The sequence below is a fragment of the Ruditapes philippinarum genome, unplaced genomic scaffold (assembly GCF_026571515.1).
Source record: "Ruditapes philippinarum isolate M1 unplaced genomic scaffold, ASM2657151v2 ctg773_1_1_1_1, whole genome shotgun sequence".
In the NCBI taxonomy this organism is placed as follows: Eukaryota; Metazoa; Mollusca; class Bivalvia; order Venerida; family Veneridae; genus Ruditapes; species Ruditapes philippinarum.
This window is the reverse complement of record NW_026859995.1, coordinates 148887-406292: the sequence shown is the minus strand read 5'-3', so window position 1 is coordinate 406292 and position 257406 is coordinate 148887. Positions and strand designations below refer to the sequence as shown.

The 257406-nt window shown below is 31.9% G+C and overlaps 5 protein-coding genes across 6 annotated transcripts; 2 read left to right on the top strand and 3 right to left on the bottom strand.

The window, feature by feature from the left end:
- Positions 1-7612: 7612 nt before the first annotated feature.
- Positions 7613-14748, top strand: LOC132758564 (uncharacterized). The gene is made up of 10 exons (XM_060750240.1): positions 7613-8063; positions 8913-9001; positions 9267-9358; positions 9580-9681; positions 9983-10084; positions 10694-10845; positions 11064-11881; positions 12550-12742; positions 12947-13072; positions 13330-14748. The coding sequence occupies exons 1-10, from the start codon at positions 7613-7615 to the stop codon at positions 14154-14156; spliced, it is 2952 nt and encodes a 983-aa protein (XP_060606223.1). The 3' UTR covers positions 14157-14748.
- Positions 14749-29852: 15104 nt separating this feature from the next.
- On the bottom strand, positions 29853-253258 carry LOC132758562 (uncharacterized). Its single transcript, XM_060750239.1, has 12 exons — positions 252851-253258; positions 250540-250594; positions 249663-249770; positions 248442-248551; positions 246914-247031; positions 246243-246421; positions 245271-245330; positions 244347-244413; positions 243801-243926; positions 243487-243549; positions 31802-31858; positions 29853-30959 (listed from the first exon to the last, which is right to left on the bottom strand). Exons 1-12 carry the CDS (start codon positions 252965-252967, stop codon positions 30217-30219), a joined length of 1803 nt encoding a protein of 600 aa, XP_060606222.1. The 5' UTR covers positions 252968-253258; the 3' UTR covers positions 29853-30216.
- On the bottom strand, positions 70032-104799 carry LOC132758566 (fibropellin-1-like). The gene is made up of 10 exons (XM_060750242.1): positions 104773-104799; positions 104370-104499; positions 95599-95712; positions 94936-95049; positions 93931-94041; positions 90239-90352; positions 87879-87992; positions 73019-73147; positions 71071-71184; positions 70032-70402 (listed from the first exon to the last, which is right to left on the bottom strand). The coding sequence occupies exons 1-10, from the start codon at positions 104797-104799 to the stop codon at positions 70239-70241; spliced, it is 1131 nt and encodes a 376-aa protein (XP_060606225.1). The 3' UTR covers positions 70032-70238.
- On the top strand, positions 152029-172935 carry LOC132758561 (fibropellin-3-like). The gene is made up of 11 exons (XM_060750238.1): positions 152029-152189; positions 152425-152554; positions 155931-156044; positions 157675-157788; positions 158438-158548; positions 158752-158865; positions 159012-159122; positions 159301-159411; positions 167095-167153; positions 168406-168481; positions 172868-172935. The coding sequence occupies exons 1-7, from the start codon at positions 152163-152165 to the stop codon at positions 159047-159049; spliced, it is 648 nt and encodes a 215-aa protein (XP_060606221.1). The 5' UTR covers positions 152029-152162; the 3' UTR covers positions 159050-159122; positions 159301-159411; positions 167095-167153; positions 168406-168481; positions 172868-172935.
- Positions 199273-233423, bottom strand: LOC132758560 (uncharacterized). Of its 2 annotated transcripts, none has more exons than XM_060750237.1 (16): positions 233376-233423; positions 223088-223119; positions 222603-222653; positions 217745-217803; positions 215624-215660; positions 215268-215348; positions 214153-214224; positions 213549-213602; positions 211986-212044; positions 211334-211364; positions 211085-211147; positions 208050-208112; positions 205702-205920; positions 204705-204944; positions 204087-204164; positions 199273-202472 (listed from the first exon to the last, which is right to left on the bottom strand). In XM_060750237.1, exons 2-16 carry the CDS (start codon positions 223110-223112, stop codon positions 202162-202164), a joined length of 1443 nt encoding a protein of 480 aa, XP_060606220.1. In that variant the 5' UTR covers positions 223113-223119; positions 233376-233423; the 3' UTR covers positions 199273-202161. The 2 variants fall into 2 exon arrangements, with proteins under 2 accessions (XP_060606220.1, XP_060606219.1); XM_060750236.1 differs by having other exon boundaries at positions 205702-205935; positions 233376-233420.
- Positions 253259-257406: the final 4148 nt, after the last annotated feature.

Genomic DNA, 257406 nt, shown 5'->3' with positions numbered 1-257406 from the left:
TTTTGCCACAAACCACTTATACAAAATATCTTTTTACGTATACGTCTTTTATTCTAGACAACTGGCGAGTCAAAGCTCTAAACAACTGATGATGGAACAAAACAATAATATAAGCACAAAATGAATATTTCTGCAACGCTAAGATACAGTATAAACCACAAACATTCAACCAACAATATCAACTTAACAAACTCCGATCAACAGCAGAAAACAACTTAAACTAAAACGCCAAATATTTACAAATATTTTCGTAAACAAAGCATCAACTATGATAATCTTGACAAGACAAAATTACTCCATACAACTCAACCAATATCAACCAAACATATCATATATAACTCAACAACCAATTATAATACAACAACTAAAACAATTTTTTACAGTTAATGAACACTGATCAATTAAGATCACCAAATTCAAATTTATCCAACTTCAACAAATGAACAAAACACCCTTCAAAACAACATGATTCTCTTCTTAAAAAAAAAGATTATTAACGCTACTAAACGCTACATACTACCAGTGTGTCTTTCCTTTTCTCCCAAAACAAACTGGCATATCTATTTTTTGTTGCATAAACGCATAGTAACAGATTTAAAAATAACTTTCATTGAAACATGATATTTACACTTCACTTCAGTGTATCGCTGTAAGAAAACATTAATTCGTTTAAAAACAAATAACATCTACTGTATCAGATAAACTATTTGATTATTCTGACAATCATTATTTTTATCAACAGTACGTCATCAAAATCATTAGAACAATGTATTAACCACAACAATATAATATTACAACCATCATCGTCATAATTAACATTAGAACATCATCACTGTCATCATCACCATAAATAACAATAAAATTATCATTATAAACATAATCAGTTTCTCACTGTCATCATCAGTACACTATCAATATAATCATTATCTACGGTGCGTCATCACTATCATCGATTTCAAATATTAATGCATTTTTTATTCTTATAAGAAAGGCCAAAAAAAAAAAACAACAAATATTTATTATAGTTATGTTTTAAGTGATTTGAACGTATCAAATTAAGATTACTTTTAACTGATGTTGTTCGGTGTGGTTCTAAGAAATAAATTATATATCAAACACAAAATCCTCCCAATTGTCCTTTTAATGAAAACATACAGTAAAACGTACAACATACTTTTAAATTAAGTCGTGACAATGATGATTGTGTTGATAATTATGATAGTGATGTGTAGCTTCAGGTAAAAGGCAAATGAGTAACATTTTGGAAAACACACAAGACAACAACAAGGAAAACAATACATTTGAATTTTATATTAGCGCGTTGAATTGATTTTTGATCGTCGTCATATGCTACATTTATTCATCTTTGCAACTGTTCATACGAATTTAGAATATTTCAACAATTTGATATGATATGACATTAACTAACTCTACTTTAAGTTGGCGTCACTGACTATCTTCTTGTCAATTTATTAAAGGGTAACATAAATCGTAACTATGATGGGGGTCAAGAGCTGAAATAATTTCCGGTTGCTTGTTGTGTTGCGCAATAGGATCAAATATGAGCTAGTTTGAATGTAGAAATTAAAGATATGTAAGGATATTAATCTGATAATGAACTAGCATTATATTCAGAGAATGATTTTGACCAAAATTTAAAAAAACCATCTTAAATACGTCAAAATGCAATAAATAAGAATGTGCATGCAAAGTTTTCTCTAAATTTATTATGGTTTAAGAAACTGTAAGTACATACCCAGCCAGCATGACCATATCGGGCCGATATAGGATTAATGTCAGCATGTCGGCAAAATATGCCGACTATTGGCCGACGTCGGGCCGCTGCAGTGCCGACATATTGAGTATTTTGAAAAATTCCAATTGCAATGGCAATGTTTACTAAATAATGTGAATAAATTGTCCTGTGTATGATTTCAATTACTAGAACCACATTTTATTTTTTAACCACATTTCGTGTTATATCAAAAAAGATACATCGGGTCTGCGTCGGGCCTACATGACCTATCAATTCAACTATTTTGTATATCGGATTGACATCGGTACGATATTGCGTTTTCTGTTGAATTGAAAATCATGCAGCAAATAATTGTACATTTTGATATGAATTTCTAAAATAATCATAGTTTAGTTTGGAAATGATATGTGGTTTGTTATTAAATTCAATACTTATGTTTTGACTGCATAAAAAACACTCTTTTATTATATTTTAAATGAAAAGCTTGAAAATATTCACTGCAGTCCTACAATTAACAGATTAGGCGCCAAAAAGAAAAGCTAACAAAGGAAGGTGATGAAAAGCATGTTTTGTATAAATGTAATGATGATTTAATAAGTCTGTAAACGCTGTTAATAATTAGATTTTTACACTTCAAATTTTTTGAAAAACACAATTTATCTGTTTGTTCTTTTTTTAGATGTAAAATTATGTTTGAAAATATTTGTCACATGATTTCGCGACATGCATGTCATTTTCACATGTAAGTTAAAATATATATATATATATCTTTATTATCTTATTTTGTAAAATAATTATCTTTTATTTTGTGTTTTTGCAGGTTATGCCAAATGAGTGCTGCTAGATGTCATCAACATGCTAGCATAAGGATGATACCTGGTCGATATAGAACCGATATCTTTCTACTGTTGGCCGACATCGCACCGCTATTGTTTTGATGTAGGCCCGATGTCGGCTAGAAATATCGGGCCTATATCGTTAAGATGTCGGCCCGATATTGTGCTGCCGATGTCGGGCCAACATCATTCCTATTTGCAGCCGATGTTTAAGCCGACATCGGGCCGTCATAGAAAACCATATCGGTTTGATGTCGGGCCGATATAGAATGTTGGCTGGGATAATGTCTCCCAATACAATTACACATCAGTGGCATTATTTACTTGATTATGATTCAGTAATACTTTTTACTGAGACATACTTTATTTTCCTTTGCTTGTCAAATATATACATTCGTTATACATTATTAAAGATTACACACTCTGTTTCTATTTACATTTAAACCATATTATTTATAAAACTACTCTCAATCCATATTTAGTTCAAGGTTATTATGATAAATTGCCGACCCGGGTTTCCAACTGTGGTTTCCCAGTGTACTACAAATTGTCCTGTATTGAATTTGTTTATTGCAGATCGACTCACTGTTATATTGTCAAGTATAATCAGTCCGCTTAACCTTCCACAATATAATTATAGTATTTGTGATGTTTTTCTGTCTTAATCTTTTCCGAAATACTTTAATTTCAGTAAAATAAATTTTGGTTAAACTTTTGTTCTATCAGAAAAAATATCCTAAAATCAATCACTCAATCTATAAATCTAAATCAATCATCAACTTAGTTATGATATATTTCAATGGCTAAAAATTACGCAACCCTTTTTATTTCTGTTGATTTTTTTTATACCTTTGTATCATATTGAAGACAGTCAAGTTTATATAAACACATCAGAAAAAGATGATATAGAATAAAATCTTACCTGATAGTTTATGTCGAAGTTATATGACGCATAATGGTATAAAAAAACTTGGAAAGTCGCCAAGACTGGTTTTCCAAATATGTTTTGTCAAAACATGTACAAATATGTTTTGCTTGGATGTATCTATAGGTACAATATTGATTATCATAAACTTGCTAAAGTCCAAATATGGAGTAACCAAGCTTTAAATCTTGGCTAAACCATTCATGTGTTAAGGGATTTCAGTATCAAACTTAATACAAATAGCTATGAAAGTATATAACCTTGCCAGTCTGCAAGGACGTGTAAGTGGCATAGGTATATACTTACTTGCCTAATACGTTTCCAAAAGTCATTTAAATATGATCATTTCAAACATTTAACATTAATAAACAAGTAAAACAGCTGGATATTGTAGAAATTTATATGACTGGTATGTCCGCACATATATCATGTGTTGAATGTGGTCCTTCCGCCAAAATCCATATTTAAGGTTGTTAGATTGTTATCAATCTTTCATTATAAACTTTTCGGGTATTTTGAAATTAAAAAAAAAATACATACAAAATTCTCCTTTTGTAAACCAAAACTAAAAATAGAATATCATTACTTTTTTTTCTTTCAAGACCGTAACACTTTATTGCTACTATTGTAAAACATTGTTAGGGGAGACTATTGCGGTTACAGTACGAACAAACAGGACAGAACATACATATTTTATAGTGCAACAGAATGGTATAAAATGCCAATAATAACCTTTTTCGTTCAGTCTTCCGGTATTCTTTAAAAACGCGCAATAAATGAATTTGTTTTATCACAACATGCACTAACAAGACGGCAGTTATTACACATGTTGGTTAAAATATCGACAATAGATGGAAAACTAGTTGTTGTACGTGCCTGTTTCTAATGACAATTGAAAAAGTGATAATAATAACTCCCTCGTCTTGAGGTCTGAAGACCTTCAATGATATTATCTATTTTTGATTGGTGTTTATATGAATTTGTTATAATTTTCAAGCATATTACAGTAATAATTTTACCAATTCTTTTTTCCCTTTGCATGTCAAATATACATTCGTTATTATACATTATCACATATTGCACCCTCTGTTTATATTTACATCTAGAACTACATTAAATATTGTTATAGAACTACTTTTTATCCGAAATTAGTTGAGGTTATTATCATGATTGATAGCCGGGTGTTCCGATTGGCCCTTTACACTACATAACAAGGAGTTTCCAAATGTTATTTTCCAATGTACTACATGTACGAAATGGTCCTGTTTTGAATTTGTTTATTACGGATCTACTTAATGTTATATTGTCAAATGTAAATTAATAAGTCCGCTTTACCTTGCACAACATATAACATTTTTTTTTTTTTTTTTTTTTTTTTTAAAAGAAAAACCAACATCTATTTGTTAACGTATTGTTCCAACAGACTTATTATCGTAAAATCAATCTATCAATCTATTGACCAATTATCAACTTAGTTACAATGGCTTAAATTTACCTAACCCTTTTCATTTCTGTTGACATTTTTTACCTTTGAATTATAATGAAGACATTCATGTTTATAAAAACTAACCAGAAAAAGATAATATAGAAGAAAATCTTACCTGATACTTTATGTCAAAGCTTCTTGTAAAATTCTACAATCAATGACGCATAATGGTATCAAAACTTGGACAATATCGCCAAAACTGGGTTTCCAAATATGTTTTGCATGGATCTATTTATAGGAACAGTATTGATTATCCTCAACCAAGCCTTGAAATAGCTATAACAGTATATAAACTTGCCAGTATGTAAGGACGTGCAAATGGCCTAGATATATACTGGGTTTAACAGGTAATTGGCCTAATAAATTTTGAAGAAAAAAAATGTGATAAACAAGATAAACAAGGAAAGGCGGAGTTAATCTAAATATGATCATTTCAAACATTTTACATTAATAAACAATTAAAACAACATTCCTGTGGCTGGTATGTCCGCCCATGTTTCATGTGTTGTATGTGGTCCTGCCGTCAATATCAATATTTAAGGTTGTTAGATTGTTATCAATCCTTCTTTACAAACTTTTTGTGTGTATATTTAAATTAAAAAAATACATACAAAATTCCCCTGTTGTAAACCAAAACTAAAAATAGAAATATCGTAACTACCTCACCATTTTATAGATCAATGGTAAAGCAGAAGATTGCGAACAGAACAGACACATTTTAAAGTGCAACAGAATGGTATTAAATTCTAATAGTAACCTTATCTTTTCAGTCAATCTGTGTTCTTAACAACCGCGCAGTGAATTATTTTGTTTGTATATTCTCTTATATAATTCTTATTAAACCACAACATGTACTATAAAGACGAAAGTTATTACAAACTTTGGTTAAAATATCGACAATAAATGGAAAACGAGTTTTTGTGTCAACCTGTTCCTAATGATATTTGTTATTGTGAAAATACTAATCCCCCGTCTGGAGGTCTGCAGACCTTCAATGATATATTCTATCTTTTTTATTGTGATTTATATTCTATCATCTTCCAAGGCAGCTTTCACAAAAGAATTTTTCAAAGCAAATCATTTGATATAATTTTTCTTCCGTTCGTTTCATGTTATATATATATATATATAATATAAATAATGGAACCAAATTAAAAAATCAAGAATGACCGTAAAATTTGTCAGATAATTACCAAACATGAAATGTGTATCAATATTAAAAATCAAACATCAGATAAGTGTTTAAATTTTATTTAGGTTTACACATTTTTGTAATCTTTTTTTCAACTGAAGACATTTTTTCTACGTTTGAATTAACCCTATGGCAGAGTAAAAGAAGTGATTCAAAGAGTTAAAAAAAAACAACTTGGAGTATTTGTACCAATATCCGCGATGCAGACACGTAATAATCTTTTGTTATATATCCGCACATTCAGGGCTCAGCGACTTTATGGCTTCATCATGCTAGTACGTAATGAAAAGGCTTCGTTTCCGACAAAGAAATAAAGTATGTCTTCATTTTCAACAGGCAGTGCATGGTTCCAGTTGACAAAAAAAACTTTGGTACCACAAGTTAAGCACTTCTTAAGCTTGCTGTTATTTTCCACTAACTTCTGCCAAAAGTCATCAACAACTAGAGCTAGCAAAACCATAAAGTGGACAACGGCAGGCTACATATAGCCATCAAGCGATCAATTTATTGTTAAATCGATTTGCTTCTTCAACCCAACTATCAGATCTTATTAGACAGAATTGGACACACTGATGCCGACGATATCTGTAGAACGTGTGCTATTTGGTAATTCTTACCCGATCCTTTGCAAAAATCATCATTCAACAGTTTTGTTGGCATTCCATGAAGTTTTATAATGCTGCATTCAAATTTGTCTTTCTTTGTTCTAGCTAACGGAACGTCGGTGGTTCTACTCAGGTACCCGTTCGTGCCTGAAATAATGCACGGAAGGGCACTTGATGTCTTCCTCCTCCAGTAACGCTGAAACGTCGCCATAAGACATATACCGTGTCGGTGTGACGTAAGACCAAATAAAAGCAAACAAACTTTCTTTGTTTGGCAGCTCAGCTTCCGTTTATTCTTTACCTGGATTCTTCTCTCTATTAAAAGGCAGATCCAGTTTTGTCGCATTATATCATATCACAGATAGTTGTCGATGTGTAAGCGGAGGATAAAGCTATCACAACAGTTCAGATTTGTTGGCGGTTCGTTAACCTGTTCAGCCGGAACGGTGTTTTTGAGAACTTTCATCAGAATTGCAATGGAACCGTAATATTTCGAAACGGATACGACGAGTTATCTAAACAAAGACTCGTTGCGAGTTATATATGTTACCTATAGCTTTATGAACTTTTACCGAACATATATATATCACTGACTTTATCCAAATCCTTTTTTATATTAAATATAGACCATTAACCGGCTTAAGGCTTTCCGACTCTAATAATCTTCGTCTTATTACGCCTTATTTCGTACATTGTCGGGATTCCGCGCTTTGCCGAGTACCGGCGTAAACTAGATATAACCGGTCCCGGCTCCGCTGTATGAAAGACGTAAATATCGGGAACCAGGCGGTAGCCTCGTTTTCAAAAGGAGAATGGCTGCGCCCGTGAGAGATAAGTACGGACGATTTTTTAAGTTAAAACGGGGTGTTTGTGAAAAATTACGGACTAATAGAAATATTATAGAAGACCACAACTACGTCGTGGGTAATCCGAACACTTCGGGTGACATTAATATTCCAGGAATACCGGAACAAAGGAAAACAAACAAATTTTTCAACAACAAGTGGAGGGAAGGTAGACGTGTGGTTGAATTTGGTGTTTTATTGGATAATCTAAAAGTCTGTAAAGAATGTGGGTTAGGGCCTGTGCCTCTTACTGCATATAATGTTATCGGTGAGCAGAAGAAAGGACTGTCAGGGTTTTTGTACGTGATATGTCAAAATGTGGACTGTGCAGCTGTGAACCGTGTGACATACGGGAAAACACACCGAAACAAACAAAAAGGCATGCCATGTTTTGCTGCAAATACTAAACTTGGGACAGGTATGCTTATTTTTATGATACATGCATCATTTTATTGAAATGAATATGGAATGAAATTTATTATGAAAAATTAGAGAGATTGACTATGCCTATTAAACTTAAAGATTGACTATGCATTGAAATAATATTGGATTGTTATAATTTGAGTTAAATTAATAAGTGCAGAAGATGTGATTTACTTATTCATTATCCCGCATGTACATACTCAATCAAACAGAGTCTGCAATTCTTTTGTTATTTTGTTGTGATTAATGCTTCCGAGGGATCACTTTGTTTCCAGAGTTTTGTACTTCACAACTGCCGTGTGGCAGCCGTAAAAAGTTGCCATGTACTTCACTTCAGTGTTGCTATATTTTCCTGTCCTTCGGGATCATTGATGCCAACACTGTAATGTGTTGCTCAAGCCGGTGCTAGGGGTCGTGAGGGATGTTGCACTTATTCAGTACCCCTCATGTTCAGACTCAATCAAACCGAGTCTGCAATTCTTATGTTATTTTGTTGTGATTAATGCTTCCGGGGGATCACTTTGTTTCCAGAGTTTTGTACATGTTTATTACTTTTTTTTACATGTCTTTATCATTTTATGTCATGTGAATAAGAGTTAGTCATGTTCACAATTAATTATGACGCGTCACCACAGCATAAAGTAGCTACATTTGTATTTGTTATGTGTGCATATTATTGCTGTTGCATGAGCATAATTATGCATATATTAATCATCACACATCTTAGGTGCACATTGGTATAATAATGTAACCAGTCTTGAAATACAAATATTTAATTGCACAAATTTTATTAAGAAGACTTGATACAAATCCATGTATAATAAAAATTGTTCTTTATTTACAGCAATGATAGATAGTATTGGGGGCCCAGATCGTGTTAACAACATTTTCGCCACAATAAACATCCCAACTATTAGTCACTCCAACTTAAAGGTATGAACTCATATTATTTTTGTAAATTAGTCATAAATCATAATCATTTATTGAAATGTACAAACTGTATTTTGAAGCATTACACAAAACATTTTTTTTATACATGTTGTACTCAAAACAAAACTTTCCCTGATGCATTTTGTAACTAAGTGAAGTCTAGTTTTGCACCTAATAGGTGCTCCAGTGATCACTCTTATTCACATTTTTTAACTAAGCGGTGAAAAATCCAGTGACCACTCATTCCAAATTATTTATTACTTTACAGAAGATGGAAACTCGGGCTGGAGAAACAGTACAGAAGATTTCTGTTAAGTCATCAGCGGCAGCTGCCAAAATGGCCTTCAAGCAGGAAATGGAGTAAGTTTTATTCTGATAAAAAGTAATTTAAATAATTTTAATAATATAATTTTGTTTTTTATTAAACTAATATTAATTACTATTATAGCTGTCTAACGGTCAATAAAAAAATTCACATGTCAATTAAATACCGTCAGTAGTTTGTTAATGTCTGTCAGTCATTGTTCATGACTAATCATAAAAATTCCATTTCATTAACTATCATGTATTTGTATGTTTAGTGAGATTTCACAAAAAGAGACTGATGAGGCAAAGCAGTCTATAGACAGTCTAATTGAAGACCTTGGAATTGGAGCAATGCCAGATGCATCCCCTCATACAAAGTAAAGAAACATATTTATACCATACTTTTTAATCATGTTAGGTTTCTTTTTATATATAAAGTCCCAGTCTGTATAATTTTAGCAAGCATAAAGAATTGACATACCTGCAGTGCATTTTCTTTTATGCATGTCCTGTTACAATGCAGTCAACATAATTTGTGGTAGTGGTATAACAACTTAAGTGATTACTGTAGAAGCAGAGAGTTCGGGTGACAGGGTGCAACTTAACGAATTTCTTAGTTCACTGTTTTATAGACTTTATTTTCCAACATTGGTAAATTCAGTATCGCATTATTTCCAGGGAGGTGCTGCGACAGTCCTGTGCCAGTGCCGAGGCTGACAAAGGTGATGGTAATTGGAGTGATTTAGGCGACACACCCATCAATCAGGAACGAGTTACCAGGTATTTTTTAGATTACTGAAGCATTGGTTTACTAAGAAGTTTTGTAAAGTATGGTATCTCTTACATGTATAATAAACTGCAAATGGCATTACATTTAACTTTTATAGCACTTTACAACTTTATATAAATTTCAGCTTCACACACAATTTAAAATTAGATTGAATGGTTCCCATTTTAACAAAAGTTGCACACAGTTTTAATGCTGCATTATATTTAACCTGACTTCAGAAATGGAGAAATTTTTATACATTTATTAAAGGGACTTCACTTAGGTTTAAAAGCCTAAAAACATTACAGTTGAATTTCTTACATAGATGAGCTGGGGCACTTTAAACAGAAATATATGCAAAGATAGTTAAGAAATATACTATGAAATAAATTGAAAATCGTATTTTAATGATTTTCTCAGCCCGATTGAGTGAAAAGCGTTTTACCGCTTTTCATTTTGGGTAATTTTTTTCAATCTGAAATTTTGCACAAAAATTAGTGGTCTAAACCTACATCAAATCGTAGATTTATCTGGAAAAAATATTTTCAGTCCCATCATGTCAAAATACCTCAGTGGAGTCCCTTTAATTTGTGAATAATTATATTGATTTTTATTTCCAGAAGACAAAATTCCCAACCTGACGGCTGTAGAAAGATCTCTTGTGAAAGAGCCAAAATTCGCCTTCAAGACAAATTTCAGTGTAGGACCAGACTTGGAATGTCCTGTTCAGTTGACACCGCCTGGCAAAAACGTGGATTTGATAGTTTAACCTGTAAGCTTTGTAATGAAATTTCTGCCTTTTTTGTTTAGCCCATAGATAGGAAATATTGAGTTTGTTTGGGTCAAAACGTTGTTATTGGTTGACTGATTTCACTTTTAATTTATATTGTTAAAAAGAAATTTATCTTATTGTACAAAACTTTAGAACTCTGCATGAAATGGTGGCAGCTAGTATTAATAAATATAAATAAAGTTTTCATTTTCTTTCAGCACACACATTCTTCATGTCAAAGTCAAAGTATGGGAAGAAGGTTCTTAAGTCAATTGTATCACACAGGGTTTGTGGAACGTGTAACTGGTGGGCACGCAACCGTAAGGGTCAAGCAGTCAGACCTCACCTGTGTGTTAGAAACCATCGTGGGAGTGCCAAACTGATGGAAAGTGTCAGTGGGGAGAAAGGAGTGCAGGAACTGAAGGATGAAGGAACTCCGATAGAATATGTTGAAGGAGATGGTGACAATACACTCATAGCTAGAGTGAAAAACAATCTAAATATACATCTAAAAAAGAGATTTGACAAAAATCATGTCGTTAAAAATGTTGGAAAACATCTCTTCAGTCTTCATCACTCTAAAAATGTGAAAATCAGTAAAATTACTATCCTCCATCTTCAAAAGTGTTTAAAATATGCTTTTGCAAAAAATGCTGGTGATAAGGATGCTCTGAGAGAAAACTTGAATGCTTTAGTTCCGCATCAATTTGGTGATCACAGTATGTGCCATCCTAGATTCTGTGGGTATAAGCGTTCACCAGAAGACAGGAAGAGTTATGTCCACAGAAGTCTGCCTTACAAGGCTCCATTGAAGGACGAACAACTTCGGGCAGCCTTGGAGGGGATTTTTAAACCTCTTGCCGATAATGCAGAGCAATATGCGGATCTTGGCTCATCACAAGCTTGTGAACATGCCAACAGGGAAGTTTCAATAAGAGCGCCTAAGAGCTTCCATTATGGAAACACTAAGTCTCTTGACTATAGGGTCCACGCTACAGCAGCTTGCATCAATGAAGGAAGACATTACATCGCAGAGGTAATTCAAATAAATGTGTTCTGGTTATTGTGCGTAAATGCACATTTATGAAAAAGTATTTCAAGTTTGCATGTTTATTATTTTTCTTGTTTGCTGATGTAGTGCACCTGAGTTTTTAATCACATACAATATACAAAGCTACACAAAGAATGACCATTGGGCCGAAAATGCAAATACAAATGCTTGCCTATCTGCTATTTTTTATCTGTTTTGGCTGAATTAAATTCTTTGAACACTCATATAGATCTGTCCTGAACTTTTCAGTATTCTAAGTAATCAAAACAATATATCTCAGGTGTGCAAAATGTTGTTTGTTTTTTTTGTTACTGGTGTTTGAGTTTTATGTTCTGTTCTTTTTTACAGTTGTCTCAATTTACAGTTACACGTTCCAGATCTACATGCATTCTGGTCTCAATTTGGACAAAGGATAAGAAAGGTACAACTGATTAAAATTAAAAATTATTTATTTAATACTTTGACAAAGATAAGAAATTTTTGGCTGCTATAACACTCATTTATGGGGTATTTTAAGAGAAAAGTACATTATTTATAAAAAGAAAAATTAAAAAAAATATTGTTCTGTTGTTATATAACTCTTATTATTTCATACTTATTAGACAATAGAGCAAGATAAGGTAATCTGTACTATGTTTTTTCCATAATTGCAGGCAAATGTAGATGCTGGCTTGTCCCCTGGGGTCCACACACTCAAGCATGCTGAGAAGTGCCAGAAAAATCGTGAGCGTGTCCAGGCCAAAATGGAACTTCCCTCAACGAAAAGACGCCGTTTGGAGTTGAAGAAAGAGCGGGCGGTGAACCAGGGTGCCCAGGAGGTGTTGGAAGGAGTCTCTTATCAGTCTGGTTAGTAAAATTTGTGTTCTGGCAGCTGTATCTATATAATATTTTACTAATATAGTATAATAATATATACCATATAGATTTGATCAAGGATGAAAAATAATGTTTATGTTTGCAAGTTTCATTAATTTAAAACTTGATACATTATGACAAATTGTCCGGTAAGACCAGACAAAAATGTTTATCATTTGTGTGATTGATTTTTAGGAATTGGCCATGAGACCAATGCAGATATAGAGGCTATTCCAGCCCCAATACCCAAAGGAGACTTCAAACCTATTCAGCTCACAAACCCGACATTGGTGACGTTTGATCTGGAGACGACAGACCTTAGTAAGAAATAGTTTATGATAATGCAAATGTAAAAGTTTACTACTCTAAAGTGTAAATGAAATAGTTTACTACTCTAGCTTTTATTGGCGGCAACTTAGATGCAGAGTTTTGTTATGTATTTAGTGCTAAGGTGCACAGTTTTGTTATGTATTTATTGCTAACTAGTACTAGCAACTCTTCTAAAACACACATATTGCAATATATTTATTGTCAGTAAATGATATTCACCGAAATGAAACCAAATGATTTTTTTACAGTTCGTGGACATTGCCTGCCACAGATAACGCAGATAGCAGCGTCAGATTTGGCTGGAACCCGTACATTTTCTCAGTATGTTCTACCGACAGAACCCATATCTGCTGGGGCTAGGCAAGTCACTGGCCTCTCAGTTGATGGCGACCGTCTATTACATCTTGGACAACCGGTAGAAGCAACAGATATAAAGTCGGCCCTACAACTATTTACTGCCTGGGTGAAGAAAATTCCAAACTGTGTTCTAGTTGCACACAATGGTAAAAAATTCGATTTTCCGGTAATTGTAAATGCATTGAACTGTGCAGGTGTATATGATATGTTTGTTGACGGAACAAAAGCACTGGTTGATTCTCTTTCACTTTTCCGGAAGGTGATTCCAGGAAGGAAGTCATACAAGCAGGAAGACCTGGTACATGACATTTTGAACACCTCATATGGGGCACATGATGCTGCAGAAGACGTGCACGCTTTGGGCAGTCTTATTTCCCATTTGGACGTTGACAACAAGACAGTATTGACTCAAAGTTTTAGTGTAAGTGCAGTTTGTAAGAACATGTTGTTCAACAAGGAGAAAGCCAAAAATCTTCCATCGTTGTCAGTGCTTCTATACAAATCCATATGCAAAGCACCTACGGCTGAAAATATAGCAGGGTCTGGTTTGAACTTGCAACACCTTGAAGCTATATACAAGCGTGATGGAGAGGATGGCCTTACAAATACTTTCATAATGAAAAACAGTGAGGGCCAACCGCGTGTTACGGCAGCGAAACGGATTTTAGATTCTGTGATCCCTAAACTAGTAGAGTTTTTCAAAGAAAAGAAACTTTAATTTTGGTGTATGTGAAAATAGTTTAACAACATTGTTCAGTTTTGTTATAAATTGAATGTAACTGTTTAGGTTTTTTTAATTGATTGTAACACAATAACTTTCCATTTTTCTTGTAAGAAATAACATGTACACTTGCATCCTGTATATGTAGTCTTGTAAAAAAACAATTTCAATTTAAGAATTATGTTCAAACATTTATCATATGTAATGATAAAACACTTATAAGTGTTATGGAACTGAGAAAAGTACCTTGTATTTGCAAAAGCATTCACAAATTATTAGTGTTTGATAATATTATAAAATATCTATTGATTGGATAATTATAAGTGATCGGGCATTGGTCTAAATCTGAAATAGTCTAAGTCAAAAACACAGATAATCTGTGTTTATTGGACTTTTTGCTCATGTAAATTATAAATTTTGTCATAAAGTTTATAAGAAAGAGTTATTGGATTGATTAAGACAATTAACTGAAACTTCTTGTGACATAAAAATTTGAAGTTTTTTAGCCTTGGCCAGTAGAATGTAGTTGATATCGAAATCATAAAAAGGCACATTTTCTTCAAATTTCATATTTTTTTGTTTTTAATTTACTTCTAATATAATTCAATTACGCTTAATCTTGTCTGGCAAGTATGCGTATCTTCAATATTTAAGCGGTTAACTTTGCCTACAATTAATAAGTATTGAGAAATTACCAAATATATTTAGCTATTGACTACTGTCCTTAATGCAATGTGAACTTTTTAGCTTATCATAATTGTCAATGATAGAATGAAACGTATGAGCAAACTCAATAAAACTGAACCAGACACGCATAAAATTTACATATTAATTTAGTATTCTCAGATAATTAATGAACAGTTGCAGTCTGTGACAAGAAATTATTGGGAAAAAGCAGAAAACCGGAGAATGATGAGCAATACTTCATATATTGTTATATTAAGTACCCCGTTATTTAATGCAATTACCAAGATAACCGTGTCTTCTTGTTAGGATGTCGAACAGTTGTCTCGGATACAGTAGTACTACTAGCAGTATTGTCACTACTCTCCTGCGCATCGGTCCTGGTAAAATTGTAGGTTCAGACCGATATTTCTAATTTTAGACAGGAAAATCCGTGTCTACACTTCAGCCAATCAGTGACTAGCTTACTTGTAACGAATTGTCACATACCTGAATTTGACGCACCGTAATGTAAACAATGCGTGTTCATTTGTACTTTACTTAAAATTGTTTGTTTTAAACGTTTCTATTAAATGACCAAAATGGTAAATTCGCGATGATATATTGTTTACGGATAGTCAATTGTAATGGAGTCTACGTAAACGGTAGCTCAATACGAATAATGGTCCGCATATTCTGGCTGCAAGAAAGTCCACGTTAGGCCGTTAAAATTATTTTTCTTATATTTTCTCAGATGACCAGTAGCATTTCGACAATAACTCAACCCATCCCCATTCTTATATACATTGCTATATACATGTATGAATAAAGTGGAAGAAGATTTTTCAAGTTTTTACTATATACAAATAAGGAAAATCAATGTCCCAACCCCGGGCGGGGCCAATTTTGACCCCAGGGCTTTTATTTGTACAAACTTGGTAGACACTGACTAGAAGATGTTTCATGCCAAATATTTAAGCTCGAGCTCTTTCGTTTTTTAAGAAGATTTTTTAAGTTTTTTCTTTCAGTTGCCATGACAACCAGAGTTTTGCATGTAATTAAATTCTTTGAACAATTACAATTTTTGAAGTTGACCACCAAATGAACATTCCTGTGAAGTTTGGATGAAATTGGCTAAGAAGTTTATGAGAAGATGTCGTTTAAAGTAAAAGATTACGGACAACAGACGGATGTAAAGCGACCAAAAAAGCTCATCATGTCACTTTGTGACAGGTGAGCTTATTATGTATATGCCGTAATTGGACTGGCATATCGATGTGGTGGTATGTGTGTATATATTCTCTCATTTCTGTAACAACTTATCTGCACACTTGTATCTTAAGTGATCCCACGCAGGGGAAAGTATGACTGTATTGAATTTAATCATCTCCCTTTATATATACTTTATCTATCTAAATTCATTGTATCCTACGGATCTACTTGATCTTACGGGATCCAGTTGACTTTCGGAAATCGATATATAGTTCCCTGGTCCCAATCAGTGAAGAGGACAATAAAAATGTCATCGTTGATTTGTGAGACATGATAACAGAGAACAAACTCTATATATGCGAATGTTGAGCCTGTTTCAATGTGTAGTGCAGTTTGTGACTGTATATAAAGCTGTTCTGAAACCATCATTTATGTGATGGTGGATGAGCAGTGGCTATGCTTTCATGACTGTTTTGCTAGGCGCTGTGTCGTAATAGGACTGGCATATTGATGTGGTGGTATGTGTGTATATATTCTCTCATTTATATATATATATATATATATATATATATATATATATATATATATATTGACCAAATTGCCAAAAGAAGGCGAAACAGTATCTAGGTTTATATGAAGGCTAAATCCTACAAAACAGAATCCATATTATATTGGTCGTAATTATTTAAAGCATTAATCACTTAAGGACAGTAATGTAATTGGGCCTTATTTCTCATGCTTGATTGTAACAATTAAGCTTTACACAGGCTGTTCAATTAAAAGTTTAAAACTTAATGCTAATGCAGATGAATCAAACATTATTAATTTTAAATAAAAATAAACTGGTATTAGAAATTTTTTAGAAAAGTAAAAAAGATACTTTTTATTTCCCATGCATTAATCACCATCATTATCCCTCCGCGTGACTATATAAGGACTGTTTTTGATATTTTACGTTGTTTTTGGTTATTTACGCTGGACATGTACAGTTGCCATTTGCAATGTGTAAAATCTACGTTTTATTTGTTTCACTTAACAATAGTTTAATATTTTTAAACACATTTTGAAAATCTTAATGAAAATTAGCATGAACCTGCAGGCATGCTGCTTTTAGTCTTAGAACACAACATTTAAGAATGACTTTAAATTGTCAGAGCCCTTGAACTTTTCCGACGTAGTGCCTACTACAATTTTGATACCAGGCCATTATCTAACGCTTACACTGCTGAAACCGAGTGATTAGTCTTTGCCAGCAGTATACAGCCAGGCTATTGAGACTGAACAGGCTACACACTGTTGTCTCACTTATTGTTTGATTTTATTAACCTGTCAATTCCATACTAATTACACGGTCAATGCACACAATATATTAATATTCGGAAGATTTTCGATAATTTCCGTGAGATGTACGCAGTGAGATTTGATTTAATAATATAATTTGCAGAACTATGATTGCTTGTTATGTTGTTCGTTTTGATTTAATATGTTTGGTAAAGTATAAACTCTTTTTAACTAACATGCTTTCAGAATTGATATTGATAATTAATTCGGATTAAAATTAGAAAATGTCATTGCAATGGCGTTAAAAACAAAACAAATCGAGACAATATTTTTTAGTTGATTCATATATATTCACATATTCAATATTGGAAGCACTCGGCCATTTCCATGAAAATATACTGCAAAAATAAAGAAAAAGAGTTGGCCTTAAAAAACAATTGCAAAAGTAGAAATCGAACTTCAGACCCCTAATGTATTAGACAATCACTCTACCGTCTGTGCTATCGCGTATTTGACACGGCCTATGCATTAAACTGGTCTGACTTTTCAAAACAGTAGTTATTTACTCCATATTAATTCTCGTAAACTACACGGGCAGAACCGAAGTGAAATCGAATATTTAAATGATGCTATAAGGTCAATAAAATCAGGCTATACTTTAACTTTTCATCCTGATGTATAATGTACCCAAAATGATAATAAACACTTTAAAATATGAAAGCCAGACATGTCCATTAAGAAACTCTACAGGCTAAGGGTTGATATAATTTTGCATCAATGCTTTCATTTTGCCAAACACAAAATCAAATAGGTAAGATCTAAAAGCATTTAAAGAAAGGCTGCAAGTCTTATTATGTTGTCATGAATGACAAATGTCCCATGAATAATTTCATGTTAAAGCAAACCTGTTAGTTCAACCATTACAAGCTGAATTAAAAAATCTAACTTAGGAACAGGAACCATATGCCTGAACAAAAATAATCATGCAGGATTTATGCAGCTTGTTCTATATGATATGGTGCTAATGTGAAACAAATGTCACCAGTTCAAATGCAATAATTTACAATGTAATTATAACATTTCCTGCAGATCAACATTTATTTAAGACTGTGAAAAAATTAGACATAACTCATTGTTAATTAATTAAAGGTGCTATCTCATTTAGGGTAAGCAACAGTAATAACATAGATACTGTAAATACCCTAAATATTCAAATTTATAAAGGGGATAGCATTCACAAAATACTGGTGCCTGGTGTGGGCAGAAAATGAGGTCAACAAAATTCAACATGTTACATCCTTAATGCATTACACAATATCTCAAACAGAAAATTACAAAGTTTCAGAAACAGCTAATTTTAAAATTTATCAAAAATTACAAAATTGTATAAGAAAAGATTTAAATTTCATGGAAAATGATGCCAGAGTTTTAAACCTATGTTTATGTTATAACTTAAAAGATTCTGATTATATAACTGTTTAAAAATTTAAATTGCACATGCACATGTATTTCATATTACCAGTAAAAATAAATTCTACAATTTCCATCATTACATCTTTTTGACAAAGGTCACAACTTGCAGCACCAATACATGTGTAGTTTTCATGAATTTGTCAAAGGATTATGTGTGACAGTGTTGCTTTTTACAAAAATTATCATTTCGGGCAAAACCTAGGCAAAACCTTGACCTGAAATTACACATTATACTATAATTCCATGAGAAAGTGTTTCATCACAACTTAAACTTAATCAATATGTTGAATGCAGGTATCCGATCATATACTGACGGTCCATACTGTACAAGTATTGAGGTCTAACCATATTTCAACATTTTTAAAGGGTGGTGAAGACTTTAAGACTGCTATTTGGCTCTGATTGATGACTTGATTTGATCTTTGCAGTAGTAATATGTCACATAATTCTTCATCCCCAATTTTATTTTTAAAATATATAAAAAAGGTTAAAAAATCCTTATTTTATCTTTTGTAAATGCATGTAAATCACATAAGTCTTTTATTCGTAACATTTACTTCCTACTTTCATATCTACAGATACTTTGATCACTGATTTCTTCTATGTTTTCTGCCTTCAAGTTCAACTGTACTATTTCTAATGGTTATTTTATATATGTACCTAGTACACAATGTTTATTTGGCACAATCTGTTGGACTAACTGTAGCTGTTAGTGCTAGCAAAGCTCTTCAACCCCTGTGAACGCTGGATGAAACACATCTTTCTGGCTTTTTTTGTCATATACCCTAAAAAACAGAAGTTACATTTATTCAATTATATACATGTACATGGTACTGTATATAAGAATTGTACAGTATGAAAACATCATTAATACAGTAACAGTCCTGTTGTTTAAAGAAAATAACCAACTTTATGTTAATAAATGTCAAAATATAGTCCATCGTAATTTCAGAAGAGGATAACAAGTAAATGGTGTTGATCCATTTAAACATCTACAGAAATCTGTCAAAATGCAGAAACTTAAAATTTCAAATTAAACCATCTCCTAAAATATCTCCTTTTGAGCTACTGTTAAATTTATACTTTCAATACCCCATAAGCATCTTACATTGGGGAATAGTAAATTCCCTCCAGCTATCATGGCAAAACTTTAATAGTAACTTTGTTTTTGAGGCAGCCTGTAATTATGTGACCTTAAACACTCAATAAGACAGATATTTGTGCAATCTATCAAAATGCCTAATTTCTTCCAAGAGAAATATAACTATAACAAATTCTTTACATTTCAAATGACCTATGGATTTTGGAAGATATAATTATATGTAATATATACATTTCTTGTCAAGAACTTTGACTGTCCATGAATCAATGTTTTGTTCTAGTATTTAGACAAATGAATATTAAACTTTAAGCCATTCAGCTATAAAGGTCAAATAAATATACACATATGCCAAACGCTCCTGAAGTCTTTGCCTAAGAAAGGTTTGTGTTTTCAACTTTCAAGTAAAGAACAAATCCACTGGGCCCTCATTATAAGTTGTTTTTAAATACATGAAAAGCACTTATCTCCTGCATAACCCTGACATGTATATTAATAAATCAATTTTGATAACTGTAATGGTCCTTTTATATTAATAAATTTATAAATTATGATAACTGTTACAATATTTTTTTATTTAAAAGCCACATAAACTACTCTATTGTGTTCAATCTGGAAGATATCTTGTAAATGTTTAAATTATGTAACAATTTCAAAACATATCATCTACAGCTTCACATATTCTTGTTAACAAAAATGAAATGAATATCAAAATAGTGAATATTTTAGAATTTCTAAATATAATTACATTAATTTTTGTATTTTTGTAAATAAAAAGAAACAAAACAAAACAAGAAACAACAACAATTGTAAAAGAGTTTAAGAGAAATCAAACACTGTATGAAATGATTGCTACTTAATTTTCTATAGACCCTTTCATTTAAGACCGTATTCAAGTTGTCGCCCTTGGATGACGTCATTGGGGGATACGGTGGACAATGCCGATACGATTAAGTACATAAATAGAGGGATATAAAGATCTTAATCCTTTCTCTTTTAAGATTGGCAGACTGAAATTGGCAAAATTTTGTGTAATTTGATAAGATAAATAAAAGGATGGTGAAATGAATTAATATGTTTACTATATAATATGGTTAACGATTTGTTTTAATAGTAGACCATATTCCTGGGTAACTAATCATGATTATCATTTTCGTTAGATTCTTAAAAATGAAAATTTTACCAGGCAGTTAAATCGTACTAACTTGCTAATACCAGAGATATAGATAATGTATCGATCTATGTCTCTGCTAATATACAATACCCAAAAGATATTTTGAGTTTCAAAATGTAAGGATTCTGTAGTTTCGAAAAACGGCTGCGTAATAATCAATACAAAAGATACTGGTTTATTAAAAATCATTTTGATTTAAGCATTACTAAGACAAAGAAAAGAAAACAATATAAATCTATGTAATTTCAAAAAAAAAATGTAAAGGCATAAAAAGTAAAAATTGTTTTGAATGTACATGACTGTATACTATTTGTGTCGGCAAAAAATGCACTCTCAAAAAAATCGTACATCACACCAATATATTTCAGCTGGTAAAGCACAGATATATAAACATATATTTAACTCCATTGGTAAAGTAATATTTTCAACTTGATACTTTTTAATTCATACTTTCACACGTTCACAGAAATTCGTTGTTAGCTGAATTATAATTTTACGTATTTTTGACTGTGCCAGTTGGAAGGACTCTGGATCGAGTATCAAATCAGTAAGGCATGACCAATAAAGGCCCTATGATGATCCATAACAAAATTCGGACCATAAATATTTTGACAACTAACAAAAGTGACGTAATCTGATGTAATGTTATAACTCTAAAAATGCACCCTGGTGATTTATGATATCACAGCCAAGTGCCGCTTGTATATATACTGTTAATTAATATGTTACGGCCCAGTGGCGCTTATATAAACACATCTATTTATCTATGAAATCATTCTTCTCACTTCCCCTCGGAGCGTGCACGTCGCTGAGAAGGCACAGGGCATCGGCAGAAGATTTACAACTTGGCTGGTAGTCAACTTAAATTTTTCCTTAGGGAACTCCTACTTCGTCACTTCTGCGGACCAGCTGCCGATTTGTCCTGACTAATGCCGAGGGGAGTGGCCCTACAAAGTAGGCTGAGACGACGAGGATTGGTGTACTAGGGTGCGCGAGCCCCTAGTACAGATAGACGGCTTGTAAGGGGGCAGGGGGGGGGGGCCCTATAGCTGGCACCAACAGCCCTTTTCAGGGCTAGACACCTACCTTTCCTATTGTCACAGGTTACTGTACATTTAGGTTCTCATTGACCGCCATACAGTGACCTACTTTTGGCTCAAAATTCATATCTTTGGCTAATACTCCGTGGAAATTGCATGGAGGTAAATTATCACCATTTTGTGCTTCAAAATTAACTCTTTAAGGACATGACTGGTGACATGTCCGTGTCCGTACTCGACAGCGCAAGCTGCATTTTGTGCCCGAAAGGGCGAATGGACCCTCATTAAGCTTTAACTTACATACATACATACATATGAAATCATTAAGTTACTGGGAAAAGGTCTTTAAAGTATAGATTTTTAATATCAAAATTATCTTATCGTCCTTTGCAAATCGAAAATTATAAAGTCAATGCCATTTGGTTTTCGTTCTTTCCGGAGTATTTATATAATTATATCCTTCATTGGTTTTTTGAAATATTTTTTTATTCGGCATAATGAAAAGAATCAGTAAGTATTGACATAATGCATTCTGTTATTGTTCTATTAAAGCTTGAAAAACAATCATTAAAAGACAATTGGCAATATTATATCAGGTTTGTCACAAATACGCCGGAATTTTATTAATGACAGAAAGTAACACAGAAAACTAGAAAATAACCATTTAAATTTATAATAGGCAATTTCAGTGTGTATGGGTGTTTATTAAATATTAAAATTTGATTCAGTTACATCCTACAATTGAGAAAATCTAGATCTTATATGAAATTTTGCTGTTTCACTCCGTAGCGACACGGATTTATAAATCCGTGGTAGCGAGAATTAATCTCAATCTTTGCTTTTGTATTTTTTTCTATTGTCTTGATATTGAATTTATGTATGCATGCGTAAATTTTTAAATGTTATAATCATAATTGACCAATCAGTAATTACGCATTTAACTTTTCAATAAGCTAACTTTCTATGCGACATGCATAGTTTTATCCCCCATTTACGTCACATCCGGTAAGGGAAGTAACTCTTCACTGACATGGTTACATATTTTATACAATTTTAACACTTAACAATATAGAATTATAGAAACTATTGCGGAGGCACATCTGTGTTGTAAGATCTGATCATGGTCTGCACTATTCACTTTTCAGTCACTACAAATTGTGAAGTTTCTTTCAAATTGATAATCAAATTGACTAAGCTTTAGTCCATATTGAAAAATTATCTGGCCAATTTGAGAAATTTCACATGTAGTAATGCTAAGGGTGCTGAATCATGTTTTCCTGGGTAGGTATGCATTTGTCATGATTTTCATTGATAATTTAAGTTAAAATAAATGTTAACTGAGTAATGTATAAATCCCATTAACCACAAACATGTTTGTAAATATCCTTCTTAAAGTGTCATTTTATTAAAGGAGTGTGGCTGTCATTTTATTAAAGGAGTGTGGCTGTGATTTTATTAAAGGAGTGTGGCTGTCATTTTATTAAAGGAGTGTGGCAGTCTTTTTATATTTAGGATTAACTGATCAACAATCATTGTTCAATCACAATTCAAATAGTCTGTCTATTGAAATATATAACTTTCCTCAATCTGGACAGTGAAAAATATGTCACATTACTAACACATTATCACAAACTCAAATGTTTTAACATAAATCAAAATTTATACCGTATTGACACCTGAACGTCTTGACACTTGCAGATCAGACTGGTTTGTTAGCTACTTTATCAAATACAGTACAATCTCAATTCTCTTCAACACATGATCTAGAGTTGTCTGAATCAGAGTACAGTAGACATAAAATATTTGTCCTGTCAATGTTTTTTATTTTTACGATGTAGATCTAGATCGCGGAAATTGGTTTCTCTCGCAAATTATGTCGATGAAGGTGAGCTTTTCCTTGAAAAACACAGTTACTTAAATGTCCATGTTTAGAACAATCAAATGTATTCTAATTGTGTTCAATGTTTGAACGAAAAACAAACTTCTGTAGTGATGTCTGGCGCCGGTTACGCTATTTCTTGTATTTTGTTTTACGAAATACCCGTCTATTTATAATTTTGTACACACGTCATCTGTTTTAACAAATGAAAATGCGTATAAATATTTTAGGTTGATTTGGAATTTGGAAAACTTTCATTGGTCGTTTAAAGTTCACTGTAAAGGTCAATATCATGAATCGACGCGTATTAAAGCAGCGGTCTGAAGTAACTTGAGTGTATTCAGTGAGCTGCGAAGGGAGCGTATATTGTCATCTGTGGGATCAACTATAATACAATTTTAATGATTTTGCTTGTAAAGAGAACAGTATACATAATCTACTTTTTAACTTGCTCTCTTTTTAACAGAGGAAACGTTTAAGTAATAGGCCCAAGGAAGGGATTTGGTGATTTATCAGTCATGTCCTTGTTGATACATTGAACTGGAGAAAGTCAGCTTATCGAAAACACTTAAGCGGCTATAGTTGAAAGGGTGGTCACGGAAAAAGCCGATATATTCTGAAGCACGAAACTATTATTATGAATACGGTTGCCAATTCTTGTTATCCGAATTAGATCAGAAAAACATCATATACTCGTATATATTACATTTATTGCCATTTTGTATGTATTGTATTTTGTCAAAATTATGGCTCAATTGAGATTTTATCATTCTTGTGCGAATCATATGTTATAATGTTATAGCTTTTGGACAAAGTAAGTACTTGCAATATCGAAATATGGTCAAATAAGCCGTGTAAGGATCACTGATCAGAGTTATCAATGTCAAGTGTCACAAATATTACAAATCAATCATGCCATGACATATTTTGATTCAACTTTGTTTTGTTTGTCTTTGATTTCCAATGCAATCGTGCCCAGGTATAGATGGTATTGGATCGGTTCATGAACATGATCTTCACATAATTCGTCCTCCATATGTTACATGACACACAGAATAGTTGTCCCCGCTTGTCAGATCATAATCTGACTCTGTGTTTGAGAAAATCATAGACAGTAATTAAACTTACAATACTCACCAATCCAAATAGTTCATAAACAATCGTAGACGTTATATTCAATGCCACAAGTTAACCAATGGTGTTTACTAAAGACAATTAAGGTCAAAAGAGTCATCTCATAAACAGGGAAACCTTAAATTTGTCCTCACCAACAAAGTAATTATTATTATAATGAAAGAATTTACTAACATTGTCATGAGTAAAAATGTCATATACAAATAGTTAGTTAAGTTTATGCAATTTAAATGTATTATTGATGTATTATTTTATCATTATATATTTATAATTATTTTAGCCTTACGCATTTTAATCTATGTTATTTTAAATTACATTATGAACGAAGGTTATCGGGAATATTTTTATTCATTATTGTAATTGCTGCAAATATGGAATAATGGAATAAGTATATTCAACGATAATGGTCATATCACACTGTGACGTTTCATTTATCGAGTTACATTGATATGGTTTTTAATGACAACACAATAAATTCAATTCAATATTTTGACAAAGTTAGATATATTAAATTATGAATATACTTTTTCAATTTGGAAATTTCTTTAAAGTGTAATGCTCTGCATATTATGATGATCATTTTTTTATTTCCAGTTTAAAACAAATATTTAACGAAGGGAGGTCAATCTGTAGTAGATATTATACGTATTAATCTGATGTAATATTTGCTGCGGAGTTGTTCATCTTTTTACGGTTTCTCTGAAGATAAAATCTTGTAATTCTGTAAACTGGTTGTTAATGATTGTTACTTTGTGTAACAATAGACGTACCCGAGCATCACTTGTAAAGAAGGGCACAACATTTGCTCCTAAACACTTGATATTGCACCAGGTTGTAGTCTTAGCGGTGCTTAATCAACCATTATTCACGTGTGTGTGATACGGCTACTGTTAAGTGTTCGGTTTGAGTCCCGAAGGGAGTAAATTATTTACTAGAAATAACAGTTAACAAGTGACCTCATTTGGAAAAATATATTGTAGTTATAAAATTTGATCCTTTGGAATTTCACACCTAAATGGATTTGTGGCGTCTAAACACATTGATATGCTTCTCTTTCATTGTGTCATTGTTTTCGAATTACATAAAACATTACCACAGCAGCTGATAAACATTTATTGAATATAAGAATATTAACTATGGCTAATATTGCTGTAATATTATTCAATTTCTTTATTAATAATATCCGCCCGCAATTTTTGTCTCATTCTAAACTAATCTCAAGAAATTGGATCTCAATCGGACACAACTCCAACATTACTCGTAATATAGTGTAAAATGTTGCAATTAGCTCTATCACGTGCGACACGATCGCGTATGTTCGTAATTGTCAGTAACGTTCTCCTTATTAAAACGGTATATCGAATGAACCTTACAGTGCAAACGTTTGAAGATGGAGGACAGAATAATAGTAATTGCGATTCTTTTTAAGAATTTGCGGACAAGGACTTCGCATTTGAAATCAATGTTTATTTTGACAAACTTCAAAATCTCGATGTATATAGTCAGACAGACTTGACCACACGTGATATAGAAACTACAGATCTATGAATATTGCTTTTAATCACCTCAAATGTTTTACTTAAGATCACAGTATTGTACTACAGTCTAGCACTTAACATCTGTAGTTATTTCTTCTGCAGAGCAACATTAATTCTTAAACGTTTATTTCTAAGGTTGTTGCTCTGAAAAAAAACTTGTAAAAGTGAAGTTTGTCTTTTGGAAAGATACAACTTGTTTTAAATAGGTTGTTGCTTTAGATCTAACACTGTAAACACCACATTATTGTAACAAAATTTTAACTTTCCTACAAGTGACTGCCATTATTTTAAGTGGTTCAAAGATGAAGGTTCATTAACTTCCATTGGAATCATTACCTATCCAGGAACGCAAAGCTTATCAATTGCATATTTCTGTATGCACTACAGAAACGAACCAAGACAGATGAATTTCTTCAGCTAGGCTTCTCAAATCTATAAGATAGTGACATACTCCTATGATATCACCATAATTATCTGCGACAAGGGGCAGATGTAATTAATTTGTTACTTAATTAATTAGTTACTTATCCACGACAGCCTGTTAGGTGTTACAGCAAACATACGATAAAAAATGACCAAAGACAACTTAATAAAGTCTTAATTGTTAACAATGTTATTTTGTAGGGCTAGACACCAGTGATGCTCAAGCTTGGCTCAAGCAAGATGTGTGATATCTGGGCTAAGCAGAGCGAATATTTTCTTCTGGATCGTTAGGTGTCAGACTCTACTTACAGGTCGTTACTGTGAATAAAGGAGGTATAGAGCTGCCTGTGTACATATATGCAAGAGGATTTTTCCCTTTTAAAAAATTTCCAATTGTATGTGGTCAAAGCAAACACACCAATTGCTGATGGTTGTAATAAACGAAAATTATCTTAACTTTCTGCATCCGAGGATTTCAACTATTTAATGAAATATAACCGATTAGATTATTTATCAAATGACAACTCTATATTTCATACTATTGATAATATGGATGTTCCAAATTGAAACGATTTTAAATAAAAAGTAGCCGCAGTTGATATTGAAACCAATTCTGCTCGAATATTCTTTTTCACTTTTTTTGTCTGTTGGTGTATTTGTACCACTTTCTGTTTTGTCTATAGATTTGCTCCTGTTTGTTACTTTCTTTCTGCTGAACAAGCAGATTTATCTTAATATGCTTCCTTGTTTAAAATCTTTACCTGTCTGGCGTTTTTTATCAATGAATACAGATGTTTTAAATAAATAACAAAAGTTATGTATAGTATGTAGAAATTTAAAAAAATGGTACAACTTTATCCATTATAAAGGTGCCTTTTGAAACAGCCCTCGTTATCAAATAAGTATATATTTATAACAAGAGCCACCGCCGGGCGGGGGCAACGCTCGACTTTTTACTTTTTCTAAACGCAAACATAGAAAGATTTAAACATATCTTAACGTTTCCTTTTTATAAATTTAGTTGGTCTGTCTTGTCAAATTAGTTTTGTTTATATATTTTGTATATATTTATATGAATAGAAACATTACGCAATTTCTAAAAAATAGCAACATTACGCAATTTCTAAAAATAGCAACATGACGCAATTTCTAAAAATAGAAACAATGACGCAATTTTTAAAAATAGAAACAATGACGCAATTTCTAAAAATAGCAACAATGACGCAATTTCTAAAAATAGCAACAATGACGCAATTTCTAAAAATAGAAACTATGACGCAATTTCTAAAAATAGAAACTATGACGCAATTTCTAAAAATAGAAACAATGACGCAATTTCTAAAAATAGAAACTATGACGCAATTTCTAAAAGTAGCAACAATGACGCAATTTCTAAAAATAGCCACAATGACGCAATTTCTAAAAATAGAAAATATGACGCAATTTCTAAAAATAGAATCAATGACGTAATTTCTAAAAATAGAAACAATGACGCAATTTCTAAAAATAGAAACAATGACGCAATTTCTAAAAATAGAAACAATGAAGCAATTTCTAAAAATAGAAACTATGACGCAATTTCTAAAAATAGAAACAATGACGCAATTTCTAAAAATAGAACCAATGAAGCAATTTCTAAAAATAGAAACTATGACGCAATTTCTAAAAATAGAAACTATGACGCAATTTCTAAAAATAGCAACAATGACGCAATTTCTAAAAATAGAAACAATGACGCAATTCTATAAATAGAAACAATGACGCAATTATTGTTGTTGTTGTAATTATACACATGTATATATATACACACACACACACACACCAATAAATATATAATTATGGTTATTTAATGCACAAATCTGAGAAAATTCAGTAATTTAACCCTCAAGGTCAAGGTCATTAAAGAGCCCAAGCAAATTTGGGTTTGATAAACAACGAGGTCTGGTCCTTAAGAATGTTCTGTTATAATATGAAGTTGATCCCTTCAATAATAGCAAAGTTACAGTCAGTTACCGCCAAAACAATGAAAATTTCAATAATTTGACCTTCAAAGACAATGTCATTAATAAGTGAAGGTCAAGGTCTTTCGGTATATTTTTTAACAATTATCTTTGAAGATTATTATGTTCAAGTTTCAAGACAATCCATTCAAAAATAACAAAGTTACAGCCAATAATAGCCAAAAAAAATGAAAATTTCAATAATTTGACCTTCAAAGTCAAGGTCATTTATGAGTGAAGGTCAAGGTCTGTCTAGTTATTTTTAAGGGATATCCCTGAAGATAATTATGTTCAAGTTTGAAGACAATCCATTCAAAAATAACAAAGTTACAGCCAATAATAGCCAAAAAAATGAAAATTTCAATAATTTGACCTTCAAAGTCAAGGTCATTTATGAGTGAAGGTCAAGGTCTGGCGGGTTATTTTTAAGGGATATCCTTGAAGATTATTATGTTCAAGTTTGAAGACAATCCATTCAAAAAAACAAAGTTACAGCCAATAACAGCATGAACAAGCAAAACTTGGACTTTTAACCTTGAAGGTCAAGGTCATTTATGGTTGAAGGTCAAGGTTAGTGTGGTCTACTGAAAGGTCTTGTCCCAAGGGTTGTTGTGGCCAAGTATGAAGACAATACACCAAGAAATAAAAAAGTTATGATCCAGGTACAAGTTTTCGGACGGGAACGGCAACGGCAACGCCGACCTGACTATAACAATACCTCTACTTTTTTTTCAAAAAAAAAAGACGAGCTAAAAACGATACAGATATCAAAGGGTAAAATATCACAACCAATGATTTATCAACGGAAATATTGATTGGATTCACACAAACAATCATGATATGTATACAACTGTGACGAAACTGCAGATGTTGATATTTGTCACTTTAGTTACGGTCGCATGGTTTAACTACCTTCTCAGATCGAATTCCCATATTCTTCGTCAAGATTTACATATTTTACAGACAGATCGTCCATACATTCAAGTGACGACTTGCTCGGAAACTGCTTGTGAACGGGAATGTTCTAGTGTTTTTAAACCATTTTAACGCATTCACATGCATGCGCATTTAAAGCTGCAAGAAAATGAAAACAGTTGAATACAATTTTGATTTAATCTTATGTTTGTGATTATGTATTTCATTATTTTGAACGAGGACTACCCGTCAATCCAATATATTTAAGAAAGTGACCAGAAGCCTGGCAGTTCAATATTCTATATATCATATCTGAATATTGATCTTGACTTCTCCCGCAAAAGTTCAGCACATCACACACAAAGTTCTGAAATGAGCTTGTATCGTGAATGTGGAAATTGTCTCCATGGTGTTTCTTCTGTATATTTTTGGAACTTTCAGTAAAATATAAGAAAACAATCTTGCATAGTCTAGTAGAGGCTACTTTTGATAATAATAGATTGTCAAGTATTTCGCCCACCATTGGCTCATATTTTTCCTCATTTGGTGGGGCACTAAGTGATTTAAAACATAAAAATATCAATATCCTATCATGGTCCCCTAACACATTATTAATCCATCTATCACGGTTACTTGTCATGTAGTGTTTATGAATACTCCGATCGTAACAACACTGACTTGTTATCCCAGCCTCTTTATCAAAGATAAATTTCAGTATTTTAGTGGCCTCATGAGTAAAGTGATCGTATGGTTTGGGAAGAAATAATATTTTCTTTTTATAAAATGGGTTCGTATCTTCCAGAAGCGCCATTGTTACACTTTTTCTGATACACCTAACAACTGGCTTTTGTTCCCGTTTGTCCTTTTCCGGTATATTTGAAAACGATGTTGAACACAATCCTCGGTTTGAAAGTTTTCTAGGCAAATATGATTCCTTTTGTTTGCTCCTTTCATCCTTTTGTGTATTTTCTGAAACGGAACGGATGAAATATGTTTCAAGTGACATATTAAAATTGAATTGAATTATATAAACTAGGCATAAAAACTTGAAAGAGATTTGTTAATACTTGGCAATCTATGAAATAAAAGCAAATCGTCACAGCAATTTAAAGTCATTACATAAGAAATATTTTATAAAATGTTTTTTTATTTTGTTTGTAAAATTTGGTGAAATATAAGAAGACCTGCGAGGTTTCGTTATATTCCGTTTTGATTTCAAATATCGTTATCTGTGTCTACGTATTCTGTGCCAGTAAGTTGCCAGTAAGTAAACACATTTAAAATGAATTACATCATAACCACCCGTCAAAGATTTGATGGAAGACTCTTAGCTTATAGTTTTCTAAACCGTACTTTGAAACGAAAATCATAACTTTGTCGTGCGTCAGTTGGCGACATTTCGATGTTTTAAATAGTTATTAAATGAAAGCATGTAATGTTATATTTGCCCTAGTGGTAGAAGAATACAAACATTTTGTACAAACTGCAATTAATGCTTAAATCAATTTTTATAATGAACTCATTTGAACAATACTCGTACATTGTACATTTCCTTCATGTTCACAATACACTGAGTACAAAATTACTTTCGGATTTGCTAAGATATAATTTCAAGAACATAACCATATGTTAATTTACAATATCAGTGCGATCAAACATATACATGTGGTGTAACCATATTTAAATGTTCAAGATATCTTACTGACTTAACTGAAAACAACAGGATCCATTTTAAAAAACGTTTGTTTCTGTATTTATGAGAACATTCAGAGCAATGTACTGTCAGTAACGAAATTATCAATACAACAAACCTTCACACGTCCTTGTCTTTAGTGGGATTTTGTCTTCCATACTTGCATTCCGAGACTCTGAAATATCGTAATAAACATTAACGTGAAATGACCACCCAAGTGTTTATTGTCAGTGAACAGGTAAAAAAAATGACTTGACATTTTGTTATAATAGTGTTCATTTTTATGTGACAAAATAATCAATAAACCACGTGACTAATGAAAATTTCAAAAATTATCATTTATAATGTATCGGTAATGCTTATTTCTTTAAAAGAATGGGCCAGTCTTTTTCATACTTTAGGTACTTTCTATATTGTATTATACACATTCTTCATTTTTAAGGCGGCTCCTTAATCATCTCTCAAGCAAAGGCATCATAACTTAAGTAACGCCTGAATAATACCATAAAATATGATAAAAAATTTGTGTTGTCTGAATCCTGAATTTTGTTAGAAGAAACATCCTACAGATTCGGTAGTTAAATTTGAAATGTAATTCGTACACTGACAAAAACATTTCATTCAGAGTTGATAATCTTTTCAAACAGCAATCCATTGTTTCGTGTAAGATGTAAGATCAATATGACGGCAGTATAAGTATCCACTATTAGAAAGAAAAAACATGTTTATCAAATTGACAGCTTCTTGAACGTATGCAGATTAAAGTAGCAAAATGAAAGCAAACAAAAAAGGTCCCCTATAACAAATGTTTAAAACTTATCGCACAAATAAGCACATCCGAAAAAAGCCCCCAATCCCCTCCCTCTTTCTGGATCCGAACATAAGCTGTAGTTGTTTCATCAGCAAACAGTTCATGTAACTCTATATATATACCATATTTATAAGGCAAGGTTACCCCTGTTTATATAGTTTAATGCAAAATTCAAAATCATTCAAACAGTTTACCTTCTTTGCTACCACGTTGAGATCGGCCATATTTGATTCGTAAGTACATTTATCAATGTACAACTAGTTAAAAGAAAACAGGTACAAATCATTTCACACAGTAAAATCTACATATTTTATAAACAATTACCTAAGCATTTTCACCAGGACAGCGGATTTGTAAGGACAAAGAAGTAAAGATTGTATAATGACAAAGACAAAGTGTCATGTCTAAGAGCAATCAAGCAATAATAACAACATAACAACAAATTTAAGATCTAGGTAGGTGTTGATTTTAATATCAGTGGTCTCAATAGCGAGGTCAAATAAAGAACAAAATAACGAATTCGGACTGAATTTGGTGGTCTTAAAAGTGGATAAGTGAGGTGGTCTTAATTTTGGGTCATGTAACTATTGACATAAAGAACAGAAAATTCCGTTCTTTTAAATTAAAAACTGGTCTCAAACGTGGGGTGGTCCTAATCCGAGGTGGTCTTTAGTAGGGATTCTACTGTAACGAAATATCATATTTCATTTATATGTTTCTTCTTCTATTAATCTATGTATTTGTGATACATCGTGTGTATATCTGTTTATGGTTTACTTGCATCTCTCGGTTTATGATAAAATATTAATTTTTCTGTTTATGATACAACATTTGTATGTCTGTAGATAATAGCATATCCACCTGTCTGTATCTGATAAAACAATCATATGTTTATGATAAAATATCCGTTCTTCTGCTGATGATAAAACATGCATAATATATCTATTTTTGATAAAACACTCATCCGCCTGTTTTTTTTTTATAAAACATATGTCTGTTACCGATAAATTTTGTGTGTCTGTTTAAAATAAAATATTAACATGCCTTCTTTTGGTTATTTTCATCGTTCTGCTGATGAAACAATGGCGATAAAGACAAACCAATATCACATGATAAGTACATTCGTAAACGCTTTCTGTTACTCTTTTTAATTATTATTTCCTTGCGAGGAAACACTCAATTAACAGTTCATGCGTTGATATATATTCAAGAAACTAAAATGAACCACAGGTATAAATGTCCATACTAAAATATTAAACATAATATTTATTTGATAGAGATTTCATTTTATGGGAAGCTTTGGTTTGTTTGTCTTCATTTGTGATAAAAAAGTATAACAACTTACATTATATACAATGTAATGAACTTTGATGTGCAATGTTGGAGTAAACATTCTACAATATGAATGTTTCTTTGCCAAGTGCTTTACAATCGAATATCAAAACACTACCTCAAGATACATGTATGAAGGTGGAGCAGCACGAATGCACTAAGACACAATTTAATTTCATGGAAAGAAAATGAGAAGGATATGTGATAAAAATAAGAAATACAGTTCGTGTCATTATACCATGACATTATATCAATGTAGTAATCAGACATAAGCTTTTTATTATTACATGCGAATGTCACACTCAAAATAAAAAATAAAAAAATCAACACGATGGATTTTGTTATAATTTTTTAGCATGTAGTGAAGTAAAATATTGATGAAATAAATATATAGGGTCAACACATAAGATAAAAGTATATAATAACTAGTTTCAGAGTAAAATTATAATAATAATAATGAAACAAATCGCACATTGCTGTATGACAGAAGTAAGAACATTTATTCGCTTAGCTGATTTCCTTTAAAACGTATATATTACGTTACATTATGATTTAAAATAATTTCATAAAAAAAAAAAAACACACACACACTGACAGACAGTCGTCTGTGTCTAAATACACAGTAAAGAATACAATAAAAATATATACGTACAGATGTGCCGAAATAATTGATAAATGCAATTCAGAAATAATATTCAAATATGTTTTGAATATTTAAATAGTCATGTCAAGTCAAGTCAAGTCAAGTGAAGTCAAGTAAAACAACAACATCTATTTCTCTTATTCCATGTACAAACAGGACACAATGAGGTGAGAAACATGAATAAAAGTATAAATGACGCTCAAACAGCAATTATTTAACATACGATAAGGTTATAACGAAAAACTATAATGGTAAATAATTTGATATTAAATGTGAGATTTGTATACTTTCAAGTATCAAGTAAGTTGAGAGCCAAAACTGTTCTATATATTGCTAAAAGACAAGAACTAAAAGAGAATGCCCACGTTACATTCAAAACTAGTGTTCCATTTTTTGTTCTATGTATTTTACCAATGTGATTCGATTGTAATAACAGTTGTCACTGGGTGGACATATAGTCAAATTATAATTGAAATTGGTAGGTTTGGTGTTTAAGAGAGGAAAATAAAATAAAATAGAAGTAAAAGTGGGAATGGAAAAGAAAATACATGCGTAGTATTAAATTGACGAATTTTGCTCAATAGTCATATTAACATTTCGTCATCTTAGTGCAATAACGTAATAAGTGCTTCAGTCTATATTTAATAGCAGTTATTGAGTTTTTGCACTAAGGTGACGATTTGTAAACATATTATTAACACAATATCATGGTGTGCGAGAAAAAGTATTGAACATAATGAATATACTATTTCAGTAAACGTGCGAAACTTTTCAAGGTATAAATGGAGAAGTCTAATGTTTATTAATAACACAAAAACATCGGGTATAGGATTACCCAAATACTCTCACTGTTATGAAGTGCGAATAGTAGATAAAGGGAGATAACAAAATCAGCTTTACATGGCAGATGGTGTTGTATTTACTTCCCTTTATTTAAGGTTAGGTAATAAGACAGTGTTTCTATAATAAGCAAGTGTTTCTATTAATATAATTTATAATGTATTTTATAGAAAAGTTTTCAGACCGGAGGAAACTGGTGGTATCCGCCTTTCTATCGTGGACCTGAACTCATCCAGACTACAACTTTGGGTAAGGAAGCTCCAGTAAGGTCTTCCTGCGATGACACGCGCCCAAGGCCGTGTCAGGTGTATTACCGACCCTTGACTTCTCAGTGGCGGTGGGGAGTCAAGAGTGCCCCAGACTTAACTTAACGATGAGCTCAATGAAAAGGTGGCGGAAGTCACAGTTCCCTCGATCTTATGTGATTTAATAAATGAATGTCGTTATCTACAATTAGCATTTAAATATCGGTAGGTTCGGTATAAATTGTTACACAAAAAAAACTTAATTCTCCATATATTCAGGAAGCATTTATACCAAAGTGTTTCACATACAGTATGTTAAATTACTATTTAGAAATTGCCAATACATGACAGAAATAAACAGAACATGAAACAATATTTTAACTTAGACAAAAAGAAGAAAACATATTTCTTTTGTATACTGTGGATAGAAATGCAAACTGTTCACAATAAAAAAAATATTAAATTTGTGCAATACAATAATTATATTATTATAATCTAATTAAAATGTCATGGTAATATGTTTATAAATAAGAAAATTAACACATATGTGACAAAGTTTAAAACTATTTCAGTAACAAAAATCATAGCCAATTTTTTCCGCATGTTAGCAACTGCTGACTTGAACTCGGAACACTTTATATAACCATTACTCAACTCTGATTTACGTATATTCACCCCGTATATCTTCTACTGAGCAACCCTCAAAAGTTATATCTCCCTAAACATTTCAACTACATTTTACTTTTAAGCATCAACCAAAATATGTTCATCCGGGCAGAGGATATACTGTATATTGCAATAAAGTACAAAATATAATTATCAATTAACGTGCACGACCTATTGTGACTCTGAATACGAATAATAAATACTGGAGAAAAAATAAGAACAACAATAACAACAAAGAAAAAGACGAAAAACAAAAGAAAAGAAAAATGAAAAATAATAAAAAACATGTTGATGTAAAAAGTGGACTTCCAAGTATAAATTGAGATCAAAGTGTAATCTGAACAGTGATTCTACGCTGAATACGCAAGACACAGGTTCGAGAAATTCGAGATGTTTAATATTGCTATGTTGTAATTTAAAACAGTAGCAACGTTTTATTTTTTTATAAATATTGACATAAATTTAACATACATCCGTTAATTGATTGCAAGTTGGTTGTGGGTAGAACACTGTGAATTTAATCTTCTTTTTTATCTTGCAATCGATTTCTGCAAAATTTATTATAGAAAATTATTTCTATAACAAGAAAGAAAAGAAAAACATATATCAGTAATCCGGTTTAAAAGTAGCATTTATATAGTAAGTTCTACCTGCATCAAGCTGTCCTACTCGCAAGATGTTCACGGATGTGATTAAAGGCTTGTTTACATCTGTGACACAGTCTCGTGAAAAGTGCAAATCTTACTTCTATGCTTATTTCGTAACTGTCAATCAATTTGTTAATGTTATAGACCCGTTGAAAGCGGTATTAAACCAAATATTGAGAAACATAAGATATAACATAAAATGCATATTTCTTTACTTTCATTCGCTGTATAGCACTGTATTTATGTATTTTAGACTACAAGCGAATCATAACTTATGTACAAACCATTGTTACTTCTTGTTGACCATATATTTTTCAAACGCAAATTTTGACTATGTATTTTGTATCATAAAGATACAAATCATATTCATTTAAAAATTGACGGTCGCAAAATATATCCTACTAATTGGTCTATACTATTCAAAATTGAAATACATGATAACATGGAAGTTTATGTTGTATCGTATGCGTATGGAAGGCGTTCGTTGCCAACATTCAAGACATGTTAACAATTTTACAAAAAAAGAAAGAAAAAAATACATGACAGTATCTTGAATATAATGCATAAACAGGTTTGCACACTTAAAAGCTTGTAGATATGTTTCTGTACCTGAGACAAGACAGATGTATATAGAACTAAAATGTAAAACTCGAATATAGAAAATAGTGCAAAAAACGCGTAACCAGTTATAGAACAACACGAATACGTTTACAAAGTAACACGTTTAATAAGCAAAAGTAGATTCACAAAGTAAAACAATTTTAAGTCATGCATGACACCCCGCCTCTTTATAACGGCGAATTTACGAACTTCTGTGGCGGATTCTTTTTGAGAGAGAGTTTATTTTATTCATTCCATAAGGTTATTCGCCAATGATGGCACTACAAGCATTCTTACAGTGTATATGCATGTACAGTACAAAGTGAGCACGATGTCAGTGCGTAATACAGCGAACAAAAATATTATTACATATTTTTTTTCCATATAATTATCCTTTTTGTCGAGAAGGTTAGGCTTAACGTATATGCAAGCTTAATATTCTTAATAATTGTATTTCATATCATTTATATTAAGAACATTTTATTACTTGAATATAAATATGTTAAGACTAGTACCATGAAAAACAACACATACACGTAGTATTATATTGCTATCTTTGTCGTAAACAGAAATGTAACTATTGCAGGAATTTAGTTCAATAATAACAATATTTATATACAGTATAACAAGAACAAATCACATTCATTGTAACTACCAGCCTTACCGAAACGAAATGCAAGACGCGTATCATGGATGATTTTGAGCATGACACATGACATTGCATAAAGTATACATTTTCCTCATGTATTTTTTCATTTAATTAACATTTTTAAGACTTAGCACATAAGTAGGTTTACAAGCAAAATAAATCTCTATTTAAAAGATTTACACACAAACGTTCGTAGTTTCTTTCTATTTGTACCATTTTCATTGGTTAATTAAATTTACCATAATCACTATAAAAATGGTAAGAAAAAGACAGCGTTCCTTTTAGATACTTTATCAATAACTCAATTCAAAATATGGTGCTATAAAATGAAAATGAAGGATTTAACCTTCAAGTAATTATTTATTTATATTGGACATAATACCTATGTGTTAATGAGTGTTATAAGTATGCCAATATTTTCTTCAATGATTCAATCCAAAATCAGATATTGGTTCAAATTTAGAATGAAATAACCCACTTAAAAATGACCATTTTTCCTCCTAAAATTTCCAAATCGCCGATATTACTTAAGAAAACACGAGGTTAAGTATTAAGTTATTGTGTAAGTTACCTTAATAATTTTAATCATTCTGTATTAAATTAATGGTAAATCAGTAATTTTCAAGTGATTTATGTACTGATAAAATTGTTAGAACAAATGCACCAAGGAAAATTTAAGAAATAATGCGGCGGGTTTTCCAAAACAGTGTTTAGGTTTAATACATGTCCATACATTTCAATAACATAAGTTCGTAGCTACTCCGTCACAGAGGGGCGGTGTGATGCATCATTTATGTCTTATTAAACATGTTAATGTGTAAACATACTCTTGTAGTTCTGCAACTTGAAACACGTTTTCTTCAACTCTATTTTCTGTATTCGAGTTTTACATTTTAGTTGTTTATACATTTATGTTTGAATATATATATATATCTAAAAGTATGCAAACTTGCATATGTATCATATGCAATGGAAGAACGAACTTGTAAATTTGTTAAATTATCCTGTTATTTCAGCTGTTAAGATATATATGTAAACATTTCTTTTTAAAGCCGGAACTATGGAACGCCGTGACTGTCTTATATTATCAATGTTTTTGCTATCTTGTGAAACGATGATATTATTTTGTCATTTAAGCATATTATCATGTGCAATTTACATCATATCTTGTCTAAAGACAATGCTGACTTGTTCAAACAGCATTTTAACTTGTCAAATAATCATTATGACATGTGCAGACAACATGTTAACTTGTCAAAGTATCATGATGATTTGTGCAACGACATGTTAACTTGTCAAAATATCATGATGACTTGTGCAAACGTCATGTTAACTTGTCAAGATTTCATGATGACATGTGCAAACAGCATGTTAACTTGTCGAAATATCGTGATGACATGCTCATAATACCTTAACAAGTTAACATGTGTTTTGCACAAGTCATCACGATTCTTTGACAAATTAACATGTTGTCTGCACAAGTCATCATGATACATTGACAAGTAAACATGGCATTTGCACAAGTCATCATGACACATTGACAAGTTAACATGCTATTCGCACATGTCATCATGAAATGTTGACAAGTTAACATGTCGCTTTCACAAGTCACCATGATACTTGGACAAGTTAGCATGTTGTTTGCACATGTTATCACGATGATCTGACAAGTTAACATACTGTTTGCACATGTCATCATGAAATTTTGACAAGTTAGCATAGCATTTGCACAAGTCATCATTATACTTGGACAAGTTAACATGTCGTTTGCACAATATATCATGATACTTGGACAAGTTAACATGCTGTATGCACATGTCATAACGATAATTCGACAAGTTAACATGCTGTTTACACATGTCATTACGGAATTTTTACATGTTAGCATGGTATTTGCACAAGTCATGATGATACTTTGACAAGTTAACAGTACGTTTCGACATGTCAGTATGATACAAGATAACATGTCATTTGCACAAGTCATCACGATTCTTTGACAAGTTCACATGTTGTCTTTACAAGTCAACATGGTTATTTAACATGTTAACATGCTGTTTGCACAAGTCATAGTGATATTTTGACAAGTTAACATGCTGTTTGCACATGTCATCACGATAATTCGACAAGTTAACATGTCGTTTTCACAAGTCATCATTAAACTTTGACAAGTAAACATGGCGTTTGCACATGTCATCATGACAGTTAACATGTTGTTTGCACAAGTCATCACGATACTTTGACAAGTAAGCATGTTGTCTGCACATGTCATCATAATAATTTGACAAGTTAACATGCTGTTTGTACAAGTAAGCATGTTCCTTTGACAAGACATGATGTAAATTGCACATGTAAACATGCTCAAACGACAAAATAATATAATCATTTCACAAGATAGCAAAAACATTAATAACATAAGACAGTCACGGCGTTCCATACGGAACCTTCAAATAAATGATTCGATAAAGAGGCATATTATTTCTTTGCATGTCACATCACTAGGCATACACATTCCATTCCCAACAGTAGCTTTTAAATAGAACAGATTACGTGTCTGGAATTTTGGCAACGAACCGAGATACACAAAACATGTTGACATTTAAATTGGCCTAGCTCTCTTTTTTCCGACATATTGTTTGTATTTGCAATTTAATCTATTGTATTTTAGTAGTTCTTCGCGGTATGTATAACCATTGGTTGCAGTGTTTCATATATTGATATTGAGTGTCAAACCCTGGCCTGCAGCTGACAGCATTTTCGTGATTAATAGAAATTTTTTACGGAAACTATCTGAAAGCAGTATGCCGCCAGATGAACCAAAGTATGTCAATAAAATCAAACTTGAGAAAAATGTAAAAATATTTTAGAAGAAGTAAAAAAGTTTCAAGAAAAAATTACAATCATGTTTTGTGCGATAAATTACAAATTTTCCAGTTTTTATAGCAATATTTCTACTGCGTTACTAACGCATTAAGAATATGTTTTGCATATTGTAACCTCTTTTCGGTAATTAACGTGGGCTGTAAGTGCCATTGATAAAGTGTTGATTGCTTCCTTTTGGTTACTTGACAATATTATGCCTAAAATACATTTTCAAAAATTTCCAGAAAAAAATCATGAATCTGGAGGCAGGCTGCTATAATACTATTATTGCCGTTGATATTCTTTACAGAATTTTGCATTGCGCATTATATGATGTGTTGTCTTGTGGCATTCGTCTCTTTAAAAAGTTGAGATAATCGAAATAAACTTATTTTAAGGTTTATCTATACTTATTTCGTACTTGATGATTAATATTTTCCGACAATAAATTCACTCTATTCATAATAACTTCTCTGTCGCTTTTGAATATATGTTTGCCAAATGTTTGAGAAAAATTACCAGGCTCCCAACGAGTTTACAGAGTTTAAAGATGAAAAAACACTTACGTTCTATAGATGACTCGTAGAAAACACACTTCATTAAAAGAAAAAGGATGATGCCAAATGCCGCAGCCAGTACCTTTAATATTGTAAAAAAAAACAGCAGATAAAACAGATACACGTACAGCACGGATTTCTGCTCTGATTGGACGTTAAATGAATGAATCCTTTATAGGTTATCCAAATAATCAGAAGGAAAATTCAAAAGACTTATCGTAAGTTCGTAACATGTTTAGGAATGTTTTTATGTTTTCATCAAGAAAGCGTATCGAACACAAAACAGTTAAATGAACATGGCCAAGAAAAACTCACAAAGACGAACACGGGATTTGTGTTTCATAAAATTGAATTATCATTACATTGTTATTGAGTAAAAGAAAAAACTATAAAGAAGGAAACAATGGCTTTTTTCTCAAGCAAATCATAGGAATGTAATTCATAACTCAAATTGAGCATCTGTAAAAAGCATAAATGTATTGACTTTCCATTGATTTATGTGTGCACAAAAACTCCACGTGTAAAAAGGAAAAGAAGTCATTTAAAGTGTAGACTTTCAACTTCTTTATCATCACATTTTTTAATCAAAATGCAATTCAACTCTTATCGAGCTACAATTGGATATTTGACCGGTGATTCATTTGTTTGAGGTATATTCTCAAGAATTGTCTCGATAAAGATTTGTTTGAATGTTGAGCTTCGTTTTGCGACAAATTTTCGAATACAATACTTTTCGTTTAAAGTCAGTTTTATGACATTTACACCGTATGCAATGCCTATGTTGAGAACATCTCCACGAAGACGAATCTGTTTTAATCAGCTCCCAATTAACGCTACGCATTAGGATCTGACGGCAGGAAGCCATCTTCAATTAACCTTTTGAAAAGCCAATCATCACCGAGCTATAACAATTTTAACATCTGGAATACAATACTTGACAATTTTGTTAACATACATGGCGTTGTCCACATAGTCGAAAGGTAAGCTGGCAAAGGAATCTAGCCCATTAAAAATTAGTAAATATATGATTTCGTATTTATTTTTCTAAACTATTTTAACATATTTCAACAATTTGTTTTACTTCCAAGGACAACGATATTTTGATACTTTGTCTTATGCCTATCTGTTAAGAACGGTTTGATTGCATGGCTAAAAAAGCTTTCTCTGTGAACGATTTATTTTTGCTACCAGGAATGAGTTTGAGTGCACGCATAGATAAACATAAAATCACGTATTTGTTATTTCCTAAACTGCTCAATGTTGAGGTCGATATGTAACTTAGTCAAAACACAACCCACCATGTGCCATTTGTGAAAATAAACTTGGCTTTTAGGTTTCGGCAACTCTTAAAAATAAAAAACAACAAAAACAAATAATTTACATGCAATTATAGCTAAAACTTCGTTTAAATTGGATAAAATAAGTAATAGAAAGAGCATTAGATTGGCGAGTGTTTTTCCCTTTTGTGGCATAGGCAAAAATAAAACCCGTTCCCTGTCGTCACAATATTAAACCCCATAAAAATTAACCAATATGGGAGCATCTGAAGATGACTTTTCTATTGTTATCTCTTTCCCCGTCTTCGCAGTAAGAGGACATTGGAAAAAATGAGCCAATGATCGAGTTAACGCACTGTGCATGTATTTGTATATTAAGCTTTAATTCTGACACGTTTCTAATAGTAAAGACTCAGAACTACGCTACATAGTATCATACAGTAGATGTAAATGATTCGATAAAAAACATTTTGACCTGCTCAGAACACAATTGAATTCACATAGATAAGAGATTGAAGTTACGTATATGTTAGTGTTCATCCGTGTTGTTCTTCGTAACAGGAGCGATAGCGTCCGCAGAAAGTTTCTTATTTCTGTAGAACAGCTACGGATGAATATTAACTTTTTTTTGCCTCATTAATATTCACTTGTTTTACGTCAACAATTACCTGAATGGTGGGTTGAAATTTGACCTTATAAATTTGCATAGTTTACGTTACTGCGCGCGAAGACGCATGCACCCTTGTGTTTCAGTAAAAATGTAGGACGTAAAGATGGAGAGCGGCAATGCGAGTTATTGAGAATATATTTTCGGACAGCATCTTTGACGATCATTGTGTATTGGAAAAACGGATGAGACACCCTCAATGACACAGCTTTTGAAAATAAATACGCAGGAGCTAATAACTGGTATGATTTATATACACTTAGTCTAATGTCACGTGATGTATTTTCCAAAAAAACAAAACATAACGTCTATTTTCACTTTCTGTGTACTGGAAAATAATAATCATAGTTACAAATTCTACTTTGTCTGCAAGTGTTGCATGTGAGCTCAAAAATGATACACTTTACGCTGATAAAGCACCAGTTTCTGCTACAATTGACAAAAATACTGAATACAGATACGTCCCAATGGCATGAGTGCAGGGCACAATAACATTGACCGACTTCGTAAGGTGAATTTCAAAACAGTAACAACTCGTTAACTCGAAGTCAATTGAACCAGTCTTAACAATTTAATTAAGATCTTGCTGAAGTATTTCGATTTTCAGTCATAATAAATCAATTTGGATTTTATTCTGAAAATATGTTCGACTTAAGCGGACATTCAACTTAAAAGAGTTCGACTTCGAGTTTTAACAGAATTCAGTATTCATTGTATATTTTATGAAATATATTTGTTCTGTAGTAAGTGGCATCTTATTTAGGAAAACAAATGCATTACCGGTTTAACGAATGTATGATAAAATTGAAACTTTCTTTCTTTAAAATTTTAAAACAACTGCCTAAAATAAAAAAATAACAATCTGACAACAGACGATGAGGCGGCTCTGGTAATAAATGTGCCCGTTTAGTGAAACAAAAGTCATTGTGAAAAGAGAAGGGAAGAAAATGATTATTGAGGTGTAAATTTAATAAATTCTACAAAAAGATCATTGTAGTAAATGTCAGTTTTTGTTAATGTAACTTAAGGATTTATAGTGTAATACTGTTAACTTTTCATTTATTTTCTAAAAGTCAGTGTTAAAAAGTAAATCTGTTATTTAAAGAATTGTTGTCATAGATGATTTTATCAATACGGGATTAATAAGGGTTTTCGTTTAAAGGTAAGGCCTTTATATGTTTATTGACATTTTGTGTTGGTTTTTACATGTGCATTATCTTTTTTCGTGAATTCTGAACTGCATGTATATCCTCTATCCATAAATACAAATTTAATGCAGGTTGACCTTTTGACGTCATTTCAACTTAATTGATATTGGAAAATGCTCCACGAAAGTGCATGCGCAAATTTATGCAACTGACTATTTTTAAGAACGCATTACTATGAAGCACTATGAAAAATAGAAGACTATGAACAAAATAAATTTCATATAAAATCGACTTTTGTTCTTCTTTGAAAATTAACACAAATTATTTTTACGAAATACGGCGTTTTCATTGAATGACAAATAAAGTTTGACACTAAAAAAGTACAATCATATTTCCAATCCAATTAAATAACTATGATCAGTATGTGCATTATAAAATGTTCTAATAATTTTCTGTTTTCAAATAGGAAATAGTCAGTATTAGCTTTGGCTAGAAATATAATTCTACCACGTCATTTGCTATTGACATGTTTTTGGTTATCAATCTCATTGAAAATACAGGTGCAATGTGGAAATATATTTTCTTTAACATAAAATATAATGTCAGAGCCAGATTCAGGTCCCCAGGTACAATTTCTGAATACGAGCTGGCAATTGGCCTAAATCTTGACTTACACAATACAATATACGCAATATATGACGGCCCTTTCAGTCAGACTTCGGAAACAAACAGTTATGTGAGGTTAGGCAATTTTAAATTACATAAGCTTATTATTTGATGATAAAATTATAAAGCTACTGATGCATTACTAGCACCATGGATAATTACCTTATTTATTGTTCAATTACCACATAAATTAATTGAGGTCAATATCACATGTGCACATGCATAATTTTGGAAATCATAGATGGATGATATTTAAACAAACACTGATTGTCATGCCCCAATACTTAAGAAACTGTTTACAAATAACATTGTTAAGCTAAGCACACATATAAATTGTATTCATCCTCACTTCTTCTTTATACAATCGTCATGTAAAATACATTTTTATGTTGAAAATGTTCTAACTTTTCTTACACATGGCGGTTATTTTATCATACTTCCTGTCTAGTTCTATTTATAATCTCAACTCGAGTTCAGATTGATATAGCTGTTTTCTGATGCAAAGTTGATGAACATATTTTTTTTACATTTTTTACTTATTTGAATTGAATAATTGTTCGAATAATGAAATATTATGACATACTCATTTCATAATTTATACCACCTCGAACCACCTAATTTGCATACCAAAATAGTCTGGTACTAATTTGCATACGAAAAGTTTATACCGGCGTTCGTATTCCATAATGCCTCTGTCCATATTGTAGTAAAGACGTAGAATTCCGGTCTCTTAAAATCGTTGTAAGATTTTAATTAAAGATAAATTTTGATAAATTCTTTACTGAAAAAGGTTTCTTGAAATTTATAATTTTAAACTTATTACCGGAAGTGCAGTATTGATAACGATTTTGTTTAGAAACTCTCAAATATCTGACTTTTTTGGGCATATTACATCAGCATTGTGGATTTTCGACGGTACTTTTAGTACTAGAATATTGTATCTGATCTCGATTTAGTATAGATATTTTACATTGATACTATTTATTTATTCTGAAATCATTACATTCAATTAATATTTATTTATACATTTGTTCTGAATCCGACCCAGATTTATTACATTACAGCAGTAAATCATAACTTAAACCGAAAGGAATGACTTTGTCCTTAATTTAAGTTAGTTTGCATGTGTAATAATTAAATTGGCCGCTTCCAGGCTTGTTGTTTACATTACTTATGCTCTTATTCATATTTTTTTCAACCGAGTATAAATCATTTACTAGCTAAGTCTTTCATCTTACTTATACTACACTATAGCAAAACAAATAAACAATTTATATGCAAGGCTAAGAGCGATTGTTCCAGCGTCGAATTTTAAAGTACGGGGCAACTGACGCTATTAACTAAAACGGAACTGAATTACAATCCTAGATTTTTAGAAACACTGAGAATCGAAAAATTCTCTTTTATGACATAACTGTCCTTCGCATGCTCACTTTTCCATCTCCCGTGCTTTTTAAAAAGCCTATTAAATACATTGTTAACAGCGTTGGCGGTAGCGCCACCGCGTCTTAAACTGTGATTCCCATATGCATTAGGGTTTAAGCCTACTTCGACAAGTATCTCGCGATACAGTTCCCTAACTCGAGTATAACACGAGCAGCCTCCTGTCTTTAATCTAAAAGAGTAAGTTTTCTTACATGATGATAAAGACCGAAAAACATGCTCTTCACTATCGTTTGGTAAATCAGCCTTTGAAAAAGTTGGAATGCCGTATATGGACTTGTAACGCCAGTTGAATATGAAAGAACAACTGAGAACCACGACTTAACTGATCAGTTTTACTAGATCGTATGTACAACTTATTATGGAATGTAACATTTGTTCATCTTAAAGTTAACAGTTCTCCAATCTTCAAAAATCCTAAAAACTCTTTGTTTTTTAAATGATATAAAGACCAATTATATTTGTCATGTAATAAAAAAAATATTTCCGATAATTTCTGCAGAAATAGGTTTTTTTATTTTAAATTGGAGCGCTTCAAAGTTTCTTGGCGGCATTAAAGATAAAACGGACAGTTTTTGAATCAGATACCATTTATAACTGTAAAACACAGCCTCTTTAACAGATGCCGAAGTACCGTTTTGTATGAGATTTGTCAGGGCTAAAGCTACATGAAAATAATTTAATTGAAAAATAGAACTATTATCATTATCTTTGCACCATTTTATTCACTTTTTAAACTGTACGTCACATGATTTCCATCTATTTAAAGATCTACTTTGCAAAATAATGTTTGGCATTTTTCTTGCTAAATGACAAAGTACATCGTTGTTAGCAATAATTCTTTCCATACGTTTCCAAACACACAAACTGAAAACAGCTGTAACGGAGGAAAATACCAGAAACTACCACTTTAGGCTTAAACGAACAGACCAAACGCTGTTCACAAAATCGAAAAATAGATACACGTGAAATTACGTACATCAAAAATAAAAAAATAATAATAACACAATAACATAAATACAATGATAGCAAAATATAAAAACAAAATTACTGAAACAATAAAGCTATTGCTTTTCAAGCCTTTTTTATTTTGCTGCACAAAAGCATATGTCCTGACCCTTCCGGGTATACTTGGGCCCTTCCGGCCAGACTTAGGCCCTTCCGGCCAGACTTGGGTCTTTCCGACCGTTTTTTTTTTCATGAAACTATATAGTTCTACCGGTAATACTTAACTATAAATTAACGTGGCAATTATTGTTATGATTTTGCATCAAGTTTAACTGCAAAAACAGATCCCTTAAACTTCCTAGAACCAACAGAGATCTTTGGTTTTTACCATGAACATAAATATTTCTGTCACAAAATTTTAAGACATCCTTAAGATAGTTTTTTCATGTCAAACTGTTATCTTCAAATAATAAAGGCCAGTAAGACTGTCACCTTGGTACAATCAGGACACCCATAGTTTTTCACTTTGTTAAGTGTTTAACTGTTTTGCATAGTAAACTGATGGGCGGCACTAACCAATAATTTTCCCCTGACAGTTCTGAGTGAAATCGTCGGTCGCTTCACACTCGGGGTTCAAAATTTAGAATAAAATCTTATTGTCTTTCTGTTCTCACGATTAGCAAGTCTGTATATTATAAAGGGACCCTACAAACCACTGAAAAAGCCGAAAAAGTCAAACGAAACACCCCAGTCATCTGCATAAATTAATCTGAATAACTGAATAATCAGCATTTACATTTTGGTCGCATTGTATCCATACTATAGATAAACGTATAGAACTCTCTCTGCTTAAATTGAATATGGATAGAGCAAGGGAATGTACCTGCAAGTTCCCGCTACCTGCGCGAATGATTGATTTGAACTTTTTACAGTCTGTGAACCACTGTACAGTTTTGTTACGTAAGAATTTGGAAAGAGATTTTAAGCCCAATTCTATACAATTTAGCTCCCGCCATGAAGAACTCTGTAAAGATTCTATGTTAGTCCAAGCCCTATAAAAATAGACTGATCAAAGTTCGGGGTATAAGCTAAAAATGCAACGGCACTTGTGTCAGAGTACACGTGAACCGGATAAGACTAACCTGATTGCACTGAAACATATTACGCTTATTCAAAACGGCTATGTTCCGTAACAAAAAATTAAGTTCTCTAAATACGGCACTGTCAAAAGACATTTTGAAAACTGAGTCTCATTTAATACATCTATTTATCTGTGCGTGAAGCGTCCTTGTCATTAAGCGTTCTAATTCACCAAGAACGTAGTGCATTGATGCAATTATACATGTGACCTTATCAATTTTACGGGCTGTAACTTTTGCTTGTTTGTTTGTGCGATCGGTTATTTCCCCTTTTAATACATTAACTTGACTTTCTGTTACAAACAGAAGGCCAGACCTGAGGTTAAAAATGTGACCAAGCCAAGATATTTGGTGAACTGGAATTCATATACTTTTTTTCAGAATTGTCTAGAAATCTCGACTTTCTTAATGTTAACCTTACAAAATCTGATTTTTCCATAGCTTTGTTATAACAGTCCGCTACATACCAACCATCATCTAAATGTACTATGATTTGAATTTTGCTCGTACGCCAGTATTTAATCAACTCTCTTAGAACCTTTGTAGAAATAAAACCAGCAGTCGATAAACCAAAAGGTGAAACAAAGAAGACAAAGTATCTAAGCTTTCCGTTACTAGGCACGGAAAAACACAAACATGACTGACATTTGGAAGTTGGTGGTTACCAGAAGTAAAGTCAAATTTAAACATAAATCCGTTTTCGACATACTAGTCTACGCCCAGTTTAATATCATCAAATCGCATCTTTCCATATAACCTTACGTGTCTTAGATCAAGAATTAATATTTTCTTCCCTGACATATTGATTACCACAGTAGAATAGTTAATTACTAACGGTTTAAAGAACACCTCTATAACCCGACCAGACATGACAAGCGCTGTAACAGCCGCAAAATCGAAAGTCATGTTAACTCAAGCGGACTCATTGTTTTTTAGAGGCACAGACCCAGGAGTTTGTCTGGAAGAAATATCATATCCGTTGAAAATAACATCTTTGGTTGTTTTGTTACAACCTGTATCATTCGAAAACGAGGCATGTGATTTTAAACGACCTTTTATGAAATATTTGGCATGAAAGTTGACTCAGTATAATCAAAGAAAGTTATTGTGCGCATAGTACGTACTGATAAATAAATAATATGAAAAGACACACTTAATTTGTAAACACGTGATATCGACACGCTCCTGTTCATTGCTTCTTGGCGTTGATTGTATCTGACACGGCTCTTGTGACTTCATCGTGGCGACAGTTGGCTCTGAAGGGCTTGAATTTCCCGCAGGCAAAACATCGATCTGTTAGTCGAGCTACGGAGACGCCCTGTTGTCTGGAATAGAGGCCATGGAATGGTGTTGAGGGACGAAAATTGATGCTTGGAGGAAATGCTGTGTACGGAACAAACCAGTTACCATTTATGAACTTTCTGTTCGATTTTTTGTGCTTCATTGCGCTGTTTGATAATGGACGTAGCTGCCTTCTCAGCTTTTTGAATTCTCTTTGAATCCTCATCATCACTGGCTTAATCGTCTTGATCATATTCGTGGATTGTCAACCAACCACCTAGCGACTTGTCTGCTTGTTTTATCAGTTTATCGGGCGTTCAATACTTTTCTAAGCAGTCTCACACAACTTGAGCGCCTCACTGTGTTCAATCAGTCCGCTTTTATGAACAATGCAATCCAACAGCTCACAGTTATGATCCAACTGAATCTGATTCCCTTTCTTTTCCAAAACAGTGGATTTGTGAGTTTTAGCAACGCTTTCTTTGCATATCTCTGTCTAAAAATCTGCAAAAATACGATTTTATTTCATCTAAACTATCTGTGTTCATTCTGGAATTCAAGTGAAAATTTAAGATAAAACTCGTCTGAACAGCCGAAAACAAATCCTCGAATGAGTATGTACACACCTATAGTACATGTATATTTATCATACTTTTTACGTGCATATCCCCGCCAAAATCAAACAGGCGACATTCATATACAAGTTCAACCATGTAAATGGTAAGTTGCCAGGCAACGTGTGTAAATACATCAATAAACTGTTTATTCCTTAGTTGTATCCTTTGTGTTTAATATACTGATTAACTTTATTTGAATTGCTGATGTAGTACCTCAGCAGCCTAAAAATATCCACTAAAACAACCTGTCAATTTAATCTGAATATGAATAAACCCGGGTTGAGAGATTAAAACATGTGAAAAATCCAGAGAGAGTACAAACACACATACAAACAACATAACAAGACAGTGGGGGGTACAGAAAATGGTGGCAGCGGTGCTTGAACCAAGTACCTCCGAAAACTTGTGACTATAACATGGTACTCCTTCAAGAGATAGACTGTTACATTTGATATGTTAACGTAACGTATATTTATACAGTATTGTAGAATTTTCAGTTCATTTTGGCATGTATAAACAAGTAGAAGTGATATCTTTTAGTTTGTTGTTCAATAGTACAAAGCAAATACCACCAGTGTGATAAGCCGTTCCAGGTTGTATTAATTTAAAGCCAATTCCAGGCTTTGGTAATTTTGTGTTTAAATTTACCATTCATTATTACCACAATTATGTGTATGTGTCAATTGCCAATTACAGAATATATTGTTTAAATGTATTAAGTAATAATATCACTTTAACGAAGCCTTAGTTTAAAGTATGGAATTTTCACTCGACCAAGCTGACAATTCAAATACATATACTGACCAGTCTACCAGTGACCACCCAATGATAACTTTTACCATTTACCAATTTACATGTCCAGTAGAACAACCTCGATAACAACAACAACACATACCATCGGTACTACTATACCTGCTGTGGGAACAGAGGCATCATGAAACACATGGTCTGCAGGTTCTGGTGATTTGGCTGGAGTCGCCAGAGTGGGAACTGGGAGAAATGACCAGTTGGTACTCGGAACACTTTCCGGGGATGTGACCTGGCTCAGGCGTTTATGGGCAAATAAATGAGTTTCAGATAAACAGGCAATAATAAAGCCTGGCAGGTATTACACCGGGCTCAGTGGAGAAGCGAGGACTTCAAGGGACTTCAATGGTCAGGGATAAAGCCTGGCAATGTGGAACTGATTGGGTGGGAGTACACAGATATATTTCTGAAAATAGATATGATGTATACAGAATTGTTCCAATAATAAGGACCTTGATCGGTGATATAATAGACCAGTGTCGGGTACCTAGGGATTTAACCGACAGGGAAAGGAAGCCGAAAAGTGGGAATAATTGCTCTGATTATACAGATCTGGCCCATTGGGTGACTCTTGATATTCGAGTATGGAACCGTGGGCTTTAGGGACAAGCAGATACTGGTATATTGGGCCCTCCATGCCCGATGAGTGGTTTAGACCTGAAAGATCTGGTAAGATTTATGGGGTTATGGAGATGTTTGAAGACAATTGACTGCAGACAGACATACCATGTATACCAGTTCCACTATCAAGACCAGTACCAGCATCATCAGACATTCTAAGCTTAAAACTGTTGACATATGATGGCACAACAAAACTAACAAACTAACTAACAATTTATGTTGCGAAGTTAAGATCCACAATCCGTAGACGTAACGAATCACTTGATGACCTAACCAATATTATACTGTTATATAATATCAAAAAGATGGCTCGATTAGCTTACCCAGATTAATGTATGAAATGTAGAGAGGAGATGACATTATAATGCTTTGCTGAAGCCATAAATGATGACCAGTTACCAAGAGATTTAATTGTAGGTGGTGCGAAAACAATATCAGAAGCACATATGTTAGCCACTGAAGCAGATCTGAGTTATTCTAGGAAACTCCATTCTTATTCTAGAATGATTCAAAACAAATCAAATAATGTCATTTTAAGAAGCATATAGGAATAAAAGAAGGTACTGAAAACCAAGCTTTACACAGAAATGACATAAATAAAGATATTGCTGAAGAGAAAACTTCTTTTCAGGACATTCAGCTAGAAACATCCTGAAAAAAAAGAAATGAAGATTAGCAGATGTTTGTTGTTATTGTAATGAACCAAACCATATCAAAATTGATTGCCCTTTATTTATAGAGTTTGAAAATCTACCAAATAAGAAGAAGCACAAAACACAATACAACAGTACAAAGTAATTAATTAGACAAAATAACCACCAAGGAAATATATAGACTTATGACTTACAAATTGATATAAATAGGTTCAAATTTGATCATGACATTTTATTATAGCAGACATTGTTGTTTCATACAAATGAGTTTGGGTTTATATACATTTACACAATTTGACCTTGTCAATGGCAACAGATGAATATCAATATTAGGAACAGATACTTAAATAAATAACCTATACTTCATAAAATCCAAGAAAAAGAAACAAATTGCCTTCTACTAATGAAACAATTATAATGGGAACTTTTGGCATAGCAACTCTTTAACCCAAATTTATGAAGAAAGATTGTTTTATGGGGGTGTTATTGTGGAAACGGTTTTGATAAATTTTAAAGCAGACTTTAATGAAATACCTATTAGACTTAGAAATCTGAATAAAAAACCTTAAACCATTTATGTACACATGATTATAGCTACATATACTTTAGTAACCCCAGTTGAATAGACCAAGATAGAAAATCACGTAACCTTAGAATGAACCTTTCCTTCCAGACCATTTGAAGCCAGTTATGGATAAATGTAGAAGTAACCTTAGCCTAGAAGAACAGAACCGAGCAGACAATTATAATACCAGTATCAACATATCTTTAAGCAAATGTAAATGCGAATTACAAACCTTATAAAACATAAAAAAATTAACATTGGGCTGGCACCACCTATTAAACAACAACTCAGCAGACTTTTTCAAAAGAATAATATTAACAAAGAGGTTGCCATGATGTATGATGCCGAGCTTATTGAACAAAGTAATGGACCGTGGAAAGCAACTTCTGTACCAGTACGCAAGCCCGATAACTCCACAGGCCATATATTCTCGCAAATTAAACGCAGTTACACTAAAAGACGGTTTTCCATTACCTTATATTCAAAATTCTCTAGACTGCCTTACCAAGCAAAATTTTACTGTTCTTTAGATTGTTCTCCAGGTTTTCACCAAGTTCAAATGGACCCTTATGACATGGATAAACAGTTTTGTATGCCATACAATGATATTATCACTTCAAAGGTCTCCGTTTTGGACTTACCAATAATTTAGCTGCTTTCCAGAGACTTATGAAATATATTGTGTCTGGTCTTCAATATAAAAGTTTACTTATTTATTTTGATGACACATTCAAATTTCCCGAAGTTAATCAGAAGACTAGAAAAAGGCAAATCTCAAATGGATGCCGAAAAAATCCCATTAGAATTTCTAGGGCACATTGTTAGCAAAATGGTATATTTTAGAAAATGCCATGACCTGGCACGAAAACAAATGTTAACTGTAGCAAAATAACAAAAACATGACATTGATCCCGTTTAAATTTAAATTCTTATCAAAAAAATTACTTCGTTGGTGCTAAAGTCTTTGCTGGGAATAAAGAAATCAGTCCAATACTTTGTTTAAGATAGGTAAGACCCTACAGAGTAGATAAAATCATCTTTTCTATTATTGACAATGAAGAATGTTCAGACTGGTCAAGAAATAAACGTTTATCATTATTGATTATAGATTATGTTGATGTATATAGTTAATGTTAGTTATGACATTATAAAAACAAGAGCCCGATTTGAACCGGGTGATGCTCACCGAATAGGTTTTGGACATAAAAAAAAAAACAAAAAAAAAACAAAAACAACATTTCTTGTAGTTTCAGAGTATGTCCATGGACAAAGTTCATATGCAATTATTAAAAAATTAGGCAATTAAAGGTAACTGTTCTTTGCAGTGGACTTTTTTCATCAACGAGATCTATCTACCGACTTAGTTTCTTGTTTAAACCTCACAAAATTCACAGTAATGCCCGGACAAAGTTCACATTGAAAAATTTGAAACAAAAGGCAATAACCTCAAAAATAGGCACGGCAGAGTTACGGTTTTTTGAACTGCACTTCTATTTATTGAGATCTATCTACCAACAAAATGTTATGTTCATATCTCTTATAGTTTCTGAGTTATGTCCCAGACAATGTTCAAATGAAAAAGGAACAAAGGGCAATAACTCCAGAAAAGGCAAGGCAGGGTAATGTTTCTTCTGCACTGCTCATCTACTCAATAAGATCTATCTACCTACAACGTGTCTTGTTCATATCTCTCATACTTTCAGAACTTTTTCCTGGACAATGGTCAAAGTTTAAAAATGAACAAAGGGCAATAATCAAAAATAGGCAATGTAGAGTAACGGTTCTTCCGTATTGCACTTCTATTAAGTGAGATCTAACCACTTTCAAAGTTCCTTGTTGATACCTAGCATTGTTTCCGTGTTATGTCCCGGACAAAGTGTGAAAATGAACAAAGGGTAATAACTCCAAAATTAGGCAAGGCAAAGTTACAGTTATTGTGGATTGCTTATCTTCTCAATTTGAGCTACCTACTAACAAAGCTACATGTTAATATTTCTTACAGTTTTAGAGTTATGTCCCGGATTAGGTTGTTTTCTTAAAGGGTGAATAATTCAAAAACGGGACACGACAGAGTTATTCCTGTTTTGCACTGCCCTTTTACCTAATAAGATATATCTATCCACATAATTTCATGTAGATATTTCGTAGAATTTTAGAGTTACGTCCCGGACAAAGTTCAAAGTGTAAAAATAAACAAAGAGAAATTACTCCAAAAATAACCAACTTGAAGGCAGATTTACGGTTATTGTGCATTGCTTATTCATGTTGATATCCTTTACAGTTTTAGAGTTATGTCCCGAATAAGAGTATTCTAAAAGGGATGATGATTCAAAAACAGTGCAAAGAAAATAAATGGTTGACACTGCACTCCGCCACAATGCCCTCTACTGTGTGAAATTCCAACAAATTACTTTAAGGTTTTTCAAGTTACTGTATTCCTAGAAAAGATTTTGCGCATTTTAAGTTAGCGCTTTTCGCGGTAGGCATGATTACGCGAATATTTATAGCCGCGAATGTGTCACTTATAACAAATCCGCGAACATTTCTAGTTTCAACCAAATAAAAACATAAACGTTCCGAATATTTATTATAATCGACTTACGCAATAACATATAAACACAGGTGCTATAGAAATGTGTAAAGAATTATGTAAAGTCCATCTCCTTACTAAACCACCACATATCCATATTTACATTTCAATATACCTATAATGCACATAACAAAACAAACAAAAAACATGAAAAATTATTAGTAGTTATCATGCTTATTCACACGTTATTTTCTAGTCACAGTGTATACAAAGCATTTACAGTTTGCGTATATAAAATGACTTGGATTTTATTTGCCTGGAGTAGGTGTAATCCTTTGTTTAAAGTACAATATCTTCATTGATAAACAGCTGTTATGATGTTATAATGAAAACGATGTACAGTCCAATACTTTTAAAGTAGCAAAACATAACCGTTATATAAATCCAGACGTCTGAACCGGAAAAAAAAACAAAAAACAAAACCGGGAAATTTCCTGCTACCTTTGAGTAATACACTTGTTCTAGTTTATAGATTTTAAGGTCAATCATGAATTGCATGAATTGCTGAATTATTTATGTGACATTCATAAATGGAAAATCAAATACATGTAGGTTTATACCGTAGTTTAAAAAGCTGTAATTTAGGCCGTAGCGACTTAATATTCGCGGAATTCGCGGTTACTACAAATCCGCGAAAGTTTGTCTCCGCGAAAATGCCGACGTTGTGAAAAACGCGAAATATTGTATCCGCGAACATTTCTAGGAATACAGTATGCTCTGGGCAAGCACAACGGACGGACGGACGGACGTTCTTACCAGAGCTACATTATGGGTTTTTTTTTTGTTATTTCTTTTGTTCTTTTTAACCCCACAATGCAGAAAATAACCCCACAAGAGAAACGGAATGAATGACATCAAAGACATCTATTGTTATGAGAACAATAGAACAAACCCCATAATGTAGCTCTGGTTTGTACGGATATACGGACGAACAAATGGACTGACGGACATGACGGCGACTTTATGCTTTCCCTTTTTATTATGATTTGTGCAATATTATGACGATATTATCGCCCCATTAAAGCAAACAGGTATCAAGCGACATTTTGGCCAAAAATGACTTTTTAACATTTTTCATTATGTTTTAATGTTATCTTTAATCTGTAGAAATATCTCAGTAGTATCATGTTTATTCACAGACAGATAAGGTTATGTAAAAAATTACAATGTAAATATTTTCCCATTTAGTAATGCAAAAATGTACCATATGTATACCAGTTTAAGCAAAAAGGTACCAAGTGTCGCATAGTACCTTTTTGCATTTAATGACTATATAGGTTTTGAGCACTTATTTTAATGCAAAAAGGAACCATGTGTCACATAGTCCCTTTCTGCACACAAAGAATCTACGACCCTTACGATTATTTTATAAATATAATTGTTTGCTTGGTACCTTTTAGCTTTTTAATGAATACACAATCTAGATGTTGATAAGGACATCAAATATAACAATATAGCCCACAGTATTGATTCTGTTTTGAATTGAGGAATAATAACAGTGTGAAGATGATGATAGTGTAGAAATGACTTCTTCGCAAAAAAGTTGACGAAAAAAGAAAAGTAATTGACTATACTCTTGCCAACAAGAAACATGGGGTATATGGAAGGAGAAACATGACAGGGAAGCGTACATCTGCAAATAAACTAGATTATGATACAGTTATATTGGTGAAACAGCATAAAGAGTAATTTCCTAAAATGGAATCTCATTATACAAGAAAAAAAACTGAAAGAAACAATCCCTAATTCATGACTATGACTTAAACATTAAAAAGATGTTGATTCTGTAAATTATTGAATGTGAAAAGAAGGAAATAAAACCTGTATCTTTTGTGAAAATTACAACCAATCATTTTCCAAACCAAAAAAAAACCAATGTTCATTATGTACACTGTACAATAGAAGAAGGCAGAAGGCACACTAGATGGCACGATCAAGGAAAAATATATTGAACATCAAAAACAGAAGGAAAATTCACAAGAAGAAAAATATAAAGATGGAGCAAAAGGTGACACATGCGTTTATGTTGCATGTTTTGATCTCAAGGCCGTTGTAACAACCCCTTGCTCATTAGTGAGTGAGCTTTACTATTCAAAAAACCTGGTTGCTACACAACTCGACAGTATATTCCTTATGAGACAAAAATGTTGTATGTCATGTATAAGATAAAACCAACTGCAAATAGAGGCATGTGAAAAAGCTGTGAAATAGCTTCCTTCTTATCGAAAAACCTTTTTCTACTTGCCAGAGTGGTAATGTCAAAATCAATATAATAAGTCATATATTTTTTAGATTTATACTGGAGACAAAACAGAAATTGATTCGTAGCTGCGTCTCTTCTTTTATATTATCACAAGTTCCAAGTTTAACATTGATCATCACAAATTTCTTGTATCGGGTCACTCACAGATGGAGTGAAAGCTTGACTCTTGAAGGGGCAAAGAATATAATTCCTGTATAATTATGTATCATTCAGTTGTGTTCTCTTATATCACTGGCCAGAAAATCACAGCCATACATTTATATGCCAATGAAATATAACCATGTTTTTGATTTCAAATACTTCATTAAAAACAGTGTCCAAGACTCAAAACATCCATTGAAGGACAAAGAGTAAACTGTCTACAGGTGAAATGGATACAGGTACTAAAGGAAAACCCAAAGTCAGTATTTGTAAATTGCAGCTTCAATGCTGAAGATTTAATGGAAATAGAAGTTCAGAATACAGAATCTAGACAGAAAGAAAGTATCAGTGGACAAATGGTGAACAAGATATGAAGTTAATATGATACCAAACCTCCAGTTTCAATTCAAAAGAAAAAAGAAAAATGACTTGGTTACTTTGTGTGCAAAAGAAATTATCCCAAAAGAGTTCCATAATTATAATGCCACTTAGCCAACATACAGAAAAGAAAAGGGTTATGTCACAATAGAATCAGATGAGATTGATTCTGATTTTGACTAACAATGTAAGAGATTTTGACATAGGCATTGAGATTGATCACTGAGGAAGACTTTCAAACCATGAAGTGTGATAGTTGTATCAGACATTTACTGAAAACACAAGAATTTCATATTATTATTTGCATCATGGTAAAAAAACTGTAACAAAATGATGCTTTTTGTTAATATTGTTGGGACATAAAGGTGCCAACTGCCATATGGTACCTTTTTTGATATATTCGACAGCAAATGTTAAAAAAGGAACCATTTCCTTTAATTGATTAATTATCACTAATTAGTAATATATAAGCTTTTCAACTTTTTGAGCATGTACATTTCAATATTATCTATATATATGTGAAGTTTCTTTGCTTGTTGTGAAAACCTCAATTGATATAGAACTTCAAATCTTTAAACGCGATTTGCTCGAAACCATGAAAATGTCGCTTGGTACCTTTTTACTTTAATGGGACGTTATGTAATTTATTGTTTATTTCACTTTGTACCTTTAATGAACCTTTTCTCGCTACCAGAAACATTACCATTTTAAGTTCCATGTGACGCCAGAATCGACAATAATATTATATGTCAAGCAAAAAAGGCAGTATCACTTTTGCCAATTGCGCGACCATATTAATATAAAGGCGACACCTTGTAAAAAAATTAACCAGAATATCTAGAATTGTCCAAAGTAAAACAATTATTCATAGTGTACTTTGAAGAGTGTGACAACCTTGCTGTTGATGTACCTTTGCATTCCGTTGTAGTTATTTCTTAATCTACATCCACTTCATCTTCTTTGCCAGCAGATCCAGTATCAAATCAGTTTCATCAACTCCAAGAATCATACCGAATATGTCTATATCTTTTGACACAATGATTGATGACAATACTGATACACTTGAAGTTTTCCTTAATGATAATACAGTGACTTAGCCAGCATCTTTGCAACCCCTTAGTGCAGATTGGACTTTTCCAAATGCCATTTTAGCAGAACCTATACGATATAAGACCCCAGAGAAGACACCAAATGTTATAGAAATATATTACAACAACAACAGCTCGAACTGGAAAACACCTAACATTCCATTAAATTCCACACATTAAGAAAATTTTACTTTCAGCACATTTCCCTCTCCAAGGCACAATGAAGGTGTGTCTGTTAATGGCCTTCACTGCTCACATCCACCGTAATTTCCACCAAGAAGACTAAAGGTGCCAGTCAGAAAACCCCTAAATTTTAGATGATCGTCAGGGATCCACCTTCTGGATTCTTGCCAGGATCCATGGCCAACATCGCTGCATTTCAGTGCTAAAAAAGTATCAAACAAGCCGCGGATGATAACACAATATTTTTTAAGAAAAACTCAACTCATAGATGGAAAAACCCTGCACCCTACATGACAGTTTCAATATTTGAAGAGGAACACAGTCGGGATAAATTTGCTTGTTTTTTTTTTGTAAACAACATGAACTCAATGAACTATTGTTAAGGATTTTAGTATTCACTATATTGTTATTTTTTACATATTTATAAAGTAACATCATTAAGTCATCGTGGTTTTGTCCTTCCATTTCATCTGCATTGTCATGTTTTTAATTTTTGTCTATGTATCATTTCACGTCATAGGTATACATCAAATTTTATTTCCAGTCAATACTAAAATATGTAATTCAACGCAATTTAATTCCGTCTAATAGATTCATAAAATAAATATCAATACTTTAATTTAATATAAACAATGAATTGTAATTTAATTGTTTACAATTATAAACAGTTTTATGTTATTAATAATTCATAAGTCAAATATAGTCGCCATAATATTTGTCTTGAAAAAAACCTAGCATGTTGTTTTTCCTCAAGTTGTTGTAATCTTGTTGTTCCATATTCTTATTGTCATTAAAGTTGTTGTGTAAGTTATTCGATTGTATAAGTAATGCATTACTAGTTAAAGAAGTCACATATTAAATTTTAAGCTTTCATTATCTATTTTTATATGAACATGTAATATTCAAAAGTGTTTTGTTTAATGATATTATGAAATCCATTATAATAGAAGTATTATAAACAAACAATTTAATTAAACATGGACCTTTATAGATATTAAATAGTTGTTGCATAAATGCTAGTTATTTTAGTTTGCCTTTAACTTAATATGTTTAAATTTATTTACAACTATGACTCTGATATGTGATAGTACATAACTGATGTATCGCTTAAAATTGTTTAAACAAAAGTGATGAAATGTTTAAATTGCATAATAGTGTAATTTATAAACTTTTTCCAGCCTACATGAAATTGTTTGTAACTTGACCTGATTTAAAAATCATGAAGTTGATGAGTAGAATATAAATGATTTAACTTTTGCACGGAATAGGAGACTTCTTTTATGATTATATTGGATTCCTGTTGTTATTGTTAGGTATGTTGTTAGTAAAACATTTTAAGGACATATTCTTGTATTGTTCTTTAACTTTAATCAGCTTGATGCCTTCAATTTCATGGACGAAATTTGTTATGGAGAGAGGATAATGTGACGTACGGTTATTTTTAAATTACATAAGCTTCTTTCTTTGTTAATAAAATTATAAAGGTATTAACGTATTACCATGGATAATTAGCATACTTATTTTAATATTTTCATTTATATTCAAAAGAGATCAATATCACATGTGTACATGTGTATTTTAAAATCATAACATGAAATAAATACTGAATGTCATGCCTTAATACTTGACAAGCTGTTAACAAAATAACCTGTTTTTGCTAAGCACTACGATTAGTTTGTTAATCTTCACTTCTTTATTATAAAATACGAGTTAGGTATCACATTTCTTAATTTTTCTGTACAGGAAGGCCATTTTGTCATATTGCCGGTTTAGTTATATTTATAAACTCAACTCGAGTTCAGATTGATAGTGATTTTTCCGAGGCTAGGTTGATGAAAAGCTTATTTGTTATGTATTATTTATTGATTTGAATTGTATGTTTGTTCTATAATGAAACATTATGACATATTTATTTTATATTGTAACCTCGAACCACCTTATTTGCACACCAAAATATCTGGTACTCATTTGCTTAGTAATACGTAAAGTTGATACCAGCGTTCGTATCCAAAAAAGACTTTGCCTCTATTCTAACTGTAGTAAAGACGAGGAATTTTGGTCGATCTCTCAAAATAACCTTTCATATTGTAAATTTTAATGAAGTTTTTCTTTTTCATTGATAAATTCTTGACTTAAAAATTATCTTGAAAAATATTTTTTACCTACTTTCCGGAAGTTCAGTATTGGTAAAGATTTTGTTTACGAACTTCTGACTTAACAGTTTTGGGCATATCATATCGGTTATGCGGATTATTTTTGACGATACTGTTAGTACTAGAATATTCGAAATGACCTTGACCTAGTAAAGATTTTAACACCGATGCCATTTATTCATGCTGACTTTATTACAGTATTTATTAATTCATTCATTTGCTCTGAATCCCAGTCAGAGTTATTGTTAAGGCCCATTACAAAAATAAATCATAATTTAAACAAAATGGAATGTCATTGTCCTGAAATCTAGTTAATTTTCACGTGTATTTATTTAATTGGCTACTACCGGGCTTTTTGTATACGCTAAAAATACATTGTTTATTCTTTAGTTTGATCTTTTGTGTTAATACTGATTTCATTGAGAGAGAGAGAGAGAGAGAGAGAGAGAGAGAGAGAGAGAGAGAGAGAGAGAGAGAGAGAGAGAGTGTGTGTTTAAATGCTGGGATGTTACCTCAATTTACATCATTCTATTGTCTCTTATTGTCGGCCATATTTTTCATTCATAATTTTATGAAACTTTACATAATTTTCAGTTGGATGTCAATAAATTCATTTGAAACACAGATTATAACCTCTGTTTGTTAAAACATTATGTTAAAATTTAGATAACTAATACTTCTCATTCTCCGTTCCCATTTGTTACAATATAAAATACATGTTGTATTGAATTCAGTACTTGAAATGAACAATATGATCTCCTTTTTGTTTATTTAGCTAGTCATAATTGTATTTTTATATTGTGATATTAGTGATTTTTAACTGTTATTTTTCTGTTTGTTTGTTGTTATAACCAGTTGTATATTATATGCCTTGGTTTAATAAAAACTGAAACTGAAACTGTTTTTAGTTTACATCTAAAGTCACGTGGTAGATCTACAGTCAACCGTTATTAACTCAGATATTACTATGATAATTAGTCCATGAGTTTCGGTTGTAAAGAGATAAAAAGAAGGTTTGGTTTTAATACTATTTACCAATTTGGCACCTTTTCCCGCCGTAACCATTTTCACATTTACACCAGTATTTACCTACATCTTCATAGCATGATCCTTCATTTTGACAAGGGTTTGATGCGCATTCATCTTTGTCTACAATAGATAGATAACTTAATAAAAGACAGCATACATGGAATGTTTTAAAGTATACATGTAAATAGTTCATAAAATATTGAAAACTGAGAATTTTAGATGTGTGAAGAATAGGACGCAGAATACATTAAGCACGAGGACCAATATGGATAAGCATGGTCCATGCAAGTTTTTTTTTTCTCAAATGCAAATATTTCTAGTCTTATTTTATTAAATCTGCTCCAAAGCTTTTGAAAATGAAAACTTACTTGAACAATTCTATCAAAGGTCCGTCTTTTTGAAATATGTTATATTATATATTATAGCGACGAAACTGTTTTGTGGAAATATCATGGCCTGGAGTGTTCATTGCAGAAAATGATCGAGGCCTTAAAGTTGATAACATTTCGTGTAGGGAAAACCCGAGATGAGTCCAGGCCATGACATTTTTACATAACAGCCGAGTTAGACATACTAACACCGTTTGATAAAAATACATAATAATTCTGATTGGTTCGATGACCAAAGACGCATACAATCATTTCTGTAAGTAATTGTGACACGATAGTATTACGCTATCCGTCGTTGATCAGCATTTTTAATATAGGAACTCGGAAACAGGACAGCATGTTGTGGCAAATTAATCCGAATGGTACCGACTTTACATATTGTTTGTCCGACCTTTGAATATAGTTTAATATTATCCGAGTGGGTGGTCTTTAATAAAAATAATTTCAATTTGATATAATCTGCTAGTTTAAAAAATCGGTCAAATTTACGGTATATTGAAAAAAGAAAAGGAGTGATATTCACCATTTGCGCATCCTTCAGTGTTAGTTACTCCCCTTCATATGCTTGATTTAGTTTTAATTTTTCTGGTACTCACAAAATTTATGGTTGACTTTTGTGTATATTTGTTCAAATAGACTTGCATTATAATAAATGACTTAAAATCCAGTATTTGAGAATGAGAAGACTGGCACATTAAAATGATCTTCTTATAGGGTTGACACAGTCACGTTTTCCTTACACTGTACCAATATGATTGCCCCCACCCCTTTCTTTACTGAACTTTATTTCTTATCACAGAAGTGACATTTACTTTTTAAAACACAAAGAACCTAATGACAAAATATTCAAGAGACTTATGAAACAGTTCGTATTCTTTAGATGACAATGTTGTTTAAGTTTCTTATATTATTTTGATTCTTGTAAACATCACATTTCCATCCAATGAACGGATGTCCCATTGAATCTTACAGTTTATCTGAACTTTTTGCAGCCAACCCTCTATAGAATAGAATATAGTAATCTGACCTAAAACGTGATTTTCCCATTTCATTTCATGAAGTAAACTTTTCAATGAAATATTGCATTATTATTTAAGCGTTTCTTGTTAGGTGAATTTCAGATAAAAAATGTTAAATGTCATAATTTCTTGCCATTACATTGATTTTAGACCAGGCCTGAAAATGTAAAATCCCTTACCATTATGAAAAGTGAATTATCTTAGAATTAGAGGGAATCTATGTGAGTGTTCTTACACAAATAATGCATGTTTGCAATTTACCCAATACTCTGCATTTCTTTGCCGGGTAAGAGAAGTGTAATGGAAGTTTTGCAATGAAAAACGAGCGAAATTTCTTAGTACTGAGACCCGAGGTAAAATTTGTTACAAAGTCATTCACCAGTTTTGAAAGTTACGAGGGCTGTTCGAAAATATTTGCTTATTGTCCTCTTTCTCGTGATCCACGTGGGACAAAAACCAATACATACCTGTATAGGGTAATTCAATACCTACACAGCGGTGTATAAATGTACATGTTACACTAATGGTAAGACATACAATTTGCCATTTAAATACACGCAGTCAATGACCACTGTAATAAAAATGGTTGGTAGAAGCGTAGACAAAAAAGATGAAATACGGGCTTACATCATGTACATCAAAGCTCGCTCAAAACTTTGTTGCTCTTTGAAGAAGTTGATGTCTGAACTCTCTACTGCTTATGGGCCTTCTTTTGTTTAATTATTGTTCATTTAAAATTTAAAAGAGAAAAACCAAGACAGAAATATCAATAATAATATTTAATTAGGTTAATAAATGATCACGAATTATCACTAGATAACTGCAAAATTGGTCAACACTAATAAACTATAGAATGATATATTAATCAATCCACAAAGAATTACTAATCATTATAAATATTTACCAAAACGCAGTACTAAAATAACTAAATGCAATAAAAACTTATTGCTAAACCAAATGGGCTAGGGTGGGTGGGCAAAAAAGACTAGAACGTGATCTCGACTACAAAATAAGTAACAGAATGGCGAGCAAAAGCAAAATAACCTATATATAGGTAATTAAACAACCTATCAAATTCAATAACAGAAATTTGAAATAATCCAATCAGCAATCTGAAAAATAAACCGTTTTTATTTGCTTATTGTCCTCTTTCTCGTGATCCACGTGGGACAAAAACCAATACATACCTGTATAGGGTAATTCAATACCTACACAGCGGTGTATAAATGTACATGTTACACTAATGGTAAGACACACAATTTGCCATTTAAATACACGCAGTCAATGACCACTGTAGTAAAAATGGTTGGTAGAAGCGTAGACAAAAAAGATGAAATACGGGCTTACATCATGTACATCAAAGCTCGCTCAAAACTTTGTTGCTCTTTGAAGAAGTTGATGTCTGAACTCTCTACTGCTTATGGGCCTTCTTTTGTTTTATGACACAGTAAGGCGATGGAAAAAGAAATATGAGCCTGGTGTAGAGTGCATCAAAAGTGCACCAAAATCAGGTATTTGCATCTCGTAGCGAAATCGTTACCAAAATAATTGATATCATTGAAGGAGATGCCATATTTATAGTTCGTGATTTTGCACGAAAGATAGGTATATCAATATCAACGTTTCACTTTATTTTGAAGAAGCATTTGAAAGTCAGAATGATTTCTGGTAGATGGGTGCCACATCTGTTGACCGATGAGCAAAAGAGGCAACGGGTTAAGGTGGCAAAAAAGCTGCTTCAAATGTTTCCAAAATATGACAAAAAAAAAACTGTTTGCCAATGTCGTCACAGGTGATGAAACTTAAGTCCATTATTTTGAGCCCGTCAACAAAACCTGGGACACTAAACACAACAAACGCCCAATAATTGCCAAGAAAGTGCAAAGAAGGTGTTTTATGTTATTTTCCTCTCTGGTGAAGGAGTCCGCAATAAAAGTGCCTTTGAACAAGGGCAAAAGTATCACTGGGAAGTACTACAAAGACGTAGTACTTAAGAAACTAAAAAAGTATTATAAGAAACGACGCCCTGTCAGTGGTTTTAAGCATATCCGTCTTCTACATGACAATGCCCCCGCTCATACCTCCGCAATAGTTTCGGCGTTTTGAAAAAAAAAAGAAATTGTTTTGCCTCAGCCCCCCCCCCCCGTATTTCCCCGTATTCTGCCATTCATCAGTACCTTAATACTGTGCCTTAATCAGCGTACCGTGACGCCTTCAAGAAGTGGATACATCAGCTGAAACTTTGCATTTCTAGCCACAGGAGGTACTTCGAGGGCATGGGATAAAAACTTTTGAGCTAACTTGAAATTTGAAGTCTCCAGATAGAAATAACCAATACATTTCGAACATCCCTCGTACACTGAAATTCATAAATAATTTTTATTTACAGTGTTACTTCCGAATTCCGGAATTTCTGAAATCCGGAAACTTCTGTAATATGAGCCTTTGTCCGGGTCCCGAATGATTTCCTTCTGTTTTCTTAGTAACTGTAATTAATACTTCCGCATTACGGAACTTTTCATTTCAGATTTCCGAACGATTTTCTGGTAAAATTTGGGTAATATCAATTTAGATTTAATTCCAAAATCCAGAAAGAGGTTTAAAAGGAATATGATACTTTTGATTAAAATACCTTTAAAATGCCATAATCTTCAAGTTAGCAGTAACTTTTTATCTTGACACGCATTAGAATGACAAAACCTATCGACCATGTCAAACACTTGAAATTAAGACACTGAGAAGTATAATGTGATAAAAAAAAACAAGAAGTATCTTTTAAAGATTCTCGGACTTAACTTGCATGATGTCTTTCAGTATGCATATTTTTTTTTCTCCCGGGAACGTGGACGTAATCGGAAGTCTCGCCATTTTAGAATGTCATTATAACTCGGTAAAATGCTATGCTGAAAATGATATCCGCGAAATAATTAATGAAAAAAATCATAAATCTGGAATCTGGAATCAAAGTGATCCCTCGGAAGCATTAATCACAACAAAATTACATAATAATTGCAGACTCGATTTGATTGAGTCTGTACATGAGGGATAATGAATAAGTGCAACACCCCTAACACCCCCTAGCACCGGCTTGAGCGGTACTCAATTCTCATCACTTAATAGTGCTGGCATCAATGATCCCGAAGGACCAGAAAAATATATCAACACTGAAGTGAAGTACGGGGCAACTTTTTACAGCTGCCACACGGCACTTGACACCTGCTGTTGTGAAGTATAAAGCCGTTTAAACTTTTTATTGGGAGGGAATTCACAAATTTCAAATATCAGATGAATTTAATCGGAAAGTTTGTTTCCAATACCCCTTTAGATTATTTTATAATTTGGATGTGTAAACGATTCCGACAGACGATTATTATACTATTTTTTAATGGCCAATGAGATACCAGGATATTAGTTTGAAATCTTAAAATGACCAATGAAAATCCTTCATATATTCAGTTTTCCCTCTAAATTTTACGGGAATGCAAACGGATCTCAGACAGACCTCGTCCAAAGATAATTAAGGTAGTAAATGAAATATAATTAAAGATAAATTGTTATAATTTACATTAATTAAGCTATTGCATAACAAATTCAGTCATGGGTAATAAGGAATTTTCAAACATTTATTAACTTTTTAAAAGTCCAAAAAATTGTGCCATTTTAAGAATTTAATCAGCTTCAGTTCATCATGTCTTACTAAAACAATTGATGTTTCTATTTGTTTAGATAATTCCGAACTTCTGAATTCCGGACACCTCCAAATTCCGAACTTTTTGGTTAGTCCCTCAGGTGTTCGGTTTTCAAAAGTTACACTGTACATAAATATATTTTATAGGAAAAGTAAAGGGTAAGGGGTATTTATACTAGTTTCTTTTAGTGTGAAACTCCATGGAAAATAGCTCAGAAAGTGGCCAATAAGTATTGCCTTATAGGCATTTACACAGTTAGAAAGGATATGTGAAAGTGGTCGTTTTGTTACATTAAATTATATAGGAAACTATGTTTGAAAGTTTGTTCAGCAGCTACAGAAACTATTTAGCATCAAGTAGTGCCTGTGGAAGGAAATATAAATCAAGGTCATATATCAAAAATTTCTTTGGCATTTTCTAGCAACGAATATCAAGTGAGTAGCCCTCGTGCCATCTTTATTATCTGTATGGGAATGAGCTAGACGAGAGCGCAGACATTTTAAAAACCTGTTACATGATCGAAAATATGTGCCGCAATCTCATGAATCTGCGGTCCCGTTCACGATTTCCTATGATTTTAATGACATGCCAAAATATGTTGTTTTTTTTCGAATTTGTTTCTAAAGAAAAGATAATTGTTATTTTCCCGGAGACTTTAAATGTAATTTGGTGTTAGGAGGCACTGTCTCTGACTAGGCAAGTATTGCAACTCATGAAAAAGATTTACAGAGGAAATGCTTCCCTACACCAAATGACATTCAGGGAAAAGTCAAAAAAGGTTTTTCAATAGGTAGTTCATGCACCAGACGGAACATTTTTACACAGAACACAATATCACAAGTTCCTATCCCCAATCTAAATGGATTCGGATTTTCTTTAAGTCTGAATATTGGTACAGTCCAGTGACCCTTGTTTTTTTCTACTTTCACAACTGTTCTTTATTTGGAAAAACACACACTTTTTCTACAAAAGTGTGCATTATCTGAGATATCAAACTGTGCATTATTGACAGTTAGACATGCTACGAGCGTATAACTGTTTAGGATCATCAACGAAAAAACGCCACACCATGCAATAATAGATATATAAAGTGTGAAAATGGTCAAATGATAATTGAACAAACATGAGGGAGTTAATCTAAAAGTCTGTTCTAGTTTTAGCTATGGCAGGTCCCACTTAAAAAAACTAAATTACATACATATAATAAAATGATAGGATAATGTTCTGAATTGTCAACACCGCAATTGTCAATTTTCCAACCAGTCCATACAAATTTATGGCGAACAAACCTGTTTCACAATGTTTTCCAGTAAAACCTTTTGGACAAACACATGTAAACCTGTTTTTATCATCTTTACATGTGCCGCCGTTTTCACATGGATCGGATGCGCATTCATCGATTTCTTAAAAAAGACAAAAATATAACAAACACTGTTTAACAAGTATTATAATGCTATTTTCGCGACATTTCGTGCAAAAATGAAATTATATACATTTCGCTGAGGTCACAAAAATGTGAACGTCACAAGTCAAAAATCGGTAAAGCCCAACATGATTCTACGCAGAGTAGCTTTAGAAGTAAAGAAAAAATATAAGATGGAAAAGCAAACGTAAGATTCATTTGTTATATTCCTTAAGTTAAAAGCATATACAGCGGCTTACGTTTATATTTATAAACGAAATCGCCTACAAAGAGAACAGTTCTGTAACGGCTTGTATACATTTAAATAAAGACACTACCTGATACATATTGTGGTAAAATGTCTCAATTATGCACAATAATTATGTTTACATTTTTTGTTGTAATATTTGTGAAGTATTTACTTTAACTTGAGTGGTAAATTCATATGCGTCAAAGCATTTTATGTCCGCCTCCTTCAGCTTGTAAGCATATAACATAATATTCATCGTTATCAGCCGTGTTTACCGTTGTAAAGAAAAAATACAAACATTTATTCATTCCTGATGCAAGATGTTCCTTTTATGTCAAATACATTACACAAACCTTCGCATCTCTGACCTGTATAACCTTCTTTGCATGTGCACCAATACGTATTGATGCCGTCTACGCATTTTCCCTTATTCTCACAAGGGTTCGAGACACATTCGTTGGTTTCTGGAAAATTACCAAGCATAATAAGCTTATAAATACTTCTAGACAGATTGCATGAAATGGCAATTAATTGGTAACAGGAAGACACTACTTAACCATAAATTAACAGAAAGTGATAAGCTTTTGTCACCAGCCTGCTTCCGAGTAGTCTAGATCTGCATCTAGATAGTTTTTTTTATTATTTTTACAATCTTTGTATCTCCCTTGTCCAAGTGACATCCATGTTGTATTATGGTTGTTTATTTATTTTTTTATTATTTATTTATTTTTAATTTATTTTATTTTTTTTTTTTGGGGGGGGATTTGTAACGTAATAAAAAACAAAATATGTAAAAGAATGATAAAATGATTATTGTATTCATACTAGGCCTAATACATGTATTACCAATAAGTAAAAGATTTTTGTATTTGTTGATAACTTTTTGTATATTGATATTGTAATAAATTCTTTAAATGGAGTGATCCAAAGAATATAGATCAAGCTTATATACATGTAATGTCGGATTTGAATACTCAAAAAAGTATTTTGAGTGAGACAATATCGATAGATAAAAAAGTGTATTGCTTATATCTTTCGCAAACACCCTGTTTTTAATTTTCTCTGAATAAAAAAGAAAAAAAAAACAACATGAACTAGAAGATACATAAATATCGCTACGTGTTTTATTTACCATTCTCGCAATTGTCACCGTAGTATCCTCGTTTACAGACGCACGAATATTCATTACTTCCATCATTACACCATGCGCTTTTAGGACACGGGTTAGATTCACATTCGTCAATATCTAATAAGAGATAACAAGCAAAGTATTAAATATTTACTAAATGGTCACGATCTGGGCACGTGGCATTCTTGACTTCGCTGAATATATACTGGATTATAACACTTAATAAAATATCTGTCGCAATCTCGACATGTGGCGTAGTTGCTTCGCTGAACATAATATCTACAGTTAAACATTACAAATTTCTAACGAATTTGATAAATTCCAAATGTTCTGTACAAATTGTTACTGTAAACCCACAGGTCACACAAGAAATGTTATGTTTGTATTCAATATCACCAATTGCTACTATCAACTAGTTGCTTTGCATGAAAAATATTGCTTATATCTTTTGTTAACAATTCTTAAAATGTTGCCTTAAACCTTAAATAAGTAGCTTAATTAATGCACAATGGTTTCCTTAGTGTTAACTTTCTAACTTTAATTACGGCGTAAACGGTTTTCCATCCTTTAAAATACGCGCGAGAACAAAATGGCACCCAGTGATCGTGTCAAAAATAGCTGAAATTAATCACTTTAGCTAACATTACATTTTCTGATCTATGACTTCCAGAAAAAAACAAAGTTTAAGCCTATTTATACGAAATCTGCAACCGCAACCCAAAACAGCGTAAAAGATGGCTGGTCAACCCAGAAAATGGCTGCCCAAAATTGTCTGCCAGCAACCAAAGTTCATCCAAGGAAATGATTAATCACCCGTACAATTGGATGCAGTCTAAAAGGGTACAGAGACTGATTTATAACAAATTATGATTATCTCTGCAAAGTTTATACTACTGGTTTAACGTAGAAATTATACAACAGTGTCACGTACCTATAATGATTATCTCTGATACATAGTCAAACTTTCAATACAACAATACATTGCGTACAACATGGCGCCTATGTAAAACGACTGACATGTACAGAAAGTTTAAATATTTTGCGTTAAATACATGCATTTAAATCAAGTAACTCAGTTCAAAGGAAGCATAACGTGTTTGTGTCATTAGGGAAATTTTGCTTCGTCACATTGTTTAATGAATTATGCAAGGAAATAAACAAACAGATGAAAATATAAATGTCCAAACTAATCGGATACCTATTTAAACTGAAATAAAAGATTAACAGGGATCTCTACAAACATGTATAGGCAAAACTAGTATACGAGTATAAGCTGCTTGCATGAGTGTATGTATTTTCATTCTATAGCGAAATATGGCTCATCTTGTGTTTTATAGCTGGTTACATTACCAAACATGTGTTTCAAGAATCAATGAAATGTTTCTATAAGCTTACGTGTCAGACTAAAGGTGAATACGTATACATGACATTAACTTGAAGGCTCTACAATATTATCTCTTAACCCAAATATCAAAAGTGAGATAATTTACAAAAATGTGCCAATCAATCTTTTTCAATATGAAGATAATTACCAACAATCATCGACATAATTATTACGAGAGACAATTACGAAAAAAGTAGATCCAATACCTTTATTATCTAAATGGATATAATCGCTAGAATAGTCAAATAATATAAGTAAGTAAATAAGTAAAATGTTTTTTTAATGGTGAATACATGTATGTTGTTGTTTTTCTATATGTGTCTGATATAAAAGGTTAACCTTTATACGTCAATAATTTTCAAACAAGATGGTAAACTCAAAAGAGTATTTCAATAGACTAAGCTATATCAGTACGCGTATAGTAAAGAGGGAAATACTAACACTCCGAAAAAGATTTATATTTTGTGGGTTTTTATGCGTTTCTATACACATTATGCGAAAGGGGAAAAAATAAGAAATATAACCATTTAATCATTTAATTTATATTTAAGAGCAAGTTTGATTTACCTGTCTCACATAGATCCCCTGTGAAGCCATCTTCACAGTTACACATGAACTTATTTTTACCTTGAACACACGACCCTCCGTTTTTGCATGGATGTGAAGAGCATTCACCACTATTTTTGACAAGAAGTCCTGAAAAAAGCAACACAGACAAAAAACAAGTGATTTGATTTAGCTGAAAAAAAAAACCTTGAAGGCGACAAAGTCATGCCATATGCGGCTCTCGATCAAACATAAAAATAATATACATGTGTATTTTAAAGAGAAAACCATGTTTATGCATCTAAGACAGTTGTCAAAATGAACTTAAAGGATATACCAGCAACATGTCCTTAAAATTAAACAAATTGTTGAAAACACTAATATTGTATATGTAAAATTGAACGAAACAACACAACTGTCGCAAAAATGAGCAATCTTGAACAATCGAAACATAAAATGTTATTCAGAATAAGAAATATAGAGGTAGATAATAACAGCGACTTGTCTTGTATATACTTGTTTTCATTTTGGCATAAATCACCAGTGAACCTTTCCGTGCATTTGCATGTAAAACCGTTGATACCATCAAAACATCTTCTGCCATTTTTACAGGGGTTCGATAAACGTTTGTTTTACATCTAGATAAAAAATTCGAATCGCTTTAAATGATAAGTCACAAATATATCAAAGAGCCACAAGCAGATAAATTTCCTTGATCCTTCGTGAATTGGAAGTTACTGCCTAAACCTCAGGAATTCGGCGTGTGTCAAAATTTATAATGATCACCACTCCCCTCTCCCACCATCCCATACGCTACAACCCTCTTATGACAAAAATATAAAAAATATTATTTCTTGAATTTACAGAATGAAAAAATAGGACTATATACACTGACAAGGTATGTTACTCCATATGTTCATGCCTTGATTTAAAAGTCACCGTGTTCTTGAATATGGACAATATTCAAAATTCAAGGTCCAAATGATGATTATATTATTTCTATATTCATCCCCACCCTCTTTTTCATCGACATTTGAAACAAAGTCTAGCACTGAATTATTAAAAAACTCAAAACCTTTTAAAGGACAAACTATTGCCTCGATGTTTAAATTGTGGTGATTATTGCCCTAACAAAAACATAATGGTGTTTGACCTGGTGAGATGGGACGTTCCAGCCTTCAATGTCATTTAACATCTTGGTTTCCAGTTGAGTGGGCTCAGATTAATCTATCTAATTGCATTAAAATACCCAAAACCTTTTAAAGGACAAACTATTGCCTCGATATTTAAATTGTGGTGGTTATTGCCCTAAGAAAAACATAATGGTGTTTGACCTGGTGAGATGGGACGTTCCAGCATTCAATGTTATTTAACATCTTGGTTTCCAGTTGAGTGGGCTCAGATTAATCTATCTGATTGCATTTGTGTGTCAAAGTATCCAAAGAACTTGAAGAGATATGTAAGTTTTTTATACCATAGTAGATTAACTATGACATTTAATTTTTTCTATTGAAAACGCAAATAAAATAAAATCTTTGCAATCTGACGTACATCCGCAAGTATGCCAAAAAAAAAGAACTGTGTCGTTTTTCTACTTTCTCACTAATTTTATTTCGATGTCGACCATTTTTGATGACGATTTTTAAAAATTCTGTACGATTTCGCGGTCCGTTTCGAAATAGGATTGGCTGCGATTTGTTAATTGGGGAGGTGTGTCGATCGTTTCTAGTATGCAGTTAGGCAGTTGTTTGTAAATAAGAACAAGTTATCTTTACGTTCTATAGCAGAGGTTATTTAAAGGTGTCTTCAGAAAAAGTTTTTGCAGACAGATAATTCTAGGAATTTTCATATATATTCACACACAAAATTACAGGAGTTTTGTGGCGTAAATACATGTCCTTGCAAATTAGTAAAATTACATTTCCATGCCAAATAAATTTGTCTTTCTTGTAGAACCATCCATAGTTTCTACATGCATACAGTAGGGTGAACGTTTCGGTTGTCAAAAATAGCGATTTTCGTGCGTCCGTTTTTCTTGCAACGTGCGTGCGTATATTGTGCAACGTGCGTTTGATGAAGGGCTTTCTCAAGCGTTCATCGTTTACAAGCGTTTTACGTAAACTTTATCGTTTTCCGTGTATTGTTTGTCGTTTATCGTGCGTTTGAGAGCGTGCGTTTGCTATCGTTTAGCGTGCGTGTGCGTCCGTTTATCGTTTGGTCCAGAACGGTCTGCTTCTCTCATTAGTTTAGAACATATAGTCTTAGTGAAATGATGGTAAACTTAAAGTGATATTATATGTCAGGAAATCTTTTCTATAAATCACATAAATTTAGTGTTGTTATTTCTAACATTCGATCTAGTTTTTGACCCTATGATGAAGTTTCATGAACACCGTACATCGACGCGCGTTACTCACACATAGATTTAGCCCTTGTCTTGAAAATATGTTTTTTTTGGGCTGCCGGTTTGCAATGTATGTTTTCTTTTTATTTAAAAATGTCATATTAATTCCGTTCGCTTATGTGTATTTGACTTAATGATTTAATCGTTGATTTACTTAAGTTTCTACCATTCCTTTATTTTTATTTACGCCGGAAGCAGTGTCGACATTATAAACGTCTATCGGCTAAAGAAAAATATTTTTCAGAAATACGCATAAAGATTTTTATATTAGCGCATGATAGCTTATAATTTTAAAAATCATTTGTTAAGGCTGCACGACAAAAATAATTGTGTGCCAGGTTGAGTGCATAACAACTGTAACATAAACATAAACCCGTTTAAAATACATGTCTAGCTATCAATTAAAACAAATCGCTAAACGATCTAGCTAATTAAGTTGTTAAAATCTTAGATGATAAGGATATTTTATTAAAAATTTAGAAATGTTTTTATTTTGCGTGCGTTTTTGCGTGCGTATATCGTTTAGCGTAAATCGTTTTGAGTGCGTCTGCGTATTTCGTTTGGTAAAACGTGTGTGTAATTCATTCGCGTAGCGTGTAACGTGCGTGCATTTTTGGCATTCATGAAACATTTTCTCTCCCATATCAATTAAATTCTGAGCCGTTGTCATATCCAAACACATTACTGTTAATTTGATAAAAAAAAGAAAACAATGTCTGGTACATTTGTAAGTCCCTTGAAGATGGTAAATAACCTTTGATATTGAAAAATGGGGAAAAATGTATTGTTCTACTGAAAGCTTCTAACAATCAATCAAAACAATTTACAAATCATGTCATTGCTAATCAAATGTTATTCGTATGTACCTTATTTTGTTGACACTGAAAGAAATTTACTGAATTCATCTTTAATCTTCTTTAGCCTTTTCGGACCGCCAACGGCCATGTCTCTTAAATAAACGACCGAAATAAGTCGCAGCTGTAGCAACGCCTGATCGAATGCAATAAATGCCAAAGTTTTTCTTGTCTTGACCAATTGCAGAAAACATGTTAATAAGTATAATTTCGCTTACCCTTGTATAAGACAATTTCTTTTAATTTATAAGAATTTGCGGGTTTACAATAAGACACTGAACGGAAAAATATCGTTCGAACCATCTGTTATTTTATTCATTTCTATATATCTCTGTAACAAAATCGCCGGACATGTCTTTTTTCCAGTCCTAGCAATAATACAGTTTTTACCTTCATAATTTATGTCCGTTTTGCTTGACCATAAATAAATAGAAACATAATCCGGAAAACAACTGAAAATCTGATCGTCTTTGGTCACTTAACGCAGAAAATTGTAAAAACCCTGCATAAGCTACAAAACACATATTACATAAATTACTAAAATACATTAAATTTGAATCTTCACTTCCAAACTTGTCCATAAGTTTATTTAACATGTAAGGAGTCAAAGATTTTTTTTACTACACAGAATGTCTCAAAATCCAGTGTGCGGCTTCTCTGACTGATTGAACCCAAGTTATATCACAAGGATTAGAACAAACACCGGACCCATTTTACTAAAATAATATTCTTCATCAACAGAAACTGGATAATTTGATCTTTGAATAACTCATATGAGTTATTAAGCTAAATTCAAATCGCTAGCTGGTATAGATTCGACACCGTCTTTTCTTGCACAAAAACAAAACTTTCCAAGAACTCTTTGTACGTTTCCACAATGTCAGAAGCCTTAGATTTCAATATCAAATTTGGTAATTCAGCAGCCAAGGAAGACAACTCCGGATCTTGAAAATCATTTGTATTGATTTTCAAGCGATCAGGTCTATAAATGTTTAACACGAACAATAAAGTGCGTGCTTATAAACACTATGTTAACACAATTTGTAATTCAAAGTACACTGTTTAATAAACAAATTTTAAGCAACGATATTAGCTATGCAAAAATGTTCAGTCTACCTGTCTATGACTTTTCCTCTTTCAACCATAAACAAATAAAACAGTAAACAACATATTTCAACTACCAACCTGTCCAACGAAGAATAACATAAACCTCTGATTATTCATTCATGCATCGATCAACCGATATAAACACTCACGAAACATCACTGCAGTTGAAGAAAACATTTAACCGTTATAAATACAATACGTTATAAAGTTAAATTTATTTATCATTGGTCTTTAATATAATATGACTTTTCGGTCACTGTGGACAGCGCAGCTGTATTTTAGCTGTCCACCAAGCGTATCGATGCGTAAGACTGGTCAATATATAAGGTGTATGCACACGGGTATTTGACCATTCGAGGTGCCATAGGTTCACTACACACAGACGTAATTTCACGATAGTAATGGAAGATAATGAGCAACGTGGCAATGAACACGTTGAATTTAGATCCAGAGAAAGTTTAACTCGTGACAGAGAACAATATTCGCCTTCGAGAACTTCAAGAAGCAGACGAAGTATTTCACCAGAAGTTAGAAGGAACCCGCCAATAGGCAAAGTGAGTTTCAATCGGGAGATAGTCGAGAAGGACAGGAGCGTTCCAGAGATAGACGAGGTAAGTCCCCGGGGGAAGGGAACGAAGTTTTTCAAGCCTTTCATTTATTTAGAAGTTATTTTGATTCTCGTTTGTCTGACTTGAAGAGTGATATAACTTCTCAAAGTTTGAAGTCTAAAGTTAAAAAAGTAACTTTGAATAAAGAGTCGCATAGAATTCAACACTATTTTAACCTTGAAATTCTTGACGGTTTGGAGTCGATTTTGAAGGAGTTGTCTAAATCAGATTTGAAGGCTGATGTTAAAGGTTTGATAAGTAAGATTAAACACAGGAATACATTGATACAAATAGCAGATAGTTCCCCCGGGGGCTGGTCTACAGTCCGAGAATATGAGAAGCCTTCTTTCACTAGCGATAGCGATGATGAACGGAAACTCAAGCAGGCCGAATCTAGAGCCATTAAAAAGGTTAAGACAACTTCTTCAAAACAAGCTCGTTTTTATCCTTATAAGAGTGATTCTCTTTCTTCCATGGGTTACAAATCAACCACACCAAGGGCAGATGATTCAAGATATTGGTTACCACCACGTCCCAACTTCAATCAGCTTTTTCGTGGCCAAAGACGAGCAACACCAAATGACGTCTGATACGCATGTGGGTACTGAGGGCACTTCCGGCGTCAATGCAACCGTTTCTTGTCTGGAAAACAGGGTACCGACGGAATCGACATACGTAAGACAACCGGAACCAGTACAAGTACAGCCACCAGTTAATGATAAGTATTTAGATATGTATCTATGTTCAAAAGAATTTTTTGAGATGCAGGAATTAGATTTTGAAAAAAGCAAGGTTTTAAATGGAAATGTAAAGGGTTGTCTCAAGAAAAATGTATCATTTTGGGAAAAAATTGGAGCTAATGAATATATTTTAGATACATTCAGAAATAGATACAAATTACCTTTATTTTCTGTACCTCAAAGGTCAATTTCTAAAAATAACAAGTCTGCATTAGATAATATGGATTTCGTAGAAAAAGCTGTTTCAGAACTTTTAAAGAATCATTGTGTTGTTGAGGTTCCATTTACACCACAAATTATAAATTCATTGACTGTTTCCATCAACAATTTAGGAAAAAAGAGATTGATTTTAGATTTGAGAAAAGTTAATGAACATATTTGGAAAGAAAAAATATCTTTTGAGGACTGGAAAGTTGGACTTGAGTATTTTAAACATGATGGGTATATGTTTAAGTTCGATTTAAGTAAGGGCTACCATCATTTAGATATTTTTCCAAGCCATCAAACGTTTTTTAGGTTTTTCAGTAAAGGGGAAAAACTACTGTTTTACTGTTTTACCTTTTGGCATCAGTAGCGCCCCTTACATTTTTACAAAAGTGTTGAGGGAAATAGTTAAATACTGGAGATTGAACGGAATAAAAATTGTAATGTTTTTAGATGATGGTTGGGGTAGCAACAAAACTTTTGAACAGACTGAAGCCGATTCTTATTTTGTAAAGAACAGTCTTGAGATGGCAGGTTTTCTAATTAATAAAGAACTAGAAATGTGTCCATAGGACACGGGTGCCCCCACCGCGCCACTGTTCTGTCAATCTTTTCACTAAGTCAAGGGAAATAACTCTACAAATACTGGATAAATCCACAAGCGGAACCCCAGGTGAAAATCTAAATATAATGAGCAACCTGCCCATAAGGTTTAATGACTATGTCAAATCCTTTTTGAGGAACTTGCGACACAAGTTGAAAATTGCAAAAAAATTCTAAGTGAAGGGCAATAACTCTAAAAATACTAAATAAATCCAGACAAAAATACCTGGTGCACAACTGCACATACTGATCAATATTCCTGTAAAGTAACATGACTCTAGGTCAAATACTTTTTTAGTTACGTGTGACACAAGTTGAAAATTGCAAAATTTTACTAAGTCAAGGGCAATAACTCTGAAAATACTAAAAATATTCACACGAAAATACCCAGGTGCACAACTACACATGCTGATTAACATTCCTGTAAAGTTTCATGACTTTAGGTCAAATACTTTTGAGTAACATGCGACACAAGTTGAAAATTGCAAAATTTTACTAAGTCAAGGGCAATAACTCTGAAAATACTAAAAATATCCAGACGAAAATACCAGGTGCAGAACTACACATGCTGATCAAGATTCCTGTAAGTTTCATGACTCTAGGTCAAATACTTTTTGAGTAACATGCGACACAAGTTGAAAATTGCAAAATTTTACTAAGTCAAGGGCAATAACTCTGAAAATACTAAAAATATACAGACGAAAATATCCAGGTGCACAACTACACATGCTGATCAACATTCCTGTAAAGTTTCATGAATCTAGGTCAAATACTTTTTGAGTTACGTGCGACACAAGTTGAAAATTGCAAAATTTAACTAAGTCAAGGGCAATAACTCTTAAAATACTAAAAATATTCACACGAAAATACCCAGGTGCACAACTACACATGCTGATCAACATTCCTGTAAAGTTTCATGAATCTAGGTCAAATACTTTTTGAGTTACATGCGACACAAGTTGAAAATTGCAAAATATTACTAAGTCAAGGGCAATAACTCTTAAAATACTAAAAATATCCAGACGAAAATACCCAGGTGCACAACTACACATGCTGATCAACATTCCTGTAAAGTTTCATGACTCTCGGTCAAATACTTTTTGAGTTACGTGCGACACAAAAGTGAACGGACGGACGGACGGAAGGACGGACGGAAGGACGGACGGACAGACGGACGGACGGACAAGGGTAAATCTAAATGCCCGCCACTAATGTGGGGGCACAAAAATCAATATGGTTCCCAGTTCAAGAATTGGAGTGGATTGGTACTTTCTGGAACAGTGAAAAATCTTGTATATCCATTCCTCAAAGAAGAATTAATGATTTTAACATAACTCTCAAGTTATTGTTGGGTTCTCTCCCTTATGTCCCTGCTAGACATTTAGCGAAATTTACAGGAAAAGTCATTTCTATGATGCCTGTTATTGGGAATATAGAAAGACTAGGTATTTGTATAAAGAGATAGAGACTAGTAAGTCGTGGGATTTTTGTTATAAATTGACATTAAATCATCCTTGCCTTACTGAAGTAAATTTTTGGGTTTAAAATTTAGAGAAGTTAAATGTCAGAAAATTGTCGGCTTACAATCAAGTACAGACTTTGATATATTCTGATGCAAGTCATCTGTCATGCGGTTCTTATATCGTTGACTGCAAAAACAGTGTGTTCCATAGCGTTTGGAATAATGAAGAACAGGCTAAGAGTTCAACTTTTAGAGAATTAAGAGTAGTTTATCTTGCTTTACGAGCTTATGGAAGTTTGTTAGAAAATTCTAAAGTAAAGTGGTTTTCTGATTCTCAGTCATGTGTGAAAATTGTTCAGTTGGGTAGCACAAAATTAGATTTGCAACTTGAGTCGCTTTATATCTTTAAATTATGTTTAAAATGGAACATAGATTCAAGCATTCAGTGGGTACCACGTGAGCATAATCAGATAGCAGACGACATAAGTAAAATATATAGTTCAGATGAGTGGGAGGTTACTACCGAATTTTTCAATTTTATTGATCAAATGTGTGGTCCTCATGAAGTAGATAGGTTTGCCAGCTTCAAAAATCGCAAATTAAATCGTTTTAACTCTTTGGTTTATGAATATAAGTCTGAGGCAATCGATGCTTTTACACAGTCTTGGTCAGACTGCAATAATTGGCTTGTGCCACCTATATATCTTGTTTCTAGAACTATATTTCACCTTTTAGCATTGTAAAGGGAAAGGCACTCTGATAGTTCCTAAATGGCCCAGTTCGTCATTTTTGGCCAATTTTGTTTAAAAACAATGGCGTCAAGCAAGATTTTATCAAAGATATTCTAGAGTTTAAAGCAGGTCAAAATATTTTCATGAACAAAAATGCATTAACTGTATTTTTGATTCCAGAAGATTTAATAGTAAAGTTTTAGCTATTCGCTTAGAATAAGAAAACACGAACTTTTGTTAGTTGTTATCTATTTGTAAGTTAAACTGAATAAATCTATTTTGAACGAAGTTTTATTTTTGTAATAAGTATTTCAGATTAACAGCATTACATTTTTTTCTCGTTTACTTATCACCATGTCCCCATCCTTTTAATACATGCATATTATTGGTGTACATCGGTGTACATAAATTCTGTAAATCACTGTCTTGCGTCGTAGACATACTACATCGTACTTGAATGATAACAGCGGGGTTTTTTATTCTTCTTGCCACGACTGTTTTTGTTTTAATTAATAGGTAGACGAAATTGTATTGTGTAAGTTGTTTAATATGAATTGATGTACACTATTCTGTAAATATTTGTCTGGCATCCTATGTAGACGAAGTATCGATCCGACCGATAAGAGTGATCTTTATGTAGATAACTTCTGTACATGTTCGTCTAGCATCCTATGCAGACGAAGTATCGATCCGATCGATAAGAGTGATGTTGATGTACACAAATTCTGTACATGTCCGTCTGGCATCCTATGCAGACGAAGTATCGATCCGATCGATAAGAATGAGGTTTATGTACACAAATTCTGTACATGTCCGTCTAGCATCATATGCAGATGAAGTATCGATCCGATCGATAAGAATGATGTTGATGTACACACATTCTGTACATGTCTGTATTTATATCTATTCATGTAGCAGAAGTCTCGGTCTGAATGATTTGCTGTTTGAGATTGCCGTAAAGTGGGCTGGGTTGTTATTATTGATATGTTGCTTTAAATAGAAGTTTATTTTATACATTTCACAGACGTGTTAAAAGTTGGAGTATGGCGAAAGCTGGACCAGTTAAGATTACCACAACAATTACATGAAGAATATGTAAAGCTTAAAAAGTTCACATTAAAATCTAAAGCGGAAAATACGTTAAAGAAATATAAATGCTATTTTAAGTTGTTTTGTACATGGTGTAAGAAATACAATTTCAGCTCTTTACCTGCGCTTGATGTACATGTAGCTTTATATTTGTCATCAGTTTTCACCTATGGTTCGTCAGAGTCAAAAATAAACAGTATTTTGTATTCAATCTCTTGTGCTCATAAAATGGCCGGGTTAGAAGATCCGTGTTCTTCTGAATTTGTGAAAAATAATAAATGTGGCATTTTAAGGGAGTGTGGTAAGCCGTCTAAGCCTAAAGAGCCTCTTTTGGCCGAAGATTTAGCTAAATTAGTTTTACATTTTAATTCAAATGTAAACTTTATAGATATGAGATTTATTACAATGTCTCTTCTTAGTTTTTCTGGATTCTTACGGTTTGCGGAAGTAATACAATTAAAACGATCTGATTTAGAAATTGATGATAGTCAGGTCAAAATAATGTTAGGATCTTCTAAAACAGATCAATTAAGGAAGGGAGCTACAGTAGTTATAGCAAGAACTAATAAGCTTACCTGTCCTGTTACTGCCTTGGAAAAGTATTTAAAAATGGGGAAAATTAATATAGATTCGGAGGAATACTTATTTAGGAAAGTCAGTTTTTGCAAGAAAAGAGGTGAATATGTTTTGAGAGGGGGTTCTCCTATTTCTTATACGCGTGCTAGAGTAATTCTCATAAAGAATTTAGCATCTATCGGTTTAAATACTAGAAATTTTGGTTTGCATTCATTTAGATCAGGAGGTGCTACTTCGGCTAGTAATCAAGGAGTTTGTGAAAGATTGTTGCAAAAACATGGTAGATGGCAGTCTGAGACATCTAAAAATTTATACATTAGAGAAAGTGACGAAATTAAACGAAGCGTGTCTTTAAATTTGGGCATTTAGATCAATTACTCATCGACTTATGAAACGTATCCCGCTCTTTTTCTGTCGATAAAATTAAAGTGAACCTGTAGTAGCCACTCCTACATTGTCTTTCTTATTTATATTTTATCCTTGTAGGATATTAATTATGGAGTTAAATGATAAATTATTTATGTTTGGTTGAATGAAATGAAAGAAAACATAAAACTCAAACCTGTGAGCTAGAACCTTCCTGTTAAATTTGTCTGAAACGAAAATGATATTCTAATCATCACGCCAGTGAGCGGCGTCGTCTCTTATGGAATGCTTTTTATTTTGGCCTAATGTCATGTTGTGTTAATTTGTTTTATTTTGATTCGTACAAATCAAGTAAACAAATATGTTGTTATATTTGTATTTAATAACTTTATGTAAAAAGTATGTGCCTTGTGATATTATTTTCACGAAATTGCAGGCTCAGTTTAACAGCTTGTTTAGATATTGTATAAATATGTTCTGATCTTTTGAAAAAGGAGCATGTCCTCGACATACGTTTTTTTACTGTAATCTCCCGTTAACATAGGCCAAAAGGTACTGAATGCCAAGTAGGTGCTATCAATGCCCCAGAGGCTTAACAAGCCAACAGAAAATTACTAAAGCCACATGATGTACTAACCAGTTACTTTCATTAGCCGAAACTGCAGGAAAAGTGTCAACTTTCTCAGTTCCAGGAACCCAAACTAAACTGTTAAAACAAACAATTTTTCGATTGTAATGGTTCACAAACCGATCTGTTGTATGAGGTCCCAATATGAGATATAATAATAAAAAAACTCCCATTAAACACCCCCGTCATCAACATCACATAATTTGCTTTAAAGGGATACTCAGGCAAATTATTGACAAAATTATCAAAATGATTTTATGTACTCAAATCACGCTAAAATGACATTCATATAAAGTCCCGGCTTGAATTTCTGTATAAATTGTATATATTTTTGGTTTGAAGCGTAAATATATCTATATATGTTGAACGAAATTGTATACGCCGACATAATCACGAGTAGATTTAAAACAAGTCATGTGACTTGAACAATCCCTGGAAGTTACAATAACAGATATTTTGGATATTGTATGATTGAAACAAGTCTAAGTCCTTCATTTGACATGTTCTTTAACGTTTCCAGAGTTCAATCTGTAAACTGTTATGAAATCTTAACGCTCTAACCTGACCAACGTGGGTCAAGTTAGAAAACCACCAAGGAGAAAAGGTTTGTTCTGTGACTGCCTTGTGTATTTGTTTTGAGGACATTTACAGAATAATGAATGTAAAATACAAAAACGAAGAAATGAAAATTTCGAGACTTATTCCTATTACAAATTTGATCCCTCGTATAACTTTCAACATAAGCAGTGTATGCTATTTGGCTAGCGTCATAATAGACATCAATACCGGTACTGATTGGTTTACTAATTATTTTCTTTCTCCATAACAATTACTGTATTTCACAAATAGCTCTCTCAGATCGGCTAATATCTAAAACAGAGTCACAACTTTTATTTCTAGATTCGGTGACATGGTGTTAATGTTTTTTTTATTAATTTACAAATATTTACTATAACAGGCATTAATAAAAATTTCCCTATGAACTTTGCCATTTCTCTTGCACTTAAAAAAGGAGTTTTTGCACAATATGCTTGAATATAATTTGACAAATTACTTTTTCGCCTTTCCTGGAATTTCAATAAATTCCATAATTACCCAGTAATTCGAGAATTTGTACTGATTCTAAAACACATTTATTCAAATTAATAAAAAATTGACCTAATCAAAACTGATTTTACAAACATGACGTCATTCTTAAACAACCTAAGTGTTTAATTTTCCCCCTCAGCTGTCATCTAAAATAGTACAAAAAATGTAACATTTTCCCTAATATGTTTTACAGTTGGCCGTACTCACTTTGTCCAAATAAATTGAACCGATGTCAAGCCAACAGGTTAAACAGTGAAAACACAATATTTTGTTAAAATGTTTCCAATACACGAAAACCCTAAAAATGATTGCTGAGATGGAACTATATCACTCTACATGGTGATATGCTGAGGTTACATCCAATTTGTACATGAAGCCATCCGGATACACATATTCAAAAACAACTGACCATTCTTCGAACTTAAAATGTTCTTTCCAAATATATCTATTCATAACGCTTAAGACATGGATAAGACGTATTTTGCCAGAACTATTGACAGACACTAAAAACGTAATTATAACTAAATAAGGAATTTAAGGAAATTCTAAAACTCAACCAGAATGAACTCAGTGACAGTACCCGATACAAAATCACAATGTTCAAAAGCAGGAGATTCATAAAATGGAATAATAGAGTCATTTTGAACAACATCAATTATATAGACAGAAGGGTTTCTTCCAAATTCAACACAAGATTAAAATTAAAAATTATTAAAGGGCCATAAAAAAGCTGACAATATGCATAACTAGACTTGGTACTGATCATTCCTGTAAAGTTTGGATGAAATTGCACCAGTAGTTTATGAGGAGTAGTCCAGACAAGTTTTGTGACGTACAGACGGACAGACAGACAGACGGACGGACAGACGGACAGACAGACGACGGAGAAGTGATCCCTATATGTCGCCACTACTTCGTAGAGGCGACACAAAAATCATCAATATAAATATGCTATAATTTGATTTCAATGCATATGAACTGGGCATTTTCTTAGCTACACGAAACAATTATTATATCATTATTATTCAAGCTGTGCTTACATTTCGTTTTGTATTGAAGACTTTTAAATAACATAACTCTGCATGCTAACCAATTTTACTTCGGCCGAGTATCTTTTAAGTATCTATTTTTGCATACATACGGGTGTAGGCCAGATTGCAAAGAGATTTGTTTTGTCTTCATTGAGAAATGAGAATGTTAACATCGATGTATAGTGTGTCCTTGACACATTATTTGGCATTTTGATAATTCGGTACTAGACTTTGGTTCAAATGCTAGTGTTAAAGAGGTAAGCGAATTGTATAGAGAAAGTATGTTCGTCATTTGAAACCGAAATTTGAAAATGTGTCCATATTTAAAAACACGGTGACTTGTTTTGAGCATATGGAGTTACATACCTTGCCAATTAATATAAAAAATAATGCTTTGTGTATTAATTAGGTAGTCATTCTGTACTTTTTACAAATAATATTATTTAATTGTAATAACATTGTTGTAGCATGTGGGAAGGTGGGAGAACGGAGGGCTGGACATTTGACCTAAGCAACAAGTAGTCATATAAATGAACATGCTATTCATATAGAACATACCACTTATTTGTTCTAGGATTCAGAATTATTCATCTCCAAAAGCCTACTTTCTGTTTCCTGTTACAGGCTATTGTAATGTGGCATTCATGCCGAAATTTAAGATTTCCGGCAAAACATAGCGCTTAAACAGTCTGACCTTGAAAAATAAAAGGTTATACTTCTAACAATAGTAATGATAAATTACAGGGTTTAATTCCAAAACCTCGACTTATTCATACATCCGACCAGGTGTGAATCTCAACACGACGTAAATGTATGTTTATGAATCAATCACACATTTAGTTATTATAATAATTGTTTGGCAATGTTGACCTGAGACTAAATAATTTTCCTTCTAGCGAATCTGCTTGATTTCTGCTCAGTTTTGGGACAGTAAACTGTTATGTTGCCTAAGAACTCTTCCATATTAAAATCATCAGGATAATCAGTTTTTGTATACAGTGTTTCATAAAATATTTCACTTTCTTTTAAGATTTCTGACTGCTACAGTTCTATCATTTGTTAAAATCCGTTTGGTTTACTTCGGAATCGGATAATTACCGACACAATTTTCAATATAAAGGTACATGTATAACATAAATCAAGCGTGTAAAAGAACAAGACAGATCATGACCTCGTTTGGCTCAGTGTATTGTTTACGGAGTTGTCATTATGTTTGTAATAGGGGTTAATGCTTTGATTTAAAAAATGCCACTTATCTGACGTTGTCAGTAGGTGGTATTTACTTCAGTTGGAAACCTTAAACTTGACAATGGACGGTACTTTTAATAAAAAATTTAGCAAGACGGAAACTTCAAAGTTGACCGTCCATTAATTTTTTTAAATTTTTACCTCTGTGACATTTACTTCCTCTGGAACCATCTTTACACTCGCACCAGTATTTACCAATATCTTGATGACATGTCCCTGCATTCTGACAGGGGTTTGAAGCACATTCATCTATATCTACAATACACAGATTACTATAATATTTAAATGAAATATAAGATATAGGTCAGTAAGCAGACAATGTAAATTAACTCTATTTTCTAAAAAAAAGAATACTGGTTGATATCCAACTACAAAATAACAATTGTCAGATATTTTTTGAACACGAAACGCATAAAGACATTTGGTACCACTTTGATACACAGACCATTGCCATCAAAAAGTACATTCGGTCCTGTGCGTAACAAGCTGTTACTTGCAATGAAGTGGAAGTGAAGTGATTCGTTCTTAGAATGAACTCCAAACCTTTTTGACTGATATTTTATTAAGTTTATGAATAAGTTTTATTAATTGTAACATGAAGCTTGACATAAAAATAATAAAATAACTGACCATTTTATGCCATTTACAAGTACAAAGTTAAGCTTTACAGGCAGCAGATTCAAGGTACTACAAAGCTCGTTAAAGGAAGGACCACCCTAACGGGCCCTACAAACAAACTGAAAAAATTATGACATAGATCAAATGTATTCCTTAGAGGCCATCTGTATACAAATTGTTAACATACTTTACCGTACTGAAATCGAGTGATGGCCACTTTTCTTAACTTAAGCTAGGATGTTAGGCAAGGCTCTTTTTTTTCAGAAATAAGGAACCTTTAAAAATCTTTTGAAAAATGTTTTCCCATTAATTTTTGTTAAGAAACAAATAGTAATATTCAGATATCATTCCACATAAGAAAAATGATTGTTTCTTCTCAAAATTTATGACATATTTATAAAATTCTTCTCCTACCCTGCTTTTTATCAGTTTTTGACCATTTTCTTATTAAAAAATCACTTAATTTTATCAAAATTAATGCATGTTTTCAAAGTTTACCTATATTATCACAAAAGTATATGGAATGAGTTTGTGAAATATAACATACTTTTGCCTTGAAGTTTTCCTATTATTACACTTTGAAAAAAATCAGGTACCATATTTGATATTAGATTAAGCATTATTCAGCCAATAAATATCTATATTAATTAAACAAGGGAGCTCGAACAGCAGGCCTGAAGGGTGTTCCGGAACGCGAGTAGCTCCAAGTGAGGTTTTGAAAACTTTCGCCGGTAGTACACTTATAATGGATAATAACTTTGCCGGAGGCTATTTTGGTTCCAAGTAATATTATATTTGGAGCACGCCAAGAATCATTACCAGCAGGTAACCTGCACTATCGTTAACCAAAACACGCCGGAAAACCGTTTTTCCAAGTATCCTGTCTCAAAATGGTCCGTATTTAAATTTACATTCGGATCCTCTTGCCAATTATCATTCATACAAATGCGAGGTTTCGCGAACTTACTTTTCCAGAAATGCGACTCTTAGCGCGTTCACGATCGTTTGATGAATTCACCATATGCAAGTATAAAGTGCATTTTAAAATAAATTACAGTCAAAATAATTAAGTTTATAGCTATCTTATCAGTAAAAAGGCAAAATCGAGGCCGAATCAATATCAACATTTAGTAGGTTCCCCTTTCACGATATCCTCTTGCCGAAGTGGAATTATTAATCCCGAAATTGGATGTTTAGGGAATAATGTTTTCTGACAGATATATTCAATTTAGATATCATATAAAACATGAAATGGCCGTATTACTGACCTATGTGAAACCACTCTAAGCATGATGGCGAAGGCACTACGTTTAAAACACGGCGGCTTTAACATGGAAAAGATTTAACAATACAATTGTAAAGCGAAAGACAATTTAATTTAAACGCCGTTTGTAGGATCTACTACAGATAATTGATGATTTAATTTTTTTAACTGTTCGTTTATTTTATTTTGTTGAAAAAGATGTAATATTTTCATATATCATTGATTTCGTCCATTGTTAGTTTAAAACCGAAAGTGAAAGGCCGTAGTTTAAAAAAAAAGATTAGATAGTAACACGGTCGAAACTTTCAATTTTATTTTCAGTTTTACGACCACTGCATAATAAGTAAACAACGTTTAATCACTTACAAATATGTCATGTGTGTTATAAAACGTCGCCTTCCCCACGCGGAATACTATGTCGGAGTCATATCTTTTTTGAAAACGTGATTAGTGGAAACAAACAGTTATCCTTGTGCGATATTTAACTTTGATATTACACGACGTTTTAAAAAGAAAATGAAACGAAACTTATTATTTTCCCTGTATTTTCACTTTTTAAAACGACTTATAAATTATTCAACATTTCATATTGTCAGATAAATGAAATATATAAACAAACCTTTTTCACATTGCTTTCCAGTAAAACCTTTTGGACACTCACATCTATACGTATTTTTACCATCAAAACAAATGCCGCCATTTTTACATGGTTCAGATGCACACTCGTCTATTTCTTTAAAAGAAAAAAGACAGTTTAATGATGTAATATCGTAATTTATATCAAAACTTGTCCATACAAACTGAAAATAAAATTTCGCCACTGTAACAAGCAGAGAAATATTAAACCAGTTTACTACAAGTTAAATATTTATACGCCTGCAGTATAATTTTTGTTAAGGTCAGTAATTGAAGTTACACAACTTGTGAAATATGTATACAGTATAAAAAGTAAGGAAGGGCCATATCTAATGCAAGAAAAAAGAAATTCTAACTTCCTTTGATATTGCATAGTTACGTGTTGTTGCGATCATACATGAACATTTTATGTACACGAGGTCACTAAAATTTATCTGTGCGAATCTGACCCCGATGTTTTTTTGCCTTGCATAAATAAAGAACAAAACTGAGGGTTATACTGGTTCTTCGATTTAATACTAGTATGTAGTGGACACTATATATAACAGGATACACAGTTCATCTCCACATCAAACATCATATGTCATACATATATCATACAACATACACATCATATCACATCACATCACATTTACATCACAGTTACATCACATCTACATCACAGTTACATCACATCTACATCACAGTTACATCACATCTACATCACAGTTACATCACTGTTATCAAGTCCTGAAAGTATAAATACCAAACATCCCATACTATCATGAAATATACAGTTTTATACATTTGTATACACTACAGTACCTTATATATACTTAATCTAATATTCTATAAACAGATCAGTCTATATGAATAGTCCATTCATTGTATCTCATCTAAATATATCATGTACACATAAAATACATCTTTAAATGTATTACATCATATTGTACCTGCATTTAGTGACCACTTCATCATTTACTTATAAAACAATATACATTATGCTTAACTTAAAAATATACATGTAGGTCCAAAAATATAAACACTGACATATAAATATAATATAACATACCAATGGTGGATCAGACTCTGTAACTTTACCTCTGTCACTCACACTGTGATATTATCTCTGTACTGCAATTACTGTAAATTGCAAACATCAGTGCATAACAAATAGAAACAGTGATTTCTAGGAATACCTAACTATATAAGATAAGAACATATGCTGCCATCTTGAATTCTAACACTCAATACAAATTTATCAAAATAACTTTTATCAAATCCACAACTGTATTTAATTACTATAAGTCTTCATTTAGTTGACATTAGAACTTTTAAGAACAAATGAATAAAACATGCAAATCCTAATTCCTCAATCCAAATCCTTATTAATAATATAATTATTTTATAATAAGTAAAACCAACACATCTACATGTCACAATGACCAACAACTTCTATAACACAGAGAATGACCTCAAGTGACCCTAACGTTATGGTTGAGCAAATAGCAAATGTGGTCAAGGGGACATAATCACACAAAGTTAAGATTAAAATCAAACAAGGCCGACAGAGTTACCATTCTTGAAAAATAGCAAAAACCTTGATAATAGCACTTGGTTACATGTATATTTTGAACAAAAGTCCATTTGAACTTTGATGATCCTAGGCCAAAGCATACTCAAGTTATTGTCTGGAAACGGCCAAAGCATACTCATGTTATTGTCCTGAAACTGTTAAAGCATTTTGGGTTCCTGTGACCTTGATCTTTGAACTATTAACCCCAAAATCAATAAAGATCATCTACCAATGATGAGCAACCACCGTATCAACGTTCATGATTTTTGACCAGTCTTCTCAGCTGACCATCAGAAAAAGGTTTTACCATTTCGGCTCATTGAGAGCATATATAACAGTCATTTGTCAGTGATTACCAACCTCCCTATTAACTTTCATGACCCTACGACGAAGCGTTCACAAGTTAGCATCTGGAAACGAACAGGTAATAGACCGAGCGACCGACATCTCTCCTTCTTCGAAGTGCAAAAGATAAATACTGACAATATAATTTTACGGAAAAATATGAATTAAGTTTATCTGACGTTTATAAAGGTAGGAATCACAAAAAAAAAACAAATAAGTACAAACAAAGAAAAGAAATGTATTATGCAAAATCAATTTTGATTTGAGTTTTATGATTTTTGTTCATGTTATAAAATTATATAGATGTAGAAAGAAAGTTGGATTTTTTAAATTTAATATACTGTACACTGACTTTGAAGTTTTCTTTCATCGCCATTAAACATCATACACGTGGGATGAACGCGTGATTATTGTCAATTGAAGTGGGTGCGAAACTGTTATAACAACACCAGTTTGCACGTAATCAATCAAGCAAGATAATCTCCATGCCTAAACAATGTCAATGTTGTTGAAATTTGATAATATATTTTGAAATACTAGTACGTATATGTTTTCTCTGAAAATCGGGACATAATGATCGTTGTGATACTTATACAAACTATATTAATGTAACGTATTTATACTGTTCTTTCTTCAAACTGCAATATTGATATTAAAGTCTATTTAAACGCTATATTTGATATTCAATAAGTTTCTTTCGTCAGGTTCACAATGAGCGAAAGGAAGATAGATGTCTCAGCTAATGTATTAACATTATGCAAATAAATGAGGATTAAATCATCTAAATGATTTTAAAAAAATCAACGATTATTTTTGACAATAAATATTATCAATTTCTGATAATATACGTCTACAAACTGCAATATTAGCATAAATTCCAATTTAAAAGCTTTTTGATATCTTATAAGTCACTTTTGTATTTTTCAATGCGAGCGAAAGGACGATCTCAGAACTTGTGTATAGAATTTATGCAAATAAATTGAGATTAAATCAATATTATGATTATTTTGGATAATGAATATAATAAGTTTTTAATATTATTCGTCTGCAAACTGCAACTTTATTGTAAAATTCTATTTAAACGCTATAATTCATATTTTTAAAGTCACTTACGCTCACTTTCGTCAAAATAGTCACTATCGTATTTTAGGCAAACCCCGATGCAACTGTAAACCACGTGGTGAAAATAACGCATTTTCATTGGATGTTGTTTTTCTTAAGCGAGCACTTTAGTCACGTGTCTAAATAAAAGCATTTCTTTTTTTTAATTTAAATTGTTTTATCACGTTTTTTTTTTGTTGTTGTTTTTTTTTTCAAATAATTATTATAAATTAATACTAAACTATTCGTTCATTTAAAAAAACGACAATTCTCGCGAGACTCATTCACGCGAGATAAGGCCAAAACAAAATGATCTTGTGGTTCCAGTTACCTGACCGACCCTGCATTTCCGCACCTAACCTAGAACATGTTATTGCAAAAATGGAGTATCCTGTAGTGTATATATCTGACAAACAGTTACATTTTAGTAAAATACTAATTAAAAATAAAAATAAAAAGTTTTTCCGACCTACCTATCCTATTATTTTTCAGCATGTTACCAGAACCTCAAGATCATTTTGTTTTGGCCTTATGACGTTTAACACACAGGCAATTTTTTCCTCATTGAATTTTTATCTTATGTATACCATATCACACGCCGGCCTCGGGCCTATAATTCACATCCATAAGTGTTTATATTAAACAGATATAAAGATATATTACACAACACGAACCTTCACATCTCTCTCCAATAAACCCTTCTTTACATGTACACCAGTACGTATTGATACCGTCCACACATTTCCCCTGATTCTCACACGGGTTTGAGGCACATTCGTCAATTTCTGAAAGAAATTAATGCTTGAATCAAGACAAGATCTCGGGAGATGCCGAACAATGTTTAGGTTTTAGGTCAGTGTCAATATGGCAAAAAAAATTTATAGTTCTATTTTTTGAAAACTGTTAATGTTTTATGGTGACTTTTTAACGATACATATTGAGGAAACTCTCATATTTATCATTACAGGCACGAAATGGCACCCGTGTAGAACAACTAATCTTTTAATATTTAAAAAGAAAGAAGGAAAAAAAATCGCAGTCAGGATTTGAACCCACAACAGTTTGATATATAAGTATTTCTTAGTCAGCCACTGGGTAGAGGTACATACAATATGTTTAATTTTATCTTTAATGTTTCTTAAAACTTTATCCCTTATCATTTTTCATGAGATATGTTTAGAGAAACTTGATTTATTTCGCAAAAACCGAGTAAAGTATAGGTAAATTGTTTTGGAAACTGTCCAGCGGTACAATACAGAAAGTGTTGTAAATTGCCAAAAAGTACACGATAGAGACGAAAATAGTTAACACCTTTTATGCTTTATAGATTAAATAGAATAGTTAATATCCCAATCTTAACAAAATCATTCAACATGTTTAACCCATTACATTTTTTACATTATATTTTTATATTTTTATAGCAATTTGAACTTGTAACGGGAGACTTTTCAATGAAAACAGCCATTTTTCACGAATTGCTCATAAAGTAATGGGTTAAAGGAAATGTAAAACAAGCACTGATTGAACAAACAGAGCACACCCTGATCAGAAGGCATGGACGAGAAGGCTTATCTACGCTTGACAGAATATGCGGCCGTCACCATGCTAAAAGTTTGATAAAAGAATAACATAATTCGGATATATCTATATAATATCGGCCATAAGTAATTCTTAGATACCGTTTTCACAATTTTCACCATTGTATCCCTTTTTACAGACGCACGCGTAATAGTTGCTTCCGTCCACACATCTTGCTTTCTTAGGACATTGGTTCGACTTGCACTCGTCAATATCTGAAAGGGGATACCCGGGAATAGCATTCGATGTAGATTCGTCGATAAAGAAACGGAAATAATACCGAAAGATTTAGACACATGTATTATATCAATATCCTTCAATTATAAAAAGGAGATCAAAAATCAAAGGGAGATAACTATTTCACATTCTTCCTTATCAAAAGATACTTTATTTGCAGAAATAAGCATTCAAATTAATCAATAACTAAAGAGAGATACTGAAGCACATTTTAACTAATCAACTGTAAAACGGACTTGATGAACACACATATTCATTAAAGGTTACCCTGTACAGTATCTATATCAAACAATAAATGAATCTAATCACATTTCAACAATATTTACAACAAGTAAATATTCTGAAACATTATATTTTCTTTTGATTATTTATAAAGGGAGATAATCATATGATTAAATAGATATACACATTACACGTACACGTCAATATGTAAAAGGGAATAGCTTACAAAATGCTTCAAAACTTATATAAGTATTGCAATATGATCAATGTTGTAATTAAAACAAAATAGAATCATAAGCTTATACCTATTTCACACAAATACCCGGTAAAACCCTCTCCGCAGTTACACATGACCTTATTGACGTCTTGAACACACGAACCCCCGTTTTCGCAAGGGTTTGGCGAGCAACTTACCACATCTAAATGATAAAAAATCAATAGTAAGTATACAATACAATATACAATAATAGTTTATTCAACATTAAACATTTTACAATGTTTTTAGCATACAGAGTATAATTATATACAAAGAGAACATGGTTTACAGAAGTACATGATATTCAATTATGATTAATACTTAATTGATAATATTTTACTTTTGATACAAGAAGAAAGACTGATCATTTAAATATAAACTACAAGAAAAAAAGACTGGTCATTTAAATATAAATTGAATCAGCTACACAAGGTTTCTGTTTATACCTCCCGCGCGTTAAAATGAGATTCTCGTGCGCGTGTAAATACTTAAAATACTTCTATCTAGTAGTAAACCAACTAAATACGGGAAAAAATCGTGAGTTAAACTAATTATAGATTGAACATGCTGTATGAACTTTATTTACGCGTCGCGACTTTGATTCGCATAGTATATAAAATTTAGTTACATTATAAATAGTTTTATTCGAACGTGATGATAATAGTAACTCAAGTTTCTTGATATTTGGCCAGTGACAGAAGTAAGGCTGAAAATATTTTTTTCTTAAATCACGATAAAAAGGCAAACTAGAAGAAAATGGTATTCCGATTCGATTTGATTCATATTACATAACCTACATAATTTATCTTCTCTTTGGATGTTATTATATCTTCCGGTTTCAATATTTAAGCTATGTGACGAAGTTCTAAATCTAGTTAATGCTATTCGGGTATTTATTTTCGTAATGATGTATTAAGGTATTTCTCAAGCTCGAATTCATGTTTATATATCGCGTATGAATTAAGTCGATTTGAATTATTAATTTCCCCATACTATGTTTGCATGTACGAATCATAAATTCTTTTCTTAATTTCATCGAAAGGAATGTCGATTTTTAAATTGGTGATCCAAATATAACTAAAACCATGGCTATCTAGTATAGTCTTGATTTGTACGCCCAGTTTGTTCGTGCGTAATGTCTATTAAAATCAGTGTTTCATTTTTTTAGCATTAGAAATGTCTGTAAAATCAGTGAATTTGAGTTTTTGCGATAATATTTTCATCCAGTATTTTAACATAGTAAATCTTTCGCATAATTTCAAGGGAAAAAACGCCCAGTTTCACCATATAGTGCCGATAGGTTGGTTGATCGGTTTATCGCAAAGTATTCGTCGTAAAAATTTCGTGTGTAGAACTTCTATCTCCCTGGCCTTATGGTGCCCCCAAATCTCAGATCCAAAGTTAAGAACTGAACCAACCAACGTGTCAAATAAGTAAAATTTCTTTGAAAAAGTAAATTCTGCGTTGTTAAACAAACGAAACAAATTAAATAATGCAAACGATGCGTGCTGAGCAATACATTTTTGTGTCCTCGACCAATTGCCCATTTTTTAAAAAGAGTAATTCCTAAGTACTTAAAAGAGTCTACTATTTCAAGTTGTGTGTCATTAATATAAAAAGAAAAATTGTGGTTCTTCCCTTTTCAAAGATCATGACCCTGGTTTTTGACGTATTTATCTTCAAACCCCAAGTATTACAATAAACAACGACGTCATTTAACATTGACTGTAAAACTTTTCAGGGGACATTGCAAACAGCACTTGATCATCTGCATATAGAATGAGAAATAATTTTTGTTCATTTAGACTAAATATATCATCTATGTCAGTGTTTATGTTTTGTATTATATCACTAACGAAGAGCATGAAACAGCAGAGGCGAGCTCGGGTCTCCCTGCTTGAGACCGATATCACAATTGAAGAAATCGGAATATGTATTTTTAAACTTTACACAAGATTTTACTACAGTATACATCGATTTTGATAGCTCGAAACAAATTTGGAACTGAGATTTGCAGCAGCAAGTTTTTCATATAAAAAATATCTATCAATTTTATCAAAGCATTGTTGGTAATCTATAAAGGCGCAATATAGCTTTTTCCTAGAATTAAGTACCTTAAGAATAATAGAATGGAGAATAAATATACAATCAGTTATCGATCTACCCTTTTGAAAGCCAAATTGGTTTTTGGAAATTTTCTCATATTTGTTTGACCAGAAGTTAACCTATTCAAAAGTAATTGTGAATAGGTTTTTTTGCTAATGTATTAATAAGAGTAATGCCACGATAATTCTCAGCCTTATTTACATCTCCTTTTATCAAATATGGGGGCGATTATTCCTTCACCCCAACTTACTGGATATTCCCCTGTATTAAATAATTTGTTATACAGGTTTAATAAAAAAGGGGGAAATAATATCTTATGAGGTTTTTAGCATTTCGCTAGTAATCTGATCACTGCCTGGCGATTTTTATTTTTCTGCGAAAAAAATTGGCAGTTCGTAACTCTGTTTCTGTAAAATTTATATCAATTTCCGGAATTTCGGAACCGACGAAGACATTACCACTCATATCGTTTGAGCTGGTTTCCCCAAAAAGTGTTTTAAAATGATCACGTAGGTCATTAATATTAAGAGATTCTGGGTTGTCTATGACATTCTTATTTATTTTTTTCAGGGTTATCCAGAAATTTCTAGGATTTTTCTTTGCTAGATCTTTTAGTCTTTTGCCCTCGTTAATTTTGAATTTCCGTTTCGCGATTTTTTTAACTTTATTATATTTTGTTCGCGCGTGCACAAAGTTCCGTCTGATATCATCATTATCTCTGTTACGCAAGAAATTAGTTCGGACGCTATTGAACTGCTTTTTTTTTCGCGTAAACAAGCATAGTCAAACCATTTATTTTTGTTTTGGCGAGTATTAATTTTTTCTACGATTGTTTGTTGTCTGAATACATCAGAAGCAGATTTTAAAAGTTCCGATGAAAAGTTTTCAACAACAACATCTATTGGTTCCATATTTAAAGCGTTTGATAATTGCAAAAACGTATTTCTTTTATTATTTATATTTTCTGTAAAAAGACTGACTTTATTTTGATCCCATACAATTCTTTGTATAGATGTATTATTAACGGAAGGTACTGACTGATAGTTTTTGTTTAAATTCTTTCTAGGCAAACTAAACGTTAAAGGCGCGTGGTCCGAAAATGAGTTGAAATCGAGAATTTCGAAACTCAATAATGAGTCGAAATCATGCCGGTTTAATAGTAAGTAGTCTACAGTACTTTGCCCTTGATGTGAACAGTAAGTGTAATCGCCCGTATCGCGGTCATGTGACACCCTACCGTTTGCTATCGACAAACCGGTTGATATACACAAATCCAGCAGACGACGCCCGTGCGTATCAATCACGTGGTCTCTGTTAACTCGTTCGGGTATGTTTATTCGGTTAACAAAAGGGTAGTTTTCGTCTAAGTATTTATCAAATAAAAAATAGTCAGGCAAATCGGCGGTACGACTATTAAAATCGCCAGTTACGTATATTTTGCCTAATTCGTTATATTTCAAAATATCATTTTCTAAATTTTCAAAAAAATCAAATTCCTCCAGTTTAATTACCTTAGAATTTACGGGAGGTATATACAAGTGACATATAAATACATCTTCATTAAATGAAAATAGTTCTTGACTTAATTTAATCCACATATATCCATATTGGTTCATTTCTGCTACAGTTATATATATCTTTTAATATCATTATTAAAGTATAAAGAAATACCGCCACTGTATCTACCTCTACTACTGTTCTTTACCTTATTTCCACTAAGTTGAATGCAAGTAAATCCAGAAATATCATATCTATATAAGTCAGTTTTCGAAATCCAAGTCTAATTTAGAAACACTAAATCATAACTAGATATAAACGAAATAAAATCATTATCAGTAATATGTCTTATTAGTCCGTTGACATTCCAACACAGTACATTTAAGGATAACTCTTCATGACATCTCTAGTAATCACTACTCGGTTTGTATTCTACACTATTAATGAATAATTTTGTTCCGATGAATTTTACAAATTTTACCGGCCTTTTTCGCCTCTTCCATTTTTCGGATACAGCGGTCTTCTAGCATCACGCACTGCCCCTAGGTAGTTGAATCCCGATCCCACGTGCTACATCCCTCAAGTCGTCTGCTTGATCGAAAGACGCGGACCTTACACGTTCTCGCTGATGATTTTGTATAAAACGTGCTAAAATTGGACGTGTTTTTCCAGGCGAACGTTTTCCAAGACGATAGGGGGGTTTCTCAAACCCAAATGTTTCAGCGTCAGACAATTTCAACGTATCTCTACATAGCTCTTTTATTAGGTTTCCGCAGTTCTCGTCTAGTTCCTCGGGAAATCCATAAAATAAAAGGTTATTCTGCAGTGACTGCATTTCTAGATTTATAACCTGTTGTTCAAGTTTCTCTTGCACCCCGCATATCTGAGTGGATAGTGATTATACAAAGTTAAAATCCTTTTTTATATTTTTCAGGTCACTTCGTGTGTATCGAATCATTGTCCTTAGACAAGTATTCACAGCATTTTTCAGTGTCAGTGATCCTAGTACCGAATGATTTCATTTTTGATTCTATGTCTGTCATTTTTATATTAATGGATGAAATTGACTTCTCAATTTTATCGATAGAATGAAGTTTTTCCTTTATCATTTTTACGTCATTTATGAGTTCAGTCGCCCATTGTGGTGGATTTGAAGGGAATCCAGCGCCTGGCGTTGGGAACCCGAACCCCATAGCTGGCGGCGGGCTCGTAGCATATGACGGCTGAATCATTCCGAATGCAGCGCCGGAAAAAGCCATAGGCCAATCTATAAAGTGACTACTTACAGTTTGTGTATTATCACTAGTGTGTTTGCTTTTTTTATTCCTATATTTATTTGTCCGTTGCGTTTTGTTATCACTACACTTCTCACTACACTTGTGTAAATCACCATACGAGTAGTCCGTGCAATCCGGGTCATTGGCCTCTAACAAAGGTGACGTGGCTTCACGTTTATTTTTTGAATTTTCAGACAAAAGTTCACTTTTTTCACTTTTTTTCTTATCGGACATTAGAACACATATACTGAAATTACTTTATATCCACATATTGTTAACTAAATCCTTTAGAAATGTTGTAAAAATTGACATTTTATCGGACCGTTCTAAACCACGTTCTCCGTGTACAATATCACGTGAGCAATAACAGTAAGTGTAAACTAGTTTTCAAATCATTACACGTTTGTGTCTGCTTTCGCACCTCATTATTTAAACACAACCAAAACATTTTATGGCAATCACATATCCTTGTTGTTTTTGTGATTCTTCGCGATATTACACGGCCGTGCATATTTTTGACGTCATTTGGGTTATATGTTTGCGTTACACTATACACGAGTCAATAAAAATGCGATTCTTTTTACCTTATACAGTTCCTATTGTTAGTATGTGATGAAAAGTCTAAGAATATTGTATTTGTTTCACTTCATTGCTAAATTTATTGAACTCGTTTAATAAAATAATATTTTTTTATAATATAATTTTATTCAACTTAATTAATTAATTAATTAATTAATAAATAAATTAATATCAATAATAATAATTAATTAATTAAGATCAATTAATCCAGCATTGACTTTACACTCATATGATATCCTCTTTATATCTTAAAGGTTATTTGCCTTCTTTGAATAAAGAGGGTATGACCTGCAATGATGTAGAAATAGATTGGTAGCCCTTTTGTTTACTTACACATGCATATTAAGTATGTTAATATACATGTATTTAAATATTATGTAACTACACGTTAATGTCATAATGTTTACAGTAGGGTGAAAGTTTTAGTTAACACACGCAAAACGAACGCTCGGGAAAAACGCACGCAATTTGCACGCTAAACGAACGCACGTTGAACGCACGCTATACCAAACGAAATACGCAAACGCGCGCGAAACGATAAACGATATACGCTAAACTATTTACGCTTTCTCGAAACGCTTTGAAACGCACGCAAAATTATAAAACGTTTCGTCCAGACGTTTCAATACGTTCAACAGCAATATTTTGCCTATTATATTCATATATAATAACAATAAAGTTAGTAAATTAAAATAGGCTTGATTGTAAGACAGCAAACATTTATATTTTTTCTATTATTTTTATTGATATAACAATTGATCTTTATGTAAAAGATTTGATTGGTCCTTTGCATTCCACGCATTTACAATAACAATAAAACCGGCCGTTATTTACCCTTCACAAATAAGAAAGGTGTCTCTGAAAACAATGTCGGTGGGATATTATGGAGTCTTTATCTGTGTATAATGCGCTAATTGACATAATCTTTTGTAATGTTCTCAAGCTAAATTAACTAAAAAAAGAAAAAAAAACAAGTGTAGTAGACTGTACTTTACTTTACAATCATATGAAGTTGCCTATAACTTTTTAAAACAAACGAAATCTTTTGTAATGATTTTAAGCTAAATTTACTAAACAACAAGTACAGTAGATTGTACTGTACTGTACAGTCATATGAAGTTGCCTATAACTTTTCAAAACAAAAGAAAACAATCATACCGTACCTTTTAAGTACATTTATGTTCCCCGTTTGTTGATAGTTCTGCAAAAAATTTCTTACACCCTGTCTGCTTTCTTTACACAGAATGTTTAAGTAACAGCAACTTTGCAATGGAAGAGTAATTAAATCCTTGGCGTCTGTAAAATATAATTAAATTCCTAATCTCCGATGTGAATAACGCGTGTCGATGTCCGGTGTTCATGATACTTCATCATAGGGTCACAAACTAAATGGAATGTTAGAGTTAACAACACTAAATTTTTGTTATTTATAGAAAAGAGTTTACTTAAAAAATAAAGGAACTGTAAAATAATATCATATAAAGTTTACCATCATTTCGCTTAGACTATATGTTTTAAACTAATAACAGACGCAGACGCACGTTATTAAAACGTTCTGGACCAAACGATAAACGGGCGCATACGCACGCTAAACGATAGCAAACGCACGCTCTCAAACGCACGATAAACGTAAAACGATACACGGAAAACGATAAACGTTAAAAGCTAATAAACTAGTTCATCAAACGCACGTTGCACGATATACGCAGGCACGTTACACGAAAAACGGACGCACGAAAAACACTATTTTTGACAACCGAAACGTTCACCCTACTGTATATGTCACGTGTTTGATATACTTAGAGTGACTTACAAATTAAGTTTATCAGGAGGTTTATCGACATGATAAAATTCGATATAGTGTCTGACATGATAAACTTCGATTCAGTTTGCCCTTACCAAAACATTGTATAGTCATGATTAAAAATAGCACGGCTATTCAATGATTATGAAATTGAGTAAATAATAAATACCTGTTGTACCCAGTGACATTATATTATTTTAAGTATGCTTATGTTATCAGAATATATAATTATATATTAAAGAAGGCCGCAAGGCCGAAAGCTACGGCAAATTTAAATTAGCATTTTTGATTATATACGACAAGTTAGAGATTTTATATATCGATTACACGTATTCTCTGTGTATTTGTTTGACAAATATGGTTATATAAACGTATAATGAGCTTTTCAGGTTCATATCGATTGTACTAGAAGGATTGGAATCAATTATGTGTGTCGTGTGTGTCTGGATATGCGTGCGCATTGGAGTGAGAGAAAAAGAAAACAGCAGCAAATAAATTAATATTGTGTTAATTAATTTGTTTTATTTTTATCTGTTTCTTTTTCTTTTGTCGACTTATCACATTTTCATAATATGTCAACCGACAGTTGACTCACTTAACCGGCCTTTCTGGATAACTAACCACTAATTATCAATTACTCTACAAGACACTGACCTTAACCCCACATTATTTCTAAATCAGTCGTGAGAGACAAAATTTACCATTAGACCCAATGTTCGTGATTAAGTGTAACGGAGAAATTTCGCAGGAGATCGAACAAGCGAATATAACACTGTAATGTCAATAGCAATGCCACTATAACACTGTTTTATCAATAACATGAAAATATAGCACTGTAATACCAATGACAATGTGAATATAACATTGTAATATCAATGACAATGTAAATATAACACTGTAATTCCAAGGACAAAATAATACAGGGCCATATATAATGATAATATCAAACAGTGTCATAGATGATGATTATAGTATAATGCAGTGTCATAAATTGTTATAAATGATGATTATTGCACAATACAGTGTCATAAATGATGTTATTAAAACACAGTGCCATATATAATGTACGGGCTATGTTATCCTAAGTCCTATAAATTATGATTGCAATATAATACAGTGTCATAAATCATTATGTAAATTTTATACAATGCCATAAATGATGACTACGATATTATGATACAGTGTCATTGATATTCATGTCTGTTTATGTATGTTTTTAATTCAGTCTCATTTATAATGCTCTAATTTAAATACAGTGTTGTAAATATTAATCATTGATATAGATTGTAATGTTTAAATGTTTAACCAAATAAATTTCTATGAATTATACATGTACTGTGAAAAGTATATAAATAACACATAGGTTTGTTACAATGAAAGTATCATTGCAAGAAAAATACTGTCAGCCATTACACTTTCAAACAAAAACAGTTTTCTATCCATTCTATTTTGTATTTTAAAAGAAGAAGAAAAACAACAATAAAGAACAACAATATCAACAACAACAACAAAATTAAGAAAGGAAAAACAACAAAAAACGACCAAACTTCATCTTACCGTTTTTGTTGGTTTGTTTAGAAATAGATGTCACTTCAGAACAACTAACGTTACGCAAAACAGCTGACATTAAGAAATAAACCGAGACTAAATTCATAGACAAACAATAATGTTGACATCGAGCTCGATCCTAAAACAAAAACAAAACCTGAATTAAGGAACGGAAACAGTACAATATCAAATAGAATACAGAGTATTCGATTTACATTCAAGTTTGGTGTTTAACATTTGTACATTAAAAAAAGTTATAATAACAATTCAATATTTACCTTTCATACTATTGAATATGCACACTCTACTACCTTATTTATAAGCTATTTTCGATAAAGTGAAATCGAAAATAACGCGCAATATCTTCATTTGTCTATAGTTATGAATAAACAATAAGCATGTTTATCGTTACCTTTCGTTTACTTTCTGTAAATTCCATCTTTTACTGAATTTGAAACTGAATGCCCCCTTTCAGAGATTTATAACATTTTTCACTTTCATAACATGCCAATGCATGTAAAAATTATTATTGCATATTAAAACATTTTGTAACACGCGAGGGAAAGTCAAAAAGTTATAAAACGCTAGCTTTTTTACGTTGCATACAAGTATATATTTAGAAAGCGGTTACTAGCATTGGAATGTTTTTCACAGAATTGTCTGGAAATATAGATAAGATGACTTTAAATAATCAGGCATGAATTCTTTAAAAATATAATTGAATTTATTTATTTCATTTCCAATAGGCTAATAAGCCCAATAGGACAACATATTACAAACATACTATATATGACATGTCAGAGTAATGCATGATAATGATAATAATACATCTCTTTTTCAAATTTTTGAAATATACGAGAAGGTTGAAACTCAACCTTAAAAAACTTCTCCAATAGAGGAGAAACAATTATTCAATACAATACATTATAATATATAAGCAATCATGGGAATAGTACTCCAATTTTTAGTCAACCTTTATCGAAATCGAAAACAAAAGAGAAAAAGGTCAACTCATTGGCTATTCGTGAAACATCATCATCAAAATAATTGTAGATTGATTCAGATATCATTAATTTTATTCTTTTCTCTTTGAAACTTTTAGTATTGAATTTTATATCTTGAAAGGAGTAATATTTCCACTGTGCTGTAGCAACCAAAAGAAGAGAAGAAGAAAAATGCTGAGATATATACATTATTTTACTTGTATCATTGCCCGTACATAACGTTATTTCTAATAGCAAAAGCGTTGTATACATATATTCCCAAATTTCTAATTACAGTTTTGTTATCAGATTTAATTAATTCTAAAAACTTAAACATAATTCGGTCTATTCCAATAGTATCTTGGTATATACTTTTTCCTGAAATCATTGTAAAGATAGCATTCAATTACAAAATGAAATTCATCCTCCAATAAACCACATAAGTTACATTTCCTTTCATTTATTTCAATTCTTACTGGACGTGCCCATCTACCTGACTCAATTTGTAACCTGTGTGATGAAACACGCAATCTAGATAATGCTTGGCAAAATTTATTAATTGAAAAACATTCGAAGATATGGCTGAATTTGGAAAGATGCTATGTTTCTGTAAAATAATGCTCTGCTTGAATCATTTAGTCTACTATGCCAGTTTTGAATAAATTGATCTGTTAATCTTTGTTTAAAGTGACATTATGCTCATTTAAGGGTATACACTGAGTGAACAGGTGGAAGTAAAAATAAGTTTTTATAAAGCCATAAATTATTTTAATTTAATAATTAACTTCATAAAAACAATAAATAACCCCCGGATCGAAACGGAATTTATGTAAATATCAATTAGAACTTACCTGAAACGTTTCGTTTATAAAAAGAGTGGTGCAGTCCTTTTATATTTTAGGCAGATTTCAAATTTTATCTAGAACATTTTTCAAAATAAACTGTTGGTCAACACCATTTAAACAGTCAATCGTTTGAAATGAAAAGGCAATTCAGCTCAATTTGACTATGAAAATATGAGCATAATGTCACTTTAACTGAAGATAAAAATAATTCAACATCACCAACATTTTGCTCTAACCAAGCATCATAAAAACCAAGAGAACATAATAAATTTTTAACCATTGAACACCAGTTTACCTTACGCTCATCTCGTTCAAAATCTTATTTTAACATGTTATAGATCAAATAAATATACTTATTTTCGCGTGTTCTTAATATCTTTACCCAGTATTTAACAATGTTCATATGATGAATAACTTGTAAAGAGGTTCTACCCAGTTCTCCATAAACGAAATCATTTTGGGCTGTTTTTTTTTCACACCAAGAATACTTTTACAGAATTGCAAATTAACTCTTTCTATTGATATATCATTAGTTAAACCTAATATTTCACTACTATAATTTAAAATATTAAATATATCTTTTGTTCTTAAATTAAAAATGTCAGGCCTGACTGTTCCATTACATGACACCCAATAACAATACAAAGAGTTATTACTTAACACCGTTTTAGCGATACAAGAACACAATAAAAATATACATCCTGATATGTTGCTTGTGAATATATATTGCTGTTCAAAGTGGAAAGTCTGTAATACAATGTACTATTATTGCCTGATTTATCTGATATTTTTATTGTGTTCTTCAATATTTGAAATACTAATGGAACATTAGAGATAATTTCTCTATTAACTTATTTAACTACCCTCGATATTAAATTTATTAGTAACTCTTAAAGCAACTCTAAAAATAAATCAACGGGATTCCAGTTTCATGTTTGTTATTAAAATAAATCGGGATCAATGGAGCGTTTCATTTAATACCATTCAACGGTTTAAATCTTAATCTCATAATCTCAACGATAAAAGATATCAGTACTAAACATAAAATGCATAAATTTCCTTCAGAAAAAATCAAAAAGCATGTAGACAAAAGAAAAGCTATTCATGATTTGTACCCAAAATTAGTTGTAAGAAAATGGAGTATTTATTTTGTTATATAAATAGATACATTGTTTATTATAGTAACATGAATTACAACATACTCGTACAATATGAACATATTTTTAAAAGATACAATAAGGCATGAGCTTCTAAGTAATTATAGGTGCTCAGCATATTTCTGAAAGCAAACAGCGCAAAAAAACTGTTTAAAAACGGATATCCTACGGAAGTTTCTGTTTTATTTCTGATGTATTACAAGGGATGTGTTATGCGGGTCGAAAGTGTGAACGTGTTTAGACCGTGCGAAAACTGTACATACAAAATTGTCTAGTATCAAAGCAGGATTTTCAGACATTAAAAAATTCGAGAAGACGTGAAAAGGTGCAATGACAGTCCTGTTCATTTAAAAATAAAAGTACTATTTTCACTCAGTTAATCGGTTATATAACTTAAAGGTTAACTATTTTCATGGATACGCACACGTTTTGCCTGTTTGCAAAAACTATTTCCGTTACGCCCGTAGTGCGAAATATCTCCCTTGCGTATTTTAGTCATACCACTTGTTCCCTGTCCGAATTTTGTTCCCGTCGTCGTTAGAATATAGACTGACTCATAGACACTTTATTTATTAGGTAAATAAAATTATATATTGATAAAAAGAATATGATATTCAAACATGGCAATGTCACTTCAGTTAAACATTTATTTAAATTCCTTAAAGCTCGGTGACATATTATACATCAGAAAAGCTATTTTTATTAGAAAACAGTGTGATTTTGTTACACAAAAATACACAAAGGCAAGACTAAAATTTTCCAATTTGCTGAATAGACGAATGCATATCTAATATACGCCGCGTGCATTTAATGACTCCTAGATAATTATATTCATTCACCATTTCTAACATATTAATGCCAATTTAATTGAGTATACTGTAGTATAAACCTATTTTATTCAGGAAACTTAATCAAATAAACAACGTTCTGTACGAATTATTTTTATTCAATGAAGATAGATTCACCATTTGCCTGCTTGAATTGTAAATAAGAAGGCTTTATTACCAGTATAAATCCGAGCTAGCCTCCGATATCGTGCATTCTGACCAGCCGGCTGTTTTTTGATAAAAGAATCCCGTAAGTGTTAAATAGATGCGTTCAAATTCATACCAGGGCAGATTCAATACGCACATTTAGCAGGTTAAGGATGTTGGATCAAGTGATTTCTTTTATAAGCCTTTAGATTGTTTGACATTTTTTGTTATTCTATTTATACGACTATACTCCAAGTAGAGCTATTCAAACTGTCTTCCTACGTTCGTTAGAAGACACTTTGAAATAGCTGTTTATAATATACGATGTCGTCTTCTGACCACTTAAAGATCACCTACTGACACGCAATACCTTATCCGCCCTCCTGTACTTTTATAGATAAAAAGCAAGATTTCATATTCCCGTAAGAAACGTTTGGCGCCATTCAATGTTGAATTTGTCGCATGCTTAAACATGTAACATGTAATCCTCGTAAAATTCAAAATGTGAACTTTATCGCGATGATTAACTTTAATTCTCTCATATTTCTTTCGAAAACTGCAGTTTATTTATATGATTTTTGAGCCAGTGCGCTAGACTATTCTCAGTGCTGGATAGTAAAACAAGAACCTGAATAATGTAAACCTTTTTAAGGTCAAAAAGGGCTATAGTTCGGTCAACACCTACATTAGAGTAACGGGCTTTTGATAGTGACCACCTATTATGATCTCAAATAAGCGCGTGATTGCTGTCAGTAGTCCTGGAGACACCAACATAAACCAAAGTGTGAAGCCCACACCGACGCCTGGTGATAAGAATAGCTCTCCACGATCAGATTACAATCAGCTTCGTATTAACGCCCCGCCAAACCGGTAACGCAAGAATGTGCAAATAACATAAAAGTAGCGCCGAATCTGTGTGACGCTATTGTCAAAACGAATAGCACAGTAAGTAAACGAACCAAAACAGTTTTTTTCTAAATTAAATTAAAAGAAATTAATTTGCGCATACGGCTGCTACGATATTATACTTTAACAAGCATAACAATTTTTGTTTCAGGAATATGTTTAACTTTTTTTATAGGGATGGCAAGGAATACCAAATTCAATACTCGATTACTCGATCATTTTTCCGATCGAGTACTCGGTTACTCAGATGATACACAATATCAACACCGTCGATATACTACTTGCTTTTTCTATCTAAATTCATAGACTTCCTAACTATACATAGGACTGCAAGAGAGGTAACTGAGATCAACTTAATTAAAATTAAATCAACAAATTTATATTTTACAACGTTTTGATTAAAGCAATATCAAGTGTAAAACATGTTTACCAGTTCATATATCTTTTTTCTGTTTGAAATAAAATAGACTGATTGTCCGCAATGGATGTAGCTAGCAAATACATAACACACACAATATTTTACTAAAGCATGAGCATACTTAGTATCTTAAATAGTCGGCCACCTACAGATATATCCTTTTAAATATCCTTTTATAAACTCTATACGAGGGATGTCCGGAAAGTTCATATACTTCTTCATTTTTTATTGTATAACAATACATACGTTGTACAAATTTTGTCAGCAAAAATGTACATATCTAGCGAACACATTTATGAAAAATTACTGAATTGTGACTTACGTTTGTATTTTTACAGCATTTACATACAACTAATATACATCGTCATGGAGCACTTTGACAACGTCAACGGCGTCAATTTAATGTCATGTTTATCCACTATTCAAATTCTTCTGATTTAAACAGCCATGGAACCTGTCTGACGTATACTTTATACATGTTATGTTCCCTTGCTATTACTTTCTTAATTTCATATACTACATTAAAAACAACAACAACAACAAAGGTGTCACTGGTTCCCATACAGTGTGTGAAAAGTCTGTCTTTTTCAAGGATTGTTGTAACGCAATCATTATCTACGACATTTCGGCCATGCTACTTTTGGTAATCTGATACGTTTCTTATACAAAATACTGTCATCACCGCTTCTTAATCGTGTTTGACAATTAAACACAAGTTGCCCTTAACAATTTATGGTTGATTTTGTTTTTCAAGTAAAGATTATAATCATTATAAGCCTTGCTTTGAAGTTAAATAACATTACGTTGCTCCGTTCTTGAATTTGACGTCATTTTTGCGACACAAAACTAAGGCAACTTCATTGCCTATAATCGTCGTAAACAAGTTGTTTCTTTGTGTATGACGTCGTAATTTTCACTAAATATCAAGCAGTAGTACCCTTTGATGTCACAACATTAAAACAAGAGTTTGCGTTAAAATTACAACTTTCAGCAACTTTTTATTCGAGTAGATATTGTCATGAAATCAAAGTGCTCCGTGATTCGTTGATCATGTTGCCATGGTGATTGGCGATTTGCGAATACAACTTTTATCAAGTTTTTTAATTTAGAAATTTGTAGCAGAATAAATACTTAAGCAAAATATTTAATCATCATATTAATATGACTGCTAATAATAATTTTATAGCCTTGTCTACGAACTTTCCGGACAGCCCTCGTATTTAGCACACACTTTCAAAAAATGAAACTCTGTTACAGCTCTGGAACACCACAAAACGTCCTTACCGCAAAACGTACGCGTGTGGACGTTTTGCGGCGCATATCGTACTTAGTAAGTTTTGCGGCGAGAGTGTGTCTTTGCGTCGCATATCGTCCATATTTTCTGTATTAAATTATATTCATTATAAACATTACTTTTATTGGTTCTGTCACTTTCATATTGTTTCAGGTAAAGATATGACGAAATAAACATTAAAGTGCAATATTATTGTGATCCTATATAATTCTGACTTTTTTTATTTAAGAAAAAAGAAATATGCTTAAGCCGAGGATGTTTTTCGAATAGATTTTTTATGGAATGGAACCAAGCAGCAGCAGCAACAGCAGCAGCAGAGATATAAAAACGATGATATTGAAATAATTGTAATCTTATAGACATACAAAAAAGGACGGCTATACGAACGGACGAACCGGGGATTGGACTGAGTGAATGACAACAAATATTAAAATTAAGTTTTGCTTTTGACAATAGCTTTTCATTTAATTGCATCAAGAAGTGGGAATGATTTTTTGTGTTCTTGTTGACTATGGAGGTTTGGTTCTACCGTTCATTTTCACGGGAGATGGATGGGGCTTTTGACAGCGTAGTCATCTTCGAGCGAGAGAGCTATATTGTGATGGAGATGGGGCCTTTAAGTCGCCTTGTCATAATTGAGAGAGCTTTTGTCGCGCGGGGGGGGGGGCGGGGGATGCTTTTAGTTCGAGATTTTATCTGAGTGTGAGAGCTATTGTTGTGATGTGGGGAGGGGCTTTAGCCGCCTAGTCCGTTTTATCACATTTCAATAATTTGACTTTAAAATATGTCTTTATTTTTATTATTCAAAGGCAAATAAATCTTGACATATTCAGTCGTTTTAGCACATAAATGAACTTGATCGAAACCTTTATGTTATACATAATCTAATTATATAAAAAAAATAAAAATGGAGAAGAAACGAAAGCACTAACAAGGTGAAATATAGTGCGTTTGTTGTTGTTGTTGTTTTTTGTTGTGTTTTTTTTTTTTGTTAGATTTAGCCTATAATCTAACTTTGTTGAGATTGTATGGTCATAGATATTCTGTTGAAAATTGTCAAGATTGAAGAAGAAATGAAAGCGTTGGAGTGACAACGATGTGAAATATAACACATATTGTAATTCAAGGGTAGATAACTCTGGGCATATTGCTTAGGGTATGTGGATGCTAGAGTTGTAACAAGCTATATTTGGACGGACAGACAAACAGGCGCATACTCAAGTGAGCTAAAATTAACACACAATAACACTTGATAATAACTGGTCAAAATAAACGAAAATTATATAAACTTTAAAATATGGACGTTTTGCCGCAGGACCATGCCTTTTTGCCACAAAATGTACGTCAGAAAAATGTGGACGATATGCGCCGCAAAACGGACGTATACGGACGTTTTGTGGTGTTACACAGCTCTCTTCATGTTACAGTACTTACATAACCGTTGCTCCTGCGGAGTATTCGTATATCCTCCGGATTCTATAAATAGCTTATGTACAGATATCCCAAGTTTTGATTAAGTTGTCATATATTTTCTATCTTGTATACAATTAATATATGTCTCGCGTTCAAAAGTGTGCTTAAATAAATATATAGCTTTGTAATAGCAGAGAATTTTTATTTCTGGGTACCATGACTGCTTATAATTATCCAGGATTCTTCGATAAGTTTGTTGATTTACGTACTACTAGAATGTATCTTAACAATTTTAAGTGCATCATTTCCATATCATTGGCTCTATGTGTTGCCCATATCTCTGAGCAAAAATTAAGCACGGATCCAACTAACACATCGGATAAATGAGTATTTTTTTAGTTAGGCAATTCAATTCGTAGGAAATGGTTATGCAGCGAAAACGAGGCATGGTCGGCAATAAGTTTCTGTGTGCGTGCCCAGAACTTTTTGACCGTATATATAGAAAACTGCGAATGTACTGCCATTTTCATATATCATGACCTTCCTTTTCTTAACATTTATTTTCATATCACATGTACAGCAGTAATTCTCGACATCGTTAAGCATAGACTAGAATGAATCACTGTTAATGTTTTGTGATGTCGTTTACGAAGAAAATAAATATAAGAGGGGAACTGGAGTCTCCCTGTTTTAATCCAATGTCAGAAGATGTAGACTTAAGTTAGAGACTTCTTAATTATAACGCATGACTTCGCCGCAGTATATATGGACCATAACGTCATAACAAATTAACTACTTACATTTTCAACTTTTGCCACAAATATTGCGTCAGTTTAATCGAAACACTACTCGTAATCGATGAAAATACAGTAAAGATTTTTTTTGGAAATTATTATGATAAACAACTGATTTACAAGCATGATCCAAAAATTCATTAAAATCATGAACCGTAAAATAAAAAAAAAAACATTTATTTATCAAAACCTTGGTAATTCAAAAACAGGTAGTCACCTAAACTTGCCCCAAGTCGGGAGGTTAAAATAATAGCCTCGATGCCTAAATCATTGTCAAGCCTACCATTGGCTATCACAGATTTTGTCGCTATGCACATTGCTAGCAAACTCCACCTACTATGATCTAGCACGTGGTCTTGACCTACTCTTAGTGTGTGTAAATAAATGGTGTATCACTATCTAAAAAGAAATTATAAAAAGCATAAAAAACTAGAGTATAGCTCTAACTTGATACAAAAACAGAATGTTTTGTTATATCTTACCCAATATTAAAGTAATAAAATGTAACTAAAAACGATATTCTATACATTTGACATTTATGTAATCATTTTTATAAAACATTTAATACAAAGTAACTTAATTTTATTGATCGTAAAACGCAACTGATACGTAAAGTCAGGTATAGAAACAAACACGTTTTTGTTCAAGTATGAAAATATATATAAAATGAAAGATTAAATCTGCTCTCTTGTAAAACAAATTCAATCCTTTCGCTCTCCCAATGGAGATAAATATAAGTGAAATTATGATTTGAATCAGTTATTCAAAGGAAATTTGTTCAGCTTTTAGCATTTTTCAATTTACTTCTTATGTTTGCATATATATTGCATATATACACATTTCATATTGTGAATTTCCAGCTTTAATGGCAGTAAAATGAACGTTGGTGTTGTGAGTCAGATAGATAGATAGATTTTTTTCGGCATAGGAAGCATATACATAGTTGACAACATAACATAGGATGAAATAATGAACATTATTAAATACTATATCACATACGAGATAGCTATGACATGCTCACCAATACCAAGGATAACATAAAAAAGGGTAAAAAAGCTCTTATTTCCATTGTGGTCCTTTGTATTGGCGGCATGACATAGAGAGGCAGACCTAAATATAATCATGTTTAAAAATACTTAGTCTAATGAAGTCATAAAAATGTATATTACTGTCCAATCTTGATTTAATGACACTCCTGTTCACAGCTAGGATTGAACACATTACTAAAAGTGTAAAAAGATAATCAGCAATAATTTAAAATCCTGAGCCGAAATATGTAAAAAAGTAGTGAAAAAAATAAATTCAGTTCATAAGATGACCTTTGATGGCAACCTTAAAATTTTGTAACCTGTTCCGTTAACTCTACAGGTCAATCATTCCATAATTTAATTCCAGAGAAAGCAAAGGATTTGAACTCTGACCTTTGACCTTAGGTAGACAATACCCACCCTTTTAACTAAGTCTTTTACTATGATTATGTACGGAATCTGCGAAATAAAGTGTTCAGACATGTAATCCGCAGACAGGCCATTTTTTTATCTTAAAAACATGACACAACATTATCTGTTCAACTCTTCTGTGGATCGGTAACCAGCTAAGCTAAGGGACTTAAAGTGGGATGGGTCAATATGGGCTCTGGAATCCAAGTCAAGTACAAATCTCATTATTTTATTTTGACAAATTTGTAACTTGTCTTTTAAAGACTGTGTCAAGCTATTATACCAAACAGAGCATGCGTAATCATAGTGACACTGAATAAGAGTCATAACCAGAAGTTTCTTGGTATGCTCTGAGTAAGAAACTCTTTCTTGCGGTAAAGAAATTTTAACCGAGACCTGGCCTTCTTAAGAACAGACTTAGCCATGGAGCAAAATGACAGATTTTGGTCTTTAGTTATCCCAAAATACTTGATAGATAAAGCTCATTCAATGGATGTACCAGAACAGGTTATATGCAAGTTAGATTGTGACCTAACCTTTTGCCTGGACCCAAATAAAATTGACTCGGTTTTACCCAAGTGCAATGACAACTTATTGTTCACTAACCATTAGCTGACCAATTACATATCACCTTTCAATGCCTTTCAACAACAGATAAATTTTTACTAGATACAAGAGTACCAGAATCATCAGCATATAAAAGCAATTTATTTTTGACTACAGCTGACATATCATTTACATAAATTAAAAAGAGAAGGGGTCCAAGGATTGAGCCCTGAGGAACAGCACATATTATTTTGGAATTGGAAGAATAAGTACCAGAGACATCCACAAGCTGCTGTCTATCTGATAAATATGATTTGAACCAATTTAGGACGTCAATACTAAGACCTGATGCTTGCAGTTTCAATAAAAGGAATGGTCGACAGTGTCAAACGCTTTCTGCAAATCCAGCAGCACCATACCAAAAACATACCTTTATCGTTTTCATACCTGATAAAGTATTTAAGGTGAATCAGACAAGTATCAGTAGAGAAGCCACTCCTGAAACCTGATTGAAATTTATACAGCAGATCTTTATCCTAAAAATAAGCTTCAACCTGATCATAAACCACCTTTTCAAGGATTTTAGATACAACATTTAAAATGGACACAGGCCGGTAATTACCAACATACAATTTGTCGTTCTTTTTATAGAGGGGAACAACTCTTGCAGATTTAAGATCATCAGGGACTTGACCTTGGATAAGGGATAAGTTTATGATATGAGCTAATGGACTAGCAATAACTGGGGATCCATCTCAATAAAGGAGGTTTAGTGTTGAAATCCGAAAACAAAACAAAAGGCTTTCAGAGCATAACAATAGGTTAGGATATAACTGTTACTGTACCAAATGGCATATTTCTGTTTTACCGGGTTCTGGAATAAAGAAAAACAAATGATGGCAAAATAGCTTGAATCTAGCGAAACATATATAAGAATTTCCAACATTTTTTTCCTAAACATAAAATGAGCAAAATAGGTCGATATTTTTCTTGTGGTATAAACATTTAATTTTTATTTAAAGGATAAATAAACATAGCAGATTCTACATTGCTTCACGTAGTTAGTCATTATAGAACAGAAAAGAAAGAATCAACATTTGTGGCTGTAATAACCGTTTATATATATCATTCATGAAAGAAACAAAAACAAAACAAAAAATGAAAAAAGCAAATTTAGATGACAATCACTGTAAACCCCTTTTCCCTATGAATTTAGAAATATTTTATCATTTCATATCCATAAATTAAACTTTTACCTCATATTGGCGTGTTTTCAAAGCTTTTCATCCCCTCTTTGTAGGCCTCAAATAGTGAACAAAATGCCCTATGTAGGTCCTAAACACTGTTTTTCGTTTAAAGATATTGTTCAAAAAAGTGATCACGTTTTCGGCGCCGCCCCAATCCAAAAAAGGTTCATCAAGTGCGTGCCAGAGGGGGATGTTTCCCCTTCTTTTTGTGGGGTTTAAAAGTGGTGGTAGCCCCCTTATCGTCAACAAAACTTAAGACCTGTGTGGGATTAAAATGGCCTTAGGTCGATCGTAAGGTAACTAAAGCTGAAAACTTTATCGCAATCCATTGAGTAGTTGCAGCACTTTGAAATCAGTTTTTTAATGGCAAAGACAACGCAAAGTAGTGATTTTGGCAATTATGATACGTCACCCCGTTGCCATGGTAACAGGAAATTTAAAATTGAGCACGGTGTTACAGTGGGTATGGTCTAGTCAACATTCCTGCCAAGTTTGATCAGTATTGAAACATTTTTTATAGTTTCATAGCAGTTTGAACTTGTAACAGAAGGCTTTTCAATGAAAACAGCCATTTTTTTTTTTTGCAAAATCCTCCTATGGTAAAAGGTTAAATTGTACATAGTCATATAAAGAAATTTAATTAAAAAGTGTTTAAAATATAATATTAAAAATCAAGTGTTTCTTTCTTTTACATTTATGTTAAGAATAATTATAACTAAACATTATTGTTAAAATAATTATATTTATAACTAAGCATTGAACATTGATGATAACGTATATGACAAATGAACCCTGCCGTTAATTTGATTGTGAATTATGAAAGACTGATAAATTATTTTATCTATAATATTAAATATCTTGAGTCAATAGTTTATACATGAAATAAAGTGGAAAAAAAACCTCCTTGGGGAAATAAGATATAATGGAAGATAAACAAATCAACAATTGATAAATAACGTTTTGCGTAAGTCCTGAGAACATAATGTCTGTAAAATTGTTTTATGAAATAGTTAAAATGTAAAAGATCCGTAATATCAAATACATAGAATTTACAAGATGTTATCGATATACAAGATGATATAAAGAAGTTCTTCGATCACGCCTTTCTATTTAATCGCAACACATTAACGACCAATAAAATGCGTCTGTTCTCTGGCTCTGCCTACGGGGTTAGTTACATTATATAAAATCTGTCTATATATATCGATGTAAAGCAAAGTCGCTATTTGGAAAGCAGCTAGGTATGTTGAACGATACACCGTACAATTTCATTCAAGACACCTGTGATATCAATACGTACACGGAATGCTTCCTTGCGTACTATATTTGGCGTACTGTTCCATTCTTCTTGATTACTGTCGGAACATGTGGGAATATATTAAACTTTGTTGTACTTTCAAGAAAAGGAATGCGGAAATACTCTACGAGCGTCTATTTACTGTTTTTGGCGGGCTCCGACCTTGTTGTGTTGTGGACAGGAACTGTGCTAGATACAAATGAAAATATCAATGGAATACGTTTATCAGATATGACAAATTTTACGTGTAAAAGTGTTAGATTTTTGGTAATGGCTTCTGGTGGGTTTTCCGTATGGCTGCTTGTTTTGTTGACGTTCGAACGGGTTTTTCTGACACGATTTCACTTTATTTCGTCTCACAAAATGACACCAAGGTTTGCCGTTCTTGCTTCGACCACTTTGCTCATAGTGATTATCGTGTTTTCAAGTCATTTAATGTTTGGCTTCCATCTGGTTGAAATGGAAGTTCCTATATCAACAAACTTAACAACGTATGACAAGGTTTTTAAGTGTGTATATATCTCCGATGAATATGAAACATTTTTTTCAGAAACATGGGGAATTCTCGTTCTCTTTTTTCTAAATATAATTCCAATAATCATTATTATTCTTGGAAACTTGACAATCGCTTTTACTATTCTGCAACAAAACAAAAAGTTGAGACGCGTTCATCCTGAGATAAGCGGTGCTGACACACGAAATCCACAACAAAGAAAGTCGCCGACAAGAATGCTTTTTCTTTTAAGTGGTGCATTTTTGATAACGACATTTCCATACAGCTCTTACATGGTTGTCCAAAGTGGTTTGAAAAACCTGGATGAACGGTGTTTTGCTCAGCACCAGCTGATAACTGCCATTATTTTGATGCTTGTCTACAGCAATTTCACCTGTAATTTTTTCTTGTATTTCGTAAGTGGGACTTTGTTTAAGAATGAATGGAGTAAACTGGTAGTGGATGTCCGTCAGAAATTTGGTGAAGTATTTACCACAAGTCGACCGCAAACACAAACGGACCGTATTCAACTGCAGCACATATCATAGACATTATAGTAGATCACAGTAATTTGATAGTACTATCACAAATATGTATATGTGTATACTTAATGGTGTTAAGTGATTGCAAGAAGGGATTATGCTTTTATCAGTGATTCAAGCGTTACCACTCCGAATTTCAATTTTTATAAATGAAATGTATTTTTCTGCCCAGATATATCTTGTCACGTGCAATTGGTAAATCTTGCTATGGTCCATTTTAAGTACGTTGTTTTATCGCGGGAAGTTAAAATAATATGTAATTATATGTAAATAGAATGTTTGAAACAATGTTGCATGATGCATGATTCATGATGCTGAACATAACTGACAATTATGACTAGTTCCCAGAATAAAATCCAACACACACTCATATTTATGACTTGTTTCTACTTCCAGAATAAAATTCAGCACTCTCCGGTTAACTAAGGTTATATTGCTTGAAAGGTTCGTATTTTGATAATAACAATTTCTACAACAAATATTTTAAATCTTCCAAAGCGGAAGATAATCCGTCTTTTAAAAGTAAAATAAAACGTTATTTGTTATTATTATATTATTAATTTTTATATTTGCTTGACTTTTATTTTATTGTATTAGTTTTACATAAGGTTAACGGATATATGAGGCTAGATAAAACAACCATTCATATTTTAATCACTCATTAACAAGGTATATCGTATTCTAACAAGTTATTTGATTAATGTGTTTATTTTAAGTACTTCCTAAATTGTTAGTAAAATGGACTGAAGGACTAAAAGTTCATACATGACTAGGAAAGACAATCGCATTCACGAGTAGAAGATAAATTTCACTTAAAGCATATTTAAGACTTTTTAATGAAAGCAACAATAAAAATGTTACTAGATGTTTCGAGAAAATCACACTAGGGAATACAGAACATTTATACATGAATACATATATCTCCCTGCTGAATATAGCTATCGTAAAATTATCGATGTAGTGGAAAAGTAGTAATTAACTTATATATATGATTATGAAAACTATAAACCTTAAATCGAATCGAGTGAAAAGTGCGGATTGGCAATGTTTTGGAATTTGGAATCAATTTATTTATTATTGCAAGAGGCTGAGGATGATAATCACATTGAAAATCAGTCTTGTCTTCAAAAAAGGCGTGTATTTTTTAATATTAAAAGCATTTTGTTATATGCACGGACATACGAGGGTCATTCAATAAGTTAAAATATTGTAACTGCTACGTTTGATAAAAATGTTGTCTATTTTAAACCTTCAAAGTGTTCCAATTCTACTGAAATTCATTTTTTGTAATAACTCTGTCTAGTTTCGAAAAGCTGAAAGTAATCATATTTTTGGAATCCGTCGCAGAAGCTGATAAATTGCAAAGAGAACTCATTGAAGAAAGCATTTCCTGATGCCTGTGAAACACTTCAAAGTAGTAGGTAGAATACGGCTGGTAGTTTACAGCTGTCACTTTTTCAGATGCCAATAAAGACTAAACAAGCAGTTATCAAAGTATTGTAAGCAAACTGAAAGTTCGCTACCGGATAGAACCCCAGCAACATTTTACAACAAATCATATTTTTGCAGGATAAATATGTATTACTGATGTTTTAACTTTTTTCCTTTTCTCAGGAAACAGTTTTTAGGGAAAGAAAGACAGACGACGGACTGACAGACAGAGGGCAAATCTTATAACATTCCTGTTTTTAACTAGAATATAACACTTTAACAAAATAAAAGTGACGTATTGTTGACATTATAGATGTTCTTATATTAATTTCTTATAATTTCTCTTAATATATTTTTGTGATTGACTGTTGTAAGAGAATGTGATATTTGCGTATATTAAAATTTTTAATGATTTTTTTTGGCTTAAGTTTATTACAAGTCTTAGTGTTCGGTACATTAAGTGGTTTATTACAATACTTAGTTTTGAATAAATAGCTGACCAAAGGTCCCAACCCATAACAGTTATAGCCTATTGTTACCCAAGCTCGTAATCCAAGACTTTCAATTGTGATCGCTTGACGTATGTGCTATAAAAGCGTTTAGAATAGTCTCTACTTCCGAACCATTCGTAAAAATTGTTTGTTTTCTATAGTACGCTTCACATTTTATAAGCATGACATACATGACAATTTCATGTACAGGATCATTGTAATGGAGAAGAAAAAAATTGTGCGCACATTTTTTTAATGTTTCTTCTGTCATATCTATTTGTTTTTGAAAGAATATTAAATTGTTGATCTGTTACATCCAATCGAAAAAAAACACAACATAAAGATTGTTTTTGGTTGGGCTTTACTAGAACATCGCTCCATCACTGATAGTATAAGCCGATTTCCCAGTTTTACCGTTGTTAAGGGGCCAGGTGTCCCTCCGTGCTTTTTATCAGCCACGAATGTGCACCTGAAGAAAAAAAACGACGTTCCGTAAGCTGACTTGAGAGCTTCCTGGCGTGTAAGAATCCAAAGACATTGGCGGGATTCAAACCCTTAGCGGTGAAGTGCAAGTGGGTTAATTCAAGCCAAAGACATTAATCACTCGGCCGCCGAATATCAAACACAAATACTTTTTGCAAGACTCCCGATGATTTACCTCTGTTTTGTAATTTGGAAATATTGGAGAAATCGGGAGAAAAAATGAGTTATATTCAATCTTGTATTAGTGTAGTCACTGTTTAGGCACATTGTTTTTATTAATAGAAAAAAGATAAATCAAAACATCAATATAACCTCTCCTAACAGACGCATTGTGTCGGCACACATAACGGTATCAAAATAGAGAAAATAAGAGCTGTACTTGAATAAAAAAGAATCAAATAATCAAGCTGTTTGGAAATGTATTGTAATTATAATTCAATCGATATCTTGCCTCAAAATATATGTGAGGTAAATTAAACCTAGCTAAAGCAAAACTATAAGATTAAATATCAAAGAAGTCACTATCAATTTATAAAGTTGCTTATAATCATGAAATACGTATTAAATGTAGTTAATTTGAGTGACATTCACTGACAAGTGTTTCCTTGTATTATATGTAGCCATAGTAACTGCTGTAGGTACTATAGAAACAACAGGCAACATTATTCACATCAATAAACAGAATCCACTCTTGAAACTTAAAATAAGGTATAAAGAATTAAATAAAATTAGATACTTAATATTGCAAACAGCCAATCTTCGATTTCTTTAAGGGTTTTAACACCTCTTTATCAAGAAGTTTGCTCTTTATTTCATGAATCACATATTAAATATGATTCATATAATAATAGTTAACTTTTTGATAAAGAGGTGTTAATAAAAACATCGCAGACTGATACCCATTGTGCTTTTTATAGTGTTTTTTTACTTTGTCTTATTTTCTTATAATAATGTTAACATATTTAATCTTGGATGAGACAATTTGTTAAATCATCTGGATCGCCAAATCTGTACCGATGTTTAGCTAGATATTGTATACATTTTCTTTATGATGTAATTGTATTGTAACTTTATGAAAATAAATATGTTCAAACCAATAGATAGTATAAATATACAAAATGTTATACTAAATACATATTTTAATATTGTATTGAATCACACATAAAGTAGCGAAAGGTTATTTGGTGTTATGATATAGAGAATAAGTAATTGTGCCTCGTGAGTATTGTTTCAGTCAGCGATGGCCACCTTGGTACTTTTCTAAGCTTTTTAGACGGCTTCCTTTTAATAAACTTTGAAGTTTTTGACAAAATTGACATAACAGAGGACACCTTATTTGGCATCCCTTTATAAAATTTGTGTTACATATTTCCTGTGTTTCTAACCGTACCTACAGTAAGTAATCAATTTGGGCTAGGTATTGGCCATATACGTTATACAAATATTATAAGGAAAAAACACACCTGTTGATATTTAAACCAAACTCCTGAATATTTACGAATAAAATGTCGCCACGTTGCGTTGCTGGAAATTGCTATTACTAGCCGCAATATTTTACGAGACCGTTGTTGAGGAACAAAAGGTCGCGGCCTATGGTTGTTCCTCTCGACTTTTAATAGAATTTCTACAACAAGTGCAAAAAAAATCGCAGACTGATACCCAATTTGCTTTATAAAGTGTTTTTTTTTACTTTGTCTTATTTTGTAATAATAATGTTAAAATTTTTAATCTTGGATGTGACAATTTATTAAATCTTCTGGATCGCCAAAATCTGTACCGATGTTTAGCTTGATATTATTAACGTAACGTCATTTTTCCGCCAACTTATGTTACGCTATAATTATTACGTCATTATTATTATTATTATTATTCTGATGAAGGTGTTGTTCACCGAAACGCGTCGATAAAGAAATAATATTATTTTGAAAAACTGTACGTGTTGTTGTTGTTTAAATGTCGTTTTTCAACAAGTGCAAAAATTGTCGCTGATTTCTTTTCTTTTCTGTTTTTCGATTTTTTTATAGACAAGCGAGAAATGTCGAGTCAAATCATGGACGCTACCGGCCACTGGAGTTAACATTTTCCTTGCTGTTTTCAACAACTGTTGAGATCCATATGCTCCCCTCGACTTTTTATACGGTTTCAGAGGGTTTGTAAGTTGCCCGCGACATTTTGTTTTGAACAATAACATTGCTCGTGTGATGAATTTGCCGCAACCGGCCATCATAGATAACTTATTATAAAAACACTATTTTGTTTATATGTTACATTGAAATTTGCCGAAATGAAAAGAGATATCGAAACATATTGGCTCTTAATGTGTGTCATAAAGATGTCTGACATTATGTCTTTCCTTTCTCACAACCTTTACTGCTTTATATCAGAGCATGTCAGATATACAAACACTAACGTTGTTAACAATTTTGACAAAATTTACGCCACAATAGTAAGCATTTGCCAAACTAACTTATCTTAACATCTGCGTCGAATTGCATCATATGTATTCATAGTTAATTTAAATATTAATAAAATCAAAAGGAAGATATCATTATGACATTCTAATGACAATTTTTCATAGAGCTTTTAAGTGATTTTGTATTAATATACATACTTTGAATAGAATACTTATATAATGTTCTAGAACACTTTATTATCGTCTGTAAATTTATATGACATTATCATGTCGTGTCAACATAAATTTTTATTGTATGACAGATATTATTTTACAGACCACTTCACTATCAAGAGAAACACAAGTTTAAGAAATATAACACTGTACCATTTGTAACATTTACGGCAATTCAAGTATTGCAATTTTACTTTTCAAGTACGACAGTGAAGAAAATACATTCATATATAATGCATGCGACCCATAAACATATATAACTACTCTTTTTAGCTTCGTTAGCTATATTCTGCAAACATAGTTTACGAGATAATAAAGAGTCTAAGTGGTTAATAAAAGAATCTAGTGAAAGATTACTCTCAGCATCGAGCACATTAACTTAAATTAATTAACAAAAACGGATAGTGATGTCTATTTATGATATTAATTGTGTTACTATTGTGATTATAGTCAGTTTGTTTTCTTTACTTTTTAAATTCAGAATTAATAAAGTCTGAAAAAATAGTATATGATACAAGGATCCTAAAGGTCACAAGAGTCGGTAAATTTAAGACATATAACACCTGCTACTTAATTAAGTCGACTTCGATATGAATGCTTTCTATTAAATGATTCTAAGACCAGTTTCACGAATTCCCAATTTCATCTTCATGAATTCCCGATTTTAACATCACAAAGTCGGGATTTGAACTTCATGAATTCACGATTTCAACAACACAAAATCGGGATTTTAACTTCATGAATTCACGATTTCATTTTCACGAATGTACGATATTAACTTCTTTTCATGAAGTTGAATTCGTGAATTCGTGAAGTTGAAATGTCCCCATCATACTTTCGCACTATACATTATTTCTTGTATCATTTTCATGATTTTGCCCAGGTTCTACTTGGTGATCTCATTGGTGCCTCTTTCAGTGTTCCTGTGTTTTAGATGTTGACAGGAACTATGAACGTCTCTCTCCCTTCTTCCTCTTTATTTTTAAAATTTTGAAACGCACATTGTGCCTTAAAATGTTGTAATGAGTATTTCTCAAAAACGTGTCTGGAGTATCTTGAAACAGTTTCCAAGAAATATTAGTTGCCCATATACAAAAACTATCTATTTTCCTTTTTTTTGGTCTGTTGCCAAATAGTATAAGAAATGAATAAGTAATTTGTATGAAAGTCCAAATACTACGTTGTTTACAGAGAATTAAGACAAATATAGATATCTGAGGCATAAGTATAGGTTAAAGTTTATTAGTACGTACATGTATTTACACAATTAAATTGATCAGGCGTGGATATAATTGTTCTTAATCTTGCAAAAAATTTAATTCACACAATTATTGACTTGAATCACTTGTCAATAACATTGTCAGAATAAATCAAATTTCACAATACTTTGTTATTGCACATCATATAAGCGATCTTACTTGGTCTAAAGAAAAATTTCAACCGATACGTATCTTTTGCCCGCTTTGCCTTGTTGTCAAGACTTCTAATTCTTGCTTGTTTTTGAAATTTATACAGTCATGTTATTGAGCATATAAAGTTAAAATAATTTAATCAGTTAGCTCTTTGTCATAACAATGCATGCATGTATAATAACCTTTATATGACATTTTTCATCTGATGGAAATGTATACATATTAAGATCTACATACGGACAAACGTACAGCAATTTATTTTTGATAAAATTATATGACCCTAAATTACTTCAAGCAAATCATATCGAAAAATTCGAGCTGCGACACATAATAAGGCAATTCAAACCAGGAAATATGCTGTGGTTAAACATATTGATATAATACCGTTTTTCAATTTACTTTTCGAGGAAAAAAAACAAATCATATTCTTGCAAGACTTAAAAATGTCGCATATTGCTGACTCAAAAACAAATTATAAAATCATAAAAAAACAAGTGTATTGCTCTAACTTGATAATAAACAGAATGTTTTGTAATTTCTAACGCGATATTAATGTAATAAAATGCAATAAAATGATATTCTATATAATTATATGACATTTATGTAATAATCTTTTATAAAAATATAATATAAATTAACTTGATTTTATTCATCATAAGACGCAACTGATACCTAAAGTTAGGAAAATGAAACAGACACTTTTTTGTTTTGTATGAAATAATAACTAATATCTTCATTGCAGACAAATTGAAAAAATATATTAAATGAAAGATTAAATATGTTTCTGCTTAAATTTAACTTGTTAAACAAATTCAATCCTTTCGCTTTACCAAAGGGAATAAAAATAAATAAAATTATGAATTGAATCCGTTATTCAAAGGAAACTTGTTCAGCCTTTAGCATTTTCAATTTACTTCGTATGTATACATATATATTTCATATACACATATTTCATATGGTATATTTCCAGCTTTAATGGTAGTAAAGTGAACGTCGGAGTTGTGAGTCGAAAAAATGAGGTTTAGTGCTGAAATTCGCAGATAAAACACAAGTCTTTCAGAGCATAACACTAGCTTTGGATATAAGACAACGCAAAATAGTGATTTTGGCAATTTTGAGACGTTCTCCCTTTGCTTTGGTAACAAGAAATGTAAGATTGAGCATGCTTTTACAAAGGTTTCTGTGCAGTCAACATTTTTGCCAAGTTTGATCAGAATTGAAGAATTTTGTTTATAGTTTCATAGCAGTTTGACCTTTCAATGAAAACAGCCATTTTTCGTAAAATGCTCATGCGGAAAAAGGTAACATTGTACATAGTCAAATAAAGAAATTTAATTAAAACGTGTTTAAAATTTAATATCAAATATCAATTCTTCTATCTTTTAAGTGTATGTTAACAATAATCATTACTTAACATAAATACTGTTAAAAATATTTATATTGATGACTTGACATAGATGATAACGAGGCCTTGTCTACGAACTTTCCGGACAGCCCTCGTATATGACAATTGATCTCTGTTGTTAATTTGATTGCGAATTATGAAAGACAGCTTAATCAGTTTATTTATAAATATCTTGAGTCAATAGCTTACACATGAAACAGAATAGAGAAAAGACCTCTCCTGGGAAAAAAAGTTAAAAAGAAAAAAAACAAAGGACAATTGATAAATAACTTTTTCGTAAACCCTTTAAAAAATTAATTTTCTTTGGTTAAAATTTTTTTAAAAAATAGTTTAATTTAATTAAAGGGATACATAAAATTTTAATTACAAAAAAGAGTATTAAAGCTTTTTCGCTAACCCTATTTTATTTCACCCGAAACACTTTTTGACCAAAAATGCTTCTGTTTCTGGCTCTCCCCGGGGTTAAAGTTACACTAAAAAAAATCTTTTTATATATGAGGGTAAACAAAGGGTAAAGTATTCGCTATTTTGAAAACAGCTGGGTATTTTAAATGATACCCCATCCCAATTTACAAAGTCACCTCTAAATATAATCTTAAGGGAAAGGGTTTCCCTCGGGGTACTAATTTGGCGTACTTTTCCCATTTTTTTTTGATACGGTGGGAAACCCCTTTGGCAAAAATTTTAAAATTTTGTTAATTTTAAAAGAAAGGGAAAGCGGAAATACTCTCCCGGCGTCTTTTTACTTTTTTGGGGGGGTCCGCCTTGTTTTTTTTGGGGTGGGAAATTTGTACATAAAAATAAAAAATTCGGGAATACGTTTTAGTTTATGAAAAATTTTTACTTTTGTTAAAGTTTTAGTTTTTTTGGTAAGGGCTTCGGGTTTGGGTTTTCCTTTAGGGCTGCTGTTTTTTTGACGTTTGAACGGGTTTTTTCTGACACAAATTTATTTTATTTCGCCCCAAAAAATGACACCAAGGTTTTGCCGTTTTTTGCTTTGCCACTTTTTTCAAGTGATTATCGTGTTTTCAAGTCATTTAAAGCTGAATGCCTCCAGATGAACCAAAATATGTCAAGAAAATTAAACCTGAGAAAATGTACTTAGGTTTTAAGAAAAATTAAAAAAATAACGATTCGAGTAATGAATTACATGTTATGTGCTATTAAGGGCTGATTTTGCAGAAGTAGGGGCTATTTTTGCTTATTTTGACCTCTTTTTGGGTTATTTACGTGGATTGCAAATGCTGTTTGCAATGCGAAAATTATTTTCTTTGATTATTTAAATTAAATAATATTTTACTTTCCAATACATTTTTTTAAAATTTTCATGAAAATGGGCATGATTCTGGAGGCATGCTGCTTTAATGTTTGGCATCTTGTTGAAATGGAAGTTTTTACATCAACTAAGCTAACAAGGTCTCACAAGGTTTTTAAGTGTATATATAGCTCCGACGAATATGAAACATTTTTTTTCAGAAACATGGGGAATTCTTGTTCTCTTTTTTCTGAATATAATTCCAATAATCATAATAATACTTGGGAACTTGACAATCACTTTTACTATTCTGCAACAAAAAAAAAGTTGAGACCCGTTCATCCTGAAATAAGCGGTGCTGACACACGAAATCAACAACAAAGAAAGTCGCCGACAAGAATGCTTTTTCTTTTAAGCGGTGCATTTTTGATAAAGACATTTCCATACAGCTCTTAGATGGTTGTCCAAAGTGATTTGAAAAACCTGGATGAACGGTGTTTTGCTCAACACCAGCTGATAACTGCCATTATTTTGATGCTTGTCTACAGCAATTTCACCTGTAATGTTTTCTTGTATGTCGTCAGTGGGACCTTGTTTAAGCATGAATGGAGTAAACTGGTAGCGGACGTCCGTCGGAAATTTAGTGAAGTATTTACCACAAGTCGAACGCAAACACAAACAGACCGTATTCAACTACAGCACATACCATCGACATTATAGTATATCACAGTTATGTGATAGTACTATCACAAATATGTATATGTGTATGTTTTAATAGGGGTAAAGTGATTGAAAAGAAGGGAATGCAAAATTATTTTTGTTTTTTGTGATAAAAGCGTTCCATTCCACTTTAAATTTTTTAAATAATAAAAGTTTTTTTGGGCTAAAGTTTTATTTTGGTCCGTGAAATTTGGTATATCTTGTGATAGCCCTTTTTAATTTACTTTTTTTCCCGCGGGAAAATTTTAAACAATATGCTTATATGAAAATAGAAGGGTTTAAAACAATTTTTGATAGTGAATATTCGGGAGGGCTGAAAACTGAAAATTATGTTTTTCCCCAGAAAAAAATACAAACACGCTACATTTAAAATTGTTTTCTTACGAAAAAAAATTAAAACACTTTTGGTTTACTGGGGTTATGGGGGTTTTAAAAGGAGATTTTTTATAACAATTTTCTAAAAAATATCAAAATCTCCAAGGGGAAGAAAATCCGTTTTTTAAAAGTAAAATAAAACATTATTTGTTATTATTATATTATTCAATTTTATATTTGCTTGATTTTTATGCTGTAGTTTTACATAAGGTCAGCGGATATATGAGGCTAGATAAAACAACCATTCTTATTTTAGTCACTCATTCACGAGGTATATCGTATTCTAACAAGTTATTTGATTAATGTGTTTATTTAGGTACTTTCTCAGTCGTTAGTAAAATGGACTAAATAACTAAAAGTTCATACAGGAATAGGAAAGACAATTGCATTCACGAGTAGAAGATAAAATTCACGTGAAGCATAATTAAGACTATTAATGAAAGCAACAATAAAAATATAACTAGATGTTCAGACAAAATGACACTAGGGAATACAGAACATTTATACATGAATGTATATGTCTCCCTGCTGAATAAAGCTATCGTAAAATTATTAATGTAGGGGAAAACGCAATAAGTTGATAATGAAAACTATAAACCTTAATTTGAATCGAGTGAAAAGAGCGGATAGGCCATGTTTTGGAAACAATTTTATCATTGCAAGAGGCTGATGAAGATAATTAAATTGAAAACCTGTTTCTAGAAATGGCGTGTATTTTTTCTTTAATATAAACAGCATTTATTATACGCACGAAAATACGAGGATCTTTCAATTAGTTAAAATATTGTAACTGCTACGTTTTATAAAAATGTTGTCTATTTCAAACCTTCAAAGTGTTCCTTTTCTACTGAAATGCATTTTCGTAATATATCTGTCTCGTTTGTAAACGTTTTTTAGAATCTGTGGAAGAAACTCATAAATTGCACTGCCAAGAGAACACATGGACGTATATTAGAATGCGGTCAGAACAGGATCATTGTAATTTGAACAAAAATATGCTTATTTATTGGGAAATGTTTTCTCGCATTTAATTTTCTTTGAAAAATGATATTAAATTGTTGACAAGTTACATCCGATAAAAAACAAACATTTCTTTTTTCAGTTTTCTGTTGGATTTTACAAGTACATTGCAGCAACACTGATAAGGTGTATATCGACGTTCCAGCTGTATAGGCGGTGGAAGACCACGGATGCATGAATTGGAACCTGAGTAGAAGAACCGACGCTCCGTGAGCAGAGAACTTCCTGCTATGTCCAACGTCACTGGCTGGATTCAAACCTCTAGCGGTGAGGTGCAAGTTGGTAAATTGAAGTCAACGCCATAAATCACTCGGCAACCGACGCACACAAAAACAAAGATGATAATTTCTATAGCAAATTTTAAAAGATTTGCGATGATATACCTCAGTTTTGTAATTTTGAATTCGTGGAAAAATCGGGAGCAATATTGTTTGAGTGCAGTCATCTTTTAGGCAAACTGGTTTCTAATTATCAGAATAAAGGTGAATTCAAACATCAATATTACCTTTCTACATTTATCATTGTCTTGGCAGATTTAAGCTGTTTGAAAATGTATTGCGGTAGTTTCATTGATATATCTGTCTCAAAATATATGTGACGTATATTAAACCTAGCTAATGCAAGACTATAAGATTAAATATCAAAGTAGTCGTCACTATGAATTTATATAGTTGCTTATAATCGTAACAATATGCATTAAATATGCTAAATTCGAGTGACATTCACTGACAAATGTTTCCGTATATTATATGTAGCCATAGTAACTGCTCTAAGTACTATAGTAACAACAGGCGAAATTATTCGCATCAAAGAACAAAATCCACTCTGAAAACAAATAGTTAAATACTATCTATTGCAAATATAAAGTCACTCTTTGATTTTTGCAGCGATTTAACCCATCTTTATCAAGAAGTTTGCTCTTTATTGCATGAATCACATATTAAATATGAATAATAAAATAACAATAAACTTCTTGATAAAGTGATTTTGATAGAAACATCGCAAAGTAAAACCCATTGTGCAAAATATGGTATTTTTAATTTTGTCTTATGTTCGTATAATAATATTAACATAATATTATTTAATTTTGGATGAGGCAATCTGAATCGCCAAAATCTGTACCGATGTTTAGCTAGAAATGATATTGTATACATATTATTTATGTTGTTATTGTATTGTAACTTGAAAAATATATTTTTTTAAACCAAAAGTAAGTATTTATACACAAACTGTTATACTAAATACGTATTTTGATTTGATATTGACTCACACATAAGATTGCGTAAGGTTATTTGGTGTTATGATATAGAGAATAAGTAACTGTGTCTCGTTAGTATTGTTTCAGTCAGCGATGGCCACCTGGGTTCTTTTCTAAGCTTGTTAGACAGCTTCCTTTTAATAAACGTTGATCCTTTTGAAAAAAAAAATGACATAACACATAAAACCTTCTTTGGCATCCCTTCATTAAGTTTGTGTTACATATTCCCTGTCTTTCTAACAGTATGGACGCTACCGGTCACTAGAATTTACACTTTCCTTGCTGTTTTCAACGACCGTTGAGGTTCATACGTTCCACTTTACATTTTATACGGTTTCAGTGGGTTTGTAAGTTGCCCAAGACATTTTGCAATAAACGATAACGTTTCTCGTGTGTTTAAATTTGCTGCAACCGGCTATCATAGATAACATATTATAAAAACACTATTTTGTTTACATGTTACATTGAAATTTGCCGAAATGAAAATAGATATCGAAACATATTGGCTCTAAATGTGTGTCATAAAGATGTCTGACATTATGTTTTTCTTTTCTCACAACCTTCACTGATTTATGTCAGAGCATGTTACGTGTACAAACACTAATGTTCTTAACAATTTTGACAAAATTTACGCCACAATAGTAAGCTTTTGCCAAAAAACTAACTTAATCTTTAACATCTGCATCGAATTGCATCATATGTATTCATAGTTAATTTAAATATTAATAAAATCAAAAGGAAGATATCATTATGATATTCTAATGACATTTTACATGGAGCTTTTATTATAATAAGTGATTTTGTATTAATATACATAAATTGAATAGAATACTTATATAATGTACTAGAACACTTTATTATCGTCTGTAAATTTATATTACATTGTCATATCTTAGCATGTATCAACATAAATTTTTATTGTATTACAGATATTATTTTACAGACCAATTTTCACTTTAAAACATAAATATCAAGAGAAACACAACTTTAAGAAATATAACACTGTTCTATTTGTAACATTGACGGCAATTCAAGTTTTGCAATTTTACTTTTCAAGTAACACATTGAAGAAAACACATTGAAGAAAATACATTCATATACAATGTACACTCATAAACATATGTAACCACTCTTTTTTGCGTCTAGTAACTATATTCTGCAAACTTAGTTTACGAGATAATAAAGAGTCTAGGTGGTTAATAAAAGAATCAAGAGAAAGATAAACTCTAAAGTATCGAGCACTTTAAACCCTTAATTAAAATTTAAATTTTTCCCAAAAACCCGTTTTCCGTGAGGGTCAAAAAAACGTTCCCTTCAAAAATTATGACAAAAAAATTAATTTTAAATTAAATTTAAAAATAATAATAAAAAGAAAATTGGGATCCTAAAGGTTTCGCAATCAGGGGTGAATTTAAGACTATAGCACCTCCCTTTTAAATTTAAATCGACTTTGATATAAATTTGCTTTTCTATTTAATGCTTCGAAGACCCAGGGGGGAAATTTCAAAATGAATTTACGATTTATTTTTAAATAAATTTCCCCACGTTTTTCAAAAACACCAAATTCGCGTTTTTAAAACTTCTTTAAAACCCCAGCTTTTCCCAAATTTTCACGAATCCCACTTTTAAAAAAACTTTTTTTCATGAAGTTGAATTCGTAAATTCGTAAATTTGAAATGTTTCCACCATACTATATCTAATGAATCATTTTTATAATATTGCCCAGGTTCTGCTTGGTGAACTCATTGGTGTCTTTTTCAGCGTGCCTGTGTTTTAGATGTTGTCAGGAACTATGAACGTCTCTCTCCCTTCGTTTTCTTTATTTTTTACAATTTTGAAAGGCGCATTCTGCCTTAAAATGCTGTATTTTTATTTTGTATTTCTAAAACACGTGTCTGGAGTATCTTGTATCAGTTTCCAAGAAATATTCATTTACCATATACATAAACCATCTTTTGCTTGTTTTGGTCTGTTGGTAGATCGTATGTTTAATTAATAAGTAATTTGTATGGAAGTCCAAATACTACTTTGTGTACAGAAAATTAAGAAAATGTAGATATCTAAGGCACAATGCGCCTTTAATTTTCGTACCAAGATGACCATAACAATTTTGCAATTCCATTTTTAAACCGTAACACATACGCTAGTGTTTATACACTAGTGCGTTAAACCATAATACATACACTAGTGTTCTATATAATAGCACATGTAGTAGTGTTTTATTTCATAACACATACACTAGTATTTTAAACTGTTACAATTACAATTAGGTGTTTTATACCATAACAAATACACCCGTTTTGTAACTTACACACAAAACAACCCAAAAGTTTTTATACGGTTAAAAATACATTTTAGGGAAGTAGTCAGTGTTTTAAAAACAGTGATTTTTTACTGAAACCACAAAAACATGTACATGTTTTTAAAAAGGATTTTCGCAGCAAATTTTAAACAAAAACTTTTTAAAACTTTTTTATCAGATTTTTTATGACAAGACACAAATTAATTTTTTTGTTTACCTTATCATATACTGAGAATTTGACTGATATGAGAATATATAAGATATATATCCCATTTTCCCTGATATAACCTACGGCGGGAAAAGCAATTTAAACTTGCAACATGCCAATGAACTAGTCATTTGGCGTTTGTCATCAAGTTGTGTTATAGGTTCCTGTAAATGAATCATTCAAATAATAATTAGATTGACAAATGTTTAGATTTTTAACATGTATAAATCGTTAAAACATGTATAAAATTTGGAACTGACTGGATCGCCCTAGCAACCCCGAGTTGTCACAAGAGATTTTTTAAAAATTTTTTAAAAAATCCGTTCATCATTATTACTTTAGAATATACATAAATCTTATCTTCTAAATGGACAATGATTTACATCAGCTTAAGGAAGATTTATTTTTTGAATTAAGATGATATAAAATGTAACTTCATTCACAACCAGCAGCTGGTGCAAATAGCAAACATAGCGAAAGCTCTTTTATAGTCAATTAAACTATGTTGCATATTTATTTCCCATGACGAAGTCATTTTAGTAAGTCTGTCTAAGACATTTACTGTTCAGAAAATGATAAATCTAGTCCATGTCTATAATACTTTCTTTTTCCAGAGAAATATTTATTCAAAACATTAAAAATGACGATGTCGGCTATCGGTTTATTTAGACATTTTTTGACAAGACTGCACTGGACATAATTTTTCGAGATTAATGTTCCATTTGATGAGGGTCCAGACCAAAAAATGCGGATGCAAAATTGCAGGTCATTTGCTCACTCAATTTTTCCAGAACATGTGAAATGTAACCAAAAACTGAATAGCGGGATAAGAATAGGACAAAAATACAATTTTCAATTTACTATCTGTAATATATTTATGTTTTAAGTACCCCAGCTGATATATAAAAGACATTCAAATATTTAAATTAAGGGCTTTTGGACCTCGGTTGAGTTCCTTTTAGCAAGTTTGTTTATAAATTGAAAAAAGTGTACACATAATGTACACATAACAAATCAACTAAATTTTAAAATCCTCTAAAATACACTCATTAAACAGAAATATTATGCTGCAATAAATTAAAATTGGATTAGTGTCATCACGCAATTACGTAGTATGACGAAAAATTGAGAAATAAATATAGTCCTTTTGTTGAACCTCAATTTTCACAAAACATTCGAAAACGTCAGACATACACGTGTGACTTTGTCTCAAACCTCTGTACACCGTATGACTTTACCACGCACAATATGCATGCGTGTGACATTCATATGTAAAGTCTTATTACTACAATTGTTATAATGTCACAATATAAGGAATAGCGACTGTACCTCTTACTTTTATCACATTTCCTTCTCACTTTCTTTCCAGGAAATTAAATTATGTCACAATGCTTTCATGCTTTCCACTATGGTAGCAGTATTTTGATATTCAGTTGTATAGCACTTTGCAAAGAAACATTCATATTTTAAACAAAATTTTATTTCAACATTGCACATCAAACTCTTTTTAATTGTAAAATTTGTTAAGTTGTGTCAAATTTAAAAACAAAGGTTTTGTTTTAAAACGTCCTTTTTAAAACCAATTAAACCCTTTTTATTTCATTAATAAAAATTTTTTTATCACAAAATAAAAAACAAAAACAAAACCAAAAAAGCTCCCCAATAAAATAAATTTTTTTGAAAATTCAATTTTTAATTTTTTATCTTTTGAGGTAGGGAATTTTTAATTTTCTGTGGCTTTTACTATTTTCTTGAATAAAAAATTAAAAAGGGCATGTATTGTTTTGAGTGTTTTTTCGTTTAAAAAATTTGTCCCAGAACTACTCCACTCCCAAAAACTTCACTTTAAAAAATTTTTGTACTGCAAACTCCTGTGTTACTGGGAACTCCCAAATTTCAGTTTTAAAAATTTTGCTACGGGTGTGTTTTACGCTCCCTTCCCAAAACTTTCCCTTTTTATTTTTTGTTTTTAACTGTTTTTTTCTGTGCTACTGTTTTACCCCCAAAACTTCACGTTTTATAATTTAATTTACTGTTTACTTTTCAACTTAAAGTTTTTTTAAAATTTGCTAATGTTTACTCCCGTGCAACAGTTTACTGCCAATTTTCACGTTTAATTTTTATTATTCAAAAAAATACTGCTTTAATTATTTTTTTTAAAAAATTTTGGGCTACTGCTACTTTTCATTTGCTGCTGCAACCCTCCGATTTTTTCAATATTTCGCCCGATTTTCTGGGCCCAAATTTTTCCCATCGAGACTGGGTTTTACTCAGGTGTTTTCCCAATAATCTTCAAGGTTTTAACACAATATCAACACCGGCTTCTTTCGTTTTCTATTTTAATTAATAGAATTCATAACTATACATAGGACTGCAAGTGAGGCTACTTAAAACATATTAATTAAGGTAAATCAACAACATTATATTCTACAACGTTAACTTTTAATTAATTCAATATCAAGTTTAAAACATGTAATAACAGTTCATATATCTTTTTCTTTTCATCTTGAAATAATATAGACTGATCGGCCGCAATGGATATAGCTAGCAAATACATAATAAATATACAATGCAATATACAATACAAATAACTATATTTAGAATAAAACATTATTTCAATGTTAATAGAGAAAAACAAACAAAAAAGACCATATATATACATTTCATAAAAATATATCTGACATTGGAACGAAAAAAATAACAGCAACACTATTTCCTGAAAGGTCTTATAATACCGAGTGAATAGCAAGTGGCCAAAAAAATACTGAAATATGATATTGGTACTACATCATCAATATGTTAAATAATGATATTATGAAATTGATACTACATCATCAAGATATTCTCTCTTAATTAGCAAAATAAAAAACTTCCAAAGATTGTATAGCCATTGGAGTATTCGTATATCTTCCGGATTCTATAAATAGCTTATGTGCAGATATCCGAAATTTTGATAAAGAGTAAATAGACTCTACCAAGCTCCCCATACAAGGCTGATAAGTTTGTTGATTTATGTACCCCTAGAATGTACCTCGAAAATTTTAAGTGTATTATATCAATATAAGTGTGTACTCCAAATTTCTGAGCAAAAAATCGGATCCAACTTACACATATAAAAGAAATGAATCATTATTGAGTTATGCAATTTAATTTGTTGAAAATTTTACCAATTTACCAATTTTGAAAAAAAAAAAAAAATACACTGAGATATTTAAAAGAGTTAACCAGTTTAATTTTTTGACGAATATAAAGAAATCTGCGAAGGTACTGCTATTTTCAAAAATCGTGAAATTCGTTTTGTTAACAATGTTTTCATACCCCATGTACAGCAGTAATTCGACATCGTTAAGCATAGAATAAAGAGATGTAGCGAAAAAGGCCATGTAATCCGCGTATATAATATCATAAAAGTTTGACTTCATCAATTGTTATGACATCATCTAAATCTATGTTTATGTTTTGTGTGACGTCGTTAACGAAGAACATAAACATACGCGACGAACTAGGATCTCCATATTTTAATCCAATGTCAGAAGATATAGACTAAAGTCAGAGACTTCTGAATTATAATGCACGGAAGACTTTGCCGCAGTATATATGGACCTTAATGTCATAACAAATTTACTACTTACAATTTAATTTATCAACTTTTGCCACAACAAGTTCCTGTCAATTTTATCGAAACACTACTCGTAATTGATGAAAATACAGTTGAGTTTTTGCTTGGAATTTAGTACCTTAGATATGATTTACAAGTGATATACAAGCATGATCAGAAAATTTATTTAAATCATGAACCATAAAATTAAAAACATTATCAAAATATTGGCAATTCAATAACATGTAGTCAATTAAACTTGCCCAAGTCGGGCGATGAAAGTAACAGCCCCGATTTCTAAATCACTGTCACGGCTAACAAAGAATTTGTCGTTATGCAAATTGCTAGCAAACTTTGCCTATTATGCTCTAGCACGTGGTATTGACTGAAAATAACTGTCAATAAATGGTTTATCAATACCTAAAAAAATACAAAGACATTTAAAAAAACAACAACAAGACTATCGCTCTAACTTGATAAAAAACAGAATGTTTCGTTATATCTAACGATAAAATGTTATTAAAAACGATATTCTATACATTTGACATTTATGTAATGATGTTATATAGAGGATATTTGTTTGTTTTGCATGTAAGATTGCAATATAATTTCACTGAGTGAACACCAGATGCAATATTTTAAAATATAATAGCTGGTGATCACGAATGAAATATATTTCAATCTTATATGTAACACAAATAAATTTTCTTTTTATTTCATGCTTTTTAAGTGATTTTGAGTACTTTTTTTTACTAATTTGCCGCCGCGTAACGTCTCGCATTCTCCCTTGTGACGTCATCACATCATGACGTCACATTATCAATTTTGAAATATAGGTATGTTACATTTCTCTAATTTTGTTATATTTTTAACATTATGTATGATGATATCGACTTTCTTTTCCTAAAGAAGCAAAATTTACGCATGACGCCATTTATGTCTGCCTGTTATTCCATTTAGTTATGATTTTCTTTTCATCCGCATTCAGATAAAGTCCGGCTACAGTGAAAATTATATTTATGGTTAATCAGAATATAATCATCTGATATATTACAATAAAATACTGCAAAGCATTAAATAAAGATGCTATATAAAACATTAAATATAAAGTAACTCGATTTTATTCATCGTAAGACGCAACTGATACGTAAGTCAGGAATAACAACAGACACTTTTTTGAATGAAATAATAACTGATTTCTTCATTGCAGACAAATTGGAAAAAAATATATTAATGAAAGATTAAATATCTTTCTGCTGTTAAACAAATTCAATCCTTTCGCTCTCCCAAAGGGAATAAATATAAATGAAATTATGATTTGAATCAGTTATTCAAAGGAAACTTGCCCAGACTTTAGCATTTTCAATGTACTTCTTATGTTTACATATATATCTATTTCATATATACACATTTCATATTGTGAATTTCCAGCTTTAATGGTAGTAAAGTGAATTTTGGAGTGTGTCGAAAAAATGAGGTTTAGTGCTGAAATTCGCAGATAGAACACAAGTCTTCCAGAGCATAACAATAGGTTAGGGTTTAAGACAACGCAAAATAGTGATTTTTGCAATGTTGAGACATTCCCCTGTTGCCATGGTAATAAGAACCTTAAGAGTGAGCATGCTCTTATAAAGGCTACTGTCCAGTCAACCTTTTTGCCAAGCTTGATTAGAATTGAAGCATTTTTAATAGTTTCATAGCAGTTTGAACTTTCAATGAAAACAGCCATTTTTCGCAAAATGCTCATACGGAAAAAGGTTACATTGCACATAGTCAAATATTGTTTTTTAATTAAAACGTGTTCAAATATCAAGTCTTTCTTTCATTTAAATGTTTGTTAACAATAATCATAACTAAACATGAATACTGTTAAAATATTTATATTGATGACTTGACATTAACCATAAATGATAACGTATATGGCAATTGATCTCTGTTGTTAATTTGATTGCGAATTATGAAAGACTGTTTAATCAGTTTATTTATAAATATCTTGAGTCAATAGCTTACACATGAAACAGAATAGAGAAAAAACCTCTCCTGGGAAATAAGATATAATAGAAAATAAACAAAGCGACAATTGATAAATAACGTTTTGCGTAAAGCCTTGAGAACATTATGTCTTTGGTAAAATTGTTTTATAAAGTAGTTTGAACTTAATGTAAAGGATACATAAAATCTTTAAATATATAATAATATTTATTTAGAAGCTCTTCGCTCACGCCTATCCATTTCATCGAGACACATTTACGACCAATACAATGCTTCTGTTCTCTGGCTCTGCCTACAGGATTAGTTACACTATATAAAATCTTTATAGAATTATATCGATGTAAACCAAATTGGATAAAGTATTCGCTTTTTTAAATACAGCTAGCTATGTTGAATGATACACCGTACAATTTTATTCAAGTCACCTGTGATATCAATACGTACACGGAATGCTTTCTCGCGTACTATACTTGGCGTACTGTTCCATTCTTCTTGATTACTGTCGGAACATGTGGAAATATATTAAACTTTGTTGTACTTTCAAGAAAAGGAATGCGGAAATACTCTACGAGCGTCTATTTACTATTTTTGGCGGGCTCCGCCCTTGTTGTGTTGTGGACAGGAACTGTGCTTGATACAAATGAAAATATCAATGGAATACGTTTCTCAGATATGACAAACTTTATGTGTAAAAGCGTTAGATTTTTCGTAATGGCTTCATGTGGGTTTTCCGTATAGCTGCTTGTTTTGTTGACGATCGAACGGGTGTTTCTGACAAGATTTCACTCTATTTCGTCTCACAAAATGTCGCCGAGGTTTGCTGTTCTTGCTTCAACCAATTTGCTCATTGTGATTATCGTGTTTTCAAGTCATTTAATGTTAGGCTTCCATCTGGTTGAAATGGAAGTTTCTATATCAACTAACATAACAAGGTCTGACAAGGTTTTTAAGTGTGTATATAGCTCCGAGGATTATGAAACATTTTTTTCAGGGAAATTCTTGTTCCCTTTTTCTGAATATAATTCCAATGATCATTATAATTCTTTGGAACTTGATAATCGCTTTTACTATCCTGAAACAAAAGAAAACATTGAGACGCGTTCATCCTGAAATAAGCGGTGCTGACACACGAAATCCGCAACAAAGAAAGTCACCGACAAGAATGCTTTTTCTTTTCTAGTTGTTTTTATTATATTATTACTTTTTATATTTGCTTGACTTCTATGCCGTTGTTTTTCCCTTGTTCATTAGGTTTATAATAAGATTTTTTATTAATGCGTTGATTTAAGTACTTCTTCAATTGTTAGTAAAATTGACTGAATAACTAAAACTTCCTTCATGACACGGAAAGACAATCGCATTCAAGAGTAGAAGATAAATTTCACTTAAAGCATAATAAAGGTTTTCAATGTAAATATTACAAGATATTCAGAAAAAAAAGACACTAGGGAATACAGAACGTTTACACATGATTGCAAATGTCTCCCTGCTGAATACAGCTTTCGCAAAATAATCTATGTAGTGGAAAACACAATTGGTAGCAATTTACTTATATATGATTATGGAAACTATGAAACCTTATATAGAATCGAGTGAAATGAGCGGATAGGCCATGTTTTGAGAACAATTTTGTTATTTTAAGAGGCTGATGATGATAATAACATTAAAAATCAGTCTTTAAAAAAGGCGTGCATATTAAATATTAAATATGAAGAGTATTTTGTAATTTGCATGAAAATACGAGGGTCATTCAATAAGTAAGAAATAATTATAACTGCTGCGTTATATAAAAATGTTGTCTATTTAAACCTTCACAGTGTTCCTTTTCTACTGAAATTCCTTTTTGTAATATCTCTGTCGAGTTTCAAAAAGCTAAAAATTATTTGTCTTTTTGGAATCTTTCGCTAGAATATAACATTTCAACACTTTAACACAATAAAAGTGATGTACTTTTGATATTATAGATGGTATTGATATAAGTTATCATAAAATATAATTGTGATTGACTGTTGTAAAAGAACATGATATTTGCGTATATCAAATGAATATTTATTAGTCTTAAGTTTATTGCAACTGTTAGTGTTCGATACATTTAGTGGTTAATAACAAGACTTAGTTTTAAATAAAAAGCTGAAAGCTGACCAAAGGTCTCAACCCATAACAGTTATTGTCTATTGTTACCAAAGTTCGTAATCCAAGGCTTGAGCTTTCAATTGTGGTCGCTTGACAAATATGTTATAATAGCGTTAAAATAGTCTCTGGTTCAGAACCCTTCGTAAGATATTGATATGTTTTGTTTTCTATATTATACGCTTTACGTTTTATAAGCATGACATATATGACCATTTCATGTACAGGATCCTTGTATCGACAACAAAATTGTGCGTACATTTTCTTAATGTTTCTTCATATTTATTTGTTTATGAAAGATTATAAAATTGTTGACCTGTTACATCCGATCGAAAATAAACAAAAAATAAAGATTGATTTTGGTTGGGCTTTACTAGAACATCGCTCCATCACTGATAAGTATAAGCCGATTTCTCAGTTTCAACGTTGTTGAGGAGCCAGCTGTCACTCCCTGCTTTTTATCAGCCACGAATGTGCACCTGAGTAGAAAAAAAATCGACGCTCCATAAGCTGACTTGAGAGCTTCCTGGCGTGTAAGAATCCAAAGTCATTGGCGAGATTCAAATCCTTAGCGGTGAAGGAAGTGCAAGTGGGTTAATTGAAGCCAAAGTCATTCATCACTCGGCCGCCGAATATCAAACACAAATACTTTTTGCAAGACTTCCGATGATTTACCTCTGTTTTGTAATTTTGAAATATTGGAGAAATCGGGAGAAAAATGAGTTATATTCAATCTTGTATTAGTGTAGTTACTGTTTAGGCACATTGTTGTTATCAATAGGATAAAGATAAATCAAAACATCAAATGTTGCATTCTGCTTAAGCCGGTGCTAGGGGGCGTTGACGGTTACTTGCACTTTCCAGTACCGTCCATGAACAGGCTCAATCAAACCGAGCCTGCAACATTCTCAATTTTGCAGTGTTGGGCTTTATTTAGGGATTCTGTATTTATCTATTTTATCAATATAACCTCTTCTAACAGACGCATTGTGTCGGCACACATAGCGGTATCAAAATAGAGAAAATAAGAGCTGTACTTGAATAAAAAAGAATCAAATAATCAAGCTGTTTGTTGTAATTATAATTCAATCGAAATCTTGCCTCAAAATATATGTGAGGTAAATTAAACCTAGCTAAAGCAGAACTTTAAGATTAAATATGAAAGTAGTCACTATCAATTTGTAAAGTTGCTTATAATCATGAAATACGTATTAAATGTAGTTAATTTGAGTGACACTCACTGACAGGTGTTTCCTTGTATAATATGTAGCCATAGTAACTGCTGTAGGTACTATAGAAACAAGATGCAACATTATTTGCTTCAATAAACAGAATCCACTCTGGAAACTTAAAATATTGTAGAAATAATTAAAATGAGTCACATATTAAATATGATTCATATAATAATAGTTAACTTCTTGATAGACAGGTGTTTATAAAACAAACATCGCAGACTGATACCCATCGTGCTTTAAATAGTTTTTTAAACTTTTTCTTATAATAGTGTTAACATATTTAATCTTGGATGTGACAATTTGTTAAATCATTTGGATCCCCGAAATCTGTACCGATGTTTATATTGTATACATTTCGTTTTTGTATTTGTATTGTAACTTGATGAAAATAAATATGTTCAAACCAATAGATAGTATAAATATACAAAATGTTATACTAAATACATATTTTAATTTTGTATAGAAGCGAAAGGTTATTTGGTGTTATGATATATGGAATAAGTAACTGTGCCTCGTGAGAATTGTTTCAGTCAGCGATGGCCACCTGGGTACTTTTCTAAGCTTATAAGACAGCTTCTTTTTAATAAACTTTGAAGTTTTAGACAAAAATGACATAACAGTGGACACCTTATTTGGCATTCCTTTATAAAATGTGTGTTACATATTTCCTGTGTTTCTAACCGTACCTACAGTAAGTAATCATTTTGGGCTAGGTATTGGCCATATAGGTTATAGAAATATTATAAAGAAAAGACATACCTGTTGATATTTAAACCATACTCCTGAATATTTACGAATAAAATGTCGCCAAGTTGCTGGAAATTGTTATTACTAGCCGCAAAATTTTACGAGACCGTTGTTGAGGAACAAAAGGTAGCGGCCTAAAGCTGTTCCTCTCGACTTTTAATAGAATTTCTACAACAATTGTAAATAAAATCGCAGACTGATACCCAATATGCTTTATAAAGTGATTTTTTACATTGTCTTACTTTCCTATAATAATGTTAAAATTTTTAATCTTGGATGTGACAATTTGTTAAATCTTCTGGATCGCCAAAATCTGTACCGATGTTTAGCTTGATATTATTAATGTAACGTCATTTTTCCGCCAACTTATGTGATGCTATAATTATTACGTCATTATTATTATTATCCTGATGAAGGTGTTGTTAACCGAAACGCGTCGATAAAGAAATAATTATATTTTGAAAAACTGTAAGTGTTGTTGTTGTTTAAACGTCGTTTTTCAACAAGTGCAAAAATTGTCGCTGATTTCTTTCTGTTTCTCGATTTTTTTTATAAACAAACGAGAGAATTACATTTTTAGTAATTTTACTTACTTTGAATAGAATACTAATATAATTTTCTAGAACACTTTATTATCGTCTGTAAATTTATATGACATATAGTCACATCTTAGCATGTATCAACATGAATTGTTATTGTATTACATAATATATTATTTTACAGACCAACTCACTTTTAAACATAACTATAAAGAGAAACACAAGTTTAAGAAATGTAACACTGTTCTTCCATTTGTTGCATTTACGGCATTTCAAATGTTACAATTTTACTTTTCAAGTAGGATATTGAAGAAAATACATTCATATACAATGTACACTACTATAATTTTTGCGTCTAGTAGCTATTTTAGACTCCGAGTGGTTTATAAAAAGGAATCTAGAGAAAGATCACTCTCAGTATCGAGCAATTTAAGTTTAAATTAATTAACAAAAACGGATCGTGATGTCTAAAACCGTACTTCAATATTCATGACAATAATTATCTTACTTAGTATCAATATTAAAAAAATTATTAAAACTTATAATACACGATATTAGACTCCTTAAGGTCGCAAGACACGGTGAATTTGAGACATATAGCACCTGCTACTTAATTAAGTCGACTTTGATAACAATGCTTTCTATTCAATGATTCTAAGATCAGTGGGGAAATTTCTACTTCATGAATTCACGATTTCAACAACACCATGTCGCGATTTCAACATGAAGTTCATGAAGTCAAAATTTCAACTTCACGATTGCACGATAACAACTTTTTTTCATGAAATTGGAATCGTAAATTCGTAACGATAAAGTGTTCCCATCGGTCTTTCCTACTATACTCTATCTGTTGCATCATTTTCACGATATTGCCCTGGTTCTGCTTGGTGACCTCATTGTGCTGATTTTAGTGTTCCTGTCTTTTAGATGTTGACATGAACTATGAACGTCTCTCTCCCATCTTCTTCGTTATTTCTACAATTTGGAAAGGCACATTATTTCTTAAAAAAACTGTAATGTTTATTTTTTCAAAAAAGTGTCTTGAGAGTCTGGCAACAGTTTCCAAGAAATATTCGTTGCCCATATACATAAACTATCTTTTTTCTTATTTTTGTCCGTCGGCAAATAGTATATTTTAATGATTTAGTATTTTGTATGGAAGTCCAAAAACTAATGTGTTTACAGCGAATTAAGAAAAATATAGATATCTGAGGCATAATGCGCCTTTAATTTGCATACAAAGATGATCACACTTAAAAGTGCTGGCATCTATGATCCCGAAGAACCAGAAGAATATAACAACACTGAAGTGAAGTACCGGGCAAGTACGGCACATGCACTAGTGTTTTATATCATAACACATACACTAGTATTTTTAAACCGTTATAGATATACAAGTGTTTTATCCAGTTACAATTACACAAGTGTTTTATACCATAACAAATACACCCTTTTGTAACGTTACATACACACTAGTGTTTATACCGTAACAAATACACTTAGTTTAGTGTTTTATAACAAGTGTTTTATATACCATAACAAATACACCCGTTTTGTGACGATACACACACACTAGTGTTTATACCGTAACAAATACACTTAGTCTAGAGTTTTTATAACAAGTGTTTTATACCATAACAAATACACCCGTTTTGTGACGATACACACACACTAGTGTTTATACCGTAACAAATACACTTAGTCTAGAGTTTTATAACAAGTGTTTTATACCATAACAAATACACCCGTTTTGTGACGATACACACACACTAGTGTTTATACCGTAACAAATACACTTAGTCTAGAGTTTTATAACAAGTGTTTTATACCATAACAAATACACCCGTTTTGTGACGATACACACACACTAGTGTTTATACCGTAAACAAATACACTTAGTCTAGAGTTTTATAACAAGTGTTTTATACCATAACAAATACACCCGTTTTGTGACGATACACACACACTAGTGTTTATACCGTAACAAATACACTTAGTCTAGAGTTTTATAACAAGTGTTTTATACCATAACAAATACACCCGTTTTGTGACGATACACACACACTAGTGTTTATACCGTAACAAATACACTTAGTCTAGAGTTTTATAACAAGTGTTTTATACCATAACAAATACACCCGTTTTGTGACGATACACACACACTAGTGTTTATACCGTAACAAATACACTTAGTCTAGAGTTTTATAACAAGTGTTTTATACCATAACAAATACACCCGTTTTGTGACGATACACACACACTAGTGTTTATACCGTAACAAATACACTTAGTCTAGAGTTTTATAACAAGTGTTTTATACCATAACAAATACACCCGTTTTGTGACGATACACACACACTAGTGTTTATACCGTAACAAATACACTTAGTCTAGAGTTTAATAACAAGTGTTTTATACCATAACAAATACACCCGTTTTGTGACGATACACACACACTAATGTTTATACCGTAACAAATACACTTAGTCTAGAGTTTTATAACAAGTGTTTTATACCATAACAAATACACCCGTTTTGTGACGATACACACACACTAGTGTTTATACCGTAACAAATACACTTAGTCTAGAGTTTTATAACAAGTGTTTTATACCATAACAAATACACCCGTTTTGTGACGATACACACACACTAGTGTTTATACCGTAACAAATACACTTAGTCTAGAGTTTTATAACAAGTGTTTTATACCATAACAAATACACCCGTTTTGTGACGATACACACACACTAGTGTTTATACCGTAACAAATACACTTAGTCTAGAGTTTTATAACAAGTGTTTTATACCATAACAAATACACCCGTTTTGTGACGATACACACACACTAGTGTTTATACCGTAACAAATACACTTAGTCTAGAGTTTTATAACAAGTGTTTTATACCATAACAAATACACCCGTTTTGTGACGATACACACACACTAGTGTTTATACCGTAACAAATACACTTAGTCTAGAGTTTTATAACAAGTGTTTTATACCATAACAAATACACCCGTTTTGTGACGATACACACACACTAGTGTTTATACCGTAACAAATACACTTAGTCTAGAGTTTTATAACAAGTGTTTTATACCATAACAAATACACCCGTTTTGTGACGATACACACACACTAGTGTTTATGCCGTAACAAATACACTTAGTCTAGAGTTTTATAACAAGTGTTTTATACCATAACAAATACACCCTTTTGTAACGTTACATACACACTAGTGTTTATACCGTAACAAATACACTTAGTTTAGTGTTTTATAACTAGACGTGTTTATACCGTAAGAAATACACTTGTCTAGTGTTTTATAACTAGTGTTTATACTGTAACAAATACACCCGTTTTGTGACGATACACACACACTAGTGTTTATACCGTAACAAATACACTTAGTCTAGAGTTTTATAACAAGTGTTTTATACCATAACAAATACACCCGTTTTGTGACGATACACACACACTAGTGTTTATACCGTAACAAATACACTTGTCTAGTGTTTTATAACAAGTGTTTTATACCATAACAAATACACCCGTTTTGTGACGATACACATACACTAGTGTTTATACCGTAACAAATACACTTGTCTAGAGTTTTATAACAAGTGTTTTATACCATAACAAATACACCCGTTTTGTGACGATACACACACACTAGTGTTTATACCGTAACAAATACACTTAGTCTAGAGTTTTATAACACGTGTTTTATACCATAACAAATACACCCGTTTTGTGACGATACACACACACTAGTGTTTATACCGTAACAAATACACTTGTCTAGAGTTTTATAACAAGTGTTTTATACCATAACAAATACACCCGTTTTGTGACGATACACACACACTAGTGTTTATACCGTAACAAATACACTTAGTCTAGAGTTTTATAACAAGTGTTTTATACCATAACAAATACACCCGTTTTGTGACGATACACACACACTAGTGTTTATACCGTAACAAATACACTTAGTCTAGAGTTTTATAACAAGTGTTTTATACCATAACAAATACACCCGTTTTGTGACGATACACACACACTAGTGTTTATACCGTAACAAATACACTTAGTCTAGAGTTTTATAACTAGTGTTTATACCGTAACAAATACACTTGTCTAGAGTTTTATAACAAGTGTTTTATACCATAACAAATACACCCGTTTTGTGACGATACACACACACTAGTGTTTATACCGTAACAAATACACTTAGTCTAGAGTTTTATAACAAGTGTTTTATACCATAACAAATACACCCGTTTTGTGACGATACACACACACTAGTGTTTATACCGTAACAAATACACTTAGTCTAGAGTTTTATAACAAGTGTTTTATACCATAACAAATACACCCGTTTTGTGACGATACACACACACTAGTGTTTATACCGTAACAAATACAGTTAGTCTAGAGTTTTATAACAAGTGTTTATACCGTAACAAATACACCCGTTTTGTGACGATACACACACACTAGTGTTTATACCGTAACAAATACACTTGTCTAGAGTTTTATAACAAGTGTTTTATACCATAACAAATACACCCGTTTTGTGACGATACACACACACTAGTGTTTATACCGTAACAAATACACTTAGTCTAGAGTTTTATAACAAGTGTTTTATACCATAACAAATACACCCGTTTTGTGACGATACACACACACTAGTGTTTATACCGTAACAAATACACTTAGTCTAGAGTTTTATAACAAGTATTTTATACCATAACAAATACACTAGTGTTTTATACCATAACAAATACACCCGTTTTGTGACGATACACACACACTAGTGTTTATACCGTAACAAATACACTTAGTCTAGAGTTTTATAACTAGTGTTTTATACCATAACAAATACACCCGTTTTGTAAGGTTACAAACACAAGTGTTTATACGGTTACAAATACACTTAGTCTAGTGTTTTATAACTAGTGATTTATACCATAACAAATACACCCGTTTTGTGACGATACACACACACTAGTGTTTATACCGTAACAAATACACTTAGTCTAGAGTTTTATAACAAGTATTTTATACCATAACAAATACACTAGTGTTTTATACCATAACAAATACACCCGTTTTGTGACGATACACACACACTAGTGTTTATACCGTAACAAATACACTTAGTCTAGAGTTTTATAACTAGTGTTTATACTGTAACAAATACACTAGTGTTTTATACCGTAACAAATACACTGTTGTACATGTATTATTAGCAGCTATTTAAGCAAACATTTACGTTTTATCAGATATTAATTTACAAGAAACAAATTTAATTCTTTTTGTTCACCTTATCATAGACTGTGAATTTGACCAATATGACAATATATAAGATATATGTCCAATTTTCACTGCGGGAAAGGCGATTTAGACTTGCAACTTGCCATTGAAACAGTCACATTTGATGTTTGTTATCAAGTTTTTGTTTGTTTGTTTGGGTTTTACGTCACATCGACTAAGTATAGGTCATATCGCGACGTTCCAGCTTTACTGGTGGAAGAAGACCTCAGGTGCCCCTCCGTGCATTATTTCAGGCACGAACGGGCACCTGAGTAGAACCACCGACGTTCCGTAAGCTTGCTGGATAGCTGTCCTCAAGTTGTGTTATACTGTAAATGAATCTTTCAAATATTAATGAGATTGACAAATATTGCAAGTCCGACTGATTTATCATTTACGATTATGCCTGAAGACAGCTTAACAAATAAAGTATAAATTGTTAACATGTATAAAATGGAACTGACTGGATCGCCTAGCAACGAGTTGTCACAAGAGATGCGTTCATAAAATACTTAGATATAATACAATCTTATCTTATTAATGCCAATCATTTACATAAGGTAGATTTATTTTTTAATCAAGATGATATTAAATGTTTCTATATTCACAACCAACAGCTGATGCAAATAGCAAACATAAAAATAGCTCTTTTACCGGTATTCAATTAAACTATGTTGCATATTTATTCCCCATAATAAGTTACTAAGTAAGTTTTGTCTACGAAATTTACTTTACAGAAAATAATAAATCCACACCCTGTCTATAATACTTCCGTTATGCAGGTAAATATTTATTCCAAACCTCAAAATGACTATGTTGTCTATATTAAAGGGAATCCACTGAAGGTTTTTGACATGACTGGACTTGTAATATATTTTGGATCTTAATGTTCCATTTTTGTACGTCCAGACCAATAAAGTGGATGCAAAATTGAAGGTCATTCGCTCACTCCGTTTTTTCCAGAACATTTATTTTAAAATGTGAAATGTAAAAAAAACTGAATAGCTGGATAAGAATAGGACAAAAATACAACTTTCAATTTATTTCTTAGTGTATTTTGTACTATCTGTAAAATATTTCTGTTTAAAGTGCCCAAGCTAATATATATAAGACATTCAAATTTTATAATTAAGGGATTTTCGACCTCGGTTGAGTTTCTTTTAGTAAATTTATTTATGAGTTAAAACAAAATAAACAAATCATCTTCATTCTAGAATCACCTTAAATACACACATTAAAATGAAATATTATGCAACGATCTATATACATTGTATCTAATTTAATGTCATTATGAAATTACGTAGTATGACGAAGAATGGTGAAATAAATATATTTCTTTTTTGAACCTCAGTTTTCACAAAACGTTCGAAAACGTAAGAAATATACGTATGAATTTGTCACAACCCGCCGTATACCGTATGATATTATCACGCACAACATGCATGCGTGTGACATTCGCATATAAATATAAATAGTTAAGATCTTATTACTTCATTGTTATAATGTCATAGTATAAGAATAAAGACTGTATCTCATACGTTTATCACATTTTCTTCTCATTTTCTTTCCATAAAAATAAGTTATGTCTTCATGCATTCATGCTACTCGACTTTCATACATGTATCTAGTTGCTGTGTTTTGATATTCAATTTTATAGCATTTGGCAAAAAAAACATTCATATTATAACATAATTACTCCAACATTGCACATCAAAGCTCATTACATTGTATATAATGTAAGTTGTGTCAAGACTCTTGACTTTTAAAACATTGTGATCTTTAGCATTTCAAATAATATTTTATTATTATCATTATTATTTTTTAATCAAATGAAGACAAACAATATTTATTTGATCGAAATTTCATTTCAAAGAAGCTTTGGTTTGTTTGCCTTCATTCATTTGATTGAAACAAATGATTATAATAAGATATTATTTGAAATGATAAAGATCACAATGTTTCAAAAGTTAAAAGTATATATATTTATAAAGAAAAAAAGGATAAAATAAATGGTCTTCAGATATAAATCTCGACCTGAGAAGTACATGTAACAGATAAAGAGAAATAAAATATATATGTATCTTTATCTCTTACTTCTCAGGTCGAGATTTATATCGTTGTATGGGAGCAAAAGAAACTCACCAATTATACGCTGGAATTCCGTTGAATTATTTTCAGGGCTGGTTTAATCGCTATTGATAAATCTGAGACCGAGGGTAGTTAATAGGGGATTGATCTACAATGTGCACATGTTCCACAAATATTCCAAATATTGATAAGAACAATAAAAAATAATTACATGAAATATATCAGAAAAAATAAAACTATTGACAGAGATTGAAGGTTTTTTGTTATGGATATATATATGTATACATGATAAATAATAGTGGTTCTAGAACAATTTATAAGCTAATATGAAGATACGTAGTATTGGAGCAAATTAGAAACGCATTCATGGTACTAGGTGTTCACATCTGATGACTGTTAAATACTTTCAACATAACAACATAATTACATGTATAATAATGGTGTTACTGATTTTCCACTGTGGACCAGTTCACTATCAAAGCAATTTAAAATATATAATCAAACCAATTTAATAGAGAATATACAAGTTGTATTTTCATTCTATCATAACGTGACAATGACTGTAAGTGTTTATCTTTACACTGATAATATATAAAAATATAACCAGACATTTCTTTGTTGCAGTGCAGCTTGCTATGTTTTTTTCTAAAGTCTCAGTCTACGCGGCGCTTTTACTTTGTCTACCCTGTCCTATTTAAACATTGGTTTGAATTTTATGTGTTTCACTGATAATTTGTTTTTGTTCACTATTTGATTATTTTTAAAATTGTGATCAGTTACAAGGCTTGTAATGATAATTCAAATCAGTAAAAGATGGAATCAACAGAATTTTTACGAAAGGTATCAATTTACAAACAATACTTATTGTTTATTTTTGTGTATCGATTCACTTAGTTGAATATACTTGTAGTATGGATATTCAGTAGTGATATTGAATTGTTAATTATTTTAGTTAATGAATGAAAGTACACATGTTGAACACCAAACTGTAAAACACTTACACAGTTGTCTTATTGCATTCTGTTTAATACTGTACTTTTGCTATTTCTTAATTCAGTTTTTGTTTTTGTTTTAGGATCGTGCCCGGGGTCAATATTGTTGTTTGTACATATATTTTGTATTGGTTTATTTGCTACTATCAGGTATTTTGTGCAACGTTTGTGCTTCTGAAGTGACAAATACTCCTTCTTTAACCAACAATAAAGGTAAGTTGAAGCTTTTTATTTGGCCGTTTTTGTTGTTTGCTCGTTTTGTTTAATTATGTTTTGTTTCTTTGTTTTTGTTTTTTTTGGATGGATGAAAAAACTGTTTGTGTTGGAAAGTGTTATGAGTGTCATATTTTCATTATCTTTAAATATTATCCACAGCATAATTCATAAAAATATGTTCTTTTTGTTCAAGTTTTCCGTATCTCTATCTGTCTATTAATGATATACTGAATTCCGTACACTTTCGTATATCCATACATTGTTCGCAGTGATCATTTATCATGATCATATTATACCAATACTGTATGGCACTGTTTGATATTACCATCATTTATGTCACTGTATTATCTAATAATCATCATTTATGTCACTGTATTATGTAATAATTATCATTTATGTCACTGTATTATGTAATAATCATCATTTATGTCACTGTATTATAAAATAATCATCTTTTATGTCACTGTATTATGTAATATTCATCAATTATGTCACTGTATTATATAATCATATTTTATGTCACTGTATTATGTTATAATCATCATTCATGTCACTGTATTATATAATAATCATCTTTTATGTCACTGTATTATGTAATATTCAGCGTTTATGTCACTGTATTATATTATAATCATCATTTATGTCACTGTATTATATAATTTTCATCATATATTGCAATTTGTGACGTAATCATTTTTTCTGCCATCATTAATGGAACTGTACATGTTATATTGTTTAACGTTACAAAAGGGATCGTATTATAATTACATAATTATTTATTTTACTGTAAATACATTATATAATTGCATTGCATTATATTATGTTAAACTCATCATTTTGGCACTGTATTATTTAAAATTATTATTTATGGCAGAGTTATGTAATATTAAAATCATCATTTTTTACATTGTATTGTATGTCACTATAAGTTACATTTATGACACTGTATCATGTAAAATAATATTAACTAGACTTTCTTATTTTCGGTTTTATCTGAATTTAAATAACTAGTTTTACCCTAGCATTTAGCCTATAATATTTTGAAATCGGATACATCTTGAATGTTGCTTTTTAAATACAAATACTACTTTCCCTTTGCATATATTGATGATTTCTTAAGAAAAACTGTTCATGTCATTTCTAAAAGACACACGATGTTTTTAGTTATTTTGACTAAACATTCAAACACCAGAGCTCTGACTTCTTACTGCACTACAGGCTTCCAATGTAATAAGAACAAAGTCAAATTGTTCTACATTTAGAACGGTTCTTATGCCAACCCATGGCAAGTCCTTATATTTACGGGAGAGGAATTAAAAAATCCAAGTTTCGATTTTGAGTTTTGCGCCATCGTGGTTTCGTAATGTCCACTTTCCACCATCGTGCATTCATTTTTTCACCATCCTGGTTTCGTTATTTCACTTTTTTACGATCATAGTGTCGTATTTTCATTGTTTCTAGTTATGTGTGTGTGTCGCGATGGCGCAAAAGGGACATAGTTAACATTTATTTGTAATATTACTTTTTCGGTAAATATTTGAGGAAAAAAAACACATGTAATAAAAAAACCTCATTTATAATCTTTTTGAAATTGAAATCAGTGTTTGAGTATAATTTAAGCATATATCAGCGTCATATTTTCACAATGATTGCTCTGAGGAACACGAATCATCTCCACATGAGAAAAATCCACCGCATTCTTTCAGGGAGGCTAGGGAACATGGACGGTAGCTTGCAATTGCCTCGTACACTTTCTTTGAAATTATCTACACATTTGAAATATATGCGTGTGTCTTGGATATGTGTCGGTAGAAACAACATAAATAAGGCTCTATGAGAAATGGAAGTATTGAAATCAAAGTATTAAAAGTGTGTTAAATCGGCAAAAGAAACAGAAAAAAAAACTAAATATTTTTCACTCCTCACCCGCATAAACATACATGAATTATTCTGATTGTGTCAGTACTATCGATATGAACTCGTATAAACCAGTATCAGGTCTACTTATTTCGTACACTCATGTAATGCGTTGCGTTATTTATCAATTTGCTGATTACATAATTGACAATAAATAATATTTTCACTAGGTACAACAGTTACTGGTATCTATTATTAAATCACTCCAGTATTGAAAAACTTATCTTTAATTGGTCGTGTTATTTATAATTATGACTACATCATAAGTTTGTTTAGCGCATATTGTTTTCGAAGCTTATCATGTCCCTGTATCGATTACTTTTGATAAACAATGTGATAAACTTAATTTTGCAAAGTCATCCTAAGTTAACCAAACACCTCACAATTACACATTATGTCATTTACACATATTTAGATAATAGTTGCATACACGTACATAAACAGGCTCGAAGTAAATGTATATTAATAAATGCTAAAATAATCATTGTTTTTGTTGTTGTTGTTGATGTTGTTGTTGTTGTTGTATATGAACATAGATCATATACATGTTATAGTATACAAAAGGAAAAGTCAAAATTTTATTTCAACATTACTGCAGATCGTACACTTTGACTTTTAAGAATTGACTCTTGACATGTGTTGGGGATATTAAATGAGTGTAGGTCAATTTTTAATTTATTGAACGAGTTGAATAGAATTATATAATTCGAGCCTCTGTCGAGCATATTATTATTTCACATATTCGTGCCGCTTTGCGACTCCGTAAAACGATACATATATTTTGACGTGACGTCATTTGCGTTTTACAAAAATAGCGTTAACACGCCCTAAATTTTAGTGTAACACTATAAGTGCGTCAATATCGAACACCGATTGTTTTTACTGTAAACAGTTATGTTGGTTATGTGATAAATTGAATATTATATTCGTGTAGATTTAATTAACTTGTTGAATGAAATAGTATTATGTTCAGAGAATATTATTTCATTCAACTAGTTCAATAAAATTGGTACTGAATATATACTCATTTAATATCTACTTTCTATTCAACACGTTCAGTAAATTTAGTAATGAAGCTTCACGAGTATTGTAATCATTTTATTACATATCAAAAATAAATAACTCTTTAAGGTAAAAAGAATTGCTGTTTCATTGACGCACTTATAGTGTAACGCTAATATTATTAGTGCGGCTATACGACATGTTTTTATAACGCAAATGTCACGTCACATCCGGGAATAACCAAAAGCTGCACGAGTGTGTGATAGATAAGCTTAGTTGCTATAAAAAATTCCCTTTCACACCTGTTTATGATTTAATAAAAACTTTTACATTTTCGATTCGGCACGAAGTTTTGGTTGTGTTAACATAATGAGGTGCGCAAATATACCCAAGAAGTTTCACATAAAGAGTGAATGAGGCTTCCATTAAAGGCTGTATATTTTATATCATTAAGATGTGGTCAGTTGCTCGTCAAAGCCGTGCAAAAACGGGGGCTCGTGTGTGCAATACACCAATAATGTCACGTGTAATTGCAGAGAGGGGTTCACCGGGGATATGTGTGAAATTGGTATGTTTCTATTATTATTATTCATAACGATCTATTTCACAAAGTTTATAACCTTCCAACGTTTCGGGGGAGGGGGTAACCTCCTCTTTTTTCATGTATAGGAGTTTGCTGTTTGTTTCTTTTCTAAATCATATATTTTTTTATCTTACACTATGCCATTTACCATATTATACGACTAGCGGAGCTATTCAAAATATGTCTTCCGTCGTTTGTAAGGAGACACTTTTAAACAATCGTTACTTTCCACGTGGATTTAACAAAGTTGAAATATACGATGTCCTGCTTGGGCCAGTTAAAGTATTTCTATTGACATGCTATTGTTTTCTAAAGTCTTACCCAGCATTTTTGTATTTTTGTAGATAATGTACCAAGATTTAACGTCATAGGAAGAAACTTTTCACGGCATTCAACGCCATTCAACATTGCTTTACGTTTAGCATGTGAATTAAGAAACTTAGCAAATTATATATTTCATGAATAAAAGTGCCCAACAATTTAAGGCCTAAAATATTTTCTTGTCAGTTTTAGTTTTATATTTTCAACGTGTATATACAATTAATTTCAGTCAGATATATTTAACATTAAATGTGTTAACCTTATCTATTTATCTGTTCTTTACACTTAAACGCCGTATAAGTCAGATACAGTTTCTCGAATTTTTTCAAAAGTGTCTTCTTTCAGACGTGAAGAAGACAGTTCGCTTGGACAAACAACAGTTTATAGTCAGCTTCGCCTGTGACAATTTGTTGTTTATCCTTACAAACTTCTTCTTACGTCTGTACCTTAAGAACTAGTAGTATTTCCATTACTTAAATGAATGTAGGTTCAATAACATAGTGTAAGAAAAGAAGAAGTTGTGTTTTTGAAATTGAACAACAATCTTCTTGATAAAGAGGGGTTCAAATCCTCGACCTGTTGAATATTGATAAACTTTGTGAAATAGATAGATAATTAATTATTTCAACAGTTGTTTCTTAAATTATTCCGTAAATCTATTGTAATAAAAACATGGTTTATGAAATGTATCTCATTCAATTTATAATTATTGCAAACGTAGATACAGACAGACAGATAAACATCTTAGAACAACCAAATGAGCCTTATTAAGATAGTGACGTGTTTAACTTTGAACTATTTTGTACATTATTCTCCATTAGATATTGATGTGTGTGTATTCTGTATCAAATATTTCTTGTTTATTCCATCGTATGATTTTATTAATTATCTCCCTTTATATATGAACAAATTCAAATAGAATGTTTCAGCTTAATTACGTTCTGTAAATATAGAGGAAATTCTATTCCTGTTTCTATCGTTTGATATCTCCTTTTAAATATACGACAATTTAAACTCAGAAAAGGTGTGGTCATCATGTCAGTTTTGCAGTTGATTAGTTCAAATATTCTTCATTATCGTCCTTCAGATATTGATGAATGAGAAAATATTTTTTGCCAGTTTCTGCTAGTAAAATCCCTTCTTATAATGAAGTTATCTCCCTCTTGATGTTTTGTTTCTTATCGCTCTCATAGTATTGAAGAATATGAATCGACTTTAGAAATATATCGGTATTACTTGCCTTTATTTGTCGACGTATCTATACCGAATGTTATTTTCAGTAATCCCCTTTCAGATATTGACGAGTGCCAATCGAACCCGTGTCCTAAGAAAGCCCAATGTGTGGATGGCAGCAACTATTACGCGTGCGTCTGTAAAAAAGGATACAACGGTGATCATTGTGAAAACGGTAATCTAAATATTTAGATAAAGCTTGCATCGATCCGAAACTATGTCAAACTATTATATTACCCTTAGCATAGTGGCGAACGCATATTCTGCCATGCTACCAGTGCAAGAAATATAAGCCGACACCGAACAATCACGCCCATTGTTCATGGTCTGTTCGTTTCTTCCATCAGTTATTGTGTTGACATTTTTCTTAACAATTGTGAATGATTTTGTTGAGATCGCAATATTAATTTTACTTTTTATTTAAAATTTTTAGCATTGAAAGGGTAAACTTATTTCGTTTTGATCTCTATGTATTTGTTAACTGTGTACAGGATTTCATAAAAAAAAGATTATAGTGTATGTATCTTTACCCAGTGGCTGATGTTGAACCATTTACATCAAACCTTTGTGGGTTATATTCGCGACTGGGGCAACACAAATATCGGTTGTTCTACTGGGATGCCATCTTGTGCCTGCAATGATAAACAGAACGGTACCTTAGAGTTTCCTCAATATATACCGTTTAAGTGTCACAATAAAACCTTACCATGGTAAAAGAACAACTAGACATTTTGTTTCTATCATATCGTCACGGAAAGCATGTGCTCAACATGGTTCAACACCTTCTGAGATGTTGTCAAGTTTTCAGCCTTACTTTCTTTCAGAAATCGACGAATGTGCCTCAAATCCGTGCGAGAATAAGGGAAAATGTGTAGACGGTATCAACATGTACTGGTGTGCATGTAAAGAAGGATTTACTGGAGAGAGATGTGAAGGTTCGTGTTGTTTAATAGATCTTTATACGTGTAATATATAACCACTTATGGGTGTGAAATTTGGGGATTAATAGTAAAGAGGTGCAATGTTTATCTGCTCGTTACTGTTACTGTTGGTGAAATTTAATTTAGTTTGCAAGAAAAAAATTATGATGATATAAATTATGGTGTAATATTCATTACACTCTTTTTTTCTTTTTAAGAAATCGACGAGTGTGCATCAGAACCATGTGAAAATGGCGGCGTTTGTTTTGATGGTAAAAATAGGTATAGATGCGAGTGTCCAAAAGGTTTTACTGGAAAGCAATGTGAAAAAGGTTTGTTTATACATTTTATCAGTCTTTTGACGTGATTTAATTATCGTCACTGAAAGTATGTGCTCAAACTTGCAAAACATAGAATTGAAGACATTGCTCAGCACTTTCTGAGATGTTGTCAAGTTTTAAGGTTTACTTTCTTGCAGAAATCGACGAATGTGCCTCAAATCCGTGTGAGAATTAGGGAAAATGTATAGACGGTATCAACACGTATTGGTGTGCATGTAAAGAAGGATTTACTGGAGAGAGATGTGAAGGTTCATGGTGTTTAATATATCTTTATACTTGTTAATTATCGTAAAATTTGGGGATTCATAGTTAAGAGCTTCAATATGTATCTGCTCTTTACAGTGGTGAAATTTTATTTTCAGTTTGCACGGAGAAGATGTATTGATATAAATTATTAAACCATAAACATTCTTTTTTCTTTTAAAGAAATAGACGAGTGTGCATCTGAACCATGTGAAAATGGCGGCATTTGTTTTGGTGGTAAAAATAGGTATAGATGCAAGTGTCGAAGAGGTTTTACTGGAAAGCGATGTGAAGGTTTGTTTATATATTTTATCAGTCTTCTGACAGTGATTGTATTGACATCGCTAAGAACTCACTGACTTCACAAACTTCATGAGACAATAAAAACAGCACTATACGTTTTCATATACTGAATATAATATCAGGCAAACAGTTTAAAGTTTGAAGGTTATTTTATAGATTAGAATCATCCTACTTCCGCATTTCTACGAAAAAAAAACCAACTAACAACAGCTTGTAATGTACAGGACCGAAAGTAACCGCACATATTTTTTTTCTTTATTTAATTCAAGCTATATATTAGCGAAGCGTTATCATTCAACTTCTAAGATAAGGAAATATCTAACTATTAAAAATTTTATACTGTCGTAACAATTGAAATATTTATTCTGTATTAGAGTTTATCAAAATTTTGATAAAAATTAAACTTGCGATGGCAGAGATCTGTGTAGTGAAGCAATGGGGACCAAGGTTTGTTAAAATATCTTTTTGCAAATATAAGGTCATACTAATCATCAACCACAACTAAGGATAACGTAACAAAAGAATAACTATATCTGCGCATCATGTACTAAGGCGAACATTATTTTGCCATCATGCATCTCTTGTTATATGTGTTTATGCGTTATTTTTTCCGTAAATATCTGAAAATATGTCATTTTGTAGTGGAATATTAAGCAGGTTTATTTAGAAGTCCCGTACATGGCTGTGTATAGATCAAAACCTAGTTGGATGTATGAATCAAGTACCGTCCATGGACAAGTTTCTTGATTAAGCCTTATTTTAAAAGCCTAACCTTTTATTTCTCAAGTTTGGACCGTTCAAGCGCCATGTTTTAGCTTGAAATTTTAACTTTCGTCATACATGGCTTTTGGAGACAAACTATACTGAATCTTACAACAAATAGATATTATGTTTTATGCATCGTCGGATACTCACGGTTGATTAACATGTATTATTTTATGCTTTTGAGTGGATCGTGAAAATTATATTTGATAATTTCAGAGGGAAAATTATCAAACTTATAATTTCACACTTTTCAATGACGAGACATATTTTTAAAAGATTTTCCCCATGTGGTACCTCAATTTCTATTTTCTGACAATTCTGACATTGTCAGGGATGTTAAGAGAAAAGCAAAGCTGTAATTGATTAATAACTTATATTTCAAAAGTATCATACGGGTAATAACTGCCTAATGCAATATGAAAATTTAAAAAGCAATGACAATCAACCCAGCGTTCGTAAGACAACCTTTCAACAAATCCGTGTTTTCCTAATTTGTAGCCGATTTTTGAATGTTTTGCAACTCTGTCAACAATTATTCATTATCTGTAACATTCTTCAAATAAGTTTCCTTTCTTGTAAAAATATGTACGATTAACAAATCAAAATGATATCCCTCTGAATCAAACACAATTATTTTCCTCCCGTGAAATACGCGGCCGCTTATATTACTTAAAGCCACGGTATAATATGAATTCGCCGTAAATAACGCAAATATGGTCAGATGGTGTGACTTTTCTTCTACTTGAAGTGATTGATTTTATTATTAAAACAAAGGGGCATTCGTGTTTTTAGAATAAAATAAATAATATCATCGACATGACAACTTTTTTTTAGTTCAAAAAGTCGACTAAAATGAGGCTACCCGTGGGGAAAACGGATTAAAAAAAAGGTTAAAATAGAGGAAATTTCATTTGTGCTTGTTTTAAGCATATGATAAAATGAAAATTGGTTTGTTTGTTGTGTAAGAGGAGTTCTGATTAACACTATTTCATTTTAAACTATATTCTTTTTGCCACAATTTCCCTCCGTAACCATTTTGACATATACACCTGTATTAACCAACGTCTGCAAAACATGAACCCCTATCCTGACAAAGGTTTGAAGCGCATTCATCTATGTCTACAACAGACAACTTGATTAAAGGTGGCCGAACCATTAACATATAGAGGATATTTGTTTGTGTGTGTGTGTAAGATGAAATTTTATTTCATAGAGTGAGCTTTAAAGGCGGTATTCTCACTCGTGGCTTCGCAACTCGTGAGAATAGTGTTTTTAAAGCTCCCGAGATGACATAAAACTACATCTTACACAACAAACAAACTAACTTTCATTTTATCTTATGCTTAAAACAAGCTCAAATGAATTTTCCTCTATTTTAACTTTTTTTAAATCCATTTTCCCCACAGGTAGCCTCATTTTAGTCGACTGCTTGAACTAAAAAAAGGTCGACAATCAACGTTAAATGTCGATGATATTATTTATTTTATTCCAAAAACACGAATGACCCCTTGTTTTAATAATAAAATCAATCACTTCAAGTAGAAGAAAAGTCACACCATCTGACCATATTTGCGTTATTTACGGCGAATTTATATTATACCAGGCTTTAAGTATTATAAGCGGCCGCCATTTTTAAAGTTGCGTATTTCACGGGAGGAAAATAATTGTGTTTGATTCAGAGGGATATCATTTTGATTGTTAATCATACATATTTTTACAAGAAATGAAACTTATTTGAAGAATGTTACAGATAATAAATACCCTAATTGTTGACAGAGTTGCAAAACATTCAAAAATCGGCTACAAATTAGGAAAACACGGATTTGTTGAAAGGTTGTCTTACGAACGCTGGGTTGTTTATGTATTCTTTGGGCTGATGACTTCCATTGCTTTTTAAATTTTTATATTGCATTAGGCAGTTATTACCCGTATGATACTTAAATATATCAAAAGTCATCAAGAGCAGTTTTGCATATGGAAGGAAATGTATTTTTCAAGCTGTAAAAATGAAACAAAAAATTATAGACGATATTTGCTGATTGGTAATTTGAACGATGTTTTTCTTTTCATTACATTTGAAATATAAGTTAGTAATCAATTACAGCTTTGCTTTTCTCTTAACAGTACCACATGGGGAAAATCTTTAAAAAAAATTGTCTCGTCATTGAAAAGTGTGACATAATAAGTTTGATAATTTTCCCTCTGAAATTATCAAATATAATTTTCACGATCCACTCAAAAGCATAAAATAATACATGTTAATCAACCTTGAGTATCCGACGATGCATAAAACATAATATCTATTTGTTGTAAGATTCAGTATAGTTTGTCTCCAAAAGCCATGTATGACGAAAGTTAAAAAATCAAGCTAAAACATGGCGCTTGAACGGTCCAAACTTGAGAAATAAAAGGTAAGGCTTTTAAAATAAGGCTTAATCAAGAAACTCGTCCATGGACGGTACTTGATTCATACATCAAACTAGGTTTGGATCTATACACAGCCATTCAAACCTTTGTCAGGATAGGGGTTCATGTTTTGCAGACGTTGGTTAATACAGGTGTATATGTCAAAATGGTTACGGAGGGAAATTGTGGCAAAAAGAATATAGTTTAAAATGAAATAGTGTTAATCAGAACTCCTCTTACACAACAAACAAACCAATTTTCATTTTATCATATGCTTAAAACAAGCACAAATGAAATTTCCTCTATTTTAACCTTTTTTTTAATCCGTTTTCCCCACGACTATTATTCATAGTAATCTCGGACTTAATACGGATTGAAAGTAGTTCTACCGCAAGACTTCAGATGTAAACAAAAACACAGGGTATAATCTTTGTATAATGAGTAACGAATGTATTTATAGGCATCAATTGGTAAATAAAGTATATTTTGGTAAAATTATGAACGAAAAATATGGTTGACAATCAGAGACTTTTACAGAATTGTAAATTGACGTACATTAATAAACTAAATAAAAATATAGCCCAGCACCTTCTGTTTACTCAATGTGAACATTTACACGAAATAATTAAATAAACTTAAGTCGTATGGGAGAAGTTAGCAGTTAACAGTGAGCTAAGCAAACAGCCATTGCATTTTATATAGGGAGATCAATGATCTGCTGTTATGCTCAGCTCGGTAAGCAATCTAGCAGTGCATTCCTGAATAAAGTGTAAAAATGCTCTGCTGGTATGCTCAGCTGGCTAGGCAATCTAGCAGGGCATTCCAAAATATAGTGTAAAAATGTTCTGCTGGTATGCTCAGCTGGCTTAGTAATCAAGCGGGGCATTCCAAAATAAAGCGTTAAAATGCTCTGCTGAATTGCCCAGCTGGCTATGCAATTTAGCAGGGCATTCCTAAATATAGTGCAAAAATGTTCTGCTGAATTGCTCAGCTGGCTAGGTAATCTAGCGGAGCATTTCTAAATGTGGTGTTTAAAATGCTCAGCTGGCTAGGCAATCCAGCAGAGCATTCTAAAATATAGTGTAAAAATGTTCTGCTGGAATGCTGAGCTGTCTAGGCAAACTAGCAGGGCATACTTCAATAAAGTATAAAATTGTTCTGCTTAAATGCCGAGCTGGCAGAGCAATCTATCAAGGCATTATTAAATGCAGAGTAAATATTCTTCCTCTAATACTCCTTATGCATCCTCTTATCCTAATGCCTCTGAACATGATATTAACGTTGCGAGATATATTTGACTGGCCTGCGCCTGCAGCTGTGACAAACATGCTTGAAGACGTCCAGGATTTCGGTACAAATGAACTGATAGCCTAATCTGGGTTTTAGTAACTGTTGGGAGTCCATTTCTGTAACTGATTATTGGGCACTCGTAGACTTTCTGAAGTATTTAGTGCCAATGCAGATAATGACATTTTTGACTTCTTTCGAACCCTCAGGTGTCTATTTTTTGGTCTGCGACTGATTCTGGGACAATCGCAGTTAATGTAGGTAATGACATTTTTTGAATTCTATGGACCATTTAGAGTCCATTTCGTTGTTCTGAAACTAATTCTTGAACACTTGCAGACTTTCAATTTTTTGTGCCAATTGAGGCTATGACATTTTTTACTTCAAAGGACCCTCCTGAGTCTATTTCGTTAGTCTGCGACTGATTCCGAGTCACTTGCAGGATTGTTAATGTCACAGCAGATAATGACATTTCTATCTTCCACTGATCTTTTTGACTCCATTTTGTCGGTCTGCCACTGATTATGATGCATTCATAGACTATCAGGAATTTTTTTCTCAAGGCAGATAATGACATTTTTTACTTCTAGGGACCATCAAAAGTCCATTTTCTTGGTCTGCGACTTATTCTTGGACACTTGCAGTTTTCAGGAATTTTTGGTGCCAATAGAGATATTTACATTTTTGACATCTTTTGACCATCCAGAGCCAATTTTGTTGGTTTGCAGAATTTCAGGAATTTTTGGTGCAAATGCAAATAATGACATTTTAGAGTAAAATGCTCTGCTTCTGACTAACGGTCCTTAAAATTAAATAGTATCATGATCTGCAATGGCATCAAAATCCTGAAAGTCTGCGAGTCTCAAAGAATCAGTCGCAGACCAAAAAATTTGTGCTCTGGCAGGCCTTATTATGACAAATGTGTCATTATTTTCATTTGCCTCAAAAATTCCCGAAAGTCTGCAAGTGTTCCATAATCAGTCGCAGACCAGCGAAATGAACTATGGTGGCTCGCTAGAAGACAAAAATGCCATTATCTCCATTGACACCACAGCTTACTGAAAGTCTGTAGGTGTCCCATAATCAGTCGCAGAACAGAAAAGTGGACTCTGGCGGATTCCTTGAAGTAAAAAAATACCATCATCTCTATTGGCATCAAACATTTTTGAAAGTTTACGAGTGTCCCACAGTAAGCCGCAGGCCAGTGTAATGGACTCTTAATGGTCCTTAGAAGTAAACAAATATCATAGGGCTAAATTGTCAATATCTGCATTGGCACCAAAATTTCTGAAAGTCTGCGAGTGTCCATCAAAAAGTCACAGGACAATACAATTATAGACTTTTTAAGGTCCCTAGAAGTCAAAAACATCATTATTTTTTTTGCACTACTTTGAGGAATGCCCTGCGTAATTTCTTAGCCAGATAAGCATTTTCACACTATACTTTGGAATGCCCAGCTAGATTGCCTAGCCAGCTGAGCATTCAAGCAGAGCATTTTTACACTATATTTAGGAATGCCCTGATAGATTGCCTCGCCAGCTGAGCATTCCAGCAGAGCATTTTTACACTATATTTAGGAATGTCCTGCTAGATTGCCTAGCCAGCTGAGCGTTCCAGAAGAGCATATTAACATTATATCTAGGTATGCCCTGTTAGATTGCCTAGCCAGCAGAGCATTCCAGCAAAGCATTTCTTACACTATATTTAGGAATACCTTGCTTTATTGCTTAGCCAGCTGAGCATTCCAGCAGAGCATTTAACATTAAATTAAGGACTGCCCTGCTAGATTGCCTAGCCAATTTAGCATTCTAGCAGAGCATTTTTTCACTTTGTTTAGGAATGTCCTGCTAGATGGTTTCGCCAGCTGTTTGATTGTTTCGCCAGCTGAACATTCTAGCAGAGCATTTTACACCCTATTAATTACTGTCCTGCTAGATTGCAAAGACTGCCAGCTGAGCATTTCAGCGGTTCATTTTTACACTATATTTTAGAATTGCGTACCAGCAGAGCATTTTTGCACTTTATTTTGGAATGCCCTGCTAGATTGCCTAGCCAGCTGAACATACCAGCAGAGCATTTTTACACTGTATTAAAGAATGCCCTGCTAGATTGTTTAGCCAGCTGAGCATTCTATAAGATTATTTTTACACTATATTTAGGAATGCCCTGCTAGATTGCTTAGCCAGTGAGCATACCAGCAGGGCATTTTTACACTAGATTTAGAAATGCCCTGCTAGATTGCCAAGACAGCTGAACATTCCAGCAGAGCAGTTTTACACTATATTTAGAAATGCCCTGATAGTTGCCCTAGACAGAGAGTATAGCGGTTCATTGTTTTCCCTATATTAATTAAAATGCCTTTTTGCTAAGCTCACTGTTCACTGCTCACATTTCACATACACTTAAACTAACTTATCCCAGCATGCAGATTAATATATGTTTACATAGATTATTTAGTTTAAGTTCGACCTTTCCTTTGAACTAAATGCGTTCATGGTCCATGTCCATAGTTTGACGGAAAAGGTCAAGTAGATGCAATAACTTGTTATATGTTGCATTTTTTTAATACGTAAGGTCAGTTCAAGGGTTCCGCCAATTTTCAGCTCCGGGAATCTGCCTGCCATAATTGTGAACTGGAAAACCAACTTACACATTGATTAAACTTTGATTTGGCCCTGACATTGACTTTTAGTAAAATATTTCTAGATGGCTTTTGTATATTGCTACGAGATTGATGAACACATACATGTCAATGGCAATGACATGGTTCAATTAAACCCTATTGTCAACTGACAAATTTTGAAGCAACGATTGAACATTACGCCGTTCTATAGCTGAAAACAGAAATATGATTATATCATACATGCGCGCATTAATCGAAGTTCTTAAATCAAATTGAAACAATACGGTCATCAGTAACTGACAACTATACGTTTGAATAACATAAGAGAATGCAAACATCAGACACCTTGATTAAGATTTTTAAGTTAATTCGGCGAGACAAGATTTCTTTATTTTAACTTCATTCTCTAAACTATGTGAATTGAGTTAAGATCAGAGCCTTTACAAGCTGTCTGAATGATATCTTACCGAAAAATTTACATTACACATGTATGACTTTTTTGTTTTAAAGTTAAAGGAAGTTTAAATTATACTTTAAAATATAAGTTTATATGATTCTGCTTTAAAATGCCCTTTACTGTTTCATATTTTCAGAGCTACGTACATTTTCTGAACCTAAACACCCAGTTTATTTTGTTGATACATCGCTAATCGTAAGTACTTATGCAAAAACATGTTTCTATTTCATCTGACTTAGACCTGTTGACGGTGGTTGACGGGGTGGAGATAGGGAGGTGGCAGGGATTTAGCTAGACTAAGTCATGAATCTCAAAATTGAGCATTGATAAAAAAAAAACAAAAAAATATAAACAATATATGAGATTTGACTTTCATGTATGAATGCACTCAAACTTGTTTGTGGCAACAAAATAAACATTTAAAGTGTAAGTTTTGCATTTTTTAATCATTTTATAATCCACATTCTCGACCATTCTTCGTGGAGTTGAAATGCATACGAAATGTCACAAAACATACTTAAAACGAATTGTGCCTGCAAAACGAAGCTAACCGTTCAAAGAAATAATAATAATAAGAAGAAGAAGAAAAAAGAAGACAACAACAACAACACCACCAACACCAATATCACCCTCACAACAACAAATAAACAATAAACAAATTAGAAGACACAATAATAAGCAAAAAAAAAAGATGAAAGTCTACACATTGAATGATTATTTTCTTTGCGGCCACATATGGAGTTTAAGTGCACATTAGGAGCAACTAAAAACCAATATTCATGTAACCGATGCCACTGTCATGTTCCATATGACCATCGAAGACTTGTTCTTTAAAAAGACTACTTATTGTACACTTTTTTACACTGCATTTTCTTCAGAATTACAATGTTTGTTTGATTGATTGTGTTTTACGTCACACCGACACAGTATAGGTCATACGGCGACGTTCTAGCTTAACTGGTGCGGGAAAACTTCAGTTGCCCTTCCTAAATTATTTCAAGCAGTAACGGGCACCTGAGTAGACCCACCAACGTTCCGTAAGGTAGATTCCTCACACGAAAGAATCCAAAGTTCCTGTCGGGATTCGAACCCACAGCGGTGAGGGGCAAGTGGTTTGAAGTCAACGACCCCAACCACTCGGCCACGGACGCCCCGCCTCTCAATAACAATGTAATTATAATTCAATATTATGACAAAATTTTCCCATGATGGTCATTGTGATTTTTTTTTCTTCCGATGTTCATTTAACCGTTACGTGTTCGATAAACTATTCGCTGAAAACCTTTGAATATTTCTGAAAATATGACGATAACCTCATTAAAATTCTAACCCTGATAATTTGGATAATCTTCAAAGAATTGACATTTAATTTACGCCTTTTCCCAAGCAGAAAGCCAGTTGTGTACGTGTAAATATTTTATCTGTTGTTTTTGTTACACTATTAAAGGTCCTGTTGCCAGTATTTTCACTTGTCATCATTACGTTGTTGCTAATTGTTGCTATAAACCTGTTTTCTAGAAGTGGTAAGTGCATGTTTTTTTCTACTACTTCATTTTTAATAACAACCATTTCATGCAGAAGGCGTGTTCAGTTTTTAACTCCATAAATTTCCATATGCAACGTTAGTTTCGAGGTACACAGACGGTGGTAAAGGTCGTCAGATTAGAAGTTCCTAGCAAAGAATATTTCTCTTTTATTGCCTGTTATTGTCGAGTCTAAAGTCCGACAAACAAGAGAAAAAACAACACAAAAAAGACAGGCACCTTTCTTGCATTGGATGTAAAGGACAAACTCGTGTCATATTGTAACCGATTACCTCACTTGCATCAACTTTCCTCCCTTTCAATAAGTTCCTTTGATAGTTATGTTTGACAAACTTCCGAAATATGTTATTACAAATTTGTTTTAATACTTTTGTATATTATTTCATAAATATATGTATATTTATATTATGTGTGTCTTAATCTTTATATAAATATCTCTCTTAATCTTTCAAGTATCCAATTTCCTTTTTTGTATCCTCTTTTTGCACCACCTTTTTCCTCCCTCGTATCGGCTTTCCTTCTCATATCAGCTTACATTCCACGTATCAGCTTCCCCTCTCTTGTACCAGTTTTCCTTCCTTGTACCAGCTTTCCTTCCTTGTACCAGCTTTCCTTCCTCGTAACAGCTTTCCTTCCTCGCATCAGCTTACCTTCCTTGTATTCGCTTACCGTCCTTGTATCAGCTTCCCCTTACTTGTATCCGCTTCCTCTCCTTGTATCAGCTTTTCTTCCTCGTATCAGATGTCCTTCCTCGTATCCGTTTTCCTTTCTTGTATCAGCATTTCCTTCTTTGTACTCGCTTCCCCCTTGTATCAGCTTCCTCTCTTCCTTTTATAAGCTTACCTTCCTTGTACCAGCTTACCTCCCTTGTATCAACTAATTTCCCTTGTATCAGCTTAATTTCCTATGTACCGACTAACCTCCTTTGTATCAGCTTACATCCCTTGTATCAGCTTACAGTCCGTGTATTAGCTTACCTTCCTGGTATCAGCTTCCCCTTTTTTGTATTAGCTTACATTCTTTGTATACGCTTCCCCTTCTTTGTATAAGCTTACCTTCCTTTTATCAGCTTCCCCTTACTTGTATCCGCTTCCCCCTTGTATCAGCCTTCCTTCCTCGTATCAGCTATCCTTCCTCGTATCAGCTGTCCTTTCTCGTATCAGCTTTCCTTTCTTCAGCTTCTCCTTCTTTGTACCCGTTCCCCCCTTGCATCAGCTTCCTCTTCCTTGTATTACCTTTCCTTCCTTGTACCAGCTTACCTCATTTGTATCAGCTTTCTTCCCTTGTATCAGCTTACTTTCCTTGTATCAGCTTACTTAACTTGTATCAGCTTACTATTCTTGTATTAGCTTTTCTCCTTTGCATCATCTTATTTACCGTGTACCAGCTTACCTTTTTTGTATCAGTTTACCTTCTTTGTATCAATTTACTTCCTTTGTATCAGTTTACTTTTCTTGTATCAGCTTACCTTCCTTGAATGAGCTTACTTCCCTTGTATCAGCTTACTTTTCTCGTATTAGCTTTTCTCCTTTGCATCATCTTATCTACCTTGTACCAGCTTACCTTTTTTGTAACAGCTTACCTTCCTTGTATTATTTACTTCCTTTGTATCAGCTAACCTTCCGTGTATCAGTTTACCTTTCTGGAATCAGCTTCCCCTTACTTGTATCCGCTTCCCCCTTGTATCAGCTTTCCTTCCTCGTATCAGCTGTCCTTCCGCGTATCAGCTTTCCTTTCATCAGCTTCTCCTTCTTTGTACTCGTTTCCCCTTGCATCCGCTTCCTCTTCCTTGTATTACCTTACCTTCCTTGTACCAGCTTACCTCATTTGTATCAGCTTACTTCCCTTGTATCAGCTTACTTTCCTTGTATAAACTTACCTAACTTGTATCAGCTTACTTTCCTTGTATTAGCTTTTTCTCTTTTGCATCATCTTATCTACCGTGTACCAGCTTACCTTTTTGTATCAGCTTACCTTTTTTGTATCAATTTACTTCCCTTGTATCAGCTTACTTTCCTTGTATCAGCTTACTGTTCTTGTATTAGCTTTTCTACTTTGCATCATCTTATCTGCCTTGTAACAGCTTACCTTTTTTTGTATCAGCTTACCTTCCTTGTATCAATTTACTTCCTTTGTATCAGCTTACAGTCCGTGTATCAGTTTACCTTCCTGGTAACAGCTTTCCCTTTTTTGTATTAGCTTACATTCTTTGTATACGCTTCCCCTTCCTTGTATTAGCTTACTCTCCTTGTATCAGCTTCCCTTTACTTGTATCCGCTTCCCCCTTGTATCAGCTTTCCTTCTTCGTATCACCTGTCCTTCCTCGTATCAGCTGTCCTTCCTTGTATCAGCTATCCTTTCATCAGCTTCTCCTTCTTTGTACTCGCTTCCCCTTCGCATCAGTTTCCTCTTCATTGTATTAGCTTATCTTCCTTGTACCAGCTTACCTCATTTGTATCAGCTTTCTTCCCTTGTATCAGCTTACTTTCCTTGTATCAGCTTACTTAACTTGTATCAGCTTACTTTTTCTTGTATTAGCTTTTATCCTTTGCATCATCTTATCTACCGTGTACCAGCTTACCTTTTTTGTATCAGCTTACCTTCCTTGTATCATTTTACTTCCCTTGTATCAGTTTACTTTTCTTGTATCAGCTTACCTTCCTTGAATGAGCTTACTTCCCTTGTATCAGCTTACTTAACTTGTATCAGCTTTCTTTCGTTGTATTAGCTTTTTTCCTTTTCATCATCTAATCTACCGTGTACCAGCTTACCTTTTTTGTATCAGCTTACCTTCCTTGTATCAATTTACTTTCCTTTTATCAGCTTACTTTCCTTGTATCAGCTTACCTTCCTTGTATGAGCATACTTCCCTTGTATCAGCTTACTTTTCTTGTATTAGCTTTTCTCCTTTGCATCATCTTATCTGCCTTGTACCAGCTTACCTTTTTTATCAGCTTACCTTCCTTGTATCAATTAACTTCCCTTGTATCAGCTTACAGTCCGTGTATCAGCTTACCTTTCTGGTATCATCTTCCCCCTTTTCTGTATTAGCTTACATTCTTTGTATACGCTTCCTCTTCCATGTATTAGCTTATCTTCCTTGTATCAGCTTCCCTTTACTTGTATCCGCTTCCCCCTTGTATCAGCTTTCCTTCTTCGTATCAGCTGTCCTTCCTCGTATCAGCTGTCCTTCCTCATATCAGCTATCCTTTCATCAGCTTCACCTTCTTTGTACTCGTTCCCCCCTTGCATCAGCTTCCTCTTCCTTGTATTACCTTACCTTCCTTGTGCCAGCTTACCTCATTTGTATCAGCTTACTTTCTTTGCATCAGCTTACTTTCCTTGTATCAGCTTACTTAACTTGTGTCAGCTTAGTTTTCTTTTATTAGCTTTTCTCCTTTGCATCATCTTATCTACCGTGTACCAGCTTACCTTTTTGTATCAGCTTATCTCCTTGTATCAATTTACTTCCCTTGTATCAGCTTACTTTTTTTGTATTAGCTTTTCTCCTTTGCATCATCTTATCTACCTTATACCAGCTTACCATTTTTGTATCAGCTTACCTTCCTTGTACCAATTTACTTCCCTTGTACCAGCTTACCTTCCGTGTATCAGCTTACCTTCCTTGTATCAGCTTACCTACCTTGTATCAGCTTACCTTTCTTGTATCAGCTTACATTTTTTCTATCAGGTTACCTCCCATCTATCAGCTTAACTCCCTTGTATCAACTTACTTTCCTTGTATCAGCTATCTTTCTTTGTATCAGCTTACCTCCATTGTATCAGCTTACTTCCCTTTAATCAGCTTTTCTCCCTTGAATCAGCTCACCTCACTTGTATCAGCTTACTTCCTTTGTTAAAGCTCACCTACATTGTATCCGCTTAAATACTTTGTATATGCCTACCTTCCTTGTATCTGCTAACCTTTCTGGTATCAGTTTACCTCACTTATATCAGCTTAACTCCCTTGTATCAGTTTACCTCCTTTGTATCAGCTTACCTTTTTGTATATGCTTAAACTACCTTGTATAATCTTATCGTCCTTGTATCAGCTTACATTTGTTGTATCGGCTTACTTACCTTGTGTCCACTCACCTACCTTTTATCAGCTTACCATCCTTATCAGAGCTCCGCAAAGTGCTAGATAACCTCTACAGCGATTAAACAGAAGTTGTTAAAATTTATTTCTTTAAGCTCTCAATTAAAGATACATTTTATGCCATTATTAGCACGATATAAGCAATCTTAATATTTTATCAATAATAAATTATTGAAAATTATATTATTTTGTCTCTACCGTAGAGTTAAAAAACAATTATTTCACATTTAGCAATTAACCAAGATTTCGATCACTCTGTACTTCAGAGGCGGAGGAGCGCCCTCGTGAGCGTGTGTTTCGTGGGAGGTTTAGAGCCAATTTACATTTCGATGAAATGAGAACTGATGAGAGAAGACAATATGTAATAAAAAGGAGACAAAAGCATTTTGAACAGTATCATAATAAAGAGCTTGAAATAGAAAATAATGGGCACGTGATTTTGGCGTACAGTGACATTCCATGGCCTAGTAAAAACGATTCAGCAGACGACAAAAGTGTTCTATTTGATTATTTGGAGTTGTCCCCACAAGAATATAGGACATATGTTCGTCAACAGCAGATTCGTTGGCATCCTGATAAATTTTTTCAAATATTTGGTAATCATATACAGAACAGGGACATGCCATCAATCATGAATAGAGTGACTTTACTGTCGCAGGATATTAATAGAATTGTATAATATTGGTATAGATACACCTGTAAATAAATACCCGTATTTATTTTGTTAAAGAAATGAAGGTCATAGAACAGCAAATCACCGTGCTTTGTGCATGCGCATGCAGGACGTTATTGATAGATTGATTTTATAGCGTTAATGCACAGAGTTGTCTTAATTTGATGTTGTTACTTTACTGTAAAGATTAATTTGTGTACTTCTGATACATTTAATCAGTCATTGTGCTTATGATACAACAAGTTTAAGAGTAATTTATCTAATGCGGAAATAATTGTGCACCACTGATGATACATATAATCAGAGAGTACTTGTGCACTAATGAAACATCAAGTTTAAGAATAATTTGTGTACTTATGATACATTTAATCTGGGATTAATTTGTGCACTTATGATACGTATAATCAGAGAGTATTTGTGCACTAATGTTATATCAAGTTTGAGATTATTTTGTGTTAGTATGATACATTTAATCAAGGAGTATTGCGCACTTATAAAACATATAATCAGAGAGTAGTTGTCCAATTGTGATGCATCATGTTTGAAAATAATTAATTTTTTGTGTTCTTATGATACATTTAATTTTATTTTATTTGTGAACTTACGATAATAGCAAGTTTCAAAGTATTTTGTGTTAGTATAATACAATTAATCCGGAAGTAATTGTGCACTTATAATACATAAAATCAGATAGTATTTGTGCACTATTGATACATATAATCAGAGAGTATTTGTGCATTTATGATACATCAAGTGTGAGAATAATTTGTGTTTTTGTGATACATATTGTGCATTTGAAAATGTTGGGCGTTTATGACATTCCGTTCATAGAATACCCCTTCCAGGAATAAGTTATCTTGTCAAGGTTAGGTGAAGGTTATGAATATCATTTATACATTATCTAACATTTTTTTTGCTATGAGTATATATAAACATTTATTTAAGACACGGCGACATGGTTTGTGGGTTATGTACATCCAAATTTAATCTAAATTTATCCAAATTTAATCTAAATTTGGCTCATAACATATTTAAGTACAGCGGCACGATTCCTTCAGACCGTTCCTATAATTCCCGTATTGTATGAAATAAAAGCGCAAGCGCAGCCATAATTTGAAAAACGCTTTGAAATCAAATATTTAGTAATGTGTTCCGTTTGTACAATCATGATATTTTATTTCGTCCTTACCCACGATGCACTATAGTACAATTGTAAAAACGCGATGGAACGATAACACGATAATGAAAACACGACATTATGAAGGTACGTTTGTGAAATCACGATGTTATGATGATACAATGGTGAAAACGCGATGTTATATAATGAGTTTTCATCGTTACATCACATCGTCACCATCGAACCTTTGCGTTATCAACATCGTACAATCGCACCATCGCATCATCTTGTTTTCGCCATCGGGACCATCGCGTCATCACCATCATACCATCGTGTTTTCACCATCGTGTGGTCGTGGTACATTTTGAATATCATTGTATTTGTTCTCATTATTTAACCGATATATTATCGCGTTTTTATCACCGTTCCAATGTGTTTTATCATCGTGTCATCGTTCCAACGCGTTACAGTCGTGCATAGCGGGTAAAGACGAAATAAAAATCACGAGTGTAAAAACGGAACACCGTAATCAAGTAAGATAATGTTTGTCATTCAAACTTTCATTTTTTCGACATTTTGTGTCTGCTTCTTGTTGTTTTTTGTTCGTTTTACTTTTTAACGAAGAGGTATGCTGACGGACGCGTAAATGGCCGATGACCATCACATTTTCTCTGAAGTTTTGATGGCAATTATGGACTATTTTCTTTTCTGTGATGCGGATGACCAATCAAAATCTAAGGCGCGAATGACGTTTATTTTTTATTACATTTAGCTCGTGTTAGGCCATCGTTAAAAACTTCTTTGGTTGTAGCGCTTTGACCCTAATTTTAAGAGGTGGGTAGGTAGGTAGGTAGGTAGGTATTTTTTCATTCCTCTGATATTGCAATTGTTACAAAAATTGAGCATATAACAATACACAGTATAATTATAATCTGCAATGATAAACTGAACATGTATTTGTCAAATAAAAATATAAAAGAAATTAGAAGTATTTTTGTTGATGTTTTCTTTTTTTAATATTAAAAAAATAAAACACAAACAATGTAACAATTTTGTTGTTGTTGTTTATATTTTATTTATTTCAATTTGCAACAAAAAAACTTTAACTTATTTCTTATTTTATTAAAACTTATTCGTTACTTTCTGAAGTTGACAAAGTTTTGGAAAAAAGTAAAATACCTAAAAGTATAATGAAACAAGTGGTTTGAGAAAAATATATACTAACTCATTACTTGATAGATCTAGCCATTTGAGAAGACGAAACGGAATTAATTCAGTGCTATTTAAAATGTTATTTATACTAAAAATAGCAAAGAAGGGAGGATTGTAGTAAATCCATATCATTGCTCATTACATGCACAATTAAATAAAATGAATTACCTTGCAAATAATAATCTGGTTGGAAAATAACTATTTTAAATTAAATGAGTAACAGCAGTATTTCCTATAACTCTGATTTTGTGTGGGTAAGTTTTAACCCCTTGTATTAACTTTAAGGGATACACTTGAAAATTTAGATTATGTAGATGATCTTGCAACTTACCAATCCATACTGTATTAACCCAGTTTACTTGCCAGTATATTGTATAATAATAGATCGTTATGTACATTACACTAGTTATGTATGTTTACCATATTTGGCAGTGAATGGTGAAGAAGACACTACTTCACCTGCTGTATACATGTATAGAGTGCAATTGTAGACATGAGGTTGTTCTGAAGGTATAATTAAACTAGGGATCAAAAATGCATTAAATAGCAATTTGATTAAATCATATGATTTGAAAGGGAATATATTATCTGATAAACGGACACTTAATACATTGATACAACAACAACAACAACAAAAAAAAAAAAACAAATATAAAAGCAGTGCATCATTTGTAAAAGTTTGCCTGAAAATATTTCAAATTATTTTTAATTTAGAAAAAAAAAATGAAATGAATAAATTTTTATTATACTAATGAATAAATAACAGGTATAACTTATTTAAAAGACCGATTAATTTGCAGCAATTTTAGCGCGAAAATTTCAGTACTCGACGTGTATTTTTCAACAGCTTTAAGTGTTACCTCATTTCCTGACAATGGCTAAATGATTTGAATTGATTAATGTCAACATTAATAATCTTTTGGTATTATTGATTGCTATTTTGTGTAAAAAATATATATTGATACAGTCCGTGGCCTAGTTCCAGACGGTGGTACATTTTCACATTCATTGATGCATGCATACTATTTTGAAACAAAATTGCAATAGTTTTTTTTTTCGCTTCTATACTAAAATAAATTATTAAGTTTTTTTTTCAAAATTTATTCTGGTTAAAAGGGTCCACAATAAAGACTAAAACACCTTCATATTGGTACCGTTTCAGTGTACATATACTAAGACATCATGTAGTTAAGATCGTGTATAGTTTCACACAGTGTGTAAGAAGAATCATTCGATCAGCAATATTTAAGTCAAAATCTTCAAAAGGGGACAAGTTGAACTCTACTTTTATAAAATATAATGTTGATTAAAAAAAGAACAATTCATTCACATGTTTTGAAACGTTTGCCGCAAAAGATCCCCTAAGGCCTAAAAATAGAGTCGGGGCCATTTTCATTGGTCGGTCGGGGCACTACAAAGAAACAATCTGTAAGGATGGCCTTATTCGTACCGTTTTTTTTTTAAATATGGTTGTCAACCATATTGTTGATACTCAAAATGGCTTTTTAGTCCCTAATGTCTCTCATTTGACATACTAAGGTAATTAGGATATTGGTATTTGGCTCCTTAAGCTTCATTGCTTAAGTCGCCACGCATGAACTAGAATTCGAACCATATTTATTCCTTAGTGCCCAACCCACTGGACTCTAATAATAAGGCATTGTAACACCGCACTTTGGTGTCAAACGCACTTTTGGACCAAAATCGGAAAATGAACCCCAAAGTGCGTTAATAAGCTGTATATGAACGCACTTTGGGCTTCAAAAGTTTTGAAGGTGCAGATTCGATTCTGCTTAAACACTGAGGACTGACTTATTTTCGATTTGCAATCTTGAAATATTGAAGGTACCGTTCATAATCATCGATACATCACTTTGCCGATATGCAATCAAATAATTTTTCCTAGTGTCATTTGAATAATTCTTAAGTAGCAGTCATTCTGTGAAAAAAAATGTTTTATGAACTTTACAATTTTAAAGTTTACAAACAATAAAAAAAGTAATAATTTCTTATATTGTAATTCGAAGAGCATTCTGTTGTGTCAGGCATTTATTTAATAAGGTTAGGTGCTACATTGGAACCTAAATTGAATATGTTATATAATTCAAATTCTGTGTATAATTAAAATGACTTATTACAAGTAAGTTGGAGGCAGCATTTATTAGTAAAGTTGCATTTGACCTATTCCACAATGTTCGATATTCCTAAATATGCGGACAGGACCACAAGACATTGCTTACACAGACATTTGGGGTGTGGAGCTCAAAACACCTTTAAAATCCAAATTAAATATATATTTGTCAATCCCAGTGCATGTAACTTAATATAAGCTGTTTTGAAAAAAATGACCGTCTATAATAATACACGAGATCAAAGTGTTCGCATGAAAAATCCGCACACCTACCGCCAAAATCACCATGTATTTTATTCCATTTTCAATATTTTCACATAATCCTTTGGTCCATCGACACAGAAGATATTATTCTTCACGATGAATGTCATTTTTAAACTTCAACGTCAATATAAAAAACGCAACAGCCAACATAAACATCAAGATAATCGCCGTTTTACTCCATTTACAAAATCTTTCGACAAATTCAAACATGGCTCCCTTGCTTTGCCGTATGTAAATGAGCTGCGATTTGAAGATGAGAACCAATCAGCCATATGCGGAGACGTTTGGTAATATGTTGATTCCCATAATTCAAAGAAGGATGCATTTGTATACGGCAAAGCATGGGAGTGGGAATTGAATGTGTCGAAAGATTTTGTGAGGCATTAAGGTCGTTAATGTTGTTTGTGTGGAGATATTCAAAACATACGTGAACAGGATCTATGCACGTGACATAAGGACATACTTTTGACCTTTAAAAATGTCTTTGTTGAAATATTAAAACACTACTTTTGCATGATCTTGGGCTACAACTTGGTTTGTTACAACAACAAAATCTTTCGGTAACAATTGTTAAAATGCATGTCAATCACTCTGTACCATCCCTTGTCATTGGATAATCGCAAGGTTTATTTCATCTATAAACACGGCTTCTCTCAGCATATGAAGAAATGCTCGTTTTGTCCTCAAATAATGCAATTTTGCTGATTTATAAATTCATTTTTGTAATAGAGATATCTAATATGTTATAAAGCCACATATGAACGGTTTTTTTTTTTCAATATAAACCTACGTCTAATGGTGGTTTTATATCAACCTACAACAGTTTGAATAGAGAATATTTGTTTGCTTGTGTATAAGATGAAATTTTGTTTTATCGAGTGGGCTTATTCTCACAAATGGTAGTCTCTATTAGTCGAATTTCCCATAAAATACAAGAAGTCTTGGGCTGAAAAATTAGTTCGACAATCAACGTTATATGGCGATTATATTATTCATTTTATTCAAAAAATATGAATGATCGCTTGTTTTAATAATAAAAAAGCTCTAGAAGGAGAACAAGTCAAACCATCCATCCTTAATTCTGTTATTTCCGGCGAATTTATATAAGACCTGGCTCTGTGAAATGTAAGTGGCCGCCATTTTTTAAAAATTGTATATTTCACGGGAGGAAAATAATTTTGTTTGATTCAGAGGGATATCATTTGGATTTGTTAGTCATGCATCTTTCTAGAAGTAAGAAACTTATTTGAGGATTGTAACAGACAATAAATAAGTGTTGAAAGATATGTAAACATTCAAAAAGCGGCTAGGAAATGTGAAAACATGTAATTTTTGAAAGGCTGCTTTACGAACGCTGGGTAGTATACTTAATCTTCGGGCTGATGGCTGTCCTTGCTTTTCAAGTGATTAGGCAGTTATTGTTTATAGAATATGTCCAAATGTCATCAAGAGCAGTTTTGCAAGTGGATTTCACACTGTAAAAATGAAACAAACAAAAATGGTAGGATATTTAGTGATTGGTAATTTGAATGAATTGAATTTTTTTTTCTTCTTTTTATGACTTTTGAAATTTCAGTTATTAATCTATTTCAGCGTTGCTTTTCTCTAAACAGCCCTGACAATGTCAGAATTGTCAACAATAATAAAATTGAGAAACCACATGGGGCAAACCTTAAAAAAGGAGTCTCATCATTGAAAAGTGTAAATTTATATATTGATAATTTTGAAAGTGTAATATTATTATCAAATATAATTTTCACAGTTAAATCGGTAATTCACTGAATAGCATTAAATAAACATGTCTATATAACCTTTCAGACATCTTTATAACTCATAAATCACTCAAAACAGATTGATATAATGTAAAATGAGCCACCAAAATGCCATCGACACTGAATATCGTTTTTTTTTTCTTTGTTGTACTAAATATTTTGAAATATGTAATTTATATAAAGGGCATATTTAATGGCCCACAATCATTATGTTAAATGCCTTTTTGACTTCATCAAATAAGAAACAAATAGTTAATTTATCAAAAATTTGTTTATTAATAAGAAGCTTTTGAAAAACGTACAAATGCTCTTGAAATTATAGCTGTTTCATAAAATGTATTTATGATAAGCCATTGTGTTTCACTTTTTGTCATTATTGTACTGTTTGTCTTAGCCATACTTCACATGTAAAATTTGTAAATGGCCAAAGGCAATTGTTTTGCTGATTTTGCCAATAAACGTGAAACTTGACAAAGAACGTGTACATAACTGCTCTTAGGTTCTATATATATCTTTAAAATGTGATCCATTAATTTAATCCATTTTGCTATGACACATGTTTAATGTCCATCAAATATTATTTCCCTTGATATTCAGTTTTGTATCTCTTTTGTATCACATTTATCATCATTAACTTGACAAATTTATTCTAATAATGAAAATATTGGAAGCGATTTTGAATAGACTGCCAAAAGTTATTTTATTGAGATCTCAATAAAGTTTACGAACTGTAGATGGAATAGGCAAAATAAAGAAGAATTATATATACCAAAATAACATATTAATCTCTTTTTTTCTTCTGTTTATAATAAAACTTTTAATTTGTCTGTTTTAATTTAAAAAAAAATCATATGTATATTTATGATAATCCATTCGACTACATTTTTATCATAAACAATCATATGCCTGTTAATAATAAAACTTTCTTTCAAAATTACTATCTGTTTTCTATTAACATTGAACTGTTTATTTATGACAAAAAATCGTCTGTCAGTTTTTCAAAACAGTCATATGATTGTCTGTTTAAGATAAAACATTCACATGTTGTTTTTTTTATAATTGTAACATATTTCACATGTTTGTTTTAGATAAAGAAAATCATATGTCTATTTATGATAAAACATTCGTCTGTCTGTTTTTCATACAACATGCATACGTCTATTTATTATAAAACTTCATCTCTTTGTTTTTCATATAACATGCATACGTACGTTTATGATAAAACTTCCGTGTGTTTGTTTTTCATCAAATCAATTAATTAGTCTGTTTTATTTTTTCATGAAGTATTCATATGTCTGTTTATGGTAACCATTTATTGTTCGGATTATGATACAATGTCGAAAAAGAGAAACAAAATGACACATGATGACCAGATTCTATAATGCTTTCTTATTTCCTATCGAGGCTACACTCAAAAATTACATCTCATGCGTTGATTTATATTCTATATGCAAGAAAATATTAAGAAACACAGGTGTAAATGTCCATTCCACAATTATAAGCATAATATCTACTAGATTAAAATTTCATTTTAAGAAATTTTCGGTTTGTTCGTTTTTATTCTTGATATAAAAAGTAAATAAATAAATAAAACAAAAAATAAATAATTAAAATATATAATATGAAACGAGGAAAACATCACAATGTTTCAAAAGTAATCAAAAACTTTGTTATATATACAATGTAATGAGCTTTGATGTGCAATGTTGGAGTGAATTTGTTACAATATGAATGTTTCTTTGCAAAGGGTTATAAAATTGAACATCAAAACACTGCAACCAGATACTTGTATGAAGGTGGAATAGCATGAAGGCATTAAGACATAATTTAATTCCCTGGAAAGAAAGTGAGAAGAAAATGTGATAAAAGTAAGAGATACAGTATGTGCCCTAATACTATGACATTATAACAATGTAGTAATGAGACCTAAACTATTTATTTGTACATGTGAATATCACAAGCATACATATTCTCATACGGTTTACGGAGGTGTATGACAAACTCGCACGTATATGTTTTACGTTTACGAATGTTTTATAAAAGCTGAGGTTCAAAAAAGGACTATATTTATTTCACCATTCGTCGTCATACTACGATAATTCGTTTTGACAATAATACAAAGTCTATTGATCGCAGTATGATATTTCTGTTTCATGCGTGATTTTAAGATGATTTTAATATGTAGATGACTTGTTAGGTGTTCAATATGTGTACATGTTTTTAACTCATAAACACATTTGCTTAAAGGAACTCAACCGAGGTCAAAAAGTCTAGATTATAAAATTTGAAATTCTTATATATATATCAGCTTGGACACTTTAAACAAAAATGAATTACAAATAATATATAGAGGATATTTGTTTGTTTGTGTGTAAGATGAAATTTTATTTCATCGAGTGGGCTTTAAAAACAGTATTCTCACGAGTGGCGTAGCCACGAGTGAGAATACTGTTTTTAAAAATCACTCGATGAAAAAGAATTACATCTTACACAACAAACAGACAAATTTTCTTTTTATTTTATGCTTAAAAACAAGTTAAAACGAAATTTCCATAATTTTAACGTTAATATTAAAATTTGTTTCCCCCATTGAGAGCCCCATTTAGACGGAATTTCTCATTAAAAACAAGAAGTCTTGAGCTGAAAAATAAGTCCGCCAACCAAGGTTAAATGACGGTGATATTTATTCATTTTATTTAAAAAAATATGAATGATCGCTTGTTTTAATAATAAAAACAAACAATTCTTGTAGGAGAAAAAGTCCAACCATCCATCCATATTTCTGTTACTTACTGCGAATTTATATTAGACCTGGCTTTGTAAAATGTAAGCGGCAGACATTTTTTAAAGTTGTGTATTTCATGGGAGGAAAATAATTGTGTAAGATTCAGAGGGATATAATTTGGATTTGTTAGTCATAAACCTTTTTGAAAGGAAGAAAACTTATTTGAGGATTGTAACAGACAAACAATAAGTGTTGACAGAAGTGAAAACATTCAGAAAAGGAGCTAGGAAAATGGAAAACTTGGAAGCTTGCTAAGGAACGCTGGGTTGTTTTACTTGTTCTACGAGTGATGGCTGTCAATGCTTTTCAGTTTTTCATAAAGCACACGGCAGTTATTGCTCGTAGGATACTTTAATATGCCCAAATGTCATCGAGAGCAGTTTTGCATGGGGAAGGAATGTATTTTTCAGACTGTAAAAACAAAACAAAAAAATTTAGAGACGAAATTTGGTGATTGGAATTTGAATGAATAGAAGTAAGTTTTATGTCTTTATTACTTTTGACATTTAAGTTAATTATATATTTCAGCATTGCTATTTTTTTTAACAGCCTGACATTGTCAGAATTGTCAGTAAAAACAAAATTGAGGTACCACATGGGGAAAATCTTAAAAAGTAGTTTCGTCATTGAAAAAAGTGAAATTATATTTTGATAATTTTCACTGTGAAATTATCAAATATAATTTTCACGGATAGATCAGTAATCCACTGAAAAGCATAAAATAAAACAAAGTATACTAAGAAATAAATTGAAATTTTATTTTTTTGCTATTCTTATCTCGGTTTTCAGTTTTTGGTTACATTTTACTTTTTAAAATACATGTTCTGGAAATACGGAGTGTTGCATCTACGTTATCGGTCCGGACGCACATCAAATGGAACATTAATCTGGAAAAATTATGTCCAGTGCAGTCTTGTCAACAATCTCAATGTAGTCGCTTTAACATAACCGACATCGCCTTTGTTAAGGCTTTGAATAGATATATCCCTGGTGAAAAGACGTATTATAGACAGGGTCTAGATTTATTATTTTCCGAACAGTAAATATCTTAGACAAACTTACTCAAAATTAATAACTTCGTCATGGAAAATAAATATGCAACATAGTTTAAATGAATTTAACCTATAGCTCTTCAGCGCTTCTAATGTAAAATTCTTCCAAGTATAATTTCCAATAACCGTAAATTATACCATACCCAGACTATGGTATAATTTTCAGTTTTGAAGATCGAAGGAGTAAGTGTTTCTGGGCGGAGCTATAGGTTAAAACAGATACACCATTGGTGCGTTGACGATTTCTGGGTTTGCGTAAATTATACCATAATCACGTGACCTTTCTTATGCAACCTCACTCGACTTCGTCTCGTGAGGTTAAGGCATAAGAAAGGTCACGTGATTATGGTATAATTTACGCAAACCCAGAAATCGTCAACGCAGCAATGGTATATCTATTAAATACATTTTTATGTTTGCTATTTGCACCAGCTGCTGGTTGTAATGAAGAAACATTTAATATCATCTTATTTAAAAAATAAATATACCTTGTGTAAATCATTGCCATTTAGAATATAAGATTAATATATCTTAATATTTTATGGACGCATTTCTTGTGACAATCCGTTGCTAGGCGATCCAGTTAGTTCAATTATACACATTTTCACGATTTATACTTAATTTGTTAAGCTGTCTTCAGGAATTATCGTAAATTGAAAGTCAGTCGGACAATCATTTCTCGTTTTAAACAAAACTTGCAATATTTGTCGTCTTCATGAATGATAACTTCACCGAACTTGCAACATTTGTCGTTTTTTAACAAATGATAACTTCATCATTTTTGAATTATTTGTCGTTTTTTTCACAAATGATAAGTTCACCAAACTTTGTAACATTTGTTGTTTTTCACAAATGACAAGTCAACCATAAAACCAACAATATTGGCTGTGTTTCATTTATTGTAATTTTCCATGGTCTGATCTGCCAAAATTGCCACTTTTAATATTTATGTGTCTTTGACACTATTCGAATAAATCAATAAAACTACCGACTGGTATAATATGCACACAAGGAAACTGTGATCTTTTAAGTTTCATTAAAGATAAACTATGTTCATATTTGGGTAAAATATCTTTATTTTAGAAATGTATTGAAATCCATAAAATTCTTACTGAATATGTTTAACTTGAATAAAATTATGAATAAACTATGTATGGGAAGCCGCATTCCCTATTACGGGTCAAATAAAGTTGACCTTTTCTTAAACAAACTTTATGACACTATACATTCATACTGTGACCACCTATAGCGTGTAATTCAAAACGTAACATTAACACTGTATATTTCTTTCAATCATTTATATAAAACAATACATTTAATGTATCTATCTGGTTTCTTGTTTTTTAATGACTATAAACCTGAAAGGCTTTTGCTAATTCGCTAATTTTCATGCAAAACTTCTTTTATTTTTCCGTTTATATACCATTATGATAGTTAAAAATAACTTAAGCTTTTTTTCTGCTTAAAACCAGATTCCATCGTTTTCCCGCAACAATTGTTTACACAATGTATTATCTACATTAGCACCTTAGTTGTTATTAATTGCGACATATTTAAAAAAAACGATCATTTCACTAACATTCCATTTAATTCACCGGGGATGCATTTGCGCCTATATGCGCTCATTTTCGTATTAAGTATGTATGTCGCCTCAAGCATCCAAAAGCAATTTTCTATTGTTGCTCCCGTTCAAAGCAAGCTTTAAGTAAATTTGTATTACTTTAACGAACTCGTTTATTTTCTTTTTATCCACAATGCATTAAGTGACGGCGTGGAATAATGGCATAGGTAATTTTTGACGGCTTGCAATAAATGTGTTAAACATTTATTTTATAATAATGATCTTGTATAGACTGTGATACTTTCGTTCTGAATACAAATAATGTGGTTATCACGTTGTCTTTACAGTCTTTTTATATAATTTTAATACATGAAAAGGTTTGTTAAAATGATGAATGGAATATAAAACTGTTACTCCAAAACTCCCACATCATCGTAAATAGTGTTTAAAATACTTATTAGTGTTTGAAATTATTTTTTGTCCAATAGGATCGCAGTATTCCAAATTAATCGTAACGCATTTACTTTGGTAAATCGGCAAACTGTAAAGCAGTCTAGAAAAATTGACTGTTTATAAAAATAATTTAAAACACTAAGCCGGTTAAAATTTATTAGTACGTATTAACTGCCCCCCGCCTGACCAATTTATTTTTGTAAATACGTACTAATAAACTTTAACCTGTACTAAAATAAAACTAAAAAATACGTACAATATAAGAATTTAGCATAATTAAAGAAAAATACAAGAAATATCATATCTAAAAAAACAACAACAAGAAAAACAGAAAAAAAACGTCACGACTATCATTATCGAAATCATAACTTATCAAATAACCACAACTTAGCTATTATAACATGTATTTTCCATACTAACTAGTAACTTCAACGATATATATTTTATTAAAATGTTTCTTTTTTTACCATAAATAATTTAAACAACAACAGTTTAATCCTTTGATATAAAATACAAAAAACTTAAATTGACTTTTAAATCATCTTCTTAATGGAAACATGTGTGATATGCTCTAAAATTGTCTGGAATGTTATTGAACCGTAAAAAAGATGACATTATGTTAGAGTGCTACCTAGTTGCAACAAACTCCTCTGTTTGATGTTTTGGAGGGCAATATCATGGTTATTCATATAAATTTATTGATATGTTGCATCTTTATTAAATTATTCTTGTGAAGTATGGGGGTTTGAAAAAGCGGAAAAGATTGAACGAATACATAGAAAATTCATGAAATGGATACTCAATGTTAAAATGTCTACTGCTAATTCTGCATTATATGGTGAATTGGGTAGATATCCATTATATGTAGTTAGACAAGTTAGAATTGTTAAGTATTTCCTAAAGTTGTATGTTGAAACGGATTATAACTGTATTTTATCAAGCGCAATGAACACTTTAAGATATGAAGCTGAAAATTGTAACTTTGTGAACTGGGCATCTAAAGTCCGAGATTTACTACAAAACACTGGTTTTCATGAAGCATGGATGTATCCTTCTTCAGTAAGTATTAATATGTTTGTTCCTATTTTTCGTACTAGAATTATTGACATGTATATAAGTAATTAGAGACAAGATATTTGTTCAAAGTCATCTTTGTTTTTATTTAAAAAAATTAAAGCCAGATTTTGAAATGTTCGAATATAGAAATAATAGAAATGTCGTAGTTTCAGAAATGCTTTAGCTAAAATACGGTTATCTTCACATGACCTACATATTGAAACTGTCCAATGTACGCTTTACTTAGAAATCAGTATATTCCTAGGTATTATCATAGACACCCGAGTATGCTTAAACTCACACAATTGTTGAATTCTACAAATGCAAAGGTCTTAAACAAATTGGCTCTGTTTTGCAGAAATGCTTTTTAATTAAGAACAAATGAATTAAATTCTTTGTAATGATCTTATGAAATATGTAAAGTTGTTTGCATGATTATAATATGATATTTACATTATTACTATGTGCATGTAAAATTTGTTGTATGTAACGATGAACTTTAAATGTTCAAGTTAGATTCAAGTGCTGTGTTGCATTGTAAATTGTACATCATTTCTTCAACTAGAGTTTTAAAATCAAAATCTACCCTTTATTGAGGCCTCCTTATGGTATAATAACTGGTTTTAAACGTAAGTACATGTGCTATGATATACAACTCTAGTGCATTTGTTATTATATAAAACACTGAATAAGTCCAGTATATGTTTTACGGTTTATAATACATGTGTATTAGTGTATGTGTTACGGTTCTATTAAAACACTTAGTGTATGTGTTACGGTTTAAAAATTAGTGTATGTATTACGATTTTAAGATACCAATGTATGTGTTACAGGATAAAACGCTTATGTATGTGTTAAGGGATAAAACACTAATGTATGCGTTATGGGATAAAACACTTATGTATGTGTTACGGTATAAAACATTTATGTATGTATATCTTAAAGTTGCAATATGGCAGAGAAGGATGTCTTAATTACACTTATTTCCGTGTAGAACTTATTAACGGTTAATATAACTGATGGCACGTTACGGTTTTTTAAACAGTTATCGATTTCAAATACCCACACACTTGATTTATTTTTCAAACGAAAAATGAACGATTCTTTTTAAACCCATTGTCATATTGACATAGATACATGTGAATGTGTAAAAAAGCTTTAATAAACAAAACAGTTACTCGAGCCAAGGACTGTACGCCAACAAGAGGAGGGAAAAGAAAGCGTGAAGAATATTGCGAATATTCACCCGAGACACGTTGCAAAATCGGAAAACAGGCTATTGAAAATGGTACCACCAATGCTGAGCGTCATTATAATGACATTCTTTAGAACGATATCAATAAAAGTACAGTAAAAACCATTAAGTTAACGTACATATAGAAGAAAACAACTGCAACAACGTTTGAAAGGTACCTCCGGAAATAAGTCCGTGGCAGACATTTAAAGATCGGCAAATATGACGATAAAGTGAAGGTTAATACTTAAAAGCTTCGACTCACAGGAGGAATAGTCAATAGTCGTATAGTAATTTCGGCAGCAAAAGGCATTATTATAGCTTATAACAATTCTATAACTATTACAGTATGGTGGAACAATTTTGAACTGTTACAAGATACCACAGACACTTTTTTGATAAACAGACATTTCAGCATTTGAAGGCACATTGTGCCTTTCAAAATCCTAAAAATAAAGAAAAAGGGAGAGAAACGTTCATAGTTCCTGACAACATCTTAAACACAGGAACACTGAAACAGTTCCAACAAGGTCAGCAAGCAGAACCTGGGCAAAGTTATGTAAAATAATGCAAAAGATAGAGTATGGTAGGAAAAACTGATGGGATCATTTCAACGTTACGGATTTACGATTTCAACTTCATGAAAAGAAGTTAATATCGTACATTCGTGAAGTTAAAATCGTGAATTCATGAAGTTAAAATCCCCACTTTGTGATGTTGAAATCTTGAATTCATGAATATGAAATCTTGAATTCATGAAGATGAAATCGGAAATTATGAAAATGGTCTAAGCATAATTAAATAGAAAGCATTGATATCGAAGTCGACTTTATTAAGTAGCAGGTGATATATGTTTTTAATTTATAGTGGCTTGCGACCTGTAGGATCCTAATATCGTGTACTATTATTTTCAGTTATCAAGTCTGAATTTAAAAGAAAGAAAACTGACTATAATCAGAACAGTAACATAATTCATGTCATAAATATTGAAGTATATTTTTTAACATGACGATCCTTTTTTTGTTAATTAATTTAAACTAATGAGTAAGATACTGAAAGTGATCTTTCTCTCGATTCTTTTTATTAACCACTTGAACTACTTAGACTCTTTATTTTCTTGTAAAATATGTCTGCAGAATAGCAAAGAGTGGTTATATAAATTTATGTGTCACATACGTTGTATATGATTTATATTGTACTTCAATGTATTACTTGAAATTAAAATTGTAACACTGAAATGTCGTAAATATCGCAAATGGATTTATTGTTAAAACTTGTGTTTCCCTTGATATTAATGTTTTAAAGTGAATTCGTCTGTAAAAGAATATCTATAATACATTAAATAATAAATTTTATTGTTATATTGATACATGACTCGGTATGACATATCAAAGACAACATAAGCGTTTCAGAACATCATTTTGTAATACTATTCAAATTATGTAGGTTAATACAAAATCACTTTAGAGCGTTATGCAAAATTTCATAAGAATGTCCAACTGATATTTTGAATTTATTTATAATTGGAATGTTGTAGACCAGTCAATTTTAACATAGACTTTCAGAATATATATGTACAAAAACATGTACGTTTTTCTCTGCGATTTTCAGGAATAAAGGACAAATTTATCAAGATGGTAATTTAAAACACAAAACAAAAATGCATGTATATTCAAAATGATATTGCGATTCGACGCAGATGTTAACATAAATCAGTTAAATGCTTACTATTGTGGCGTAAATTTTGTCAAAACTGTTAGGAATGTCAGTGTTTGTATACCTAACATGCTCTGCTATAAAGCACTGAAAGTTGTGAGAAATGTAAAACATTTTGTCACATTTTAAAAGCCAATACGTTTCGATATCTCCTTCCATTTCGGCAAATTTCAATAAAAACAAATTGAATGTTAAACAAAATCAATGTCGACAAAATACTGCTTTATTATCTATGTTGGTCGGTTGTGCCTATTTTAAACCCTCGAGAATTTTTATGTGTCGCGGACAAAGTACAAACACGACGATATCGTATAAAATGTCGAGGGGAACGTATTAACCTCGATATTATATAACAGTTTTTGAAAACAACAAGGAACATTGATTCCAGTGGCCGTTAGCGTCTATGGGTTGAGTCTACATTTTTCCGTCGTTTGTCTATAATAAAGTGGAGAAATAGGAAGAAATCCGCGACATGATATATTTCCCATCATAACAAGCAGGGCATAAAGCTCAAACTCAAGGCATACATCAAAACAAGATATTTCGGATTCTAATGGCCACAATCGGTTTCCTAAAGTAGCCATATGTGCTAAGTCAACTATTATCTTGGTATGTGTGGTCGTCGGTGGCCGAGTGATTAATGTTGTTAACGTCAACTTATCCACTTGCATCTCAACGCTTAGAGATTCGAATGGCAGGAAGCTCTCAAGTCAGCTTAAGGAACGTCGGTTCTTCTACTCAGGTTCAAATTCAGGCCAGATAAAATGCACCTGTGGTCTTCCACCGCCGATCAAGCTGGAACGTCGATATATACCTTTTCAGTGTTGCTACAATGTACTAATAAAACCTAAAAAAACTAAAACAAAAAACTGTCTGTGTTTTGTTTGTTTTCTTATCGGATGTAACTTGCGAACAATTTAATATTCTTTCAAAGAATTGTTCTCATTATAATGATCCTTCTAATAAAGAAATACATCTATGAGTTCTCCTGGCAGCGTAATTTGTGAGTTTTTCCACAGATTCCAAAAAGACGATTACTTTTCAGCTTTGCGAAACTAGACTTATATATAACAAAATGCATTGTAGTAGAGAGTGAACATTTTGGAGGTTTGAAATATACAACATTTTTATAAAACGAACCAGTTACAATATTTTTAACTTATTGAATGATCCTCGTTTTTTCGTGCGTATAACAAAATGCCGTTTATATTAAAAATACACGCCCATTTTAGGACTGTTCTTAAGGTGATTATCATCTTCAGTCTCTTGCAATAATAAAATTGTTTCCAAAATATGGTATATCCGCTCTATTCACTGGGTTCTATTTAAGGTTTATAATTTCATAAACATAAATCCACGAATACCTCTAAACTATTACACTTTTTAGTGTCTAAGTTAATTGCTACCAAGTGTGTTTTCCACTACATTGATAATTTAACGATAGCTTTATTCAGCAGGGAGAAATATACATTCACGTGTAAGTGTTCTGTATTCACTAGTATCATTTTGTCTGAACATCTAGTTATATTTTTATTGTTGCTTTCATTCAAAGTCTTAATTATGCTTTGAGTGAACTTTATCTTCTACCCATTAAGGTGAATTCTTTTCTTGGTCATGTATGAACTTTTAGTTATTCAGATCATTTTACGTTTTTTATGTTCAGCAGCATGGACCATGCATTATACAACATTGTTTCAATAATTTTGTTTAAAACAACATTGTTTCAATAATTTTGTTTATATACTAACTTTCCGCGATAAAACAACGTACTTAAAATTGACCATCAAAAGGTTTACTAAGCTTACGTAACAAGATTTATCTGTACCAGGCGTACATTTAATTTATGAAAATTGAAGGCAAAGTGGTAACACTTGTATCAATGAAAAATCATTAATTACATCTGTTTGACCGGTGTGATAACGGTATCACGATAAGTGCTGCAGCTGTATTTGGTCAGTTTTGTGTTTGCGCACGACTTGTTGTACAGATTTCACCAAATTTCCGGCGGACGTCCGCCACCAGGTTCTCCTTTCATGATTAAACAAGGTCCCAATGACGAAATACAAGAAAACAGTACAGGTGGAATTGCTGTAAACTAGCATCAAAACTATGGCAGTTATCAGCTGGTGCCGAGGAAAACAACGTTTATCCAAGTTTTTCAAACCACTTTGGACAACCACAAAAGAGCTGTATGGAAATGTCGTGTATAAAAATGAACGACTTAAAAGAAAAAGCATTTTTGCCGGGGACTTTCTTTGTTGCGGATTTTGTGTGTCGGCGCGGCTTATATCAGGATGAACGCGTCTTAATTTGTTCTTTTGTTGCAAGATAGTAAAAGCGATTGTCATGTTTCCAAGAATAATAATGATTATTGGATTAATATTAAGATTAAAGATAACAAGAATTCCCCATGTTTCTGGAAAAACTGTCTCATATTCCTCGGAGCTATATTCACACTTAAAAACCTTGTCAGACCTTGTTAAGTTTGTTGATGTAGAAACTTCCATTTCAACCAGATGGAAGCCAAACATTAAATGACATGAAAACATGATAAGCACTATGAGCAAAGTGGTCAAAGCGAGAACGGCAAACCTCGGCGTCATTTTGTGAAACGAATTAAGTAAAATCGTGTCAGAAAAACCCGTTCGAACGTCAACAAAACAAGCAGTCATACGGAAAAGCCACCTGAAGCCATTACCAAAAATCTAACACTTTTACATGTAAAATTTGTCATATCTGATAAACGTATTCTATTGATATTTGCACAGTTCCTGTCCACAACGCAACAAAGTCGGAGCTCGCCAAAAATAGTAAGTACACGCTCGTAGAATATATCCGCATTCCTTTTCTCGAAAGAACAACAAAGTTGAATACAAGGAAAGCATTGATGCAAATCATCAAAGGGCGACGCCAAAAGAATTTGATCCAGGTTTGCACTTAAATACTTAACAAAAGATGTGTACTTTATAGCAGTATCATTACATGTTACCTGGAGGCTAGGCCCAGTTTAAGTTGAAACTTAAATAAAAAAGAAAAGACTCTGTATTGCCAAGATGCAAAGACAATTTATAGTCAATTAACCAATCTTATAAGACTCATGCTATAAGAAAGAATTTCCTCAGATGTTTTTTACAAGATACAAGGATACCTGAGCTATCAGCATATAATCACAGGCACAACATATTTTCCCACTATATTGATTTGTGTCCTTGAATTTCTTATGTTTACAGAGCATAGTGAATTGAACTCATGCTTATATGCAGTCACAGGATGAGAAAAACGTTCAGCTTGACCAGAGCTCGAGCCTGTGACCCACAGAATAATGTACCGCAGCTGTAGCGATTAAGCTTTCTGGCCGCTTACACATTTTTATCCCCTAAATAGTGAACAGTTCTAAACCGTGACAGATACTTTAAGATTTTTTAAATTAACAGATAATTAATTCTTAATTAGTAAATAAGAAAAAAAACCTTACATACTCATAGTCTTAATTAAAATAACAATTTATATATTATTGTATAATTATTTTTACTAAAAAGGAATTAGACAGTTATAGGTTGTGCCATTATTTATAATAACAGGTCAATTTGAAAGTGAACATAACTGTGCTAATACATGTACAATATCTGTTTGTTGTACAGATAAAAAACTAACCTTTTTTCTATGATAAGACTTTTTATGAAGGCTGATTTGTATTTTGCATCAAGGGCACCGGGCGAAAACATGAAAATGCAACAAACGAACAACTTTGTGGTAGATTGTATTTTCATGTTTTCATCTGGCGCCTGCTTACTTTTTGTACTATGTTAATTTTCATATGGCACAAATCATCCACTATAAAATTCAGTGCACAAATTTATTCAAGGGCAAGTAACAATCTTCTCTATGAAAAGTCTGTTGTCGGGTTGACTCAGGAGACCTGAAGGTTAAGACCGGTGTCCCTCCATTACAAATAGATAAGACAGAAACTGTCCTTTTCAAACTATGCACATGTTAGGCTGCGTCTACACCTATTCAAGTTTCTTACATGTCATATTTAGATAAGCTAAATAAATGGCCCTTTCAACATTTTGTCAGGCACAATTTGTACTGAAACGTCTCATTATGATAGCCCAGGATTTATACCTTTGTCTTTGCAATACTATCATGTTTCTGTAAAATATGTCAAAAAAGCGGGAAAATGATGCAATTAGCTAAAACAATGGAGTAAATGAAATGCGTACATTCTTTTAAAAATTGAGAAAAAATGTGACAAAAGTTTATTTTGCTGCAAACTCTTTATTTGATGAAAGTTAAACACTAAATGAACAAGATCATTTTAAATCCATTTTGAAAAAGAGCTCTTTTTTATTTTTTTTTTACAATGTATTTTTTTTTTATTTTTTATTTTTTGCTCTTCTGTGTATCAGCGTATTGATTTGTTTCTTTGACAACATCTACTGAAATTCAAAGGGCATGTACACTGAATCAACAACAAAAAGTCAGAAAATAATAAAAATAACAGCACTATCAAACCTTTGGGCACATGTTTTGTGTCAAACTGGTGTGATCAGTGTCTTGACAGCCAAAAACTTGTAGAAAAATAGAACCTGTTCTAATTTTCTTGCAAGAAATTACTTTCATGGATGTCACATAATTTCTCTTAAAAAAACCATTCAAGTAGGGTGTCTACACTATCCAATACAAGAGAATATGATACTTGCATTCAAGACTTTGATAGGTGTAGACAGGGCCTTAGAAAAAAATTAGAATAACTATTCAGAATATGATTTTTTGAAACTTTATTAATTATATTGCTTGATCCAAGTTTAAGGACATTTTCAATCAATACATTATCATTATCAGTATTATCATTTATAACTTTAAATGAAAGTTTCATCCCTTTATTAATAATGACATAACTGTAACTCTTTAAATTCAGAAATATTATAAGTCTCATCATATCAATATACTAAGATATACATGTATGCACATAACATTAATAATTCCCAGTTTCTATTTCCTAACATTAACATTAACATGCTTTTGATGAACTTACAACTGGTAAATTTTATACAACAAAAATAGTAAGTAATACCTAGGATAGACAGAAAAGAACAAATAATTTAGTAAACATGAGCTACTTCCCCTAAAATATTGAAAACCTGAAACCCAAAAGAACACCCTAAACAGCAAAATTATGAAATGTTGCAGGCTCAGTTTTATTAAGCAATGCAAATTAATGGTAAAGTATTCATAAAAAAATAGATGGCCATGTGACAGCAGTAATTGCAGAAAATCGGATAACTTTCAACATCTGGATACTGGTACACTTTGTAAAAATAATCATTCTGTGCAACAGATAAACGTAATATTGATAAAATCATAGGATATTCGTTTACAACAGTTCATTACCTATCCTAATGCTCTTTTGCAAGTGCACTTTCTTCTTGTAGAAAAATTTTGAAAATATATAAATGAATGAATGAATGGATACGGCATCAATGTAGACCACAACGATATTCGAAATCCTGGTTTTAGTAACTAAGGGACAAGCTGTTAAACTGAGCCTGCAATTTCGTGAAAATAATATCACAATGCACATGCTTTTTGCATAAAGTTATTTAATACAAATATAACAACATATTTGTTTACTTGATTTTTACGAATCAAAATGAAACTAAATAACACAACATGACATTAACTGCTAATAATAACAGCTCCTTCCATAGGCCAAAATAAAAAGCATTTCATAAGAGACGACGCCACTCACCGGCGTCGCCAATAATGCTACATGTTCCGACAGTAATCAAAAAGAATGGAACAGTACGCCAAATATAGTATGCGAAAAAGCATTCCGTGTACGTATGAGTATAACAGGTGACTTGAATAAAATTGTACGGTGTGCCATTATACATACCTAGTTGTTTTCCAAATAGCGAACACTTTATCCAGTTTGTAATTCATCAAGATCTATAAAACATATTATATAAAGAGTGATACTAACCTAGTAGGCAGAGCAGAAGCATTTTATTGGTCGTTAATGTGTTGCTAGGAAATAGATAGGCGTGAGCGAAGAACTTCTTACTATAATAGTATATGTTGTTGTATATCGAGAGCATCTTTGAAAATTGTATGTATTTGATATTATGAATCTTTTTACATTTAGTTAAACTGTTTCATAAATCGATATGAACACAGACATAATGTGCTCGGGTCTTGTGCTAAACGTTATTTATCTATTGTCGCTTTGTTTATTTTCCATTTTATCTTATTTCCCTAAAGAGGTCGTTTCTCTATTTTCTTTCATGCATAACTATTGACTTAAAATATTTGATACCATAAATAGAGAGATTATACAGTCTTTCATCATTCGCAATAAAATTAACGACAGGGATCGATTGTCATATACGTTATCATTAAATATTTAATGTCACGTTGTTATAAATATTGATAATCTTAAAAGTATACATGTTAAGTTATCATTATCGTTAACATACACTTAAAAAGAAAGATCTATTTGATATCTGATATCAACTTTTAAACACGTTTTAATTAAATTTCTTAATATGACTATGTGCATTTTAATAAATAGATAAGAAATGATAAAATACTTCTAAATTTATAGGGAAATAGGGCTAACAATGATTGTCATGTAACTTTATCTTATACAGGTAATTCTTTTCTTGTGTTTTGCATTATCATGATAATATAAAAACGGTAATTACAGCAGCCACAAATGTTATTTTTCTATTTTCCGTTTCTATAATAGCTACCTACGCTAGGACATGTAGAATATGACGTGTTTATTGATCGTTTGACAATAAGAAAATTATTGAATTATTCCACCCACTATTTAAGAAGTTGACATCGGGAATTCGTGAAGTCAAAATCGTGAATTCGTGAAGTTAAACTCCGGAATTTATGAAGATAAAATCGGCAATTTATCGGTCGTTCGTATATATCCAAGTTAGTTTTTAAATCCTAATACCAATAAACTGACAATTCGCCATATGAAATGATTTTAAAATATTTTCTAAAATAACATAAAAATATGATACAAACAGACATACTGTTTAGCCAAATAATTTAACATTACATCGCTGATAACCATATTTAAGCTTTGAGGCATCATAACGCAACTAAAATCCCTGTCTGGTTATGTAACGTTTGCATCAAACAAAATGAATATTAAAAATATGAATGTATACATGTAAAGTTAATTGAATATGCTAAAGGCTGAACAAATTTGCTTTGATTAACCGATTCAAATCATTTCATTCCTCATTAATTCCTTGGGGAAAGCGAAAGGACAAGAGATGAATATAGCAGAAACTTATTTAATCTTTTACTTCCTATATATTTAACAAACCTGACAACATAAAGGTGTCAGTTATTATATTAATTTTTGAACAGAACAGAAACTTTATTTTCAGACTTGTACAAAATACATCGTCTACACAATACAAACAATTAAATATATTTAAGTATAAGTCACATTACATAATACTATCATAGTCAAATGTTAGCAAAGCATATGTTTTTATTGCTTAATTTATAATTCCGTTAATACAAAACATATCAAAATATTATCAAAGCAAAATGTAATCTATATTTAAAGTTAGACATTATGCAATCAATACTTATTTATCTACGCTATGTTAATACTTAACAGAAATAGTTTCTGTTTTTAATTCTGACTTTACTTTATGACTAAAAATCAAGTGTATATTAAAAGTTTTATAACAATCATTATATACATGTCAAATGAATAGCTAGAATAAAGGTTTTTATTACATTTTATTACAAAAATATCGCGTCAGATATAACTAAACATTATTTTTATCAAGTTAAAGCGATACAATTGTTGATGTTTTTAAAATTAAATTAATTTTTGAGTCAGCAAAATACTACAGTTTTAAGACTTACAGGAATATGATTTTATTATTTTCGTCCTCAAACAATAAATTGTAAAACTGTATTTTACTTATAAATATTTTAAACCACAGCGTATTTCGATGTTTAAATTGCCCAATGTAGTAAATGCTATCTAATCTTTACAACATTACATTATGCTTTCATTAATTTAAATTATGCATCATATTACAGACATTAACTTTCATAATTATTTGTTGTTGTAATGCATCTTATTTTATGCTACTTTGCCATTCCAGTACTTTGACCGAAACAAGCATCACTATCAATTCCAAGGCACACTTTACCGCGTTCCAATTGCGTTAGCACAACTTTATTTTCAAAGTCGCCCTCATGTATATCTTCATGTATAAGTCTTGTATTGAACTTCCCTGGCATGCTACTGCGTCGTAATAACCTTGAAGTTGGAGAATATCTGCGTCCATTGCGTTTTCAGAGCTTTTATTACGAACACATTCTGCTTTGCTTGGGCATTCAGATGGCACCGTCGCGGCGGTTATACTTCGCTGAGAGAGTGTTAAAGACGATTGATTCTAGCATAACATACTGGCATTTCCGTTAGTTTTATCTTAAATTGCGTCTGACATGAAGTTGCAATATGAGTTGAGGGCTCCAGAATGGCCTCCATTAGGCATAAGAATATAATTGCGTTCTTAAGATGACATCATTCTATATGAACCTTAGTTACCGCTCGAATGGACGAAAAACCTCGGAAATGGATATAAATGGTCGTGATTTTGGTAGCAATCCTCTGGATCACTGCATTTAACCACTCTGAATTCACCAGAGAACAGTTCAGCCACGGCATCGCTACTTTGGCATACTGTCAAGCATTTTACCATACTCAGTACAAGTGCATTTAATTTCACAAGGAACTAATAACAAATGTATATGCCTGAAAAGATGTACTGATGTATTAAACGTAGACAATACTCTATGATCAATCTCATCAAATGTGAAGAGACGACTCAGGTCACCTCATTCACATTTCAACGCTCTACTTATTAAGCTAACCAGATGGTTGATTAAACTTTCCAATCTGAACTGCAACATTTTCCCGCTACCTTTAAAAAGTTTTCATCAGATTTTTAAACAAAAGTTTAATCACATCCTTCTTATTATGACCGAACATTGAACGTTCTAAGCCATTGTTCGTATCCGTCATGCAGAATAATTATGTAACTCTATGTAGGCAGGTAGTAATCCTGGTAATCATAAAGCGTTCTGCGATCATACTTTATGGCACATTTTCGTACCGTTTTGTTAATTATGCCCCTCATTAGATTTTTTATCTTTACAACACAATAGTCGTTGTGACAATTCCGTTAGATCGCAATAAAAAGTATAAACTAGTACCGTCAACAGCAGTTAATACGCAATAAAAACGCAGTGACATTTTAAAGAATGCCGTGAGATTTACGGGCAATAATTCATATTCTATTGTACTGCATCATACAATCAATTAAAATTTACCAGACTATGTTAAATTCGAGGATACTTATTGGAAAAGAAAGACATATCGTGTGCGAGTAATTTCATTTCAAACAAAAATAATGACGTCGATTTATTAGACGAATTGAAGAGTAATCGTGTGAGAAAATCTTGCTTAAATGTTAACATTCAAAAACCCGGAAATCTGTTCTGCTGTTTAGACAAACATATTTACAAGTTAATATGTCTTGATGAAAACTAAAAATAAACTTTTGATAAACAAATGCTTTTGTTGTTTGCATGTTTTATTCAGACGTATTTCATATACATACAATTTGAAGAGTACAAAGCTATATCTATGCTGTTTGCAGTCTACAAATTACTTGCTTTCATTAAAAAAATATTAACAATACCAACATGAAAGTAAAACATATCTGTTGGTAAATGTCCTTTTGAAAAGATAGGGTTTCATTGCAATCATTGCTAAACGGATAAAAGGCTACCAAAAATCGTAGCATAATACTTTTTCGGATTGTGTTATTGTGTTTCCGTAAAGTTTGCATGTGTGTTAGATAACAGAAACAGTATTTGCAACAAATCTTTCGACAAACGACAATATGAGCAGGAAAAACATATTTTTCCAAAGATAATTTATATTTCAAAAAAAATATTTCATCAGATATAGCTTTATACTCTTTAATAATAACAATTATAAAGAAAGCATCTTGACAAAAGCAAAAACAAAACAAATGAGAAGTATACAAATCTTGTTAAGATATATTTGTTTGGCAAACAACATATCGTACGCTTATTTCGATTACCAAAAAAAAGAACAAATGCTCCTTAATTTGACATTGTTTATAATTAATGAAAAATACTGGGCTGAATATTTCACTGCTATAATATCAAATGTTTGTTTTCGTTTTGTAAAATTACGTGCATTTACCCCTATTTGTATCCATCACAGGATCGACAATGTATTCATAGAATCGGCTGTGTCATTTATTCATCAATTTATGTTTAATCGGAATATTATCATCAGTATGTTGAAAATTCCAAAGCTTTGAAAGTATCTTTTAATGTTTTATGAATAAAATATAGACATTCTCTAATGTTTAAAAAAGAAAAGTCCTAAAGTGACGTATTCTATATAATAAAGCACAATAACGATAACTCATGATTGACGCTAGTTCTCTGGGAAGTTAGTGAAAATGCTAAGCTGCCCATACAGTATTTTGTACTCTATGACTTAATGGGACAGCCTTCGTACTCTATACTTCGAACAGTATACATGATGATAGTATAGCATACTACATGTATATTGTATTTAGGTGAAATTATAAGTCTCCTATTGATGAATGTAGCTTTCAGATGTTTTACAAAATCGTACAATGAAATTCTGAAACAGTGACAGTCCCTCTCGAGTAGTATTTTAAACCTTAAATAAAAGTTAATTCACAATTCTTTTATTGTATGCTAATTCAAATCAAAATTTTAGACAAAACTCTTAAAATAAAGCAAAATAAATTGAAATCATATTTCATGCTGAAAGTTTTCAAACACTGTCACAATCAAAAACTTGATAGCTTAAAGACGCATTCATCTTTTACAAAAGATAAAATCATATTATGGTTTATAAATATTATTATTGAGTGTTTTACTATAAAATAAAGGTATGATTACAAATGTCATGTTTTGTTAACAATCTCACCTTTTTTTTATAGAAATCAACAAACTATCATAAGGTGTGATTTTTGTTTTGTTACATTCTAATAATGTTATGGTCTGATTCTTTACATGTCAATTAAAAATGTATTATAGCACTCATTTTAATAGTCGATCCCACTTTGGTACTGTTTACGTAGTTTACTAGAGTGTATGACTAATGTTTTGAAAATCGTACCAGCTGAATGTAAGTTTTGTCGCTACATCCACAATAGCACTGTCAGTTAAGTAATTATCTTATAGGTGAGAGGTCTTTCATTCGATCCCTGCTTTTGTCAATGATTGAAACCTACTCTTTATTTTTGCAATACATTTGTATATTTTAATTGAAATGGCTGAGTGTTTGCATAATTGTCTTCACGAATATGACGCAACTTAGAAACATTGTTTGTATCGATTTGCATTGTGTTTTCTGTCATTGAAATGGCATTTATTGATTTGAATCCGAATTTATTTAAAATATTAATTCTTAAAACCATGCTATTTCAAAAGAGTATAAACTTTACAAAAATCATTGCAAAACAGATAACATAATAACAATCAAAGCTTCAATTATGTTGAAAATGTAAATAAGAAAAAACATGTACCTACGTTGTCTCGTTCTAACAACACGAAGATCACTTAGAAAGTATAAATCAGTAGCTTTCCCTATAGTGCTATAACTCTCAGTACAATTACTCAACAGATACAAATAAATTTAAATGACATTTTTCTGTGTACATCTCACGGAACAACGAAAATATATCGAAGATTAGTATATTGTGTGCATTGACCGTGTAATCAGTATGTTATTGACAGGTTGATAAAAACAAACATTACCGATACTGTTATTTATTTTGACCCAACCATATTGATAAACGTTAAAGGCTATGTCTAGAAACATAACAATAGAACAACCTAGGTGCCCTTCAAATTTACCGAAATTAAATGTACAGAGAAGTTAGTTAAACAGTAGCTGTGACCAGTGAACAATTGCAAGTATTTTTTGAAAATGCGTACTAATATAAATGTAACTAAATCACGATGCTATGCTAATATAATAAAAATGTCTTAAGAAGAGTATGCAATTAAAAACAAATTAAGCAAATAATCGTTAAACATGGTTCCAAATCATAAGTTAAAGAAGTTAATTTCCATAAAAGGTAATTGTACTGAGTAAAACTATATTATCTTGTTTTGATAAATATTAATATTATTGAGAAATGTCTCCCTGATGATAAAAAACGAGGAATGTATGTTAATTTTACGAATGAGTTATCTAAGTTGATATTTTGCAGAAATAAATTAAGATAATTTATATGTGATATATTGACATTCAAATATGTATCCACAAATATATGACAAAGAAATTGAGGTTCCTTATTATTTTTTCGTCTCTTGTCCCGATTAAATATATTTTATATCACAAGTCAAAAGTTTATTTACAGGAAAAAATCATGATTACAGCATTGTTAGAATGTTGTGTCACATGCCAATAAGAAGGGCTCTTTTAAGTTTATCGAATTCACAGCTTACACCACATTTCCTGACAGCAGACAGCAGCTGTGCTGCTGTGGCTCCATCTTTTTGTGTTTGACCCCATTGGCACAGCATTTCAAATATACGTGAGGCTACATTTCGCTTGTCTTCTGTAATCTGTTGCAAATTCACTTTTGAAAGGCCAAGCTCAATTCCAAGCATACCCCATCCATTACCTATTAATTGAGATATCCCCACAAAATCCTTCTCAGAGAGTAAACGTGTATGGTCTTCAAATACCTTGGGAAATTTTGTAACTAAAAATAAAGAAAGTAAAAATTTTCAGACTATAGGAATCTCAATTAACTAAAACACTTTATCAAATTTCATTTCATAGTATTCCTTGTTTAACAGGGCTCATGACTGATTCACAGAAAGAAAAAACAACATTTATACTAGTAAGGGTAAAATTTATTTTCAGGATTGTCACTGCATAATAATTTACTAAACCGGAATAATGTTCTTGATGATTTTTATTTTTTATTATTTATTTATTATAATCATTTAACGGTGTATCTATTAGAAAAGGATAGGATAGTTTTTTACAATATCATTCTATAATGTGTTCAATACAAAATGCCTATCAATGTCACATAATTGTTCATAATATCGGAAGCTTAACTTTTAAACAGGTTTCCCTGATAAGATGATAAAACATAAACCGGACTATGGCTGTCAATTAAAGGTTTTTTTAACCTTTTACCTATTGTAACATATTAGACCTAATCGGAAAACTTATACTAATAAACTGATTCATTATCTTATCTGTCCGTAACAGGGAACCCAAAAAGGATGGCAACGCACACCCGGTGTGGTGCATCAATATGCGCTTCTAAAAGGCGTATTTGCGTTTATTTTACGACATGGCATATAAAGATTTAAAACACACTAATACGTCACGCATCATGTCTATGACATTGTCAGAGAAAAAATGCCTCCATTTAATCTACATTTTCAATAAATGTTTTAGCATCGTTTGGTTAAATAATATTCGCGTAAGATTTTATGACAGAACGTCTCGAAATTCGACCAATTAAATATAATTGTCAAAAGGAAGATGAGACACCGTCTGAATCAGACAAAAATATTCTGACTTTTAAGGGAAATGTTCAGTAAGCCACAAGTCATTTTTTGATTTGACATAAACGATTGATAAAGAATTGAAGGGTCGCTGACGATGAAGGGATTGCCAGAAAGAAATAACGTTTATGGACGTTGGTGACGTCAATCACCTAGACGTTGGAAAAAAGACAATTGATTGACTTGCGAACGTTATCATCGATGTGTGACATAAACTACTGGACGGTGCATTATCTAACGATTCTAAAATAAGGAAGGTTAGTGCATCAATAGCTATATATTTTGTTAGAATTGCATAAATTGTTTTATAGTTTTTATAGATTTCACAAAATCATTAGTTGTCTTTCATTTTATTTTGCCAACAGTCACGTTCAAAAATCGGATATGCGTTATATTTGTTTAGATATAATGACATATTTGTTCTGAGTCATATTATGTTTTTATTACTTCGTATACGTGTTAAAGACATGTTATAGATCGATACAGGTGCGGGTTTTCCAGCAATCAAGTCACAGCTGAAAGGATGAAAGTTTTCGTCATTACAGGAAAACCTTTTCGCTACCCAGACAATACGCATGTGACGTCGTTTACCTCAAATCTTAAGGTAATATCGTGTAACGGAACGCTCTACATTTATATGCTATCAACAGCATTTTGTAATCGTTATGTATCATGTAGAGACAGATTTCTGTTTATGTAACGTGTATATTTGTGTAAATTCATTAAACAAATAATTAATAATCTTTTGATTCCTTTAAATGTTAATCATTCCTCGTATAGAAAAATCTTACATAGTCTGTTGATCTGTTCATAAATGCCATTGAATAGGCCTCTCACATATGTATCGAGGTTTGTAGGAGGGTTTTGGTCTGAAACATAATATGTCTTTATAAGATGAAATAGAAAAAATATCAATATCTTTTTCGGTTTAAATATTAAGATAATTATGAGACGTACTGATGGTAAGGGTTGTGTAGATTACGATTCCAATTTAACTAATCAAATTAGCAAAATGAAATGGTAATTACTTTGAACGTTTCTTCCGCTCTCATTGCATGCCTATTCTTATCCATGGAACATGTAAGATAATGGATTTAGGGTCGACTGCTTTAAGAATATACTTTGCTCAAATTTGATATTAAAAAATATAGATGATTACTACACACTCTCATTCGTAGTGAAAAAACATATTTTGAATTCACACAAAGAAGATATGTCATGTTCAGTATTATGCACACTGACGTTGCAAATAATATGAATAATTCAAGTATATAGCGTCATCAAAAACATTTTACTCCAGGATGAGCATAGTATACATTCTTAAATTAATAAAATGCCTCGAGTTTTTCAAATGAACATATACTCGTAAATTTTTGAAAAGAAATAACATTGGCTCTTTTCGTACATACTTTTCTTCACAGGAAGAAGCTCTATGTTTGCACCATTGGGTAATACTATGTAGAAATGGTTTCCTGGGACAATAAGCTTTTCTCTGTACGCAAGTACAAATCTTCTTTTTGAAATGCCAGTTGTATGCGCAACTTGTCTGACGAGAAAATCAACATCCTTTGTGTACATCACCCAATTTGTATTGATAATGTGTTGTTGACCATCTAGATCCTCGACAATAATACTTTGATTGGCAAGTTCTAATAAAACAGGAATGAATTGTTTCAACAGCATTACTTTTAATTTATTTATGTTATCAAACTTTTTTTTTATTTCAATGACAAATGAAGTAGCAGACGCAACATGCTATATCTAAGATGGTAAATAGAACGCTACGATTGGCCCGACTGCTGTTTAAAAGCATGAATCGTCAATAACGGAAAAACAGAATTTGACAAGGCCAAGAACCTGTGATTAAAGATTTGCGTCAAAGTAAAGCAACTCTGTATTTGTATATTAATTGATATCCATAAAACTATAACAGGACGTCAATATTTTAAAACACGTTATTTACCATAGTTACAATCAATATTGTCAACCACTTTTTTCAGTGTTTGAGGTTTTGTGAAGTTTCCTGTTAATTATTGATGTGCTGAATTGATCCAATAGTGACATTAATATACATGCATATAATTCAAATTGCAAATGACAAATATGTTTTATCCTAAACTGTTTATTTTTAATGGTTTGCAAATTTTGTATTTACTAGTTTACGAAAAAAATATCAGTGTAAAATTGAAAATACATGTATATATCTCTCGTCATGTACAACAAATGACCGATTCGCCGTTTCAGTGATTGGATTGAAACATTGAGGCGAGCAATTTCGGTCTTTGATTGCATAGATTTTTTTACAATATCATCGTACATATATCAACTGATGTCATTATGTCTTAGTTTATCACACCAGCTTGTACATTTCTGCAAAATAATTACATTTGCTCATTTCTTACATACCTTTATTAGACGGAAGAAGCTTTATTTTTGCACCGTCAGGTATGCACAAATTTTTATTCCCTGGAACAATAAGACTTTCTCCGTACACAAGTACAAACTCTTGTTTTGAAATGCCAGTTGCATCAACAACTTGATTTACGAGATGATCTATATCATTTTCATAAAACAACCTGTGATAGATGATGTGCTGTTTACCATCCAGATCCTCGACGGTAATGCCTTGAAAGCCAAGTTCTAAAAATTGAATCTTGTTTTTTTAATTCTACTCTTCATTAACTCATGTAATCAAACTGAGATTTCTTTCAATGACAAATGAAATAGCAGTATAAACTTGCGATATATAAGATGACCAATAATAACGTTAGGAATGGTTCGACATTTTTATAAAAACACATAGCCGCCACTGACAGAAAAGCAGCGACAAATCATGAACCTGTAATAAAAGACTTGAGTTGGCGCAGACACATTACTTTAAATCGTGTAAATTTGTCTGTAAAACTATTACTAAAGACAATTAAGTAAAAACACAGAAAGTTAAATTAAAGAAATGATTCGTGTAGCTTTGTACTAGAACATCAATACGAGTCCCCCTTTTCTATCAAGTTATTTACCACAATGCAATCAATATTGATCAGTTCTTTATTAAGTGCTTAAAGGTTTTTTGAAAGTCTGTCAAATATTAATGTTGTGAGATGATGCAGTACATTCAAATGACAAAATTTAGTGTATTTTATCTTCAACTGTGCAGCCTGACCACCCCTCAGAATACCGTAACACAGCTCTATCAACTGAGCTTCCCGGCCGCTTACACATTTTCACCCCTTACAAGTGAAAAGATCTAGACCGTGATACTGATTTACAAAAAAAGCACAAACAGGACACATTTCTTTGCATGTTCAACAACAGACCGTATTTGTTGTTTTATTGATTATATTTTAAAACTGTAGCGGACAATATCGTTTTGGATTTCATTGATATTTCATTAAAAACAAAATAGAAAAATATTAAAACATTTTCAACTTCCTTACATTACGCAAACACAGGACCGTATCCATAATGTACTAGTGTTCGATTCAAATCGCCATAACAAACAATCTTAATTTATGTCTTTTTTTATCTATTAAAGCGTTAAGCGTGCGCGACATCCGGTTAACAAATGCAAAACAATTCCATTTTTAAGGAATCAATTCAATATTCTGATGATAACAATCTGGAAAACTTCAATTTAATTCGCGACCTCCCGTTGTGAAGACCCAGCGGTAGCTTCCCGCGTCCCCATCTATCTCAGCCTAGAATCGATAACTTTGTATCTGTTAATCTCTTAAGCTGACATAGAATTCAGTCAAAGATTCACAATAGAGCAAGTGAAAATTAGCTTAATTTGAAATGTTCATTAAGATATTAGGCAGTAAGTAGTATGTTTCCATGTGTGTGCTTTTTTTCTTGGCCTGACCGTGCAAAGTTCTACGGTTCATTTTATAGTGTAAGTACTTTTAAAATTTACAAGGCCTGTATATTTGTTTATCTTTGAGGAAAATCTGATTTTTTATTTTTACTAAATAAACAAAAAACACCTTATTACAAAACGATTATTTGCATATGTTGAGTAGTTTCTTTCTTTGTCTGCTAAAATTAAGATCATTACCAAGATAATATATATTAAACATTTCTGGCGTCTTTCTGTGTGGTTCAATAAGAGAAGTCACTACATAAAATCATATTTTCTGAAACATTTTATGTAACAAATTAGTAAAAGTTTAACTGTTCTCTTTCCTTTATATTTCTTTACATTTGTTTTTATTATTTTCTGTGTTGCTCTCAGCAACTAACGATACTTCTAAACTAGAATATTAAATCTCAAATTATTGAAATAATAAACTGCAAATTTTCACTTTGTTTATGGTTCATAAACATATCTAAGTGGAAACTTAACGAATTAAATAAAAAATTATATGCTTAGTATAATATTTATCAGAAATAAACCGTTTGCTACATTGGACACATATGCTTCATTTTTATACAAGTATCATTAAAAAATCAAACATTTAAAAAAAACAAATGCCTGCTCAAAATTCAAATATATTAATTAATAAATTATGATTCATCAAACGGGAAAATGTCGTTTTGTAAAATATTACAAAGTTTTAATCAAAAGAGATTCTATTATAAATTTCATTCTATGTCCAAGAATATGTTGTTTATCGAAATCAGACAGTAAATTTTACAATAATTATGAATAAAACAATAGTAATAATTTCGACCGACACTTATGCGGTGGCACGCAGAAGTGATTAATGTAAGATGAAAAAACTTATTTTAAATGATTATGAATAATCAAAATTACATACCTCTGTTCCAGTCGTGAAGTATTTGCTTAAATGATTTTCTAATATCCTCCCAGTCCACGATTTCTAAAGCAAAAGTATACTAGCTGATTATTATGTTAAATAAGATGATTTTTGTCATAGTCAGAAATATGATATAATTCGACATACACATGCGTTTCAGTTGCAATGTGATGATTGTAGCCTTGCATTTCCTATGCAAACCCTTTTATTGGCATTCTGCATAAATCATTATGAGATTTGAGTTAAATAAAATTAAGTACAATAATACGAGCATATCTTTTGTAATTTAACTTTCGTAAGAAGTTGTGAAACGATATTTGATTCATGTTGTTTTCAGATGACATATTCACGAAGATAATGTTTACGAACATAATTGCTTTATTTACCTAGAATTTGAATTAAATGATCCTAAACAGTCTAAACATGCTTGTGGTAAACATTTTTGTCTTTCACATAATTCTTAACCGATCTGTGCTATTCTTTTGCGTAAAATGAAACTTAACAAGAGCCGGTTGAACCGGGTGATGCTCCCCGATTAGGTTTTGGACACAGGAAGGTATACCTCTTGTTGTGTCAGAGTTATGCCACAGACAAAAAAGTTCAAAGTGTAAAAACAACCCATTATTGTGCACAACACATTGTCTCAATATTGTGATCATTTTCGTGAAATAGTTGTAAAATTCGACTTTAAACAACGAAGTAATGCGCCGGACATGATTTTGCTGCAAGGTCATGACATGACCATGACCTTCAAGGTAGGGACATAAATGTTGCATGCGGCACGTCGATTCAATATGGTGATCATCTCTGTGAAATAGTTGTTAAATCCGACTTCCAGTAACATAGTTATGGCCCGGACACGCTTTTTGCTGCAAGGTCATGCTGTGACCTTGACCTTCAAGGTGGAGACCCAAATGTTCAGGACCCTGCGTCTCAATATGGTGATCATTTCTGTGAAATATTTTTAAAATCCGACTTCAAATAACAAAGTTATGGACCAGACACGTTTTTGCTACTAGGTCATGCTGTGACCTTGACCTTCAAGTAGCGACCCAAATGTTGCGCGCGACCCATCGTCTCAATATGGTGATCATTTCTGTGAAATATTTTTAAAATCCGACTTCAAATAATGAAGTTATGGACCGGACACGATTTTGCTGCAAGGTCATGCTGTGACCTTGACCTTCAAGGTAGCGACCCAAATGTTGCGTGCGACACATTGTCTCAATATGGTGATCATTTCTGTGAAATATTTTTTTAATCCGACTTCAAATAATGAAGTTATGGACCGGACACGATTTTGCTGCAAGGTCATGCTGTGACCTTGACCTTCAAGGTAGCGACCCAAATGTTGCGCGCGACACGTCGTCTCAATATGGTGATCATTTCTGTGATATAGTTTTAAAATCCGACTTCAAATAACAAAGTTACGGGCCGGACACGAATTCGGGACGCACGTATGTACGTGCGGACGGACGGACTGACGGACGGACGGACGGACGGACAACCCGACGACTATATGCTCCCCCGAAATTTTTCGGGGAGCATAATAAATACCAGTAAATTAAAGGTCGAACATGAAACTCAAGTTTTTACAAATCAAAAATACTTTAACCCTTTCAAAATCCCTTGACTTATGTAAAAGTGCTAGATCGGACACAAAATATACCCTTAAACAGACTATGGTAATTTTTTACCTCTAAGTGTGACCTTGACCTTGGAGGTATGGATGCTGGTGCTGTGCATGACACATTGTCTTATTATAGTAACTATGTGTGCCAAATATTTTCAAAATTCTTTTGACACAAATTATACCCTATAACAGACTATGTTAATCTTTGACCTCCAAGTGTGACCTTGACCTTGGAGGTAGGTGATGGGTTGTTGGGCATGACACATCGTTTCATTATTTTTTTGAACAATTGTGGCAAGTATTTACAAAATCCCTTTAGTATTAAGAAAGTTATGTAACGGACACGACATATACCCTCAAATAGACAATGTTGGCCTTTAATTAGAAAGTACGACACTGACCCTGGAGGTAGGGGTCTGGTCGTTGCGCATGACACATCGTCTTATTATAACCAACATTTGTGCCAGTTTATTTCAAATTTCTTTGATAAATGACAAAGTAATGAACCGGACACGGAAGTGTGACAGACGGACGGACGGACGGACGGACAGACGGAGCCTTTCTCTATATTCCCCTTCTTTCTTCGAAAAGGCTGGGGATAATAACCTTCAAACTTTTTTCTAGCTAAACAAACTTTGACAACCGACGCATTCCAATTAACAATTCTAATTCGACTTTTTGCTCCTGCCCGTATGCGTCAAACCGCTTAACCGGAGCATAGCTTTTCTTTTGCAATTAACTGTCCAAGATGATACACACTACAGATTTGACTTTATTTAGTTATGTTAACATCGGCTATCATTATTAGCGTGTCTTATGTTTTATTATTTCGCTGAAGAGATATGTAGGTCTTTACATCAAGAGCTATATATACAGAATGACTTTAGTTAAATCCTATCCTGTTTTAAACATGTAGTGAATTTGTCAAGATTTGAATTTGGATCCGTCCATTCGTAATCTAAGTTTTTCAGTCTCAAAATATGAAAAATTAGCAACCAATAGATAGAGAATGCATGGTATATGTCGGGATAGAAAAGGTGTATCCGGTGAGCGAGAACATGTATCTATTGGCTTCACTTTTGCAGGGAACCAGATAAGCCTTCTCTATCCCGACATCAACCATGTATTTTATTTATCCTGCTTTTGATCATGTTTTGAGATTATGTACATGGTTTCATTCTAACTTCCCTCCTTTATAACAGCGACTATATTTAGTTTTGTTTTGCTGCTAACTATGTGACGTCATCATATGAAGTAATGACTGGAGATAGTGGCTGATAATGTAGACAGTAGAAGAAGAGGTGTCAGCTTGCCTAACTTATGACCTAATGTCCCAGAAGATCCTAAGTTGAATTTGTGACCCTCATATTAATTTATGTGCAAAACGAAGCGTTGGACTTACCCATTTCAAGCACATCATGTCCCAATGTTTGATATCTTCTAATGATTGCCTCGCTTGCATTACCTAAAAAATATTAATTATATACGCGTATATACAAATAAAATTGACAGTTAAAAAAAACTCAAGAAAGTTAAAATAATCAGCAATCTAATCGGGACAAGATATCATTGGTTTTACAAATTTCATGTCTTACACGTAATAACTCCTCGTGTAAAATTCCGTTATAAAATTATAAAAGGCTGTACTTACAATATGTATCTATCCACTCGTAATGTACTTCCTAAAAGAACAAACTTAAATTTGAAATGAAAAACACATTTATTTCCGTTCATGCTTCACAAAAGCATGATTGACTATTCTGATAATTTAAGTTTAATATATAATTATATATAATTTTTAGGGTAATGATTTGTCAAAAGCATATATATATATTCTTGGCATACGCTCAGAAAGGTATAACATAAGTTCCAAACTTAATTCAAGCATATATAAAAATTCCAAGGTATTTGAGAAAGAAGGGATATGAACAAATATGATTTATAATGTATTTTAGTGTCATTAAATGTTTTGAGGGCCAACTCTATAATGTTGTTTTGCTTTTTGTATGATCAACTACAGTATTCATGTAAATATTTTAACTTTATTCGATAATTGATTGACATATTTTTAAACCTGACATTGTATCTGTTTTGTATAATTAGAAAGGAAAAGCAATAACATAAGATATATGATTAAACTAATAAATTAACTCAAATTCAATATGATTTAAAAAAATAAATGAAATAAACATATTCAATAAATACATACATGTGACTTGTATTCGTTGTTTCATAATGTCTATATAAGAAATTAATACAAAGTTATTTACATTTCACTGAAAAGTTTTGAAAATATATATTACCTCTATATCCTTACACATTTCATGCAAGCAATTTCTGATGGGTTCTGGAATACTTCGCTCTTAAAAAAAAATGTATATTACATTTTCTTACATGTAATTCCAAGCAAAAAGTATGTAACGGATCTCAAATGATAATTGAATTAATTAAAAAAACTGACAAACGAATAAGTTAAAATAAAGAATTACTACCAATTCACTAAATACGAACATGTCAAGAGTTTGCTCTAGATTTGTACTACGTTTGCTAAAAAAATGAACCGGAGGTAAACGTGCATTTGACATTTATATAATTACTTCGACGGGATAAATTCGATTATCAAGTATATCAGAGCATACTTGTGAGAGTCGATTAAACTAAGGTCCATTACTTTTATCCGGATCTTAAAGTTTTAAAGGGTGTGGAATATAAGGATCATACACAGGTTGCCGCTATAGCTCAGAATATCTTGGTCGAGGATAACTGTAAACAGCGATAACGAGTTTTAGCTCAGAGTTACCCGAGAGCTACATATTCCTGTCTGTAACGACAGTGGTGTTTGATTCATGCCCTTGCATATTTTATGTTAATCAAAATTTGGAAATAAATTCCAAAAACACCAACCAAAAAAAAAACAACAACAAACGTTTCGATTTAGTACATTCTTCTTATAAAGGGTATGAATTTACAACTCCATGCATAATGTTGACACTAGCACTTTTATCCCTGGAATTTATACAAGGTGAATAATTTCAAAGGTTTGAATTTTATCATCTTTGTACGTTTATGAATTATGATATTATAGTGACTTCTTACGTTTTCAGTAAAAATAACACTTTTAAATATATGACAATAGCAAACTGAAAAAATATGTGAAGTAAGTATTAAAAAAAAAAAAAAAAGCCAGGTATATAACATTAAAATGTGTTTGCTAGTAGAATTGTACCCGACGATTCTTATAGTGAAGTAGTCTCATCCGTTTACGTCTTTCTGTCAGTCCGGCCGTCTCCCTATTCGTCTGGATGACTGTCTTTCTGTGTTTCACCCAGATGATTTATCTATATTTTTGTCCGTTTGTCTCTATGTCTAACTTTGCACAAATGGTATGACATATTGTGGCCGGTAGTTTAGATAGTTTAGCCTAGTGAGAACATATGACCGTTCGATTTATATTGCCTGACCGTCTTTTGTCAGTTCTTTTTAAATTATGTGAAACAAGCTTTACGATACGTATATCGTTGAGACTAATTGGACCAAAACACCGGGTAAGTCTTTCCTTTTGGGGAAATGTGTAAAAATAATATCATCAGGATTTATTATCAATAACGTGATTGCTTTACTTGAAATAAGCAGCAATGAAAGCCATGTTCTGAATCATATAATAGTAATATTTGACCACGACGATACATCACACGAGGAACTGTCTTCTTATATTATGCTTTTGCTTATATCATTTCCGATGTCATTATTCATATATCATCACTTTAATCTCAAGAGCTCCATGCGACGATGCGTGCCCTTTTTGATGTAAAGTACATTCACTATTATGGTATGCACAAATCTTACATGCATCTAAAAATGCTTACCGTGAGTCCTGAATACTTTAAGCCAAGGCATCGAATTTATCCCAAACCTCAATTCTGTAAGATTCAATACGGAATACCAACTTTGTAAATGAGCAAATGAAAATAGTTTTAATACAATGATTTTGCTTAATTATGTGAATTCTAATAAACAATTTTCCTAAAGGTTACCGATCAAACACAATGTATTTTAATGCTTTTAAAAGCAATCTTAATCTGCTTTTAATAAGGAGGGTCACATAAATAAGGAGGATCGTCAGAAATAATACGGAATATTAGCTAAGTCAATGAACAAATGAAAACTATTTTTTATAATATGATTTTGCTTAATTATGTGCTATTTTTAATAAGTGTATTTGTAATGCGATAAAGAGCAAGCTTAGTCTGCTTTAAATAAGGTGGATAACATCATGAATATTTTAGCATAATGTTGCGTACGTGAAAATTCCGGCAAAAATGTGTTACAAATTAAAGTGGAATATAGATATATTTAGCTAAATATTGCGTACGTGAAAATTTCGGCTAAACATGTTAGAAATTGTGGAATATGGGTATTTATAAAGTCTGTGTACATTTGATATTGAATCTGTCATAAATTAATACATACCATCATATTCAGCATTGTCATACTCCAATAAAAATTGTCGTAATTTTTCTTCTTCTTGTTTCCAATCTATAACTATTAATTTATAAAAAGACTTTGTCTATTGATGATAGGGAATATGTTTTGGCATTAATAAAAGGTAACTCTTTAAGTGATATTTCATACTGGTTATTTAGTAACTTTCTTTGTACTTTTAGTGTAAAAAATATTGCTAAGTATTTTGTTTCACAATGACCCTACCCTGATACCAGCATTCATACTTAAGCTCTGACCATTTCAACATGACCATGTCGGGTTATCCAATTTAGATAAAATAATTGAAAAGACATAATCTTCTTATTCTGCATAAAATTTAACAAAATCATGTTATTGAATTTGATTGGGACTTCTATATATCTGTGATATTTCATTTTTATTTATTTTTTATTCATATGTTATATAGTATATCATTTAAAGTTAATGAAGACTAACCAAGGCGATTATAACAATCTATAAATGTCAAATTGTTCCATCCTTTGCACATCCTTAAAGATATACTATGTTCATATATGAGTTGAAATATTTATTTCGCAAATATGTTGACATCTATGAAATTATGTATAAATATATCTTATTAGAAATTAAGTATATACGATCTATGAATGGGAAGCTGCATTCCCTAATACGGGTCAATTTCAAGTTGGTCATTCTTTCTTGAAATAATTGACATTTTTTATTGATACTTTATATTAGAATTATGCCAACATAGTCATTATAGTATGTAGATTTGAATAATGTTTGTGTGAAGACAAAATATGTTTATTTTATATTGATAAAGAGACTGTAGAGCAGTTATCAATGTTTTCCAATGTCAAATTTGAGCAGAGTATAACTTTAATGCCAAACAATTGTTTAAAATACAATCCTTTTTTATTTCGAGTGAAAGGGATAAATTTGTTTATCATATTGGTTTTAAAATCTGTTTGTGGCATGGATATTTTTTCAGACCTGAAATATGTAATATTTTAAAAACAATGTGTAAGTTTATAAATGGAAATGGTCAATTATTAACATTATTAATAAATACACAATTTAATAATTATCAGAATAAGAGATAATATTTGATAAGTACTACTTACTATCGTATTGGAGTACACACGTTTCAAACTCTTTGTATTTCTTATGTAATACGCCTCCTTTTGAGTCCTCAAACTTCAGATCTGAAACAACAACGAACGCTTTCTTAGTCAAAAGTTTTTTTGTTGTTTTTTTATTTTATATTTTAGGACTGAATAAGATACTTCCATTACAAAGTTTAGTTCATTTAAACTTTAAACTTGCAAATGTTTATCTCATCAGATATAAGATGTTTATATGTTTAACAGTCTCTTGTTTCTATTGATCTAAAAATACAAATAGCAAATACTTTGATGGGAAGCATTTTTTTACTTATTTGTTAATCATGTGAAACAGAAAGAAACACACGTGTACTTACATAATTTCCTATGCAAAAAGCAATCCAGTATCTTTTCCTAAAAGTAGAAAACATAGTCTTTATCCTATGTCCTGCATACTCTTTATTATTTCTACTTACAAGAATACTAGGACAATTAATGACCTAAATATTAATATAATCTTATGTGCTCAAATCACGCTGAAATGACATTGTCTAAAGTACCACCATGAAGTTCTGTAGAATTTTATATATTTTGTGTTTGAAGCGTATATATATCTATATAATTAATTAGTTTTATGTGAACGGAATTTGGACGCAGACAGAATCACCGAGGAGTTTTAAAACAAGTCATGTGACTTGAACAAGCTCAAAGTCATTCATTTTTGACATCTTCCTTAACGTTTCCAAATTCACTGTGACAATTATTGCAAAATCTTTACACACTAAAAGGACCAACGTGAATCAAGTTCAGAAAGCCCTGATTCTTTATAAGGAGAAACGTTTTGTTCCTGCCAAGTGTATTCATTTTGAGGACATTTACATAATAATGAACGAAACAATCAAAATTGGGAAAAACATCTATACCTGTGTCTCTCTTTAACTGTTACGAAGGCTGTTTGTTTAGTGCATACACTTAAGGCTATTTTTGTAATAAGTATACTTATTTTGTATTATTATTACTTTATGACTAAAAGCTATATTTGTACATTTTGACTTATGTAATACTGCATGAACAACATTCTGTCAGTATTGTTCTACACATTATCTCTTAAATCCGTTAAATATCTACTATCTTTGTTATGATGATAATAATTGATAGATACTGTATATCAATAACAGAATACAACTTCAACTTGCTTCTTATCGACGACGTTAAAGTCCACGCCTTTCAGCAAGATGAATAATCAAACAACAACGGACTTGAAGTAATTTTAGTTGCAATACATCAAAAAGTGAAAAAAATGAAAGTTACAGTTATGCGTATTCTAAAGAATCATAATGTTATTATGCATATTTGGATAATTTTCTTGAAATTCTTCGAGGGGACATGAAGTTCCGATACTGATTTCCGTAAGGTCCCCTCCGTCATACTGTCATACCATTTATATGAGCGCTTCATAATAACTTTAATATGATGATATATTTTATTTATAAACTTATTTCGACACCAAACTGTACTGCAGGCTTCTCATGTCAAGCTCACGGAGATTAAATGTATTTTGCCAGGAACGAATGTTATATTTATTGTACACATATTGTTGCTTATATTTCTCATAATCATTTGCCGGATATATGTTAAATGGTGGATATCTGTTCAATTTAAAAAAAAAAAACACACAGTTATCTTCATTAGTGTTTGAGGTATATACTCTTTATGTAGATTTCCCTACTTCATTTCAGAGATCCTTTCATTTTGATCAGTTTCTTTTACATTGGATATTTATGTACATGGTATAATATTGGATAGGATATGTGATTAAGTCTATGTCTGTGTAAAGAGGTTAACAAAATACTTTTATTTATAAAATCTGAATAGATTGCCTGGTGATTTATATACTTGTTACGTAGATGAATTATCAAGGATTCCAGGAATATTTTTTTTCAAAGTGAACGTTACTGAATTTATATAGACTGTTTTACATTTACTCATACGCATTTCACTGTTGATTCATATTTCTATATGAAAGTACTTTGGAAAGATCTTACACAACAATCAAACTTTTGATGTATTAAAAGATTCATCACTTCTCTTGCTAACATTGAACAGTTATAATTATTCATAGTCAAATCTTCTACACATATATTTATATTTATGTACGCTATAACATTCACGTTAAAACCGTCAATGCTTTCTCAAATACACCAATGCAATAGACTAACAAATTATAATGAAATAAGAACGCAATTTAAAAGTAAGTGTATTTACATAAAACATGATTCCCTTTTGATTTGTAAATAATGACAAGCTCTTTGTATGTCACTTTGCAATGCACTTCATTTTTATAAATGTAAAAATTAAGATATCGAATTACAGCTAATTATATGTGCTTTACAGAAGTGCTGTTTTACGCCTTCTCTGTCATAATAATTATTTATGATATTATAATTTACAAAAGCATATGTGAGATGTTAAAAACAAAAAAATTAAATATCAATTACCTCTATCTCATTACAAATTTCGAGAAGGGCATTTTTCTGCTCCAGAGGAATGCTCAAACCTAAAAACAGAATAGTGTCAGATTCATTTCCCGTTTTAATATAATTATGTCGCATTTTCCAATTCGACGTGGTATATTTCAAAGTAAAGAAAATAAAAAGTTTCTTTCATTGAACTGAAATCAATTTATATAGGTGCATAATTCAGGGCTGGGAATCAAAACTGCGTCGTATCCTACAAAATGTAAACAAACGCCGCCATCTTGGAACGAAAAATGTATGTTTTTGTTAATAACTCTCTTTGTTGGAAATGACTGAAAACAAGATATATGTATTAACACGCTACACTTTTTTCCGCTTCGTTCGGTATATGTTGCTTAGACAACTATTTTGTAAAACAAAAGTTATAGCGAACTTGCAACTCGAAGCGGAGAAGAATTTTTATGAAATTGTGTGGATACGACGCAGTTCATATTGCTTTATCTATCGTTTCTCCTTCAAATCAATTAAATACTCGTTTTCAGAGTTCACCATCAACTTCAAAACATAATTTTGCATCATTTACTAAATTTTCATTAAAAAGATATGTTTATTTTCCAAGAAAATAATGTTTTTTACGAAATGATACGACGCAGTTGAAAATAAAATATGATACGACGCAGTTGTATTTTCATTGCAGGATGCATATTGGTTTTAAACTATTTAAATTATGTGCTAGGTATGCTAATAACGTCCAACAACATTTCTTGTTTACAACTTTAGTCAAAAGCAGAGGTCACGCATTGGTTCCATAAAAATGGAAATGTAATACAATTCTATTAAGGCTGCATTTTTCGATCGCATTTAAGTACCTATCATATTAAGCATCTACAAATTCCGAAAAACTGTATCAAATGCAATATACATTGTGCAATAAACACATGATCGCACAACCATATGACAACGAGTTCCAGTGTTGCCTTAGCATGACTCTAAAATTGTTCCCGTGAGTTCGAAATGGATTACTATTTTTGATACAAAATTCAATATTCCAGTGTTACCTCTCCTGAACCCTGTACTAGTATTAATTAGGAATGACCTTTTTTTCTTAAAAAAAGGGAGAAAGAATTACAAATTTTGAAAATGTCTCTTGCTATCGGAAGAGAGCTCTGCGCAAATTGCATGCCTTCCTTTGTTACTTGTAATTAGCAACAATTTCCGTCAAATCCGTAATTACTTATGTCTTTTAAGTGCCGATTTTATTGTATTCATTTTCTTAATAATCGGTGAGAACAGATGAGCTTTATTATTTGAAACTGAACATCAAATTTTTAAAATTATATTATACATGGTTAAGCTACAATATATTTATGCAAGTAGGTTATGCGTTCAGTTTAGTCATTTTATGTTCAGCGCCGAGAACTTTACGTATTGCATTTCTTTATCGCCGTTGGGAAAGGTCTACGGAATGTATTTTTTATATTTGCACTTAAGTATCATTCTTCTCCATCAAAAAACTTTAAAGTCTCAAAATCGAGTTACATATGATACAACTACATATTTTTTTGTAAAGAAGCTGTCCGTTTTGCAAAGGTATTTACGCTGTGCACCGATAAATTTGATACAGATATAGACAGACATGATCTTTCAATAGTATTGAAGAAATGTTCACAATATTGAACAGAAAAGTAAGGTCAGATTATCGCATCGAATTTTCAACAGACTAGAGACATGGCATCTTAACATACCTTCATACTAAAGTGTGATTTTTATTTGATAATGAATTAAAACTTAAACAAAGGTTTTCAGAAAATGACTTTACAGAGGATTACCCCCAGGCCCGGCTTTCACTTACGTTCTCAAACTGAGATAAATCTCAACTTAAGATTGTCTCAATATTGACTGAGATTCTAACTCACCTGAGAAAAATCTCAAGTTAGCTTTCACTAAACTTTTTCTCAACATTTGAGAATTTTCTCAACTGAGACTGTTTTTTCTCAAGACATAAGCGGCTATCTTAATGTGCCTTGTTGATGATCGAGCTTCTATTTTACGAAGTATATCATGTATATAGTTGCTGTTTTGATGTAAGATGAGCAACAGGGAAATATTTGTATATTTATTACATTAAGTAGATCTAGATCTATATTTTCCTGTTTTATTAAAAAAAACAACAACAAAAAATAAACAATAACAAAAACACCAAAAAGCAATTGCAAATGTGTGAAAATTTGAATGCTAATGAAAATAAGTTACCAAGAATGAATGTACAGCAAGAGAAAACAAACAAAATTCAATAAATCATTTTTAGTATGATTATTGTGACGTCATAATTTCATGACGTCATGAATTAGAGCGCATGATGTCACCCACAATAATCAGTCAATATATATTTCTAAATACATGAAAATAATAGAAACTTAATTGCCAAAAAAGTCAAATTATGTTTATTTATCAAAATAACCATGCAGAAAGTAAAAATACCCCTGAGGATAATAATTTAGCTTCACTGAGACATAATCTGAGACAGCCAAACCTTGTCTCAATTTATCTGAGAAAAATCTCAAATCTTTAGTTGAGATTTTTCTCAATATTTTTTAGTGAAAGCCAAACTGAGATAAATCTCAATCTCAATTTCTGATTTGAGAAAAATCTCAGATTTGAGCTGAGATTTTGACTTTGAGAATGTTAGTGAAAGCCGGGCCTGTTTACATTGAAAATTTCTCTGCTAGTCATATCGAAATAAGAAATTTAAATGTTATTCTCTTTATAATTAATTCAAATATTTATAATCTTATAACTTCACGCCCGAAGTTATTTAAAACAGCCGCTAATTTGTAAAGCTGACGTTAACAAATTTTGTTAAAAAACAAATCAGACAGGTGTGTCCGACCATGGGCGAGCTGTTTATGTTTACTGAATTCAAATCACTTGAACTGAACTGCTATGAATTTGAAAACCACAAGGGACTTTTTATTCTTTCGTGTGGAAAACCTATCAAGCTAGTTTCAAAATGTCGGTGGTTCTCTGCAGGTGCAACATTTTGCCTGAAATAATGAACAAAGGCGCACCTGAAGTCCTCGCCCCTAGTAAAGCTAATGTGTATAGTGAAAGTTTGAAAACAAACCACAAAAAAGCAGTCATAACTCAGAACATGCAGAACCACAGTTAACTTAGAGCGTAGCTAGCCAACATGAATTCAAGTTAATAAATTTCTATATTTTTTTGCGAAAAAAAAAATAGGGATAATATTGAGCATAAAGGAAAATATAAGAAATTATTTCAGATATGATGATCAATTAGGTAACATGTTTAACTGAAAAGTAGCTTCCTCAATGTAACTTTTCAAATTAAATGTTATATTGGACATGACACAATGTATTCTAAATAATCAAAAGCAACAGAACATTGCTATACACCGCAAATGATCTGGTTTTTTTTTATCTAGCGCAAGTGATTATTCCATAAAAATAGAAATATTTTGCCAAAATTATCCCTGTTGAAAAGACTGCCAAAACTACAACTGCGTCGTATCATATTTTATTTTCAACTGCGTCGTATCATTTCGTAAAAATCATTATTTTCTTGGAAAATAAACATCTCTTTGTAATGAAATTTTAGTAAATGATGCAAAATTATGTTTCGAAGTTGATTGCGGTTTCTGAAACAAATATATAATTGATTTAAAAGAAAAAACGATAGAAAAAGCAATATGAACTGCGTCGTATCCACACATTTTCATAAAAGATCTGCCCCAATTCGAGATGCAAGTTCGCTATAACTTTTGTTTTACAAAATAGTTGTGCAAGCAACATATACCGAACGAAGCGGAAAAAAGTGTAGCGTGTTAATACATATATCTGGTTTTCAGTAATTTTCAACAAAAAAAAGTTATAAACAAAAACATACGTTTTTCTTTCCAAGATGGCGGCGTTTGTTTACATTTTGTAGGATACGACGCAGTTTTGATTCCCAGCCCTGATAATTGTTTATTTCCTCATTCCACTTCACCTTATGCAAAAATCGCTCGCGAATCTTATGATCCACGTATCCTTCATGCATATATTACAATTTGAAAGACATTTAGAAATACACTGACTAGTATGTATTCAAAACTAGACAAAATACAAATTTTAAGTTGCCTTCCTATATAATATAACTCATCAGTCGTATTCTAAAGAAGATTCGATATTCCATATTATTCCATATTATACAATAGATAATTCATTTAATAAAAAAAAGATATTGACATTTTTAGCTGACGAATATGATGTGATATGTTCTGAAAATATCATAGCCCGAGGCGAGTATTATTATCATATTAAACTGCAAACAAGCCATGTATTGTACTTCTATGAATATGAAAAGTATGTTTTGTCTTTAACATTGATGGGGATTTTTTAAGATACACGTTTGCATGTATTAACACAATAATTGATAATGAAACGAAACAAGTTTTAAGTCCTTTAATTTCAAGTAATGCCCAAGTGCTTTAGTTATTTATATACTTTTTAACTGAACTTGTAGATCTAAATATGCAGCGCTGCATAATATCTAACGAAGATTTTAACTGTTTCAGTAACATTCTATCTATACCTTAAGCGCATATATCATTCCATCTCATCAGTATTCAATTAAATAAACTTTTGCAAACTTGAAAAAAGGGAACAAATTTGGTCGTGATTTAATGTGGTTTTATCACGCTTATACACTCATTTTATAATAACATATAACAATATTTAATGACCAGACAACGTTGAATTTCTTCTTCGAAACACACATAAATAACTGCAAAGGGCTTATACATACACAATAAATATATATACTTTAGAATTCATAATTTTTTTGCAGCCTTTTATAAAGTAAAATACGCCATAGTTACCATCGTCTCCAAGTTTCGTTCTCAATGTGTCGACACATAATTCAGGATCATCTAGAAAAAAAAGTTTACGTCTTTTATTTTATCCTTTTGTTTTATCTTAAAAGATGTTCGTGAAAAAATGTCCGATTTGTTATATTTGAATTATCACAAGACAATGCTTGTCTCTCTGTGTCTTTATTTCAACTGCCAATACATTTTGTTTGATGAATCGTCAATGAATTAAATCACTTGAAATTTCTTGACTGATTTATTTGCTTAATCAATCAAAAAATTATTTTAAAACGTTGCGGAATTTTAATATATTGGGGAAAATATATTTTATATACACCAGTACTCTAGTCATAAAGGTACACTTTTGTTCGTTACCCTTGTAGGGTTCAAACAAACTACAGACTTTATCTAGCGTCGTTATGGAGGGAGTTTCTAAAAAAAGCTTTTTGTTAGCCTTTACAAATCCTATAAATTGCATTTTATTGCTTACTTACCACAACACTGGCACAAGAAACACATGATTAGTCTGAAATAAAAAAGCACGTTTGTATTAGAATTAAATGGAAACATTTAAAGACACAAAACATTTTTTTACAAAGTCGAGATTGGGTTAATATTTACTGGGAAATAAAAGAAATGCATAATTATTTAGATGTTTAAGCTTTACTGTTACAGTATCAGTTTTATTCACTTAGTATTTTATTGCGAATTTCAAATGTGAAAACCTAGAGGGTGTATTATATAATCCAGCCCGTTTGGTTCGTTTCTTCCAAGGACTTTGGTCAGTAGGGATTTTCAATACTCTGACCTTTTATTGAATAACAATAGATTTCACCACACACATTGGCATGCGTTTATGTTTGTGAACAAATACCTTATGTTGTGCTGAAATTCTTTATGGTAATTCACTAATGTGATACTTTGAAATAAAGATATCAGGGTAACATTCATGCATTGGTGTCATTCGAGATTATGTGTGAAAGCTACAGATCGGACGTCCCAACTATGTGCATTATCGCTACAGCTCAAACAAAAATAAAATAGTAGAAGCATTTGGTCCATATCTCTTGTAAAGCATGGGCAATATTCAAAACACAATTTTACTATTTTACTAGTTTCCTTTGTACTTCATTCTGTTTCTATTAAATTATTACTGTTTATATACATTTTCGCATCATGTATGATGCAATCAGAAAAGAAAAAGAGTCTGAACTCAGAATTAATATTTTGTTACTTTACTCGCATTGACATAAGTCAAAAGTACTATCGCTTTGGAAAAAGTATTTGGAAATTATATTTCTGCTTATTATCGTTTAAACAGTTCTTAGAATATAAGTGTCAACCATATACATGTATATCGGTTATGTGTATATGTACCTGCATAACATTATTTTCTTGACTGCATTGTCAATAAAAATGCAAAAGTCGAGACTTTTTATGCCCGATTTTAAACATGTATGTCCTATGAATAAAATTAAAATTACAGTTGCGCTGACGTGCGTAGTATCGTTTTGAATTAAGAAATATATGCTGCGTTGTTGAAAATTATCATACTACAAAGTGTTTATCATCTAACATAAGTGACGTGGCTTTGCCAGTAAAGAATTATATAAAGTCAGTCTGTTTATTTGTTTTAAATGCCTGAATGATGAAATTCTGATTACATTTTACATTCGATACGAAAGCATTTCCAAAATGTTGTGGCGTTAAATTTAGTAAGATATTTTGATATCTTCTTAAGAAAAGCCATGTATGAACCTCAATACGTTTAAAGTCTCACACGTCATATCCATTTTAAAGTTTGTTGCTCGGGAGACATTTTGATTTAAATATCCCCAGACTGCGTTCAAAATATAAAATGCTCTTAACGTCTTTTATTGTAAGTGGAAGACTTTTGGTAAACATTGCTAAATTAATGTTAAGATAGACGCTCTTAATAACAAATATTAATAGATAGAGAAAAATAAATGAGTCGGTCCTTAAACGAGCTATCATCCCCATTATTACCTACTTATACGACATGTTAAAATATCATAAGATTGATGTTAAAATATATGAGACTGATGGCAGTAATCTATGTGAAGTAAATCATACACGGATAGTATAAAGTTTAACACGACTTGAACAAATTTTATCCAATATTCTTCCAACGCATACGTTAGACCTGGTATCCCAATATTTTACATTGATATATTTATAGAAACGTGATAAACCTTTAAACCTACTACATTAAATACAGCTTTGAATTCAAAATGAAAAGCATAAGCTATCCATAGAAAGCTTGGGCACGATCCTGCAGCAGGGCTTGAATAATCATATCAATAGATATCAAAGTCATCGGCACAGTATCATGAGAAACAAAGAAAAATAAAAAGAAAGAAGAAAGAAAGAAGAAAGAAAGAACGAAATAAAAGAAAAAACAGACGAATACCAATTACTATACTTAAAGATACAAAGGGAGTGTTATTTAAAAAATTACATAAATTGTTTGAACAAACATAATCATTCAACTCATTTTTCATTGTATCTGCCTATTACAATACGGATAAAAGTGGTTTCCGACTGCGACATGGTTCATCAAATAATTTTGGTATCGACCTCATCTTTGTGTATTGCTTTTGTACGGATCGAATTGCCTATATTGTCAAGTGTAATCTGTCCGCTAACCATTGCACAATTGTACAATTATTAAATACAAAAATGAATTCATCTCTTCAAAAATACTCTAATAATAATCATGAAGGATTACCTTGAGTAATAATTTGTATTTAGACAATTGATTGAACTTAACTCGAACTGGTAAATCTCATATGTCGGCTAAAAGGTTCACATTTTAGTTAAGAAAAGATCTTAACTGTAATGTTCGAGAACACTTTTCAATACTTGATTCGTTTGTCTTTCATAAAACGTTTAAAAGCCAATGTAAAGGAGAAGTTTTGATGAGCCGCTATGGAGGGGAAAAACAGCGTAAAACCAACCAGTCTATTAATCAATTAATATTCAACATAGTTATGCTACCTTACGATGGCCTAGATATCATTTCTGTTGGCTTTTTGTACCCTTTTTAAAGTAGGTTAAAAAACAAATCATGAAAAAGTTGAGATAGATGAGTTAAATTTTACCTGATATATTATCTCGAAGTTTCTTGTATAATTCTACAACAGTATAAAAAACTTGAAAAATCACCTAAACTAATTTTCCAAATATAATTTGCATGGATGTTTTTATAAGTACAGTATTGATTATCATTAAACTGCTAAAATAAAAATACGGGCTACCAATCTTTGAATTTGGAACAGTCCAGTTGTATTTCAGTATCAAACTCAAAACAAATTAGCTAAACCAGTATATAACATTTTGTATTGCTTTTTAAAATTTATAGTCTAGATATATAAATGAACTTGTTCCAACAGTTAACGGGCCAAAACAATGTTAACACTATTTGGTGAAAAGGGCATTTTAATATGATCATTGCTGGCATTTAACAATAATGAACAATTAAAACAATCGGGATTGGCGAAATTCTTATGACTGGTATGCCCGCTTTTGTCTCATGTATTGTCCTCCTGTCAATATTCATATTTCTTAAGGTTGAGAGCTTGACTTAGATTGTTATCAATCTTGTATTGACGTTCGGTCTATTTCTAAATTTAAAAACAACAAATAACAAATCAAACAAACCAAAAAATCCCCTTTCATAAACTAAAGATAAAAAAGATCCACATTACTTCTACATTTATTATTTTACCTAATCCGTAACGCGTCATTGTTACTTTATAAAAGAAATGTCAATTAAGAATATTGCGGCAAACAATAGTCCTTACAATACGAAACATTAACCAGATCAGTTTACCAATACGTTATAATTATCGTTGTATTACAAATCAGAACAAGATGAAATCACAATTTAACCCATTACAATTGCATAAGTTATGTCTACCAAAACATTTTGTAGGGCAGCACGTAAATGAAAAAAAAATGGTTATAAACAGGTGTACATGTAACTGAGTCCGGGGCATATTTATCTTGATAACTTATAGCTAAATGAGATTTCAGAAACAATACTTTTGTAGATGTCGAATCATCGTTCATTTCTTATACCCTTCACTAAACAAACAATTTATAATGAAAACCCATGGTCGTTCACTGACGCTTGAGATGAGAAAATTATATGATACAGAATAACATATCTACTAAGCGTTGCTTAGTTTGTTCAAATATATGAGTTTTCTGTCTTCTGCTTCGAATGATTGATGACCTCTGAACTCAAAGTTAAACTTTCTTATAATATTAGACATTTGCGACATTATGTCGGGGACGATTATCGAAGAACAGTTACGCTAAAATTGAGGGGCCATCTCAATACATGTTATGAACACTTGAAATAAAACCAGGATATTTTACTGTGTACTTTCCTAACATCTTAATTTTCATTTAAGTATCTACAAGACGAACTGATGCCAAGTTCCCAAAGTAAATTCGTAACTTTTCTCTCATAAGCTAAGCCGTTGGTCGTTTGCGTTGACGGTTGTTTTGTCAAGTGCGCTGACATGCATTAAAAGTTACGTCCTTTAATGATGATAAAACGATTGGCAGCTTGATGTCTTGAATACGACCTCGATTGGACAGGTCACGTGGGACTGGACCGGATTCGAGTTGTCTCGGGACTAGGCGGGAGCGACGCAGCTGGTCAGCTGTCCGTGTTGGCCCCCATTTAAACATCTGTTAAGATTTATAGGAGCTTATGTAACGTTTTGGCAGTTTTTATAGTAAGCTAGTTTTGAATAGAGGTTGTGATTTACTGAAATGATTTTAGTGTTAAATATCTATTATGTTATTTGTTTATATTGCGACAATATATTTTAGTTTACGGTACTTTACAATATACGTTTGGTATACGTATTTTCAATGAACGTTTTATATCATATAACATAATAATCGTCTCAGTGATAATGATCATTCTAATCAGCCAATGAAAATAAAGTCATGCTTGAGCGATCATCTAAGCAGGTATAAATACGGCGATTAAAGCAAAATTTATCAGTCTGCAGAGGAATCCACCGGGACCAGGTCATTCTATGTAACAGAAGCCCAGCTTCATACATAGAGGGATATCTAATTGAAGCCTAGCTTCATAGGTATAAAATAATAATTGGCCAAAGTAAGTATTTCCAACTGAAGCCTCGCTTCATGGATATAATGTCGTTATAGTTTAGTTGTGAAATTGTATTACACTCTGGGTACTTATAGATCTCCACATTTTCTGAAAACCTCGCTATCAGGGAATTGGTAACATATAGGTATTAAAAATCCAGAGGTAGATTTAAAACGAATTAGATTTGTATAGTTGGAACTTTGTTATAGATCCCTACCAGCAGCTTATCTTCCTGTGTAATAGAAGCCTCGCTTCATAGATAGGGAGGTAGTTGCTGGACTATAGGAAATTATCGGGTTGCAGCGTGATATCTATAGCGTTTGAATTATTTCATAGTGTTATTTTGTAAATTGTATATAAATATTGTATATTGTATTTACTGTATTGTGACTTTTGATAATTCAATAGTGTATTTTGGAGTATTAATTCAAGCTGATTTTTTATGATATATGATAATTTCATAATCATTTGTATCTGATCAAACGGCAGGTAGCCAAAAAAAAAATTTATTATATATTCGTTGTACATCCGCTCGGTACACGTTACCCTTAATCTAGCAATGACTGCTGCATGTGAGCCGCTTAAACTTGCCCTTTCCATAGGAACTACCTAACTGTTGTTTGGCACTAAATCCTTAACCCAAAAGACGTTTTCAAGACGCTGTCCGGCCTAAAGTGCTGGCAATAAATTTGAAAATATTGAAAACTGAAATAGAAATGGAGTGAATTACTATATCGGAGTTTAACGCGATATTTATACATCAAAACAGCAGGTGTCAAGTGCTGTGTAGTAGCCGTAAAAAAGGTGTCCCGTACTTCACTTCAGCGTTGCTACATTTATCTGGTCCTTTGCGATAATTGAGTCTAGTACTTTTAAGTGTTGAGAGTTGATTTGCGCTTAAGCCGGTGCTAGAGGGCATGAGGGTTGTTGAACTTTCTATTATCCATCTTGTACAGAACCAATAACCGAGTCTGCAAATTTCTTTTGCTGTTTTTAATGCTTCTGAGGGATCACTTTTTTCAAGATATTTCAACACTTTTTTTCAGTCATATACTGACAGTCCGTCTATTTTAGGATCTGAACAGGTTCTCTTACAAGTGCACGATCTTATTTCCCACATGAAACAGACCTGAGTTATTGCTTGCCTTCGATATATGAAACATTATTCACTGATTGTTTTAATGCTGAGCGCCAAGCCAGGAGCTGTCAGTACCATTTTTCATGTTTTTGGTATCACGTGGCTTATAACCTTTTTCAGTCGAAAAAGACGGTTTAGCCTTATAAAAGCAGTAGTAAAAATACATCAGCATAATCCTACAGCATAATGCGTCAGACAGATAGGCATTAGAGAATTTTATTGCTATTTACCAAGGGTTTGAAAGATATTTTTATATTTATGATGTAAATACTTATGTAGTTTTATCGTTTTTTCTTTATCATGCTTACTTGATATCTGGTTCATTTATTTCGGATAATCCCAACACGATACTTACTGAAGTGGCAGAAATGTTTTCAAATGCACACATAGATACATGTTCTTCGAGTTACGTTATGAGACACCCGAAACACTTATTCTTATTCTTTAAATAAAACATTCCAAAAGGCACTGAACACTATCGTTCAGAACTTTGCTTTGACAACGATCTTATCCGACTTCTATGATATCATTTTTATTTGAAAAAGGTATACGTGTATCGTCAGTGAAAGACGGGATCCGGGCTTTAATTCGAAGCTTGTATTTGAAACTAAAAGATACAATGTACATAAAATTGTTTACTGAGACGATTTTCTTATTAAACAAATGCGAGTTTATATGGTGGTCAGGGCTATTGATGAAGTAGAGCCACAGGAATAATTTTATTCAGGACAAAGACAATATCACGTAATACAATCACAAATTATCGTTGACAATGCTGGTGTTATCCGTTTATTATAAAATGTTAGATTATTTTTTGAGTATCCCTTTATATAACTTGTCCTCGATCCTCAATCCCCGTTCCTCATTATAAGCCGCAACTGTCTATTATGAAGATGCCTGCATCTAATCATTCCGAATGCTTTGGATTTCTATGTCAGGTTGAATATCGTCAGGTCTTGGTGAGTTTAAAAAGGAAGAATTATTAGGCTTAGTTTTTCAGACACATCAATGTTTTAACAGCTGCGCAATAGACCAAATTTATGTTCTTGATTAGATATAATTAAATCACAACATGCATTACAAAAGGCGGCAAATGGTCTTATTATAGCTAACTTACTCCAATAGTCATGCAATCATGTATTGTAGCCATGTATGAATTAACATGTTTTTAGAAGACGCATGTTTAGACATTTTAATAAGACTTTAGGTCAAAGTTATTTCTCCTTTTTTGTTAAATAATCAAAATTTCAATTAAAAGAATTAATGTTTAAATTATATTGAAAAATCTGTATGATTTGTATTTAACTCGTTTACAGTTGGACGAAACGTTTTTAAATTAAGCTTTTGATTCCAATTAAAAGGGCATTGTGATAGGTGATATATCAACCTAATAAAACTGTCATAATTTTCATCTGTTACCTTCAAGTTGTTAACGGGCCATTGAAGGTGATTTCCCTGTTGCTACGGCCATTGAAATTTATGCACTTATGTTCGTTTGTTTATGATTTTCTTTCTTAAACTTACTTTACTAGTTTTCAATAGTCGGGGAATTTAATTTCTGCTGTCTGCTATTAAGTTTGTTGCTAGGAATGAGGTTTGATGTACCAACGACAAGTTTAAACTCTCCAGTTGTGCTACAGCTATTGATCGTTCAGTCAGTTCACCATATAGTCTCTTCGTCGGAAAACGTATTTTTGCTATTTGTTACATTTTGGTGTTTTCCTATATGTTTGTTTCTTTTATTAATGTTCAATACACTTCCACGTGGAAGGTTTAGCTTAACTTTGGTAGGCGATAATGTTAGGCGGGTAATTTGGCGTAGGTTGGAAAAGTATTTACTAAGTGTGAGTAAATGTTTACGTTCTTATCTCATTATTGACCTTGTAAATGTTTGACATTTTAAGATGAAATCTTCAATTACCAAACGTCTAATTCTTCCCCTAATTAAACTGATATAATATGCTTTGAATATCTAATCTTAAATGCATACTAAGTACTTGATTTTTAATCTATTTTTTCTGTTTAACATCATTATTGTTTGGTTCTGTTCGAAAGAGAAACTTCAGTTAGGTAGAAGTGTTGTGGTTTACTGACTTCATGTACTTATGTTTTGTGAGCTTGTAAATGTTCTAGGATCATCCATTATATAATTAAGTGGATGGTACAGGGTGTCCAACTCATAATGCTGTAGCAACGACGTCACAAAGAGCGCGGCTTGCGATGTTTCTTGCCATTTATAAGTTCAAGTCCCCTCCTACGGACCGATTGTCCTTGTGTTTTCTTAATATACTCCTCATAATATTTCCTATTTATGGTTCTACCTCTTTCGACCTTGTGACTGAGAATTATATATCTATCGTAGGCAATAATTATCAATGTTTTGGTTTAGACTGAGTTCTTATATACTTCGTAGGCTTCGGGGAGCTTGGTGTTGCCACTAGGCTGATAGCTTTCTTTCAGCCTCAGTTCATAAAAACACATGTACATCGATAGCAACGATTCTTGATAAGACGTCTTGCCCTTCCACATAAAACCGTGAAGTAGATAAGTGGCCACTTTCAAACGACGTCCGCCTGATTTGGTGTTATACGATGTTTCAACCACCTGGCGAAACCTTACTTACTTTTTAACGGTTGAGCAAAAAGGTATAAATTGACCATACACTTAATTTTCGTTCATGAGCCATTTCTTTGTACGTAATTCTTCGATCAGATTCCAACAAATTTTAACTGTGATAATCGTTGGTAGCCGTCACACTTTTTCATGCTCGGTAGGCATCTTTAACGCACTGTCTGTCATTCTTTTACTTTTTAACGTATTCACCCATCTTATACATTGCAAAACGATAAAGCAAATGTGTCCCAAGCTTCTTGTAAAGCATTTCCTGTGCTACACTTTTTTTCATTATGCCCCGGATTTGATTTTTTTCCCTTTTTTAGAAAGTAAAAACATGAAATTATCGAACTTTTAATAATGGTTTGAGAGCTTGTCAGATGAATTAGCATGTACAAAGTAACGTTGAAAATGTAATCATAGGTCGTAAAAGTAGTCAAATATAAACTAGTTAATAAATATAAACAAAGTAGGGCTGTGACTTCCATACAAAATACAAAATCACTTTAAAATTGAATGTAATAATTGCAAAAGAGTAACAAAAGCAAAAGATGGTTCAGGTTAATGAGGAACTTTTTGGAATCAATAACAGGACCACAAAAATAAAAAAATACATTTTGAGGAATAAAGAAGACACAACAATTTGTACATAATCGTGTCTTTATCTTTTTTATAAGCGCGTTTCCCGTACAATTGAACGGCGTAATCTGTTACTGCATTCATTCTTGCAACCTTTCTTACGAATTTAGAATATTTCGTTTATTATGATATGACGTTAACATTTTGACACTCAATATCTTCTTGAATATTTCACGAAAGTTTATGTAATCCGTACCTATGATAGGTCAGAAGCTGAACTATTATCGGTTTAATGTTTGATGTGTAAGGTCGAACGGTCGCGCATTAGGTAGTTTAAACAAAGAAAATAAAATATACGTAACATTTGAATCGAATATTGATTTGACATTATATTCACAGCATGATACTGACAAACAGTTGAATATATCCTGATTCTTAGCCCTTGTCGTCAAATAACGGATAAGGACCTCGAGCACACAGTTGTAAGAATGCACACAACGGATACAGTATTTCGCTCTTACGAATAAGAATTAGATATTTAATGTTGGGAGTTGTTTTTTTTGTTTATTCCAATATATCGACTAAATGTCAGCCTTAATACAAATCTTTTAGAGAGATATAAATGTAAAACATACATCATTATCAAACTTATCGTCAAAGCTGAAGAAACCGAAAGTACATAATGTTTACCAGTTGGCAATAATTCGCATTTGGTTATAATTTGTGGGCCTTATATAATTGATTATGGTCGTTAGACATACTTTTACCAATCTGAATGTCAAATGTATACTTTCGTTATACATTATCACAAATTGCATCGACTGTTTATATTTACATCTAGAACCACATTTGTTATAGAACTACTTTAAATCCGAAATAAGTCGAGGTTTTTATGAGTGATAGCCTGGTGTTCCGATTTTCCCTTACACTACATTACAATAGTTTTACAAATGTGGTTTACCACTGTACTCAAAATAGTCTTGTATTGGATTCGTTTATTACGGATCATTATACTGTTATATTGTCAAGTGTAATCAGTCCGCTTAACCATGTACAATATAAAACATTTGTATTTTTTATACAACTATTGGTTTAACAATTGTTCTAACAGAAAAAAGTATCGTAAAATCAATTTATCTATCTATCCATCAATCATCAACTTAGTTATGATTATCTTCAATGGCTGAAATTTACGAAACCCTTTTCATTTTTGTTGACTTTATATCTTTGTATCATATTGAAGACAGTCAAGTTTATAAAAAAAATCAGAAAAAGATGATTTAGAATAAAATCTTACCTGTTAATGGCGAAGCGTCTAGTATAAATCTACAATAAATGACGCATAAAAACTCGGAAAATCGCCAAAAATGGTTTTCAAAATGTTTTGCATGGATGTATTTATAGGTGTCACCCGTGTGGTATTGATTATCCTAAACTTCATTTGTACTAGGACATTCATGTTTGAGGGTATTTCAGTATCAAACTTATTTCAAATAGCTATAACAGTATATGACAAACAACTATTAAAGGACGTGCAGGTGGCCTAGATATATACTGGGTTCAACAGGTAATGGGCCTCATATATTTTGACAAGTCATTTAAATATGCCCATTTCATACATTTAACATTAATAAACAATTAAAACAGCAGGGGATTTCGGAAATTCCTATGACTGGTACAAGTATATCCGCCCATGTCTCTAGTGTTTTATGTGGTCCTTCCGACAATATCCATATTTAAGGTTGTAAGATGGTTATCAGTCTTAAATTATAAACTGTTTGTGTATTTTTAAATTGAAGAAAAAATATATATAAAATTCTCCTTTTGTAAACCAAAATTAAAAATAGAAATATCATTACTACTTTACTTTTGAGACCGTTACACTTCATTGCTACTATTGTAAAACATTGTAAAAGAGAATATTGCGGCTACATAACTAACAAACAGGACAGAACAATAATATTTTATAGTGCAACAATATGGTAAAAAATGCTTATTATAACCTCCTTTGTTCAGTCACCCGGTATTTATTAAAAACGCGCCATAAATGAATTTGTTTGTACAATCAGATATAAAATTCATATTAAATAAATCAAAACATGCACTAAAAAGACGGCAGTTATTACACATTTCGGTCAAAATATCGACAAAAGATGGAAAACTAGTTGTTGTGCGTGCCCGTTCCTACACGTTCCTACATTTGAAATAGTGATAATACTAACTCCCCCGTCTTGAGGTATGCATATATCATGATATTATCTCTTTTTATTGGTGTTTATATGAATTGGTTATTATTCTTAATATTTTATACCAATTTGATAATTATCTTTGTTTTCCTTTGCATGTCAAATATATACCGGAACATTCGTTATACAATATCACATATTACACCCCTTGTTTATATTTACAACTACAACCACATTTGCTATAGAACTACTTAATATCCGAAATTAGTCGAGGTTATTATCATGATTTATAGCCGGGTGTTCCGATTGGCCATTTAAACTACATAAAAAGGGTTTTCCAAATGTGGTTTCCCAATGTACTACAAATTTGTCCTGTCTTAAATTTGTTTATTACGGATCTTCTTAATGTTATATTGTCAAGTGCAATCAGTCCGCATAACCTTGCACAATATATTATATTTGTATTGTTTATTTTTTTTCTAAACCTCTTCAAAAATACTAAAATTTAAAAACAACTACTGGTTAGATTATTGTACTAACATAACAAATATATAAAATATAAAATACATACTACATTCCCCTTTTGTAAACCAAAACTAAAAATAGAAATATCGTTACTACTTCACCATCTTATTGTTACTATTGTAGAACAATGGCAAAACAGAAGATTGCGAGCAGAACAGAACAGACACATTTTGAAGTGCAACAGAATGGTATTAAATTATAATAGTTACCTTATCTTTTCAGTCGATCTGTGTTCTAATCAACCGCGCAGTGAATTATTTTGTTTGTACATTATCTTATATAATTCATATTAAATCACAACATGCACTATAAAGACGATGGTTATTACAAAGTTTGGTTAAAATAACGACAAGAGATGGAAAACTAGTTTTTGCCTGTTCCTTATGACATTTGTAATTGTGTAAATACTAACTCCCCCATCTGGAGGCCTGCATACCTTCAATGATATTATCTATTTATATATATATATATATATATATATATATATATATATATATATATATATATATATATATATATATATATATATATATATATATATATATATAAATTGGCTATAGTTTTCAGGCATAATACAGTTATAATTTTAGCAATTTAAAAATAAACTTTATTTCCTTTGCATATATGGTTTAAATACATATTTATTTTAGCTCGATTGCGAAACAAATTCTTGCAACTTATATTAATCACATTCGAGTCCGCTTCCTGGAACCAACCAGTATTACATTGTATTAATGTCATATGAAGAAACATGGTCGTGATCCCAGTAGGGTTCGAACCTATGATCCCCGTGTTAAGAGGCAAACACCTTAACCACTAGGCCACCGCTACCCTTGCATGTCAAATGTCTACATTCGTTATACATTATCATATATTACATACTCTGTTTATAATTACATCTAGAACCACATTTGTTATAGAACTACTTATAATCCGAAATTAGTCTAGTTTCGATTGACCCGTTATAATACATAGCAATGGGTTTCTTAATGTGGCTTTCTAATGTACTAAAACGTGTCCTGTATTGAATTTTTTTATTATGAATCTACTTAATGTTATGTTGTCAAGTCTAATAAGTCAACTTAACCTTGCACCATATATTATTTTTGTATTATTTTTATTTTTTCTAAATCTCATCAAAAATACTATAATTTCTGAAAAACAACTATTGGTTTAACCTTTGTCATCGTAAACTCAAATAATTTATATATCAACCAATTATCAATTTAGTTACAATGGCTGAAATTAACGCAATCCTTATCATTTCTGTTGCCTCCATATACCGTTGTATCATATTGAAGACAGTCAAGGTTATACAAAAAAAACGAAAAAAAAGAAAAAGATGATATAGAATAGAAATTTACCTGATAGTTTATGTCAAAGCTTCTAGTGCAATTCTACAAACAACGAGGCATAATGGTATAAAAACTTGGTAAATCCCGAAAACTGGTTTTCCAATATGTTTTGGATGTATTAATAGGTACAGTTTTGATTATCTTAAACTTCAAGCAATTGAGTTACATTTTGTTTAGGTTAACATAGTAAATCAGAAAGTTCTTTTTTTAAATCATTTAAATAAGTGGCTACAATCCCCTGAATATGTGTAAAATTTGTGCATGCAATGTTCATGCATTTTGGTATAGAAAGGGTATAAATTGACCGAAAATGATCACTTAAGCCCATTTGCAAGGTATATCTTACCTCTTGTTAGAACTTAGCCATTTTATATTTAAACATAAGGATTTTTTTTCGAGAGGGGGGTGGGGTGGGCAGGGTTCTTAATATAAAATGCTAAAAATCAATTTTTAATTTTGATACTTTAAAAATGTGGCTTGTTCATTAGGTAAAATAAAATATTATATCGTTGTTGAGTTTTCTTTTTTAGTTGTGAGTTACTTATAACTTTAGATAAGATAAAAAAAAAGACTATTGATATCAATTGATGAACCAAAATCTTGTTTCTTTGTACTTTCTGTTAAAAATTATTTTAACAAAAGAATCTGGGTAAATACGGGAGTTTATCCTGTTACACCTCTTTATTCTTCAAGCCAACCATCTGATCTGCTTTCACAGATTTGTACAGACTGTTGCCGACAATATCCGTAGAATGTGTGCTATTTGGTAATTCTTACTCGACCCTTTGCAGAAAGCATCATTCAACACTTCTGTTGACATATGCATGAAGATTTATTATAATGCTGCATTGTCTTCGCAGCTCCGCTACAGTTTGTCGTATTTTTTATGACTGGATTCTTCTCTTTATCCAAAGACAGCTCCAGTATTTTCGTTTTTTCTTTTTTATCACAGAAAATTGCCGATGTGTAGGCGGAGGATGAGGCTATCAACACAGTTTATAGTTCATAATTATGTAGATTTGTTGGCGGTTCGTTAACCAGTTCAGCCGGAACGGAGTTTTTTAGAACTTTTTTTCAGAATGGAACCGGTAATATTTCTAAACTGACACAACGCGTAATCTAAACAAAGACTCGTTGCAAGTTATACATGTACATGTAACCTACATGTATATGTTAATTATTGGTCTTAAAGTCGAACGCAAGCCTATCTAACTTTTTCCGAACAAATTATATCGCTGTCTTTATCCATCTTTTTATATTAAATATCAACGAAATTCGTTTGTCTAAAAATTTCAAACGCAAACCGTCTGTGGATCTAATGTTTGCGAATTTTGTGGTGTGACGGGATTGAATATAAGCATTAAACAAAAACAATATTTAATGGAATGGTCAGAAACTCTTTTTTTATATACAGAGGGAAATCGTTATATAACGAATTTGTACGTGTGAATAAACATGTTGGAGCTAAGAGTGAGGTTTAGTGCACACTTTATCGGTTTAATGTTATCATTATTGTTTAAGCTATTGACCGCTGTTCTATGTGCAATGTGAAGTGTGTAGCTATCATAATTATCAATGAAAGAATGAAATGTGTTTGCAAACTCAATACCTATAATTACATTATGAACGAAGGTTATCAGGGATATTAAGTCATTTTTGTAATTTATGCAAATATGAAATGAGTATATCCCACGATAATGGTCATATCACACTGTGAAGTATCATCTATCGAGTTAAATTGCTATCGTTCTTAATGACAATACACTAATTACAATTCAATATTTTGACAAAGTTAAATATATTAAATTATGGATATAATTTATTTTGGAAATTTCTTTTAAGTGTAACGTTTTGCATAATACGATGACCTTTTTGTTGTTTCCAGTTTAATACAAATATTTCACGAAGGGAGATAAATCTGTAGTACATATAATACTTAATAATCTGCTGTAATATAATCTGCGGAGTTGTTCACCCTTTACGGTTTTTTAATATAAACTCGTGTAATTCAGTAGGCTGGTTGTTAATAGTTGTTATCTTGTTGAAAAAGACATACCTTAACATCACCTGCGATTTAACGGACGGCACGTGTTTTGCTCCTAAACATTTGATATTGCACCAGGTTGTAGTCTAAGCGGTGCTGAATCGCCCATTATTCACATGCGAGTGATATGGCCACTGTTAAGTGTTCGGTTTGAGTCCCGGAGGGAGTACAGTTCTTTCCGAAAATAACAGTAAACAAGTGACCTTATTTTGAAAAACTTTCTCTCTAGATTGAAGTTATACTATTTGATCTTTTGGAATGCCATGCCTAAATGGGATTGTGGCGTCTAACCACCTGTTTTATTGTATTCGAATTACATAAAACGTTACCATTGTTACCACGACAGCTGATAAACGTTCAGTGAAGATAACATTATTTACCATGGCTAATATTACGTGTCATAGTATTCAATATTATTCCTTTAATGATAATACCTGCCCATTTGAACATAAAATAGATAAATACAGAATCCCTAAAGAAAGCCCAACACGGCAAAATTGAAAATGTTGCAGGCTCGGTTTGATTGAGCCTGTTCATGGACGGTACTGGAAAGTGCAAGTTACCGTCCACACCCCCTAGCACCGGCTTAAGCAGAATTCAACATTTAACATGAACTGGTAAAATTTAGAATTTTGAAACATCCGCAGATGTGTTCATATGGCGGTTATCATGGAACCTTCAATGTGACACGGTAGTGCCATTCCATGAAAAGCGGCATATGGTCCCCAAGTAAAAAAATGCGTGTGCCCTAAACGAGAAAACAATGGGCGGAACTAAATAAAATGGAATTTTGAAAGGGGATCTGAGGTTATGAAGCCTGCGTATCTCTTGAAGCTTACCTCAAGAAATTGGAACTCATTCGGACACACATCCAACATTACTCGTAATATTCCCTATCCAGAAAATGCAACAAGTTAAGAGCGATAAGCTCTATAACGTGCGTCACGGTGGTGTCTGTTCGTGAATGTCAGTACATATTCGTTATAAAAACGGTAAATCGAACGAGCCGTTACAAAGCAAACGTTGAAAGATGGCGGACAGAAGAATAGTAACTGCTTTTCATTTTAAGAATTTGCGGAAGAGTAATCAATGTTCATGTTGACAAACTTCAAGATCTCGATGTATATAGTCAGACAGTCTTTGCCTCACGTGATATAGGAACTACAAAAATATGAGTATTGCTTTTATTAAACTTCACTGTTTTACTTATGATTACAGTATTTTACAGTCTAGCACTTAAAATCTGTAGTTATTTCTTCCGCAGAGCAACATTAATTCTTAAACGTTTTTTTCTTTTTCTTGTTTAAGGTTGTTGCTCTAAAAATATTTATTTTATAATGAAGTTTATCTTTATGAAAGATGCAAATTGTTTTAAATAGGTTGTTGCTGTTTGGAGGCCATTTTGCAGATATTACACCGTTAACACCACATTCATGTTACAAAATTTGAAATTCCCAACAAGTGACTGCCATTATTTTAAGGGGTTCATAGATGATGGCTCATAAACTTCCATTTGAATCATTTCCAATCCAGGAATGCAAACCTTATCAATTGCATATTTATGATGGATGAGGAAGACTATGCACTACAGAAACGAATAAAGAGTGATGAACTTCTTTAGCTAGGATTCTCATATCTATCAGATAGTGACATAGTCCAATGATATCATCATATGAGGTTGTCCAACACTGCAAGTCTGTGACAAGGGGCACTAAAAAAAGCAGACTCTGTACTTCAGATACCGCTATTTTGATCTTTGGGTATGCTAATTTTTTTATTAAAAATCGATCTCAGACTTAGATTCAAATTATCATTTGTCTCTTACAAAATATTCAACAATCTTGTGCGATGATTATTATGTTACATGTGGAGAAACTAGTACGAGGATTTCAACTATTTGATGAAATATAACCGATTAGATAATTTATCAAGTGACAACTCTGTATTTGATACTATTGATAATATGGATGTTCCACAGTGAAACGATTTTTAAAAGAAAGTAGCTGCAGTTGATATTGAAACCATTCCTGCTCAAATATTCTTTTTTTATTTGTTTTGTCTGTTGCTGTTTCGTGCTAGTTTCTGTTCTGTCTATTGGTTTGCTTCTGTTTGTTACTTCCTTTCTGCTGAACGAGCAGATTTATCATAATGTGCTTCCTTGTTTGAAACGAATCTTTACCTGCCTGGCGTTTTTTATCAATGAATACAGATGTTTTAAATATATAACAAAAAAGAGTTATGTATAGTACGTAGAAATTAAAAAAAATTGTACAACTTTATCCATTAGAAAGGTGCCTTTTGAAACAGTATATCTATATAAAAACGAAACAGATATGAAAGAGAAAAAAATCATAACCAATGATTTGTCAACATAAAAATGGATTGCATTCACACACAAAATCATGATATGTATGCAACTGTGACGAAACTGCAGATATTGGTATTTGTCACTTTAGTTACGGTCGCATGGCTTAACTACCTTGAAGTTCTAAGATCGAATTCCCATATTCTTTGTCAAGATTTACTTAGTGTACAAACAGATCGTCCATACATTCAAGGGAAGATTTGCTCGGAAACTGCTTGCGGACGGGAGTAATAGTGTTTTAAAGCATTTTCACGCATTTATATGCATGCGCATTTAAAGCTTCAAGAAAATGAAAACATTCGAATACAATTTTGATTTAATCTCATGTTTCTGATAATGTTTGTCATTATTTCGAGTGAGGACTACCCGTCAATCCAATGTATTTAAGAAAGTGACCAGACGCCTGGCAGTGCAATATTTTATATATCATATCTGAATATTGATCTTGACTTCTCCCGCAGAAGTTCAAAACATCACATACAAAGTTCTGAAAAGAGCTTGTATCGTGAATATGGAAATTGTCTCCATGGTGTTTCTTCTGTATATTTTTGGAACTTTCAGTAAAATATAAGAAAACAATCTTGCATAGTCTAGTAGAGGCTACCTTTGATAATAATAGATTGTCAAGTATTTCGTCCACCATTGGCTCATATTTTTCCTCATTTGGTGGGGCACTAAGTGATTTAAAACATAAAAATATCAATATTCTATCATGGTCCCCTAACACATTATTTATCCATCTATCACGGTTACTTGTCATGTAGTGTTTATGAATACTCCGATCGTAACAACACTGACTTGTTATCCCAGCCTCTTTATCGAAGATATATTTCAGTATTTTAGTGGCCTCATGAGTAAAGTGATCGTATGGTTTGGGAAGAAATAATATTTTCTTTTTTATAAAATGGGTTCGTATCTTCCAGAAGCGCCATTGTTACACTTTTTTCTGATACACCTAACAACTGGCTTTTGTTCCCGTCGTCCTTTTTCCGGTATATTTGAAAACGATGTTGAACACAATCCTCGGTTTGAAAGTTTTCTAGGCAAATATGATTCCTTTTGTTTGCTCCTTTCATCCTTTTGTGTATTTTCTGAAACGGAACGGATGAAATATGTTTCAAGTGACATATAAAAATTGAATTGAAATACATGTATATAAACTAGGCATAAAATAGATAAATACAGAATCCCTAAAGAAAGCCCAACACGGCAAAATTGAAAATGATGCAGGCTCGGTTTGATTGAGCCTGTTCATGGACTGTACTGGAAAGTGCAAGTTACCGTCCACGCCCCCTAGCACCGGCTTAAGCAGAATTCAACATTTAAACATGAAATGGTAAAATTTTGAATTTAAAAACATCCGCAGATGTGTTCATACGGCAGTTATCATGGAACCTTCAATGTGACACTTCCGTGCCATTCCATGAAAAGCGGCGTATGGTCCCCAAGTAATAAAAAGCGTGTGCCCCAAACGAGAAAACAATGGGCGGAACTAAATAAAATGGAATTTTAAAAGGGGATCAGAGGTTATGAAGCCTGCGTATCACAGATAAGACGTCAAAACTTGAAAACTTGAAAGACATTTGTTAATACTTGGCAATCTATGAAATAAAAGCAAATCGTCACAGCAATTTAAAGTCATTACATAAGAAATATTTTATAAAATGTTTTTTTAAATTTTGTTTTGGTAAAATTTGGTGAAATATAAGAAGACCTTTGCGAGGTTTTTTATAATTACGGGTTGTGATTTTCAAATATTCGTTATCTGTGTCTACTTATTCTGTTGCCAGTAAGTTGCCAGGTAAAAAAAACACATTTAAAATTTTGAATTACAATTCATTAACACCACTAAAAACATTTAGATCAATTTGTACTTTAGATCAGCTAACGAAATATCAATACAACAAAACCTTCAACGTCCTTGTCTTTAAGTGGGATTTTGTCAGCCATCGCCTTTATACTGTGCATTCCGAGACTTCTAAATATCATAATAACATATCATAAAAGACATTTAGAAAGAACATGACCATTCCAAATGTTTAATTTTGTCAGTGAATCAGGTATAAACAAAAAAATGACTTGACATTTTTGTTATAAGGTGTTCAATTTTATGTGACAAAATAATCAATGCATCACGTGAACTTAATGAAAATTTCAAAAATTATCATTTTATAATGTATCGGGTAATTGCTGCAATTTCTTTTAAAGAGTGGAGCCAGTTTTTTTCATTCTTTAGGTATTTTCATATATGTTTCTTTAATACACATTTCTTCATTATCCATGTATTGGCCAGTTCCTATTACAATAGAAAATCTTTTGAAATACATTACTATTCAAACATGATCATAATTCACTTTAAGGCTCCTTAAGCCTTATATACCATATCATCTCTCAAGCAAAGGCATTATAACTTTAGTAAAGCCTGAATAATAACATAAAATGTGATAAAAAATTGAGTTGCCTGAATCCTGAATTTTGTTAGATGAAACATCCTACAGATTCGGTATGTAGTTAAATTTGGAATGTAATTAGTACACTGACAAAAACATTTCATTCTCAAAGAGTTGATAATCTTTTAAAACAGCATTACATTGTTTCATGTAAGATGTGAGATCAATATGACGGCAGTATAAGTATTCACTATTAGAAGGAAAAAAACATGTTTAGCAAATTGACAGCTTCTTGAACGTATGCAGGTTAAAGAAGCAAAAAGGAAGCAAAAAAAAAAAGAAAAAGAAAAAAAAGTCCACTCAAACGAATGTTTAAAAATTAACGCACACATAAGCACAGCCGAAAAATGCCCCCAATCCCCTTCCTCTTTTTGGATCCGAACATAAGCTGTTTCGTCAGCACCATATTTATAGTGTAAGGTTACAGATTTGCCCTTATTTATATAGTATAATGCACAATTGAAAATCATTCAAACAGTTTACCTTCTTTGCTTTCATGCTGAGATCTCCGGTATTTGATACGTAAGTACATTAACCACTGTACAACTAAAAAAAATAAACCAGGTACAAATAATTCCACACAGTAAAATCTACATATTTTATTAACAATTAACTTAGCATTTTCTTCAGGACGGCGCATTTGTTAGAACAAATAAGTAAAAATTTTATGGCAAAGGCATTAAAATACATAACAAATTTTTTTTTTGTCCAGATATCTTCAATATCTTTAGAATATTTCAAAATATGATAACCTGTCATACACTTTAGTAATCAATTAAAAGCAAAACATAACTAACCAAATATAATACTGAAGAATATAGCCGCTATTACGACAACACAAATTATTCCAAATATCACAAATGTCCCAAACGAATGTATATTTCCATGATCCACAGGAACTGTTGGTATATTACTAGAGTTTCCTGAAACAATTGAAGATAACAAAGTAAAAGACTCATAACAAGCTTAAGCTAACATTTCCTTAAAGGGTAAGTTTCAAAGTGTGCCTAAGAAGGAACGTAAATGTGTTTAGCCGGAAATAGCCCAGAATGTGAACAAGTTTGACATTTGACATACTTTTCCATAATTGTTACATAATGTTAAATAACGTTAGATTGACATCAATACAAAGTACTATATCACTATAACTTTACTCATTGCAAGAAAGCGAAAGAAGTAATAGAATGTTACGTGGTTCGAAATAGCAAAATATAAAAAGATAAACAGAATAATGGCTTATTAAGTTCAGCTTTCTAATAGTATGCTTAGCTTTTTTAATTAAAAATGAATACTTCTTTAACAAATTTACATTATTTATAAGGAAACGTATTGAATTATCTTGCCTTTTGAACAATTAACTCTAACTTGCTGGTACTTCAGGCAATATTTATCTTGAACACTGTAGAGCACCTAGAAAATAAGTTACATAATAATCAATTTTAACACTAAAATAAAACGAAGATAACGATAATAAAAAATGTGAAAATGCAAACATTCTGACATCTGGAAAATGATTCTTTCATTTCTTGAATAGGCATATAGTCTTTGTGTTTCTCTGTTTTTTGTGAAATCAGAATATATTTTTAATGCACGTTTGCCGACAAAAGATATTATTTAGCAATCCATGTGAAATTGTGTGTGATGACTGCTGTATGTGATAACTACTGAGCAGGCCATGTGTCATTTTTGCGTGGGATGATTGATGTCAGTACAATTGTAGTATAATTTCATTTTCTTAATAATTACTTTCGAACTCAACACAAAATGCACGATATATAAACAACACGCAACGTAACGAGTGTTTCCTTTTGAATTTACTAGCTTATTCATATGAAAGGGGAAAGCTAAAAAGGACTTTGTAAAGAATCTCCGATAAGACTGCAAGCATGCAGTTATGAAATGCACATTTTTATTCGCTTATTTATAACGCATTTAATTTTGTATTCTACAAATATCATCTAGAGACAAATGTAATAGGTAAGAACCAGAATATTATGTTAAGTGTTTATTTAAGTCAAAATGTTATTTAAGAATACATAAACTTCACCGTGTGACCTGTACAAGAGCAGGAGACATCCGATGGCCCTCCATGGCTTTTGTTTGCTTGTTTGTCTTTTTTGTCTTTTTTTTCTGGGGAGAGTACGGAGTACTTACTCCGAAATAGAACGATTTGCAATCCGTAAAAAAACTAGATGAGCAGATAAAAGTATGTAGAGTATATACTGATTGGAGAGCTTAAAATGTTATTCTTAAAAAGTATAACTGACCTTTATGTGCCCTATACCACTGTATTCACAATTCAGGTGGTACTCAAGTCGTGTATCTGTCTGAAACATAAGTAGCAAATATGAAACTCCTTTTTCATAAAGTAACAAGCATTACAAAATAAAAAAAAGTCTACAATAACGCGTTAAACTATGCATTCACAATTTAAAAGCATAAGACTTTTAAGATTAACAAAAATAAAGTATTTCACTAAGTAAATATGACAAAACAAGCTCAACAAGGAAGGGTAGCGATCAATGAACGCATCCTCCACACAACCCAGTTTCAGAGGACCACCGGTAAGGAGACAAGCGGGGGCCCTAAATAAAAGCAGAACAGGGTACAAGACAAAGCACAGTCGTCGTAAAAACCGACATCATATTTGTTAAAGTTACATTATGCCCACCAAAGAGTATAAAGTAAGTGTACAGGTGAATGTCAACATTTTGGCATTTTTCCTTTCTATTTTATAACTTACTGCGCTTGAATTTTAAATAACTCATATTGTACAAGGGCTAAGGCATTTCTGTAAATATCCACTGGAATTTGCATTTTACCTTTATTTGTCGGACAATCTTCGTTTATTTTTTAGGCAGATTAATATTTTATACAAAGCATTTTTCAATATCAACTATTGATCAATCATCATTTCAAAAGTCAATCTTTTGAAAAATAGTGTCAATTCAGCTATACTTGCCAATGAAAGAAATGACAATAAAATTACTGAAGAATAGTACACATAAAATAGAGAAAATAAGAATCTCCATAGAAAGTCCAAAAACGGCAAAATTAAAAAAAAAATATGTTTCATGCCCGGTTATAGTGAGCACGTTATGGACGGTATTATCGTCCACGCCCCTAGCACCGGCTTAAACAGATTTATATATAAGTGTACAATCATGTGATTGTACAGCAAATTCCATAACAAAATCAATTATCAGGGGAAAACCTCATACTTAATATAAAGCGTTTACCTGTCTAGAAATCTGGATGATATTTTCGTCGCATGATGGATTAACAACGCCATGGAAAGACAGATGTTTCACAATTGTTGACGTATCGTAAAATATTGAAGCCATATCTTTACAATCAATTTGAGAACTAATTTGCATAGGTACCACTTCACATGTATCCTTACAACTGTGAACAGGATCTGGTAAAGATGAAATATCACGAATATTGCAATATTACCATGATTAATATTACAATAATAAAGTAAACATATTACAATTTTGTCAATTTAGTACTGTTATCTAAAAAATTGCAACGCTGCTTCAAGTATTACAATGTTACCTTAAATATAGCAGTAATACTATCAATCTTAAATATTACTGTAAACATTGCAATGTGCTGTCATAAATATTGCAATACACCTCAAATATTGCAATAGTTCTATAAATCTATAGTGTATCAAACAGATGATTTTTACGTTTATATTCCCGACACAATTTATATACCCAGTAAGTTTATCTACTAGATGTATCGATTTGTTTATACATCTGAATTTGAAAATAAAAAATTCTAGGATTGAACGTGGATTTCTAGTTGAGAATACTTAAACAAGGTGACCCTTTTTCTGTAAACTTCTTTATCGGATGCCTACAGAAAAATGTAATACCTTAATTATAGATATATATATACACACCCAAATCACTGATATGTAGACTTCCAGAGTAGCCTAATTGCACGCTTGTAGATGATTGATAAACCCATGCCTTGATATTCGGTCGTTTGTCGATATGTTTCATTGGAAACCAACAATTCTGTGGAATATAATATAATCAATAGTACATATTATGCGTTACACGTATTCTAACAAATTTATAAGTAATACTGTTTCAGTAAGTACATTTGTACATATGTATACGTGTAGTCAATCATTAACAATATATAATAGATATCTATATATTATAACCACTGTGTTCATAAGAAATGTTGAAATACATGCAGCAATTTTCTAATGTTTAATAAGAAAGCAAAAATATAAATGTCATGGTTCAGAACTGTTCACTTATTAGGGGAGAAGATGTGTAAGCGGCCGGATAAGCCGCGGAACGGTAATCCGAATGTCCCGGGTTTGAGTCCATGTCAGACTGTACATTTTTCTCACCCTGTGACATTTTGGCGCCCAAAGGGGGACCGTGACTGCAAATAGCCCAGAGTTTAATTAACATTATTCTGTAACTCTGTGAAACTCGAGGACGAATTTCAATATAGCAGGGGAGTATGTCACGGTTCAGAACTGTTCGCTTATTGGGGGAGAAGATGTGTAAGCGGCCGGATAGCTCAGTTGATAAAGCCGCGGGACGTTATTCCGAAGGTCCCGGTTTCGAGTCCCGGTCAGGCTGCACATTTTTCTCACCCTGTGACATAAATGAGTATAAACAAACACTGAAAATGGCTTCTTCTGAAACTTATAAATTACTTTATCCACGCTTGTACGAAAGAAAATTAGATCGATTTTCATTTAAACATCTTTACCTTTAAGTTATAGCATTGAATAATTGAACATTGTGCAATAAATCATATCTTCATAAAGAAATCTAAAATCATAAACAAAGATAAACATATTCATGACAGTTTTGAAATGTGTAACATTTCACAAACAAATTATTCCTCCATTTTAGGTACATTTAAATAAAGTCAAAGTATACATTTGTATAATCAGTAGATATCCACCGTAAAATACGGATCTCACAGTTTTGGGGTACTTGACATCATAATTATGTCAATCATAAACTAACAGTCTTTGGTTAAGTATGTATCTACAAAGTTGTTTTTTATCGAATTAAAATTTGTTGGTCAAATCTTTGGAATTATGTCAATCAATTCTCTGAACTAACATTTCCTTTGTTAACCTTGAACCTATGTGGTATAACCTTTAAGCTATGCTAAAGCATGCACATATTTTACCACTGTTCAAATATGCATCACTTTGCTAATTTGTAAGAAACATGACACTTTGTGACGTCATCTGTGAAATGAGTACCCTTTATTCGGCCATATAGATACATTACTTTTGTCAATGAGATTTGATATATGAAAGTACAAATCTTTCTTAAAAATGTTTTTCAGACATCAAATTGAAGAAAGATGACACTTCACGTACATATCTATTTCGATTAAAGCAGGAGATTAGGATAGGAAGATAGACAATAAATCAAAGTAATCACCATTGCTGATGAGAGATTTAACTCATGCACGTGCAAATTAAAGCAGACTGGTCCCATTAGAATCTCATCTTGTAATGTGAGCATCTCATAACAGAGTCTGGTTTCTTTCCCTGAATAAATAAAATCTACATAAAATAGCATTGTTAATGTGCAACTCTTAATGTATGCAAGTAAAACTGTTTCTTATAAGTCACTTGATAATATGTAATATGTAATATGGAAATCACGGAATAATGTATAACGTGTTTTTTATCGTGGGTTCTATGAAAAAGATAGACACACTTATAATACATTTCAAATCACATACAAAATTTATCAGTTCGTTAGATTATTCTTCACCAGCAATTAAACCATTAATTTGATAAATGAAATGTGTAAAAAGACAGTCCTATTATTATAAATTAAAGGTGGCAAGTCCGAGTGGTTAACGCTTCAAACTTATAATCTAAGACTTCCTGGCAAATTGTGTTAAAAACCGGTCAAGGGCAAGTCGTTGTTTCCTTGAGCAAAAAACTTTACATTCATTGCTTAGTACTGGTTTGTTCCAGGAAGAAAGTATTATATTCCAACACAAACGAACTAACATAAATAAGAATAAACTTAACGATTATATCGTTCAGCAAGATGTGGGATCATGACTTATGTAATGGTTAAATTAGTTATCTTAAAATAAAGGTGCATCCACTATTTACATGTAGACCGTACGCTGGCTTGATAACACTGTGGAAAGTATACAGTTCATATACCAGGAATAAAGTCTACACACATATATCATCATATAACTAAGTCCTCAAATTAAAATATGAATTTAAAAGGTACAATTAGTTTACACGAAATATACATAATATCATGACATTTATAAATAGTAAATCATTTTATTTCCATTATCTAATACCCGACTCTCAACATAGTTTCAACATATAATACCGCTGATACTTAACACACATGAATATACTATGCTTACAAAGTTAGTTGATCGGAAAATAAAATATTATGCTGCTATATTAACAAGTGTTTTATACCGTTAAGCAACCAACGATTTCGTTTATGTGACATTTGCTTTTAAAGAAACATTCACACATATTTTGAAAATAATCTAACTACTGACAGCAGAAATATAGCTTTAAACCCTTTATTTTACGATTATAAAAACATAATTTGAGCTGCTGTAAAGAAAGACGGAATCATAATTATTTGTATACAACACGACATATCGCTTACATTGTATTTTATTTGATATCCAACTAATTTTAAGGAATCTTCTATCGGGACAAAGATCGAGCATCAGTTGTTTGTCAGCTACCAAATTTGACAGGTTAACTTCCGTGTCTGAAATTGTATAAAACTAGAGTTTTATCTATATTTCAATAGTAAGCATTTTCTTACTGTAGGAAATACATATGTACTATACGCCACCATAAGTTTATCCTCTAAAGGCATGTGCATGTGGTTAAGGTGCTTTCCTCTTAACCATCGAAGCATTAGCATGAACCAACAAGGCTTTGACTTTATTCATGAAGGCCGCCGTAAAGATCCCACAGGGCCCCGAATATCCGCGCCATGCCTAATACCTAATATTTTTGTTGCAAGGAGTTAACATTTTTTTCAAGATAGTGTTTCCAGTAAACACCCCTTTTAGCGCCACTATCCTAAGGGACACGCGACAGGTTAATCAACCATCCATAGTTATTGAGATAGATTTGACTTTGCCCTTCCGTGAGTCTTCTGTAGACGAGCACTCCTCAGAAGGGATTTTAAGAAGTGTCGGCCATGTTCCCATATATGACTTCAGTATTGATTAGATCCAGGAAGCGTTTGACACATTAAAGCCGAGCTAACGTTAATATGTGAGGTCAAAAATAAATAATGTTAACTAATGCCTTTTAATTTCATTACACACAAAATCATATCATCCTCCAAGTAACGGTCAATCAGAACGGCACAACCCACCATCTTGTTTATATTAACAACAAAGAGATGTTTACCTTCTTTTATAGATAAAACAATTCATTGATATTTCACAATTTCAACCTTAAACAGATCACAACAATTTTTTATCTTTAGATGAAAATAGAAGCTACCTAAAAGATTATCTTACCATTTGTTTCCTGAGGAATGATAATCTGTGGAGTCGCGTTCAATATGTCAGTCGCCTGAATAAAGAAATAGTATGTTCTTCATTTGTTAGAATGAAATGAACCAATATATAGGTACAATGAGGTCAGTATATATTGTTGAGTTCAATACTGTATTCTATTGAACGAGTACACAGATATTAAACTAATATTTTTGACGAGGATCAAGCCGATGAAGGTTAAGCAACTGGGACGAGTCAAATAGAATCAGTATTGTTTTCGACAAAGTTCAATGTCGATTTATATGTTTTTCTAAACAAATTGTAAGATAAATGTATAAAAAATGTTACACCACTCTATCAACTTTTTAATGTTACACCACTTTATCAACTTTCATTTTTTTCGGCTTCGAAACACGTTAAAATCTATTTGATTAAAGGGCGATTTCAAATGTGAGGTTGACCTAGTAAAATATGAAACACTTTGATGTGAAGTTTTGATTTTATAAGATTTTTAAAATAATTACCATACACCATATTTTTTTCAATGTGCTTTATTTAGCCAAAGAATACCTATATTACCATAATTGAAATATAACACGTTTTCTGTTTAAAGGGTATCTGGCATGTTAAAAGAAAAGTTGGTGTTTGAACCCAGGACAATCGGTTTTAATTCAGTTGACAGTCATTCTAGCTTATAAAACAATATACATGCATATGTTGTCTACTTCAACTTGCCTTTTTATGTAGCATTACAATTTTACACAATTCGACTCTTTATTAGTTTTAACACGATTGGTATAAACTGTTCACATTTACTAAGCCACTGTTATGGCTATATTCTTAACCATTACAATATGAACATAAACGATAACATAAGGAATTGAATAATCACAAACATAGGGGAATTAGGCAGGGAGGGGGGGGGGGGGTTGCAAGTGTATTATAAATAAAGTTTGTTTTTATTTATTTAGTAGCAAACACTCAGTAAAATGTTCAATATTTTTATAAACATTCAATGCAGAGTTTGTATAATTATGCAAATCTGTTGGACGTGTTTTGATAAGTTACCAAGGCTACCTTAGCACTTACAAAATGATCAAAAAAGAAAATCAAACGATGTGATCACATTGGTTCAATCAGTAATGTAAACACACATCCTTTACCTCCCTCTGAACCTTTGAGATAACAGTTTAACCGGAAAGCTGTATAAATACAATAATTTGGAGAATAAAGTAGCACGCGTCATTTATATTTATTTTATTACTCTTGTATATATAAGAAAGCTCTTTGGTTTAATGTAATAAACTACGCCTCATAAAAGATGTAAAATTACGCAACGCTTTGAAGTATACTCTGAAGACAGAAACGCCTTGTTTGAAACATAATTGTGAAACAGGTGCCCGCGAAGTAAGAAAACGGAACAATATAAAAATTCATTTGAATCCGATTTAAGAGCAAATACTTTAACTATTATATCTTTCGGCGTTTGAATATTGTCCAGTTATTTCCTTTATTAAACTTTTAAAGGAATGGAGAACATATGAGGAATTTAATAACCTGTAACCTACCGACCTTCCATATAAAGATAGAATGGAATACAATATTCAACGAAAGTTAAGCAATCGTGCTGTTTTTATTTGTTTTAAAAATAAAATTCGCACTTTTTTAAATATTCAGCTTCTGGAAAATAAGATAACCCAGTGTAAATAACCTTACCGTAAGCGTTCGAGCGGAACAAATGATCACCTATATATCTACCAGCGTTTTAAACTTCCTTCTTCCTTTATCGTATTTCAATTAAGTTTAGATTTTCTAAAAACTTTATATTAAGTAAAACTTTAACGTTCGTTACTGGTTATATATCTCATTTAAATACAAAGAAAAAACAAACAAATTTATTTTATAGAATTCCAAAATATAATTAAGATATACACTTAAGTATAAAATATCGTAGTTATTTCAGCTGATAAAAGTTAACACATCTATAGTTATATAATAATATGATAATTATTCTGTTTACAAATTGAATGAATAACGAAACATTGTGGATATCATATGCACATTACGTTACTTTGTACTGAAAACATTTAAAACAATACAGTAACTACAGCAGTTATAAATTAGTACTTGATATCCAAAGACTCCAGAGTAACTTGGGCCAATAAAATAATTAATAAAAGTAATATTTATATTAAAACATTCATTACATTAAGACTATAGAGCGGGAAATCAGTTGAAGTTTACAAAATATATATGCAAAATGATTGTTCTAGTAATAATTTCTCACAGATATCTTAATTAAAACAGGAGAAAAAAGAAAAACAGATCTTACCGTTTGTTTACAGTGGATGAACACGGGCACATTCGCTAAATGCTGCAGGCAAATATACTTCTTCATCAAACATAACATAAACACACTCGCCAGATAGTGCCTAACATTGTCATACATTGCTTCATAAAATGTTTAACTTCTTTGCACTTAGATATTTAAATAGAACTTTGAAACACTCTGAAAAGTCCCTTTTAACACTTGTGTATATATGTGAATGGTATATGTGAATTACATTACATCCTTTCAGCTTGTACATCCTTTTGGTTGAAGTCACACGTTTATATACAAAAATCCACAAACGAGAACACCTTTTCATTTATTAACTTCCTTTTAATATTTTTATGAAATCAACACAGCTATATAGCCCGTCATTTTCATCCCATTTTGCTGTTGTAAATACACTACGTCTACCTGAAAGATAACATTGAATAAACTTGTGATGAGCTTGTTAATATATATGATTAAGCAATAAGCAAATTCACCGTTTATACTAAATTCACAATTATGTAACTGTATTAAATTATGTCATGCTATAAAAGCTTTATACTTTAACTTTTTTCACATACTTATATGTAATATTTACTTACGTTCCACATTATAGTGGAACAGATATGCATGTATGATTTTGTGTATTTACCCGATTTTGAATTATAGTCTAAGTTAACTTCTTTTCTCAATAATAATAATAATATCATAATAATAATAATAACAGTAATAATAATAAGAATAAGAATAATAATCATGATGATGATTATAATAATAATAATAATAATAATAATAATAATTAGAATAAACAACAACAAAACTCACTAACTAACTATATGCAAACTGAGACCAAAACTATTATTTTTTTTGTCCAAGATGCAAATAAAAAGGCAGGCATAAAGATCTTAAAAGCATATGTCGGAAACATGTCATTCCTTACATTGTTAATTATCATTATCATTAAAATCATTAAAATTATTATTATTATTATTATTATTATTATTATTATTATCATAAAAAAAAAATATTTTCAATTTAGAAAATTGTTGCACGTATCATTATAATAATATCTAATAAAAGAATACAAAGAGAGAGAAAAACTCACAAAACTCCAACCACATTTTAGTTTTTTTAACAGCACACATTATAAGGTTGTTACACCTCCACTAATTGGATTATAATGATACCTTGATTCAAACTCTTTAATCTAACAATTTATAACAAGCAAAGTGAAAACAGCGGGAGTTATTTCCTAACTCACGAAGATAAACATAGCGGCATTCCTTATCATTAAAGCACACTGCGTTTTGATACCTATATAAACAAAATACGAGAATTCGATTCCACCCTATTTTTCCAATTTCAGTATTCGCAAACATACAGAAAGTATATCTCTCCCGTACAGGGCAAGAAAATACCGAATATCCGAACAAGTTAAACAGGAGAGTTATTTTGATTTACTGCGTTATCGTTATATCTTAAAGTTTCTAAATTTCAGAAGAAAAACTTTAAACGTGATATAATAATTTTAAACTTTTCTTTGAATCTATACGCCTGATTTATTCTTCAGCTATTTGTATTTCTTTTTTGAAAATATCATAATGATAGTAGATGAGATAAATATATATACATATAACGGCAGACATTTTAAAATAAATATTAAAAGAACATAAATTTAGTAACGTTAAGGATTGCCAAGGAGAGGGTAACTACTCTGTGATATCAATGTTATTAATAATTCTACTAAGCTACAGGCATACAGCTTCATTAAACATGATTGTTGGTTTATAAATTATCTATATAGCAGTGTTGCTGTTTTATAATGAAATGAATAAATTCTGAGACTAATCTACGAAACATCGGTGGGTATATTTCAATTTCACAAATTCCCCATTTCATCTTCGGAAATCCAAATATGATCTTCGTGAATTGACGATTCACGATTTCAAAACCTCGCGAATTCAACTTCGTGAATTCTTGAAGTTAAAATCGTTAATTCGTGAAGTTGAGTTCGTAAATTCATGAAGCTGAAATTGCGAATTCGTGAATTTTGTATGTTGAAAACCCGATATCACGAAGATAAAAATCTGAAATTCGTGAATTTGAAATGTTCCCACTATCCCTTTGTATTTACCGCATTAATTGTAATATCACTTCTTCCTTGTTTAACCGTTTTACAAGGAACTTAGAGGATTTTTTTGTCATTCGTCACCTTTGATAAAAATATATTGTATTGTAACCCGTATGAGATACTCTATGTATTAAACAAGTTAGATGATAATGCACAATGCAAAGAGGATCTGGTATTGTATTAATCCACACATTATATATATATATATGGGCTATTTATTTTTCTTCTTCTTATTATAAAATAAACATTTGTTTAATGCTTACAAAATCTTTCGTTGTTGATATTGTATTTGTGTGAAAGTACAATTGTTACCATTTCGGTATTAATAGAGAAATTTGGATAACTGGATTTTTTCTCTTTTAAAATGTTGTTATTGATGTGGAATAATTTCCTCTTTTCATTTTTATCACCAAGTCTCCATTAACATAGCTATAAATTAAAAAAGAAATTTGCGTGATGTTTTCAAACATACGTGACAAACAATATAAGTCATGTCCACTTAATTAAGGAGTGGTGAAATCATCGGAGTGTCATAATGTATATAGTGGGTACAGATATCAAATTCTTTTCGAACAGTACTTTAAAACAAGACAATAACAACACTTGACACAAAGTGTAAGATTTAATATAACTGTCAATTCAATAAGTTAAAAAATGTAAAAGAAGAGAATTTTCGTACCATAGCATTTAACTACATATAAAAAAAGAAAGAAAAAAAAACGCACACATAAAGCAGATTTTATATGAAAAAAAATAGCTATTTAATTTGTCTGAATTTATGCCAGGTAAAAATACTTTCCTGCACTTTTTGTAATTTTTAATGTTTTTCATAGTGAACTTGTACGCTCCATGATTAATGATATTTATGTTTTTAGAAAAAAGACAATAAAGAGGAGCTCTAATCACAGTTGTAGTCAGTAAAATGATAAAATAACCAATAGCTGAAATGTTTACATGCAGAAGTTATGTGACAGTTTTAACAATATTATCTGAAATTGATATAGAGTAGACTATTTCTTTCTTTTTTTGGAGGGGGGGGGGTATATATTGACTTCCTTGTAGCTACTTGTGCGTCGATTTGTAAACATTTCCACACAAAAAAAAACATCAGCGACGAATTTTCATATACTTTTGAAAAAATAAGTTGGAAATTATAATTATTACCGCAAAACTATATTAAACATCAATGCCGCCATTATAATACATCAATGCCGACATACTTTAAAATATATATATTTCAATGCCGACATACCGAAAATCAATATAAAACATCAATGCCTACATAAAGTCAAACTATAAAAAATCATCAATTCCGACATGCCGTTAAACTATATAAAACATCAATGCCGACATGCCGTCAAACTACATAAAACATCAATGCTGACATACCGTCAAACTACATAAAACATCAATGCCGACTTGCCGTTAAACTATATAAAACATCAAAGCCGATATGCCGTTAAACTATATAAAACATCAAAGCCGATATGCCGTCAAACTACATAAAACATCAATGCTGACATACCGTCAAACTACATAAAACATCAATGCTGACATAATGTAAAACTGTAAAAATATATATGTATCATATACCGTCAAAATACATAATATATCAATGCCGACATACCGAAAATCAATATAAAACATCAATGCCGACATACCGTCAAACTCTAAAAAAATCATCAATGCCGCATGCCGATAAACTGTATATGGTTTAGACGATATACACTGTCAAATAGACTTTCCATTCATACTATATTCAGTGCAGACTAACAAAACATTTTATTGTCGACTGTATGTTAATGTACTTTAAGGATCAGTTCATAAATAATTCAAGTGCATAATGTATTCTGTACTTACCAACTATCGAATATCAAACGCAAACCGATCCAAAAATTCGCACGATATGAGTAAACACAACTTTCAAGTCTATATGATGCAGGCACATTAACAAAAAGCACGTGCTCATAAACGATCACCTTGCATTGAATGAATATTTAACTACCACCTAAGAATCGTTTTAAGTCTCAGTTCCCCTTTTCAACAATTTGATGGGAATGATTAAATTATCTTAGTTACTTTCGTCTTTACAAAATAGTTCCCTTGGTACAATTGCCATCACATTACTTCCTGAATCTATACAACACTTCATGCAGACAAATTTACAGTATTATCCATTCAATCGCTGCAGATAACCTGTTAAACTTTCTATTTAAATCAAAATCGCATAACTTTAACGATAACGATTATTGATTACTATAAGTAAACAGTTTACATAAAAAATAATAAAACAATTTTGTTATTTTCACTCCGAATCGGTTACATAACGTTTCTGTTCTGTACAGTCAGTATTTATTTATTCAGAGTAAAAGTATGCTTTCTAACAGATTTTCCTCTTCATAAATCATATGCTGATTAAAAACAGCCTGCAGAATTAAGA

What these genes read in the sequence shown, in the direction of transcription:
- LOC132758564 (XM_060750240.1), top strand. Translation starts at nt 7,613, where the DNA reads ATGGCTGCGCCCGTGAGAGATAAGTACGGACGATTTTTTAAGTTAAAA. An exon ending in TTAGTCACTCCAACTTAAAG is followed by an intron (nt 9,002 to 9,266) that starts GTATGAACTCAT and finishes ATTACTTTACAG; the next exon opens with AAGATGGAAACTCGGGCTGG. An exon ending in TGGATTTGATAGTTTAACCT is followed by an intron (nt 10,846 to 11,063) that starts GTAAGCTTTGTA and finishes ATTTTCTTTCAG; the next exon opens with CACACACATTCTTCATGTCA.
- LOC132758566 (XM_060750242.1), bottom strand. Translation starts at nt 104,799, where the DNA reads ATGGAATTTACAGAAAGTAAACGAAAG. An exon ending in TTACAGAAAGTAAACGAAAG is followed by an intron (nt 104,500 to 104,772) that starts GTAACGATAAAC and finishes TTTTTGTTTTAG; the next exon opens with GATCGAGCTCGATGTCAACA. An exon ending in CGGTGACAATTGCGAGAATG is followed by an intron (nt 70,403 to 71,070) that starts GTAAATAAAACA and finishes GTAATTTTCCAG; the next exon opens with AAACCAACGAATGTGTCTCG.
- LOC132758561 (XM_060750238.1), top strand. Translation starts at nt 152,163, where the DNA reads ATGGAATCAACAGAATTTTTACGAAAG. An exon ending in TACTGGAGAGAGATGTGAAG is followed by an intron (nt 158,549 to 158,751) that starts GTTCGTGTTGTT and finishes TTTCTTTTTAAG; the next exon opens with AAATCGACGAGTGTGCATCA. An exon ending in TGGAAAGCAATGTGAAAAAG is followed by an intron (nt 158,866 to 159,011) that starts GTTTGTTTATAC and finishes ACTTTCTTGCAG; the next exon opens with AAATCGACGAATGTGCCTCA.
- LOC132758560 (XM_060750236.1), bottom strand. Translation starts at nt 223,112, where the DNA reads ATGTGTTTCTTGTGCCAGTGTTGTG. An exon ending in CTTTTTGCATAGGAAATTAT is followed by an intron (nt 215,349 to 215,623) that starts GTAAGTACACGT and finishes TTGTTGTTTCAG; the next exon opens with ATCTGAAGTTTGAGGACTCA. An exon ending in TGACAATGCTGAATATGATG is followed by an intron (nt 213,603 to 214,152) that starts GTATGTATTAAT and finishes TGAATCTTACAG; the next exon opens with AATTGAGGTTTGGGATAAAT.
- LOC132758562 (XM_060750239.1), bottom strand. Translation starts at nt 252,967, where the DNA reads ATGTATGACAATGTTAGGCACTATCTGGCGAGTGTGTTTATGTTATGT. An exon ending in TCTACATATCAGTGATTTGG is followed by an intron (nt 246,422 to 246,913) that starts GTGTGTATATAT and finishes CATCTTTACCAG; the next exon opens with ATCCTGTTCACAGTTGTAAG. An exon ending in TAGAGTTAATTGTTCAAAAG is followed by an intron (nt 243,927 to 244,346) that starts GCAAGATAATTC and finishes CAATTGTTTCAG; the next exon opens with GAAACTCTAGTAATATACCA.